General features: G+C 43.0%; 8 protein-coding genes and 2 long non-coding RNA genes across 36 annotated transcripts; 4 read left to right on the top strand and 6 right to left on the bottom strand.

Annotated features, from left to right (window-relative positions):
* The first annotated feature begins 2,471 nt into the window (after positions 1-2,471).
* SLC4A9 (solute carrier family 4 member 9) lies at positions 2,472-14,933 on the top strand. The gene is made up of 21 exons (XM_030503832.1): positions 2,472-2,725; positions 4,505-4,665; positions 4,880-5,029; positions 5,159-5,220; positions 5,296-5,453; positions 6,992-7,079; positions 7,358-7,512; positions 7,873-7,992; positions 8,212-8,386; positions 8,644-8,777; positions 8,891-9,162; positions 9,802-9,857; positions 9,948-10,130; positions 10,271-10,384; positions 10,980-11,141; positions 11,338-11,516; positions 11,736-11,808; positions 13,128-13,196; positions 14,002-14,175; positions 14,612-14,767; positions 14,883-14,933. Exons 1-21 carry the CDS (start codon positions 2,472-2,474, stop codon positions 14,931-14,933), a joined length of 2,946 nt encoding a protein of 981 aa, XP_030359692.1.
* Positions 14,934-15,690: 757 nt separating this feature from the next.
* Positions 15,691-118,654, top strand: LOC115615550 (ankyrin repeat and KH domain-containing protein 1-like). Of its 17 annotated transcripts, none has more exons than XM_030503811.1 (39): positions 15,697-16,204; positions 30,758-30,911; positions 50,371-50,527; positions 53,295-53,442; positions 54,344-54,491; positions 55,535-55,768; positions 57,343-57,437; positions 60,700-60,937; positions 61,162-61,353; positions 62,773-62,882; positions 69,192-69,251; positions 73,012-73,099; positions 73,711-73,838; positions 73,999-74,142; positions 74,808-74,910; positions 82,962-83,705; positions 90,321-90,466; positions 90,608-90,719; positions 91,571-91,716; positions 93,204-93,346; positions 94,137-94,350; positions 95,623-95,798; positions 96,411-96,573; positions 97,313-97,408; positions 97,646-97,762; positions 98,219-98,393; positions 98,672-99,125; positions 99,556-99,633; positions 100,835-100,981; positions 102,391-102,501; positions 103,886-104,035; positions 104,336-105,951; positions 110,478-110,609; positions 111,722-111,973; positions 113,197-113,372; positions 114,476-114,640; positions 115,103-115,149; positions 118,091-118,264; positions 118,434-118,654. In XM_030503811.1, exons 1-38 carry the CDS (start codon positions 15,752-15,754, stop codon positions 118,242-118,244), a joined length of 8,166 nt encoding a protein of 2,721 aa, XP_030359671.1. In that variant the 5' UTR covers positions 15,697-15,751; the 3' UTR covers positions 118,245-118,264; positions 118,434-118,654. The 17 variants fall into 17 exon arrangements, 16 of the variants coding, with proteins under 16 accessions (XP_030359681.1, XP_030359683.1, XP_030359671.1 ...); XM_030503810.1 differs by having other exon boundaries at positions 111,719-111,973; XM_030503808.1 differs by having other exon boundaries at positions 110,430-110,609.
* On the bottom strand, positions 39,612-56,627 carry LOC115615553. The gene is made up of 3 exons (XR_003994089.1): positions 56,614-56,627; positions 56,167-56,170; positions 39,612-39,698 (listed from the first exon to the last, which is right to left on the bottom strand). It is a non-coding gene; the product is annotated as an uncharacterized LOC115615553 (long non-coding RNA).
* A 716-nt stretch (positions 118,655-119,370) lies between the features above and the next one.
* APBB3 (amyloid beta precursor protein binding family B member 3) lies at positions 119,371-126,532 on the bottom strand. 5 transcript variants are annotated; one of them, XM_030503825.1, is made up of 17 exons: positions 126,421-126,532; positions 124,896-125,086; positions 124,456-124,532; positions 124,154-124,208; positions 123,873-124,013; positions 123,372-123,499; positions 123,246-123,251; positions 123,040-123,154; positions 122,865-122,952; positions 122,606-122,689; positions 122,340-122,455; positions 122,008-122,190; positions 121,073-121,487; positions 120,587-120,712; positions 120,054-120,268; positions 119,867-119,975; positions 119,371-119,778 (listed from the first exon to the last, which is right to left on the bottom strand). In XM_030503825.1, the coding sequence occupies exons 1-13, from the start codon at positions 126,455-126,457 to the stop codon at positions 121,272-121,274; spliced, it is 1,437 nt and encodes a 478-aa protein (XP_030359685.1). In that variant the 5' UTR covers positions 126,458-126,532; the 3' UTR covers positions 119,371-119,778; positions 119,867-119,975; positions 120,054-120,268; positions 120,587-120,712; positions 121,073-121,271. The 5 variants fall into 5 exon arrangements, with proteins under 5 accessions (XP_030359685.1, XP_030359684.1, XP_030359687.1 ...); XM_030503824.2 differs by lacking the exon at positions 126,421-126,532 and adding an exon at positions 126,052-126,186; XM_030503827.2 differs by lacking the exons at positions 123,040-123,154; positions 126,421-126,532 and adding an exon at positions 126,052-126,186 and having other exon boundaries at positions 123,878-124,013.
* Positions 119,591-120,341, bottom strand: SRA1 (steroid receptor RNA activator 1). The gene is made up of 2 exons (XM_030504877.1): positions 119,867-120,341; positions 119,591-119,778 (listed from the first exon to the last, which is right to left on the bottom strand). Exons 1-2 carry the CDS (start codon positions 120,339-120,341, stop codon positions 119,591-119,593), a joined length of 663 nt encoding a protein of 220 aa, XP_030360737.1.
* Positions 126,533-128,747: 2,215 nt separating the features above from the next.
* MAT2B (methionine adenosyltransferase 2B) lies at positions 128,748-142,725 on the bottom strand. Of its 4 annotated transcripts, none has more exons than XM_030503804.1 (7): positions 142,415-142,725; positions 136,764-136,958; positions 135,799-135,913; positions 135,359-135,511; positions 132,368-132,561; positions 131,301-131,414; positions 128,748-130,326 (listed from the first exon to the last, which is right to left on the bottom strand). In XM_030503804.1, the coding sequence occupies exons 1-7, from the start codon at positions 142,442-142,444 to the stop codon at positions 130,156-130,158; spliced, it is 972 nt and encodes a 323-aa protein (XP_030359664.1). In that variant the 5' UTR covers positions 142,445-142,725; the 3' UTR covers positions 128,748-130,155. The 4 variants fall into 4 exon arrangements, with proteins under 4 accessions (XP_030359664.1, XP_030359665.1, XP_030359666.1 ...); XM_030503805.1 differs by lacking the exon at positions 142,415-142,725 and adding an exon at positions 137,202-137,580; XM_030503803.2 differs by lacking the exon at positions 142,415-142,725 and adding an exon at positions 140,179-140,383 and having other exon boundaries at positions 128,801-130,326.
* On the top strand, positions 140,837-144,615 carry LOC115615548. Its single transcript, XR_003994086.1, has 2 exons — positions 140,837-140,872; positions 142,441-144,615. It is a non-coding gene; the product is annotated as an uncharacterized LOC115615548 (long non-coding RNA).
* Positions 144,616-144,632: 17 nt separating this feature from the next.
* Positions 144,633-158,172, bottom strand: HMMR (hyaluronan mediated motility receptor). 3 transcript variants are annotated; one of them, XM_030503801.1, is made up of 18 exons: positions 158,109-158,172; positions 156,457-156,555; positions 155,766-155,842; positions 154,924-155,004; positions 153,981-154,169; positions 153,588-153,674; positions 152,949-153,049; positions 152,546-152,620; positions 151,356-151,531; positions 150,408-150,556; positions 149,880-150,094; positions 149,156-149,272; positions 148,200-148,358; positions 147,684-147,836; positions 147,478-147,577; positions 147,058-147,234; positions 146,355-146,517; positions 144,633-145,117 (listed from the first exon to the last, which is right to left on the bottom strand). In XM_030503801.1, exons 1-18 carry the CDS (start codon positions 158,152-158,154, stop codon positions 145,065-145,067), a joined length of 2,217 nt encoding a protein of 738 aa, XP_030359661.1. In that variant the 5' UTR covers positions 158,155-158,172; the 3' UTR covers positions 144,633-145,064. The 3 variants fall into 3 exon arrangements, with proteins under 3 accessions (XP_030359661.1, XP_030359662.1, XP_030359660.1); XM_030503802.1 differs by having other exon boundaries at positions 144,633-145,588; positions 151,356-151,534; positions 158,109-158,169; XM_030503800.1 differs by having other exon boundaries at positions 151,356-151,534; positions 158,109-158,169.
* Positions 158,173-158,336: 164 nt separating this feature from the next.
* NUDCD2 (NudC domain containing 2) lies at positions 158,337-165,771 on the top strand. Of its 2 annotated transcripts, XR_003994084.1 has the most exons (5): positions 158,337-158,592; positions 159,359-159,407; positions 160,648-160,799; positions 161,733-162,067; positions 162,719-165,771. XR_003994084.1 is itself a non-coding variant. In XM_030503799.1 (4 exons), the coding sequence occupies exons 1-4, from the start codon at positions 158,404-158,406 to the stop codon at positions 161,814-161,816; spliced, it is 474 nt and encodes a 157-aa protein (XP_030359659.1). In that variant the 5' UTR covers positions 158,337-158,403; the 3' UTR covers positions 161,817-163,331. The 2 variants fall into 2 exon arrangements, 1 of the variants encoding a protein (XP_030359659.1); XM_030503799.1 differs by having other exon boundaries at positions 161,733-163,331.
* Positions 163,937-169,835, bottom strand: CCNG1 (cyclin G1). Its single transcript, XM_030503798.1, has 7 exons — positions 169,626-169,835; positions 168,809-169,072; positions 167,452-167,705; positions 166,777-166,855; positions 166,596-166,694; positions 166,132-166,326; positions 163,937-165,467 (listed from the first exon to the last, which is right to left on the bottom strand). Exons 2-6 carry the CDS (start codon positions 169,070-169,072, stop codon positions 166,135-166,137), a joined length of 888 nt encoding a protein of 295 aa, XP_030359658.1. The 5' UTR covers positions 169,626-169,835; the 3' UTR covers positions 163,937-165,467; positions 166,132-166,134.
* Positions 169,836-247,838: the final 78,003 nt, after the last annotated feature.

Raw genomic sequence — 247,838 nt, 5'->3', positions numbered from 1 at the left:
TGGTCAGAGCTAAAACCTTGTTGGTGGGGTGACACCCTGACAGGGGACAGACTCCAGCCGTGTGCCTCCCTGTGTGCTGATGAAGAGGATGCCGGTGGCAGAGATGCTTTTTGTCCACAAGGCCACCTTTGTGTCTCAATGGAGAGCCTGACTGCTTCCGTCACTGCTTCATCTTACAAAACTCTCCTGGTCAGCCACTGTCCTTGTCTCCTCCATCCCAGCCTGTGGCCATGGTGTTTAGGGGCTGCCAGAGCTTCTCTGCCCCATTCTCTGCTATGGCCACAGCTTCTTGTGCTCATCCTCATCCTCAGCCCAGGCCAAAGAACACCACTGACTCCAGCCCTGGGTGAGTGCAGGGTCTCATCCCAGCTCGCATCGGGTCAGCCGCGGCCCCTTGGCTGATTCCTCAAAGTCGGGACTCCTGCTGCCGGTTCAGGTTCAGCAAGGCATGATTAAATATTGCTGCCATTGTTGTTGGCGTCTCCAAGGAATACCACCGGATTTGGCCACCCCCCTGCTCACACCCTCCTTCTTGCTCAGACTTGACTTTTGCAATTGTTTGCTGGATGTTTTTCCTTCCACCTCCTCCGGCGATCAGCAGCCCGACAGACTGGCAGCAGAGCAAGGGGGGTCAGGGTGGCCTGGCCGAGGGGCTGTGTCCCTGGGGAGCCCCATGCTGTGGCTCCCAAGAAGGTCCCCGCATGGGGATGGGATTTTTCCCCTGCCAGTGGCACCAGCAGCGTTTGCGCCTGACCTGGCACCTTGGGAGAGGGAGGCACCAGCTCACGTCAGCACCCGGGTGGATGTTGGCACAGAGGGCTGGCATCTGGCAAGGGAAGGGGTGCCAGCTGCCATTCCTGCCTGGATCCTGCTGCCTGCTCCCTCTGCCTCTCACAGCCCTCCTGCTGCACCCCACTGCCAGCCATGCACATCCCGTGCTGTTACAGCCTCATGGGAGGGAGAGGCAGATGGACTCCCGGGAAGGTTTGGATACCCTCAGAGCAAACAGCCCGGCAGCATGGGGCAGGCAGCTGGGGGATGAAGGCTGAGAGAGAGGAGGGTGCGAGGCTCCAGCCCCATGGGTAGCGTCTGTCCCCCGGGGAGGGTGGCATGTGGCAAAGCAGGATCTAGATGTTGACCCCAGTCCCCACTTCAGCCCCAACACCCCCACCCCCTGCCACTGCTGTGTTCCCACTCCATGCGTGGGTGTCTCCAATGAACCAGGGATGGCCTAATCCAAACCCAGTGCTGTGAGGCTGGGGGATGCCTTGGATGCCTTCACCCCTTCTGCCTGCACTAAAGGGAGGCAGGATGAGATAGCTGCTGGGGCTGGGGCTGGAAGGAGCCCTGGGAGTCTTTATGGGGCAGGGGATGAGCATGGGGCGGGGCGGGGGGGGGTTGGTTGTAACTCTGGACAGTGGGATTGATGTGGAGAAGTGTCTCCCCACTTTCCCCGGGCCGGATCCAGCACCATCCTCTCCTCAGCCTCAGCTCCCAGCCCATCCACCCCGAGGCATGGACAAGCACCCAGGGACCACTCCCTCTGTCCCAAAACGTGACTCCTGTACGGTGTCCACTGGCCCTGTGCCAGGCTGAACACTGCCTGGGGCCAGTGGGTTCCAGCACAACCTGCCTGTACCAGGCTGGTGTTTGTGTTGCCCGCCGCCGTGTTTGCACTGCACACAGCCCAGCTGTTTGTTTGCACAGAGCCATGGGAGCCAAGCCCGGTGCTGGTGTCGGTGCCGGTGGTGGGCACACTGCAGGCAGAGCACACACAGGGTGCTGCTCCCCGCCAGCGGCACCGTGCTGGCCGTGCCACCTCCCCGTGCTCAACAGGGCGATGCAGTTCTGCCTGCATCCTTCCTCCCAGCACACGCTGCAACATCCGCTACCCCACTGCAGCCTGTGTGGTGCTGTTCTCACGCCGGGATGGCCACAGCCCTGACGTGCTCCCGGCCCTTGCCATGTGCCTCACCGCCAGCAGCCTTGTCTTGCCCCACTCTGGATTTGCTCAGATGTGACACATCCCTCCCCAGTGCACGTCCTCACATCCCCTTTCCCAGGAAGACCTGCGATGGGGTTGTGCCACCCCTCCTGCCATGGACACAGGCACCAATGCTGCCTGGGGTTGGCCTTACCATCCCCTCGCCAAAGCCTTGTGGGGTGCAGGAGGGTTTGGGGACACGCTACTCCCCATGAGCACCAGCGCAGGTGATCCATGAGGGTCACTAGAAGGAAGCAGGAGGGTCCCCTGGACTCTGGCCCAGGCAGGTGGCCGTGGTGGCAGGAGCTAGCCACGCTGGGACCCATGAGTGGCCCTGGTGTTGTGAGGTGGTTGTTTTGGGCTTGGCTCCTGTGTATTGGTTTGCGGCCAGTTGAAACTGGTTCGCAGCTTTTATAAGGAGTGGGATGAGTGGGATCCTGCAGCTCCGGAGGGGAGCCCACACCTGTGGCTGCTGGTGCTGGTGGCCATGCGAGCCCACGTGCCTGGGGCAGACAGCGTGGCTCTCCAGGCAGCAGATGCCAGCTCACAGCCCAGACCAGAGGGGAGCAACCATGAAGCTCCCTACCAGGCTTTCAGCTGCAGCATCTTCCCCTCCAGCACAGCCCCAGCAGCTGCTCTGCAGCAGGAGGATTGGAGGGACACTGCCTGCCCACTGCTCTTCATCCAGCTCAACCAGCTCCTCAGCACCCCGGCAGGGCTGGAGTGGAGAGAGATGGCCAGGTAAGTAATGCTTTGGGAAGCTGAGCCTTTCAAAGCATTGGAAGCTGCTGCTCTGATGGAGCCCACAGCATCTCCCAAGGCTGATGGTTCCTCACATCCACCCCAAAGCAGGGCTGCTCACCACCCTCTGCCCCCACCAGTGTGTGCACTGCTTCTGCCTGGCTTAGGGTGATTTGCTTCATGGGAGAGGACAGGGTGTCAGCAGGGCGCAGGCAGTGATCCCGCATGGGCACAGTGCCCTGGCTTCTGCTCATCCCTTTGCTGCCTCTTCAAGGCTCCAGCGGCTTAGCTGAGGCTGGGATGGTGCTTTGTTGCTGCCCAGATCCATCTGCCTTGCAGGTCTCCGGAGGTGACTGGGTGGGTAGGTCAGGGCAGGCTTGGCTGGAGATGATGGGGACCAACAGGGGGGAAGCAGGGCCAGCTGGTGTGGGGCAGGAATATGGCTGAGATGTCCCCAGACCCCACACTGTCCTCCTTAGCTCAGCACGGGAACAGGGCTGTGGGCCGTGAGGGGCTGGGGGCAGAGATGGGTCTTGTCCAGAGGTCTAGGAGGGGGCAAAGCCAAAGGGCTGTGATGGCTCCCCCAGCACCCAGCCGTCTCCTCCCTGCACCCTGCTGTGGGCAGCATCCGGCTCTGCTGCAGGGCTGCCCCATGCAGTGTGCCCGGCCACCCGCAGCACTGCGCCCATCCAAGGGGACAAAGGGAATCTCTGTCTGCGCCCAGCAGTTAAATATTTGGCACAGTCTGAGTGTGGCGAACAGCTCAAGGCATTTCTGGTTTGACTCTGCTAAGAGCAGGCAAAGCCCCAGGCCCAGCACAGCCGGGGGACGGGTGGGTTGGGAGCAGCCCTGCAGGGAAGGACTCTCTGGGGGCTGGTGGGTGACAGATGGGACATGACTCAGCTTCAGTGTGCGCTTGAGCCCAGAACCCCCCCGTGTGCTGGGCTGCACCCCCAGAGCGTGAGCAGCAGGTCAGGGAGGGGATTCTGCCCCTCTGCTGCGCTCTGGAGAAACCCCCCCTGCAGTCCCGATCCAGCTCTGGGGCAGCAGCACAAGAGGGACGTGGAGCTGCTGGAGCGAGGCCAGAGGAGGCCCCGGAGCTGCTGCGAGGGCTGGAGCAGTTCTGCTCTGGAGCCAGGCTGAGAGAGCTGGGCTGGGGCAGCCTGGAGAAGAGAAGGCTCCATGGAGACTGTACTGAGGCCTTTCAGTATGTGAAGGGAGCTTGTAAGAAAGACAGAGAGGGACTTTTTACCAGAGCCTGTAGTGACAGGACCAGATGCAAAGGTTTTAAACTGAACAAGGGTAGATTTAGGTTGGACATGGGAAAAAAATGTTTTATGATGAGTGTGGTGAGGCGCTGGCACAGGGTGCCCAGAGAAGCTGTGGCTGCCCCATCCCTGGCAGTGTTCAAGGCCAGGTTGGACACAGGGGCTTGCAGCAACCTGGTCTAGTGGAAGGTGTCCCTGCCCGTGGCAGGGGGTTGGAACTGGATGAGCTTTAAGGCCGCTTCCAACCCAAACCAGTCTGGGATCCCGTGACTGCTGAAATCCCCTGTTCAGGGGATCAGGGCAAGGTGTGGGTCAGCGGGAAAGGGTATGTAACTGCTGATGCTGCCCACTGGCCCCTGCTCCATGAGCACACTGCAGCCTCTCTGAACCCCCGAACCCTTCCCTGTCTGTGCCAGTCCCATGCCAAGCTCATGGTAGACCCAAGCTGCAGCTCCCACTGCTTGGCACAGGGCACAGCGCTCTATTCTGACCAGCACATCTCCCCTGGCAGGTGGATAAAGTTCGAGGAGAAGGTGGAGGATGGTGGGGAGCGCTGGAGTGCACCCCATGTCCCAGCCCTCCCCCTGCACAGCCTCTTCCAGCTCAGGACGTGCCTGCAGGAGGGGACTCTGCTCCTGGATCTGGATGCCCCCAGTTTCAAGGAAATAATTGGTACGTGGGGAATGCAAAAGTGACCTCCTGGGATGGGCTGGTCTCTATAGAGGGACCAGGCTACCAGAAGGTCCCTATATAAATGCACTGATGCACAATAGGCAGATACCTCATGTGGCTGTTTGCTGCTCCAGCAAAGTGGCCTTTTCCACGGGCAGCCCCGCAGCGGGCAGTGATCCGGGGGGACTCAGAGCTGTCCCCATCGTTGTTGCAGACAAGGCTCTTTCTGGGCAGCCCGAGGGAGCAGAGCTGCAGCCGGAGCTGAGGGAGCGCCTGGCAGCCCTGCTGCTGCTCCAGCCCCGGCACCAACACACCCAGTCCGCACTGCGGCTGCTCTCCCAGCTTGGCCTCGCTCCCTGCAGAGGTAGGCACATGGGTGGCCACAGGGTTGTCCCACCAGGCATCCTCCACTGCCACCAGCAATACGGTGCACACGCGGTTGCTGGCTGTTCACTTGCACACATATTCTGCTTCTTGTTGCCTTTCTTTGCAGGAAAGGCCAAAAGCTGGGCTGAGCCTGGAGCACAGCTCTCCGAAACACCTCTGAAGGAGCAGGTAAGGTAGGATGGAGCTGGGCTGAGGGCAACTGCTGCATCCCGAGTGCCCAGCACTGCATCCCTTTCCTTGCAGCTGAGAAACCAGTTTAAGAAGAAGATCCCACCGGGCTCTGAGGCTGCCCACATTGCTGTTGGGGAGGTTGAATTCCTGGAGAAGCCCTTCACCGCCTTCATCCGTCTCAGGCAAGCGGTGGCCCTTGGCTCATTGGCTGAAGTTGCTCTCCCCAGCAGGTAAATAGAGCATGGCTGATGGCTTTGCACCCCTCTTCATCCCTATCCCCACTCCCACCAACACAGGACAAGGCTTTGCTTGGCAAAAGCAAAGGGTACAGCACCCAATGCCACACACAGCCCCAGAACCCTGGCTTGCTACTTCCCCTCCTGCTTTTCCCAGCTTCTTAGGAGCATCCCAGGATGGGCTGAGAGTGGAGCATCTGCTGGGAGCCTGGGGGAGACATCCCCTGGGTTATCTTCACCTGGGCTTTGCATTCACTGTCCTCCTTAGAAGGATGTGAGTGCTCCCCATGTACTACTCTGGAGCATGGGGGCTTGTGGCTGGGAGGGGGTACAGGTTTGCAGGAATCTCCTGCCCTCCCATTGCATGCAACATGCTGCCGAGCGCTGGGGTGGTTCCTGTGGCACCGTTGGTGTAGGGCGAAAGGAGCAGGGCGGGAGGTGTTCCTCCATGGTTGAGGAACGCATCATCGAAAGCCATAAGGGGAAATGGTCAGTGTGCCCGTGGAGTTGAGCACTTCCTCAGGGAGGTTGTGGAGAAGGCAGGCAGGGATCAGGAGGGACATTGCCACCTCCTGGTCACTCTGCCCAGAGCACCGGTCCTCCGGGAGCTGGATGGAGCAGGACATCCATCCACGTCTCGCTCTCTCCTTGGTGGGAGATGGGTGGCAGGTCCCCGGGGAGCCCCCGCGGGTCGTGGGGGGCTCACGACAACCCCTTGCCCTGTATTTTCGTCCCCCAGACAGGAGGGGAAGGAGAGCTTGTCCCTACCCATCCCTTTGCCCTGGTGCTATCCACTTTGCCAGCCGCCCTGGGCTGTCCCACTGGTACAGCCACCATCCCAGGGCTGTCTCCCACCCAGGTCCATCTCTAGGATCTTAAGGTTTTCCCATTGCCTTGCTGAAGATGCCTGGGTGAGAGCAATCCCAGGTGGGTACCATCACCTCCCCATCCCTCAGAGCAGGCTCCAGGAGGCCTCCAGCACCAATGCCCCATGTCAGGGCTGTGGCTGGTTCTGTCAAACCACCTTTAGCATTCGTGTTGTCTGAGGAGTTTCCCTACCCCTCACTGGAGGTTTCCTTGGGGTACAATCACTGGAACCACTGCAGCCTCAGGGTACCAGGATTGTAACTGGTTTTGCCAGTTTTGGAAAGGAGTAGTGGGTTTGATTATATATTTGGGTGGGCTGTCCCTCTGCAGACCACATTATTTTGCAGCATCCTTTGAGATGTGGGATTTTAGCCACATTTCTTCAAGGACTCTGAGCCCTCTTTCCAATCTCCTCCCATGTCCCTGGTAGTCCTGTTGCCCGTGCAGCCTGCAAGCTCTCCTTCCAGTGCTAACACTGCTGCATCCTGCCTGTGAGCAGCATTCCCATAAGCAGGACCCCACGGACAGCCCCATCCTAGAGCTCAAGCTCCCCAAGCCTGCCCAGCTACCATACCCAGCATCCCCACAGCACCATGGTCTCCCTTGGGGGAAGCATCCCCTGACAAGGAGAAGGCTGCTCAGGAGATGCTCTGTCTTGCCTACAGGTTCCTCTTCATTCTGCTGGGTCCCCAAGCCAAAGTGAAAGGCTACCATGAGGTTGGCAGGGCCATGGCTATGCTGCTGACGGATGAGGTGAGCCTCGTGCAGCACCCATGGGTGGGATGGGCCTGGGATGAGTACATTGGTGCTCCTCTCCTGTGCAGGCTGCAGTGGAGGTGTCAGAGGAAGGGGTGAGCTGTGGCCTCCCTTGCTCAGGATGAGCAAGCAAAGTTTTGGAGTGGGTCTGTAGGGTGCACCTGATGCACAGAAGTAGACGGGTGCCTTTCTCAGTGGTGGCTGCAGGCTGGGAGGAAGGCTCTGAGTGCCCAAACACAGGGATGTGGCAGCTAAACCACCGCATCTCCCCACAGCTCTTCCAAAGGGTTGCTCGGCAGGCTGAGCACCGAGAGGACCTCATCGCAGGGATGGAGGCATTCCTGGATGAGCTGACAGTGCTTCCTCCAGGGAAATGGGACCCCAATGCCCGAATCCCTCCACCGAGCTGTCTGCCATCCCTGCACAGGAGGTAGGCTGGAGGCACCTGCAACTGCAGCCAGCCCCTCTGCAGGGTCCCAGGTGGAGATCTCTGCCTGTGACATTGAAATCTCCATCTCCATGGGGATGAAGCCATGCAGGAGCCAACCTTTGCCGGTGAGGTCCTCCCAGCCAAGCCCCTCTGACCAAGCCAAGGACCAACAGCAGCTGGGACCAGAGCTGCGGTCATTGGCTTGGTCAGAAGGGCTTGGCTGGGAGGTCCTCCCAGCCCTGCTTGCACCCCTGTCCCCTCTCCATCCTCCCTGTCCCCTCCTAGCATCCCCTAGGTGCAGCTGGCTCCTGAAGGCTCCAACCTGAAGCCTATTGTCTCAGGGGGTTGTTCCTGCCACAGGACTGCAGTGCACCCTCCAGACCGGCAGTCCCACAGCAATGGGGACATGGCAGCAGCAGGAGGGGACAGAGGCAGCCCAGGGCACCCGCGCGCCGGGGAGGAGCTGGAGAGGACGGGCAGGTGGGTGTCTTGAAGGGTGCAGGTGGTGGGATGCGCAGCAGGATGCAGGGTGCTGAATTTGGGGCAGGGCACTGGCTCTCCCCAGCACATGGGGCCACCACATCCAAACCCCTCTGGTCTGGTAACAAGGGAAGGGACCATCCCCTGCACTGCAGCAATGCCGGGGGGTGATGGCCAGTGGGGTGGGAGCTGCTCTGAGTTCTCCCTGTGCTGCCCCAGGCTTTTCGGGGGGCTGCTGCGGGACATCCGGAGGAAGGCACCATGGTACGGCAGCGACTTCTCCGATGCCCTGCACCCCCAGTGCCTCTCAGCAGTGCTCTACATCTACCTGGCCACGGTCACCAACGCCATCACCTTCGGGGGTATGCTGGGGGACGCCACCGCCAACATGCAGGTCAGTGCAGCCACGGGGCGCCCTGCACCAGCCCCATGGGTCTGCTGTGTGCCCATCACTGCCTGGTGAGCAAGTGGTGCCCACGGGCATCCTGAGCATCACCCGGATCCTGCGAACTTCCCTGGCTTCTGCAGCCCCTGAGCACTGACCCAGCCACCCAAGGGAGGTGCTTGCAGCCGTGCTGCTGCTGGGGACAGACCCAGGACTCCTGTCCCTGCCACGTGCCTGGTGCCTGGCACCCATCCCCTGTGTTTCAGGGGGTGCTGGAGAGCTTCCTGGGCACAGCCTTTGCCGGCTTCATCTTCTGCCTCTTTTCTGGTCAGCCCCTCACCATCCTGAGCAGCACCGGCCCCATGCTGGTCTTTGAGCGCCTCCTCTTCTCTTTCAGCCAGTAAGTGCCCTGCCAGGGATGGTTCCTTGGGCTGTCCCCTGGCTGGGGGCACAAGCCACCATCGAGCCAGGCGAGTGTCACTGTTGAGGCTTTGGAATCACCCGTTCCACCAGGGACCACAGCCTGAACTACCTGGAGTTTCGCCTCTGGATTGGGCTCTGGGTGGCCTTTTTTGGAGTGGTGCTGGTGGCTACTGAGGCCAGTCACCTGGTGCGATACTTCACCCGCTTCACCGAGGAAGGCTTCTGCGCCCTTATCAGCTTGATATTCATCTACGACTCCCTGAAGAAGATGCTGAGCCTGGCAGACACCTTCCCCATCAACTGGCAGTACCGGCTGGACAACGTCACCTCCTACAGCTGCATCTGCAACTTGTCCAGCCCCGGTGAGCCCAAACAGCCACAGGGCTGGTGGGTAGTAGGGGGCTGCTGCATGGGACCCCACTGAGACCTGGACACCCAGCTAGATGGGAGAAGGTGCTGGAGGAAAAGGTGGCTCAATCCCATCCTCCACTCCCCTCCATCCAGTCTGTCCATCCATCCCTGCCTCCTGGCACTGCTTAGGCACTGGGCAGAGCAGCACTGGGAGCATGGAGAGCCTCGGTTCAGATCCTGTGGCTCTGGGAGAGGAGATGCCAGGGGCTGGAGGTGGGTGCCTGGGTAGGTTTGCATTGCTGTTTCTAGCCTGGTCTGTAAATCAGAGGGTGTTTCCTAGGACCTGAAGATATGTCCACACTGATCCTGCAAATGGGACCCACACCGTGTGCCGAAAGCAGCAGTGCTGGACACAGCCTGAGGCTGCTGGTGCCTCTGAGTGGCTGGTGCTTCAGGAAGCTCTTCATGGGGGCTTTCCCTCTTGGTGCTTCCTGGGCATCAGCCAGTGCTGAGGCCTCAGGGGTCCCATGGGCCCCCAACCAGCACCCTGAGCCCTTAGGGACAGTCTGGAGAGTCACCCTGATGGCAGCATGGTCTCAGTCATCCCTGATGGAGTGTGCCCATGGTGCTGACCCCCCCATCCCTTGCAGGTCACAGCTTCGCAGGGAACAACACGCCACTCCCGTCAGCCCTGGCCCCCCAGCAGGTACAGCCCCTGCTCCCAGGCAGGCGGGCGAGGGGCTGGGGGGGCCGATGTGCCCATGGTCCCTCCTCACCACCTCCCCTGTCCCCACAGCCTCCCGCAGACCTGGCTGGGCTGAGCAGGAGCCAGTGCCTGGGGCGAGGAGGGCAGCTCCTGGGGACAAGCTGCCCGTACGTGCCCGATGTCACCCTCATCTCCTTCCTGCTCTTTGGGGGCACCTTCCTCTCCTGCTCAGCACTCAAGCGCTTCAGGAGTAGCCGCTACTTCCCTGCAGGGGTGAGCACCCTTCGGCCACCCATCCCAGTGGTGCGGGGATGGCTCTGGGTGCTGCGACCTGGGGGTGTTCCTGGGGCAGCCCCTCACCCTGGGCAGCCCCTCACCCTGGGCGGCCCAGGCCAAGCTCTCTCCATCTGCAGGTGCGGAAGCTGGTAAGCGACTTCGCCATCATTCTGGCCATCCTGGCCTTCTGCGCCATCGATGCCACCTTGGGCCTGGAGACCCCCAAGCTCCTTGTCCCCAGCGAGCTGAAGGTGCTGGTGGGGTGCATTGGGAGTGAGTGGTGTGTGTCTGTGCACCCCACAGTGGCCATCCTGCTGTGCTGCTGTGGTTCACAGGTCCAGCCCTATAGCGATGCAGGCTGTGCCCCAGCAAACAAGAAGGGGTTGAACTGCAGCAGGTCCCATGCTCTGTAAATAACCTGGCTTGGTCCTGCACTAACCACGTCATGGTACAGCTCACGCTGTAGTAGGAGCCACAAGCTCAAGCCCAGGCTCGGGCTCCCCGCCCTGGGCGTGGAGTGGGGCTGGCAGCACCTCAGAGCAGCCCGTGCTCACCATCACCTCCTTGGGCTTGCCATCATCAGCACCCAGTGCCATGTCCTTCACCTGCTCCCCGGGAACGTGCCCAGCTCTTGGCTTGGGATGCTCAGGAGCAACCCCTGCTCTGCCACAGCCCGTGTGTCTCTGGGGGGGCTGGTGGTCACACTGCTCAGGATCGTCCCCAGGATGGGGGAGGATGCTCTTCCTCTCCTCATGTAGAGCATCCTTGGGGCTGGTCCTGTCACCCGGATGGGCTGCAGACCCTGCAGGCAGGTTGGGGCTGCCATGACCCTTCTGCTTTCTGCAGCCCACAAACCCAGAACGGGGCTGGATCGTCTCCCCCTTTGAAGCCAACCCGTGGTGGGTCTGCCTGGTGTCTGCGGTGCCCGCTGTCCTTGTCACCATCCTCATCTTCATGGACCAGCAGATCACAGCTGTCATCCTTAACCGCAGGGAGTACAAGCTGCAGGTGAGTGGCGACAGGGGACAGGCACGACCCAGCCAACAAGGAGGACCCAAGTCCTGGCTGGACCCCGAGGGCCAGGGCACGGCCAAAGGGAGAGCAGCACTCTGACCCATTGGCAAGGTGGGCAGACCCCACTGTGCCCCTCTGATTCTGCTGGGGAGACACCTCACCCCCAGCCCCGCTGTCTCTCCTGTTGCAGAAAGGAGCAGGCTTTCACCTGGACCTCCTCTGTGTCTCCCTCCTGATGGTCGTCACCTCTGCCACCGGCCTCCCCTGGTATGTCTCGGCCACTGTCATCTCCCTGGCGCACATGGAGAGCCTGAGGAAGGAGAGCGCAACCTCAGCCCCCGGCGAGCACCCCGAGTTCCTGGGCATCAGGTACACAGTGAGCCCAGGGACCCCTGCCTGTGGCTGCAGTGAGGGGACAGGGACACGCCCACACTGCCCAGCAGAGCTGGCTTGGCGGCTGCTTGTGTTTCCCAGGGCGTGCCATAGTTCCATCAAAGCTGAACAGAGCGGAGACCCTGGGGAGGGCAGGTGTGGGCTGTAGGCTCCCAGGGGACTCCAGCCACCCTGACACCGGTGCTGTGCCTGCAGGGAGCAGAGGCTGACCGGCATCGCTGTTTTCATCCTGACGGGACTCTCTGTCTTCATGGCACCTGTTCTCAAGGTAGGAAGCCTGGCACTGGGTTTGGCTTCTTTTCCAAGGCAGAGGGGCGGCCATATTCTGTAAGGCTGGGAGGTTCCTTACTCTGCTGTCCCTCATCCCATGGATCCATCACGGAAGCCTGGCTGGCAGGCACAGGGAGCTGAGTGCTGTGTGGGAAAGGGCTGGGCAAAGGGTTTGGCGGGAGCACCGCAGGACTGGGCACAGCAGCACGCTGCTGCCCATGTCAACCTCCACATGGGCACCGGCTCCCTTCCTGTCCCCAAACACACCCACCACCACCCTCCTCACTGCCCCATGGCAGGGTGAGCCTGGTTGGTGTTTGCTCTCGCTTACCACCCCTGCCACATTGGGGCAGAGCCCACATGGGGGCAGAGCCCCACTCCAGTGCACCCTGGCCACATCTGGATTACATGGGGCAGGCAGGAGGTCCCTTTTCCTCTAACTCTGTCCTTACCCCTGAAGATGACCTTGTGATGTGGTCCTTTGATGCCTTTGGTGCGGTCCCTGGCTCCAAATTGGAAAGATATGGGGTTGATGGATGGGCTGTTAGATGGACCAGGAACTGGCTGGGTGGCTGCATCCAAAGAGTTACCATCACTGGATCAATGTCCAAGTGGAAACAAGTAACCAGTGGTGCCCCTCAAGGATCCTTAATGGGATCAATACTGTTTAATATCTTCATCGATGACACAGTGGGATCAAGAGCACCCTCAGCACATTTGCAGATGACACCAAGCTGAGTGGTACGGTTGATATGCCTGAGGGAAGGGATGGGATCCAGAGGAACCTTGGGGGACATGGGCTCATGTGAACCTCAGAGGTTCAACAAGGCCAGGCGCAAGGTCCTGCACTGGGGTGGGTACAACCCCAGCATCAGAACAGGCTGGGGATGAACAGATAGAGCGCAGCCCTGAGCAGAAGGACTTGGGGGGACTGGTGGGTGACAGATAGGACATTATCTGGCCTCAGTGTGCACTTGAGCCAAGAACCACCCCCGTGTGCTGGGCTGCATCCCCAGAGAGTGAGCAGCAGGTCAGGGAGGGGATTCTCTCCCACTACCGCACCGTGGGAGACCAGGCTCAGTGCATGTTTTTCCTCTCTGAAGACTGCATGTCCCCACACAAGCAGTGTAGCTGGGAGCGTGTCCAGACATTAAAGCCCTTGAAGCCATAAGATAAGCAAAAAGCCATGAAATTAAACTGGGCTGTTGGAAATGAAGGAAGCAAAAGTTGCGGCTCAGTTTTATCCAGGGGAGGATGCTCAGTGATGGCAGCCCCACAGGGAATCGCACCCTGCTGACCCTCGCCGCTGTCTTGCAGCATATCCCGATGCCGGTGCTGTACGGGGTCTTCCTGCACATGGGGGTGGCAGCGCTGAACAGCATTCAGGTGAGCGGGGCTGTGCTGGGGTGCTGGGGCGGGTCTGTTGGGGTGAGGGGTTGGCTTCACCCCAGCTCTCACTGTGCAGCACAGCCCGCGTGATGTGCAGCCTGGCACGGGGTTCAGGGGCAGAGGGACCTTCCTGGTGCAGAGGAAAGGGGAAGGGAGGTATCTGGGGTGCTGGGGAGCACTGTTGCACTGATAGAACAGTGGTTTGGGAGAAGTGGAAAGGCCAGTGGATAACCCAGACTTCCTCTCAAAGCCACAGGGATGTCCCCATCCAGGAGCTGCAGGCAGAGATGGGACTTGCTGGTCCTTTGGTGCTCGCATTGCTATTGATGTACCAGCTCTGTTTCTCTGCTGAGAAATCCACAGAGAGGAAAAAAAATCCCTACTCCAGAAATATCTACCTTTTTTTATTTTCCTCTAAACGGCACATTTTCCTTGCAATTACCCAGCTCTGGATGACAGGCTGGGAAACCCCCTCCCTCCTTCAGTCTACTTGAGGAATCCGGGGTTGAGCTCTGGCAAAGGCAGCAGCAGTTTTCTGCGTGCAGGGAGGGGAATCAAGAGGTTGTCATCTCTCAGTTAACCCTTTAAGACCAGTTTGAGTCCTTTCTAGATGCCTGCCTGAGGCGGTGGACCCCATGTCTTGCATTCACCCACTCAGGCATCACAGTGCTCGCCAGCACAGCAGGCAGAAGGGCTGAGCTGTGGAAATAATGCCAAACCTACCCAGTTGTGGGCCCAACAGCGAGATGGGTGAGAGCTGCCCATAAGCTGGTGTGACCCACACACTGTCCTCTCACTACAGCTCACAGACCGTGTGCGGCTGCTCCTGATGCCAGCCAAGCACCAGCCGGACCTTGCCTACCTCCGGCACGTGCCCCTGCGCCGGGTGCACCTCTTCACCATCATCCAGCTGCTGTGCCTGGCTCTGCTCTGGGTCGTCAAATCCACTGTGGCTGCTATTATTTTCCCAGTGATGGTATGAGACCCCTTTTAGGGCATGAGATACCTTTAGGTATGAGATTCTATGGGCAGCACTGCTTTGGAGCCAGGCCGGGTGCTGCCCACATGTGCCCTGAACATCAGCAGAGCCCCTGTGCTCTGCCTGGGCATGGGACACGGGTGGGAGCACATGCAATGGCAGGGGCTGCTTGGGTGCTCAACCCCCAGGGGCTGCCAGGTCCCTGCAGTTCATGGCTTGGCATCAGCCTTCACCCCCCAGTTTGAAGCTGTCACTGCTTTGCAGGAGTTGTACAAGTACCATCCCCTGGGACGAAGCCAGGAGAGGTGATGTGCCACCTTGCTGGCGTTCACCAGGGGGACAGAAGGGGTGTGACAGGGACCACGCTGCCTGTTCCCTGGCCTCCAGCCCCAAGCACTGTGCGATGCTGACCTGCGCTTTGCCCTGGCCCCAGCTGCTGGCCCTGGTGGGCATCCGGAAGGCACTGGAGCGCGTGTTCTCCTTGCATGACCTGAGCTGGCTGGACAGCCTCCTGCCCGAAACCGCCAGAAGAGAGGCAGAGGGGAAACAAGCCGGGAGGCAGAAGGAGGAGGAAAGCAATAGCGAGGAGGTGGGTGATGCGCTGGGCGCTGCGCTCCCCCACAGCCAGTCCCGGGCGTGCTGTGCGGGGCTGAGCCCGGCCGGAGCCACGGGCCAGCCCTGAGCCCTCTTCCTTCTCCCTCCAGTGTGAGCTGATGCATCGCCAAGGACCAGAGATCAACATCTCCGTCAACTAGGCTCGCAGCCGGGAAGCAGAGCACGGTGAGGGGCAGAGGGGGCTGGGGGCAGCCGTCTGCTCCCGTGCACCGCGGGGACCGTAACCCTCACCGGGGACCGATGTGACCTTCCGCCCAGCCGGGCCTGGCCCCGCCGCGGGCAGCACCGCGCCCGCATGCCCCGTTCCGCCTGCTCCCGGGCGCGGGGACCCGCAGCCCCCTCCGGTCTCCCCCACCACCACGTTGCCCCCCGTCGGTCGCTGCCGTCGCCCCTCCGGGCCCGGCCGCGGCGGTGACAGGGGCCACGTGGCCGCGCCAGTGACGTCACAGCGGGCGGAGCGGAGTGACAGCGCGCTCAGCCTATGGCGGGCCGCCCTCGGGACCTTGGCGGGGGGGGCGAGGGAAGGGAGGGGGCGGGCCGCTCGCCTTGACATGCAGCGCGCGGCGTCAATCGCGCCGCGACAGGCGGGCGCGTGACGATTCCTTACGCTGACGGGAGACCTTCAGAGGGGTTCGAAGGGGAGGCGGGCCCAGGGCACGGCAGGAACCAATAGGGCGGCGCCAGGCGCCGCGCGTTGTGAGCGATGTGCCCCGCTGCCAATCAGAACCCGCGGTTCCCGGATTCGCTGTGAGCGGCAGCCCGCTCGCCCCGTGGGCGCCCGCGGCTGTGGCGAGGCGCGTGACTGATGTTCGGCGGCGCCAATCGGCTCGCGGGGAGTTCAGGAAGCGAGGCCGGGGGAGCGGGGCGGGGCGGCGGGCGCTAACCGCCTCGGCGTGCGCTCTCAGGGCAGCATGCTGGGAGCGCGTGACGCGCTCCTGAGTGACGGGCGCCGCAGCCAATGAGAAGCCGCCGTCGGCCGAGCGAGCCCAATAGGCGCGGGCGGAGCGGCGGCGGGGGGGGGCGGCGCGGCGCCCGCGGCCGGGTAGGGTGTGAGAAGTTAGTGGCGCTGCTGCGGTGCCGTGAGGGGACAGAGACGGCTGGGCTCTGCGAGCGGCGGCGGCCCCGGATCAGCGCGATGCTCACGGACGGCACCGCCGCCCCCGTCGGCGACGAGGAGATCGACTCGGTCGCTCCCCGCGCGCCGCCCGCCGCCGAGCCGCCCGCCGCGGCCGGGCCCTCCCCGCTGGGCTTGCGGGCCGTGCGCCTCTTCGGGGAGGCCGGGCCCGGCGGGCCGGGAGGCCCCGGCGCACCCGCGGCTGGCGAGGCCGCCCTCGACTTCAAGCTGGCGGCCGCAGTGCTGCGGAGCGGGGGTGGCGGCGGCTCCGGCAGCGACGAGGACGAGGTGTCCGAGGTGAGCGATCCCGCCGGCGGGCCCGGCCCTCCCCCTCCTCTCTGCCGCTTCCTGACAGGCCTGGCCGCCCGCCGCCCGCCCTCCCGCTTGCCGCGCCGGGCCCGCCGCCGCCAGCCGGGCGCTCGGCGCCTTCCCGAACGGGCGCGGGGGGTCGCGGGCCGCACCACACCCCGCTTCCCCCCGCGCCGGCCCGAGCCTCCCCGCCGCCATGGGCGTGAGCGGCCGCACCGGAGCCGCGGGGGCGGGGTCCCGGCGGCCCCGCACGGGCAGGGCGGCCCCGGGCCTAGTGCTGAGGCCGGGGAGGAGGGAGCGAGCGAGGGGAGGGGGTCTCGGTGCCGCCCCGCCTGCACCTCCCGGGGCGGCCGGGCTCTCCGCTTGCTGCTGCCTCCCTGCGTGCGGAGGGAGGGGGAAAGATGTCTCCCGTGCTGCTGCCTCCTGACCTCTAGGAGTGGTTTCTACTTTGAACCAGGTTTGGAGGGGGAGGTGAGATCCTCCACCCAGCGGAGAACAAAGTAAAGCCTCCGGCCCCCGGTATTGCTGCCCTGGACTCGGGAGGAAGAATATGAGATTCCCAGGCTCTGCTAAATTCCTTATTTCTATACATATATACACACACACGCATACATTTTTATGCAATAGAAATATTTCTTGCTCAGCAAAATGGAAGAGGGTGATGGAGGTGTCTTCCTTTGATCTTCCAAACCTGCAGAGAGTTTGAAGGGAAGGGTGTGGGGGAGGGACTGGAGCCTTATCCCATCCCAAATGGAGCATTGTTGGGCCTGTAAATATGCATCTAATACTGCTTTATGTAGCCTAGGGAGAGAAGATAAATGAAAGCTTTTATCTGTCACTGCTGCCCACTCATCCTACACCAGTGGGTGAATCTTCTTTCCTTAAGTTTCTGCTTTTAGAAAGAAGACTTGGGGTCACAGTTGCCATTGTAGCCCTGATGTAGCCTTAGTGGAAAGTAGGAGAATGTGGCTAGCGCTTGCAAGCTTGTTGCAGTTCCAATGTTTTGTACTTCTGTGTGCTTCTGCAGGAGGAAGAAGATGGTAGCTGAGGCCATACATACCCGTTTTGCTTTGGGGGCCAGGAGTGGGTACTTTGGTATGTGTCCACATTTCTTTGGAAGAAGTGGAAGGAGGGGACCCTGCATTCATCCTTTTTTGCCTTCCATTGAGGATCCTCTTTTGTCCATCCTTCCTGAGACCCGAACTGGCAGGTCTTATCTGAATAAAAGTGATGAAACTGATGCAGACCCACATTTGCACTTTGCTTATGACCCCCTCACCGAGTTAAACATTGTGTTAACAGCAGGATGATTAACTAAACTAAAATTGTGATGATCAGGCAGTTGGGTGGTTGCGTGTGAACCTTCCTTGTGTGATTGCTATCCTGAGCATAGGATGATATGGGATTACGTCTTCAAGTACATACCTGTTTTGGTGAGCTGGAAGACCCACCGTAAATAGAATTGATGAGTTTCTGCTCTCCAGGATGTCTTTTATGTCATGTTTTAATGTATGTTTGAAGATACTAAAGCGGTAGTTACTGAACCTGGAAAATGATGAGAAATGGGTGTTTGTGGCTCTGTACAAGATGAGCAGGGCTCTGCTTTGGAAGCTTATCCCTTTTGAACACGCCCCATTATTTAAAGGATGTGTAGATTGAGCAGCTGAGGTGTTTACTAAGTCCTCTATTGGTCTTTTGACTAATAGCAAGTGTTAAGAAAGGCAGCCTATTAGAAATAATGTATCTGGGAGGTTGGCATTGAGGTAAAAAAAAAGAAAGGTTTCCAAACAGCTGTTAAAGTAAAATTATTCATTTGAAAAACCTGGGAAAAGCTTTCTGATTGAAAATATTTAATAAAGAAAAAAAAAAAAATTGGAATAAAAATACTTGGAGATTTCCAGAACACGCGTTGAGGAATTGGGCTAATCTGGAAGCTGAAATTGCCTGGGGAGTTGGTCTCTCTTGTTTCTGGTTGTGGAGAGTAACCTGGGGAAGAGGCATGAGTGGGAGGATGTGCCCATGTCTGTGCATGGTGCTGGACTCTGCCTGTGGCTGGGAACACCAAGAGGGATGTTGTATGTACGAGAAGTAAAGAAGCACCTGCTGCCAGTGGTTTGTTTTTTGTTTTAACAAAGAAAAGTCAGTTAAATTCCTGGGATGGAACACTGCAATCCTTGAACAGCACTGCTTTGAAAACCCAGTGACTGTTTGGACTGTGGTCTTGTGCCATGAGTCACTGATCTGGGTGTACGCCTTCAGCTATTACCAGTGAGTGGAATTAGTGAGAACTAGAAAGGAGAATTAAAATAAATAGAGAGTTTGCCATGCTGCCTTGTTCTGTACTCCTGCCTCTGCTTTTGAAGTCATAAAAATAATGGTACGATGTTCTGTAGGCTCTGCTGTGTGCCTGCAGTGCTTTTAGGTGTTGTATCCTTGTGTAAGTCCGAGTTTAGTATGCTAAAATAACTGGATTAGCCAAAATGGCAAATAAGGGAGAGAATAAAATCACCAGTGAAGCTCAGGATGAGGAGTGCAATGAAGTATTTATCTAGAGAATGAAAAGAGCAATAGATTTTAGCTTAACTTTAAAAAAAATATATTGCATTTCTTGCATCAGATCTTCAAGTAGTTTATGGTGGGAGCACTGTCCCCATTTTACAGGTCAAGACAGGGTACTGTGTTCTGCCTTGCAGAACTGGGAGAGAACTGGAAGCTTTCTGGTTTCTTAACTCAGTGCCCACTGGTGGGAGTCACCAGGCTGTGGCTGGGAAAGCAGGGACTGAAGTGGGTCCCATATAAATGAGCTGCGTCAGGTCTGCAAGGTAGAATTTAAATGCAGCTGTACAGAATATTTTCTAGAATTACCAGTTAAAATTATCACATGCAAATAGAGACAATTGCAAGCTGAAGCATGCCTTTGGGCATGGAGGGACGAGGCCAGGAGGCTTTGTGCTGTTTCTATGTGAAACAGAGGGCGTTTGGAGAAGCTTTTGCCACTGGTTGCTGTCTGAGAGATGAGGTGTTTTTGACCTCGGTGTGAATAGTCGCCTTCTAAGCGTGATCAGGGTTTGGACACTGTCTGCAACTTGTTTCAAGTGAGATCTTGGCGTAATTTTAACTATATTACTACTGTTCCTTGTGAATTTTGCTGGCACTTAAAGTGGTGCCAAAGGCATGAGCATTAAACAGCCTCCTCCATGCTAGTTGTGAAGCCTGTAGGTCAAGGTGAAGGTGTGCTGGCAGGGCGGTGATTAATAGTGTGTGTAGATGAGGTCCATTGGGTCCTTGGTGGCTGAGAGCTTCTGGCCACAAAGCATGGAGGTTCTTATCAAAACCCATTGTGGCAGACAACTGGGCTGTAGAAATAGAGACTTGAAGCAAGTGATAAATATGGCAGTGTTAGTACTCGCAGGATTGTGTGGTTTGCTGATCTGTTGTAAATCAAGTAGGAGAAGCCAGCTGTGCTGGCAGAAGTGCCAGAGGAGCTTAAAGCTCAGTTCAGTAAGTGGCTTTTGGTGGTGAGCGTATCAATGCAGCAAGTCTCTTGTGTTCTGTGATTCAGGGTTTTGGAGGCCTTCAGTGGCAACTGGAGCTCACCCACCTCTTGGCTATGGAGTCAATTCACCTCTCAGCTTCCCTCTCCAGAGCAGGCTGCCTGCCTCCACCAGCTTGCCTTACTTAAGCCTGTATCTATTGCATAAGCCTCTGGGGATATTTACATAAAGCATAATTAAAAATCAGACATAACCTACCTCCTGTGATGAGTAGAATTAATACTTGAATGGCATGCACTCCAGATCAGTTCAGTACTTGGAGATTTTGTTTGGGGCTTCATCTTCACCCCCCCAAAATCTGAATTCTCTTAATTTTTAAACTGGGATTTGAATTCAGAGTAAATACTGAGGTAGTTTGGTTTAAATTGGCAGTGTAGTCTGTTAAAGTCGTTGCTATGTGAACCTTCTGAACATGGCACTGCTGCTTAAATGACATACATGATATAGCTTTGACTTCTGAGCTTAATCCTTATACATTTCAGTTTTCTGGATTATATTTGAAATAATGTAAATGGCAGCATTTTCTTGACCATAAGGAATAGTAATTCAAAAAGCTGATGTAAGTTCAGGTAGATAATACTAGGCAGAAAAGCCTTCTCTCTGAAAACATGTGAGTTTCAGTTTAGCAGTTAATGTTTTTCTTCCTTTGAGCAGCTCTTTCAAAGTGCAGGGAGTAAGAGATGGAACAAACTGGAAAATTCTCTCAAAGAATTATTCACTGATTAGAATACATGGAGGGTTAATGGGTCCAGGTTTCCAAAGGTATTGAGATGTGATGCTTAAGGATGCAGAGAGCTGATTAGTAGTACAGTATTTGTTCATTCCCAGCCTGACTTGGCAGCTAATTCCTGGTAAAAAATCTTGGTAGGTATCTCAGTAACTTTGAAAGTCTGGCCTGGGGTAGCCAGAAACAATCTGTCTGGTTGTGGGTTACACTTACTGTTCAATAACCCTTTAAAATGAACCGATTCCCAAAGTTTCTTACAGAACTCTAGTTTCCCTTTAGCGCAGCTTGACCCAGTTGAGTACATGACCTAAAATAAATGTCAGCAACCGTTTTCTAATGATAGGTGTAGAAAGTAAAGATGTGAAATACTACTGTGTAATTATATAAATATGTGGTGCTGCCCCTTGGTAGGGAGACATCTACCAAATTTAGCAGAACATCTATATTGAGTTACAAATTTGCACATAGGTTTCACCAGTCAACTAGTTACAGTCTGGGGCGGGGAAGAAAGGTTCATTTGAGCATTAATGCAAGGCCAGACTACAGCTGGTGAACCACGAGTCCTTGTGTTCTGGTTTAAATTGGGGCTACCCAGCTGCTCCCCTGTGGGCTTGATAGTGGGGTGCTCTCCTCATGTCCGAGGATCCCGAAATACAGCTGTAAGGATAGCTGGATGGTGCTGTGCTTAGAGCTCGGACCATCCCTCTGACGTTCACTTAGAATAAGGTTAAATGTGGAGAGAAGGGCAATATAAAGGGACTCCTTTTCCTCTGCACACATGTGGCCTGGCCTTTACAGTTGGGAGCAGTGAGATTACTGAATTGGCTGCTTGTTGGAGGAGTTCAGACCTGGGGTTTGGACTCTACAGGTGAGGAGGCTTTGATCTTAGTAGGTCATTTGAGTTCTTGTAACATGCATGAAGATTCCTTAGAAGTATCAAGCTGTTCAGGGGTAAAAGTGACTCTTGGATTTAAAACAGAGGCAAGTCTGACTTATATGTAAAAAAAGAACCTTTCTTAGGTTTGTTTCTCACTTAAAACTTGAAGCAAGAAAAATCACTTGTGCATCTTGTGTGAGGACTGTGTGCAGATCTCAGTGTTTAAGTTGATCTCTGAAGCCTCAGTCTTCAGTAGGGTGCTTTCATTTTCCTTCTGTGGCTACTTTATTTCCTAGTAGCAGCCCATGTACCATGCAAACTCCATCTGAAGTCCTTGTGTAAAGCTTATCTCCCTAATGGGAATGCCTGTGTGAGGCATGGGATGCTGTGAGCAAAACTTCAGAAATCAGTTATTTGTTCAAGTACTTCTGTAAATTTGGGGGTTTTTTTTTGAGAAGTTCTTGCCTCCAGGGATTATATTATAGAAACTTTCTCATTGGTGCCTCATGACCTTGGAGTTCTGTGATAAACTATTAGATTAGTTTACCTTTCAAATGATACTGGGTTTTTGTAGCAACCTTGTATTGTAGTCTACATTATAAACCCATGCTTCCTCTGAATAAGAGGGGAAAATGGGTACAGATGAATTAATATTTGGATATAAGAGTTCATTTAGTTAGGGTTACATGCTTGTCTGAGCTCTAACCTCTTGATATACCCTATTAATAGCTAGTTTCTGTATTTCTCCCCTCCTCTGCTTTAAATGAGTCTTGCAGATTCTTCTCAAACTTCTTTTCGTCTTTAGCTCTTCCAAAGCATCCTAGACTTTGAAAGAAGTGTCCTTGACCCAGAAGGATTACTCATGGTTGAGATACTGTGTTGTATTTGTCAGAATGCTGGTGGTAAGTGAGAGTGAACATGTGTGGCTGGCTCCTCTGACCAGGAGAAGTTTTGAGAGCTACCTGACTGTATATCTGTCCTTCAGGAAAGTTCTTTCCTATTAAGTAAAGAAATGGATGTTTTAGTGGCTGATGAAGAGCTGAAAAGCACCTCTCTGGTGGTTTTAACATTTCCTGGGTGTTAAGTTTCAGCTAGGTCCATAAGTTCCTCTCATTTGCCTTCAGTAAAACATGGAGATTACTAATTAACTAAGATTTTCTTCTAGGAAAATCCCTAACCTTGTTGAACTCTTCCCTTTCCCAAATCATGAATAAAACCAGTGGTGTCACGTGGTGGGTAGGTAGTGAATCGGTCCTACTTCAAACCAAGGGAAAAGAGGAGCTGATTTCAAGCCATGTTCCTCCATCATGGTGGCTTCAGAGCATTGCCTGTTGGGAGCATGTGTTCATCCACAGTGTGACGGGATAGCCAGGGGAAAAGGGAGGCTGTGAAGTGGATGCGTACCATTTAGGATCTGTGAGGGCAAACTCAATACCTTATACAAATAAAATATATAAAGGGACCTCAAGGGTCATCTAGTCCAACCTTTCTAGGCAGAGCATGACCCACACTACATGTCCCAGCACCTTAACACCTTAAAAGTGTCCCATGTTGGGGAATCCACCCTTTCCCTGGGGTGGTGATTCCGATGACTGGTGGTTCTCACAGTGAAGATTTTTCCTCTAGTGTCCATTTAGAATCTCCCCAGGAGTAACTTGTGCCCATTGCCCCTCATCATTCCATGGGACTCCTTGTAAAAAGGGAGCTGTCTGGGATGGATATAAGCTTTTACATCTGCAAACAGATGCATTTGTTCATCTTCTGGTTTTGAAGTTGTTTTCACTTTGGTTTAATGCATGGGATTTAATACTTGAGCAAGGATCCCAGCCTGAAAGCTCTGGCTACATTGACACAACAATCCTCTTGTATGTTCTAGTAGGTAAGAATATTGAGGAACACCTCCTGTTTCTTGGTTTAGATGAGGAAATAGGGGCTATTTTTGCAGTAGGCAGGAGGGAATCTTAAAACCCATGGAGAAGATGGAGCACTGGAAAAATGATTTAGAGTGGACTGAGATGGAATACATGAAATCGAGTGCTTAGTGTAAGTGATGCTTATTTTAGGAAGGTTTATTGGTCTCATTCAGTGGTTTTCATTAGCAAGAAGACTGCATATGTCAAAAACAGGCACTTGATTTACTGGGATTCATGTGAATTTTGAATATACTTCAGTTGTCAGTTCCAGATCTGTAAATGGCAGTTCCTGGCTGCAAAAGATTCTCTTGAGCATCAGGAAAACTTAGTCATAATTATTTGTGTTTATCAGACATTGAATGTGTGATGGCTGCAGGCTGCCTTGTAACAGGTTGGGGTTGGGTTGTTTTTCTTTCTGCCAGCAGTGACTGAAGTGAGTAATCTTTCTTTTCTGCTATACAGAGAAACTTTTTAATGTTGCCAGCCTCTTGTGCCAAGAGGACTCAACCTGTGTGTTCTGTGGCTGAGGTTTTTTGGAGCTAACTAGGGGTTCAGTTCTGTCTTAGGCTTATTGTTGTGCAACATAAAAATGAATTGGAGATGGAAGAGTCATAAATGGGACAGCTCTGTCCAGAGGCATGTGATAAGGTGTAGTTTGTAGTATTCAGAGCTACTTAAATTGGCATAAGGATATCTAGTGTCAGTTGAGTGCTGAAGAGAGAAATTAGGTAAGTGATTAAATACATGTGAACCATTTGACAGATGCTCATGGAAGGCTGCTTGTGTGTTCAGTTATTAGCACAAGGAAACTGAAAGCCCAGGATCAACAGTCTCTGGCATGGAAGAGCAGTCCCATAAAACATGAATTCTGATTTATTGTTTTATCTGCATGTTTCAAATACTAGTCATCATTTTGGTCATGGAGTAGTGACTTGTGGGGCCGGGCTCAAGATCCATCGATGGGGCTGGGCTGAGCAGAGAGGAGCTGCCCTATGAATGTCAGGCTGCTCCTTGCTCATTCTCACCAATCGTTTTAGTCAGCTAAAGTTAATACTGAGATCACTCTGAGTGGGTGCTAACACATCAAACACACAGCACAGGTTTATACATGAATGTCAGACTTGTGTGTGTGTGTGAGGCAGTTGTCTCCAGTGACAAAGCATAAAGTTGTGTCCATCTTTATTTACATTGTATCTATAGCAATGTTTGCAAATGAACCTGTTATGAAATGAACTTGTTGCAGCCCAGATCCTATAGCTGCTTGTTTCATGATCTGATAATTGCTTAATACATATTGGAATAAAGGCCGTCCTTCAGGTAATCCTGCCTCACGTTAGTCAACTTCCTATTGTAATTGAAGCTAACCAGATCTACACCCCTCCTCTCTGCCACCCTTCCAATCTAATTTGCTGCCTACAAAACTCTTGTAGGCTGCTAAGCAAAGGCATTGTGCAGATACTAACAGCTCCCCTTAAATGTTGGGGGCAGTTGGACTTGTAGCATTGCAGAGACCTGAGTTGGTCTGATGGCTTGCTGTTCCCAGCAGAACAATGTTCCAGCTTATCGGACCCCTTTGGTAAGTCTATAAAATTCAGTAAAGGGGTAGAAAATTATTGGTGGCCCCCCACTCCCCTCAAGTTTTCTCCCTTTTTGATATGTTAAATCAGCCCATTAAAGTGTCTGATAGCTGCCTGACTTGTCACAAGATGAGCGCTGACTGGAAACAATGCTTCAGATACTTTGTGCTTTCTGTACTGGGGTGGTGATGTCCCCAAAGACCCTGTGACTCCCCACGACTGTTTGGGTACTTTGTAATAAAGATCCATAGGGCCAGCACAAGGTGATTTCTGGGCCATTCACAGCTCTTGGTGGCATCTGTCTTCTTGGGCTGAAACTTTGGTTTTTAATTGAAGAAGCTGCCTTCAGAAACTACAGTTGAAGCCTGGCAGAGTGGGTATTTCTTACGGCTTTCATTATGTCTGAGTTGTTTACACTGAGTATGTGTTGTTCCCATGTGCTGACTCTGAAGTACGTCTCTGAAATGGTTCTTTTCTGTCAGGGGCTGTGAAGTGCCAGGAAAGGGCAGTGTGCTGAGGGCCTGTGGGGAAAGGCTTGGTGAAAATACCCATGTTTGGGTGTGTGTTTTCCTCTTCCTTTAGGCCATCTCTTGAAACTGAAATAGTAATGTCAGGAACGTACCTTAAGTAGGTGGAAAATTGTTCGACTGGCATGGGGAGGGCAGTGTTGAAAAGCACGTCATAAGGTAAAGCAAAGCCAGGCCTTTTGCTGGTGCGAGGAGTCTACAGCGGGGTGTAGTGGTGCACTTGTCACTTCAAGCTCCTCTGAGTGCCATGTCAATGAGAAAGGGCTTCACTTTACTTTCCCTTTGGAATAATTATTTTTAATAGTTTTGAGGCAGACATTCTTTATATGTGGAATTTAAAGGGGTTTGAGGTCAAATTTGAAACAAACTCATTTTCAGTTTTCACTTAGTGCTATGGTATGTGATGTCCTGTCATAAAATCACAAAATCAGACTGGTTTGGGTTGGAAGGGACCTTAAAGCTCATCCAGTTCCAACCCTCTGCCACGGGCAGGGACACCTTCCACTAGACCAGGTTGCTCCAAGCCCCGTCCAACCTAGCCTTGAGGTATCAGTATTCCCCAAAATTTCTAGAGCAGGTTTACAAGTATTAATCAGATATTGGCATTCAGTGTAATAAAGGACGTGACAACATAAAGCATCAGAGGTTGGGTTTATCAGACAAAACCACAATATCTTCCTAGTGTGGTCCTACTGCAGCATTGCACATCTTGTTAATTATGGAATGAAAATAGTTTTAATATAGATGATCTATTTCAGCTTCATAGGCATGAACTTTCAACCTGACCTACAGGCCTGTATTAGCTTTAAGGAAGCCAAGGTCCCTCTGCATATATTCGGATGTATTTAGACATATGTCCAAATTGAGTTTTTACAGAAATAGTTAGGAAGGGTTCCCTAACACACAATCAGGTAGTCATTTATTTGCATAAGAAATAGGAGTTTAGGAGTCCCAGTCAGGAATTCGGGTCATCAGTATCTGTAGAGCAACGAGAGTTGATACCCAGAAAAGTGTTCATAGCTCAGGGTCTGTCTGGAAAATGCAAGTTCAAGGATATGATTTAACAGCAGCTTTCCTTTCTTACCCACACTTTGTGCAAAGGTAGTCTTCCCAGAAGTACTACTTTGGCATAAATGGAAGAGAAAGGTAGAACAAGTTGTGTCTGCTGCTGCCCTTCCCTGCATGGGTAGGAGGAGCAGTAGGAATGGTGCTGGTACAGCTACAGCAGGAAGTGTTTCCATTGTAGCCTGGGTCAGCACCAGGCTGGTGGCGAGCAGGTCCGAGCCATGCTGGGAAAAAGACTTTGCTTCTAACCCTGTATGTTGTTGCCCATCTTGCAGGAACTGCTGGTATTAGTTGTGAAGTCGTGCTTGCAAAGTCGCCTTTGCGTACCCCTGACCTGAGGTAAACTCAATCACGGCATTAACACATAAATACTACTGTAGCTGACTCCAAATAGCTGCGAATGTAGCTGCTATGGAGGGAGAACCAGTGGTGTAACTGGATCTGCAGAGCTGCGAGGCTGCTGCAGTCCTTGGCAGGACTTCAGGGAAGGTCCATGGTTGCTGTGGATAGGTGTGAAACATGGCAATGCAGGAAAGACATTGATGTCCAGCACCCTGTCCTTGGGTCCCATGCAGCTTAACAGCTTCTTTGGGGTCTGATTAGGAGTTGTTCCTACTTGCAGTTGTTTTGGCAGGTAGAATAATGTCTTGAATGTACATCTTCCTAAGGAGCCTTACCAAGTGAGATGCTTATTAACTGCCCAAAGCAGCTCGCAAACTAATCCAAAAATAGCACAGTGCCTGGTTACTCTATCACTTTGCTGCAGATCTGATTAGGATAGAGCAGGGCCTAAATTTTGCCACATGAGCAAGTCTTCCAGGAATGCCAACATGAAATCTACTTGGGGTTTTGTTTGGTGTTTGTTTTTAATGAAGCTCATCTGTTGTTTCAAAAGTAGAATTTCTTTGCTATACTTGGGGTAGTTTGAGTTCTTTAAATATGATTTTCATTATTTTTATGTGATCGTAATAATTCATTCACAAGAAACATCTGGTTGTTCAGCTTATTTCTTATTCGGCTATTGATAAGGTATCCAGCTGTTCATCCTCTCTAGCCTTGCCTTAGCGTGTGAGCAAGTGCATGGGTTCACAGCAATGTCAGATGTTCTGACTTGAAACCACATTGCAACTCGTCCTGGCAGACTGGCAATGGTACAGCTATTTTCACATGCTGCATATGGATTTTCAGTATTTTCACACTCAAGTTCTATTTTATTGTGGCTATGTTATTAAGCTCTTACTAAAAATCAAAACAAAACCTAAAAATTGATGCTCAACATGTGCAGAAGTAATGAAAGCAGCTGTCTTTTCTTGCTGTGATGTAAAACTACAATGAAAATGCTGTATATGAAGCAAGTTTTTTGGTGAGACTTTATACGTGTGAGGTCTCTGAAGGTACAGTACCAAACCTGAAGAAGAGCTGAAGGGCAGTGAGAGGTGAAAAGAGTGGTGAGAAGAACAGACTGCACTGATACTACCCAGCTTGTACCCTAAGTGAAAGCTGTGTCTCGTGTTTGCATAATCGGTGTTAGAGACAGACTTTTTTAGAGGTTCCTCTAAGCAAAATGTGCTTCCTGTTGGGAGGAGAGAGAGGAATTCCTTGCAAGTTAATAGAGTATTTGCGAGTGGTGAATTAACACTGCTTCAGGTTCAGGAGGTGTATTGGTGCGGGTAATGTCCTGTAAATATACAGTGAGCTTTAGGGTGGCAGCAGTCGAGCAGAAAATAGTCCATATCTTTACCCAAGTGTCAAAAAGATGAAGTTTTAAAACTTGCAGTTGGACAGCCTCTGAAGGCTGGTGCTAGGCTGATGTGCTGCCTTGGCCTGGGTGTAGCCTGGCTGTTTCTGAGGCCAGGAGGTGAGGCTTGCCAGGAGCCTCCTGGAACGTTTCTGCTGTATTTATTTTTCATATCACAGTTGTTTCAGAGGTAGGTGGCATTTTAACCTGTCTGCAGAAGGGAGAACTGCTGTTAAATTCAGTGATGTCATTGGAAAAGAACAAAAAAGTCCATTAGCATGTAATAAAATGTCTTGTATGTATTTCTGTTATATGTTATGAATAGTTTGTTGTGCACACAGTGGGATTTTCTGCTGGTCATCAGATGACACAAACATTGTCGCAATAGGGATAATAGGAGGGAGGGCCATGAAGAAGGGGGCTGGAGCAGCTCTGCTCTGGAGCCAGGCTGAGAGAGCTGGGTTGGTTCAGCCTGGAGAAGAGAAGGCTCCTTAAGGGGAGTCCTTAGAGCAGCTCCAGTGCCTAAAGGGGCTACAGGAAACCTGGAGAGGGGCTTTGGACAAGGGCCTGTAGGGCCAGGACAAGGGGAATGGCTTTAACCTGCCAGAGGGGAGACTGAGATGAGCTCTTGGGTAGAAACTCTTCCCTATGAGGGTGCTGAGGCGCTGGTGCAGACTTTTCCCAGAGAAGCTGTGGCTGCCCCATCCCTGGCAGTGTTCAAGGCCAGGTTGGACACAGGGGCTTGGAGCAACCTGCTCTAGTGGAAGGTGTCCCTGCCCGTGGCAGGGGGTTGAAACTGGATGAGCTTTAAGGTCCCTTCCAACCTAAACCAGTCTGTGATTCTATAATAATATTTCTAGCATATTGGTGAGGCAGAGTGCCCTGTGTAGTCCTGGGGGAGAAGTGCTTCTGTAGGTAAGGGTGAATTTTTCCAGAGGTCAGTTTTGCAGCAGGGAGTCCTTAAGCTGCTTAGAGTGACATAACCTGGAATCTGAGTTCTGCAGAGGTGAATCTTACTGTATGGGCACATTTTGCTGTGAGCTGTAAATCGCTGCTCTTTGTTTGTAGTAAAAATCTGTATCACTGGTTTAGGTCACTAATTTTCTGCTTGTTTAATGTTCAGCTCTCTCTGAGCCTGCTGTCTTAGCTTTAATATTTGTGCCTTGGCACACAGGATGTAATACCTGTAAGCTCGCCAATGCCATGTGTCTACTGAGATATGGAGCTCGTGGTCTGTGTTCTGACAAGCCCCTCTTTCTCCCTGGTGCCCCTTGTATTCCTATGGCAGCACTGCATCTCACTGGGCACTGAGGGGTTGCCTTGGACACAGGAGGATGATGCTGCAGAACGTTTACATGTCAAAAAGAGGAAGGAATGACCACAAGTTGCTCTTGCATGGCAGTGCTCTGTGTAGCTGTCCATCTTCTTGTTACCATTTTCTCTCAATGAATTTGCAGATGGACCTCCTTGAGGTGTTTTGGGGTGTTGTGTGGTAGGGCTGAATATGATGAGAGTTTAATGCTAGTGTGAAAAAGATGGCGGAAGTAGTAGGGGAGAACAGAGAGGAAGATGAGGCTGGGGCATGATGTGGGAAGGGGCAGCAGTGGCTGCGTATGGAGAGTGTCTTGTTTCTGTGGCTTATTTAAGTCACTGAATGTTGAACAGGTAACGTCTCATTGTGAAATAGTGGCTTTATCTTGAAGTACTACTGAAAATATAGGAAAGGATGTCTGAACTTGGGACAGATTCTGAAATGTAGCTCTGCTCTCATTAGAGAATGAGTCAGGTATCCTCCTTGTTTACCCTGGCAAGCTGTCATAGAACTACAGAGTGTGGTATTGCGTAATTCCGTGAGCTTGTATTTAGAGATCATGTGGGCCACTGGTGGGACAGCATTATTGCTGCTTAGTTGGAATACCTGCTTGCTTAATTGTTCTACGTATCTGTTCTTGTCTAGAAAACATTAATGACTGAGGTAATGCTGAGTGCCAAGCTTGGGAACAGATGTTTTGGGTTGGAATTTTAGTCAACTCTGGTGTTTCTACTCAAAACAAACTCCTTGTTCTACATTAGTTGTAATTACTTTTAAAATAGAACTAAAGGGTATCTGGGGAAACCATTCAGCCTCTCTCTGGCTCTCAGATAGGTTTAGCTATACCGAGGTCATCTCTGGTGGCTTTTTTGAGTAACAAGGTAGGTAGACTTCTGGTGACAGAGATGCTACAGCCTCTGTGGAAGTCTTGTTTCGGTCTTTTAACTGTCCAGACATGCATTACACTTATTGAATATTTGATCTGAGTTGCCATTGCTGTGATCTTGTTAATTGTAATACTTACGATAAACTGTATTTCATGAAGAGTTCTTTCTTTTGTCTTTTCAACTATCTTTTCAGTGAGTTGACCACATGGTTTTTATGGTGGTGTCCTATGACCTGTGCAGTTAAACTGTGATTCTGATAGTACAGTTAAAGTATTTCTGTGTTTTGTCTAATATTTTAGATTTAGCATAAAACTTCCAAAATGGTAATTTTTTTTCTTTTTTTTTTTTTAACCTTGGCAAACAGGTTGAATCCTTTATTTTGGACCAAGAAGATCTTGATAACCCAGTACTTAAAACCACGTCGGAGTTATTCTTATCGAGCGCTGCAGAAGGGGCAGACTTGAGAACTGTGGATCCAGAAACACAAGCAAGGCTAGAAGCCTTACTGGAGGCAGCAGGTACTTTATTTGTGTAGTTTTTTCCTGAACACAACTTGCACAGAGATCTGCAATGTGTATGTTTTGACCCTAGTGACATATTCACAAGTCTGGACACTTTCCATGACCATGGAAAACAAGCTCAATTCTTACAGGTGTTGAGGGTTGCTTGGTCTGCTCTTCCTGTGCATATAAAGTTAGAAAAGTTAATTTGAATTAAATGGTATTTCACTGACCAGGTGAGATTGTATGTGTTACAGAGAGAGGATTAAAGTGGAGAGAACAGAAGGAATTATACTTGCTAAAATTACCTTTTTTTTCTCTGCTGCTTTGATCAATATATAATTATTGATTCATTTCTCCAGAAATTTGCAGGTGAAGTATTTACTTCTCTGTTTTAACTTGCACAAAAATATTTTTCCGTCATGTAGTTCTGGGATATAACTGTTGGAAAATACATATTTAATATTTTAGAACTAGACTAGATGAACCACATGAGTACTACTTCTGTAGGGAAAGCTTGACTAATTCAAGTCTTGCTAAGGTTTGTGACTTGGGTATTCATGATGGATTTGAAAATTATTTGTTAGTTTCAAAATTCCAAGGACAAAAAGATGTAAGAACCCTGTTTTGAAACAAATCCTGTTTGATCATGATGGATGCATACTCAGACAAGTAGTAATGTGCTGAAACTGGAGTTTTCAGACTTCAGCTTTGAGCGCACGAGCTAGATGAAATAGTGTTTATTTGCAGGTGTTTAGCGTAAAGCTATGTACAGTTTTAAAGGAGAGTTTCATCCTGAGGAAGCAGGATGCAAGGGGCTGTGGGGTTGCCTCTCTTTGCGGTTTGAGTTTGAAAAACCTCTGCAACTTAGAACATAGGATAGCTTTTGTCAGCAAAACGATGCAGCAGCCTAATGAAAGATGGTCCCTTAAAATGATTCTAACCTGATGTAACTCATGGGGGACCAACCTTTGCTTTGCAGGAAATAGAGACAGTTTCTGGGATGCTCCAGACACTAAGAGAATGTGAATAATTTGATCCCTTTTTAAGCACTTTTAAAAATGAAAATCGGTTTGTTTGACTCATGCACCTGATGACTGGTGTGTCCTGAAACCTATTGTTAGCTTGATAAATTGTCAGTGGAGATGTCTGGTGGTTAGTGTTATGAGGGCAGTCTCTAGACATGCTTACATTGAGGGTTGCAGTGTTCAAAATGATTTCATGGTATTTAACAAATCTAGGAGGTACCATTGCTGCTTGTGATGCCTGTGAGAATGTTTTCTGTAGACTTGGAGCAGTAGGTGGCCCCTTGTCCCCAGGATTAGATTATTTGTTTTTAATTTGGGGTTTCCATGCTTTGATTCCCTGAGTGCTTGGAGTAGGGATATAGAAAATGGGCAGAACAGAAGGAATCTGGAAAGAAGAGCAAATAAATACAAAGAAAGTGCTTTTGTCTGGGGGCTCCATCTTCCTCTCTAAAAAGACTGGACAAAATGAATGCCATTTGTTGAATGTGTGAGACCAAAAGACCAAAAACAGTCTTGAAAAAGTCTTAGAGTTAAGCAGTACTTTCCCACTGTGAATTTGACCACTAAAAATATCAACAGGCTTAGCTAACGAAGACACTGAGAATCTGGTAGTTTATTAATAAAAGCCATAATCTGAAAGTGATTGCAAAAGAAAAAGTGTTTCTGGGAGGTGTTGTATCTTCACTGGGTTTCTCTGGCTGGTTTGACTGAAAATAGCATTTCCAATCTTAAGTGGGCTTTGGGGTTTCCATCATGGCAACCAAGTGGCCTCATGTTGGAACTTTGTATTGTTTTGCAGTTTGGCAAAAGCAAGGGATTTCTCCTGTTAGTCACATTTTAGTCCATAGTATTAGGGATAGCTTGCAAAAGTAGATGGCAGAGCTATTGCTCAAACAAGTAGTTTAGCTACGGCCTTGTCTGATGTGGTTTCCAGGGCAGCTTGGCCTTCGTTGTGATGATCCCCTTGCCTGTGGGAGGCTTGATCCCAACAACCTAGAGCAAAATCAGTCTTGCTTTTAGTGTCTCAGATTTCTCAGGGTTTCTCACATACAGGGTTCGTGGCTGTGTCATGAGGATCTTAATGAGTATGACTTGCAAAACTAGTTTTGCTCATTCTTCCTGAATCCTTTAATGCTCAGCTCTCGCACGGCCACGCTGTTTATTAATTCTGGAAGGTAAGTGCTAGCAACTGCAGCCAGGTGGGATGTTGTTCTTCAAATTACTTATGCAGAAGTGGTTTTCAACCATTGCAGTCTTTCAGATTTGTGGGAGTTTGTTTTGGTTTTATGTAGCTGTCTTGATTTGAGAGCTGGTTAGGCCTGCATATGTAAGTGTGGAGGCCAGGGGCTAGTTGAATAGCTGAAAAATGTTTCTATACATTATAGTTACCCATCAGAAGAGTGCTGGATATTTTTTCACAGTTCAGCTTGTTTATTCTGTTTCCAAGAGGACTTAAAATATTTTGTGGGTTTGGATGCTGAAGGTGACAGCCTTAAGTAGAATATCTAGCAAGAGGGTTGTGCCTTGCCCACTATAACATAGCTGCAAGTACATATCTACATACATACATGTGTGCACTCAAACAGGGGTTACACATTCCCTACATTTGCTAGGTCCACTGAAAGCCTGGCTGGTTAGCTTTAGTTTGGACAACACCACTTCCTTCTGTAATGTGTTTATGCAAAGCACAGACACTTTGTAAATGAACAATTATCTTTAAACAACTGTCAGTGATTGTATTATTTCACAAGAAAAAATAATTGTACTTTCTGAAGACTGAGAGACTTCATTCACTATTCTGTGAACATCATAAATAGGAGTTGTTCTTGTCTTCAGAAATTGAAGATTAATTAAAACAATTGAATCCTGTTCTTTGGGAAGTTATCCTAAACAAACCAAGCCTTTTGAATACCTTCCTTCAGTTTGACTCCTAGTAGCAAGGAGGGATTTATAGGTAAAATGACCTGTGGAAAGACAACCATACTGTTGGGAGATGAAATTAAACAGATTCTTAGTGTTCTGACAGGGGATACATGTTCTGCAGTAGACACATCCCATTCCACTGTTAATGAGGGTTCTGTTAATACCTTAAAACAATATGCCAGCTCTGAAGAATCCTGGTTCTTCTGTGGCTCTTCAGTAAAGTTGCCTATTAAATTTTCTTTCTAGGGACAATAGTTGACTGCTGGAGGATCATAGAATCCCAGGCTGGTTTGGGTTGGAAGTGGCCTTAAAGCGCATCCAGTTCCAACCCCCTGCCATGGGCAGGGACACCTTCCACGAGAGCAGGTTCCTCCAAGCCCCTGTGTCCAACCTGGCCTTGAACACTGCCAGGGATGGGGCAGCCACAGCTTCTCTGGGCACCCTGTGCCAGCGCCTCAGCACCCTCACAGGGAAGAGCTTCTGCCTCAGAGCTCATCTCAATCTCCCCTTTGGCAGGTTAAAGCCATTCCCCTTGTCCTGTCCTGTCCCTACAGGCCCTTGTCCAAAGCCCCTCTCCAGGTTTCCTGTAGCCCCTTTAGGCACTGGAGCTGCTCTAAGGTCTCCCCTTCAGGAGCCTTCTCTTCTCCAGGCTGCCCCAGCCCAGCTCTCTCAGCCTGGCTCCAGAGCAGAGCTGCTCCAGCCCTCGCAGCAGCTCCGGGGCCTCCTCTGGACTCACTCGATGAGAGGAAAGCTCTTTACTGCAGTAAAATGGATGGTTGAAGCATTCAGAGCTCTTGCTATTCTTGACAGGTTCCTCCATAGGTTCTCATTGTGTTCTTAAACAGGCAAACTTGCCTCCAAATACTTGGGAAGCTTGACAGGTGAAAGCCGTTTCATTTTCTGGTCCTACCTTTTGCAAGCATCAGGAAGGGAAAATGCCTCGCTTCTGTAGTGCAGTCCTCTGTCTGGAGTACAGGTTGTTTCTTAAGATAGAGGAAGGTCACCAAATAAAATCCCTTATGCCTGTTTGGTGTTTCTGCACCCAAACCACAGAATTCCATATAAAGTTGTAAAATGTGGATCCCTGCAGGTTCCATACCCAGTTTGTAGTGTTCCAGCACGGGTTTGCTGAGTTTTCTGGGAAATGACAGAATGTCACTGAACTGTTTTTTTTTTTGGTTTTTGTTTTTTTTTTTAAACTTGAGGAAATAGCTCAGGTGCCTGTGTCCTGATCTTGAGTGTGTTCCTTCTCAGTCTGAGTGTTGCAGCTCTTTGACAGCGAAGCGTCAAAAAACAGATGCAGAAGAAAGTGAGAAGAAACTCTTGTTCTAGTGTTGGAGCACTTGGCATTACCATTGAGTATTTACACAGGGAGGAGTTTTGTTAGCAGGGAGTGCTTCAGGAGTCCTACTGTGGTTTATAAAGAGGCTTGTGAGGAGAATCAGGCTATTTTGGAGAGGAACCATGTTCAGCTGAGGGTTTGCTTAATGAAACAGAGGTGAGTAGTCCATTGTTGTGTTCAAACAGGGCGCAGAGTTACACACATCCTTTTCTGTTGAAATACAGGATTAAAGGTGACCAGAGACCCTTGCATAGATTATTTGGTGTATTTGAGACTTCGAGGGATTAAATGCAGTGTAAATGGTGAAAGAGAAATCTAGTTTTAATAAGAAGTTTTTGTTAATCCCTGTTGGATTTCAGTACTTAATTCAGGCATGAGAGCATTTTACTGCTCTTTGGAAAGCTGGTGGGATGAAATGAGGGGAAAGAGGTTAAATATTCTAGAACTGGGGAAGGCAAAAAGTGGAAGTAATCACCTGCTTAGTGGAAATACAGAACACTGGTCAAAATATGAATGGGCCCAGATAAAATCTGTCTGCTTTAGGATACACTGAAAGGACAGAGCGAGATTCAGCAGTTTTAAAACTGAATGCGTTCCTGTGTGTATGTGTATCTGTATTTACTCACTTGCCAAGCTGTTGACCAAACCTGCTTTTATTTTTTTGTGTGTGATGTGACCAAACCCATTCATTATTCAGTAACAGCAAGAGATTGTTTAGTTAAAATAGATTATATTTGTTTCCCCAACATGAGAGGGCTTGAATGTGGCAGGGTAGAGCTGTAATCCAGCAGTACAGGGAGTGAGCTGTGGACTAAAAGGACAATTCAGAAGATGTACAGCTTGCTTTCATCCTGCGTTGAGAGACTCCTTGGCAAGTGTCAGTGACACTTTGATCATGTTGTTTGGGATCAATAAGATTCATATGGACCTGGTGTTTCTCTTCTTAGGACTGATGAGTAACTTACTTGTGATTTAAATGGATGTAGGCATCTAATCCATTAGAAACATAACCTGTGAAGGGTTATCTGAGCTCCATTTCCAACTGTAGAAGTTGAGGGCTGCAGAAAACGGACGGGTCATGTTTGTCAATTTAATGGTTGCACCTTTGTACTCATGGAATGTAACACACACTTCTAGATCTGTGTTGGTGTTCTTGAATTAAAAACCAGGGTCTTTCTTGGGGAGGAGTCTGAGAGAGGATTGCTGGCTTTGGAGCAAAGATAGAACTTTATCATAAAGATGTAGCAGTATCAAATTTGAAGTGTGTTCAGCCACCTTCAACATGGCAAAAGTATTAACCGTAGTCCAACCGCTTTGACTAAATTTTAAACCAAGAAAGGCTTTTCACCCTAATCTAGTTGAAATACTTAATGTTACATGGACACAGTATAGGGATTGAATAGACAAACAGTTCTTGTTAAGAAAGCTCGAATAGGATTCATTCTGGGTGCTTTTTTAGTCATCAGAGCTGTACTAAAATCACCTCTGTCTGGTTAACTGGGAAACTTTGGCCTTTTGAGACACTGGCACGTTGTAGTGACTTGCTTATTTTCTTTCTTTGCCATTTAAAGATTCAGAGTGGGAAGGAATATATGGTATGTGAAACATACAGATGTGTTGTGCTTTTGAGTAAGTTGGATAAACTGTATGAATTTTGTGCATGTAACTGAATTATTAATCTTATATTTCTCTGAGGTTTTGCATGATTTAAATATTCTTTTCTAATCTAGTAGGCTTTTAGATTAGAAGAAGTCCAGTCTAATCCTATTCTCAGTAAAATTAACTTCCATACTTTGAAAGTGTGTTAAATGTCCCAGCTTCACATTTTTTGGCTCTTTTTCAGTTGGACTTTGCTGTGAAGAACAGTTTCATTGTTGTAACACTTAAATTGATTCTTTAGGTGTCAGACAGCTCCATTATCTCACCAGAGCTGCTCCTGGAATTCTTGGGCAAAGATGATTCTGAGATTTTAACTTTCCTTTAGTAGGCATGAGGAGTGGGAAGAGGCAAGAGAAAACCCTAGGGGGTTTAATTTGTGATGTATTAAATTTGGCCAGGGTGCTCCTCAGTCTCTTAAGCTACTGCATATTTATGTATATCTATATCTGTCTATATAGATACTGGAAGTAATCGTAGTGAATCAGCCAGTGCGTCATGACCATATCATAAACAATTCTCAATTCTTCTTTTAACATGATCTTTTCAAAGGCTTGGATATGCTTTTTTCCATTAACTCATTCTTTTTTTTGTTTACTTCTGTAATTTTATTTTTCATGCAAGTTGGATTCTTCTGCAAGATAAAAATCCCCTTTGCTCTCCTGTTCCAGTCTGGGGAGATTCCTGGTTAAAAACTTCTTTCCATTCAGTATTGTTTTCAGGACTACTTGTGGTAGTAGTGCTTGGAGTAGCCTCAGACAAACAAGGAAAGGAGGGAGGATTTGGGAGGAGGGAGGAAGCTGCTTTATTGACAGTCCTACGTGATGCCTGAATTGGGCTGGAATTCAGCCTGTACCAAGGGAAGATCCTACTCTTTTTCGTAGAGTAGAATCCCAGACTGGTTTGGATTGGAAGGGACCTTAAAGCTCGTCCAGTTCCAACCCCCTGCCACAGGCAGGGACACCTTCCACTAGAGCAGGTTGCTCCAAGCCGCTGTGTCCAGCCTGGCCTTGAACACTGCCAAGGATGGGGCAGCCACAGCTTCTCTGGGCACCTTGTGCCTCACCACCCTTATGTGTATGTTTCCTTCATCCATCCAAGTGAAAATAACAATGTTCAGAGCTTGCAGTGGGGTGCAGAAGCTGCCACTGGGCTTTGTGGTTGTTGGCCTAGAGCTGGCTGTACAGCCCTGCGGTGCGGGGAGCTGGTCCCCTGTGCAGGTACAGGGGGCTGAGTGAGGCAGCTGATGAAACTCTTTTTGGCAGTACATTGAAGCAAGCTTTTGTTTTGGTTGTCTTGAGATTTGTATAGAGTTGGTAAATGAAGCTCTTGCATAGCAATGTCTTGGGTAAGCGGGTTATGTATGTCTGTGATGTTAACTAGGTACGGAAAAACAGAACAGTAGCTCAAACCACACGATGTTGAAAGCTTGTATCTGGGAAATACTGCTGCTGACCCAAATGTCTTGCCACAGAATGTATCTCATTGAGTGCGGTATAGTATTTTTTCTGTGTCTGTTTCATTCATGGCATGCTTTCTAAACAGATGGCTACTGATCTGATTCTTCCTTTGCAATGCCCGTGTAAGAGGGGAGCTTGGATGTTACCCTTGCGAAAGGAAGCAGTTACTGCGCTTGCAGGATTGAGTTTATCGAAATGTAACTCTTCCCTGAGTGCATTAGGAGAGTGAGGAAAGCCTGTGTCTATTGCTTGTGTCTCCTGCAAGAAGACTCTGTTAATAGTTTATTAAAAACCCTCAATTACACAGACTTAAAGTTTGCTTTTTTTTCTGCATCTGTCTATCATGTAGTTTCCTTAGCACATAATGTTAAAACCAGAGTTTAGAAGTGCTCAGAACAGAGTTTGAGCATGAAGTGAATGCTTCATAGTGTGCAGAAGATGGGAATCTGAATTTCCCCATGCAGATTTCAGGGTGGTTTTGATGTTCTGTAGCTCAACGGCAGTGTGGTGGCAGTAGCTAGTGCCAGCTGCTCGGCTCCAACTAGACAGACTGGTAAGTCAGGTTGGCAGCGTGGATGTGTAGCCACCCCTCCTGGGGCTGGTTGGAAGTGTACTGGGAGATGTAATGTAATTATATTGGAAGCAGGGCTACCAGTTTATAGAAGGGTTGCTCAGAGTGTCTGGTTTGTTTGCTGTGACGAGTGTCTTGGGACACGTGAGAGGAATTAACCGAGCTCTTGTTGGCAGACCTACAATATATTGTTCTTCTGTCAGTTTTATAATGGTATTAAATATTTTGGGGGGTTTTTTAAGTGTCAGAAGCAACAAATTGTACTGAGTCATAGCTTACAGTATGTGGGGTAATGGGTGAACCTGTTGCCTTTTTCAATTGGTAACTCAGATTTGACAAACCATTACTATTGTATAGTTAGGGAGTAATTACAATAAACAAGTTTCTAGGAAAACAAGTGATAATATAATATATATATAGTGTAAATGATCCAATTCTACTTGCTTCTAGAAAGTCAAGCTAGTTTTTACCAGATTAATGAAAAATTATACTGCCACTCATCTTGGATTCTACTCATGGAAGCGAGTGGCTCATTTTGCAGTGGGCTGTGAGTGCCTTCATTGCCTGCTAGAAGTTATTTTCTGCCTTTTTAAAGACCTTATTTTGAAAGCCGAGAACTTAAATCTCATGATTTAAACCAAGCTGTAGTGCATGAAGCATCTTGCACAACAATGGAGTTTAGATTCTTTGTGAATACAAAGTATTTAGATCCTTGAGGATTCAACATGGAAACGTAAAGAAAAATTTTTGCATTGTACAAGTTTATTCTCATTGTATCCGTCAAGAAAATCCTTGCTGTGGGTACAAGAGACAGCTCTGCAATGACTTTTACCTGCATAACAAAGCATTAGCTCTCAAATTGCAATTACTAACTTGTCATTTAGCCATCACCTTTTCCTCCAATTCTGTACTGCTGCCTAAAAATTCTTGGAGAAAGAAGGCTGAAAGACATCTCAGTAGATCTAGTTTTTATCTTCTCCTCTTCCTTCTTCCCAGGCAAATGCACCTCTGCTTGTGCCATTCCTGATGGGTAGCTTTAAGAACTGGTTAGACAAACCCTTTCCAGTGCTGGAAGCTCCACAGCATGCCCAGCCAGCTGCACTCCTTGGGATGGAGTAGCAGTCCTCGGTGTTACATGCTGAAACACCTAACCTGGGGGTGAAGGGGGCACTACACCGCTTTGGAAGCGCTTCGAGAGGGAAGAAGGAAAGCTGTAGTAAAGCAATTGGTGTTGGTTTAGCAGAGTTGCTTTGGCTGCTGGTTTTATGCATCATACCCATGGTCAGTGTTCCCGGTTTCAGTGCAGCCGTCTTCTACAACTAACTTATAGATTGGTATGTTCCTCAGTTCCCCTCGCTTTTTTCAAACAGGCTAAATAACATCAAATCTCTCTGCCCTTAACTGGTGTTATTTAGACTTTCATCTGCTCTTGTTCTCTGGAGTCTATATGCAAGCTCTGTTCTTCTTAGCTTGTTGCCCCGAATTAGTCATGTTACTCAAGTGGAGCTCTACTAATGCATGGAGAGTGGGAGTGTTATTTCATCTGTCCTGCAAGCTGTGCTTTTGTTGATCCATCTCAGTTTGGTGTCTGCCTTTTGCCTTTGGGTTACAAGTTGAATTTGACTTTATATCGACCAATACTTTTCTAAAGAACTGTGACCGAAATAAACCGTTCCTGTGTGTGTGCAGTTGATTATTCCTCTGTGTGTAGATGTATGTATCTATATATATATTTGCTGACACTCCTGTTTGGATATGCCCTTTAAAAGAAACCTGCTTCAGGTAGAATTGTTATGAAGGCTAAAATTCTATCTTTGGTTTCAAAGAAAGACATGGCTTTTGAGTAACAGAGGAAGGCCACAATGAGCCAGGGAAGAAGACCAATTCTAATGAACCTGTCCTCACTTCCAGTTGACTTTGCCTCATATTGCCAGAAACCAAGCCACTGGAAGTCTGGACAGGGAAAGGAGCATGTAGGAAGATCTAATCATGAAAAGAGGAGAAACTTGCAATGTGGCTGTGGTTTTGGCTATTGGCCTCCTCTTATAATAAGCACCCCCAGTGCCTGATCTTTATAGAGACAGAATCAGAGGTAGAACAGCTTTATTTTATGTTAGTCTTTAATGCAAATAAGAGCAAAGATCTGGAGGGAAATAGTGGAATAAGTTTGATTTGGTAAAATCTGAAATGGCAGGACACTTCCATACTGCTGTATGAAGTAACTCCATCCAGAAACTTTCTGTTGGATTAATGCTTTTTACAATTTCTCTTTGCATTGCGCTCCAAAGCAGCTCAGTAAGCACAGTGCTCTGTGGTGCCACACGTTGGATTTTGTGACCTTCTCCATCTGAAGAAGCAGAGCTTCAGAGACCTGGCCTTCTCTTGATGTAGCTGTGTCCTCTTCCCTTTTGGTTTTTTGACCTTAAGGAGATGCCACAAGGAACAGAAAGCTGGGAGGTGATATGAGGCCCCTGCACTGTTTTTGTAGAGGGGTGGTTTGTTCTAATGCATTAACACTATATGTGAATGTTCTTCAAGTTGGGTGAAGTGGTGAAATAAATTCCTTGTTTACCTTCTGAGACTGTAGCATCCCGATTTTTGTTCTTTGCCATCTACCATGGCATTCCCTTAGACCTTCCTTTCAGGACGTGTTATGCAGCGTGTATGTAATGACAGGCTGTGGATCTTAGGAAAAGCAGAGGTTTTCTAACCAGTTTGAAATGTGAATTTATACCCTGGCCTGTACTATTCACATTAGGGCAGTGATCTTTTTTATTTTCTGAAGAAGTGACACACTTGGTCAGCCTCTGACAATACTGGAGTATTTTGGCTTGCTTTGCCATACAGGATTGATAAACCTGGGGCTGAAACTGTGCTTCTTGGTGAAGTTGCCGGTGTCACTGACCCTGAAGGTTCACTCATGGTTCTTTACTTGAAAATGTAGAAGTATTTTCAGTTGTTTTCCCCAGTAGTTACAGAGCACTGTACTGAGTCAGAGCCATTTTCTGATTCAGGATACCAGTTACGGCCCATGTGAACTCTGCTTCCCACTGAGTGCTAGAAATTTGGAGAAGAGAGCTCAAGTGGGATGTTTGCCTGTAAACAGCATTCCAAGGTCATTTGAGTTCTCCCCACATCTCTGTTGTGTGTGGGGATCCTATCTTGGTGTTTCTTAGGGATAAGTGGGGTTGGTCTTTGTTCCTTACCCTCCCACAGTGATGGCACTATTTCCATGTTCCTCTTCGCCATGTTTCAGTCAGTCTCAAGTCTTTCAGAAGTGTATCTCAGATTCTTGGTGGCCAGCAACTGTCAGGCTTGGAATGAGGCTTAGATAAGGCATTAAACATAAAACCAGGAATTAAAGATCCATTGCCTGCTGTTGGCCGTGGTGTTTTTCTGTAAAATAATGAAAGAAACCTTGTAAATGGTTCCATATTTGATGGCACAAAGTACTGAGTTTGCTTTGAAGCTTCCCTTACAGAGGTTCTGATTTCTGCTTCCAGATTGTTTATACAGTTGCTGCCTCTATAGTTGTAGAGTAAACGCTGGAAGCACCACAGTCACAAATCAATTCCCTAGGAGTGACTTGGGGTTTTAATACCAACTTTGTACAAAAAACCAGAAGCAATCTGATTGTTTTTCTCAGTCTCTATCCTGGATGTTTCCTTCAGGTACAGGAGCTGCCATCCATAGCTCCTTTGATTCCTGCTGGGCATTCAGTAGATGGTCCCAGTTCCTGCATGTCTGTTCACCGTTGGCTGTCACCACGGCCCAGCTCCGTGCTGGCATGTGCCCGTGCCCTCACGCTTCGCTTGGCAGGGCATGAGCAGGTGACAGCCCGGCTCTAGGGATGTGCTGAGTCTGCCCTCTGAGCTGTGGCCATTGAAAAGCTGAACAAAGCCAGGCAGACAGTGGGGGCTGGAGCCCTGAGCTCATCGCACTGACACTGGCAAGCGTGATGCAATTAGAAGAGCATTTGTTTTAAGTGCATAAATGTACTTGAATATTTGCTGGTGCTGCAGCCCTGGAAAAGATGTTGCAGGAGAAGGTAGGGAAAAGAAGGATGGCAGTGGAAAAGATATCAGGCACCCAAATAACATGCTGAGGTTTTGCTGCCGTGGCAGGTCTTTCTGGGTGTCTGTCACTGGCTTTTGTCTATGTTAAGGGTGAAAAAAAGCCTAAAAAAAATCCCTTAATCAAAAAAATTCACAAGTGAAGCGATAAGATCCTATTTAAGTGTGATACATAGTACCTCCTATTTAATCCTAGAGAAGCACCAACACAAATTCACATCCAGAGTAAAGTAGGTGTTTCTAAACTAGTGCTTAGTCCCATCCTTGTCCTTTATAATGCGGATTAAAGTTAGCATTGCATTTCAAATATAGCTCTTGAATGCAAGATCATACGTTTTCTTACAATCAAAAAACCATGTCAGAAGAGAGGCCTTACTGCCAAGGGTAAAAGGGCTGCTTTCTCCTCCTCCAAGGCCAAATTTAAATGTCTGTACTTGCATTTGATATGTCCTGCAAGCTAAAACACAGTTTGAATGAACCTCTTATGTAGGAATCTATTGCCACACATTCACAGAATCACAGAATGATTTGGGTTGGAAGGTCATGTAGTGCAACCTCCCGCAATGAGCAGGGACATCTTCAACTAGATCAGGTTGCTCAGCCTGGCCTTGAATGTCTCCAAGGATTGGTGCATCCATCACCTCTGTGGGCAACCTGTAAACATTGGGAAGATCTAGTCTGGAAGAAACTAAACTTCTTTTTTTCCACAACAAAATCTGAGGGCTGAGAAAGATGCTTCTTTCTCCTCTCCTTCCTATCTTATCTCCCCATCTTGTTCCCTCCTGACTCTGCCATGAGCAGAGCTTTGGCTGCAGGGATGCTGTGGCATCAGAGAGGAGATGAACTCACAGTTACATGTCAGTTGAAGCCTCACTGTCAGTGGTAGGTAGAGAGTTGGAACTTCAGTCTGGGAGTTCATATGTGTAAGATGCATACCAAGTAGCTTCTTACAGTGACTGGTTGTAGTATTTCACAGGTGAGGGGAATGCACTCAATTGGTTTTGGACCAACGCTTACATCTTCCAAAGACACTTCAAAACCAAACAAACAAAAAAGAGGAGAGAAGGAGAGAATGCTCCAGACAGAACAATCTATCATTAATGTCTGCTCATTTCATAATTGTCTTAAGTTTTTGCTTCTCTGCTAGAGGAAATATGAATGCTTTCTTGTACTTGAACGTAATTCTTTGTGTTGAACTACAAGCCCTCTCGTATTCTCCCCTGAGCTTTAGCTTGCTTTGTTTAAAGCAGTTCAGCCACTGAGTTTCTGTTTAAATGATGACTGTGACAGAACTGGCAAAATTGTTTTACTGTATTACTGCTTTTGTCCTAACTGTAGCTGCTGCTTTAAAGCAGGAGGTAATGCAGGAGGAGACACCTCTCCCTGATGCTTATCTGCAGTGAGAGGGGTGAAGAAGCACTTTGATGGTACATCTGTAACTGTGATGCAGGAGTAGTTCATGATGCTTCCATATTAACTGCATATAAGATACATTGGTCAAAGTGCATTTAGTTGAGTGATCAGCATGACTTTATGCACGTATGTGATGGATGTGACCAAAGGTCCTGTTTCCTGTAAGGAATCAGCAGTGTTGAGGATTGTATCTGGGAACTTGTCACCTCATAAGGCAACTGTTTCTTTGCTAGAGATTTAATAGAAACAAAATCTTGAAAAATTGAAAGGTTGGGTTTCTTTATAAAGCTGTTTGATTAGGAGATGTGAAAATGTGGATACCCTGGATGAGAGGCCCAGGGGAAGGTGTCTGAGGGGGCCGAGGTGGTTTAGCGGCTATTTGCTGTCACCATGAGGCAGGAATCTTCTGTTCCTGGCTGCACAGTTTTCTCTCCTCTTGCTACTTCTGGTGATGGCTGGAAAGATTTTTTGCTGGTCAAACCCATCTTGATGTACTGCTGGAAAGCTCCCTCCTGTTTTCCCAGTGCAAGTGCAGTGGTGGGGTTGGGAAATCCAGGGAGAGGAGGAGCATGGAGTAGTCTTTCTGGCCAAATGTTAGATCAGCACAGAAGACCTCATGTTCTTTCAGCTTTAAGAAAGGTAACTCAATTTTTATACAGTGGGAGAAAATGAATGCCTGGTGAGAGCTGGGAAAAATCAACCTGATAGATAAATTGAGAGTTCTGCTGTAGCAAAGTCTCTCATGGTCAGGAATTTCAATAAGGTGGAAGAGATAGTTATATGGATAACTTGTCTGGTATTATTCTTTCCTATTTGAACTCTCATATGGTAACAAAACTCTGTCACAAGGTTTGAATCAACCTTTTCTTTTAGCATTTTAAGTTAAAATCTGTGTGGTATTCCATATCCATCAAATAGCCATATTCCTTCATGCATCCTGAAAACAAAGGGAACAGGTGGATTGGGTTTGTGGAGAGGAATTACATGAAATGGCAGACTATTTGGGGGGATTGGGATTTTGCTAGAACCATCTGTGAGTCTATGCAGAGCTGTTTTCTCATTGCTGAGTTTGCTTATGGGGCTTCCAAGCTTTAGTACAAGTGGAAGTTGCTGGCTAATGTTATGAATTACCCACATAGGTAATCTGGTGTGGAAGTATCGAGAGACTGGATTGAAATCTAATGGGAAACTCTCAACTGAAATGTAAATGTTAATGAGTATTGTCTGGTTAAACAAGAATTCATGTTTGTGCTAAAGGATAAGACATCAGCTTTCAGATTTTGAGATACCTGAGCCCACTGATGTAAAAGTAGATAATCCCCAGAAGGAACCCTTGTCATCGATAAGTAACAGTAAGATCTAGTTGGAACTGCAGAAGTACTTCCTGGCTTTTGATTCTGGAAAAGAGAATCTCACTGCTACAGTTGTCATCAAGATTCTGGCTCCTGGGCTGACAGCTACGCTGAAATATGTGTTGATGCAAATACATTTTTTAAGAGTTTGCAGTGTCAAGCAAGTGAAAAATTAAAAGCTGGGATTGAGGGCTTTCCTCAATGGCATTATATGTGTTGTGGTGGCCGTTCAGTGTTTTCAGACATCCCCTATCACTTGTTGGTATTGCTCAAGTGGGTGAGCTCCTGTTATTGTTGGGAGTGGGGATTCATCAAGAAAGGTGCATTTTGAGGTTAAGACCATGAAACACAAGACAGAAGAGTAAAATGATATTTCTGCTTTTGCCAGAAAGTGCTTAGCAGATGTTCTGAACATGGATTTTTCAGAGAGCATTTAAAATGTCGTTTTTTGGGTGTGAGGGTTTGCTGTCAGGAATCTGATTGGTAGAAGATGAAAACTCGGCTGCTCTGGAAGTCTGTGTGGAACTGTGATGGTGACACATGAAATACTGTCAACAACTTCTACAGGGTTTAGTCGTGGTCTAAATAGTCACCATTACACAATGAGAATGTTTATTCTCAGTCCGTGGTTGCCATAAAGAGATGTTGTTGTCTTCTCTCTCCCCAGCAGGTTTCCTCTCCAGGGGATTTGGAATTTGCCACCTTCCTCTTCCCCTTTCCCAGTCAAACAAAATTTGTCTGGTTTTGCAAGCTTTTTGCCGTCTCGAGGGCGTTTCAGACATGCCAGGATTTTAAATAGCACTGCCATTGATTGTCTGATCCATCCTTTCAGGTCTGAAGTTAGGCACAACATTGTTCCCTTTGCATGGTAATGAATGCTTTCTGTCTGCCACTGGTGTCAGCTCCTGGTGTCACATGAAGCCAGCAGAACTATTGGCAGGAGAATTCTTCTATTTATTGTGATTCGGAAGATGGCAAAGGCTCACATAGGAGTTAAGCTGGGCCTTTCTGCTGTCAGCTTGGGATTAGGAGCATAAGCTACCCTGAGCTCAACCTCTGTTTGTTGGTACTGTCTGAGGGGAAGACTTCTTTCTTCTCTACAGGTACTCTGCTTGAGAGAGTTTTCTGTGTGGTTTTATAAGGTGATAAATCATCTGCTGAGGAAGCTACCAAGCTGCAGGTTGCTCAGGCAAGCTGTCTGTGCTGTACAGGAGGAGTTACTGAGGTAGTGGACATCCAGGAGCGAGGCAGGGCAGTAGGTGAGCTCTGAAGTACAGTGGTGGTTGTGCAGATCCTGAGCCCTGCTTCCTAGGGAATGGCACTGTCTTCAGAGAGGTGGGTTTTAATCGGCACAGTAATGAAGAACAATATGAGCGAGATATAACCCAGAAATGTTACTGGGTAACACTGGTTGAGGTTCAAAAACTTTGGAAGGTGCTCTTGTAGAGCCTTTAGAGAGCTGTATTGCTGGAAAGGAGAAATCTTCCTGTTACAGTACGGCTAGCTGTAAGACAGATCACTCAGGTACCTTATTTTCTCCTAGTAAAAAGGGGACTGTCAGAAGCACAGAAATTAGATCTGTAAACTCAGCATATGTGCCATTTAGTCAACTTGAGTAACCCAGCCCTGCTGTATTTAAGTGTAGACAATATTAGCAAGTTTAGTAATAGTCGACTGAGCTACAGTTGAAGCCCATGGACAATGTATGTACCTGCTCTCTGTAGCTGCTCCTGTAATTGTATTTTTCTCCTGTTACTGCCTGCTGAAGGTGGGCTAAGGAACAAGTTGAGTCTGAATGAGGATTGATCAGGCCTTTGGAAACCTGACCAGTGTGTGTCACCATGATTTGTTCTCTGATTTGCACCTACATCTGTCTTTTCGGAATTACCCTTTCTGTTAAACAGGGATTATGGTTTCCTATCTATGAGTTTTTCATCTTATACAGTGCAGAAGGACTGATTTGGGAAGAATCCAGAGCAGGAGGGAGACCCAACCCATTTAGTTCATGATGTTTTCTTGTTCAAAATACATATTGGTGTTTAAAGAGACTTATATTATCTACAGAATTACGTGCTTATTTAAGCACTAGTGGCTAATCTTGTACATAATGGCACTGTGATGTGTGATGATTTATGTAGTGATTAGAAATGGTATTGCCAAGTGGCTTAGATATCTTTTTGAGCATGTGCCAGACCATAATCAAATGTTCATAGATTGGGATGAGGGGGTAAGATTATGAGCAAGTTCTTATTGGCAGGTATTGAATGGTTGGACTAGATCTTAAAGGTTTTCCACCCTAAACTGTTCTGGGATTCTGAGTTTATTGCAACATTGAAGTATATGAGGCCTTAAATGTCAGGAGTGAGAATTTCAAAGAGCTTGGAAATAGCATTTCTGTTCCAAGTTCATCTTTCTAATGAACGCTGCAAAAGGTGAGGTAAAAAAAAAAGTTATGGTGAAAGGGTATTGAGTACATGTGTGTGTCAGGAGAGGGCTTGTGTGGTATGAAGGGGATGTGAAAAGGAGTAATTTTGAAAAGCAAAGTAGAATCAGCTACTCCTGAACAGGGTTTCTGTCACTATATGAGTAGTGTTGGCAAATGTAGTCAGATTCCAGTGCAACTCCTTGTGCATCCTCAGATTACAAACTCCTGGAGGTCCCCCTGCACTTGTGGTCCTGGGTACTGCGTAGGATGTGATCAGTGTCTGTGAATATTGTGGGAATTCTTCCAGGGCTCACCAGACTCTTACGGAAATTTAAGGATGGCATGCTGAAATTAATAAAGGGGAAAGAAGAACTTAAATAAACTTCAATTGCTTTAATAAAGAAATTAGTTTTAAAGGCAAAATGGTTTATCCAGAAATCCCGATGGCCTAGCTCAGTCTATGCCGTGGCTTAAACCAGTTGTTTCCCTTACACAGCAAGTGAACATTCCCTTGTAACTCCACTGCTCTTTAGTTTGGTGTGAATTACATCTGTTAACAACACTTTAAAGTTTTTTAAAAGCATGTGAATTTTAGAAAGATGACTATGCTAGAATGAATTCTTAGTATTTTTCTAATTCCTGTATACAAAGAGCACTGCTCAATGTGTGGTTTATTCCTTGAGGATTTCAGTGTGAGCAGTCAGTGTACAATAAAACATACTGGAATGTTTAAAATATATTCACCAAATGTAAATATGTTCTGTCTTTCATTCTGATGTTGTAAATTAGATATCTTGGTGCAGAAACAGTGACACTTGAAATAGCCAGTGCTCAGTTTCAGATGGCCAAGTAGACCTCTGCACCCCATTGTAGGTGTGTGCCTTGGAGGCAGGGAGGTGTGAGCACTGCAGCAGGGATGTAGGGCAGTGTAACAGAGTGTGCTAGAATTGCTTTCAGGGTGAACTTCGGTAAGTATTGATTCTTAAATTAATGAGAAACCAAGTGGCTGCTCTCAAACTGGGGATGGACATTGACTGAAGGCGATGTGTGAAATTTTCCAAGTATGGTTTCGGTATTTAGTCTGTAGTAACTGCAAGTTGGGTTCTGGGCGATGTGGTGTAAATCAGTGTTGCAGAGGTATGCATATACCGAATAACTCATCTTCTACCTCAGAAGTTTTGCTGTTTCCTGAGGTTTATGTCTAATTTGACCCTTTGAACAGCTAAGGAATTGAAAAGCTACTGATTCCTCACTGGTGAAGGCAGCTGATCCATAAACCAGTAACCATCTTCTTTTTGAAGCCATCTGCTTTTTTATGGGGGGGATGGGTGGTTGTACTATTCATCAGTGCATTTCTTTACACTGTTTGCACATTTGTATATGCAAATACAAGCCCTGCCTGCACTGCAGAGGCAAGTGTGTGCGTATGTACCATAGGCCTTGTTGAACCACATGGAGTAAAACTGCACAGGTGTAGCATCACTTTATATCAGCCACATAAATGAGAGGGATAAAGACCTTCTTATGGTGCTGTTCTTGCAGCAAACCAACTGTTTTTATAAAAGAAACTGTTATAACAAGTTCCTTGAGCCTAACTAAACATTTCTCCTGTGTGATGTTAGCATGAAGGGGACATTGATTGCAAGTACACTGAAAACATGAAATTCTGTTTCATCATTTCTGTCCTTGTAGCCAGAGATGTACAGTTTAGAATGTAAATTATTGGGAATTGAAAGTAGTAACTTTTTTATTCATTTTCCTACTCTTAAATGAAAGGTCTGTTAGAGCCAAATCTGCTTCATTTTGGGTGAAGTTGGGTAGGGAAGGGGGAATACATTCAGATATTTTACATTGGAAAATTCGTCCCATTCAGAAAATATCAAACCAAGCCTATGGAATACTACCTGTTGCCCAAACTTCTGGTTTTTTTGGGCTTAATCCCTGGGCTTACCCTTATTCCTCTGAAACGCCCCCAACCCCAGGTATGAGTTGGGAATTTGGGACAGGTAATGAAGCTGCCAGCTGAAAAACAATTTTCTTCCTGCTTGATTAAAGTTGATTAAATGTTCAGGTCTTAGGCAAACGTTACTTACTTTTAAATATCTGATTTTCTGGCATGTTTGCAAATGATTTTTAACTAATAGTGCATGTGGCTGAAATCTAAAATAGTGTCTTTGCATTTCTTTTGTGTGACTTTCATACTAACCCGACTGATGAACGAACGTGCACTGAAGGGATTGGTAAATTGTCCACTGCCGATGGCAAAGCCTTCGCAGATCCCGAGGTTCTCCGGAGACTGACGTCCTCTGTCAGCTGTGCACTGGATGAAGCTGCTGCTGCATTGACGCGGATGAGAGCAGAGAACAATCACAATGCAGGACAAGTGGACAAGTATGTACTGATCCCTCCCCGCTCCTAGTTTCCCATCTATAGAATATATGTTTGTATTTTTAAGTTCAAATTAAGTTAATTTTATAGTTGATATTTGGCAATGTATCTGCTCTACTACTAGGAGAAATAGTTAATGAATCTGAAGGGGTTACTACTGTCCCATCAACTTGCTGGCATCAAAGTGTAAGAGAAAGGTACAAAATAATGTTATTTTCTAACTTGCTGCTCTTTCTATATACCAGAGAGTTGATTTCTGTTTCAAAACCAGGTTAAATTCTTAGCTGTAGAAGAGTTGGTGATAATTCTCTCATTACTGCCTCAGCATACTTTGGTGGAAACTAATGAATCTAGCTCATTGTATTAAAAGTTGGAAGAGACTACTCATACTTACAGGGCAGCCATTTGCCCTGGGATCTTGCTCAGGAATTTAGGGAGAAATGAAACTCTATTATAATCTGATAACTTTTTTTAACTGAGAATTGTTGAGGACGGCATTTAATTCCCATGGTGACAGAACTGAGCGTTTGTCCTATGTCATCAAAAGCTTTCCTCTACATTAGTAATTTCAAAGCATCTTTAGGAGCCTGAAACATTTTCTACTCTGACAAGTGATGCAGATAGTTCCTAAATATCCTGAGCATTCCAGTGCCATTCTTGTCACTTCTACAAAATGTCTTGGAAATATCTCAAAGGGAACCTGAGCAGAGAGCAAACTGGGAGACTTCTGGAGGTACCTGGGTCAACTAATATGAGAGATGAGTCTGTTTCCTGGGGCACGTTTGGTTTCGCAGCAGTTCTGTATTATAGGAGGTGTCTCAAGATCATCTTCTGAGAATGATTCGTGTGTTTCAGGATTTGTCCCACAGGTTATGGGGCTGGGTGGCTCCCATTTCTAAAGGCTAGACTGTATGTGTGCAAAAGTGCAGGAATCCCTTCCCTCTCCTCCCAGCTGAACACAGGACCTGAGCTGTAAATGCTGGTTACATGTGGGCTGCAACAGGGCTGCTTGTACCATGAGCACAGAGCTCTCCTGGGGAAGGGGCAGGTCTGAGAGTGTCCTGCAGGCTTTCAGAGGGATCCCATTGCTTCACTATATGGACTATGTAGCCAAATAATAAACTTAGTGATTACTGTGCAATTACTGTGCAAACGTAAGTGATAAGTGGATGTTCTCTTCAGGTCAGACCTCAGCTATTGCCTATCAGCTGCTGGCACAGTTTAATTCATTTTGGAGTATATGACAAATAAGTTCCTTTTAAAATAGGGGATTAAATAGTTCAACCATTGCAATCTTTGACCCGTTGGAATGCTTTCCTGAGGAATGGATATTTTCTTCATTGTCAGTGAATTCGAGTGAGCTTCTCTCTTTTACAGAAAAAAAAGCAGAAGTTTAAGGTCTTTGAATCTGATTGTACTAGGTTTTGTTTTAGGAAACAAGCTTCCATGTATTGTAGATTAAATATCTTGATAGGAATGCTTCACATCCAGTCCAGTACTGTTTAGAACAGAAGGCTCTGCCTTAACTGCCCCCTCCTCCCACCAGGGCATTACCTGTGGGTTGGTTCCTGGTGGCTGAGGGACAGTCATTCCTTACACATATTTTCTTGGTTGGAGAAGCATAACTGAGTTGGTGCTGAGCATGACTTGCTCTGGTTTGTTAACACTTGTGTTTAGCAGTGCTTTAACAGTTGTCTTTGCTGTTAGACTTTGGTTTTAGTATAGACAAAGATCTAAAGGACAGTTAACTTGGTTTGCAATGAATTGAAGCTCAGCTCACCTTGTTTCCAGGTTTGGTTAGTGAACCTTCCTACATTTTAGGGGAAATAGTTCTTCTCTCTACTTCAGAAGTTAATGATGGTTAAAGTAGCGATTATAGACTTCTGAGCTTTTAGATGCCAAAAACTCAGGGTTTGTCTTGTCTTTTTCTTTCTAAATCTTAGCATGTAATTACCTCTTACAGCATTTTAAGGACTGTTCCATGCAGGCTTTTTTAAAGTAGTCTTCCATGTAGGATTGTATTGTCCTTGCTGTTTAAAAATGTGCAGTTCAATTGGCTTATTTCATCCATCTGAAAACTTCCGTAATATGCTTTTAACAATGCATGAAAAGAAACAGTAAACTTCTGTAAGGCTCCTCTCCTTTCTTCCTTGAAGATGTCTTTAGGTAAGGTAAGGATTTTTCTTTGAAATGGCTGCTTAAATTAAGAAGCTGGCATTTTCAATGAAAAGAGGAAAGCTTTGGGCTACTGCAGAGAAGCAAATAGTCCCACTACAGGAGAGACAGTGGTCAGCAGTTTGTCTTGTTGCAGTATTCAGGATTAGTGGTCTTTGATAATAGGCTCTTCACTTTTTTTTCTCTGCTAGAACTTTGCCTTGGTATCTGTAGTCAGTAGTTTGGTGTGGTGTAGCCTCCGTGCATCTGGTATGCCACCCAGGTGTGATAGCTTCAGGGAGGCTTGCTGCTGTACGTTGCAAACACCACAACTTAACTGGTTTTGAACAGTATTCTCTGCATCTAGTGTGTATGAGAGCTTGTGTGGGCTAGCAACTGATGAGGACAAGAGCTCATTTAGACATAAGCAAGGTCTTTATTTCCATTGGTGAAACAGAGATAATGTGTGTATATGCTTAAATCTGTAAGGTATTGTTTTCTGGTAAGGTTTAGTGCTAAGTTATGAGTCTTTACTTAAAGACTTCACCCTTGCACGGTAAAGCCACCCATCTATTGCAGTTCATGTTGAGCTCATTCTGTGTAACTGATCTTCCAGTCGCAGTTTGGCAGAAGCCTGCTCGGATGGGGATGTCAACGCTGTCCGGAAGCTGTTGGATGAAGGAAGAAGTGTAAATGAGCATACTGAAGAAGGGGAGAGTCTCCTTTGCTTGGCCTGTTCAGCAGGATATTATGAATTGGCACAAGTAAGTAACAAATATAATCACCACTAAACCTTTGTGAAGCGTTGTCTAAGGGGCTTCTTTGGTAGGTAAACATTTTAGCTATTCTGAGTGTAATATATTTTATAATCTAATCAGAGTATCAATTAATACAGCTTATTGTGGGCTTCCAGTTATTGTTTGTCCTTTTAATGGGAAATGCTCTCGTATATGCCTTTAGGTTTAAGGGACATGTCTGAAGAATATATCTTGTGTTTTGTGATGCGTCTACCTTTCTGGTATTGTTCTAGATGCAGTCAAGCTGTTCTGCCAAGCTGACATTGCAAGAGGATCTAAAATAGCACCAAAATCAAACAGTACAAGTGGTTCCCTTCTAAAAACTCATGTCTCAGTCACTCAGTTCTTAATCACATCTGTATCAACAGTGCATTAATTTCTGTTCATTTTTGGATTTTATACTTGTGTATCAAAGGGCAGAATTTGTGCTTCCTTGAGGCTGTTCAGGTGATAGTTCTCAGAAAGTGGCCAGCTTCTTGTTCTGGTGTCAGGCAAGAGCACAGGGAGAAAACTGTTTGCCTGTAAGCCTGACCCTGATGTGTGCTGTGGTCACTAATGCAAGTTTGCAGTTTCTCTGCTGTCATTCTAGTTAGTGAATTGCCCTGTGACTTTTGAAAATGTCAGTGCTGCACTGTAACCTCATGTTGATTTTAGCAGATAGGAGCAAATGTAAAAAGCCAGCATTTCCTGAGGCAGAGCACAGTGCAGGTGGCAATTATAAATGTCCTGGGAGTGCCACTGCGCTTCACCACTGGGGACACTGCTGGAAGTGGATGTCCGGGCTGGCCGGGGAATGATTCTCACACTGAACTAAAAGCAAAATGCTGGTGCTGCAATGTATTCATTAAGGTGAATTTTTTCCCCCTAGGTGCTGCTAGCAATGCATGCAAACGTTGAAGATCGAGGGAACAAGGGAGACATAACTCCCTTAATGGCAGCTGCCAGCGGAGGCTACGTGGACATTGTTAAGCTGCTCCTTGTTCATTGTGCAGATGTCAACGCACAGTCTTCAACAGGTAACTGGGAAGCAGGAACACCAAGAACTAATAAGACTGACACATAAGATGTGCAGCTGTTTTGAACATCTGTTGTTTTGTCTCAGTTTCATTCACAAGAAAACGTGAAAGGGAACTATTAAGAATAGGCCAGATCGTAGCAGATGTGTTTGGAGTCTTACCTGGCTGTTATTAAAGATTGTTTTTAATATAAACTGCAATGGAAAACACTGTTCCTGTGAAAACCACTGTGATGTTAGATGACCAGAAAAATACATGAAGTTTAGTTTTTCTCATCTGGATAATCCCAAATGACCCAGTAAGACCCCCTTGGGACACATCTGGTCAAGACCTGTTATTTCAGTCTATTGCTTTTTACCAAGGAGGAGGAACAATTCTGTGAGCATTGAATGTTGTCTACATTGCTGATGCTTGACCACAGCTTAACTAACCTTGCTGAGAGTAGTAACCTGCAGCTGGATTTTGCTAATATCAAGACAGAATTTAAACTGTGTTCCAATTTTAAGAAGTCAGGTGTCTGAACTATAAAATGTGCTTTTTATCCAGATGTTTAGCCATATTAAGCAGAACTTACCTTAAAACTGACTGTAGCATTTAAAACATGAGCCATATGTGGTTGTCTGTCACTTACAGTACCAGAGTTTTAAGTTATAAATTTATTTTCATCCAGCCAGTAAAAGTTTTTCAAGGAATTACAGGATAGTCTTAGGCAAAAGCCCCTTAACCCCCCAACTACAGTGAGTGTGAAAATTACTCATTGATTTCTTTGTGTGTGTATTTGATCTCTCTTTGTGTGCTGAAGTAGGGGAGACATAATAAAGAGAAAAAAATCCTGGTTTATAATACTGGCTTAGTATTAAAACTCTTTCACATTATAGTTGTGTTGGGATTTTCTGTCTAGCCTGAAATCACTGGCTGGAGTAGCATTGCTGTGAGGTAAGAGACTGCTGCCAGCAGTGTACTTAGTTTTGTTCAGTGCTGTTAAAACTCTTTTCCTGTGAGTGATGGAAAGAGCTTTCATGTAAACTACGTCTTCTCTGCAGGGAACACAGCTCTCACTTACGCTTGTGCTGGGGGCTTTGTTGACATAGTGAAGGTGCTGTTGAAAGCCGGTGCTAATATAGAAGACCACAATGAGAATGGCCATACCCCCTTAATGGAAGCAGCCAGTGCAGGTCATGTTGAGGTTGCAAGAGTATTGCTGGAATATGGTGCAGGAATCAACACTCACTCCAACGAGTTCAAGGAAAGTGCACTTACACTTGCATGCTATAAAGGTATTGTCTCTTGCCTTGTTTCGTATTTTTGTTATCTTTATTTGCTAGGATTTATCTAACTAAAGCTTCCAGCTGTAATTTGAATATTTTCTGAAGAGCTTTGGAATACTGGATTTTGGTTTTAAACTCAGGAAATGCTCATCCATGGTGTAGCAGTATTAAGCCTGCCTGCTTGTGATGGACATGTATTTGATATGTTGCAGATGGAAACTTGTGACAGGCCGTGTCCAAACCTGTGCTTTGACACACCACAGCTCTTTTCTTCCTCCACTACAGCATTCCCTGTTTCATTCAAATTCCCTTCACCAACTGTCTTGCAAGTTCTGCAAACATCTCTGTTAGCTGTTAGGAAAACAGGAAGTTAGAATGAATGTTCCTGGAATACCTGATGGGGTGACAACGCTGGTATTATTACTGGATACTGTTTCTTCAGTGTCATTTTAGAGGATGTCTTTGAATTGTTACTCATCTGGAACTTTCATGGCCTTTTGAGTTAGTTTATTTTGCTATGTAAAGCTTCTATAGAAAGTACCTTAGTGCAATGGTAATCCGGTGTGCTTCTGAATTGGGTTTTTGTTGTTTTTTCTTCCAAGAGCCACCATAAAATTTCCAACAATCGTTTTCCTCCTAATCGAAACTTTAAGGATACAGATTATTTTCATAGTAATGTCAGGTTTTGCCTCTGTGGTTAGAATTGGATACATACTAGTGTAACCCATCTGAAAACTCTCATCTGGATTTGTCATGAGTTTCCTGCAGCATATAGTAGTTCCTTACATACACATTTCAGTAATAGTTCTCCTGGGTATGTTGGAGAGGCGTTCTTGTCTCTTGTGACCCAGAACTTAATGTATGTAATGTAAGGTACTCATTGACTAGAGATTTCCTATATTATCTTTGGCGAGATGATTGATAGGAAAACAAGGTAGCTCAATTAGTATAAAACTAAGTCTTGTCTTGGAGGACGGTGCTCATTGGGAGGATAAAATGTACAACTTGGTGTAAGGGACAGATTCTAAAAGGACAGAAGTCATCATAGAGTTGAAAACAAGTACTGATAAAGTTCAGTAGAAGCTTCTAAAAATAGCGCTAGATAACATAATATGATGTAATGTATGTGTCCTGCTTCTCAGGAATATGCGAATGCTGTGGTAAAAAAGCTTAAAGTTAAGTTCAATTCTACATGGACCTCTCTCTAAAAGATAATGCCCTCAGTTGTGTGCTGCCTTGGAACGCTTAAATGATACGTTACTCTACAGCTGAATAAGGAATAAGCACAGTCATTTATAGCTTGAAGTTACAAGGGAAGGTTCCTGTTGTGTGAACTTGAATTCGAGAGGTCTGTCCTCATCTAAGAGTTGGGCAGTATCTGTGGGAAAGACTGGAGTCTGGCTGTCCATTTTGCTTTGGTACTTTTCAGAGTGCTTTAAAAAGAACAGCTTTGCAAATGGTAACTTGTAAAAACTGTAATAACAAACTATGAAAATGTAAATGATTTCATCAAGTGTATTGTCTGTACTACTAAAAGTTTATGATACTAAAGGCTTACTTATTTTGCTCTGTTTCATTTGAAGGCCATTTAGATATGGTTCGTTTTTTGCTTGAAGCTGGAGCTGATCAAGAACATAAAACAGATGAGATGCACACAGCACTGATGGAGGCCTGCATGGTAAACAGCCTTTACTGCTCCCTTTTCAATGACAGGAATGAAAGAGATGATAAAAGAAAGTGAGCCTTTGTTAAAAGCTGGGTTGGGTCTGCAAGTGAGCATATGTTAGTTTCGATTGTAAGAAGCCTTTACTTTAGTTATCACAGGTAACTAATTGGTCTAATTGATCATGAGGAAAAATCACTCTAATTTTTGGGGGTGTGGTGTGTTGTTCTATATGCTCCCTATGTGAAGTGTAGGGGTAACCAACCTGCAGTGCAGTGCAGCAGGTTGAGCCCAAGTCACTGTTTCTTTTTCAATGTGGAAGTCAGTTTTCCGCCTTTGTAAGTCTCAGAGGTGTCAGATCATGGTGGTATGAGCTGTCCGGAAGTACTCTGAGCTGGATGACTGATGGATTACATCATTCCCGCACTGCTGCAGGAAGTGTTTTGCATGTAGGGATGGATTGCTCTCTTCTAGGTTTCTATAAATGCTGCTGTGAGGTTTTTCTTTTGAAAATAAAACAGTAGGTCAAAAGTAGGTTAGTTCTTAGTTCTTTGGCAACTCTTATAATTTCAAAGCGGTCATTGAGGAAAGACTTCCAAGAGCTTCATCTTAATAAAAGTGCTATTGTGTCAAAACATATATATGCAACGATTTTTGCCCAGACCTTAGGTGACCTTTTATCTATTCTTCAAGCTGGGAAACTTCTTTGAATAAAGAAAAGGGACCTTAATTTGCTCCCAATAGCCTATAATCCTTAGAAGACAGGCTGCAATGTTCCTCCAGTTTTCTGAGACCTGGAGGATCAAGTGTTCCTTCAGTGCACTTGTGAGGTGATGATGCAAGTGACCAAGGTCAGATTATAACGTCTCGAGCTGTGTTGAAATCTTCTGACAGTGAGATGGTGATAGTGTCCTTGAATAGTCTTCACTGTATGGGACCCTAGTGCCAGTAAGGAATTGAGAATGCTGTCTCCTAAAGGACATTGCAGCATAACTATTAACTCGTTTTGTTTAGGTTTAGAGGTTTCTTTGTGCTTTCATGGTGATACAGTCTGAGCACTGGGTTGACTTGGGGACTATGAAGTATCTTGCTTGGGAAAGATAAAGATGTGTGGGTTGCCTGCACGTTTTTAGCTCTAGCTTGCATTACAGACTGTGTGTTGACCTTTAAAAACAACCATGAGGCAACTGATCCTTTCACATCCCAACTCTTAAGTGGAATGATGGAATTTGTTCCTTATCACCTTTTGGCTGCTCCCTTGCAGAACTGTTCCATCAAATCATGGGGACTCTTCCCAGTCAGTCTTCACTGTTTTCCAACTAGTGAATGCTGCAGAGGGAGCTGGAATGTCTGGCCTCTGATCACCAGTTATAAGTGCCTCTGAGTTTTAGTATGTTTTAGACAACGTAGAGTGCCACACCTAGAAAATGCCTTTAGTTAGATGAGGTGGTTGTTGGCTTTTAGCCATCTTCTCTGAGAACAACAGCCTGTCTTTGATTGTAGACTTGATTGCTGTCAGTCTCGGGTTACTACCTGCTTCATGGTCAACTTAAGACAAGTGTTGGCAAGAGTCGTGTCTTTGATATCCCTCTTTGTGTTAGCTGTTCGAGTTACTGTCTGACACTTCTGGTGAGATCAGGATGGGGAACTGGTCGTTCACTTGAGGTTGTGGTTCTTGATACATAGGAAGCTCTTCAATTTCAGGAATTAGTGGAATTATTAGCGTTATAACTTTATAAATTACCCCTAGGTAGCAGTGCCCTAGCCTCAACAGCTCTGGCTTGAACCTCAGGCAGAGAGGTCTTCTAATGTCTTTTTCCCCTTTAGTATTGCCCAACTTCATTTAGATTTCCTTCAAAGGACACATTGTAAAAACATCTGCTATTTGCTACTGAAATTAGCCCTTTTTATGTCTTCCTCAGGAAGAAGTATTCTTTAGTTCTTTAGCAACATCTGTCAGCATGCATTGAGGCTAGTCTAAAGAATTAATCCATCTGAACTGCCAAATCCTAGGAGAACCACTGTGTCAAGACACAGGGCTCTAAATCATAGCTGACTGACAGTTTACTCCTGAATGAACCCCGTATATCTTCATATGGCAAATGGAGTGACCAAGATGATGCATGTAATACCCATGCACCTGCAATATGCAAAGCAGTAAATGGTTTTCCCTCCACTGAGAGATACAGAGCAGGCTTCGACTGAAGTCTTTCACTTGGAGTTCCCTTTCTATCTTTAAGTTATCCTGTTTAATTGTGCATTCCACAATGTCCTCTGATTAGACTCTCAGACCTTCTGTACCTCACCAAGCACTCTTTGCATGGCCTGAACCTTCCCCCTTCATTAGGTGGTGTTTGCGATTGGTTTCAATTTTTCCAGATCTCCAGATTGTTCCACAAGTTTGGGTCCCAGTTTCTGAAGTTATGTGGGAGGGAGAACCAATGTGGGTGTTTCTTCTTTCTTAATGTCAAAATTTCTTTACTTTTTCCCCCTTTGAGAGGTATTGGGTCAATACAGACCACACCTGAGGTGAAACATGGATTTTTGGTACTTGGTCCATTTCAAGTGACTTTGAGGAGTTTACTGGTAGTTTCCTGGGAAGCTGAGAGCTGCATTTATATGCTTTGATTGGTAAGGGCTCAAACAGATTGCTCTGGCAATCTTCATTCTCTTCTCTCTATGACAAAGAGTGCTTCACCCCAAGGCACTTTCCAGTCTCTTTTAAGATTTATTTGAGTCTTCCCTCCTCCTGTTACCTACCTCATTGAACCCACTTTAGTTTCTCTGCAGGTCTTTCCCAGGATCTAGAAATTGCCAGTTGGAGCTTTTCTTCTTTGCCTGTAGAAGCCATTAATCAACTACAGAGAAAAAGAAAATATTTGCTCCAATGTTTGTTTTGGTGTTTAGTCAGGGAGTGGGTTTATTACTTATGGTACTTGTTTGCTATCTCTATTACTTCTGTGTCTCAGGGATTGTGCTGGATATTTATCCCATAATTCCTTCCCTACTTCCCCAAGAAAGGAAAACAAACAGACAGGACCAAAACCCCACCATAGATCTGCCTTTTTTCCTCATGCATTTGAACCTTAGATGTAGGTGGAAACCTGAATGTCACTTTAATCCAAGCATTACCATAACTATGTCATAAATGGAACCATCATCAATAAAAAGACTGTCTCTTTAGGATCACTTTCAGACCTAGTGTGATAGTGACTGCAACTCCAGCATCAAGTGACTTCAGATGTTTCTGACTTTGATGTTCCTGTTTGTTCTGTAGGATGGGCACGTGGAAGTGGCACGCTTGCTTTTGGACAGTGGCGCTCAAGTGAACATGCCTGCAGATTCATTTGAGTCTCCACTCACTCTGGCTGCTTGTGGTGGGCACGTGGAGTTAGCAGCTCTCCTGATTGAGAGGGGAGCTAACCTGGAGGAAGTTAATGATGAAGGTTATACTCCTCTAATGGAAGCTGCCCGGGAAGGCCATGAGGAGATGGTTGCCTTGCTGCTGGCACAAGGTGAGAGCACTGTTGTTTCTTGAGCATTCCTTACTAAGAATGCAGTGCTGACCATTTGCCACTAAGTATTAGGTGCAAATTCCTCTGATGTAGTGTGTGGCTGTCACTGCTTGTTGCTGTAACTAGAGAGCAAAGCTAAAACACCTAAACAAGTGGAGATGATGAGCATTCACCTTCCTACCGTGTGTCTGGTCAGTTAAAATAACAGCTCTTTTGTTTCCTAGGGGCAAATATAAATGCACAGACAGAAGAAACACAGGAAACAGCTCTTACTCTGGCATGCTGTGGAGGGTTTTCTGAAGTAGCTGACTTCCTTATTAAGGCAGGAGCTGATATTGAACTTGGTTGCTCAACACCTTTGATGGAAGCTGCTCAAGAAGGTCATCTTGAATTGGTGAAATACTTGCTGGCAGCAGGTATGTGTACAGTGCAGACGAGCTAGCCCACAGATACTATAGACTCAATGTTCTATATGGTTTAGAAGATACCTGGGCTTGTTTGTGTCAGTCTTGTTACAAGAAACTGTATTCTCAGATGCTTTAACAAGAAGGAAAAAGCATATGATACACCTCAATATTGCGTGATGCTGTTAACAGAGAAAAGTGCCTCACAGAGCCCTGCATTGCGTGGCATATCTAGAACCATCCATATCCATTAGGAACATTGCTTCCAGCTGACTGCGTTCAGGACAAAATAATACAGATAATGCCTGGTTTTATATGTTGCTTCTGCTTTGACTGAGCCTGGTTATCTGCAGTCGGTCTCCCTAGATAACCAGTACTTTAGGAATTGTGCCTTGGGAAATAGTGTGCAAGACAGATTCTGGAATGTGCTGGATTTCTGTGAGGAATGAGTTTTCCTACTACACAACACAGTAGTAAAAGTTAAATCTTGCTTGGAGTTGGGGGGAAACGACACTGCAGTTTTCATCTGTCAGTTGAAAGTAGGTAGAGACTGAAATGTAGTAATACTGCTTAAAAAAATAAATGAAAGGGAGCTGCATTTTGGAAGTCTTCCTTGTTATGGGAGTTATTTATTTGTATGCTCTTTCCTAAGCAGGAAATTGTCTGGATTTGTAATTCTAGAAAGTAGTGCTCGCTGCTTAGGGAGGGACAGTGACAACTGCATCTCTTTGTGCAGTGACACCAGGCTGTGACACCTGTCACCAGCTCACTGGGAATGCTGCTTGCACTTCACTTCTGATAATGTGGAGAGTGAATTGAGGAGCCTTGATTTGACATCAAGGAGTGTCTAAATATATCTCACACCTTGAGAATACAAAAATGGATAATCACATTGGCTTTTATTGAGAATAATGCATTACATACCAGAGCCATGCATAGCATGAAAGCTATGTGGAGGTGTGTATGAAGCTAGTCAAATTATTTCAACAAAATGGTTTTAAAGCAAATTATTTTAAAGAGTAGGGAAGAAATGAAATATGTACAAGTGTATGGTCTTGGAGCATTAATACTAATTAAATAATATGCATTTTGTCTGGTTTTTCCTTGGCATGCAGCTCCTGTCAAATGGATAGTCTAGACAACTGTCTGGATTCACTTTTATGTGTTGTAACAACTGGAATCTTCATTGCTGTAGAGGGAATATAGGAATAAGCGAGCATACAGGTGCTCAGATTGTCGGTCACGCTTTTTCCAAGCCTTTGCTTCTCCTCAGAGTATTTTTACTACGAGCAATTTTTACCATGAGAGCGAAGCCCTCGGGCTGTGGAAGCTCTTGGTCACAGATGAAGTGCCTTGATTTTTGTATTTATGTGATACAAAATGCTTGATAAGGTGATGTCCAGTAAGAACAAGCTACTGTTGTGTTTCTAGGAGCAAATGTTCATGCCACCACAGCGACAGGAGACACAGCTTTGACCTATGCCTGTGAAAATGGACATACTGATGTTGCAGATGTGTTGCTTCAAGCTGGTGCTGATCTGGTAAGATTGCTGCTGCCTCTGGTGGGGAAGGTACTTTGGTTTCAAACTGTATGCCAAAGCTGACATGCTTGCAGAGCAGAAAGGCGATTTTAGCAATTGAGATTCACATATGGGTGCAAAAACAGGCACAGAAGAAAGTTTTTTAAGAAGCCTGCACATTGTTTGGTCTGAAAAAAAATTAAAAATATTATTGGTTAATCTTACATCCGTTAAGTGAAAAGTTTTCTCTACAGTTTATGCTTGTGACAGTTCATTGTCTTCTTTTGGGGGGGGGGGGGTTTCAATTGGGGGAATTTTTACTGGGAGGGGCTTTGGACAAGGGCCTGTAGGGACAGGACAAGGGGAATGGCTTTAACCTGCCAGAGGGGAGGTTGAGATGAGCTCTGAGGCAGAAGCTCTTCCCTGTGAGGGTGCTGAGGCGCTGGCACAGGGTGCCCAGAGAAGCTGTGGCTGCCCCATCCCTGGCAGTGTTCAAGGCCAGGTTGGACACAGGGGCTTGGAGCAACCTGGTCTAGTGGAAGGTGTCCCTGCCTGTGGCAGAGGGTTGGAACTGCATGAGCTTTAAGGTCCCTTCCAACCTAAACCAGTCTGTGATTTTATTATTATGGTATGATCAGTAAGTTTTATTGTTTAGCAGGAGATATTTCTGCATTGCTTTAATTCATTATGCTACTTCATTATTCTCAAACTCTTGTGGATTAGAGTTTACTTGCTCCACTTTTCTGAATTTAAAATGTTTTAGCATTAGAAGCTAGTAATACTCTACTTTAGGGTTAGTTTCTGAACTAAGAGACTCTGTTTCTGAACTAAGAGACTGAGTGTCTTAAGTTTCTAAAACTACAACACGAAAAAACACCAAACTAAGCAATGCCTTTTCAATGACCAACATCAGATCATCTCTGTTCTTTGTCCCAGAACTGTTTTCTTTCTTGTAACTCTGGGTTTTAGTGTATTGCTTTCACAGTCTTTATTTTCTGTAACACATTTAATCATAACTAAGCTGTTTCCATAATTGTTTCGATTTTTTTTCACATTCTGTAGTGGGAGACCTAAAACTGCCTCTTCATCAGCCACAGAGATACAGGGTTTGTTTGGCTTTTAAGCCGTAAAGCCCAGTTGATCTGTTAGTCCTCTAAAGCAGTTCAGGAGCCTTATGCTCCTAAGATAAGCAGGGAAGAGTATTTTTTTGTTGCCTTTTTGTTGTTGTTTTTTCTTTTTTTCTTTTTTTTTTCCTCCCACTATTTCTTCTTTTTCCACACTCTGCTTGTGTGGGGTTTTTTTTTGGGGGGGGCTTGAGGTTTTAGTTGGATATTTTAGGGGGTTTTATTCCTTTTAAATAATAAAGGATGTCAGAAAATATTATCATTGAACGTGATAGATCAACATCCTAATGAAGGTACTTAAATTTCAGTCTTAGATGTTTTAATTTTTCAGGTATATATTTACAACTACAAATAAATGAATGCTGTAATGGTGGATTAATAATAATTCCACTCTTCTTTATGAGTATACTTTTTTTCAGGCCTTATTAATTCTTCTGCAGTCAATGTCTGCTTCGTGTGTTCCTACCAGGGAGGAAGGGCATGTAGGTGGAGGGGGGTGTTTGTGTGTGCTGCACTTTGCTCACTTCAGTCGTGGGTGCCGAGCATCAACCACTTGAGTAGGGACAGGGGTAAGGGTTTGGGGTTCTGTTGGGTATTTAAATAAGTACTTGGTTATAAACAGATATAAGCCATGAAGTATCTTACAGTGAGGAGCAAAGCATGAAGCAAAAAATATTAACTGCATAAACTTTTAAATCAATACATTCAAGGGTTGCTGCTTAAATGTCACTTCAAGTTATTCGTCTTGTCGCTTGTATTATTTCCCCTCTCCTCACCAAGGTGGGCAGTGTTTGTGGCCTTTAGCATCTAGTTCTGATCAGTACTGCAGAGAAGAATCCCGGGCCTCTCTATAGTAGTTTTATTTTACTGCATTTTCTTGTGCTGCCAATCAAAATGGGGACCCCTCAAGAAAAGTACTGTAGGGAAGCAAAGGGAGACCTGCCATGTAAATCTACTAGTGTTGGGTTCTGATTGTAAGTAAATGGGGAAACACCTGGAAACTGCAGCAGTGCTTACGGCAGGTGCCTCAGGTGTGGAGCAGTTTCCTTTCAAACCTTTGTGTGGTTTTGCTGCATTAGGAGTTGTGAGTTCTTGTGGATAGAGTTATCTTTGTACTGGGGAGGGTTCTTGAAGCGTGTGGCCTTGCTGCTGGGCTATGAAAAACCTTCTTTGACAGTACCATGGGAGGTTATTTTTCCAGATTCCAGTTTTCATTGGTAATTGAAATGAGGTTGGATTATTTCAGCAAGTTGTCCCAGGAAGTCTGTGATGGAGTAGGGAATTGAATGTGGAGCTGGACTTCAGCCTCTGCTTGGTCTGTGTTCAAAATTGGTTAATTTTGCTCTCCTTCTGATGTTGAGACACAGCAAATGAAAGTACATGTCCAGTTGGTTTTCTCTCTTTCCTTTTTCATCCTGCAACTTCAGTCTTTCTTGGGATTGCTTCCACTGATGTTTCGTTGTTTTCCAGAAGCCTTCATACCTCAGGTTTACATGCAGTCACTGAGGAGCTGCACATACAACATCTTACCCTCTTGGGGAGAGGTCCTTTCTGAGGAAAACACTGGTTATGTCTTGAACAGTAACATAAAACAGAGCTGAGGGCTGTTCTCTGATTGCAAGGGCAAATGGCACATGCATCCATGCTGTGCCAGCACTGGGCCTGGTAGGTCACTGAGCTTGGGGCTGTGCCCCTGTGTCTGTAAGGATGTCAGTGGCTACGATGCAGCCCACCAGAGTGGTATTTTCATCCCACGATACTGGGAGCATACAATGGACACCCTTGGGTTGTGGGATGAGGTCTTGAAGGGGTTCGTGTGAGGCTTCCCAGATAAGTGAAGAGTAACCTGATGTCACATTTTCCATGCTGTCCATTGGGAGCAGTCCCTGGTGACCTCCTCCCCTGTTGTTCTTGACAGGGCCAGTACTACGCCAGGGTAGCTGCAAAGGAATAAGCAGAGTGAATGACCAGTGACCCCATGCCTAAGCTTGTCTCCTGGCCCTGTGTTATTTACCCACAGATATGTAGCCAGTGCTGGATTATGCTGCTGTTACTTTATTGGTTTGTGAGCCACCTGCATATTCTGTCTTCTTCCAGACCAGGCAGGCAGGCAAGGAGCATAGTTTCTGAGGATTTTTCTTCTCCCTGATTCCAGATCAAGGAAAGAAAATTGTTCATTCTTCCCCAAATGCGCTTGGGTTAAAGGAACAGTGAACACTGGCTGTCAAGATCGGTTGTGATCCATTTCTTCACAATTCAGAGCCTTTATTCCATGATTTGGAAAGCATATAATCTATTCTAAGACCTCAAATCTTTCCTGGCTTCTCAAGTCTCTCTTCAATGGCCAGGAGGTCAGGGCTGACTGGGAGTTGAGGTGCAAACTTTGAGACTGCAGGTGTGAAGAGGAGCCTCTCCCATGCTGGGTTAGCCAAATTGGCAGAGGCAGGAGATGTTTGTCAGGGGGTTTCCTGTATCGTGCTCATTGAAAACTGAAGTTTTCCAACTTTGAAGTTACCCACCTCATTCTACTGAACAGATTCTTGTGTGTTGCTCATGTCCAGTTGAGGTTTTCTCAATCTCAGAATAGAACCTTGAGCTAAAGTTTGAGCGTGTTTTATGATGAAGGTGGTGAGACACTACAAGCAAGTTGCCCAGAGGAGTTGTGGATGCCCATCACTAGAAAAGTTCAAGGTTAGGTTGGACATGCACCTGGCAGGTGGGTGGAGTAGAGTGTCTTTGAAGGTCCTGTCCAACCCAAACCATTCGCTGGTCATTATATGATGAGGGATTCTAGTTCCAGTAAAGTTTTTGTCTGAACTGGAAGTGATTATTACCGCCACGTCTCAGCACAAAAGGCTGCTGTTCTTGGAAGTAGAACATGGGAGCTCTTTGCTTTTCAGGACTGATCTTCTGGCCTAGGTATCACATATGTAATTCCGTTCAAGAGCCAGTGGTGACCTTGAGAACTCTGTTAGATTCATTAAGGAGTGTGGCTTTATAAGAACCAGCAGAACTAAATGAAAATGATGGCAGAGGTGAATTTTCCCTAGTTAGTGGTTAATTTTTCCTTTAAACTCTGCATTGGCAAGTTCTTCTAGAAACAAATGGTGTCAGAGCTCGCACTGCCCTGGTCCTGTCTGCTGCAGAGCTTCTCAATCACATGTGGTATCCTGATGAATTTGTATCTCCTTGTGACTAATTGTTCATGAAGTCTGGCTTGTTACCAGTTACTCTGCTGGTTTTCTGCTGCCCTTCTTGAAGGGATCTGTCTTTTCCATGTCCTTACAGGGACAAAGTTGGCCTGTCAGAGTCTGTAACAAAGCTAGCTTGGCAGGCCCTACACCTTTCCTTGCTAATGTATGCATTTTGAAATCGGCTTGCTCTTGCCAACCATATGAATGACTTAATATGAGGCACATCTGAAGCCTTCAGCCTGTGATCCCATCTGTGCCTTAGTTGCATCCTAATCCCTTTATCGCCTGCAGGACTGCAGACTTCCAGGGTCTTAGGCTGAGCCCCTGCCACTGGACCAAATGTAAATTTTACTTGTTTACAAAGCTCTTTGTTGGGGTCAAAACACCTATTTTAGATTTTTGTGATTAACAGGAGTAAAAATTTGGACATTAGAATCCTGAATAGAATTTGATAGAAGATTTTTTTTCTAGATGGTGATATGGTTTAATACCTTCAGGAGAGTATAAGCAGCACTTCAATAAGACAGTTATTTACCTGTGTGTCGAGGATTTCTCTAACCTCAGAGGTTAGAAGAGACTTTTCTTTTACCTGTAAGAGTTCTCTTTTATTTGTTTTCCTCTTCTTTGTGTCTTTACTAGCAGTTTCCTTAGAGTTTCCTTCTTAAGGATGGTAAAACTCACAGAGTATTGGTGCTATTTAATTGAGAGGTAATATCCTGCTTTTAAGATGTATGCCTTTCTATAAACTAAAAGTGCCTGTTTGGATGCCTGGTCCTGTTCCCTTTTAATATAGAACCAGACCTGGATGAAGTGCTACATACTGGAGACTCCTTTTTGAGAGAGAGAGACTGCTCTTGACAAGGTAGTTACATCTTTGCCTGTTCCAGTGTAGCTGAAAACGAGAGATTCTTCCTTTTTGGGCAGTGAGAGGTTGCCAGCTTTTCTCAGCTGGGAAGCACAGAAAACAGTTTTGAATTGGGACTTTGTAATCTGGCCTGCTTTGCAGCTGGACGTGACTCTGCTGCACAGGAGAGTTGATCTCATGATGGAGTTTACCTTTCTGCTACAAAATACGTGGGTGCTTTTATACTGAACTTGAGAGATGGAAGAGAACCCGAGGGCTGCTTCATCCTTGCATTCTTTTCATTTTGCACTGTTAAGCGCTCCCCAAAGCTCTTTGTACTAGTTAAAATTCCACATGCAGCTTTCCTTAGACATTAAAACTGGCTCCCTGGCATCCACAGAAATCCAGTTGCAAAACCAGATAAAATAAAAATGAAAATACAGGCATGCCAAACTGCCTCTTGGTTCTTCCCCTAGGATGGGGGCTTCGCCTTCAGCTGATAACATCCATCACATTGATGTAGCTCCTTACTCAGAAACTCACTTCCTTTCTGTGTATGACACACTTCATGTTTGATGCAGTGTGCATAAGGCAGCATTTAAACATCTACAAAAATAGCCAATGCTTTATGGATTTGAATGGAACCATGCTGGAGACAGCTGTGGTGGTGTGACAGTGAGGGGGCTGAGAAGCTGTCACGTTTTTCCTTGCTGTTTCTTGAGCCATCGGGGAAGGTCAGGGATTCCAGGTCTTTTTAGAGTTGGCCTTCAGTCTGCTATAAATAAAGCAAAAGGTTGTAGCACACAAGAAGCTAATTTTTGTAGTTAACACCTTTTGGATGTTGTGTTGCAGCCTCTGGATGGTGTGAAGTACAATGAAATTCTCTCTTTTGCCACTAATGAGCAAAAAAGTCATCTTGTATTTAACGAGATGCTGTATGTAACCTTTATGCTCTCATCATGAATCCCAATGGCTTGTGGTAGGCGTCTCAGCCAGCAAGAGCTGCATTGCTTGGTCTTACCTTTGTGCTTGCTTGCCTGATTCCAGCAAAACAGAGGCTTCAGCTGGTGGATCCAGTCCATTTAAGCTCACATTCCAGGTCTTCATGACCAAGAACAACATTTATTTGTAGAACGAGAGCCGTGAGTTGTTCTTTTTCCTTCCGCAGGACAAGCAGGAGGACTTAAAGAAGACTATTTTGGAGGGCATAGAGCCGGGCAAGCATCAGGTGAGGTTGGCCTTTGATGCTTGTAAGCTGCAGCCTCAGGATACATGCTAACAATAAGCATGGCTTTAAAGCATCTAAATCTCTTCTAAAACACAAAGCCTCCCTGTGCAGACCAGACATGGCATCTCTGTGCTGCGTTTTCCCTGCTGCTGGGTTTTCTAAAACCCCTGTTTACACAACAGTATCTCAACCTTCACCAGTGCAGCAAGTGATCTGATTGAGTCTGTTAGCACAAGTAGCTGAGTTAAATCTGTTGCTACATATCCAGCTTCCTGTAAGGTCTTTCCTTTTCACGTATTTAAACTAGAGGCCTAGTTGAGTTTTTAGGTGCCTCTGAAATACTGCTTTGCTACATATCTCTGGAAGGTTATCTGGGGCAATTAGGTTGGTGACTGCTGGAATCCTGTATCTTTTGATGGGGATTCAATCCGGAAAATGAGCGAAGTGGCACAGTGATAGGAAATGTATTGTTTGGCTGTTGTCTTGCATCAGAAACGTCATCTAAATCGTTTTGCTTAGAACAACATTTAGATTTCTGTTAAATATTCACCGTTGTCATGGGTGAGAGGCTTTTTAGGAGTTGAAGAGACCAATTGCACCCTTACATTAAAATAACATATGACATTGGAAATGGACTTGGAAAAAATATACTAGGGAATAATACTTGCCAACCATGAATCCTTGTGAACCAGGGAGGATAGTACCATGGGGAGCGGAAGCCCTTGTGTAGCTGATCTTGGAATCACCTACACCAGAGAACTCGAAATCAAGGATAAAAAAATACCAGGTTCTGATGACACTGCTTTTGCTCTGCTCTCTGAAATACTGGTTTAGCTAGAAAGGAAATAATTGTTGTTACTGACTGGATTCTCATCTCCTCTTTGAGTCCCAGTGGAAAAGATGCAGATGATGTAAACTCTTACCTGATGTGGGTAATACTCTTGCTTTCCCCTTCGTTCCTGGTACCTAAACCTATGGAAAAGTCTTCTCGGGCATTCTTTCAAGCAGAATTAGCAGGAGAACACATAAGTGTTTAGAGAATGGTGGCATAGGTGTTCTCCTTTATATCTCTTTCTGGTCATACTAACTGCAGTGTTTCTCAGGGCTGGAGCAGTGAAGAGGGACAGAACACTGGTGAGTCCTGCAGTGCAGAGAGCTGGGGAAGTTGTCTTTGGAGATGAGCACTCCTTGCTAGTTTTGTTCTTAGAAAAAAAGCATTTGCATGTACTTCATATTGATACAAGGAAGTAGCACATTGGAAAATGCTGGAGGATGCTTTTGACAGTTTTCATGTTCTCTGTCCTGATTTTGATTATCTAATACAGCTAAAAAAAAAAAAAACAGTATCTTTGAAATGTATGGCCATTCCAGGTAAAAGAAGGGTGTGAGTTAGATAGAAGCACTGTGGTGCGCTGGATCAGCTTCTTAGTTTGGCTTGGTCTAGATGCTTTCCTTTAAAGCTCGAGTTGATGCTATCTGTTAGCCTTTGTCAGGGCTGGATAGAGTGCTGAAGTCATAGAAATGTATATTTTAAGATTAAATTAATTCTGTCTTTGATGTGAAAAACACCATCAAAATGCAGTAACTTTTGCAGATCTACAGCAGGTGGGCAGACAAATGGTCTAGTTTAGCTGGACTGATGATGTGTACGGTACTGCAAGTGTTTGAAGTGTATAATAGTTGAGGATCAAGTTCTGCCTGCTTGATGAAGTGACAGTTGGTTAAACTGGGCAGGGTAACTGCCTTGCATTTCAATGAGGAGCCTCCTGACATCCGTGTTTAAGACTTACAGTGAAGTCTGCTAGGAATAGAGAATGTTGCAAATAATATCTTACTGCTAGTTATCTGAAACGCTACATTTGGATGGCTTTTCACTGTCTTGAATATAGCTAAGCTATAACCTCAAATAAATTTTGCTTCTTGCCATCTTTGCTGTTGCATCAGTGGTGATTTAGAAATGTATATTGAATAATTGTGTGGGCAGTAATGTTCTGGTCCTCCTCAGAGTAAAGGGGTGGTCAGTGGTTCTTTGCATCCATAACTGCTTTGTAAGTGATGTGCCACCAGTACCAGGGATTTACTGTGCATCGGGCAAACAGCAGCATCTGACTTTCTATGACCTATTGGCAGTGGCTGAGGAAGGAAAAACTATACCAAATAGTAAGCACCAGAGCTCAAGGGCATGCTGCTAATTCTTGCATGTCATGAGGCCATATACTAACCTAATGAGCTTTACATGTCCTGCAAGTATCTCTGACATGCAGACAATCCAAAAGCATGCAGATAGCGGCAGCTAAACCATCATTTGCCTGGGAGTGGAATCTACTTTATATTAAAACAAAAAAGGTGACTTCAGCAGTAAGTCTGGAAGGTTTCCCTTCCTGCCTGTCTGCACTAACGCGTTGCTGTACCAAGCAAGCAAAGAAATGGCACAGTTCTTTGAGGTTTAGACGTGTTAAAGCAGGGTACAATAACACAAAGTCATTATGAAGGCACAGGAGCAGAGTGTTTCTGTTCTTTCCAAAGCACATAGGAGAGGGGCTGTGTAACCTCCCTCATAGCAAAGATTGGGTTGTGTTTTCTGCAGTGTATCAGGCTCCAATAGAAGGTACAGTCAAGAGATTTCTTTCTCGAATGTATGAACAGAAAGCTAATCTAAGGTGCAGCTTGCAACTGAAGCAAGCCATATGTCAGAGGACATCTGCAGAGTTTTCAGGAATACTGAAATTATGGGAAGGAGTTGATTTGTTCTGCCAAATCTATTCTCGTCCTTTTATATTTGTAAATAGCCATGTCATCCACTGTCAGTACCGAATGTTAACTTTCACTGTTAGATACACATGCGATTCCAGAAGTAAATACTGAACTTAGAGCTTGGCTTCCCAGATATTTAATGAAAAAACACCCCAAACCCTGGTCCTAATACATTTGATCAGACTGGATATTCAGATCACCAGTACAACACTCACAGGAAGGTGCTGTTTCCTCCCCTCGCTGCTGGGGGAGGGTTGATGTGCATATTAGTCAGCATTCCTTGTGGTATTAAGCATGGCTACAGAGCAAGCAAACTTCCTTGTTCTTTAGCTTCTCTAATACACTTGTATTAAAACTCATTGTTCCAGTATTCAGAAACTTTTTAAATTAGAAAATGGTTCTTGTTACTCCTTTTTTGTTGGTTTGTATCATCCTTTTGTCATCTTTCTGCCCTATTCTCCAATCCTCTTGTTCAGAGACTCTGTGACCTGCAGTGATTTGTCTCATTTTTATTGCTGATCCTCTTCAGCGTGATTTAAAACTGTTGCCTGCACTTCAGACGCTATTGCATTTTTTAAGGTCTGATGTGCAGCATGTGACAGCTTCAGAACTGCTGTACATCAATCCAGAGCTATTTGTGGACTTCTTGATGCTGGATGATGTTTGTGTTAAATAGTCCTCCTTTTTGAGGAGGAAACAAGTTGTTGCTGTTCCCAAGTATGTTATGCATTTGAACACTGTAATAAAAAGGGGTCTGTAAGCAGGGCAACTTCCTTGTGTGATAACAGCACGGAAGTGGTCTTAATGCTTTTGACAGTGTGATTCAGTATTTAAGGTACCATGAAAATTGATTCCAGTCAGTTTATATTGATTTCAGTCATCTTATAAGATAGATCTTCTACTGAGACAGGTAATTCTGAGGCAGGTTCCATCACCAGATGGTTCAAAAGCTGGAACAGTGGTATAAGTTTTGCCCATTTATCTATCTGTTACTTCTTTCCAACAGGAGCATGAATCCGAAGGTGGGAGAACCCCACTAATGAAGGCGGCACGAGCCGGTCATCTGTGCACCGTGCAGTTCCTTATTAGCAAAGGTAAAATACTACTTTAAAGAACTAATTAAAAACTTCAAAATGCCACTTTCCAGTTGTGTATGTTTGTGATCCTTTTCCAAAATGACTGTGGTTATGTGTATGTGAGCATTTGCCAAACCATTTGGGGTTTGTTGAATTTGATTCAGTTCGTGTTACAGTGAATCACAAAGTATTTTGGTAGTTACTTTCCTAGTCTGATCTATAGATTAATCAATAGATTTGAAGCACAGCAAATACTTTCAGCTTCTTACAAAGAAGCACTCCCTCCTTGAGGAAAACCACATCCTCAAGTGCTGTCTGAAACAATAAAAACTGCATCATGTAGTGATGCTGATGAGGGCTTAGAATGACAAATTAAAAGCTGTACTTTGTACACCAGAGGTGTTCCCTCTCTCTTACCACTCAGGAGGCCCACTCTTACTGCCCTTGTCTTTACACGCTGAGGAGGGTGATGCATAGAAGCCATCAGTTATTCAGAATCCCTTGTTTTTACCTTAGAAGTGTGTGTGAATAGGAAGATAAGAGCTTCTCTCTGTTCCAGAAAATACTTGTTGACACTTCCTTTCAAAAACGATTTCCTTGTGTTTAATTCTGAGACCTTCTTTTTATAGGTGCCAATGTTAACAGGGCCACAGCTAATAACGACCACACGGTGGTGTCACTGGCGTGTGCAGGAGGTCACCTCGCAGTCGTTGAGCTCCTTCTTGCTCACGGTGCAGATCCTACTCATCGGCTGAAGGTACTAACTTAATGTATTTATCATAGGGACTGAAAGAACCACATAGTTATTTAATGGATCACTAAATGTGCAATTTTAAATGGTCTAACTCATATTTGAAGTGCTATGCCGGGTAGCAAAATTCATCTTCTGGCTTTTTATTTCCAAAATCTCCCTTCAGGATGGCTCAACTATGCTCATTGAAGCCGCCAAAGGAGGACATACAAATGTTGTTTCTTACTTGCTGGATTACCCAAACAATGTTCTGTCAGTTCCTGCGGCAGACTTGTCTCAGCTCACACCTCCATCTCAGGATCAGTCTCAGGTAAGTCATAAGGAATTCTTCTTAAATATCACCATGAATGTTGTAAAGAAGTACTTCCTTAGTTAGCTTCTGAAGTTGTTTTAGATGTGACCGTACACAGTGAAAAGAATTAGTACAAGTCTACACATCTGAAAGTGGCAGAGAGTGAGAAAGTTGATTGGTATCTGCAGTGCAGGAGCTTTGTTTGTTTTCTGCTCCATCAACAGGATAGTCCCAAACCCAGCATCTCAAAAGAATATCATTCTCTTGGCTGCATTTGCTAGGTGTTTGGTTTTAACAGTTCCAAACCCTTGTGACAGCACCCCTCAAATGTTGTTGCCGGTTTTGGTTGTTATACAAAAGAAAATACATTGTGTACATGTAGAATTCTGCGGGCTGCAGAGGCAGCTTTCCAGTGGAGTTAGTTGATTAAAAGCCTAAAGATGCCAACAGTTTTCCAGCCTACACAGCCCGAGATTTTGTGAAGAGTGTCATAGTTAATTTTGACATGTAATCCCCAATAAACCAGCATGGGACAGGTCATACCAGGAGGTAGCATACACACCTTGAAAAGAGTGGAATGGTGGTCTGCTGTAGACATGTATCTTTGCATTAATACCTCAAGAACTCATCCATTCAAAAGGTGGTTTTTTTATCTGTGTGTGTGTCTGTGGCTTTGTTTGAAGGTCCCACGTGTGCCGGTGCATACACTTGCTATGGTTGTACCTCCCCAGGAACCTGACAGAACCCCTCAAGAGAACTCGCCACCTCTCTTGGGAGTGGTGAAAGGTTAGTATGTAGCCACTCAGAGAATATATGCAGTTTGGAAACTGACAGGGACAATTTTATTAGAGCTTATGCATAGTATAGCCCACTATTAATTCTTGAACACCTCTAATGAAGTAGAACTTCAAGTATTTTATGTAGTGCTTAGTTTTTGCTTATTTTCTTCCATTCTACAGTATAGTAATACTGGTTATTCCAATTTTACATGCTTATTTTAACTTACTATAATTATGCTGATTCTGTTTTTATTGGAAGAAATTGGTTGTGGTAACTGCCATAGTAGAGACTGATAAAAACATGAATAAACTATAGGTGTGGTGTTAACTGCTGAATATTGTACATTGGTCATCTAGAATAGTTGCAACTACTATCCACAAACTTGCTATATCAACTTTTTTCTGTCCCTGCAGTAGCAATGCAAACACGTTGGCACTGTAAAATGCCAGTGCAGATCTACTTACAGGAGAATTTTTCTTGTGTTAGTAACAGCACTCCTGTAAGTAATTGTAACATCAGGGTTTTTGCTTTGAACGTGGTTGAACTGGCTGGTTAAAACTATTCGCAGTCATGAAATAGCAAATTTAACAGTTCATTTCCAGCTGTGGATTCTGTAACAAATTCTTCATGTCTGCTAAATCAGCCCAGAAAGAGATGCAGCTTCTCAAGTGGAGAGTTACAGTTTTGGACAAAAATATTAAATATTATAGTATCCAAAGCTGTGTTAGCTAGCTTTACTTAATTCCTTAATTCTGGAAGCGATCAGTGCTTCCTAAACCAAACCAACCAACCGCAGGGGCACAACTGAAGAGAGAAAAAAGTGTACCTAATGGTGGTTAAGTGTGCAGCCATGGCTGTCTCCATGCAGCTGTGCCATGTGTGACTTCCCCAATGCAGTTACTGTGTCACTCGTTCAGGACGTGCAGCATTCGATGCTTTGGGTTTCATAAAACTGAGTACCAAACAAATTAATGTGCAACTTCTGGTTCCAGTAAAACAGCCAAAAGCTACACACCAGCACGTGTGGCCATACAGTTCAGTCACTTTATTACTGTGAAGTGGATAAGTATTCTGGAAGTAGGTTTGTAATACATGGGAGTCAGCCTGAGATTAGTTGATACTGAGTCAGAAGATTAAAGTTATAAGCTTAAACTCTTGTATTTATTTAATCAAATTATGAAAAGCATGTAGTTGATTATAGTTTAAGAAATAGCTCACATTAAGAAAAACCTTATTGCAAATGTCAGCACATTCTTTAGGCATGTTTTTAGCAGCACCATGGTGCTGGAACTGGCACAGAGCTTTGTGCTGGGTACTAGTTCTCATTGTTTCAGGACATGCTTCATGCAGGTCAGCAAAACCAATTAGTGATGGATTGCAGGAGATGCAGCAATCTGGAATGTGCCATTGGGCTGATGCAGCATTCCTGAAAAGTTTGTGTGCAAAGCTCTGGTGTATCTCAGATCTTTAGGGGGAAAATGGGATTTTGGTGACAAACACTGATCATTGCAGTGATACCACTCTGCTACTTTCAAGTTAGTTTTCTTTGGAATGGAAGTTAAGAACTTCCATTCTTAACTTGTTACACACAAATGTAACTATGCCAGCTTTTCATTGTTCGACTCCTTGGGAGACAAGGGGCAAAAGAGGGTGTGAATAAAGAGTGGGTTATTTGGTGGAGGGAAGCCTTAGGTTCTAGGTGAGAAGATAGTTTCTCCTGGGGAAGACAAATTTCTTTCCTTCAGAAGCAGGAGTAGCCCTTAGGTCTTGTATAAAATCTTCACCAGGTGGGGAAAGGAGAGGAGCACCCGAGCTTCACCTCAGGGCACTCTGGTTGTTAAGGACCTGTGTGAGTTCTGCACAAAATGCAATAGTAACAGCATGGCAAGTCGAGGGTAAAACTACAACACACTTGGATGTTACTGCTATGGTTCAAATGTGGTACGAGGCTTTTCAAAAGGGGTTTAATTCTGAATTCCATTATTATTCTTCAGTAAAGTAAGAAGACATACAGAATGGTTGCCATTTGACTAATTATTTTGGCAAAGGATTTAATATCAATGTTTAGTAACTGACAAGAAACATTTCAGAGCTGACAGTGGCTCTAGAGAGACTGAGATGAAGGTGAGATGCAGAGATGCCAGCCTCTGAAAGAGCTAAAGAAAGATCAGGTAGAAGGAGCAGCAGAATTAGTTCACTGGACTAAACAGACCTCAGCTTTTCCATGCTTAGGAAGGATTGGTTTTAGTACACCACATTTAGCATGTATCTATGGTGTCCATGTAGAAGTGAGATCCCAGAGAAGTTCAGATCTTGGTGCTTTCTTGGGGGGAGGCAGGAGATCCCTTCCTTGGTATTCCCTGTTTCTGCTGTTCTTGCTTGAGCGCAGTCAGCATTGCTCAGCAGCAGTTCTGATGCAGCAACTCAACACGGAGAGTCTTTTGGCTAGAAAACCCAAATATGTTATTTGTGCAGGGTCAGAGGGTGGCTCCTGCTCTGCACCACGCTGGGGTGACGGCGCAGTGGCTGTGATGCAGCCCTACTTCCCCTGCATCTGGTTCCCTGGGGTGAGGGAGCGCCAGTGCCCAACGCATGGCATGGTTGAAAGGAATGCTGTGGAGTTTCTTCAGGAGAGCAGTTGGCGTAATGGCATGGCCATTGATAATCTTGTCTAGTTTGTAAATGCGAGCTAATGTCTAATGAATGTGGGATCTGAAGCTCCCAGTGGTGTTTGTGATGCTGCATTAAGCCTTCCTCAGACCATGCCTGGTGAGGCAGTGGCTTGAATCCGTGAAGAAACATGCCACTGCAACAAGGGGCCACTTGGGAAGCCTTTGGAAAGCAGTAGGATTGTTTTCTTAGTCAAAATATTTGAACTATGAAAGGTGTTTTTAAACATGTCAAGCTTTCATATAGTCTGTTTTTTGAGGCTGAGGTAGGAGGTATTTTGCAAGTTTCTCTCCAGGTTTGTTTTATTTCATAGCTAACCTGAAATTGTGTGTATGAATTAACTAATTGGCCTTAACCGAGTGCTTCAAACCTATCAACCTGCTCTCATTAGTCTTCTCCACTGTTGTTTTGAAGCGGGCAGTAACTTGCAATGTTTCTCACTTAGTGCATGGTTTTTTAGAATTCCATAAGATCATAGACTGAAGTTGTTCATGTGAAAGCTCTTCATGATAGGAGTTCACTTAAGTTTGAGTGGGATCTTTTGGAATCTGTAAGCTTTTTGAGTTAGACCTTCAATATATGGTATCCCCTATATCGCTGTGGTAAATCTAACAGTCTAAGGGCTTGGAGAAAGGAAAGAAAAACAATTTATATATAGTAACTTCAATAGCTACGCATTCAATAAATACTTTTTACTCCAAAATGTGCCTCTGTGCCTAATACTGAATTACATACTGGCAGAGGTCTTGTAAGTTATGTAATTTAATTGAAATAGGGGCCAGGTTAACAGTAGGACTAGAAAGATGATACTGCTTTCATTGAGGTGCAGGCATTCCAAAGGCAAGCTGATGTTCCTGCTTTTCCATTTGGACTTTTTTCAGACTTCTCCACTGCACAGTCCAGCTGCATGTTCATTGTTTCATGTCCTTCAGTGTCTTCTGATTAACTCTGGCCATTTCTTCCATGTTTTCTGCCTGGGTCAGCAGCAGCAGGAGGATTACCGAGTGATAAGTTTCTTCATGGATAAAACACTGGCACAGGTTGCCCAGAGAAGCGGTGGTTACACCATCCCTGGAGACATTCAAGGCCAGGCTGGATGTGGTTTTGAGCAACCTGATGTAGTTGAAGACGTCCCTGCTCATTGCAGGGGGCTTGGTCTAGATGACTTTTGAAGGTCCCCTCCAACCCAAACTATTCTATGATTCTATGGCTTTCTAACACCACTAATACTTCCTTGGTGGACTTCAAGACCTGTTATTTTTTTAATGTGAATCTTCAGCAGTGCACACAGGTGATTTAAAACCAAGGCACATGGAGGTCCCCAAGAGCACAAGCATATGAGAAGCTTTTCATCGTGGTTTGTGAAATTCTGCTGCTTTAAGCATCACTCACCTGCTTGTCACTGACTAATTTAATGACATCTCAGCATTTTTCCGGTTAGGTACTGTCAAGCTACTAGGGAAAACTTGGAAAGATCACCAAGATTGGAAAGTAACTTAGGTTTTTGGAATGTCAGAAAATTGAGTTAAATCTGGTGTGGTTTCAGCCATGTAACCTATTGGATATCAGTGCACCGACTTCCTACAAGTTTTCCATAGAAAAGCTTCAGGAGGGATACAAGATTGGCAAAAACGCTGCATGGTTTTCAGGAGGAATGTAGTGAAAATACTTATCATTAGTACTTGGATCAAGTAGGCTAGTTTTTTGTTGCCTGGTTAGTCGGATTCTCTCATCCTGTACTTTGCATTTGTGTGTATGTACATTGACTGTTTCCCAGGTGCTTAGAGCTGAATTTCTTACTGATATGAGTTAGTTAAGCACAGAAGTTTCAATACTGAGCTCATTTTATTCCTGTCAATGAGGCTGGTGAATTTTCATTGCAGAAAACCTAACTAAAAATCTAAGCAAATCTAACTCCACTGCTGCATGAAAACAGACTTGTGAAAAACCCTAAAGGGCAGGAGCAGTGGACAAGCCATTCTGTTCACACAACACAAAGGTCTGGCTATGAATTTATGCTTCCTGATACCTGCCTTTAGTGAAATGAGGAACAGACTGTTTCTTTGGTGATTTTGTGTTGGGGTTCTTTTTTGTTCCTACTGATGATGTTGAGGTTTTTTCATTGTTGGTGTTTTTTTACCTAGTTCTAGGTAATATTGCCTAGCAGGATGACATTGTGATTGGTACAGATTTCCATACTAGGTATAGGTTTCAGCACAGAAGATGTATTTGAATATACAGACGTGTATCACACGAACTGGGTTTTCTGTCAACCAAACAATTATGTCCTGTAATCATGATTACTTTATGGCGGCTGGTATTTGTGCAGCAACATCTGGATATCACTGATCCTCAGTCTTCATTTCATACCAAAAGAGTCTTCTAAAACCGGCCAAAGCAGTTGTTTTAGAAACCAGATTGATTAAATATTGCTACTGCAATAAATGGTGTAGTGGGTTGGCTGGGTAGAAGATTGATGCTCCACCAAAAAGGTAAATTAACAAAATAAATGAATAAAAGGTGAAGTGGTTTATGATCTGGCCTATGATTGGATGTTTAGGTCTTACTTAAATATTTCAAAAGTGAAAGTATAAAGTAGCGTTTTGTTCGTAATTATGTACTAACATGGGCACAGTATTTTTCAGGATATTGTAATACAGAAGAGCTTTGGATAAAGCAGGAAATAGCTACTTTTAAATGCTCTCAGTATCATAATATTACAATGCTCATATAGTCGAAGCTACCAACAGTGTCTTTTCTACCCCTGGTTTGAACTAGCTGTCATTTGTGCACATCAGGGTTAGCAGATCTTTCTTCCTACCCCTCGTCCTCTTCCAGTATCCCCAAGATTACAGGTTGCAACTATTTTCTGCCATGGAAAGGGTGATCTGGAACCTGATAAGTGGCCCTGCTCACTGATTAGAAGCTGATTAAAGTTAATCTCTGGACCTCTTCTGGAGCCCAGCTCTTCACTTACTGGTTTTCCAACACTCCTCTTCAGAAACTGTCCCAACTTTCAGTGGTCATTCCCAGCCTGAGCTGCTGTTGGACCAGCCTTGGCTCTTCCGCCCAGCCCAGCTCTTGAGACCAGGCTGTGCTTCTGCTCTGCACCTTCTCTTGTGCTCGTACAGAGGTTTTCCTCTGACAGGCTTCTTTTTGCCCCAGGTGGAACATGGTTGAGAGGGACAGTGTCGCTGCTTGATTATTTAGGGGCTTTTTGAACTGCAGCTTGGAGAGGGCCTTGAGCAACCTGGTGTAGTGGAAGGTGTCCCTGCCCATGGCAGGGGATTGGAACTGGATGATCTTAAGGTCCTTTCCAACCAAACTGTTGTATGATTTGCTTTCCTACCGAGTAGTCTAAGCAGTCCAGAGCTGCCAGGTGGCGGGATTGCTTTGTGTTAGAATGGAAATACCTATGATATGATCTGATGAAAATGATAGATATGGTAACCTTAGGAATGGCATTGAACAGAGCAGTGCAAAGGTTCCTATCTTGGGTCTTAAAGGGAGGGTGAATTTGCAGTTAGGTCTCTGCTAATCCAGCCCTGGAGCAGCTTTGTTTCAAAAGACGCCAACTGACTGTTATACATTTCTAACAAAGCTATAGATGAGCATTTTGGAGATTTTTGATGAGTGTAAATCTGTTTTTCATGAGTGGTCTGCAAGACTTACATTATAAGTCACATTTTTTAAAATGAAAGGAGAGCTATATAGACTCCAAATACACTACAGAGCCAAATAGCCAGCAGCAGGCTTGAGCTAAATATCCACCAGCCAGCACAAAGCAAATTATTGCTGAACTTCAGTCAAATTCTTTTATTGCCTTCAGAGAAAGTGTCTTGGGACTCACTTGTGGGTGAGAGGCACAATCATAGTAATGGCTGGAATAGGCATTCAGCTGGAACTGCTGACCTGTGTGAGGAGCCATGCGAAGTACTGGAGCCAGAGCTACTGGGGGTGTCTGCAGTGTGTGGGGGGTGCTGGGGATTTCTTGGGGTTATGAAGATCTTTACTGTTTCCTTTAAATTTAGATATGGTGTGCTTTCAGTCCAGAGAGAGAGTCTAGCAAAGGTATTCAGCAAAGCATTGGTTCCATTCTGGTTTAATATTCATTTCTCAAGAGAAAATTCTCACGTTTGCTTTTTCAATTAGTTCCTCCAAAAATATCAGAGTGAGGAGTATGTGAATCCTGGTTGGACAGCAATGCCAAATCAAGTCACTTGTGAGTTATTTTGATGAAGGAAGGCTCAGAGAGCAATAAATCGGTGTTTCAGGAAACCTGATCTGGGACTTGGTTCCTGCATCCAGGTTTTCACTTAACTGTGTGATGTCTAGGCAATTTTATTAAACCAGGGCTCAAACTGTAATAATTTTAATTCCCCTTTTGCTGATGAATGGTACAAGTCTTCTCTGTGAATATTCAAGCTTTTATCTTTTTTTTCTTTTCAAAGCTGCCTGTATCACTGTTTGGGAATAGCAAATGAGTGTTAGTGCAGAAAATTATTTGATGAGGCTAAAACCTTCTACACTTACAAATAAAGTTTCTTCAACTGAAGTCCTAATTAAGATTTCAGCACTCTAATAGATAACCATTAGCAGGATCTGACTGGAGGTTTCCTGGCTTTCAGGAATGCAGCCTGGGGTTGCCTGAGGGCAGTGAGCACAGAGGAGTACTGCCCAGTTTGGGATCCTTGTCTTGTTGAAGATCATTTCTGAAGTGTTAATAGTGAGGAGAATTGTTAATTTGTTTCTGGAGAGAGGGAGGCAATTTGTTCATTGTTAATTTTGTCTCAGAACTTCTAAAACAGTGCCAAAGCTTCAAAACACATTTGAAAACATTAAGTCTGCACTAGCAGGATTCTTTTTGTAAAGTGAAGGTAGAATGCTGTTGTGTCTGGAGAAATAGTTAAAACTACTCATCTTGCTGTAGAGTTAGTCTTCTCTCAAGTACAGACTACTTTTACTTGTCACCTTGCTGTTGGAAGCTAGCCTCTGGAAATAGCCTTAGTTGTATTGCTCTGCACACCAGAACAACTTTGGGAACTCAGTACAGTACTGAAGTTCCCTGCTGCTCTTGCTGATTTCCCTTCCCAGATGCATTGGCATGTATGTCAGAAACCATAAAGGTTCCTTATTCCTCAGATTAAACTAGCTGTGTTCAAAGGGATGTTAGAATCAGTATTAAATTCCAGCTGTATGCTTTGTCCTTCCTTGTCTCAGCATGGAGTGCAGGGTTTGCCTTTCTCTGGTTTGACAGATGTGCAGTGTTAGTTGTAAAGATTTTTATTTATTTTTAGTTTTTATTTAAATTTTTTTTTGGTGGGTGAGAGGGGAGGTTTGGGGGATCTTCAGCATGGCATTTTTTCAAACATTTTTCATGTGCTTAGGTGCATCCAAGCAGAAGTCAAGTTCCCTGCAGGTAGCAGATAAGGACCTACTGCCACCTTTTCACCCATACCAGCCTTTGGAATGCATAGTAGAAGAGACTGAAGGCAAGCTGAATGAACTTGGACAGAGAATTAGTGCTATTGAAAAAGCACAACTTAAATCATTGGAATTAATTCAAGGTGAACCTTTAAATAAGGATAAGATCGAAGAACTTAAAAAGAACAGAGAAGAACAAGTACAGAAGAAGAAGAAAATATTGAAGGAGCTGCAGAAGGTGGAAAGGCAGTTGCAGATGAAAACCCAACAGCAGTTTACCAAAGAATATTTGGAGACCAAAGGTCAGACAGACACACCACTTCCCCTGCAGCAGCAGTGCCCACTTACAGGGGTATTCCCAGAAGTGGAAGCCGATAAGGGTCTGCCAGAGGATAACTTTTCAGGGTTACCTCAGGTTGACACAATCTTGTCTAAAGATGACGAGCAACAACAGTCTCCACCACCTGCTGAACAAATAGAGTTTGTCCCTATCCAGCCTTTGCCAGCACCGCAATGTAATTTTTCTGGTAATTTAGGTTATAATGGGACAGAGTCTCTTGAACTTCAGAAAGCATTAGGGAATCAGCAGAATGTAGGACAGCAGCAGCAGATTGCTGGGCAGGGGCTCTTAGTTCAAGAACCAGACGGATTAATGGTTGCCACTCCAGCACAGACGCTTACCGACACTCTTGATGACCTAATAGCAGGTGGGTTAAGAAATATACCTATTTTTGCATTAATTTGTGTGCTCAGTTTCCCCCTTTCTCCTTCCCTCCAAAAACATCTTGGGGTTTTCCAGTTTGGGAATACTTGCTTAAGAATAAAGTTCCTGATTAGTCCTATTAATCCTAACAGTGACTTCCAATTCTAACACGGGACTTTTAAATATCTTTTTTTCCAACGTGCAAAACTGCCTGTACTGGAGACCTGGTTTAGCCCCTTTGGCCTCATCTTTTTCTGTGCTTCTTTAAAAAGCCATATCATGAGCGATCAAAAGTGCCCATTCTGAAAGCGTAACAGCTTGATATCTTCTGTAGAGTTTTCTATACAGGCTTATACCTCGGAGACTTTCTTCAGTGTAGGAGCCATCTATAAAAAGCCAAATTATTGTCACTTTTATGGACAAACATGTCCCTCTCCTTGCTGCTCAAGGTGTTGCTACAGCTTAAACACAACCTGGAACCCATGCAGAGCTGCTTGGTTCTGCAATAGCTTGTGTTTTCAGAATACCCTCTAAACCCTGGTTGTTATACAGGAATATCTGCTTGTTAGATATGACACATGGCAAAAAATGTGTCCTATTATCTGGATGAAAAGCAAAATTCCAACCATCCTTCCATTTGTTGGTAACGGTGTGAAGAGGAATGGAAGTTCCCACCGTTGGGTTGTGCGAGACCCCTTGTGGATAAAGAGGTATCATTTTGGTTGACTTAATTTCACGGGTTTGACTAGGATTGATGCTTGCTGCTGGAGGTATGTAGGATATAGCCAGTGTTGTTTGGTCTGTAGTTTTGCTTTTCTTTTTTTGTTAATTCCGTGTTTTTGCACCTTTTCTTTGCACCTTGTGTCTGTCCCTCAGCCCTTCTCCCCCATCTCCCTGCCCGTAGTCACTGGCCTGTTCTCTCTAAGTTCATTTCAAGGTTTTAGGAACATGTTGGTAAAACCTTTTGCCAGCTGTTCCTAGGACCTTTTAGAACGATAATTCCATCGAGCTTGTGCAAGTCCAGACTACTTACAACTTGGCAACATCCCATGGAACCATACTTGGTGGAATTGTGTGGTGTGTTGTGTGAGCTCCCTTTAGCTGTACAGAGTCATTCAGAGAAAGCCTCTTGTGTTATAGAGCATCGGTCTTAGTTCCCAACAAGAACAAAATGCAAATGAAATGCAGTGAAAACAAAATGCAATGAAAACAAAATGCAATTGGATCATTTTTGATTACTTAAGACTGAGTATTGGAGTGTATGAGGAGGAAAACCTCAATGGTTAATGCAAAACATAGCCAACACGGGCTTAATCTTTGGAGAAGTTCCTGTTGCTGACAGTTTCACACTTCTAGCACGAGGCCATCTAATATGTGCCCTCTTATGGTGGGCAGCTGCATGTTAAATCCAAACTAGTCGGTGCACCCAGAATGAAAAACTGCTGCAGTCAGCTGAGTGAGAGAACTGTGCTGCTTGAAAAGAGATTGCAAACAGCCAGAAAAACTGCATCTAAAAAAGAATTATAAAAAAAATCTTGAATAGACACCGGTTCATTTCTGAAGCTGGTTACTCTTTTTGCTAAGTAATTAAAGACATTTTTTGCTAAGAAATGAGATGCACTCAGTTTAAAAATCAGTACAAATAGCACACTTTTCTACAACCATTAGAAGCTCTATTTACAGAAATGCAACTCAAGGAAACTTTAGCTGTACAATTCCAGAGGTTCCTGCAGAAAGTATTGATGGTGACTTCTTGAAGTATATTTTCTTCTGAAATTCATAAGTTTTATTTTTTCCCACCCCCAAAAAAAGAAAAAAATGTTGTTGGGAGAGAGAATTAGATATAGGAACTTCTGTGATTTTTCACGTGTGCTACAGATACCAGGTAGGATTGTTAAGGGCCCTGTGCCTGGTGCAGGGAAGGTCTGGCTCTTAGAGCAGTTTTGCTCTTGCCCAACTGCTTGTCTGCCTTGACCATGGTGCCGCTGGTGGAGCTGCAGTAATGGTGGTGAGTCTGGAAGGGGTATGGACATTTTTATTACTGTTGAGTATTCCAGTTTTATACCAGTTTTACTTCAGAAGAAGAGAAATGTTAAATGGGCTTTTTGCCATCCGCACTGAAATACCTTTTACTGTTGCTCTTGCTAGTGGCCATGTATGAGACATGTTTTCAATGCATCAGTTGAGACCAGGGAGAACTGTAAGGGAGAACTTGCATATCTGCAAAGCCTCATGTCTTTATTTTGCTGACTAACTTAATTGTGACAACATTCGTACATGGAGTCATTATCTTGCCAGCTGCTGGGTGTTGAGGTGGCCAATGTTAAGGTGTTGGAAGTCTCCCTTACAGTTAGTCACTGGTAGACGTACCTGAGGCCCCTCTTTCATAAAGCTGTACAGAAGTAACCAAGTAACCTTTGGAGAGTCAGGTAAAACCTAAAAATAAAGCAGCTTTTTCCCCTCCAGAATGTTTTGGTTGTAATGGAGTTAATTTAGATGTGCTGAAGCAAAAGTCTTGCAACTAATTCTATCTTTAAAGGTGTGACTTACTCCAGTCAAGATGTCAGTTGGGTTTAGAAGAGATACAGGTATTGTGGAGTTTAGGGTGGGGCAGCAATATGTTATTTTTGGATCACATCTTCCAATATAAAGGCACATTTTGGATCTAATTTTCATTTCTCAGTACACATTTGGTTTCTTGAAGCATCCTGCCTGGCATAATTGGAGCTTCATTTCAGGTCACATTATGCATTTACCATAGTAGATTTCTTAGCTGGCAGTATCTGAATTGAGGCTTTTTTGCTGGTTTAGGGTGTTCAAGATGAGTAACTTTGTTGCTAGGTTTGGTCTCTACTTGGAATATTTTTATTCCTGTTTGTTCTACTCAGCAGGTATTTTTAGTCAGGAGGTGGCATCTCCCTGTGCTTCTGTCTGGCTCCTCTGAGCTCCTGTTTATGTACTGAAATTCCAGGCATGTTTTGAGAAACTTTCATTAACTGTTACTTGTTTCTGAAAGTCTGGTTGTGGTCAGTTATACAGAATTGTGGTATTGTAATGATTTAGAAGGTGTCATCTGAGTTACTGTATTTAGGATTGCTGTTGGGAGTAAAACTGGTTATGGGGGTAATCTAGAGTGAGAAGTGCTGCCCCTGTGCAGTAATACATTATTGAGGAGCTGCAGGACAGGCTGATAAACTGCTCAGTCCTGAAAAATCCCGGTAACTTTGAGGACTGGGGAACTGAAATCCAAGCCCTGTGTCCATGAACATCCATGCTTACAGCAGGGCAAGGGTTTGTTAGATGCAGATTCAGGCTACAGCTGCAACCTCATTCAGAGATGCTTGCTCAACGTGCTGCCAATGCCTCCAGAGCCTGACTTAGATAAAACACCGAGTTCTTGCTTCCTCTTGTTTTACTCATGTTTCCTGTGATATTTTCTCATAACTTTGGAAAATAAGTCATCCATGTCTACAAGAAATCTGGAAAGGGACTTCTGACAAGGGCCTTTAATGACAGGACATGGGGTAATGGGTTTAAACTGGAAGAGGGGTAGGTTTAGATTAAACGCTAGGAAGCAATTCGTTACTATGAGGGTGCTGAGGCGCTGGCACAGGGTGCCCAGAGAAGCTGTGGCTGCCCCATCCCTGGCAGTGTTCAAGGCCAGGTTGGACGGAGCCCGGAGCCACCTGCTCCAGTGGAAGGTGTCCCTCTCTGTGGCAGGGGGTTGGAACTGGATCAGCTTTAACATCCCTTCCAACTCAAACCATGCTCTATGTCTTTGGAGACCTGTCTTCCACTTCACACTGATTCAAGCTCCAAGCCCTTCTTAAAATGTGGGGAACCTGGATTTTGTTATGTGTGGCATTAATTTTTTATTATTTTTTTTTTTTATACAAATCTTTTGAATATTGCAGTTTATGGAAACATCCAAAACCTGTGTCACCAAATATGTATTTTATAAATTTCTGAGGTACACGCAGTGAAAATGGATTTTTTTGTATTTATTAATGCCTGGTTGTCACTGTGTTTATCTGTACCCTTCCTGGTGAAAAGACAAAATCTCTGTTCAGTAGGAAGCAGTCTGCATGTTGGAAAGTTCCCCCCTTGTCTTCCCAGAAGGTAAAGCTGCACATTTCTCTGGTCTGTTAAAATCTTGCGGCAGCTGGAGATGCTGAGGGTGGTCATGCCCCACGGCTGGGCAGGGGCAGTGCTGCTCTCCACTGCTGAGCTGCAGTCCTGTAGTTGTTCCTGCATTAATGCCAATTGAGATGGAAGTCTGGAGTGGGTATGGTGGTTACACAACAGCTTCTGCGTTGTTGTGTAACTTAGGCTGAGCTAAATCAGCCCCATGGAACTGGAGGTAAAGTTCTCAGGCGTGTTTTGCTCTGCAGAGGATGAATTCCGTTGATGCTCCATTGGGCCACTTGCCAGCCACACTGAGGAGATAGAAAATGGCACTTGAGAAATACTGCAGTTTTATAAACTCTGTAGTTATGGAGAGAATGAATCATCAGTGGGTGCTACAGGACTATTTGTTGTTAGATTTTATTTTAAACAAGTATTTGAGGTATCAGTACAGGGTTTATCTGCATTTCTGCTGCCTTTGGTGTCCTCTCTCACATTTGAGATCATTACTGCATGTGAATATGTTTCAAGCACATGGTGACAATCTGAAGTATGCAAGTAGTACTTGGACATTCTTAGTCATGGTTGTGAAACAGAATTTGTGGAGCCTGTAACATCACTGAAGATATAACATTGGGACCCTTAAAGTGGCTCACATGGAGTCCCTCTGTGCACCCTCTTTGTATGCACAGCACATGCACGTGTGTTTTAGATCTGCAAGGTATGAAAGTATTGAGCCAGTGTCTTTCATGAGGAAGCACCAGTTTGATTTACTGTAAGTCCTCAACAGGGTGATTTGGTGTCTTATATTTTGGAAGGAATAATCTTTAGAAATCCAATTAATATCTTGCATTTCAGTGCATTGAGCAGGAAAACAATTGTATTGCATTAGTTAATGCTCATCTGCTGTTGAAAGTGGTGAACCATAGGAAGCAGGTGAAGTGTGGGAGCTCTTAGGTTTGAGACTTCTAATACACACCTGGTTTGCTCGTGAAGGTTGGAAGGTGAAGCAAAATTCAACTCTGAATTCAGGTACAGCACTTTGTTGCTTACATGTGATAGCAGAGTGTTAATGCTGGGTTTTGCCTTTATGCCAAGGAGAAGCTTTACTTAAAAAATACAGCTGAAAATGTCACCTTCCAAAATTTCAACGACAGCCCCCTCGATGTTTCCAGCACCCAGCTGAAGGGGCCCATCTACACTTGCTCCAATCTGTTTCCTTTATTACGCATATGCAGTCCTATTAATGGTGTTAGGGGTCATGTTGAAGGTTTTTCTAAGACTATTCCATCTGCACTGTTTTCCTATGAGTGTAATTTGTCAGTGGAAGAAGGAATGAGCTGGGTAAGGTTTGCAACGGTTTCAGTTGTATGCAGATTTGAGCTCATCCTTCGTCTTCCCTTACTGCTTGAAACACTTGACAAAAGAAAAATGTTGTTAGTTATTTCTTACCTGCTTTTGTTAGTGTCTTCTATCAGTTGCTTGTTGCAGGAGTACTACAAGATCCTCTGTGTTGGAATCATGAAAGCTAAGCAGGTATTCCACCTCTGCACTGATAGAATTTGGGCAATCCAGCAGTGGCAGTTCTTGTCAAATCCAGCTGCTGTATTAACAGGGTTTACTACAGTTCAAGTGCACTGGTACCTGGTGCATAGGCCTGTTGGGAATCTGAGCTGAACCTTGGGTGCATTTGGGTTTCCTTCAGAACTCTCCCTTGGTTACAAAGGTAGATATATGTAGAGCTATTTCTCTGCTTGTTCTGGTAAAAGTTCATTTAAAACTAGTTGAATAAAAGCTGATTCTCAATTTTTAATTTCTTGTGTTTTAAAAGAAGATAAAGTCACATTCCTTGTGTCCCTGAGCTACATGAGATCTTCAGGATGAAATCTTTTTACAATCTGTGGATCAATCAGAATCGATTTTAGGGAGCACAGTTAGTTTTCAGCTTGCTTAGTTGTGTTGGCTGCCCCCTCCTGTCTGCTTCTCTTCCACCCTTCCTGGGTTGTTTTAATTCCTGAGACACAGTTAATGGTGTAAGCTGCTGTCAGTAATCTTGCTTTGAAAACCTTCTCTGGAGTCGAGGTGTGCACTAACCTTTATGTGAAAAACTTTGGAATTCCAGGCTGTGTTTCTGAAGGTCAGGTTTGTGTGTTAGAAATAATTTGCCTGCTTACACTGAGCGTATGACTGAACTCTTAACAGTGAAGGTTACAGTATGAAAAGGATAACTAATAATCTTCATAATTCAGACTTGCAGACTAATTCATAAGATTATTTTTCTAACTTCATACAGTTTGGAGCAGATGCTTGCACTGTGTAACTGCTGGAAAGCTTCTTTGCAAAGACACCCACGCCTTTGTTCTTAGGAACATCGATTTGTTTCCCCCCATTACTGTTTTGATATTAGACCATTGCAGTTTTATGGCACTAAATATTTTTCACGTAAGTTGTGTCATTCCTGGGGGTGGATCAGTAACCCAGTGTTACCTTTCAGCTGTGAACAGCAGAGTGCCCAGTGGATCCACCAGCTCCTCACACGCCACCGAATCCCCCACGCCTGAGCCTTGTTCACAGGCATCGAGCAATGTGCCCTCGCAGTCGGTGCTCCCCATGTATCCTTCGGTTGACATTGATGCACACGTGAGTAATTGCAGTTGGGTTTGAAGTTCTGAAAGGCAGGGGAGAGGGGGAAAATGAATCTAGAACTGTCTGAAAAACATGACATTTTTCTTAAAGCATTTTTACTTTCTGAATATCTTCTTTTTCTTCCCAAATGTGAAGACCGAAAGTAATCATGACACTGCTCTGACCCTTGCATGTGCGGGAGGTCATGAAGAACTCGTATCTGTACTGATAGCACGTGGTGCCAACATTGAACACAGAGACAAGAAGGGTAAGCCAAAGCAGTGAAAGAGCTTAACCATTAACATTCACAACAAAGTCCCTTTCCAGATTTCTTGTAGGCCCCTTTAGGTATTGGAAGGCTTCTGTAAAGCAGGCTTCTACTTCATATAGAAATCTTAGCCGTAAAAAGCCAGTGACACTGCATGCCTTCATCTGTGTTTTGGAAAGGAAGTGCATCTGAGTGGTATCTTAATCAGATCTGCGAAATGTGAAGCACTTTGCTCCTGATGATTCACCCTCTACAAAAGAACTTGGCATACTAGATAGAGCAGCTGATGGGGGTAAAATGGGCTAAAATGCCAGCTAATGGGCTGATAAATCTAGTGGGGAGTAGTTGTCAGGTATGTATCATATTGTTCTCGGTAACAGAATTCAGCAAAATCTAAAATCTTTAGAGCTGAGAGAAGAAAACCACCAGTTCAGTCCTTGGAACTCACACTGAACACTGGAAGTATGCAATATAGGCAATGCAGATGTGTTCACTTGTGGGAGCTTTATGAAATAGTAATTCAGTGGAAAGCCATGACTTCTCTAAAGAGATGAGGTGGTTGGAACTTAGTCCAGTCTGATCAGTGCAAGTACTTGTTTAGATTTCTTTTGAAGAGCCTTTAATTCTATTTGGCTGTAGTCAAGAGCCTAGATGTGTTAGGGTCAGAATAAGGCTAGGTAATAGTCTAGGAAATAGTCTGAGGTTGTGGCCTATACAGGAAGCCTCCAGTCTGAGGAAGACATGTCTGACCAATAGAAGTCATTGTGAATTAACCCTCTTCTGCATTTCTGCTCCTTAGTAATACTTTTGAGATTCTCAAAGTTACTTTTAACATGTTCTCTTGTTACTAGGTTTTACACCTTTGATTCTGGCTGCAACTGCTGGACATGTTGGTGTAGTGGAAATACTTCTGGACAAAGGTGGGGATATCGAAGCACAATCCGAGCGCACAAAGGATACTCCCCTTTCATTGGCATGCTCTGGTGGACGCCAGGAGGTACGGGCATATTGTCCTCCATGAGTTTGAACTGTCTTTTGTAGACAGTTTTTTCTACAGGGTTTGTTTTGTTTTGTGTTTTATTATACCATCAACATGGTATAATAAAACATCTTTTTTCTGGAAGGTTTTCGACCTGTGTAAGTGTAGGTAATTTAAGTCTTGTTCCACTTCCAAGAGGAAGGGGAATTTATTCATTTCTCTCTTGGCTGTTCCAGTTCTGTTAGCTAATGTTTGTTGTAGCTTGTGGTCATTCTTCTGTCCATGTATCTCTGCAAGGTAAGTACATTTGTGAGGGAGGTAGAGATATTTACTGAATCACTTTGTTCACTGAACACCTCCCTGTGCTCAAAACCAAAACAGCCAGTGCAGGCACACAAGGACGGAAACTGGAATTTTGCGCTGGCAGAATATGGGTTTAGTGGTAATGTGCAAGGCTGATAAGTGCAGGTGCAATGCAGGGCACATTGTACTAGTCTTTTAAAGGGTGTTCCAGGTTTTTCTCAGCTTTTCTTTTAAGGGCTAGTGTTGGGGTTTTTTTGTTCCAAATAGGATTTGATATATCCTTCCTAGTTTAGTCATGGGCATACTAGCTTAGATAAAAGATGGCACAGAGATGGCGAAGAGCTCTGTGCCAAATACGGGAGCGCTAAGTTTTGGAACTTGTAAGGATTAAAACAGTTGGCCAAAATTGGAAAGTTTCCACTTGACTTCTGAATTGCAAATCTTTAACAGTAAAAGTGCTGCTTACAAATAAGAGATCAGTGTGGCCTGTGAGAGCATTACTTCTTGAACTACTTAAGTCTTTCGTTCTTCCTCTGTTTTCTTTTCTTATGCCAGAATCTACCTCTTAGGTTTCTGGCTTAGCAACTTGGGAGGCAGCCTTTTTTTCTGGCTTATTTGAAAATAATTTAGCCTATGTTAGGAATAAAATGAAACCCACTAAAGTGCAGCACATCACCAGAAATGTTTTACTTTTCCCTTTTTATTTCTCTACAGCAGCTTCTGATAGAGAAGTCCTTCCTCATGCTTGTTCCATTATCATCAGTCAGTCTGATTTTTACCATGTGTTTTGTTAGAAGGACCATATAATACAGATGGTCAAACTTGGCTCCAGTGTCATTTGAATTAAGGTGGTGGGAGTTTCTGAAATGATGCTCAGCGAGAGATATTACGGCAGTGGGATAGATCACTTGTTTGCAAACTTGAGATTCCCAGGAAGAGATTCACTTGCATTTTTGATGAGGTGAAAGAGTCTTTCTGCCTGCGCTGTAGAACCCACACAGATCAGCTGATGCTAAGTCTGCACAGCCCATGTGTAAAAATAAAGCCAAACAGGATAGAGGTTTTGATGTAGAATCTTACTTATTGACAAAGGAAACTGGTGGCACACTGGGAGGTTTTGAACATGTGATGACATCCTTTCACTTCCTGGATTAACAGTGAAGGCCACCATATGTCTTTTAATGTGCATCCTGTCCTTTCAGGTGGTTGATCTGCTGTTGGCCCGGGGAGCAAACAAAGAACATAGGAATGTGTCTGACTATACACCATTAAGCCTTGCTGCGTCTGGTGGCTATGTTAATATCATCAAGATTCTTCTCAATGCTGGGGCAGAAATCAATTCCAGGTAATGTGCTGTGCACACTCGATGACCTGCAGCATGGCACGGACCCTCCGCTGCTGGCTGCACACTGAGGTTGGGATCTCTACTGCTTTCAAACCTCCTCGTAGTCTTGCTGCACTGGTGTTATCTTTTGTGTTCACCTTATCTTAGTGCTTTTAAATTGCCTTTAACTATCACAAACTTCATCTCCCTTTTACCTAAATTTTCAGGGATTACTGTAGTTTGCAAACCTATTTCTTCTTCTTTCCCACCATTCTGGGATCTAGAAGTCAAGCTATTTCTGATAGAACCAGGTCAAAGAACTAGCCAAAGCACTCTGGGCAGCTCTATGTGTGTGTTTGAGGATGTCTTTTTCAGTAAGACCAACAAATGTATACAGCTATATTGTCTAAGCCTCCTCTTTATTCATTTTAAGGAACCTAACGTATATTTTATCACTAGAGAAAGTTAAAACTAGTTACATCTGTGCTAGAAGCATGTTTTTCTGAATGAATCAGTGCAGCCTTGATTTTCTTAGTATATGTATTTGAAAGCTTATGCGTGCTTCAGCCCTCTGAATGCCTAAAAGGTGGCATGTATTTTCCTCATTTATAAATTGCAGTTGTCTATTGCATGTAGTTACTCTGCTGGTTTCTCCTAATAATACAAAGATGTTAGTATTTTAGTTCAGTGCCTATATTTGTGTATGTTATATGTTCCTTTCTGGCTTCCAACAAAGCATTTTGCTCCTCTTAGATACACTTAGATTTCCCAGAGCATTCCTGGGAGCTGCAGTTTGTCTCTTTCCCCTCAGGACCGGCAGCAAGCTCGGCATTTCTCCTCTGATGCTGGCTGCTATGAACGGCCATGTCCCTGCCGTGAAGCTGCTGCTGGACATGGGGTCTGACATTAACGCCCAAATTGAGACCAACCGGAACACAGCCCTCACCCTGGCCTGCTTCCAGGGCCGAGCAGAGGTAGTCAGTCTGCTCTTGGACAGGAAGGCCAACGTCGAGCACAGGGCGAAGGTATGTGTGAGAATTAACTTTCCTTATGACTTCTACCAGGTGATTTCTCTGAGTCATCAAGTTTCTTCAAATTTTCCTGTTCCTTCGAGCTTCTTCAGAAGCAGAGAACTTCTGCTCTGAGAAGTCCTCCTTCTCAGAGGACTTATTAAATGTTCTGAAATGAGGTTTGGGGGTCTTTTTAACAAAAAAAATATATAAGCTTCAGTGGTGATGAATTCTTTGCACTAAGGAAGAGGTGCCTGATCCTCCTGAGTTCCTAATGAAACTTAGGTTGACTTTTCTTCTGTAGTACTGAGAAACTTTTCAGGTTGAAGCTTGACATTATACTTTTGACAGATACACAGATTTTACGTAGAAGTGAAGTCCAGGCAGGAAGAGAACAGTGGTGCTTATACTGATTCTCAGATAGAACAGATTTTTTTGTCTACAACAGAAGTAGTGCAGTCAAACTTTGTAAAGCTTTTACGTTGCTGTAGAACCCATGGCTTCAGCACTGTGACTTTCTGTGCCTCTGAAATGCTCCACAGGTCCCATCCTTTGGTACTCTGGGACAGCTTTGTGTCTCCTGCCATAAAGCAAGCTTAAGGCTTGTGTAGACAGCCAGACTGATTTCCCCAGCACAAAGGAAGTTTTGGTAACTCCTAAGGCTGCTGAAATAATTGCTGTGTCTGTTTACCCTGCCTGCTCCTGGAATGACTGTGGCTGGAGGAAAGGGGATATGGATAAAAGCCAGCTCTGCAATGGTCAGTTGGGCATGTTGGCAGCTGGTGTAAGTTTATTTCACAGTCTAGCCTGGCAACTGAGCTGGGCCTAGGTCAGTCTCAGTGCTAAGGCAGGCTGGAGAGAAGCTAAAAGAGCCGGTTTCTGAGCATTTCTGTAGAAACACTTGTGTCTTCATTTGGATTTGGTCTAATATCTGGCTTAGAGATCCTGTTGTAAACATTGGTTTTGCTGTTCAGACAGGTATCTGGTGGTGCTTAGTCAACATTTGCCTGGGTTTGTATAAATCAAAGCCCAAAAGTATTTGGTGTTTGGGTTTGGGGGGGTCTTTTGGTTGCGTGTTTTGGGGTTTTTTTTGTTGGGGGTTTTTTATGTGGGTTTGAGGGTTTATTTTCTTCCTTTCTAGAAAGAGATCACTTGAAGTTAGGCTCCTAAACTAAATATAAGCAGCTGAATAAAATCTGATTTCTTTATGTAGAAATCATTTATGTCTTATCCAAAGGAGGTACTCTGTACACATGTCAAACTGCATAGCTCTTTCTCTTCACACAGACTGGCCTCACGCCTCTGATGGAAGCAGCTTCGGGAGGATATGCAGAGGTTGGAAGGGTTCTCCTTGATAAAGGAGCAGATGTTAATGCTCCACCTGTGCCTTCCTCAAGAGATACAGCTTTAACAATTGCAGCAGATAAGGGTCACTACAAGTTCTGTGAGCTCCTGATTAATCGGTAAATTACTTCTTTTCATGGGTGTCACACTTATTCTGTAGCTGTGTTCCTCTGTAGCAGGTGTCTCCTGCATCTGAGAGCAAAGGGAATGGGAAGCTTTGGAAGCAGGATGTTGCATCTGTTCCCTACTCTCCAGTGTTATCCTGGAGTATCCTGCTACTCTACTGTTAATTAAGCTGAGCAGGCAGCTGGGGCCAGAAGTAAGCAAATAGTGTCTGGCTTGGCAGCTTTCTTGGCTATGTATTAATCCAGCAATTCCCACATAAGCATTTCCTCACTGTCACTTGGGGGGCAAAGGCTGGCAGTAGCTCCTGAGTTCTTCATGCAGAACCTAAAATCTCAAGAGGCTGCTTTGTCCTGGGGGTAGGCACCACATTCATGATAATTTAAAGGACCTGTGGTTGCTGTGGTGCATCGAGTGTATATTTCTGAGGGAGGTTTAAATAATCCCTGTGTCACTACAGTGCAACTTAAACAGCAGATTTCAGGACAAAGTTTCTCTATGTAGCCACTGTATTTCAGGAATTAAAGTTGAATCAAGTCCTTGGATCTCTTGTGATCTTACTTCCTGACTTCCACCTTTACTCATACCCTGTTCTACTGGATTTTTAGAGGAGCACATATTGATGTTCGTAACAAGAAAGGAAACACACCGCTGTGGTTGGCTGCTAATGGGGGTCACTATGATGTGGTTCAGCTGCTTGTGCAAGCAGGAGCAGACGTGGATGCTGCGGATAACCGGAAGATTACACCTCTTATGTCAGCATTTCGTAAGGTAAGAAACCTGCTTAATTGTGTCAGTAAGAAATGTTTGCAGATCAGAGTTTGTCATTTGGTCTTAGATCTGAATGCTTAGGTTTGGAAGAATCAAATATAACACAGCAAAATTATTATTTTGATAAAATGCCATCATCTGAGTACATCACACAGGTCTCGTTTTTGAGAAGTGAAAAACTTTGTTCCATAAACAATGTTAAGTTTTACTTCCAGTTATCCACTGTCCAAAAACATTCACTGTTTGAGATTTCACTGCCTTGATATTTACATAGTCCCCTCTAAATTCCAGCAGATTGCACTGCTTGTCTCAGTACTGCTTTTGAGATGAACAGAATACCAGTCTGTAATAAGCTGTTCTGATTCCTCTGTGCTGCTGTTCTGTTCCTTACTTGTTGAGTGGAACATTTTGCGTAGTTGAAGCCAGCTACAGCTTTTCTTCTTGGCAGGAAGAACATTGGTCTCCTCAGTTTTGTTGGATGCTTTTTTGACAAACAGCAGTACTGAGCATGCCACTGCTGTCCCTCCATTGCTTTCAAATAACTTCAGAGGCAACAGCTGGATGCTGTGTGGTTGCACGGGGTACCCCATTAGTGGTGCCTTCCTTCCCAAACAGCACCACACATGTTCTTGCTAATCTTTAGTCTTTTTCATTGGACTAAGTGATACCAAACTTGTCAACTTTCATCATGAAAATAGAATTGTAGACAAGAGATCAGAATTTTTTTTTGCTGTTCTAGGGGCATGTGAAGGTAGTTCAGTTCCTGGTGAAAGAAGTTAACCAGTTCCCTTCGGACATTGAGTGCATGAGATACATAGCAACAATAACGGACAAGGTGAGTTTGACTTGGGGAAAGGACCCTGGCCCATGATTTTCACTGCAAATATACATGAGAAATTTTTAAGTATTCAAAAACTGAATGTACATGTTCACTCATGCACATAAATCAGCATTTAGTTGAAATGGTTTATATGGTTATGAATAGAGAGATGCTGCTCTCGCGTTGGTAGAACAAGCCTCACTCCTCAATTGTAGTTTATTATGGAGATAGTAAGACAAGTCTGCATTCCAGGACCTGTTGAAAAAGTGTCACCAGTGTGTGGAGACAATTGTGAAAGCTAAAGACCAGCAGGCTGCAGAAGCAAATAAGAATGCAACTATACTGCTGAAGGAGCTAGACCTGGAAAAAGTGAGTAGAGAGTTGCTGCCACACAGCATAAGGGTTTGAGCTGTATATTAAAAATAAGTGGTTAAAATGATAGTTTTTCTGTAAAGTACTCTGGGAGATCTTTTTGATTCAAAGATGTGAACGTTGCTACAAAAATATTAATGACATTATTAGGTGTATTTTGTGAAAGGACTGAGCTGGTGAGAGATTTTGCTAGTTTTCCAGTAAAATTCTGTTTTTATACCACCTCTGTTTTGCTTGTTATTGTGTTGTCATTCCTTAGAAGTTTGGGGACCAGCTAATCCTGTTGTTCCATAAGGTCTGCCCACTTTCCATGTAAATGATTCAGTATGTGACAAAGCCATTTTAATCCATCGTGCCCTCTCCTTTCTTCATCCCCCCCCAGATACATAGGGAAGATCAGAATTATAATGTAGTCTGTGTAAAAATGTTTAAATATGGATCCTTTTCTCCTAGTCAAGAGAGGAGAGCAGGAAACAAGCTCTTGCAGCTAAAAGGGAGAAAAGAAAGGAAAAGAGAAAGAAGAAGAAAGAGGAACAAAAAAGAAAACAAGAAGAAGATGAAGAAAACAAGCCTAAAGAAACTCTGGAACTGCAAGAGGATGATGATGAAGAAGAAAACGATGATGAAGGTAAAGAACAAGTGTTTCTATGAACGATTAGTAGTTGTGGGAGTGACTTTATTTAACCATCTGGGTAAGCGAACCTGTTGACAGCTACCTTCTCTGGTACTGCAGCATCCTTGCACAGCCTCTGCCCTGGCTTTGCCCTCTGCAGTCAAAGTTCACAGCAAAAGCCCTTTGTTCACACACAGACACCCTCAGCCCTGTTGCAAGGGGAAACCTTCAGTCAGGGCACTGATTCCTCTATCGTGTGCACTTTGATTGTATGTCAACTGTTTTCCTTTTAGTGGAGCAAGAAATTCCTATAGAGCCTCCTAGTGCAACTACAACAACTACCATTGGGATTTCTGCAACTTCCACTACTTTCACAAATGCGTTTGGGAAGAAGAGAGCTAATGTGGTGACTACCCCCAGCACAAACAGGAAAAACAAGAAAAATAAAACAAAAGAGACTCCTCAGAACATGCAGATAATTTTGCCAGATCAGCATATATCTCTAGCCCAGCAAAAAGCAGATAAAAATAAAATAAACGGAGAGCCAAGAGGTGGTGGTGCGAGCGGGAATAGCGATTCGGATAACTTGGATAGCACAGACTGCAACAGTGAAAGCAGCAGTGGAGGGAAGAGCCAGGAGCTGAACTTCACGATGGATATGAACTCCTCAGAGCGGCGCTACGCCTCCCTGCTTATCCCCTCTCAGGAAGAGAAAACAAGCACCTCAGCTTCGAAAACACCCACCAGGTGAGGCTGCCCCGTTGTTCCTGTCATTTCACAGGGTTTTAGTTAAGCCAGTGTAGTCTTTCTGTAGCTGAAGCTTTACACCAGCTGGTACATTCCCAAAGTCTTGAGAGACTGAGTTTGGTTGGGTTTTGCAGCTATTGAATAACATTGTCAAGTTTGTTGAACATAACCTCTTTAAACTGGTACAGATAAGATTTTTTTTTTTTTTTTGGCATTGCTGACTAGTTTTTAATACAACTTTAGCAAAACAGCTGGTTTTCTCTGCACTATTTAATCATCCATGTTGTGTTGTCAACTTTATTAGGATAGATTTTAAAGTGAATATGCTGGATATTACGTATAATTTATTTACAGACGTGGCTTCATTACATTTTGATTGTTTTATGGTTTCATCACTAACTCATTTGGATTGCAATCTTTTTGTTTTAAGGAGGGAGGAGGTTGATGACTCTGAGCATTTCACCTGCCAGGTTGATGGCCAGTTTGACTTAAACTTGTCAAGCCAGAGGTGAGAGTCAAAAGAACTGGACGAATGTACAGGGGCCGTGTGAATGGTTTGGAAGATGGTTCAGTTGCCAGGGAATGAGCTAATAACTTTTATAACACGAGTTTCCGAGTAGGTCATTGGTCTGAATCAAAAAGCTGAGATCGCATCTGAATCTGTAGTGTTCGCTTATTTTTACATATAAGTAGCATGACCCTGATTCTCTGTAGTTTTCTTCTTTCTTTTCCTGCATTAAGAGAGGGCAGAGGGTGTGGGGCTTGATGTGCAGGACACCTTCCTGAGAACCCAGCTTCAGTGAGAACACAAACAGTATGGGATGAGAAAGGGCAGCAACTGGGAAGGCTGTCACCAAGGAGGCAGTTGGGATTTCCTTTTTCCTTTTTTTCCCCAGATTGAAATTAGGTGCAGAATGAGTGGATTTGTTTGGTTTGGATTACCCTTAATGTTAGAAATTATTGTTCTATTTTAGGAACATAATTTGTTCCTACCTTGGACCTGTCTCCTACAAAAACCTTGGCAATTCACTCGAGCAGGACTAACTAAATGCATACCCATAACTCCCTGTTAGAAGTGGTGCTTCTGTTAGATGAAGTACACCTAAGAAACAAGACCGTATATAAATACCAAAATGGAGCTAGTGTATTTTATTAACCTCTGCAGGTACTCTTTGGCTCTTGCATTAGGCAGACTTTGAAAATAATTTCTAAATTTGCTCTTCCCAAATTCTTCTTCTCTGTAGTCATGGACATGCTGACGATGAGGCTGCTGTAATTGAAACTTAGACTTGGTAATGATGCTTTTCAGAAAACATACCTACAGAAGAACCACAATGAGCTTCATTCTTTTCTTTCATATGCATGTTCTTGTTTTCTTTGCCTCAATCTTAACTGAAGCATGAGGTCCTCCTCCCAGCTATGCCCCAGATGTGCTGGATTGAATCACATAAGGCTAGTTTTTCGATCATTTGTGAAGATTTTGCCTATGTTTTATTACTTCATTCAGTTTAGCACTCCACTGTTTGGAGCAAGGGTATAGGCTGTGGACTGAAAGGTTAAAAAACTACCTAGAAAGTCACCCAACAGTTTTTCTAGGTAGAAAATAAGAATAAGCCCAGTTCGTGCTAGTAGTTTTAAGCTGCAGAAATGCATACTGGAATGCTGTCATTTTATTATGTAATGTGTAATTTGCACGTTTCTGTTCCCAGACTTGATGGTGAAGGTCATTCGAATTCTTTGTCAACTACTTATAAACCTGTTTCCCTGCCTCTGACCTCTCCAAATGTGAAGCTGAATCTGACTAGTCCAAAAAGAGGCCAGAAAAGAGAAGAGGGCTGGAAAGAAGTGGTTAGAAGGTAAAGACTTTAATTGTATGTTAGAAACTGTCTGTGAGCTTTTTGGCTTGTGATTATTCTAAATGTAGAATGTCCAGAAAGCTTACTTAGTTGTATCATTAATTTATTAAAAAAAAATCTCCCCCCTTACTCTTGCAGTGCTGTGAAAACAAACTGCAGTCCTAATGTGTAGTAATTCCTCACTAACTTAACATCATGGGACACGAACATTTTACTTGGCACAAGGGTTTTCTTTCCCTGTGACTTAAGTGCAATAAAGGATGTGGGGATAAGATAAAAGGGGGAGGGAGCAGATGGCAGTGGAAAGCTCCTACACCAGATGATTACCTGCACTTGAACTAATGGCAGGATGGATGTTGGTAGAGGAGAGGTGGAGGATCTCTTCAAGGCTTATGCTTTGGACAGTGACAGAGCTGCAATTAGATGAAAGATTTTCTATGGAGCAAACTTTCCTTTTAAAAATGTACTGGCTTTTATTACATGGCCATTAACACCCCAGTACCTTTACTGTAACCTTTATGATGTCTTACTACAAGTAATAACTTCTAGTTACTACTTGTTCTACTACTAGTTCTACTTGTAACTAGAAGTGATAATCTGGCTTTCCTTTTTTTGTTCTCTTTATCAATAAGGAATGTATCATGAACACAGAAGTGTCAGATGCTCTGGGTGCACTCATGATGCCCTCCTGCTTTTGTGTTCTGCAAGGATAGTGACCAATATGCTCATTTTGGAGAATTTTAGGCTGTGTGCAAAGAATGTAATTGTACAGAGGATTTAATGCATTCACATTAGTGGAGGCCATGGACTGTTCAAAACACTTTAATCTGAAAATTTTAAGTGTTTGAACCCTAAGAGAGTTGATTAAGTCTGTGCCTTTTGTTGTGTTCACCAATGGGGCTCTCCACTGTGACATGGCCTTGCTACATGTATGGTTGCAGACTGCCCACCGCTTGGTGAGTCCTGCAGGCATGAGACCATTGAACAGTCAGCTGACTTTTCCAGGGCTTCACACAGACCCCACCATGGATCCTGGAGCTGCTCCATCTCTCCTCCTGGGGTCTCTTGAGTTTCATAGGCTCAACTCAACTGGTCGGTTGGGTATTGCCTGCTCTTCTGCTGGAGATAGTAGGGTTCTAGAGATGGCTTCCAGAATCTCACCTTTCATAAGAAGTTCTGCGCTGGTGTTTGCTGTGCCTTGACTATTGAAGCATGTGTCCTGCCAAAGAACTTTTTGTCAACTTTAGATGCACATGCAAAATGCCCAGGAGCTGCATGCTTTCCTCTCCTAAAGCCTCTCCTGGTCTCAACAAGAATTCTCCTTCCCTCTCCCCATGAGTAACACCCTGGCTAGAAGGGAAGTCTGTCAAAGAATTAACCAATGCAAACATCCCTTCTGCCCTTGACAGGCAAGTAGGCAGAGTTTTGAAAGACCCTCCCCCCAGCAACACTCTGCAGCCAACACCAATTGAGCAATTTCAGCTGCAGAGAGGAGGGCGCTGCTGCTCGGGAGCAAAAAGGTACCGTTTGGGGTACTTGTCAAGGTAAAACCATCAAGCTTGGTGGGTGCGGAGGGAAAGAGCAGTGGGTGATGGGTGGGCAGGGGCTTGGGCACTGGGGTGAGCTCTCCTGGAGGAGGAATGTCTCCATGGGTGGTGGTGTGGGGTGGAAGCAGCCCAAGGTATGGTTAGGAGCCATATGAGTAATGTGGATGTATCTTGAGAGTTAGGTGATGATGGAAGCTCTGGTTTGGGAAGGGAGTGGCTGGGATGTCTAGCCTTGGGAGTGAAGGGGAGAAGAAAGCTCAAGGCATGGCAGGGGGGTTGGAACAAATTTTCCAAGTTTCCAAGACTGGAATTTCACAGCCAGGTGAAGCTGAAGCCTTTTCAGGGGGTGTTGGTGGTCTGTACAGTGTCCAGAGGGGCCTGCACTGTGGTCACAGTGGTTTCTGAAATGCCTTTGAGTCCTCTCTAATTGTTAAGTGTTGAAATATTGCACATCACTGGCAAGCTTGAAAGCAATGTATGAGCTTGAGAGGTCCAGCTTTAAAAGTCTGGGGTCAGTGGTGACCCAGAGAGACCTTGGCTGGGGTCTGGATGCAAGCATAGATCATGTTCAAAGACTTTCCAGTTCTGTGCCTGCACTGACCCACCAAAACTACATGAATTATAAAAGTCCTCAGTTGACGAGTTTCTCTGAACATGTTGGTCAGTGCTGTGCCTGCTTCTGAAAATCTGTGCTGGCTTCACAGTGCCTTCCAGCAGCTCCTTAAATCACAGAACTGCACAATTTAAGTCTCCTATCCACTGTTGCATGGTGTTGCCAATAAACTTTCTGACCTTGAAGTCTGAGAGAAGTAAACACTTAAAAGGGTTATTAATTCAAGTGTTACAGACCTTATCCCTGAGAAGATGGTGGAAAACCACCTTCTCCATGCTGTGAACCCTTGCTATAGATGATCAAAGTAGCTAAGCCACGGACTTTTATATTTGAAGCAGCACTATTTATGTAAATTTAGGTTGGTAAGCTAAGGATTTGTCTGACTTTGAAGATACACATGGTAAGGTAAAATCCCAAAGTGTTTCTGAAGCAGTGTGAGGCAGACACAGCTGTGTTAAAACAGTGGCATAAATAAATGTCAGGCATAAATAAATAAATGCCAGTGGCATAAATAAATAAACACAGGAATAAATGCTTCTCAGGATCATCAGGTATTGAGAGTGATGACTGATTTGAGTGGAGGAGTGTAAGAGAGGCTCCAAAGGGTGAAGAAGTGATCAGCAGAAAAACACTTGCTGCCCTGAAACTTAATACTATTGCTTCAGCCCCTTGTCAGACAGCAAGTGACTTCTCTATGCCTTTGAAGTTTGAATACATCTCAGATTTGTGATCTTTGTGATATAGGTCAAAGAAGTTGTCTGTCCCAGCTTCGGTTGTATCTAGAATAATGGGAAGAGGTGGGTGCAACATCACAGCAATTCAAGATGTCACTGGTGCCCATATTGACGTTGATAAGCAAAAGGATAAGAATGGAGAGAGAATGATCACTATAAGGTACAGTATCTAGAAATGAAAGTCTTGAGTTAGTCCACAGTGTCATTTATGGGGAAGTTTGTTTCTTAAGACAGGGCATTTTTAGCTTCTTGGTACTAGAAGAGAACATATATTACTGCTGCCAAAGTATGCTGAAAATCTACTTCAGAGATAATCCTAAAGATAAGCAAAAGTCAAGAAATAACTTCCTGGAGTACACATGCAATAGACTTGCAGATCAGTATAAAATTGAGGCTGTGGAATGTTGCACAAAGTAGGGGTTCCTTTTGCAAAAGATAAACCTGCTTGTATTTAATCTAGGGGCGGTACGGAGTCGACGCGATACGCAGTGCAGCTCATCAATGCCCTTATTCAAGATCCTGCCAAGGAACTGGAAGACTTGATTCCTAAAACTCATATAAGAACCCCTGCTTCGAGTAGCAAATCAATCCATGCAAACTTTTCATCTGGGGTCAGCACTGCAACTGCTTCAAACAAGAACTCCTTTCCCCTCGGGGCACCGCCCCTCGTCACGTCGCAGTCATCAACACTATCTACTTTCCAGCCTACCAACAAACTGAACAAGAATGTCCCAGCCAACGTGCGCTCATCTTTTCCAGTGTCTCTTCCTCTAGCTTATTCTCACCCTCATTTTGCCTTGCTGGCTGCCCAAACTATGCAACAGATCCGGCACCCTCGCTTACCTATGGCCCAGTTTGGAGGAACTTTTTCACCTTCACCGAACACTTGGGGACCATTCCCAGTGAGACCAGTTAACCCTGGCAGCACAAACAGCTCTCCAAAGCATAACAGTTCGAGCCGTGTAGGTAATCAGAATGGGAATATCCTACAGACGGAGTCTCCTGGATTAGCTACTTCTACTTGTCCCATTACTGTCTCTTCTGTAGCTGCTTCCACCCAACCGCTGTGCGTGACCAGTAATCGGACTCCCTCGTCGGTCAGGAAGCAGTTGTTCGCCTGCGTTCCCAAGACAAGTGCTGCAGCAACAGCAATCTCAACTGTGACAAGCACCTGTAGCACTATGCCTTCAGCTTCCTCTGCTCCCCCAAGCAATGGGCAAGTGCCCCCAGCATTTCTGCCATCTAATGCTCCCCAAGCGCAGCATTCCGCGCTGAAAGCGGACTCTTTCTCAGCTGTCTCAGCACCCAAAGAGAAGGCGTCAGCACCAGACCAGCCCGCTGCAAGTGCGTGTGCACCGACTTCAGTTGCAAGTAGTTGCAGTATGTCAGCAAGCAGCAACTCAGGAGTCACTGAAACGCGCCCGTCGAGCAGCCCTGCTCCGCTCAACAATGTCCAAGATGAAATACTGCCAACCAGCATGTCCGAGATCAGTCCTTCCGTGCCGATGCCTTTTTCATCCAGCTCAGAAACTGCTCCTTTAAGCTTAGCGTCACCCAGGTCAGTCGTTGCAGATAATCAGGACAACAGTAACTTACCTCAAGTAGCTGTACCAGCACCTCGAGTTACTCACAGGATGCAGTCCAGAGGTTCTTTCTATTCAGTGGTACCAAATGCAAACCTCCATCAAGATCCTCAGTCTATTTTTGTTACGAATCAAGTTCCTTTAACACCTTCTCAAGGTCCACCTGCTGCAGTGCAGCTTTCGTCAGCCATGAACGTTATGAACGGTTCTCAGATGCACATTAACCCAGCAAACAAATCATTGCCTCCTACCTTTGGGCCAGCAACGCTCTTCAATCACTTTAGTAGTCTTTTTGATAGCAACCAGGTGCCAGCTAACCAAGGATGGGGAGACTGTCCACTCTCAACCCGAGCAGCAGCTGACCCGTCCTTCACTGTTCAGTCTACCTTTCTGAATAACTCTGTGCTAGGACACGTGGAAAACGTGCATCCTGACAACTCCAAGGCTCCTGGTTTCAGGCCACCTTCCCAGCGGGTTTCGACTAGTCCTGTAGGTAAGTCATTACAGTCATGCACTGGACAGAATTCCTTCTTCAACCATTACACTCTGATCATCTCAAACTGAGAAGTAGTTTATAAATGACAGAGTATACTAATGTAATGAGGATGGCCTACTTTTTCCAAGTGCTCTTTAAAACATTGATGATGATTTTTTCTCTCTTCAGCTCTTCTAGGATGTTAGGTGGTGGGAACATTGCAGACATTGCATTGCTTGTCCACTGTAAGAGACAGGAATGTTTCCACCTGTTTGTGTTGTTCGGAGTAGCATTGATTATAGCTTTTGGGTTGGAATAGAACAGAGTTTGGTGATACCATACATGAACCAGTGGGGCCAGGACTCCTGGCAGGCTCCAGCTGCAGGAGTGACTGCATGCAGTGGTTCAGTGTTTGATCTGAGAATCCAGCTTTATCCAGTTGAGGGTAAACTCTCTGTACTTTCAGTCTCTACCACTGTAGGATTTTAATAAGCTTATGTTGTGCTGTGGGAAATTGGTGTGCTACTGCATGGTGTGTTTTATTATGAAGTCCTTGTCCTTCTGCTGTTAAGTACAGCAGGTGAAGCTTATCTGCATTAATTTGAAATGTATTAGGAACAGTCAGCGAGCTCCCTGCTCTTGCTGTGCGCTGCCTAAATGATTTTTATCATCTGAGTGGTCAAACTATGCTGCAGGCAACTGACTCTACCCATTTGACTGGAAAGGACCCTTAAAGGATCTAGTCTGTGCCCCTCTCTTCTCCTTTTCATTCTTGCCATAATGGCTTTATGGTGCCTTGAAGTTGTTCTACCCCTGCAGTGTTTGGCACTCCTGTGCCACTTCTGCCCAGTGCAGTAGCGGAACCAGATGTAGCTACAGCTGTGGGAGGTAAAATAACTGGACCTTGTTCCTCAAATAGGCTGCTAATAAAAGAGTTGCCAGACCCTGCTCAGCAGACTCCAGACACACCTTATGTTGGCTCAGCTTTTTCCCTGCAGTGCTCTACACTGGGATTTGGCTGTTGCTGGAATAACCTCTAAGGAAGGAAGCTTATGGCAAGTGGGGTCTGCTGATTTTTCTGATAGTCACATCCTGCATATACGGAGACAGCAAAAAATGTTGCTGTTCCCTTCTGCTAAAGTCATCTGTTTGTCCCTGGGAAAAATGTATTGGTCCTTTCTGTATCCTTAAATGACTGTACCTATTTAAAAGGTAGCCTGAATCTGTTTCTTCCCTGAGTTAGGAAGGTTAGGTAGATACCCAAGGAGAGCTCACATAGTTTACCTGGAGGACATAAAGGTGAAGTCATTCTCAACTGAAGCGCAAAAAGATTAGGACAGAACACATTTTTTTTCTGAGGTGGAATTTGATCAGGATATTGCAAGTGAAGAAAAAACTGTAAATAGGTGGATGTGCTGATAAGTTGTGCCTGGCAGGAGGTGACTGGTCAGTCAGCTCCTCAGCTGATTGATTTGGTGTCATTCTACTTAATACTGCTTTTGATCACTTATGTTTCAGAATCTAAATCGTCTGCACAGGAGGAGAGGAGTTGGGGGAGCCTGGGGAGAGGGGGGTGTTTGGAAGGTGTGATAGTGAGGAATGGAGTGGGGATGGAAGGCTGAGGATCTCTCCAATGCTTTCCCTTGGAGTGTTAGTGTGGTCCTGTGGTCTGCCCACCCATCTCATTCACTGCCTCTTCCCAGGGAAGCAGACCTCTCAGCTCAGCCTCTGACATGGGTTGACCTGGGGACTGTTCCCATAGGGTTTAGTGGCGGGTTTTGTGAGACTTGGAGAAGGGAGGGAGAGCTCTGGTCACTGCTGGCTTATCCTTTGGCCAACAGTGATACACTGGGCAAGGGGCAGTCTGGGCCTTGCTGGGCGATTCAGCACACTGGTGTGTGATGGGAGGGACTGGTAATGGCCATCAGTCCACCTATCCTCTGACTCTACGTCCTTGGCCTGATGGAGCAGAGGTTTGTCTTGTGTGCTTGTCTTGCACAGTGGGCTGTGGCAAATGTTTTACACAAGTGGTCACCTCAGGGTAGAGTTTGGGTGCTTTGCTTTTCCTATTCATAGGTAAGCTCAGTTGCAGCTTAAGTTTTCTCTGATTCAGTGGTTCATTTGAGGCACAGACTCAAATGCGGATCTCACTGGCTGTGGATCTGTTCTGGAAATGGCCTTTTGTCTCACTCATGTCTTTAGATCTCTTGTCCCAGCAGTTTGCAGATTGAGGGCAGACTTAGTAGCACAACCATTAGAGGAGGCTGTGGAAATAACTAGAAGAAGTCTAATTGTTACTTCTTTCCTCTGCATTGTAAGAAGGGGTTTGAGACCTTGCCCAGATGGCATTGAAAGGTATCACAGGCTTGAAATATGCCAGCTTAGGAAGCAGCACATGAATATGAAGTTGCATGAAATAAATGGGGTCCCTGTTCTGCATGGGGTGACCAAGTGTCACAGTGGTTGCTCTGAAGGTGGAGGCAGTCCTGGCAGTAACCAGTATCTGCAGAAGTGCCTGGAGGCTTTGATAAACTGAATTTTGAGCAGAGTTTGTGTGAGATTGATACACTGGTCTTGAAAGCTCAGTTACAATTTCAGAGCATGATGAAGAATTTGAACTGATGGCCCAAGTAACTACAGAGTATGGTGTTGCAAAAGGTTTCAGTATCACAAAACCTGATTTTGAGGGTAAGTACACAAATAGGAAGCTCACTACCGAAATCAGGATTCTATAAGTCATTGTTTATAGAAACCATTTTTAATATTGAGCAAAGGGGTTTTTTTATCCACTTTTATGAAAGGCAAGATAATGATAAAAAGTGTTCTTCACAAACTGAAAACTGCTGAATTGAACCTGTGCGTTCACTTGGCTGTCACTTCCTTCAACCTGTATAAAATACACAGCAGTGCTGAAATGGCCTTGGCTGTATAATCATTGCACTGGGAAAGCTGACCATCCTTCAGAAGGCACAGCGGGGCATCTCTCTTCTGCAGAAGAGCTATTTTTGTCATAATCTCTGCCTTGTTCTCCATTTAGGAAACCAGCAGTGCCCATAGGCAGCTCTGTTGCCCCTTCTGCATGGGGCAGACTCAGGATGTGCAGTGGTTTGTCAGCCAGCTGGAAATTCAGGGTTGATGTGTGGTGGAGTTGGGCACCACTGGGGCCTTTTGGCTACCTGGTGTTTTGTGGATGGGGGTTTAGCAAGAGGGTCCCAAGGGTAGCTTCATGGCCTGTGCACAGGGAGAGCCCTCAGCTGGAGGTGCATGCACAGGAAGGAGCATCCCCCTTATAGCCATGGAGTCTTGCACTTTGTGCTATGATAAACCCTGGAAGATTATCCTCCCTTGCTCAGGTTCCCTCATCTGAGCACCACATTTTGGTAATGGTAGTGATGGATTTCTCCTTGTCTATAATGGAGACATCTCTTTTTTTAACCCTTGGGGTAGGCTAGTAAGAAAAGCACCTCCTACAAATCCAGAGAGTCATTTCTGTCAGTGTAAGCAGGTTGGATCTGGCACTTCTGGAAGCAGTACATCAGGTTGATGTGCTTGAAAATATTGGGGGGAAAAAGACCTGGCTTGCAGGAAGGTGCACAGGCAATGGAAGGTGCACCTCTGGTCTGTGACCTAAGGCATTTCCTGTCACCACTGCTGCTTGCAGACTGCTGTGGTGGAAGTCGGTACAACCTTCAACCTTGCTCTGCAGCAGCATAGGCTGGTCCTGGTTGTGGTCATTTTGAAATGTTCAAATGGTTTTGAAACTAGTCTTGTTTAATAGGCCCTTGAAACTAAACCCAAAACTCAGGTGAACATATGGCTATGCCCAATTCTGCTTTCAGGTAATAATGTGTGATGAGAGCTATTACAACATTTTGGAAAAGTACTTAAAAGCTTTGGCTTATTAAAAACCTGTAATTCCCCCTTTGCTAATAATATTTGTGGGACTTTGAACTTTCTCTCCATCTCTCCCTTCCTTTTACTACATCCCTGTAGAAAGCAACCCCCCCCCACCTGCTGTGCTGTGCATCATCAGCCCTGTTTCTCTGGACACAGCATGTCCTGACCAATCTGTATGTGAATGTACCTATAGGATGGCAAAAACCGTACTGCAGCGAGCTACTTCCTTGGTGCTGGATTCCTGTGGGACCTTCACAGAGCCCTGTATCCCTGTTTGACTTGCGTGGCTTTTTTGTAAGCAAAGATCCTTGCCACTCCCAGCTTTCCTCCTTTGCCCTCCCTGCTTAAGATAATTTCCTTTCAGTGACCAAAGGGATGGCTGGTTTTGTTCAAGCTTCAGGCCAAACCAGAAAGCATACGCAAATGCCTTCTGTTGGTTTCGAAGGGAGAATCGTGCACTTGTAAAATGAACTTACCATGTGCAGATACCCCCGAAGGTGATGAGATGCTTTAATTATATTTGGAGCACTAGCTCTCTTCTGGTGCTTTGGAGCAAGTTCCCAAAGAGAGATATTTAATCAAATTTATGTTTATTTCAGGCTTACCCTCTCTAGATCCATCCAACAGCTCTACAACTTCTTCTTCAGGTCCTTTGACAGGCTTTTCAGCAAACATACAAGGAGCACGGGTTTACCTTCAAGGGCCAGCGCCTGTTGGGACTCCCAGCTTTAACAGACAGCATTTTTCACCACATCCTTGGACAAGCGCAACAAATTCATGTAGGAACTTCATGGGTCTGTCTTAGTTAACTATAAATTCATAGCAATTGTCTCTAGTAGATTTGTAACTTGAGGGGAAATTACCCAGTGATGCACAAAATGCTTTCCAATTGCTTTTAGCAGCTGTGAGGATGGTGTGCAAATCCCAAGCTGTGCTATTTTGTGTGTTTTTCCCATGTCAAACACCACTAGTTCTGGTAGCATTACTAAAGGCATGTTTGGGCAAAATAATGTGTCACTGTAGGCTCTGAGATGAGAGGGCATGAGGCTGTGGGGGAGTGGAGGTGGTTGTACCAAGCTAAAGATTGCCCTCTGAATAGTATGAATGTAATATTAGGTGAAAATGTCACATTTGCCATGGTTTGAAATTATACTTGCCTGGTTTCCCACCCCCTCTCCCCCCCTTTTTTTTTTTCAATTGGGGTTCTTGAATGATTTTATGTTACTTAAAATGCTCCAAAATCTTTAAGCATCATCCGAGGTAACAGTAGGTTTCTCTCCTAATGGGAAGAACATGGAAGTAGCTTTACAGAAAATATGGGTCTTTGATTCTGTATCTGAGGTGAAGAGGCTTTTCATGTCACTGCATGCAACTTCGTTGTCACTCTGAGTTTAAGAACCAAAACATGTAAATGAGTGCTCAAAGGAAGTTGGATTTCCCAAGAAGAGTCAGTGACGCTTCTGCAGTTGGTGGGACTTGGGCTCTGATGTTACACATGTGGCTTTGGGAAGCTGTCTAATTTCTCTTCTGCTGGAAGTGACGGATACAAAAACTAGGCTGGTTAGATACTCATGGTATTTTGGCTGATGTTTTCACCTCTTCCTGAAACTCTTCCATGTTTCTTATTCTTTCTTGTAATTAATTTAGATGTACTGCTATGTCATGAGAATATCGCATAATTCTGATGGCTGAAAGCATTTGTGTTAGAATGTTGATTTTAGAGTAAAAAATAAACTCTAAGCAGAATTTCTGTGCAAGACCTGAAGAATGCTTGCCAAAAAAAGCCTTTAATGATTTGCTTTGAGATAGTGTTGGGGGGTGATAGAGCGGGTAGCGTTTACGCTTGTGTGCTTTGTGTGTAATTAAGCAAGAGAAATATTCTTTTCAGCAGGTGAATCTCCTATTCCATCAGTTTCCTCAGGATCATCTTCGCCCCTTTCAGCTGCTTCTGCACCTTCTAACTTGGGCCAGCCAAAAACGGGTAACGCCAACCAAGACCGAAAGGTTCCCCCGCCCATCGGGACAGAAAGGCTGGCTAGGATTCGACAGGGAGGATCTGTCACCCCGACACCCTTGGGAACCAACTTCACAGCTCCCGTCGGTCACAGTGGCATTTGGTCCTTTGGAGTTAACAGCGTATCTGGTACGTCTGTTGTACAGCCTGGGGCAGCCTAAAGAAACTTGTAGGGCCTTTTGGAAGTACTGCGCTTGAAAAGAAAGTTGGGGAGGAGGAGAAGAATTCCACAGTAATCCACTTCCATGTAGGATGTCCTGAAGGGAAAAATCGTGTCAGTGGAGGGAGAGTGCTTATCAGTGAAAGTACTGTGGTTTTCTCTCCTGATGCAGGTGGTTTTCACCCAGTCTGGTTTGTCTGTCAGCTTACACTTTTAAACCTGGAGAACAGCTCAGAAACTTCGTATTGAGTCTGTTGAACGATACAGAAGTTAAAAACTAAATGACTTTTATCTCTTAAGGGGGTCCATTTCTAAGTCTGACCCTTGGCCTAACGGAACAGCTACCTCTGTCCAAGTTTCTAGCTTGCTTTCCATTAACAATTTAAAGTATTAGTTGTGGTGCAGCTAATACATCCAAAAATGCATAGAATCATAGAATGGTTTGGGTTGGAAGGGACATCAATGCTCATCTACTTCCAGCCCCCTGTCATGGGCAGGGACACCTTCCACTAGACCAGGTTGCTCAAATTGTGGAAGCTGAATTTTGCATCGATCTCCTCATGACTCTGAATAGAATGGGGTCACTTCTGGTCCAGGCAGCCCCAGTTTCAAAAGAATTACTTTGAAACACCTGGAGTTTTACATTCAGTTTCCTGATAGTTTGAGGTCCTTGTGGAAAGGAGGAGCTGCAGCTGGTGGCCCCCATTATCTCCATGCTTGTCTGAAGGATCAAGATCAATGTCCATGCAGACAGCATGTGGCTGGCCAGGCTTCCCTGGCTTCACCATTCTCTCTTCTGTACTTATGTTTGCCCCTGTCCCAAGTGTAACTTTTTTCTGTGTTCCTGTGGTACGTGAGAGGTTGTGGGAGCTGGAGGGAAAAAGAGTGTGTGTGTGGCCAGCCTTATATAAATGTTGCCTGCTGCAGCTTCCCTGTGAAAGGCCTTGATGCTGCAGATAAGACTTGTGTGTTTGCATTGCCTGTAATGGGTTATTAGCCAAAAATCTGAGATATCTTCCTACTTTGGGCTGTGGAAAGTTTGCACTTGCTCAGAGCAGAGCCCGAAGATAGCTCTGTGTCATTGTGTTTTCAGAGAGCCTTTGATATATGTAGGTGTGCACAGCTGCTGAATTCTGCTGCACAGTGTCTTCAGTGAGTTGTAATCAGACATTTTTAATATCCTCTTTTCCAGAAGGCTTGTCAGGTTGGTCCCAGCCTGTCATGGGAAATCATCCGATGCATCAGCAGCTGTCGGACCCAGGCACGTTTTCTCAGCATCAGCCAATGGAGAGAGATGATTCTGGGATAGTGGCTCCCTCGAATATTTTCCACCAACCTATGCCAAATAGTTTTGTGGATTTTTCTAAAGTAAGTTACAAAGGGTGGGATTTAGTCTGTAAAATGACCAAGGACTTTCTCTTTGTGTCTCCTCTTCTGCCTGTTCACACTGTATGTGTGTGCCTTTTTTACTGCTGCTTGCTGCACCTAGTCCTGAACCTCCTTTCATCCCCCAATCCTGGTGGTGCACTTCAACAAAACCAGAATTTGTACATTGCAGATGTTCTCTTGTCGAGTAGCTGAATGCCTCTGTGCCTCTCCAGTGTTTCCTTTCTCAGAGGCTCAGTCACTCAGAAATGTTCCATAACGCTTGCTAGTCTCTTGAAGCTGATTCAAGCTTTGCTTAATGCTTTTAGTACAAATCATGCCCATGAATCCTACGTGCTTTTCTTAAGGAACCGGCAAGATGGGAGGACCGCTTGTAAATCTGTGCCCAGTATGTGAACACTGGGAAGTAGCTTGAGGCAGACATGTAGCCAGGCCTTAGCCAGCTCGCTGAGCTACCACTGAAGGAGTGTCCAGGATGATGTGCTCAACAGCAGACCTGCTCACAGCACGTGTCAGAAGTAGCTGTAGCACGTGCTCTTGGAATCTCCTAAATTTCCTACCAGCAATCATTGCAACACATGAAAGAAATCTCATGATCGCAAAAAGCTGCTTTGCAGCTTGCTCTTTCTGAACTGGAAGAATATTTTAGATGGCCATTAGTAATTTATAAAAAAATCTTCAACTTGGAGCCTTGAAGGCTCTGAGCTGTAATAGGGGCTTTGCTGAAGTGCAGCCCTGCGGGCACCAACAGTACTGCATGCTGCAGAGGTGACAGGGGGAACACTGGGGTCACTTTGTACAGCTGCTGTGTCTGGCTTTATGGGGTGATCTGAAAGTGCTGTGCAGAGGCTGCTGCATGCTGGTGAGGTGTAATCTCAGAAAAATGGGTGAACTGACTTGAGTTTCAAGCTCTGAAGAGTCACTGGGTTCCATGCTCTGCCTCTTTCCTCACAGAGCTAAGTGGCAGTAGGTGAACGCCACGTATGGAGGTGAGCTGCCTCGGTCATCTTGGCAGATGTGGTGCCATGATCATCCTTCACAACCACTGCTGCCTTCACTGATGGTGCTTCCTCTTGTTCCCTCAGGGCCTACCCATCTCCATGTATGGCGGCACTCTGATCCCCTCGCACCCGCAGCTGGCGGATGGCCCAGGAGGACCCCTCTTTAATGGGCTCCATACTCCGGATCCTGCCTGGAATCCCATGATCAAAGTTGTCCAGAACTCGACAGAATGTACTGATGCTCAGCAGGTAGTGTGGCTGCTTTCTTCCAACTTTGCTTACCTGGGGCTTTTACAGTGCTGTGCTTTCATTTGGTTTTCTTCACCTTTGGGTAGGTGACGGGTTTTGTTCAGTTCTTTGATGCTAGAATTGAAAATGTTTGCATGACTTCTCCCTACTGTGTGTGTGTGTTTATACAAAACATATGGTGCTATCCCATCCAAACCTTTCAGGTGAAATAAGCAGCATTTCAAGACTGCTCAGCCAGGTAACCGACTGTGTTATAAGTGAGAGGGTTTATATCCGTACTCGGCGTCTTTCAGGTTGTCAGTCAAACTTTGGCCAGAGCCGAAGAGGGCTCTCAGCCGCTGGACAGTCTGGTTGTATTTGAGGGGGAAGCCTTCAGCTTGCCCCCTCTAGTGGTTAAACGCTCTGTTAAAGGAACCTTTATTTGTTTTCATAATAGCCTTGTCTTTTTATTTCTTGCTGTAGATTTGGCCTGGCACCTGGGCACCTCACATTGGAAACATGCATCTCAAGTACGTCAACTGATTTAAGGGGGTCTATCCTTTTTTAGCCTTGTTTGGGAATCTATGATCTTGGAAGAACCCTGGGGATTTTTTTTTAATGTGCCTAACTAAGCAATTTTCTGTGGGCTGGAACAATGGAAACTTAATGGCCCACTGTATAACAACCAATTGATTTACCTGTAAAACTGATTCTGTTCTCTGGTTAGTTTAGCCATTTTGAACTTATAAATCAGACAAAACTAGTGCTTTTGGCTAAACACTACTGAACGCTCCTTGTATGCAGCAGAGAAATAGCTGATGACATGGACATGATTTCAACCTATTAGGGTGGTAAATACATGTATAATTGTTTACAGACTTAAAAGCTGAGTAAATTTCATGTCGTATAGTGGCTCTACTTTATGTAGCCTGTATTAATGTGAACTATTTACCTGAATATTCAATAAAAGGCAAACAGTATTTAGAGGTTGTGTGTGAGAATTTTGGAAGAGGCTGGATGATGTTGTCTTTGGTAGCTGCTGTCATGCCCAGTGATGCATCTTCTCAGGATCACAGAATTAGCACGTGGATGCAGTCAGGGTTTGGGGGGGGATTTGATCCACAGTCATTTGCTGTACAGTGTCTGCTCAGTCCTTCCCTCTGCCACTTGGTAGCCTTGTATTTTTGGTCTGTGAATGTGGTTGTGCACTTTTTTTCTGCCTTTCTGGATTAGTTCTGCTGCTTTTAGCACTCTTTCCAGGTGTGTTGTCTGAGATATGGGGTTTTGTTCAGGGGTTGGAAATAATGGATAAGTTGACAACATGGCATCTGATGCCATCTCAATTGGCAGGAGGTAAATAGGCAGCTCATACGTAAATGCAGGACTTCACCTCACTCACTGTGACCAGCTGCCTAAAAGCAGGTCTTGGGAAAGCTGAGACCACTTCCCACTAGAGCAAAACATGATGTATTAAATTCTAAGCTTTATGTAACCCTTTAGATCTGATAAGAGCTCATGAAGTCCTCTTCGTGCGGAGGATGGGGATTTTTGCGTGCTGCTCAAGATGAACATTCATTTTCTACCCAGGTGCAGAAGTTCTCCACTTCCTGCACTTGGGCTCTGCTTACTTCTGCTTCTGCTCAGTGGTGATGCAGTAAGTTGATCCATTCCTCAAGCAGCTACTGCAGTGCACACAGTGTCCAATCTAATGGACCACTTTCAGTGGCCTCTCAGATGGGATGGAGACTTCTCCACCTTCTTTCACCTCCAGACAAATCCTTACATGCAGCAGCGGAGTTTTCCCCAGAAAAAGCATGAGGAAGGAGTACTGAAATCCCGAAATGCACAAGCAGCATGCAAATGCTGCAGGCAGTCAAACCTCTGAGGTGCTACTGGATGATATGTTCAGATATTTTTCCTAGTATTTGAGGAAGAAATGCAGAAAACATGGGACTGCTGCTGCCCGTTGGTAGTGCAAACACCAAAGGAGAAGCACTAAGTGTATTGAAACAGATGGTATTATAGTGCAAGAGGTGCTTGCTCTTGGGCTGAATTGCAGGGGAGGGGGGGAGCGGTGAAGGGGCCATAGGCACTGTGTGGCACCACCATCTCCTCCTGTCCCATCCAGGGGAGTCACCATCTCCTATCCTGGGGGACTACAGCTCCACGCTGGTGGCACCGTGTACTCCACCATGCCGGGGTAAGACCCAGCATGGAGATGGGATTGTCCTTTCAATGGAAAGGTGGCCTTAACTGCCCCAGCCCTGCCTAATTGAGGCAGCTCCTTCCTGAGCAGGTCCCTTCCTAGGCTCTCCACCTCAGAGCTTGGTGCTTGGGTGCATGGGCACCTGCGCTGGGCACCAGTGTCAGGCAGGCCCACAGGGTGGTGGCTGCCCTGGCAGCCCAGAGTTGGAGTGGAAAAGGGAACCCAGAGCTTTGTAGGAAGATACTCCTGGAAGCTGGGGCCGTCACTGTCTTGTGGTGCTGCTGGCAGTGCTGCTGGCAGGGTGGATGCAGCTCCGGTCCCTCAGGGCAAGTCGTGCCCAGGCAGGGCTGGCTGGAGCTGGGGCAGGCACAGGGGCTGCCACAAGGCATCTGCAAGCCCTGGGGGAAGGTGCTGGTCGGCAGGGCTCCCTCCAGGGCTACCCTAGGCCTGCCCCCTGCCAAAGCCCCTGGTTCAGGAGACCCTGCTCTTTGCTGTCTGTCCTCAGGGTAGCGTGTGCCTATCCCTGAGCTGGGCATGTTTCCGTGGGGCCACAGGTGTTGGCTTCATTGTGTGCTCCACAAGCTTACCTGGGCCAGGAGCCATGTTGGGTCGTGGCAGATGTGGGTTGTGCAATGTGTTTGTTGTGCCGGGACAGGCCTGTCCCGTGCAGGAGCTCTGGGCTCATGGCTGGAGCCTGGCAGGGAACTGGCGCTTGGCTGCAGAGTCAGCCAGGGATGGGGGGACGGGGCAGCAGACATGGTGCATGGGCTGGCAGTGGGCACCTTGGGGTGCAGTGGGGGGCAGCGTGCACTGTGCACCCAGCAGGCTGGAGGACATGTCCCCTCCAACCCCATGGGGTGCCCTTGTGCAGAGCATAGCAGGGCGGCCTGCTGGTGCCGTGGTGCCAGTGGGGGGGCACTCAGCCGTTGTTCTTTGATAGCTGCAGAAGCCACTCCAAGCCAGCCACCTCTGTGCTGGGGCATCAGGCTTGGGCAGAGTGCCCCAGTGCTGGCCCTGCCTTCCTGGCAGCACAGGGGTGGCTGCGGTGTCGGTACCAGTGCTGTGCCCTGGCAGAGCACCAAGGGGAAGGAACAACATGGGAGGAGCTGCTGGGCAGGGTGGGTGTCACAGTCTGCCGTGCGGAAGCCCCGCAGTGTCCCCAGGCCATAGCCAAGCGCTGGGTCGCACCTCCTGCTCCCAGCTCTGGCTGCGGTGCTGGGGGTGGCCAGGGCTGGCAGAGCCTGACAGCCCCCTGCTTTTGGCAGGTACCCGCATCATCTACGACCACAAGTTCCTGCTGGAGTGCAAGAGTTCACCCGTGGCCAGGACCCCTCCCTGCTGCCTGCCCCAGACCCCCGGTGCCACATCCCTGGCCCAGTCCAGCCTCGTCAAGCTGGAGGAGCTCAAGGAGCAGAATGAGAGCGAAGAAGCCATGCCAGGTGAGCTGGGCCCACAGCCTGTGCCTGCCTGGGGCTCCTGCTTGGCCCCAGAGGCGAGGGGAGGTCCCGGTTCAGCCCTGGTTCCAGCTCTTGCTGCTTTCTGCCTGCACATTTCTCCCAAGGCACCCCCATCCTAACCCTGGCCCTGTATCCCTCTGTACCCTTGCAGATCAAGACCAGTTTGAGATGGACATCTGAGTTTCCAGCTCCCCGTCTCCAGGCCATGGCTGGGCCTGTTCCTGGGCCTCGTGGAGGTGCTGGCACCGTGACCAGCTGGCTGCAGCACTCTCTGATGCTGGGGATGGATGTGTGACACTTCAGGCTCTAGCACAACTGGCTGGTGCAATTGCCTAGGAGCTCATGCTTGATCAATAAACACCATGAAACCCCTCTGCTGACCTGGTGCATCTCTATGTTGGGGCTCAGCTTGGGTCCTCAGAGCCCTGGGGAGGGGAGCTGAAGATGAGGCGAGAAGCACAAGAAGCCCTTTGAGGGTGCCAAGGATCTCTGCCTCCTCCATCGAGGTTCTGCAGGCTGGAGGTAGTGAGCACTGGGCCCCAGGGGCTGCTCCCAGGCTTGGGGTGCCACAGGCACAGTCTGCATACTGTCCAGGGTGGGTGTCACCACCCTGGGCCTATCTGACCTGGGGGCCATCATTAGCACTGTAATGTTTGTCCCTGGGTCTCCCTGTCCCCAAGGCCACACAGGTGTCTTGGGTCCCAAAGTTGGGAGGGGCAGGAGCCCAGATGGGAGCATGGGCTGTAGCTGCAGCACAAGCCCTAGCCACACCAGGCTGCTCTGGTCCCCAGCCAGCCTCAAGCGCTGTGGGTACTGTTGTCTTCTGCAGAAGAGTTGGGCAGTGTGCCTGCTGCTATGGGTCCCCAACACTGCCTAAGACAAGGCCAGAGAGGTGGCCAGGCTTTGCCAACCACTGCACCAGGGGAATGCATCACTGCCCCCCTGCTTGAGGGTGCTGCCAGGGGCATTCCTCCCATTCGTGTCTTATGGGCTGGGAGCACCCTCCCATGGCCGAAGCCCCTTCACCAAGCCATGGATTTACCCAGCAGTCCCACCTCCTGCTGCTCCCAGGAGAGAACCAGGACCTGTCTGGTGCCGGAACCCCGGGGCAGATTAGTGCCGTTTATTAAACATAATGTAGTGAATCGTCACTAAAATGTTGCAATGATTAAAATCCCCTTGTCCTGGGCAAGGATTGGGAGGCGGGGGAGGTGTCCAGACCCCCTTGGGCAGCTGGGGCCCCTCTCCTGCCGTGGCGCTGGGCACAGGCTGCCCTCCTCATCACAGTCCGCAGCCCCATCCCTGCCATCAGGGCTCCTCCTGGTCAGGCTCAGCCTCAGCACCACCGTCTGCGTCACTGTCCGCTGCAGGCAGGCTCCTGCTCTCGGCGATCAGGCGCTTCACCCCCACCAGCCACTGGCTCACCTCATTCACATGGTCCACCATGAGCGAGCGGTGGATCTCGTCGGCCGCATCCCAGTGCTGCTGCTGGAGCTCTGCCGGGAAAGGGGAACCCAGCAGTGGTGTGGGCTCAGCCTCCTTGCCTGGCAGATGGCCTGGGTGCAGCCCCTCCTTGCCCCTCACCTTGCACCAGGAGGCTCATCCTCTTCCTCACCGGGACCGACAGCTTCCCCTGAGCCCAGGCGTCCCCCAGCACCGTCAGGCGCCGCCCGATGTCGTCGCACACTTGTTTCTGGAGGCAGAGATGAGCTGGGGGTGAGGCTGTGCCCCCCGTGCAGCATGGGGCAGAGGCAGTGGGAGCGGGTCTCACCTGCACGGTGGGGCGGCAGGCGGCCAGGGCCTCCCTCAGCGGGGCCAGCACGGTGTCTGCGGGCACACTGCACTCCTCGGGGCCTGCTGCTGCACTCGGCTTCCTGCCCTCTGCCCGGGGGGGGCTGATGGGGCCCAGGGGGGGCGGGCCCAGCACTCGAGGGGGTGATGCTGCTGCAGAGGCCGCGGGGGCACTGGCCGGGTCTGGAGGAGCCCCTGCAGGAAGAGGCACTGGTGGAGCTCCAGCAGCCCGGCCGGAAGCCAGGACCTGTGCACTTGTCACCCCCATCCCGCTTGTCACCCCCTTCAAACAGACCCGGCAGGACATGGGGGTCTCAGGCCCCAGGACCCCTGCCCATGCTGCCCCTCTGCCTGCACAGGGCATCGCTGCGCCGGCACTGCCCAGCCTGAGGGACAGGAGAGGGAGGAAAGAGAAGAGTGGGAGAGGAGAGGCAAAGGAGAGAGAGAGGAGAGGAGGTGCCCGGCTGGGCAGGGGTAGCACAGGGCGCGGTGAGGGGTTTCGCCGGTGCTGACCTGGGGGTGCACCCGCGGGCGGGGGGGGGGCCCGGCGGGTGAGCGGGGTTCGCCTGGGCCCCCCAGCCTGCGCCTGCAGCCCGTACGAGAACTGGGGGGGGTCGTTCCAGCCACGCTCCCGGTTCCCTGCGGCATCAAAGAGTACGGTGAGACCCGGCGGGGAGCTGAGGGGCTCCCCCCGGACACCGGGTACCCCAGGACGGGTTATCCCTCCCCAGACACCATCCTCCCGGGGCTCCCCACATCAGACACGGCCCCACTGGCCCCCCCCTCCCCGGACTCCCCACCAGGACACGGCACCTCCCGGGCTCCCCCACGGCGGCACCGGGACACAGCCCCCCCCGGGGCCCTGCTCCGGACCGAGCCCCGCGGGGATGACACAGGACCCCAACCGCGGACACGGGGCCCCGATCCCGACCAGGGACCCGAACACCCGGCCCCGGCCCCCCCCGTTCCGGAAGCGCGGCCCGTCCCGCGCCCCCTCACCCGGCTTCACGTAGAGCTCCGCCATGCCGCGACGTCACGCCCGGCCCTGCCCCTTCCTCCCGGCGGCGCGGGGCGGGGCAGGAAGGGGCAGGTCCCCGCCGGGGTGGCGCGGGCCGGGACGGGGCCGGGGAGCGGGGTCGGGGCGGTGGGGCCGGGGCTGGGGATGGGTTGCTCGGCCCCGGCCCCCGGCCCCGGCCCGCTATGGGGTGTGCAGCAGGGCTCGCCTGAGGCGGAAGACCTCCAGGAAGGACAAGAGCCCCCGCTTGCGGACACCGGCCCCCGCCGCCCCGCCGCTGCCCCCGCTCGCCTTGGCTGCCCCGCCGGCCGCGTCCCCCGAGCCCGCCGGGCCCCCGCCCGCCGCGGCCCGCGCCTTCGCTCCCGGGGCAGCAGCCACCAGACACTTCTGGTACTGCACCTGCGGGACAGAGGGACAGAGAGTGCCGGGGGTGGCTGGAGCACGGCTCCGCGGGGGCTGCGTGCGGCACGGGCTGGGACACGACATGGCACGACCGTGTGGTCAGACACGGCACGGCATGACCATGGCATGGGACACAATACACTGTGGCTGTGGGGTCACATGCAGCGTGCTGTGGTGATGGGCTGGGACCCAACATGGCATTGACATGGGGTCATATACAACACATGGTGGCCATGGACTCGCACACAGTGTGGCTTCACCGTAGGGTGGGACACAGCGTGGCGTGACCATGGGGTCAGGCACGACATGGGGTGGGGCACACACAGCATCCGCACTGGCACACAACCCAACCAGACATGGCTGCGGGTTGGACATGGCACTGTGGGGTCGGTTCCCTCCTGCCCCTGCTGCCCGCCCCAGCCCCCAGCTTTGCCCATCCTCGTCCTCAACTCTCGCCTCCTGCAGCTCCCAGAGGGATGGGAAGCCAGGGCACGGAGCACACTCTGCTCCAGCTCACCATGCAGGCTGCCTGCACCGCCTCCGAGATGCTGCCGGCATCAGGCTCGCACCAGAAGGCCGTGCACTGGAAGCGTCGCCCCGTGTCCACGATGAGCGCAAAGGTGTGGGCATCGTGGCCCACCCCCAGGAAGGTCACGTACCGCACCTGGCACTCCCAGATGTGCGCCGCGTCCTCGTCCTCCTGTGGGGACCCTGTGGGACCATCCACCCCTGGCCACCCCCAGGCAGCCTTGCACCCCCCCAGCTCCCCTCTGCCAGGAGGCTGGGCACCCCATGGGGGTTGCCTGTCCCACCCCAGAGGCAGCAGGGTCCCCACGTCCCCCTCCCCACCTGCGCAGGGTGCACCCTCATGGCCGTGTCAGACACATGGATGAGGGATGGCATCCAGTGCTCCCGCCCGGGGCCCCTTGTCAGCTTCTCGATGGCCTCATTCAGCACATCCATCCCTGGGGAGCAGGAGACCCTATCCCACCAGTCCTGCCCCAGCTGGAGGCCCCACAGGCAGGGACACTCCATGCTGGGGCAGAGCTGTTCAGCCACCCCATGGCGGGGGGTCTCGGGTGTCCCCCAGTTGCGGTGGGAGCGGCAGCACTTACCCATGGCCCTGGGCACAGGCAGGCTGCCGATGTACAGCGCCTCATAGGTCTGTATGGATTGCCTCACTGCTTCCAAGATATCCACTGCCAGGACAGGAGGGGTAGAGGATGGGGGGGCAGGACCCTCGTGTCCCTCCCTATCCCCAAGGACCCTGGAGACATGGCCTTGCAGGCCAGAGGGCTCTGGCCACTGGGCATCCCACTGCCTAAGGGCAGGCTGCGGGCATGGGGAGCAGCTGGCAGCACTGGGGAATGGTACCTTGCAGCGACAGGTCCTCGGTGGAGATGGGCTTCAGCATGGTGGCCCGGGGCAGCCCGCTGCTCGCTACAGCTCGCTCAGCCACGATCTGCAAGAGACGGGGGTCCTGGTGCCTCCTCCCACCCCTGAGCCCCCCCGGGCTGTGCCCACAGCGGCCGGGACCCCTGCATCCCACCTTGGAGCACATCTCATGCAGGGCCTTGGCTATGCCCTTGGCAGGCACATTGCAGTGAAAGACATGACACTTGAGGACGCAGGTGTCCTTGTCACTGGCCACGAAGGCAAAGTCTCTGCAAGGCCATGAGCAACATGGTGAGGCCCTGGCAGAGGCACCACACATGCCCTGTCCCTTGCCTTCCCCCCTGCCCCATGCCCCCTTACCTGTCCCTGCAGCCACGGTAGCAGTTGGGGAGGGACAAGCGGGGACAGGTTAGTGCTAGGATGCCTTCCTCCCTATCCCCCCAGGCAGAGCCGCCCCCAGCCTCCGGCTCTGCCGTGGCCCCAGACCTGCCGTTGTTGCACCCAACGCCCCAGACGCGGATGTTGAGGATGGGCTGGCGATGGATGAGGCTGCGGTCGAGCGGGTCCACCAGGCTCATGGTGTCCTTTTTCAGGATCATCACCAGGTCCTGGCCCTGCAGAGGGTCAGTGGCTCCCTCAGCCCGGCAGATGGCCTGGGCACCTCCAGCACCCAGCCCACTAGCAGGGACAACCCTGTCCCTCCAGCCTGCTCAGCCCCAAGCATGGGGACAGCCCTGCCCACCCCACGCCCTCCCCAGATACTATTCCCATGTATGGGGACAGCCCACCCCGGCACCCCTGGCACTGTCCCCAAGGGGCAGCCCTGTCAGACCCACCTGCCCCACACCTGGGACCACCAGATGATGGCCTGTGTGGAGAGAGTTGATCTGCCACTAGCACTGGTCCTGTGTCCCACCTCCCCCCCCACCTCCCATCATGGTCCCTGTTGGTGGGACTCTGCCTGGCAGCACTGTCTCGTGCTCTCACCTCACCCTGGTTCTCGGCAGAGCCCTGGCCCTTGCTGTTGGAGAGCTGCTGGATGCAGTTGTTGACAGCGATGCTGCTTTTGCCGGGTGCCAGGTCCTCCTCGGGGATCTCCACCCAGCCCAGCGAGCGCACAGCAAAGCACTGACAGAGACACATGGGGCTTCAGACACCCCCATGCCCCTTGTTGTGCCAGCAGGGTCACCCCAGGTCTTGCTCCCACCCCTGCCCCTGCCAGCTGCTGCCTGTCTCCCCCTTTGCCAGCCCCAGCCCAGGTGCAGTACCTTGGAGCCAGGCTCTGAGCTCTGGAAGTCATCTCCGTGCCAGGGCAGGGAGGTCCTGCAGAGGGACAGGGCGGTGAGGGGATGGCTCCCACTTAGCAGCACGGGCTTGGGGCACCCAGGAAAGCACCAGGAGGGCCTGGCACCAGCAGCCCCCCCACACCGCCAGCTGGGAAGCTTCCCATGGAGGTGACCAGCATGGTCTTGCCAGCTGCAATGTGTGGGGCTGCTCTGCTGCGGTTACCAGGGCCCGGCACCCAGCAGTGGTCAACGGTCAGTGGTGCACCACAGGCTCTCAGCCTTACCTCCGGGACAGTGAGGCCATGGGGCTGGGAATGGGCCTGTCCTTTGCTGAGTGCTTTGCCACGGGGGCATGGCAGTCCTGGAAGAGAAGAGGGAAGAGGTGAGGGCAGCAAGAGAGGCTGCTAGGAGGCACCAGCTAGGATCCCTTCCTCCCTTTGCACCTCAGCTTGTGGGCATCCCATTTAGCCAGGATGAGGCCAACATGGGGCCTGCTGGAGGCTCTCAAGGGGCTTAACCCTGGCCAGGAATGGGCTGAGCTGAGCTTTAGGGTGACAAAGACAGGCCTGCTCCAAGGAGAGGCTGGACTAGCGATGCCCAGCTAGTCCAAAGGGCTAGCTGCCCCAGATGAAGAGGGCTAGCCCTGGATGCGAGGGCCCTTCACCAGGCTCCTGCTAGGGGGTGGGATCCAACACCAGGCCTCAATCCTCGCCACATCCCCTACCGTTCCCTGGGGTGTCTCCTCTCCATCAGCCTCCGGGCGCCCTCCAGGGGCAGTGGTGCGTGCAGGGTGCTGCCACTGCGTCGTGCCGGTTGGCACATGCCAGTAGTAGGTGCCCAGAGAGTCACAGATTTTCCTCCAGCCTGGGGGGAGGTCAGGGTCTGTCTCCAGGCTCTGGTCACTCCAGAGGTTGTCTGTGCAGAGGGAGAGCGTGAAGTGAGGTGGAGGGAGAGGAAGGTCCTCCAGCTGCAGGGTGCCCTGAGAAGCGAGCAGCTTCACCCAGCAATGAAAGGATCCTGCAGTGAATGCATGGCTGGGAACATGGCCCAGGAAAAGAGCATGGCAAGCATGGCAGGGAAAGGCTTGGTGTGACACTAGGAGGGCTGCAGTAGTGGTGGACCCCAAACAAGTGATCAGTGCAGGCAGCTGCCTCATTGGTGGCCCAGCAGAGGCACAGAGTGTACAGCCAGCCTGCTAGGACAGGCACCCTGCAGGGCTGCAAGCCCTGCGCTCCCCCTGCCAGCATGCAACACCAGCCCTCTGCCAACACCCCGGGGTGCCCGAGACCACTTCTTCCCAGCTTGGCTGAGGAAAGGGCCTGGGGACAGACCCCTGGGGTCTAGGAGGAGGAGAGCACCCTTGGAGGGTCGGCAGCTAGGACGAGTAGATTAACCCACTCCCCAATGCACCCCAGGGCCTGGAGAGGTCACGCAATGAGCCCGTGGTGCAGCGCAGCAGCAAGTGTTGCCCTGGGGGCGCAGACCCGCATCCTCAGAGCTCAGCGCACCCCCGGGGGTGCCGGGACCGGGCGCTGTGCGGGGCCCCTCTCTCGCCTCCTGGGGTTGGGGGGGGCTTCCGCGACCTTGGCAGGGCCGGGGGGGCGGTGCTGGGAGGCCCCAGCACAGGCCGCCGCGGGCCCGTTCAGCACGGCGGACAGCGCCGGGCGCGGCCCCGCATCCTGCACCCCGCAAACCGCATCCCGGCCTCGGCACCGCACCGCACCCCCATGTCCGCACTCCGGAGCCCACGCCCCAGAGCCCACACCCCGGAGCCCGCATTCCGGAGTCCGCACCCCGGCCCCGCACCCCGGTTCCGCACCGCACCCCGGAGCCTGCACCCCGGCCCCGCACCGCGAAGCCCGGCCCCGCAGCCCGCTGACCGTCGCAGTTGACGAGGACGATGGCCAGCATGTAGTCCTTGCCCAGCATGGCCCCGGCGCGGCACCCCGGCCCCGCCGCCTGCCCAGGCCCGGACCCAGCGGCAGCTGCGGCGGGAGGGGCGGGCCCGGGGCGGGGCTGCCTGGGCGCGGAGGGCCCGGGGCGGGGGGGGTTGGACCGGGGCTGAGGCCTTCGAGGGTTTCGGTGCAGAAAATGGGGCAAAGGAGTGGGGAAGGGGCATTGAGGGGCAGGAAAGAAGGACTCGGTGCAGTAGCAGGTCCAGGGCAGCCCCTCGTGCCTTTCAGTTCGTTCCCTTCCCCTCCCCACACCCTTAGGTTTCCTCCATTCCCCTCCCTTTCCCCACAGATCACCCTTATCCATGCTTATTCCATGTTCATTCTCTTCCATGCATGCCCAGGTCCTGTCGTTTCCTTGTGGTCCAACCTCCTTCAGTCAGTACTGAAGACACCTAGATGTGCATGCTGGTCATCTTCCCCTGCTCATCAGAGGCTGAGAGCTTCGCATCTCTGGTTTGAGACTTCTTTTTTCCATGCTACCCTAAACTGACAATCCTGGTTAATGCTGAGTACCCAGGGTCAGAAGCTCTGGAGACATTTGTTGTATGTCTCAATACCCCCATTTAGTCTCTGCCATGTACTGCTGGGGACAAAGTCTTTCCAAGCTACAGGTACCATAATCCAAGATGGTTTGCTGTCCGTGGCATGTCCAGACACTCCACTGTGTCCTCTTAAGCTTTCCATCTTCAGAGCCAGAAGCCAGTAGTCCTGGATGTAGGCAGTGTCCTTGAGAGCCCACATGCAACCTCAAGCTGCCCTGCTTCTTTCCATGCACAGCTGTCCACAGAGCTTGCAGTTTTTGGAAGTGCCAATGAGTTTTCCATGCGTGTTCCCTTGCTTTCAGCAAGGCATTGCCTCTTTGCTTGGCCTCATTCATGTGCGCCATGGGCTAACATGCCTTAATTTTGTGAGGTGCTTTGTCCTGCGTTTTAACCTTGCTCACACCTGCTGGCCTAAGGAAAGCACCAGCTGCATTACCCGACTTTGCAGTCACCCACAATCATTTCCGTGTCTTCTGCTGGCATCTGCTTTTTTGGCTACAAGCTATTCTGCATCAGTCCACTTTGTTTCAGGGACATGTTTTGCCTAATCCTACCCCAGCTCACAGGAGGGACATTACACAGGCCATCATCCTACCTGACCCTCAAGGCGGAACGGTGGGCACTGGTTAGAGAGCAAAGGCAGCAGCTTCTGGGGAGGGGGTGTCTGCACCACGTACCCCAGTGGTGGCCAGTGCCTCCACCCAGACAGAGCACTGCAGGGAGAGGCTGAAGGCAGACCTGGGGCTGCAGGAGGTGCCCAGACCTTCTCCTGGGGCAGGGACAGGCAGCAGACCTGCCTGCAGACCGTGTGCCCAGGGAGGCGGTGCAAGTTGCAAAGCATCAGGGAGGCCAAGAAGGAGACAGACACTTGGTTCCAAGTGCAGTCTGCAGTGGAGCCACAGCCAAAACCTCCCTTGGTAGCACACAGAGAAGGGAGGAGGGGGAATAATGCAGGGGAATGGAAGCTTGCAACACCAGGCCCCGCAGTTGGAAGCGACATTCCCTGAAGCTAGAGGTGCCCTTGGAGAACCGCTTTGCAGCTCTGCAGACTGATGATGAAGGACCCGTCACAGCAGCAGAGACACTGGAGGTGGGTACAGCAGCCCAGCCTGCTCCCTGTGTAACAACAACTACAGCTAGGAAGAGGCAACGGGTGATGGTAGCAGGGGACTTTTCTGAGGGGTGCAGAGGCACCAATCTGCAGGCCTGATGTGCTGTGCTGCCAGCCGGGGGCTCACATCAGGGATGTCACAGACAGACTACTGAGCTTTGTACCAGGCCACTCACTATTATCCATGGCTGTTGTTTCACATGGGCACCACAGATGATAGAGCACCACAGGAGCAGTGTGAGGACTATAGGAAGGGGTTGGAAAAGGCCCGTCAAATCTGCACAGTCAATGAATGTCTATGGCACTGGTGCCACAACCAGGGGTTCGGCCTCTTAGACCAGGGGACTTGTTTTGAAGGTCCACACTGGCATACGCCGCCTTACAACTATGTATTTTGTCATGTATTTTCCCACACTTTTAAAATGGAAATGAAATTAAAAAAAAAAGAACCACTTAAAGAATTATTTAGCTACTTGATTTTAACAAAATACTGTCTCTTCTGATTATGTGTGTCAAGGAAAACCAACAAGGCACACAGTGAAACATCAAGTCGACTGCCCACTTCTGTGTTCCTTCACTGTGCTCTTCTTGTGGCTTTTATCACCACCTCCCATTTTTTGTATCAGTTTTAAATTTACTGTGATTTTTTTAAAAACTATGGTGTCAAATTTAATAAAAACTTAGCTGCCTTCAAGTGGAGGGGATGTGCTCAGAACCTCCCTGATCGGGCACTGGGGCCCCGCATGTTTCAGGCTTATTTTTATCTCCTGTGTACATTGATCACATCCCCAAGGCAGCAGCACAGTGACAGAGAAACACTGATCCAAGCTAATCTAACTCTGGAAATAGGTCATTGAATTAGGGAAGGGGGGCAGGAATGACTGAAAAGGGCACACAGATTTCAAGAATTGCGAATATTTCTGATTCAGAGAAACAAATCCTGATGACAAAGAAAGAATCAACAACTGTTTCTCATGCTGGCAATATATATTTATTGTCATTTTGGAGATAGGTTACCATGTGTATATCAGGACTTCAGACTAAAAACAAATCAGGATTATGAACTCTTAGCATATGCCAGTTGGAAATTAAACGACTGAATGTAAAACTGACTTTTAGAAGAGATTCAGTTGGTCTATTTTTTGTTGTCCCCCCCCTTTTATTTTCCCCACTTGAGCCGAACATCTTCCCCTCCCCTTCATGTCAACCTCAGAAAAATAAACGACCACCCAAATGCATCTTTTTCTTTTTTTACCATCAATCCTCTGGCAATCTCAGAATATTGCTGATTCTACAACTTCAGAACGCAGAGAATCTTCCTCCACTTTACCTGGCTACCAAGTCCAACTTTAAGGACTAGACTTATAGATTTGCTTATAATGAGACTATTGTGGTTACGTTATTATGCTGCAAACCTTCAAGATACATGCTTTGCTGTTCCAGAACAAGCTACATCAGTGCAAGATCTGACAGTCTGTGCAAACAAGCTGCAGTGCTATAAATTCTTAAATACCTTTCCTCTCCATGTCACATGTGCTAACAAACATCTTCCACCAATTTCAACTATCCCAAATACAGCAAAAAACAAAACCAAGAGAAAGATGAAGATATTTCATGCTTTTATACAAAAAAATCCACCCTCCTAAATAAAAATCCCCTGACCCCCAAAAGAACAGGTCAAAACTATTTGTTCCCCACCCTCCCACCTTCTTCTAGCTTTTATGTATCACCATTAAAACAAATGCATACAACTTACTGTACAAATATGAAGCTGCGGGCATTCAAGTTACAGAACATTCCGAAAATAGTTCAAGCATAGAAAGTCCACTTGAAAATTGCAAAAATAAAGTTTCACTTTTTTAAAAAACAGTTTGATCAGAGCTCAAGCAAAACGAACATTGAACAATTCTCACTTCAGTTTAACTTCAGCAGAACGCCACCTTCAGGAGTTAAAAACAAAACCCTCAGATTTTTGGTGGTAACTGACCAAGTCTTTTAATGAAGAGAAATGGCATATACAACAATGGCACAGACCTTAAGCATCAACCACATTTTTCAGCCAAAAGTAAGTTTACAAGTGAGCTGAGTCATTCTTAGCATCAAATGGTACTGATTGATTGATAAAAACCATAATCTGCCAGGAATAGACATTAATTAGACTGGTATGAATGGAAAGAAAGATCCAGGGCATCAAACAGGCTCAGTTTTTGTCACTGAACCTTTTTTAGGCTAACAACTTCACTAGTGCAAGACCGTATGTTTACCTGATTAAATGAAAACTCATAAATGTCACCATTTAAGAACACTCATACAAAACTATTTTTTTTTCTTTTAAAAAAGTGCCACATACCATACTTTTACTAAAAAAGTTACAAACTAATGGAAGACTGTCTGCCTCCATCTCTTGTCAATAAGGAAAGGCCAAAGAGATTCTTTGATCCCAGCTCGAAATGGCGTTCTCTGGCCTATCCCCAGCATCTCCAACTTGGAGCAGTCCAGCTGAGCGTTCCTCGGACGAAGAGCACCCACAACTGGACAATCAGTAATCTAAAAAACAAAACAGAAAAATCCCCAACACACCAACAGGTAATCAGAGATGACAGAAGAATATTCTTATATATGCTCATTTAGAAATTTTCCTTCATAGCTTTCTGTACACGTACATTCCCTCCTCCCTTCAAGCTGCTTTGTGTCTTGTATTTGGGGAGTGCCTGTACTTGCTTGTTTGTTTTATGGTTAACTTTATTTCAACATACGACATGTCAGGCAGAGCGACCTGAAGTGTCCTAAGTTAAATTTTTCTTACTTGATTACTGCTCACCATTTATGCTTTTCTATATTTTATTCCTATTTTCACCCTATTATTATAATCACAAGGTTAAAAATTCTCTAAAATGTTGACAGAACCATGTCTTGATCAATATACCTGAAGGGAAATTGATTTGCACAGAAATAATTCATTCTTTTTCTCTCCATCTTCCAAGCTACATTTCAGTTCCAGCTTTTACTAATTTAGAATCCTTGGAATTTATTTTGGATATAAATAAAATCTTGCTTACACGTTATTCTCACAACATTATCAGTATGTCATTAAGAGTAGTCTTACTTTTAAGTAAGTATCAATAAAACTGCAGGACAGGCATTTTAAGCGAAGCCAAAATGATATGAAGTTCTTAAGTGCATGTATTCAGAAATAAATCTAGACATTGACAAGTTCTTATAGATTCCTATCTTTGAGTTAATGTTCTGTCAATCACTAAGCTTTTTTAAGGACAAAAATTCAACAAAAAATATGGACTTGCTCGTGCCTAAGGGAACTGTTCTGCAGAAGTATTGTTATATTACAGCCTGCAAAACCGGTTAGTGACTGACTGGGCAATACACTCAGCAATACACTCGCTGTGCCAGACGTACTCACACAATCTTCCTAAACAGGAAGTTTATTTGTACAGCTAGCGAGACCTGCTACTAGAAACCATAAAACATCCCTCTTTCTAGAGGCTGAACAACACATCACTTACCGGTCTCAAGTGGCTGCTGGGAAGGTTGAAAGCATCTGCAATGGCACACGCCATTTCATACTTAGTCATCTGCTCGTTGCCAGACCAGTGAAATGTGCCTCTTATTGATGGGTCCTACAGAAGAAACAGAACACACAGGTGAAAAGCAGCAGCTGGACTAGTCCTCAGATTAATCCCTGTGCAAAAATTGTGCAGAACAATCTTCCAGCAAATCCTATCCTAAAAGCATGTTACAGCACCTCACTGATGTTCTAGAAATGTCTCGTGTATTTTCAGAGAACACCTGACTAAGGGACTGAGACCGAGTACTGGTGTCACATGTATCTGGCCTGACTTTTCACAAACAGCTTACATTCTGTGGAATTATTAACAGGAGGGAAAGGAGGGAGCCAACCAACTAAAGTCAAATAGCTGGGAAGGAAGAACTCCGCTATTCTATACTAATCACTTACCCAAAAAACAAACGCAAAAGGTGCCACACACAGTTTGAATGTGAAATTGCAAACCATATACGAATCCTTTCTAACAAACTGATTGTAGCATATCCACCACACATACATGGTCCATTTTTTTCCAAGCTATATGTATGAAAAATAAAGGTGGTTTTGTTCTCTTGCAAAGATGGTAACCTGAAGACGCTGTGGTGAACACAATCAAGTATTTAAGTCCAGTGGCTTGGTTTTGCCAAGTGTTCTTAATACAATAAATACAGGCACCTTTGAGAATGACATTCAACCACCATGGGTTATTTTTTAGTCCAAAATAGCAATTTGTAAAAGGCCTGTTTCAGAAAGTTAGGTATTTGCATTTCTCTCCTGTATATTAGAAGACACATGACAATTTGCAGAAAGTTCTGTCCCATCAGTTCACTTGTTTTTGTTTCAAGTACCCACATGCTGTCATGTAAGAGTACTGCAGACTACAGCTAGTCCTTTCTTCCCTCCCAGTGTTTCCCAAATGCAATGAATAATGTAGGTTATAGGCAGTTCTCAATTGTTCAGAAACAAAGCCAAGAACTCAAACCCATTTTACCTTGGAGAGGCTTGTTTCTTTCTTTATATTCTTACCAGCATTCTCTTCTCTGCTAGCTGTCTGCAAACACTTGCTACATCCTTGACGTTAGTAGGAAATCTTTGTTGCCAGTGGTCCATGTTGGCAGACTTATTACTGAACTGCACTTTATCAAACATAACAGTCACAGCACTTTCCTCCAGCCTTTCTACCTCTCCATACAAGATAGGAATCCTAAGTACTGCAGCACCTAAAAGAAAGAATATTTCAAAAGTATTAATATTGCTATGAATAAGTATGAATGCTGTAGCATTACCTGAAGAGTGTTATGGAAGTGTTAAGAAATATGCTGGTGATATTAAGCATCTACAAATCACAAAGAAAATGCAATTAATATATTTGCCCTCGGAATATCATTTTAATTTGTATCAATTGAAACAATTTATAAACACTAAGTTTATATAAACTTATTCTGAGTTATGCTGTTGATTGCCAGAAAGCCAACAAGCTTTTATTAACACCGCAAGAGAAAAAAGAAGGTCTGTTTGGGTTAGAACAATGATTATAAACTTTACAAAGATAACAACCGAGCTGTGCAGTTACTGCAGCACTCCCCCTCCTCCCTGGGTAAGAGCACGAACAAAAATTCCCACCGAGCATCATATTCAGGTGTCAATTACAGACAATGATTTTTTGCTCAGCATGCAGAAGCCTCCTACATCAAGGAGGATATTATTTACCAGGAAAAAAGACATGAATCTTGGAATAAATGAGGAACAAGTTGACAGAATATAGTAGTGAACAATATTCAATTTCAAGGTAGTGATTTGAGAAATTAAACTAACAGCAAGCAAGTGCAAAGAGAAGAATATTTTACGATGGAATACATCATACAGTCTACCTCAGTCACGAAGACTCAAAAGGCCTCTCTGAAGGGAAATGCAAGAAGGCTATGACAAAAGCATTAACAGTAACACAGATATTTTGGCTTGAAGAAAAACAAAACAAAACAAAACAAAACAAAACAAAACAAAACAAAACAGTCAGTCCCGAAGTTAGAAGGGGAAGTCACCAAATCACTGCAATTCTTACAGATTTGTAGGAAAATGCTATAGTCATTAGAAAGACAAAAAGAAAAAGCTAACACACAGATTATTCTCACAGAAAAGTAAACAGAAGTACTTACACAAGAAAAACAAATACAATTAAAAACCCCAACGTGACACTGATTTCCTGCTGCTCTAAAAACAGTTTGGTTGCTCAGCAAGTATGTTCTTCCTCTCTTTAAATACTGGTTGAAAGCTCTCATTTTTAATCTCTTTAGAAGTATTCAGCATTTGAGGAAGACAATACCACAGCTCTAGACCTGTCTGTGACTTGGAGAGCATTAGCTTCATTACCAGTGGTTCTGATGACCCACTGAACTTTACTAGTTTTATAAATATCAGTACTAAATATAACTTATATCCCTTCCTAACCAAAGCAAAATATACTTAAAAAAAAATATGCAAACCCCCAAATTATTTGTGGAGATTTCTTGCACCATACAACAGAAATGGATAGGGAAGTTCTTCACACAACTACAGACATCTAAAGACTGAATTCTACTGATACAATATTAGCAAATAAGTGGTTGGAAGCCTTAATACATATAAAATATTTATATTTGTATCAACAGTAGGATTTATATTTTCAAGCGTCTTGCTCAGCACCATCTCAAAATTCCTTCTGCTAATGATACCACTGCTGCAACCCACTATTGCCTAACAGATCATGCTCAAAAGATTTTGAAACACAACTGAAGTGCTGAGTTGGAGTTGGGATCTGGCAAGATACCCAAATGTACTTGAATTTGGTACAGTCTTACCTCCATTACCAATCTAGAACAGGGAGCAAACAGCATCACAGTCAAATTCAGAGATGATATTTAGGTAAGAGGTGGGGTGAACAACTTTCTATTTTTACTTAAACAAGACTTCTATCAAAATGTTTCTTAGAAAGTCTATTTCTTAGTAGTAATGACAAAGCTATATTAAGGCCCATCGTTTTCCAATGGAGTGTACATTTACTTACTGAAAGACCATCACACTAATTTATCAATTGTTCCATTCTCTGGTTAGGCAGAAGGGAATGACAGTATCATACTAACATATCAGAAGCCTCTTCTGCAAGTGCACTGAGATTATTTTCTCCAAATTCTTTGAGAAAATACAAGTGCTTCTGTTCTTAGAATATGTAAATGGAAACTGTCAGCGTACTAACCAGAAACAGCCAAACCTCTGTTTCAAACAAGAAATGAGTTTTAAATACAAGGGAATGTGTTCAGTCCCAAGCTTTTTTCTCCTGATTAGGTAGAAGTTTTTAAACTATGTTTGTATATTTTGAATGCCAATTTTCATTAAGAAAAGACTTTAAATAAATAAAAATTTAGTTGCTTAAAACCAGAAATATGTTACTAACTCTTTAGAAAGTGTTACAAGCAGGAATCTGATGTATATGGTGAGGTAGGTGGGTAAAAATAAAACAGATGGCCTGACGGCTTACGTAGGAGAGCAAAACAGGAGATCAGCAAGAAAACCAAGAGCCTACAACAGAGGCCTATGTTAATTTTATCTGCATTATTATTGAATCATAAGTCCATTTTCCCCTTTAACTAAAGGTACATTTAGAACAACTGTAATGCATCCCCTTAAGTAACAGCAGCTGTATACAAAGCATGGTAAAGCTTGTGCCATTACAATACACTGATGATGTATTTTATCTTTCCTTTGGAGTAACTGATTCACAGCAGACAAAAGCTTGTGAACATCCATCAGCATAGACTAGTAACACAAATGATGATCAGAACAAGTAAGAAATAAAGCTTTAGTCGACCTGTAAGCAATAGGAATGGTTCATGAGCAAGGAGACCGACTCTTGATCACATTCTTTTCTAAATCTTGTTTCCATGGTTTTGCAACTTTATCACTGACTTACGAGTCTACTAAGCTAATATACAACTAAATAAAAATAGAAAGCCTCTATTCAAAATGTGAGTGTATTCTTACCTTCATTATTTTCCAGGACTGCCTTTTCACCCTCCAGTTTGGTTTTACCATATAAATTCAGGGGATTTGGTACATCAGTCTCTTTATAAGGAGGACTTGTTCCATCAAACACATAGTCTGTACTAATGTAGATCAGAAACGCTCCAACTCCAGCTAGGAAGAAAAGGTTTATATGGTCTATTTTAATCCATGCCTTGTCTGGAATCCCAATAAACGTTTAAACAAATCTCTGAAGGACCTCATCTTCTTCTAGCCCCACTCATTCCTGCTGCTTTGTCTGTTCAACAGACACGCATGCTACCCTTACAGAAGACAGGCTGACAGCACACTGATTGCAAAAGTGACATTAGCACTTGGAATAACTTACTCCTATATATGTCCCTGTATAAATAAATGCAGCATTTTAACAAGAAACCACATTCATTAGATGGTCTCCTTACCTGCCTCTTTTGCTAAGTTCCCTGAAGCAGCCACATTGAGCTGAGAAGCAGCTTCTGGTTGATTTTCTACAACATCTGGCCTTCTTTCAGCAGCACAGTGCACTATAACATGAGGCTGGAAATTAAAGACTAATTTTAAACAACATTGTCGAGAGATTGCAGCTGTACCCTAGCTCTAGCCATGAACTCCCTTGGGCAAAGAGGCATTTCACTAAGTTGTGAGAAGTAAGAAAAGCAGTAGAATTATTTGTAAGCATGGTGTTCTGAGAAGCATGCTTTCCTTAGGAAGTAAAACAGAGTCATGCTGCTTTTAGGTGCCAAAAGACCTGATCACTAATTTTGCAACTGTGATCTTCAGTACCTCCAATTTTAAAGCAAGATTGAAGTTGACGGGTTTTTTTCAACTCTGTACAATAATATAAATAATAATAACATGTATCTCACACACACATAACTGTACTCAAAATTTCTAGATAAGCCATTTCCACATGGCTTATTTGACATATGCAGACCAATAATAAGATATTTAAAGCCATTTTACAGAATGGCACCCTGCATAATGCGTTTCAGGTTCCTCTTGCAAGTCAGATTGAAAAAACTGAACATCTTCCTGCACTGCACACTGGACAAAGAGTTACTGCTGTTGTATTCAAGTGTTCTTCAAAAGAACTGCTTCATATTACTCTGTCACTAACTAACAGTTATCTTTTTCTTTCAACTACCAATGCAAGTGTGCCGTATCCGTTACCTGTCTCTGGTGATTACAGCAGAGCTTAGAACTGTCTGTAGCTGCAGAGCAAACTGACCTTCAGATGTGGCAGCAAAGGCAGCCACACATCTTTCAGCACTCCACCAAAGCATTGCCCCACTACAGCCACATAAACTCAGTATCAGAAGAGCACTATCAACTGAGTACTAGATGTATAAAGTACCCTAACCATCTACTTCACACTCCAGGAACTCACCTGAAAATCATGGATAATGTCATGAACTGCAACAGAGTCCAGAAGATTTATCTGTTCAAATCTGGGCTGAGCTCTCCTGTATCCGCAGCCAACTGCATTCCAATTATTTTCATTGAATTCTTTAAACACAGCTCTGCCAAGAAGTCCTGTAGCACCAGTAATGAGAGCTCGCCTACTGGGAATATCAACATCTTCCTAGGGAAACAAGAACAGGAAAAGTTTTCTTTCTACTGTTATTTATAACTATGTTTTCTTTAAAAGTATGCAAGGCTACAGCCAGAGCTACTGCATTGAACAGCTTCCCTCACCACATGAGTGTTTTGGAGTATCTCATGGAACACAAACAACTGGGAGCACAGAGGTTGTACCTAGTGAAGTATTTAAACATATTTTTGAAGATGATAGTGAAAGCAAAACTTAAATGGTAAACTCATTTACTTCTACAATGGGAGGGGACATCAAACCAAACCACTAATGAAGATAAAATTTTAAGTTCATTCAAAATCTGGTAACTTTGTGCAATTTGAAATGAGGGAAATAATAACTTCTTTAGAAAATGGACCCAAAATATGCAACATTTAGGGTCCACACCCTGCAACAAGTAATTTTGGACCGACTGTGCCTGTTAGAGGCTGCAGCAGTACCATATAGCTCCCTGTGGGCCTACCTACGATGACTCTAAGAAATGAAAACTTGAATTTTATTATTAAATGGTAATTCACTGTCATTTAACACAACAGTCTAGTAATAAGTAAAAGCAAGATACAGCTCTCCTCTTAGTTTTACAAAATGCATCTGAAAGTGATTTGATAATTTAAACTCTCGATCTATACAACATCCTAAGGCTTCTTCAGCTACGGCAGATTTCAGTACTTCTGACAGCCATGTACAACAGTGCACACAAAGTTCCTTCCTCTCCACCACTCGCCAGACCACAAAGTTTTCAAGACAGGAAACCCAAGGTTCACGTCTGTCTGAGCAATCTATATTTTCCTTTCATGCTTTACTTCTGCAGGTAGCATAAACAAAACGAAAAGCATATACTTACATGCCAGTACAGACCAAAACTGCAGGAGTGCAGAATCCACACATCTGGGATTTCCTGACTGCTTTATGCACAAGGACCATCTGTGATAACTGACTATAACTTTGTAAATGCTCTCTACTACATGATCCAAATAGCCCTGTCACTACCGTGCATTCTTATGTTTTCGGCATTGTGACAGCCCAGGTTTCTGACTGCAGCACAGGAAGCAATAGAAATTGATTCCAAATTACCATCTTTCCCCCTTAAAATTCTAGAATCCCAGACTGGTTTGTGCTGGAAGGGATGTGAAAGCTCATCCAGTTCCAGCCCCCTGCCACGGGCAGGGGCACCTTCCACTAGAGCAGGTTGCTCCAAGCCCCTGTGTCCAACCTGGCCTTGAACACTGCCAGGGATGGGGCAGCCACAGCTTCTCTGGGCACCCTGTGCCAGCGTCTCAGCACCCTCACAGGGAAGAACTTCTTCCTAATATCTAATCTAAATCTATACTGTAAAGTTAAAAGACTTATTCCATAAGGGCATATGCCAAGGTGCTGACAGTTCCCAGCACAGCACAAGCATTTTCCTCCACTCTAAACCTTCAGGTGAAGGATGACTTCCTTAAGTATTGGGTGAAGATCAGCAATTGACATTCAGACAGTTTCGTTAAAGTGACAAACTACAGCAAATGATGTTTATTTATAATTTTTTAAGGCTGCTCCTGTTCTCTGAAAAGCATAAGCAAGAACACTCAGTGTTGTGATGTCCTTTTTATCTCTGCAAAGCCTGGACAGAACCTCACAGGACAGATTTACCAGTGCTTCTAGAGCTAATAAATACCAAAGCCCTCTGGCAGGAAACTGAGTTCTCTAAAAATGTCACAGAATGTCTTTAATAAGTAGGAAGTGACCGACACAAAAACTTGTGTCATTTGTAAGCCCTGGCATTTTTAAGCATCGTTAATCAAGGTTTGTTTATTCTACACAGCATAAAGAGGATATTACATGAGCAGCACAGCCTGAACACAACGGTCACAACCAGGTTTAGTACTGTCTGCATCCTGTTGTTCTTGTCTGCAAGACTAATTAAGTCTCTTGTTTCCACAAGGTTAGCAGTGGATGTTTCCCATAAATTCAACACCAACCATCAGTTTTAATGCGGTTAAATGATCTGGTAACATGAAACGTGCACAGGTTAACTCTTTCCCTATACGTTGCCCTGCTCTTTTGCAGAATGCCACTGAGCTGCAACAGGCTTTCTGCCTAGAAACTGCAGTAGCAGACCTTTGAGTCTCTCTTGAGGACTTTGGATGCTTGGTGTGCCCAAACATTCCAGAATTCAAATGTTACCCTTTTGCCTACAAGTTTTGTAGGCTTAAATACAAGCTGCTGTCAAACTAGCCCATCTGCTAACAGATTTTTTCCATGTGCTTCTCAATCATGAAGCAATCAAAAACCCAGAGCCATCAAATATGCACAGTTGTCTTAACTAATTTTGAATAATACTACATAAATGCACCATTTTAAGCTTTATGATAAAGCGCCCGATTTCATTTTGCTCTATCTGATGTTCACTGCTCACTAGGAATCAACGTAATAAAAGAGCATTGTACTCAGCAGCCTCATTCACATAAAAATATCCAAGATAAGACTAAAAGTAGCATTTGGGAGACCTAGAAGTATTTTTAGAGGGTATTAAATTATAAAAGTATAATTAAAAATTATATTTATAAATTATAATTAAAAAGGCGGAAAACCAAGACACAAGCACTTTATAAGCTTTATATAAAGCTCAACTCAGAGATGCCCATGTTACGGAAGAGGCTGCCGGACTCACGCAGGTTCGCACGCGAGGTGAGGACCAGGAGGACGCGGCATCAGACGGGACGGCAGCACCCGCCGGGCCGCTCCTCGCCGCGGACTGCACCTGCTCAACGGCTCTCACATGGGACAGGCTCGCGGGCCCAGGGCAGCTCCGGCAGCGGGACCAGGCGGGACCGCAGCGCAGCGCCCAAACCGCCGTCACGGCGGCAACGCAACGGTGGCGGAAGGAGGCACCGAGTGTCCCGATCCCGGAGCTCACAGCAGCCCCGCGGGGAAGGGCACGGCCCAGCCACCAGCAGGAGCCGCCGCCCGCGCTTCCCCTCGCACCCAGCACCCCGCGGACAGGCGGAGCCGCCACAGCCGCGCTGCGACAGCCCTTCCCCGACGGCCCGCGGCACCTCCCCTGGCCCCGCAGGGGAGGCCCGCCCGGCGGCGCACCCCGCGGCCCTGCGAAGGCAGGTCCGTGCGGGGCGGCCCGGCCCAACCCAGCCCGCCCGGGAGCCGGCAGCCGCCGCCCGCCGCGGTGGCGCACCCGGAGAAAGCGGCGTCGCGGGGTCCCGCCACTCACCTCCACCAGCTCGCAGCGGCCCGGCGCGAAGCGGATCTTGAGCTCCTTCTCCCGGCCGACCATGGCGGCGCCACGGGGCCCGCCCGGCCCGGGGCCTGCTCCTGCTGCTGCTGCTGCTGCTCGGCGGGGCGCTGCGGGAGGGCAGACGTGCCGTGCGCCGCGCAGCAGGGCGCGCCCTCATTGGGCCGCGGCGACGACACGACGCAGGCGCCTGCCGCCGCCGCGCGCTCAGTGGCTGAGGAGCGCCAAGGAGGAGGGGCCCGGCCGGGGGCTTAAAGGGGCCGAGCCCGGGGGAGGTGGCCGCGGAGCCATGGGGTAGGGGAGCGGCAGTTCGCTGGGCCGGGTGCTGTAGCGCGAACATCGCTGCTTCGGCGACACCGCAGAGCCAAGGCCCGGGCTGGGGCGGCTGGGAAGAGCCCGCTGGAAAGCGGGATGGAGAGGCGGAGCGGGGCCCCGGCCTGAACATGACCCTGCAGCCCCGGCAGCGGCTCTGGCGGGGTTTGTGTCAAGTAGATGAGCCCGTAACGGGCTCCAGCACAGCGGCCACAGCTGCCGGGCAGCCTGCACCGGTCTCGGCTCTAAGGAAAACAGCCCAAGCAGTGATTGCTCCTTTCCCTTTCCTCCCGCGAGAGGAGGCAAGGAATGGCACGCTGCACCCAGAGCCTCCCAGCACGGCACCAGTGCTCAGCAGCTGGTGAGCAACGCGTTTGTGTGTATGTCCGTGCCGCGCCCGAGGCTGCAGCTACAGCTCTTGCTGAGGAGCTGCCTTTTACCGTGTCCACAGAGCTCCAAAGAGCAACCCCAGCTCCTGCAGCAACCGCTCCTCGTTTACAGCCTTAACGTGACAACCTTTGCCCCTAGAAACTGTAAACTTCCACTCGTGTAAAATGATCAGCTCCTGCCTTTTATACAGCAAAACTTCCTAATGCACATGGCTGGCGGCTAGGAGATACCATTAATACAGCTCTGACATCCTTCAAGAGAAATTATTTCATTTTCGTTTCAGAATGGCAGAAAATCGTGCATTTTTCCATTGCCTTTATCCACAGCTTCATATGAAAGTGACTGGTAAATACCCCGGGAAGGTAGGGTTGCCTCGGTGAAAGCAATCACTGCCTCTGTTACTCATCCCACAATTTTACACTTAGAAGATGAGAGCTTACTGTTTTAGATGCAGGGTTTTGAAGTAACATGAACCTGTTCACAAAGCTTTTTACTGTAATACTTCTGACCCACACAAAGGCAAAGACCCTTTACCCCCTATTGTTTTGAACAACAGGACTAAAGTTAGGTAGATGCACAACAACTGGTAGCCAAGCCTTACTTCAGCTACGTTCACACTGATGTCTTTACCTAAGAAATTAATTTCAACTTGACTTAAAGCAGTATTTAAGTGGCATTCAAGGGAGAAAAGCAGCTGATACCTACAGCAATTAACACACAGAGAGAAATCATAATATCTACTAAAACTGAATAGAACTATAGCGTAGATGACATTTACCAGGTCATGTACAAGACAAAGCAGCATACATATAAAAATCTCTTCAGCCAGTTTCTGCCTTCTTGGACTGCAGATGCCTTATATTCCTTGTAATACACTATGGACATTTAATTCCCCTTTGTTAACCTTGGACCTCTTAGAAAATACCAGTAATTCCTCAGTTGAGATTCAGAAGAGGAACCTGCAAAGCTTGGGGGAACCGCAGAGCAGCACCAGGGTAAGAGCCTGGGCTGCACCCATGTTTCACCCTCGCTGTGTGGAACCAGGAACTTAGCCCTTCAGGCTTAGAGCAAGGTGAGAGCAGGGTAAACTCAACACTGGGGTCTCTGGCAAGAGCCATGAGCTGGCCTGTTAAACACCTTCACATTGTTGGCAGCAGTCTAACAGTTACAAAAAACTGGGTGTAATTTGTTATCTTCATAACAATGTAGTCTATTTTTTCCTCATTTACATTGAATGCAATAGCATTCTAGCTTACACTTCTAATGTCTTTAGCACTATATTCACTTTGTGAAACACTATGATCTCACAGAATATGCAGATATTGGATTATAGTCCATATCAGTTATTTAAGCATAATGCACCACAGGGTGACTAACTGCACCAGACTCTGCACTCATTAACATTTCAGACTGCAATTTGCGGAGACTAAAGTACAGTTCTCTGCTCCTTTCCCCTAGGTTCTGTAATCAAAGTGCGGCAGCAATCAGTTAATGCAAAGATCCAGAGCCTTACCTGCTCCATTTCCACCGGCATTTCAGGCATTGCCCCAAACTACAGAAGGAATTACAGCCTAGGAAGTTACTGCAGTTCTACTGCGCACTCGTCCCTTTGTCTGCTTTGCCTGCAGAGAGCACATGGACTGAAAAGCAGCAGTGGCTTAATTGACCTTTGAAACCGAAATGCTAATCCAAGCCCTACATCACGTGTGGCTCTGAGTCCTGCTAAGCTTTTGGTCGATTCCCAGTGGTACCATTTAAGCAGCTCCGTAGGGACTTAAATCTGTACTTCATAACCGCCAGCATGAGCAAGTGCAGCCATTGTGTGCCTCAGATTTATTCAAAGCACCAACACGGAGTCTTGTGCAGTTTCCCTTTTACAGGAAACGGGAGGAGGGCTTGCATTAGGTCAGCTGAGTTGAGGAGTCTCACAACTCTCCCTTTCACATTTAAACTCAGTGCAGCCTAGACCTTGCTGCAAATCAGTGAGATAGCAATAATTTCTTGCTAAATTAGTGTTTTTTAAATTAAAATTACAAAGTATGTTCTACAACATACAAGTAGTTGATTCTTGCAGTGTACCTTGCAGTTGATTCTCAGTGTACCTCAGGTGAGCTACCAGTATCAAGGTTTCAGTTTTTAACAGGTATTTCATATCTGCATGATACTGGTAAACAACTTAAAGCTGACACAAAACACTCAAAATTTCCCCTTCCACTCTTTGCCTCTCTCCCCAGTCTGCTCTACATTATTTATCTATCTTTTAATGCTAAACCAGAACCTGACAGTGCTGTAAGGCTAGCATAATTATTTGCTGGAGTGACCCACTCTTGTCGATATAAGCATGCTCTCAGCAGCTTAAAAAGGAATTAAAATGGCACTGCCAATTAAGCTAGAAGGTTTTAATGAAGGCTGTACGAAAACAACATGTAGTCATCATAATAGCACAGTCTTGTGATATCTGCAGTATTTTGCTTCACTCCATATACTTTCACCCTCTGACAAACTCTCGCTAACTTGATGCAGGACATTTCAAACACAAATCAAGGTGCAGCTAAAAAAACGTACCTTACCTCAGTGTCCCCATTGCCATGTTTTGAGTTTTGTGGAAGCTTCTGTTAACATTCACTTGCCCTAATCTCTCTTGAAATAAAAGGCTCATTTACATTTTTAAAACTACATTGAACTAAGGATGTCTCACTTTTTTTGCACGAAGGCTTTTCAGACTTCAGCATTCTGATTTACGAACAGATTTTGCCTCAAAACCCCCCATGCGAGTAGAACAGCGCAGAAAGTCTGCAACTCCAGCAACCATGCATTAAATAATGCCATCTTGTGAGAACACTGTAGGAGCTGTGGAGTGTCACTTACTCCATCTTCAGTTGTGCACAGATGTGTCCCTTCCTGCCCCCTTGCTCACCAGGCAGTTTGGTTTAACTAACTGCTCATTTCACATCCACCAACCAGCATGTGACATCAGTGTTTCTGATACGTACGTGTTCTCATCCAGTGAGCCAGACTAATGCACATTTACTCTACAAATTTCTTTTACTTCATCTAAATCTTTCAGACATGAAAACTTTTGTATTTTTCTCCACAAGGAGAGAGAACTCCAGTATTAAATTCTTTCAGCAGCTTGTTAAAATACGCCTTTCAACACTTCAGGCAAGCTGCTAAGTTGAACACTAAGTATTTCTCAATTCAAACACCTTAAATTAATCCTCATCCTTGCTCCTCAGAAGCTCAAGTAATCCAGCAAACACAGAAAGATGACATTAACAGACAAAACGTAGCAATTTCTTTCTCTGGACTTAATACACATTTTTGGTACGTTGTTTCCCACGTATTATCAATCCTTTGTAAGCCCATAATGTCAGTATAAACGGCAATATCTCCAACACATCAAGCTTTGTGTACTGCCTGTCTGCAGCACCCATGCGCAGGGTATTAGTAGGTACAATACCAAGAACACAGAGTTCCACATTTCACTTGAGTGCCAGTACTTCCTTGTGTATTAAGAGAAACTCACAGGAAATGAGTGGATAAGGGAATTGCAGGTTGTATGTATTGTACAGTTCCACTAAATTTCTGTAGGATTGCAGAATACGCAGTCTTTGTGCCAAGACTGACTCTAGGCTTTGTGACAAAGATTTAAGACTAGAACGAAGAAGTCAATTACACTGTATGTTGAGTTTGGGTTTTATCCCCAATTTGTGAAGGAAATGAACAAATTCTTTAATTTAAAATTTTTATTGTGCTGAAACATTCTTAATTTTAGATGCGAACAGATTCTTCCCACATTGCCAAAATTCAGGTCTGTACAACGAATGTGTGTACACAGCAGGGATCCTCCCACCCCATTAAGACAAGTTCTGATGTTATTCCCCTTCAGGTAGCATTGGTCAATTACAACAGTTACAAAGTTATGACAATGTGGGAGTCCAGTGAGCTCAGCATTCATAAAAGAGACAGATCTCTGAAGACACTAATCTTAGCATCAGTATGCAAACATTTTCCTAAATGCAGTCAATTAGAGTTTGAGCAGCAAATCCTCTTTTGGAGATCAACAGCTGCAGTATCCAGCCCCAAGATTGAAATTAGCATGTCCTGAACATAGATCCCATTAAGAATATCAAAACTGTGCAGTCCAGTTTTCTACACTGGTTCTATATTGTTTGGGCTGTAGAGGAGAGTGTGTCTCCTGGCAGCATTGTCGTCACTGGTATTGAAACAATCATAAATAGCAAAATTAAACATTAAAAAAACATGAGATAGAATAAAAAAAAAACCCCATCTTTCATGAAACTAAATTTAATGCATCATCCTTACTCTTCAGTGCTTATTCACCTTTTCTTAAGTTTCTCTGTCGAAACCAAGCTAAGCAGCTCCAGCATACAAAAACATGAATTGGTGAGTTAAAGAGTGCAATGATGTTACCAGGCACCTGGAACATACAGTCACCTGTATGCTCATGGCTTCTCAGTAAGAGCATAACCAGGCATAGTTCTTCTAAAAAAAATACATAGTTTTAGACCATTTCTCTAGTACTCCCACTAAGTTGGATGCTGTATATAATACAAGTTCACCTTGAACAGTAGTCTGTTGAAGTCTTCTGTAGTACATGAGGGAGTTTATTGGCAACTTAAGGTATTTTTCTTAGTACCGAGAGACTAAATTTTATTTTTATTACCTGCAATGGAAGACCATTAGTAAATTGGGGTGGGAGCAATAGTCAAAACCCCATAGAGTAATTATTTGTCTGCTGGGGGGAGGAAGGCACTACACTGCATACACCAGGCAAGGCAGAACTTCAGACCCTGGAATACACTGTAAAATGAAGTTCTGGTTGAGATCTCTGCCCTCCCACACTCCCTCCTCCACTTCTTCCCTTTGTACGCCCTGTGCTCTTGCCATCTTTCTCTCCATTCCACATTCATCTGCCAGCCTTTTGCACCTACAGCAGTATAAGGTCCTGCTGGGTAGCAGCTAAAGAGCCAGAGCTCAGAGCTCCAGCCAAGCCACTGTTACCCCTAGCACTTGTGCAGGGGACACTGCCTGACACCCAGCTAGTGGCACCATTAAGCTGTATGACAGAAGAAAAACTGTAGGTGCTACACAGCAGCAAAGCAAGGTTCACATCTTGCAAGATCATGCAAACTAGCAGATTCTCTGTAACCCACTCCTTCCTCTTACCCCATCAGACACACCTCTCCTGTTGTCTGACCCCACAGGACACTTGCTCACATCAGGTTGTGAGAAACTGGGCTGGAAAGCACAATAGCAAACCTGGGGCACTGGGAGCACCCTGTTGAGGCAGCCCTCCACTATCTGCTGTGAAACATGAGATGCCATTCTCCTTCTTTCCCCAAAGGCAGCAGACTATGCAAGACTGTTGTACTTTCTGCAGTTAAACTTAAGAGGTACAAAGACATAGTTACATCAATATCTAAGCTTACCTTCTCTAAAAGGAGTTTTTGGAGGGATATTTTCCTTGCTGTCATGCTGGAAAGCTTTAGAAGGATCGAAACGCCGAATGCCCTGAATTGCATGCAGTTGCTCCTGAAGATGTCTGTTGCTTTGCTTTTCTTTGGCTAGCAATGCACGCAGTTTTGAGACATCCTAAAGAAAACGTAATACTTGGAAGTTAGATTAAGAACTAAGAAAAGCCTGCTTTCTCATTTACTGAAACAGCCCTTCTGACTAATGCTAAACACAAACATACATACACTATCATTAGTGACATTAAAAAACAAACCAAAGACAAATATACAGGTGTTAGAGAAACCAGCACCACTGTATAACTGCTGTATAAGATCACTAAGCACTATGGTAGCCTGAAGCTTTCAGGCGATGCTTTCAGCAGATGGGTTACTAAGTCTAGAACCTCCAAAAGGGTAAGAAAAACCAACCAACCAAGCTAAAAGTAGGGGTAGTTATTTGCAGTGGTGATTCTTCTGTATGTCATGTATTCAGTCAGAACTAAAACACATTCTCTCACTGTTTTTGGAGGCTGGTGGTTTGTTCTAATCTAGCTCTTGCAAGGAACGTAACAATCACAGAAAACAAGTAGTTTGCAGGATGAGTCTATAAATATTTAGAGCAATAAACAAATCAAGCAAATTAATAACTTACAGATTTCTAACATTTCATTTCACAAACCTGCTTTAGGTGGGCATTCTCTTCCTTCAGCTTCATAACATGCTTGATTTTTTGCTTCTGGTTCTGGTGGCCAAGTAGTTTAGCATATGCATCACTTAGCTTATTCAGTTCTTCTTGGGCAGCACCATGCTCATTTAAGAGTGCATTCTTCTCTGCTTCAAATGCATCTAGTTGTTGCTGAAATACATACTGAATCTTCAGTAATCTTTAAAATAAACATAGCTTTTTACTGAACCAAAATCTACAAAGACAGACTGTTTTGGGAAGGGGAATAGCTAGCTCAAGGGACAGTAGGAAACTATTGTGGGATAAATGCCTTAGAACAGGAAATAGCATGTGTATTTCTCAAGGCTAAAACTTGAGCCAACTGCACAAGTTTTAAGTTAAGAGTTATTAATAAGCACCTACTTGGTAACACACCTGAAAAGGCTTTGTTTTGTTACACAAGTCCTCATACAGATTACGCCAGGTCTTTATCTCTTCTTTTAAGCTAGAGGTCACATCTTCCTTTACGGTTTTCCTAAAAAGAAATGGAGTTTCATTATGTTCATGGTTAACTCTCAGCACTTCTTCACACTGCAGCTTTGATGTGCTCCAAAATGCATGCTTAGTTTGAGAAAAGTCACCTTGATCTTTCCACTTCGAGTTTTCTTTTCAGATCTTCAGTTTGCTCATCCAGTTTTTCCTGAAGTTTAGTCATTTGTGCAAGGCAAGACTCTCTTGTTCTCTCCGTTTCCGCTTCTTTTAGTGCAAGCTTTGTCTGGATGTCTAAAAGCATCCTGAGGAAAATATTATCCATCCTTAATAAACCCTTTATTTATTTATTTACACTACTCTAAACCTGAAAACACAAGTACCCAAGACTAAAAAGTTGTTGGTAGAACTGAAAGGTTTGCACAAACAGCACTACAAAAGAACAGTCTAGAAACAGACAGAACATACACAACAAAGCAGTTTTCTAATGCATATAAGCTTAATGAATTTTGTCTGTCAAAATTTTCAACCCTCCAAACTGGGAAAAGGAAGAAACTTCAGCTTACACCAAATACTGATTTTATCTAGTGGAGCACCGTGTAAAGTTCTAGTTAGGAATGGAAGCCCTAGTTGGCATTCTTTAGCCTAAGGAAAAGTTTGTCTAGTACCTTGCACATTCTTCTTTTGCTTTGTTTTTAGTGATTTCTGCTTCTTGAAGCTGCTGTAGATTATCTTGGCCTACTTTTTTTAGGTTGGCAACTTCTTCCCGCAGAGAAGTGTTCTCCAGTTTAAGACCACATATTTCTCCAGCTATCGTCTTCTTGTAACTAGTATAACAAATACCTTGTTACTTTAGGCAAAATACAAATTGACATCTTCAGGCCTTACAAAAGCTCATGCTAACAAGTGTAAGAGACTTTACTATCTGGAGAGATGGCTGTGTTCTGGCACTGATAAACCCAAAACTAAAAAATCCAACACATTTCCATAAAGCCATAAGCAGTAACACTACAACAAATTCTGCGATATTGCTATTTTATATTTTGGTAGATATTGTAAACCACCAAAGAGCTGCTATATCTGAAGCTTATTTTAAACGCCAAAAGACCTACTATCTGCAGCTCGCATTGGCAAATATCCCACTGGATCTTTCACATGTGCCTTGCATACTTAGCAATAACAGTATCACTTTTTAAATGCTTCCACAACCTGAATATTGTGAGAGGAAGGATCTGCAAGAATTGTAGGAAAATAATAATGATTCAATGCAAGTTTCAAGCCTACACAGGAAGTCTTTTGGCAAGACATTTTAGTGCAAAGACCATCACTAGTTACAACTCTCAGTGAGATTCAAGAGCACTAGAGTATTATAATTGGTTACACTTTGGAAGAAGAAACATCCAGTTTCCTGTACTAGACAGCAAGTATGTTCATTACACTTGACTAGTAGTCAAAAGGCATAAATTTCTTAATGCCATCAAATACTCCATCACAAAGTCCTCTGCTCTAATATTGTACTAGTGCTCATATACAGTGTTAAGTACCAAGGCACATGAATAAACAGCCTGTTTTATTGTGATCTTAGAGATAATCCCTGTCCTAGAACTTAATGACACTCAAATACCTTTCAAACTCAGCAACAGTCTCTCCAAGTTTACGCAATGTATTGCTGTGCTCTTCTTGGATTTCCAGAACAGCTTTGCTGTGCATTTCATTGATTTGCTCCAACTCAGCATTCTTCCTGAAATAAAAGTTAATCATTCCATGCTGGAGATAAGTATGTCTGAATGCATTAGCAATGCTGTTATTATCAGTTACAAAAGGCTTGCAGTGGAAGTAGAAAGTTATGACAAATCAACAACTTCTCTGTCACAACTTAAAGCACAATTTTCATAACAGATTTAACTAGGCATCTCCCCCACCTTATTTCCCAAGATAGGTATAGCATAGATTGAACACCTAACAGCAGCCTTTCAATACATGAAAGAAGAAACAGCTTGCTTGAAAAATCTTTCCTAGTCATTGCCCTTTCCAGAGCAGAAGCATCCAATATGAGATGCATGTAGCTTACCCTTCACAGCAACATCATATTACTACAGTACTGGCATTTCAAGTGAGTCTCAGCACACTGATTAAATTGTACTAAATTAAGACTGTATAAAACTGATTCAAGTCATTATTGATAGTTATTTGGTCTAATCACTATCAATAATCAACAACCAGCAAGAAATAAGTTGAGATCTGTTCAGGTCTCTAAAACCCAAATTAGGCTCAGCAGCTTCATTTATACTATTGATTTAACATTTTTCATATCAAAGGTTTAGAATTAGAAAGTTTATTTCACAAACCCTTTCAGCTTTACTTCCATCTCTGAAAGTTCAAGAGCTTGAGATTTGATTTCTTGTTCCAACCGCTTCACCAACTTTCCAGCTTTCTTCTCCTGAGCATGCAGTTTGTTCAGCTTGTTCATGGTATCATTCAGCTCTTCTTCAAGAATACGTCTCTCATTTGTTACCTCATCTTGGAACTCTAGTAACTTCTGGTGCATTGATGCAGATGACTCCTGTATGCCAGAGTACCACAGATTTTAAAGCTACCAGTACTTTTCCAGATATTAAAAGCTGTTTTGCAGCGTTCAAACTTGGAAGCACAAGAATATGGTCAATTCTACAGGAGGCACCAAACCACCCACCATAACAGCTATGATTCTTAAAGCTATTGGACCACACACTTTCTGCTGGCCAGCACCCACTTAACATTCCACAGATTGCTGTATTGATAATGGTCTAATCTCACATGTAGGCAAAATCAGAACCTTTCATGCCAGTCATTTGAATTAGAGTCTATTTTTAAACTACTTTATTATCTGTATTTACCTTCTCTTGCTCCAGCTGAGAGACCATCTCCTCACATTTTTGAAGCAGTTTTTGGTGTTCTTGCTCTTCTAAACAAAATTTTTTCTTCAAGTCTTCTATTTCAGCATTCATACTTAGGAATTTTCCTCTGGTCTCCAACAACTCTTTCTCTGGGTAAAGGAATTGTCTATATAACACAAATTCCCTTCTCCATCTTCAAAGAACTACAACATCTTTATAGTACTTCCATGCTAGCTCTAAAGTTAGTTAGGCAAGGAAAAAAAATCCAAACAAAACAAACTCTCATCTTTAACCCATCTGGAAACCCTCAAAAATCAGCTAAAAGTACACCACTTTAAAAATTATTTTAACAGCAGGAATCTTTGGATCAAGCCTTCATCAGAACAGCAGTGTGGGTGGGGAAAAACAACTAAATGATTTCCTCACAGCTTCTTCCACATAATGCTAGCACACACAAGCCAACTGGTACACAGAGAACTGAGTACCAGTCTCAGGCTGCAGTGTTGCTGGTTTTGGGGCAGAGGGGAAAAAAGAGCTGACGAATGATTCCTAGACACATTCCCAGTATCTCAAAGAACTTGCGCACATGCTTCTAACAGAGAATTGAGACAGTGTCATACTGCTCCTCAATGAAGAGTAAGGAACAAGTCATTTGTGTCCACCTTTCAGATTAAAGCCATCCTTACTACGTAAACAATTTTCACCCTGTACTATCTACCTTAGTAACCCTCCACAGAAATACAAATTTAGACTTAGAAGATGTCAGATTCAAGGTAGTTTCCATGTTGCCAGGGATATTCCTAGCTGTTTTCAGCTGGAGCTCAGAGAGATAACTTAACTCGGAACGAACAAGTCTGAATTGATATTTTAGAACAAAGCTATTTGAGATGCTTTAAAACATGTCAGTGATCCTACATATGCTGACAGCATGCAAACAGTAACAATTACCTTTTTCTTGTTGAAGCAATTGACACCTGTCATTAAGCTCTTTTATCAGTTTAAAAGATTCTTCCTCTTTTGTTTTGAGGGTATCCCGCAGGATCTCAATATCTTGGTCTTTCTTTATCACTGTCTCCTCCATCTGGGCAACATCTAGCTTGTACTTATCAACTGTTTCCACAACACTACTGTAGGAGAAAATTCAGGTACTTGTTACCACTACATTTTGCTGGAAAATTTAGTCTTTGGCACAAAGAAGAAATGCTTAGGACTGTTGGTTTCCAATAGGAAAACTGCCTTCCCATGCTTTCCCAGACACGAGTTTTTGCACATTAAGACAGGTTAATTAGAAAGCAATTTATCTCAACACTGATATTTTGTTTTAAAAGAAACATACAATCACATAAACCTTTATATTTATAAAACATTATTAGTCACCATAACTGATTTACAGATGACTGCTACATCCAGATTTTTACAAAGCTGAGTTTTCATAGAAAAGCATACGCATTAATAAACCAGATTTTACAAGAACAAGCAGAGTCTTAATATATATAGCCTGTTACTGAGGTATCTCTTAGTGAGTAAATTGATTGGGGGAGGAGGGGCAAAGACTGAAGTAGTTAGATTTAAATACTTTTGTATTTTCACCACGTTCTGAGCTAGGGACACATTACTGTGAAGACTGGTTAGAGTTTCAATCACTTACAGAGCACTAGAATAGCAATTTTTAGAATCAGACTGATGCTCATATGTACATAATTCATCATAACTCGTAAATGCAAATCAGAGCATTATGAAGTTCACTGCGAGCCAAGATTGAGGGATTTATTTCACCCTGCTGTAAATTGTTTTACAAGCAAGGGCTAAAAGACTTTACTGCCAGTACCTTCGAGGAAAAGGATTCAGCTTGATTTATGTACAAATGACTCAGGCTAAAACCAGGATTTCAGGACCCTGATGCAAAACTCTTCCGTATTATTGCTTAGCCCAGAAGAGCACAGAGACAATTAGAAATATAATTAACTTTATTACTCCTATCCATTGTATGGAAAAAATATTCGATTCCTTTTCCCCCTCTATTTTAATACTGTTAAACAGAATTGTTGCCAAGGTTCTAATTCACCAGTCTATAAATGAGGCTTAGTTTTACTGCCTCTTAACTTACCCAGTCCAACTCAAGAGCAATTTGTTATTACCTGAGCTCTGTGACATATTCCAAAAGTTTTTCAGTGTCTGACTTGTCTTCAACTTTCTCTCTCTCAGTAGCAGACCTAAAACCAGGAAGTTTTCATGATGAATGTATTTAAACAAATTCAGAGCTAGTTGGAAGCTATTTATTTACAGATAAGCACGAAGAAATGAATAATTGAATCACAACTTACAGTAATACATGCTTTTTTTATTATCCATTTTGGCTGACAAACTGGTATTGGCTCTAAGAAGTGATTCTACCTTCTTTTGATATTTGTTCCATATGGTTCTCTCATTGCAGTAGGGAGGCTGAGCCATATTGTACCACAAGCAAGTAAGCTAGGACAGTTGCATTAACTAGACAAATTATAACTTCTTCCCCAGTCATTTCCATTCCTTACTACTTACAGTTTTTCTTGCAACTGTGCTACTTCTCCTTTTGAATGCTCTAGATTCCTTTGTACTTCCTGCAGCTTCATTTCCATGTCTTCCTGCTTTGCAAGTGCAGTCTTAGGAAAAAAAGACAAATATTACTATCAAAAAGATTTAGTAAAAAGAAAAGAGGGGGGGAGAAATATCCATTAAGAGACAGTAGTAAAGTGAAATTAATTCATAGCTACAATTTAATGATAGCACTTGTTACTATACTAAATGCAATTCAGAGTATCCCTCTCTAAAGATATTAGGCATCTATAAAAACAACCACCACCACACCCTCCCCAAAAAATCAAATACATGTAAGAGCTTCAAACTGTACTTAGGACCACTGGTTCTCAAGGAAATCACCAGTGCAACCAACAGACTGATATTCTAACAGAGGTATTTCTAGGCTTCCTTACTTGAATGAAGATTTGCTGTGCACATCAACAGCAAAATCAAGAACATCTGGTGTTTGATCTTTCTCTATTTTCACTCTACAGAAATTAGAAGAAACTACTAGGTTGAGGACAGAAACAACACATGATCTGCAGTTCTGTGCCAAGCCCTTTCACTGACTCTTTCTGAGAAGCTCAGGATTACTATCCTGTGCAGTGCAAATGGTCATACCTTTTCCTTAGCATCCCTCTTGTTTCTGAGCTTCATTAACTCCATGCATAGGCTGCTCATTTTCTTCTGCGCACCATCTTCAGACAGCTTATTAGAGATGAATATAAAACCAGTAAGCGTAATTCCTTCATATGAGTTGTTCTTCACACAATCCTCTAAAGGTATCCCCCTCCCACCCACAACACTGATCTCTACCCATCTCCAGCATGAATGTTAACAGGTCCTGCTCTGCCTTTAGACAGAAGCACACAAGATGCCACACCAGACATGCTCTGTCTCTGCTAGTGAAAGGCACATGAAAACAGATGCTGATCAGCAACTGAAGTTTCTTCTTTCCCAGGGAGCTTAACAACAACAAAGTCAAAGCAAACACGTGCTTGTTTGTTTGAATACCTTTGACTTGAGTAGTTCATTGGTTCTTGTTAGTTCCAGAAGCTGTTTTTTCAGGCATGCAACATTTGCCAAGAGAGATGTTTTCTCCTGAACTGCAGCACTCAGCTTTGCTTCATTCTTAACAAAATCCTCAACCAGAGCCTGAAGTTTTTTATCCTGCTCTCCACGTTCTCTCACTAATGCACGAATCTAAAATAGAAGAGGCATTGTCTTTATTTCCTACTATTATTCTTCCCAAATAACATCATTAGTTTGTGCCTGTGGTTTTCTTGGATAGACTGAGTATCTAAACTGTATAAACTTTCATTCAGAATATTTAACTGACATTCACAGAAAAGGAGATAACAAAATCACCACAATTCTCTTATATAGCACAGATTTGCAGTCCTAGCATTTTGCCTGACTTATTTTATGGTACTGAGCCAGTACAACATGTTAAATTCAGAATAGTCTTAGCTTCAAGTTGCAACAGAAGCCAACTCTCCTTTTTGGCTGTGGAAAGGAAAAACACAATGTGGCATTTGAGACACACAAGGCATACATCAGCACACAGAAGTGTGCTGATAAAGAAAAGCCAGCTGCCTCTGAAACATTAAAATTATGTCAATTACTAAGCAAAAATCTCAGCAAACAGATTGTTACTGTCAAATAAAATAGAACCTTCTTGGGGTAGAGAACATAGGACTCTATTCTCTTTTAAAAACAAATGAACAGTGACTGGCTACATAGCTGATCACAAGCAATAGGAATCAATGTAATTGCATTAGCGAACCCAATGCTTTCTACATATCAGAGCATTTGATAATCTCTACTCCGTGCAGAGCTGTTTGCAAACTACCTGTATGCTTTGTAATGAAAAAGAGGCTAATTTTACCAGCTTGCATTTTTTAAGTATGGTAAGTGGGAAACATTACAGGATTGCACTCACGTAATGTATTCATACCTCCTTCTCCAGTGCCTTCTGTTTCTTTTTCTCTTTCATAAGGAGAACATCTTTTTTAGGCTTCAGAGTCCCATTAGCAGGCTTTTGAAAACAGATGCATTAGAAAGGTTAAACTTATCTCTAGCTGCTTACTAGTTTAACACCACAGTTAAATGCCTTCATATAGACAATACTATTAAAGATACATATAAAATAAAAACCTAAGATCTCTCCCACAAATAGGGAAGGCAATTGTCAGGTGAGGATGGGGTTTTACCATTTACTTTCTCATAAGCATTACTCTGAACAGACAGCTCATAAACATTGTGCCAGGAAGGAGATTAAGTTTGAGACATTAGCACCCCCTAAACTCCATAAAAGCCACATCATTTCATCCTACATGATGAATTCTAGCAAACTAAATTAGTAAGTCAGGGTTACAATTTTTTCAACTTGTTGAGCTATGTATCTTCAAATACATGTCCTTACACACTTCACTAAGCACTTTCTTTCACCACTAGCTTTCTACTTTGCCATGCCCACCATATTGAAGCAGAATCAAAACCACAATCGCCTTAAAAATAAGCAGCCACGCTATCATTATATAGTGACAAAGAGGCAAAAAACTAAAACATCATAACACCAAAGACAACAAGCCACTCTCTGTAGGCCCAAGTAACCATCATGTAATTCCCAAAGATGCTGCAATTTCATTTTCCCTGCTTAGTTACTAAGGAACACAGGCACAATAGTGAATTTCATAGTTTGCTCAGTTAATAGTAAAGGTGATAAGTGATTTAACCTGTCACAGTGAGGTTTAGCTGGAATTTAACAGCGCTACAGACACTACAGAGGAATCTTACTGTTGATCCGAGAGACGTGAGCCTCCTGACAGTTATAGGGGTAGGTGCACTCTTCTCACTGCTCAGATTTGTCTCACCTGCAGAAGGATGCAAAAAAGAATGATAAAGGAAAAGGGCATGCATGCACAGTGAGTGAAATTTAACCAAACTAAACCAAGTTATTCGTCTTTTATGCAAAAGACAGAATAGCACCTAATTATTAGACTATCCACCTTACAATCCAATGCCAGCTGTTTTCTTACTGCAATCAGGCAGTTCAGTATTAGCCATCCAGGCACTTGACAGAGTTTAGAGACACTACCAGATGACAAACAGTTTTGAGAATGCAGCTTCTGCCAAGGTTCACCCCCATCCCGATCCATGCTGTCAGTTTTCAACTGAAGGATGTTTTATATGCAAAAAAAACTGTGAAAACAATCACTAAACCCAGGGTTCATGAGGTAGTTAACTAATCTATTTGCTCTTCAGATGTCCCCCTAATTAGCAGAAGTTACATATAAAGCTGTTTTTGGAAGATCTAATTAAACATGTTTTTACAGCTGCTGTCCCCTTGAGCTGGAAGGTAGGCAGTGAGCCCCTGCAATATAAACCAATTTCCAAACAAGAGCAGAGCAGTAGCAGCATATAAGCACTAATAATTGTTCAAAGATATTATACCATTATGTTCTGTGCAACTTTTATGACTACTTACTTTTCTGCTTCCTAACTGGTTGACATGTTTCAGAGGACAGAGAACTTTTCAGTGCATCTGAAGATTTAACATCATAGGATTGTTGCAGCGGGGTACATGCTAGAAGTGAGATTTTCAGAAACAGCAGAGAATTATAAATGTAAGTGACAGTTTCCAACTTCAACTGGTTGCAGCAAATAATACATGTAAGATAAATCCACTTAAAAAAAAGGAAAATAAACAACAGCTGGAGTCTCAGTTCTCCTCATCTTCTCCATAAACACAAAGGAAATATGCACATGTGATAGGGGAAAAGGTGCATTTGTTACACTATTAATAAAATTACGAAGTATGACTTACATATACACTATTGCAAGGCATCTTGTTAGTGATAGCAGTGCATTAACTTCCATAAAGAAAAAAACCCAAAGAGTTAGAGGATCTTAATGCTAATTTGTGAAAAGGCTAAAAAATAAACTAAACAAACTTAAAACTTGACTATTGGTTGTTTTTTCTTTAAATCTTCCAGTTGAGAAGAGACAGCTTAGATGTTATTGAATGCCAAGCTTTTCCTCCGAAGTAGTAAATTACTTAAACTTTATAAAACCAATATTTTTAAAAATTAAAAAATTTTAAGGGAAACAACAGACAAAACCAAGATGGCTACAAATTCTTCATACAATTATGATTATAGCCAGGTGGTCTCAAGCCCAGTAAATGCTTATCTGCTTAGCTTTCTGCAAAGGAGAGCAACTTCATCTGACATGAGAATGGGTGATGGTAGCAGAGGCATTCAGCTGCAGCCAAAAACACATTACGAGAAACCTGTACATTAGAAAATGCTCTCAGTAGCAGTACTTCAGCTGTGACTGGTTCTGTACTTCTGCAGTTTTGTACTATGATACCAGAAGGCTATCAAACCCTGCTTTGTCGCTGGTTTACTAAATAAATATATGTAAATATGTATTTATACATGTATATATACATAGAATCATGGAGTGGTTTGGGTTGGAAAGGCCCTTAAGCTCTTCTACTTCCAACCCCGTGCCTACAGTCGCTAAAGTCCCCGATGAAGAGTCCCTCTCCAGCATCCTTATAGGCCCCCTTCTGGTAGTGGAAGGCTGCTGTAAGGGTCTCCACGCAGCCTTCTCCAGGCTCAACAGCCCAAATTTTCTCAGTCTTTCTCTATAGCAGAGGTGCTTCAGTCCCCTTAGCACCGTCGTGGTCCTCCTCTGGACCTGCTCCATCAGCTCTATGTCCTTCTTATGTTGGCGACAGCAGAACTGCACACAGTGCTGCAAGTGAGGTCTCATGAGAGCAGAGCAGAGGGGGAGAATCCCCTCCCTCGACCTGCTGCTCACATTGCTGGTGATACAGCCCAGGACCCGACTGGTTTCTGGGCTATGATGCGTGCCCCCCGTATATACATATATATGTTCCTGGTAGCCATTTACACACGACCAGGATTCGGTCTGAAGTCAGAATGCTTCCTCTCAGCAGGCGGCTCCCATACGGGCCCAGCCAGCGGCCGCTATCACAGGCAGCTCCCCACTCAGCAGGAAGGGAGGCAGTGCTGGCGCGCACCGAGGTAACCACAGCCCGGTCCCCCCTCTCCCAGCACGGCCGCGAAGGGCTCGGGCTCCCTCCCCGCCCGCTCCCCGCCGGGCACGTACCGGAGCGCTGGCTGCGGCGCGGGAGCGCAGCGCTGCGAGACGCCATGGCACAGCGCGACAGAGCGCCGCAGCGTTCAAACGGGACAACTGACAGGACGACGCACCCCAGACAGCCAATCACCTCTTGCAGCCTTAGCTTGCTCAGCCAATCAGCGCGACTGCCTCGGAGAAGACGCTCTGCCTTTCCAGTGTGGCGCCTGGGGCGGGGCTAGCCGCGGCTGAGCCGTGCGCATGCGCAGGGCGGCCCGCGCGGCCCGGTGGGGTGGTGATTCCGTCTCGTCCGGTCCCTTCCCTCATGTCGGCTCCCTTCGAGGAGCGCAGCGGGGTGGTGCCCTGCGGGACGCCCTGGGGCCGCTGGTACCAGACCCTGGAGGAGGTGTTCATCGAGGTGCAGGTGCCGCCGGGCACCCGGGCCAAGGACGTCTGCTGCAACCTGCAGAGCCGGCACATCGCGCTGTCCGTGCGGGGCCAGGACGTGCTGCAGGTACCGGGGCGGCGCGGGGGGGCGGAGACGGGGACGGGACCTCGCGTTGTCACCCGCGCCCGGCGCGGAGGCCCCGGGGAGCTCCGCTGGGTGCTAGAGGTGAGATGGCTCACTGCCCCGCCCGCGTGTCTGTGGTGTTTCCTTCTTTAAATACCCAGATTTTGAGAAATTAAAAGCGAAGTGTATCAGGGTAGTTTTGTCGAACTTTTAAAGGCGATGGGAAAAACAAAGCCAACAAATTCCGTGGGTTTGCGTTCCTTGGGTTGTACTGAGGCAGCGTGTAGGTGCTGCCGAACGCCAATAACCCAGGTCAGCAGCAGCTTCGCTTTCCCACCGGGAACAAGCAGCTCTTCCCGGCACGGGGCACGTACCTCGTGGCACCGCAGCTGTATGTCACCCGTGGCAGAAGCTCTGGCGTTTTCATGGCAGCCCATTACAAAGGATATTACCCTCTGAGAAAAGCCCTTCCAATGCGCTAAGATACTGAAACAGAGACCGTAGTAAATACTTCGTTAAAAAAGAAGTTTGTGTAACAAAAGCTTTTTATTTTTCATTTTGTTTGTGTGTACACCAAAAAAAAAAATTGTGTAACAAAAAATAATTCTTTGATGGTCCCTGTGCAAGCCTATCCTTATAGGGCCAGACCACCCTATCCATGTTCAGTAGAAACCAAGAAGGTAAGTTGGGAGTAAAACTTGGCAGTTCAGTGGGACCTGGATGCTGGGCCAGTTTTCCAGTTTTATAATGCTGTACGTGTCTTTTGCAGGGTAAACTTTTTGACTCGACGGTAACTGATGAAGGAACGTGGACGTTAGGTAACAACCTCCATCTGAAGTGATATTATGAGTGCAGTGGGACGTCTCAAAAGATGCTGCAGAAGTTTTAGCCCTTTTTTGTAATGGGAAAGATTACTTTCTTCCTTGTACATAGCTTTGTAAAAAACCCCAACCATTATGGCCAGACCAAGGAACTGAGGTAGTACAGAAGCCCTAGACGTGCTGTTTCCTGGAAGGCAGTAGTCAGTGGATTACAGACACTTCCATATAGTGGGTGTTTTTTTGCAAACCTTTATTAAAGCTGACAATTACAGTATAGTTAGGCAGTCTGTGCCTCTCCATAATTGTTACTTTTCTTGAGTTTTCTCCTTATGCATTATAGTTTTGGGATGGGTGACAAAACCTACAGTCCAAGAGAATCAAAAACCAATCTAAAAATTACACTAAGGTACTTACAGCTGATGAGGAAAAAACCAAAAAAGCTTCTCTAATTGTTACATCATAATTATTGTAAAGTGTTCAGATTATTTTGGGTTTTGGCAATCACATTTGTAGACTGTGCCTCTCAATCGTCCTATGATGGATTTTGTTTTCCATTCAATGTTTATTCTAAATATTTAATAATTTAGTAACTTAAACGTGATAACTAGAAGTGTAAACAAGCATCACAAAGCCTACTCTTTTCCAGTATGTGAATAATCTTCAAAATACACTTCCTAATGCTGTGTTTATTTAATTAAGTAGAACCAGACATCCTACGTGTCGCCTTTGAAATGTACTTCCAATGTGTTGTCTATAGGCGTACTGTCTGTGTTTAAATAAATTGATTAGAACTCCATATGGTGCTGAAACAGTTCTGGCTTTTATTGGTAATATCTCTGTAAAGCCTGACCTCAAGTGTTTCATTATTGCCTGAGCTGAGGTATATGTATTAATAGATTAAATCTTTTATATGTTGTGAACCTCTCTCAAAGGTGAGTTTATGTTTGCAGTAGAAGTACTGACAAACTGTTTTAATCCCTTAAAACAGCTTCAGCATTTTACAGGACAGAAAGAGGAGAAATGGCTGTATAGGCCATCTTTGCTTCAGCCTTTCCATTTCTTGTTAATGTATATTTACAAGAACTCTGTTGGTATTAAGAATTTAAATTACTTCACCAAAAAAAAAAAAAAAAAAAAAATCCTGTACTTGTTAATGGTGAATTCACCAAAACAACAACAAAGTCTTGTGCATAGGACTGAGTTTAATGGTTGGTTTATGTGTGTTTTCATTCAACAGAAGACAGGAAGCTGATACGAATTGTTCTAATGAAGACAAACCGAGATGCTGGAAATTGTTGGACGTCTCTGCTAGAAAATGAATATGCTGCTGATCCTTGGGTACAGGACCAGATGCAGAGGAAACTTACACTGGAGCGATTCCAAAGAGAGGCAAGTTAAAGGACCAGAATTACTCCTTATGTTTTGTGTTTGCACACCAAGGTCATGGCCATGAAAGCTGAGAAAAATTGTTCTGCTGTCCAGTGCTGTGGAAGCATATACTGTAGTTTAATATATAGAGAGTGCTCATGAGGCTTGGTCAGTGTACTTTCAAGAGGTTATACTGTCTGTAGCCTGTCTGAAGTTTTTATGAAAAGTTAAGATGGGTTAGGGGGTGGTGCTGATGTTTTAGGGTTTGTTGCACAATACTAACAACATTTTGCTTAAGTTAGGCTACACACAATTTGTTATTATCTAGAATTATGACATAGCCATGTTTACAACAGACTTCTAGCATCAAGCTCTATTGAATATGTTTGTTTATAATATCAGATGGTGTAGAATGGTTAGCTAGACAAGATTTTCTTTGCCCTTTTACTAAAATTGTTTAAATTGTTTTGGTACACCTTTAGCACACAGCTATGAGCATCTGCAGAGTTGTAGGATTACAACTTATTACTGAACAGCTGATTCAGCACAATACATACCACAACAGGGAACATATTTATGAGACTTTTTATCCAGCATGGCAAGTACTTCTATTTTCAAATTGTATTTTCAAGGGACACTAGAAGCCAGAATTTTTTCTTAAACTTTCCTTAATATTTCTTTACTGGGAGACCTAACTGCTTGCCAAATTGAGAACAGCATCACAAACTCACTTCAGTAGTATGCAACCAAACTAAGGCAATTCAAGGTTTATCTGTTGATGCATTTTCCAAGAATTTCAGTGCCATGACAAACAGATGACAAGTTGATCATTGTATGTCCTTGTTACAAGAGCAGAGTATTAACAGAAACAGTTTGGGGCTTTTTGTTTGGGGTTTTAAAATATTTTTAATTATGAATAGTATATCAATTAAACTTTTCTCTTACCTCCATCAGAACCCTGGATTTGACTTCAGCGGGGCAGAAATTTCTGGAAATTACAGCAAAGGAGGACCAGACTTTTCTAGTCTTGAAAAGTAAACTGCTTTTGTCTGTGTTCCCTGAGAGGAATTTCTCATTACACGTAAGGGCTGGAATCATGTAACTGGGGAAGGCTTCAGCGATCTCTTCAATGGATTGCTGTCAAGTCGTTACTTCAGTGAACAGAAAGATCTCTTCCAGTAGAATGAAGACAAAGTATTACCAGCTGATTTATAAACTGTGATAACTTTCTAATACTGAGGGACAAACTAGAGAGAAAGGTGTACACAAAAAGTAACATCTTGAAGCAGGTGGGTTTGGGTTTTGTTTTTAGAAGCAGCATACTAAACTGGTCAGTTATAAATATGCCACTTGTCTTTATGCAAAAATACCTTATTCACCATTGCAGATTACAGGTTATAAGCAAGATATTTAATATTTTCTCTTAAGTTGCAATGGGAAGGATATTAGGATGGCTACACTTACACTTTCCCTCTGTAGCAGCCCTTGGAGAACTCATAAATGTTATTCTAAAAAAGTGATTTAAATAAAAATGCTACAGCATCTTGCTTCGGATAAGGTTCTACAATCCACTGTGCTATCAAGTACAGCAATAATGATTTGTACTTGTTACCAGGTAAATGATACTAGAAAACTGAAAGGTCAGATGAAACTCTGATGTATAAATAATTTTATGTGTTTATGTAATATAGCCTTTCAGTATAAATATTCAAGATTTTGAAAGTAAGAGAATATGATTACTTTTGAAAGGAATAGGAGGTCCCTAAGTAGGGAATGGTATCTCATTCCCAACATACAGCACAAGCTGCTCTCTAAGAAGCTGTAAATTTTTGTAGATACAGTTTTTAAACTTAATAGCCACATTTTAAACTTAGCTATTGCATCGTATAATGTTTTGCATGTGCCAATTATGTATGAGGAATTTTCTACTCATTGTTAAGGACACAGCTGAGAAGCACTCCAACCACAGCAATATGGAGCTGAGAAGCACTCCAACCACAGAATGAAGGCTGGGTCAAACAGGCTAACAGAGGAAGAAGACTTGATTGCCAAATCCTGTTGTAGTCTGAACACTGAAACTATTGCCTATATTTAAGTCCTCAGCAGAAATCTCACTGGTGATAAATTGTCAGCAGCTGTGCATCATGCTGCTGAGCCTTATTTCTAAAATTGCATCATTATTTCAGTTGGCACATGGCAAAAATAAAGCAGTAGTTGAGGAAGAATGATTTCATTTTAATTACATCCACTGCTTTCTTGTAAGAACAAGCAAGCATTAATAGTCCTGAAATGAAGCGTGTACTCATGTCATCTTTACGGAATGTGAAGTAGGTCCATACGCTGTGCTCTGGTTGTAGAGAACTTGCCTTACTATGCAAAGGAAAGTAGTGTGGTATCGAACGCTGATTTCTGGCCATGAAGTGCTGTATCTTTACCATGATCCTAGTATAAAAGGTGGACAGTATAGTTAAGAAATGAACAAGACTGATAAAAAAATTAACTGAGGACAGAGATAGAAAACAGTTAATGTTGCATTAAAATGCTGAAGTACGATCCAGTGAAACAGTATTTTTTGTTACAGCAGTTGGTTTGCATAGGGTGGTTTTGTATGTCTTTTGGTTATAGAAGTTTAGAATGCCATCTGATACTTCAGTGCATGAACTTATATTTGCTATATGCATTTTCAAAGCTAAACATACCCATAGTTTCTGCTTTATGAAGTAGCATGAGTCATCCTACAGCTAAGTCAAGGAGAGAGACCAACTGTTTAGAATGTACTGTGGCATCACAGTTCTGAATTGTTTTAAAAGGAGAGGTGTGAACTACTGGGTTAGCTACTTTGATCATATCCTGTAAGTTAGAAGCCTCCAGTTTAGAAGAATATAGATGAAAAGATCTCAAAGGATTTAGAGTAATTGTGGTCCAAGTTGCAATAATTTTTATCAAGCATCTCGAGTTTTTCCTGTTGGTTCTCCAGCCTTCCCCATGCAGCTTCAACCTCTTAAAAAAGGAAAATTTGAGAGTATCTCCATGATCTCTTATGCCCTGTCTGGAAGTTTTCCAGGTACTGTTCAGATATAAGTCACTTTATAGGCTTTCTACTAAGATGTTCTATAACAAATAGGAAAAGAAGTCACACAGTTAAGCACATTTCAACGTTTAAGTGAAAGGTCCATATTTTAATATTGAGGCATGACAATTAGAATTGCACACTGCATCTTCACCATCTCTCCCAGTAGAATGACCACACCTTTGTTCAAATCACTTGTACGCTTTTCACAGGCCAGCACAATGCACAGATAGCACTGGCAGTTACAAAAACCAATTACATGTTATGCGGTGCAATCACTCTGAGTTCATGAGAAGGTTTGATTTGTCCAATACAGAGCTTTGGTATGAAGTCTTCTATGAAAGGTTTAACTAGTTTATGATATTAAAAGAATGGTTTCCCCCTCAGCATAAAAGGGAAAGGGTTGCCTGGCTAACACCTAAAACCACTCCAAATTCAGAACATTCTGATCTCTCCTTATCCACTAAGTCAGTTCATATGGCAATCCGTTACTAACAGCACATCGCTAACAGCCTCTGCTCCACAGTGAGGCAGCATTCAAGAGGTCATTAGCAACATTCCCTCAACACCTCTATTCATCTTACATACAATAATACATTCTTATTATTCACTTCCTTGTTAGCACTAGAACCGTGATATGCTTCAAGTACTGACCTGGTCTTCAAAAAAACAGTTGTATTTTAAGCAGCTTATCATTAAAGAGATCAGAGTTGAAGCAATCTTCAGTGTTTCTTGATTGCTCCTATGTACAGGTCAAGATGGGACATTAGCCCTGCTCCTACTGTGCCTATAAAAATGTACCTGTTCAGCATACCTTGTACAGTGAAACTTTGGAGAACTGATGTCAGATTTAGGGCAGGTGACCCACTACTTTCCCTCAGCCTTCACCAAGTATCACGAAGCTTTTACACTCTATGACATAGTTCCTAACCTCAGTAAACTACCCCTCTTAGAAAATACTGAAATTAATGATGCTGTGTTAGTGACTACCCTTTTATAAGGGAATGAACTAACGTTTCTCTTTTCTTCTGCTTTAACTACTTGACATGTTTGGCGGGTATCACATAGCCTAGTTTTTAATGTGTCTATGGTAGAAGGCCAGTGTCCTGCCCAGCAGGAACATATGGACACATGACACTGCCCAAACAGCATGTTAGGTGGACTGACAGGCATTTGCCACTGTCATCAGTATTGAGCAGGGTTAGTCTTTAGTTTGATTAAGACAGTGCAGCACAGTGCTAGTGTCATGTAATCTTTGGAACCAGATTTTTAAAATTAAATATACAGTTCAGTACCTCCAGTTACAGTAAGCCAAAGTTAGACTACACAAGATGCTCTGCAAACTATGAGGTGTTAAAATTCCATGTATCAGTATTGTGGTATTTCACTATACAGTAAACAGCCTAACAAATTAGACTGAAAACTGACACTGAATATTGTTGTAATCATCATGAAAAGAACATATTTGCTGGAAGGATCTTTTAGTCTGAGATGTTACATATTCTTTCCATGAGTTGAGTTCTTCATTATTAAGATCATGGTTCAGACTTCGTTTCTCAAATATTCACGTGTCTGTTGACAAGGTCACAGCATGGTTCTCTCCTCATTTTATTGTACTCCTGTAAAAAAATCCAAACCAGTCAACTGAAGGCTTTCTACAAGAACGAAACAAAGTATCAGACTTTAATATAGCAAGACAACAACAAACAGCTGTTATAGAAAATATACGGCTTTTGGAATTACAGTCTTGATAAGGAAGTAGTTCACAATTTCTACAGAGTAAAAAATCCCCAGTAATATGAATAACTGAATTACAGTTTTTAGACTTAACTAATCAGAGAGTTATACCAGTAATACTATAGAACTGCCTTCCTTTTAAGTGGTTTGAGTGAAAGATTAAAATAAACTCATTCTAATAGGCAACTGTTTCCTTTTGGCTGGTTCTTTTCAGGATAGGAGCAAGCCAAGCTTTTTCTCTGCCTTTTTACCAGTTTCACTCCACATTTTAGTTTGTGTGATGTCCCAATATCTGTAGAACACATTTCTGCTCCCACAGCACACCAGAGGAGCAGTTCTTTCTCCAGTGTTCATATATTAGGTTGCCACTTCTTTAGGTACAGTACTGGCTCAAGCATGAACACGACAAAAGACCAGCCTCTGTAAGAGGCCTACTATGTTTATGTTACATGTCTTCAAGAGGTTACTATACAGAATAAGAAACTTGGAGGTAGTTAACAGCTAATTACTTCTACATCATCAGAAGTTGGTTTTACAAGAAGTTACCTATTATGAGCTGGTCTCTGGAATTGTAGGAAGGTGTGTTATTCTGTAGTAGCTATGTTTAAGCTGCCGTGCTGTACGTCCAGACACAATCCATTTTAATTTCTGGACATTTGGTTTGGAACACTTGCTTGAAGAATATTCTGTAAGGCACTTTAGCACCAGTTCCTTCCAGAAGGTCAAATCTCTGTTGTTTATCTAAACAGCAAAACAGAATCTTATATAACTCATTAAATCCTTACATCATACATGTGCTTTCAGCTTCTTTATATAAGATAGGAAACCAGAGATCCCAAGCCAAATGGAAAAAAACCCCTCAAACCAAACCCAAACCAAACCCAAACAAACAAAACCCCAACAAAGCCACAAAACAAACCAGTATGCCAATGGATCTCCCCCTTTTCCACTGTGTAGGCACTTGCATGCATTTTTCTTCCTTCCTCCCCTGAAACTTTATCTATACATACCTTGGAATGCAACTGCAGAAATTCCAATGCCTCTGTCAACTCCAGCAGTTTTTGTTCTTCTATCTCTAGAGCCATAATAGACAGTGCCAAGACAGAAGGCTGGAGAGAGAGAAAAAGTTTTTAAACACTGCTTTGTTAAGTTTCAGTAGTCTCATTGTTTTTGAGCTTTCAAGACATTTACCTTGGCTTTAGAAAACATGATTCTGCAGTGACATGCCTTAAGCTGGGTCTCAAGTCTCTCAAAATTAAGGTATTTTCTCCTATAATAAACACATATGAGTGAATGTAAAAAAAGAATGCAAGCTTGATCAAGGCAGCACCACCCTTGGGAACTCAGAGCAGCAGGAAGAATGTTTTTATCTAAACAAAGGCCTCATTTGTCCCAGAAGTTCTAGGGTTACAGTCAAACAGGTGTTCAGTTTTGGCAGTCCTAATGCTAAAGATAAATCTTGTGCTACACTGGGGAGATTCATACTGTCAAAATAGGCTTACCAACAGGAATTTTAGTGCTTACTAGCAAAAGGAATCTCTTTCTAAGCCAGATTTTGAAATCTTTGCAATGAGGCAATACTTTGTGCAGCATAAGCAGAGATTCACTATACCACTGTTATTGAGCAAGTTTGGGTTTTGGCTCAGAGAGCAATACTCTTTAGATCAATTTATGCAAACAACTTTTAAAACTGAAATAATATTAAACCACAGATATTCACATTTATGATACTTACCAATAAGGGGTAAAGTTTGTGGAGTTTTTAAGTATAGAAAGGCCATTTACTCAAGTTATTTCCCTGCTTACTTTTCTACATAGGATTCCTGATCATACGTGGTCATAGCAAAATAAATATTAGAATGTTACCTTTCACAGCTTAAATTCTCATGAATGAGTGAGTGATATAGTTGTAGAAACTGGAAGGCTGTTGTAGCTTTGACTTTCCAACACAGCTTCTCCAATATGATTTTCTCCATTCTCATCATATCAGAAACAGTGAACCTGTACTGGCTTATTCGAATTAAGTCAGTGGCTAGGGGAACATTTCTCTCGTCTTCTAATGCCTTCACAGCCAAGTAGAAGCAGCTGAGTCCGACACAGCCCAAGTGTTTAGGCTGTACCTAAGGAAAAGTAAATTGTTGTTTGTTAACTTTAAAGAGGAAAGCCTTTGATCAGTCATATCAACACATAAGTACCAAACTATGTAGGACCAATGTATTTTAGAAAAAAAATTATGGGTGGCAGACAGGGCCTGTTCTGTTTTTGAAGATGGAGATATTAGTCTTATCTGCTTATATTCTTACCTTTATTTAACTGAATGAGGAAACCATTACATGCTACAAGTTCTGCCTAATTAATCTAAAAAGCAAGATTGCAGAACAATATATTTTGATTGCGGTAGAACTGTTTTCTTAATGAGGTTCTGTAATAGCCTAATCAGAATTTTTGAAGGCTTAAAGTGTGGTACATATTGGCTTCTGAAAAAAAAAACCCCAAAACCAAAACAACAAAAACGTTTGTGTTTTTATTTTTTACTCTTTTCTATACATACACACACATATATATACAAAACCCTGACTTATTCCATAGGCACTACGGTCCCCATTTTTACTGCTTATTTTGGGTTCAGAAATCTTTCAGGTCATCATTTTCCTATCCACTCCATCTAGCTTTCTCATTTTTGTTTTAACACACAAAGAAAACAAGCTGTTGTTCTTGACCAAATAGCACAGTGGTAATCCTGTCTTGTTAGGCAATTAAAAACAACCTAGGTCAGCATGCCACATATGCACAGTAGAATGGAGCGTTAACAAAATGTTTTACCAGATTCTAAGTGGCGAACAGCTTCAAACCTCTTGATATAAATAAGGCTTATGGGTAAGTGGAAAGAGTAAAAGTCATTTAAGGCATTCTTGTATATATGCAACAGGCAAGACAATCTGTCTCGATCTAACCCCTGAATATGGCTTGCGTTTCCAAGCCTATGGACATCCTCAAGTTAAAACTGATGCCCTCTTCCTTCTCTTCTCCAGAGGTAACAGCTTGCTTATTATCACTAAAATCTGAACAGGGAAAGCCATTTCTTAGCTCTTGTGCAAGCAGAATCTTTGGAAGGAGCTTAACCTTCAGCCATCTAAAGCCAAGATGTTTTAACTTATAATAGGAACAAGGCTGCAATGAATAGAAGCCAATGACTGAGAGCTTATACTTTAGAAAGCCTTACCTTCATTTTTGACAAGAATCTGTCTAAGAAATTCACAGCCAGTGAAAACGTCTCTGTATGGAAGCCAAAGAATTGAGTTAAGCTGAGAAGGTCTTTCACTTCAAAGTCCCGCAGCCTTGCAGTCATCCGGAGGCCATTATCGTGAGCAGATTCGATCAGCCTCAGGCCAGAGGCCTTTGGCTGACATCTTAACTCCTGTTCCAAGAGGGCTGTGAGCTGGTACAGCAGCTCCTGAGCTTCAGTAGTTACAAGTGTTTCAATCATCTGTAATAACAAACAAATGTAAGCATATCAAACAGCTAAAAGGGGAAAACTTACTAAGTTACAGTTGTCTCTAAAGCAAGATAGAAACTTTCCTTTCTCTGTAGGCATGTGAACTATTCAGCAGGGAAGCTGCCCCCGGACAGAGCGAGCGGGGCCTTGGGGGCTGCTCCCATTCTGCCCATGGGAGCGATATTCTTCGGCTCAAACCCCGGTCACCCCGCGCACCCCAGGGGCGGGGTGACACCGCAGCTGAGCAGCTCCGCGCAACTGGGTTTCACAGCCGGGCCCCCGGCAGCGCTTTCTGTGCCCCGCAGGGCCCTACCCGCCCCCTCCGCACCCCCGGGACAAGCCCGGGCCCCGCACCGCGCAGGCGCCGCCTCCCCGGGACAAGCCTGGGCCTGCCCTTCGCCGCCCCGGGGGCTCCGCCGGCGGACAAGCGACCTGCCAGCTCTGTCGGCGGGACGGAGGGGCCACGTCCGCCCTATGGACAGGCCGGGCACAGCGCGGAGGAGCCCAAACCCACCGCCGGTGGGGCACAGACCCGCGCCCTTACCTTGTCCCTGTCGCCCCGCTGCCTTCTCGGTGGAGAGGGCCCCGAGCCGCTGTGACCCACAGCGCCAGCGCCGAGTGGTCACTCTAAAGCACTGCCCGGTCCCTCGGGCACCAGCGACCACCAGGAGAACGCCATACAGCAGCCGTCCCGGACGGACAGACGGACTAACAGCCTGCCCCCTCCCGTCCCGCTCCGCCCCGCTGGGGGCGGGGCTCAGGGGATGATAGACTTCCAGGCAGGCCAATCACAGGACGCGGGCGGTGGGAAGGGGCGGGGCGCCGTCGCTAAGAGATCGGCAGTGCCGGCAGAGTGGCGACCTCTGGTGCCGGTGCTTTCATATAACAGGTCTCAGCTCCGCCCTTCGCTGTGGCGCCGCGCGGCGGAGCACGAGGCACCGGGTCTTCGTGCGGGCAACTTTAGGGCCGGTGCCGTCCTCGCCCCGGCCGATCCGTGCGAAGGCGCCCGCCGCGCCCCTCCAGGAGCCACTGCAGTGAGGTTTTCTGTGCGTGTCCACGGTGGGTCAGGGCGAGCAGAAGGACCCCATTCACCTCTGGGTTAAAAGAGCTGGTGGGCTCTGCTGGGGCTCAGGCGCTGTTTACACGCGCACCTGCTTCCACCTCCTTTGTGTGGAGGTGGAAGCGAAACTACAAACGTTCTTTCTCGGAAAACTGGCGCCGTTATGTGAAGGTGAGCATGTGGCCGATGAAAGTTAACTACAGTTTGTTGGAAGTTTCAGGTCAGGTTGTGTATAAACTTTTCTTCTTTTTGATTGTGATAAGTAATTATGTTACGAGAGTTGAAAAACACAGGGTGGTGGTGTTAAACACACAAAACAGCATTTGAAACTATTGCAGGTGCAGAAAGTGTACTGCTTCTGAACCGGCTTCAGGCAGGGGAAGGGAGTTGCTCACTATTGAGAGCTTCTGTTTGGGGTGTTCTGGAGGCCCAAGACTTTATTTAATAAATGTTCCATTATCTGTTATTTTATCAAAAGTCAATGCCAGTTTCTTAAAAGGCTGAGAAATGGCTGAAGGAGGTGTTTTGCAGACCTGTAATGGATTCTGCCTCTTTCAAATGGATTAAAGGTGCTTAAGTACTTGCTTTCTTGAAACTGCTGGGGTGTGATTTCTACTTCAGTTTGAAACTTTCAAGCTTTTTTGTGCTGATTGCTATAGATTGGTTGAAAGGCTTAAAATTCTCTTTAAGGAATGAACTGACATTTTCTGTAATGCAGGGTTTTTAGGAAGGCAAACCTATTAGCTATATTTGATCTTTCAACTCCTCAAAGAAAATATATGTTGATATGTGACTAATAGATGAGGTGATATATCCTGAACTTTACCACTAACTATATAGATATTGAAGATGTATGCATATTGCAGGTGGGAGGAAGTGCTTTGTATCTTCATAGGGCTTGGAAGAGTTCAGTTGCAGGTGGGCTTTATGGCTTTTGGAAGTCCTGGATTTCAGTACAGTCTAGGTGATAATTATCCTGAGAACAATGTGGTGGGGTTCTGTTGTTTGTTTGGGGTTTTTTTGTGTGCGAAGTGTTTCAGCTTGTCTGTTGTTCAAAAATATTCCTGAAAGGAAGGTTGGACGTCATATTCAGCATTTAGGCAGCATTCCTGGCACCACTTTTGGCCAGATCTACTAATAATCTATAACTGAAAGCACAAGTTGAAGAAGTCATCCTTTGTCTTATGGGACACTGTTTTTCTATTCTGGTTATGAACGTGTTTGTTTTGCATTTGCTTTATTTCTAAAGTGCTTTATGCCTTTCCTTAAAAAATGGAGGAGAATGAGTTGCACCTGAGTTGGTGGCTAATTGCAAAGGACCAACACCTCTTCCAGGCAGTATTTTACCCTCCCCTATAGCACAACATTTTCTTTATAATACTCATAATATTAGAGCTTGTCACATCGGCAAGGAGTAGAGGACAAGAGGGCTTTAAAGCCCGTTGGGGTAAAACTAGCGTAATATTTGCGAGGCTAGAAAAAAGAGGCAGTTTAGCTGACGGATATGATAGATAATACTGCCGTTGTTCAGAACAGGGTACTTTTGTGTTATGCGGGCCTATGTCTAATATAGTTGCACCCAACAACGAACTATGATCTGGTGTGCGTAAATCCTGGTTTCCTTTACCTGAAATGAACAGCATGGAGGATTTGCTCTCAGAGGTAGGTCGTTGCAGTATAGCTATGAGAAATGTGTTTTCGTTATATGTCTTGGAGTAATGCTGTGGAATTACTTTCACCTGAAAGCAGTCTGTGTGGAAAACAAAGGTTAGTTATGAGAGAGATTTTTTTTCGGCAGAAATTGTTCATTTGTGGGTTTTTTTACTGTTTGGGAACATTGACTAAATACTGGTAAGAGTAGTATGTGTGGTCTCACCAGAGTAACAGCCTGAGTTGCTCTAAATACAGTGATCCAAACTCCATTTTAACCGCACTTTGCACATCCTCCTCTTTTCTTTATTAATGGCTGTCATTATCAGTATTCATTGGCCTCTTGGCACACAAGGAAGAGGAAGGTGAAAGAGCAGCTTTCCTGGGAAACCTCTGCAGTTGTTTTCCTTTCTTTAAAGGCGTGTGACTATAAAACTGAGGGACCGTTTCATGCATCAATGAGCTTTATCATCTTACTCAGTATATGTATCAAAAGCTGTATTCATCTTACTTTCTCCTATTGTACTTCTCACTGATTTATTATGGGTTTGTTTCATTCTCCCTACGACTTGCCTTTGGAAATCAATTAAAGTTTGTTTTATTAGAAGAATCTTTGTACTTCAGAAGGCTGGGATGAATGACAAGAAAGGTAAGACCAGGCAGAAGAGTGGGTAGATATGCAGAGACTTCTAAGAAAAACGTGTTTTGCATAGTAAGTGCTTGCATTTCTAGAAGGCAGCATGGAAACCAGCATGAGGTAGCCTGAGGGAGCTCTTGGTGTGTGAAGGTGGAATGACCAAATAGTGTGTCTATCTTTCTCCTATAAAGCACTTGCATAGAATCTAACTTTCAGGCTATTTAACTTCCTTCCTCAGACCTTTGCTAACTATTGGTAGAGTGAATGCATCTAAAAATCACTGTTTTGACCCTCATTATAATGACCTTGATTTGTATGTCTATTAGACAAGAAAAAGTAATTTGTTCAAAAATGAAAGTGGAAGCGTCAATCCCAAATTTCATGCCACAGCCCGAGAAGAAAATGAATTGGCTTTCTGCGCTACAAACTCTTAACTGTAAATCTATCTGTTGCTACTCTATGAGATTCCTGTATAATTGCCCATGAATGCAAACTCAAGTACTTCAAGTATTCGCAGATGTAGAACATCAGAAATAAAGATTATAGTAAATCAGGTCCATGAATATGCATATTTTTGTTGCCAGTAAATACTCTGAGTTATCTAAATTAAAATTCAAAATTATATATTGCAAAGGAAGCGTTCTTCTTTTTTAAGAGTTGGAAAACATTTGCAGTAGTCTTCCTGTCATTACTATGCACATAATAATCATGTGAAGCAAATGATACTTCTTTTTTATGCTGCTTGTTTTAAATAGCTTCTATTTCTTAACTGTGCTGTTAAAAATAGACTGAGAACTCTAAAAAGCAAGTGGGCCATGGAGCTGGTTGGAAGGCACTGGCAGCAGCCAAAGTCACTGGCCTATTTTTTGTTCTTGCAGTAAGGATTCTGGGCGGAATCAACACTAAGGAAAACCAATTCATGTCAGTTGAATGTAATGTACGTGTTTTGATTTAAAAAAATTTCTAGGGCTTAGACACTTAGCGAGTGGAAGCCCAGAGGACCTTTGCTGTTGTATTCAGTTAACATTCCTGGTGCAGTCTAGGTTGCAGTTAGCCACCTGTGCTAACGCTGCAGCTGTGACAAGTGTCTTGCTCTAAGGTGTCAGATTTTGCTGAAGCAAGTGCACAGACTTCATCTGCTGTGCAGCCTGCTGCCGAGTGTGGGTAGAAGACTTTCAAGAGAGTGGCAGCAAACAGGGCTGTAACTTCTGAAACAGTAACTTCTGAAGTGTGTTGTAGCTGTTCCCTTCTAGCTCTGGCAAATATAAGATAGAGGGTTAAGACTGGATAGCTAAAGGTGTTACATCTTCTCTACTAGATGTCTGTTCTACCTCTTTGGTGGATGTCCTGCCTGAGGCAGTTTTCTTGTGAGTTGGTATGGTGGCTGAAGGCGCATCGGTCCAAGTTTATGCAGCTGTGCCAAGCTGAGGAGTGAGGTAGTCATGGGACTGCTGCACGGATGGGTGGTGATCCTGCCATAGAAGCAGAGTGGATAGTTGCAGGAGTGATATTTTCACCTCTCTTTAATCTGTTTCTGTATGTCTTTCAGAAATATGTGTAAATGTCTCTAATCCCTGCAGCCAGAGTCAGAGCACCAGTAGGTCTTAACTACCTGGGACTTGTACCCACACTCCCTGCCCAGGGGTCCAGGAGCCTCACTCAGCTCAGGGCTATGGTGAGGAGGGACTGTGGTCAGCCTTCTTCCCCGGCTTGTCCAGACTTGTTGCCTGGACTTTCCAGATGGACCTTGGTTGGATTTGCCTCATCACCTCCTGTGTGTGGCAATCACAGCGCCATCAGCTCAGGCTGTCACCACACTGGCTCTGCTCGCTCTGCTGTGGGTGGTGTCTTTGTTGGTGAGGTCCTGCCCTGCCTTTGCCAGGGTTATCCTCAGTTTCTGGTTAGTCTTTCCTGGTGGAGCAAAGCTGCTCCCTGGCTCTTTTGCCTTTACGATTCAGTCCTCAATACTTTTGTCTGATTCTATAGAAAATCCTGTGTTCTTTCCACTTCACTTGGGCCAGAAATGCCTTGTATACAGGGAAAATTCCTATACGTGTCTTGCTGTAAATAGCATTATTATAAACAAGAGCTTTAATCAAAAGCAGGTTTTCATGGGAAAGACTTAGTACTTTTTTTTTGTTGTTGTTGTTGTATATAGTTTTCTTATCTTTCTATCCTACTTGTGTTAAGTAACATTTACAGTTGCCCCTACATGTTTATATGAGATTTTAAAAACTGCTTCTGTAAGGATACTTGCTGAAACGAATAGGGCTTCCTTTCCTGTGAGCTGTTCTGGACAAAAGCAAGAGTTTGTGGGTAATAGGCAGAGCATAGATCCTATAATTAAGTCCTTTGGAGATTATAAACCTGTTGTTACCAGCTGGGGGAATTTCTGCTGTAGCATTGTTTGGTGATGGGTTATAAACAGATATTGATTTGCTTGAATAACATCAGGAAGCACTGCAACATGGTTGTTTTAACTGGAGAAATGTGTGTATGTGGGCTGAGACCTTGGGAGTGGGAAATATATTATTTTTTCCCCTCTGTGAAGAGAGACCTATAGATCTAATATCACCCTGTTCTGAAGGCAACTGCTGAAGTTAATACTGTTTTTTTACATTTCACTATATAATGTTTTATAACTATAGCATCAAAATTAAGATAAAGCTTCTTGAAGCTAGTTTTGCTGGGATTTCAGTAAAAAAAAAGGTGACTGTAAGAGCTGGAAAGGTTTCTTCCCTGCCCCTTCCCTTGTGTTTTGTATACGATTCCTGTAGACCAACACACATAAGGAGAATTGGGGTTTTGATTACAGTTGTCAGTAGTTATGTTGTGTTTGTTCCCTCATTGTAATAATTATCTCACATTAGTTTGTTAACATAAATGTAAAGAAGTGGACATGAGAAAGAAGGGGAAATAAAAGGAAAGGTGTGAAGCTTGTTACATCAGATATGTCAGAGGAGAGAGTAAAGATCTCTGGGATGGATTTAAGTGCAAGTGTTTGTTAATACAACTGTTTTTCTCAAAAGTGGAGCTCCTTCACACTCTGCAAAGTGTCCCATAAATAGTCTGAGTATTCAGAAGATTGTTTCATGTCGGGTTGAAATGACCTGTTCTCCCAATGCTACAGTCAAGAATGATATACGGGTATTTGTTTGGGGTTTTTTGCTTAGCACATGGTTATGACAAAGAAATACTAAATAATACATTGATCTGTGTCAAAAGATGGAGCTTCCACTTTGAGGTGGAATTTGTAAACAAATAAATATAATCTACTTCTTGCACTTGCTTTGTTTTCTAAATGCATTGTTATTTATTACATATATACAATTTACTGTTAATTTGCTGATAATTGTACAGACACTTTTATAATGATACAGAACCTATCCAGATTGTGTGAGATTTGCAAGTTCAGTTCTATACTATCAAAATTAATAATAAAAATAATTGTGTGGGCAAGTTTTGAGAAAGAAGAATGTGAGATTCAGACTTCTCCCGAATGGGGGCAGTAGCGGCACATGATTTGTGTAGTCCTTATTCATGTTTAATGTTAACACTCATTAAAGACTGTGAGCTTCGGTATATTTATATTAGGTGTTTCAGTGAATGTGTTGTGGAACTACTTTTATAAATCCAGAGCTGAGAAATACCAGAAAAGACTGTGAAAGAAGAGACTTTTATAAAGAACACTTTCAACTTAACCTCCCACTAGAATGTTGTTCAAAGTTTTTCGAAGAATGAGTTTTGAAGAAAAACAAGACAACTTGCTGAAGGGAAGAAGATGCTATCACTTGACAAGTAGAGTTGGCAAATCTGCATCTAAAATGTACTGGGTTTTTCAGGAGATGGTCAAATTTTACAGGAATTAAACTTATTTTTCTAAAGGATTCATTTTCATACACAGTGTTTAATTCTACTGTTTAGTTCAATACCCACCAGGATTATTTACTTAAATACTATGTACTTAAATCATGTACTTCTAATTGTTACATCCTCATGTGGCTTCTTTGCAGCAGCAGTTATGGAAGTATCAGATGAATAATTACCCCTCCCTCTGCCTTTAACATGAGACCTGTCATGTTTTCTTAACTGTCTTTCAGTATTGAGTAACATTAGTAGGTTTGTGAGAGAACAATATATGCAGCTGCAGGTGTCTTAATGAGTGTTGCCTTCTGAAGTGTGACTTCTCCACCAGTTGAGAACTTTTTGTTATGGCATCTGGTGACAAGATTTTTGGGGCAATTAATATAGCAGTGAAGATAAGATTGTAACTGGGCAGGTATCTTGCTGAGGTGGCACAAGGACTGGCCTAGTGGGTTGAATAATAGAATGAATTCTGTAATTGGGTATTATGGTTTTAAGAAACTGCTGATCCAATGTCCAATCTGGTTTTGTTTTCTGTGTCTGCTCAGCTTTACATAAGCTAGTTGTGTTTGCGCTCCACTGAGTCTGGAAACTCTGCAGTTACAAGCCAATGATAATGCAGAACAGTGAATTGAGAGCTTTCTGCAGAAGGCCATGTAGATTTATTAAATGAAGCATAAAAAGTAAGTCCACACAAGCACAAGGGCTGCTGACTTGTCAGTGGTGTGGGGTGTTTGTATTTACATGCCTGCTGACACCAGTGCAGATTATGAGAGTTTCCTTGAAGGTTTTACTAAAGCAATGTGAAAGATGTATGTCTAATCCCTGGATGATGCAAAAGGTAAAGAGGAGTTACTGGCTTTGGTGTGTAAAGGAACACAAACCACCATTTTGTTCCGAGTGCTGTTAGGCAGAGCTTTTATTTTAGGCTAAAGAAAAATTATGTGCTTTGCTTGCACATAATTTTAACTGTAACTGAAGAAATTTACTAGCTAGAATTCCCTTTGTTGGATTTATCTACCAATATGCCAGTGGAGTCTTAACATGACAGAATACTACTTCCTGTTCTCTATGTATGGTAAGCAATGGAATGGGTGGACCTTGAAGTTAGGAACCTGAACTACATCTGCATAAAACCAAACTGGCAAACATAACATCAAGTTTTCAAATGTGTGTAGGCAGCGAACTTTTGATGGGATGAGGAAACCATTGGGGGGGAGGAGGGCTGTAGGCTACATGTTGTGCTGTGATGTGTGGGCTGCTGCCTTCGCAACATATAAAAGGAGAAAGTGGCACTTTTAAATCGAACTTTGCAGTCTTGCGTGGGTATTTATCCCTAGTACAAATATACCTTGCATTTTGAACCTGCCGTTTTGGCATCTCTATGACTTCAGACACTCTGTAGACCTTTTCTTTGTTAAGGACTGTGTAGGTTATAGAATCCTTGCTGGTCACTTCATGTGCCTGAAGTAGTGTGCAGGGTACAGACTGCCACATGTGCACTGGAGCCAGGAGGGACCGGCTCATTCCTTCGAGGCTGGTATATATGTGCGTGGGTAGGACAGAGTGGTCAGTGACAGCAGTATGGGAACCTTTTCTTGGAAAATAGGTGGGAAAAACACCCCTCTCCTGGTTTCCTGAGCTTTGTGGCCGACTGGAGGATGGTCTTTGCACTGGAGCTGTAAATTGCCAAGCCAGCTCAAACAGAACCTAAAATTGCTTAAATATTTGTGGACTCCTGATGGGATGTTTGTTACATTGTAACATAGTGTGGTTTTCAGGTTAAAATTGTGAAATACAATTTATTCCATCTTTGCTTGGGAACCTCTTCCCCAATAGGCATTTACACCAAACTAGCAGCCCATCTGAATCTAGCACAAGTATAGGTGCAAGGAACTGCAGCAAATGCAGGGAAACTAGAAAAGCCAAACTCTTGTGCAATGCTTCGTCTGCCTTTCTTTGAATTGGGGTGAGGAGAAGCACTTGGACAGTTTGCTGGAGGTTTGGCTAGATCTTTTTTGTGTATTACCATGGTTAAGGTAGTGTTTTGCTGGCAAACCTTCTATTTAACATTTATCATGGGGTTTGTGAATAGGTCGAAAGGCTAGTAAAGCTTCATACAATGTTCCATGTGCTATTGCGGGTTTGTGGGAGGGAAGCCTGCATTCTGGAGCTTTGGCAGGTTATCTGTGTGCTGTGAGCTCAGGAACAAGGGGCAATGCTTCTGTCATTTTGGTTGCTCTTTATTATCCCTGAGAAGCACAATTTGCAAATTAAAAGGTTGTTCATCAAATGCCTACTCTGAGTAAAGTGAGTTTTCCATAAGGTTAAATTTCCATGATGTTTTCTATCTCAACAGAATTACTTCTGTTTCTTCTGTGTTACTTCTCCCTTTTCAATTTGTTCCTTGCTTCCTGTAAATGAGCTTATACATTATGCATCTAGAAGCTGTTTTCCTGGTGTTCCTATTCAGAATAACTTAAAAGACACGTCAATAGATGATGCTCAGGAAAACTGTCATATTTTTGTTCCCAGACATCTTGGAAGGTTAAAACCCTGTAGCTGGCACAGAGGTGATAGCATTCACTGTAATGGATTGCACAGAAAATCGATATGAAAAACCTATTGTTTGAAAATGTTATTTCAAGCTAATGTCAGATTAAAAAATATATATCAATAAAACATCTTCTGTTGGCTGGTGACGTGAGAATGTATGGTTTATTCAGTTACTCTGTATGCAGTTTCATTTGTGTTGCAGAGTAATGAGCATTTTCAAGCTCCTGCATCTCCAGCCTCTGCTTTTCTCACACCTGATTTAATTTAATTGTAACATGGAACTTTTTTCAGATTTACAGAAGAAGACCTGTAGAGGCTGTCTTCATAATCATTGCCATGAGATAAAGCCCTGCAGCTTTATCTCTGCAGCTTTATGACAGAAGAAGTTTTTGCTTTTCTTCCCTTCTGTGCTTGCCCATTGAGTGTCCCAATTTGTATTGATGGGGGGAAAAAAAAAAAAATCACTTAAAGAGATGAGTTACCAGTAAATGTTTTCTTTATTTCAATAGATAAAATGTGTTTCCAGCTTGTCTTGTAGAAGAAATAATTAATTTTGCTAGGAAGTATTTTGGAACTTTATACAGAAAGAAAGGCAAGATGATCAGCTCTTCCAAAAAACTTGGTAGCAACTAATGTCTCAAAACTTAGATAAGAAAGGAATAAAGTGAAAAACTAGCTAATAGAAACAATCTGAGGGATTTTAATGAATGTGATCCACAGACAACCTAACTTGTAATTTCTTGGGTCCTATGGTGCTCTCTGCTTCACTCTTTCTGGCAGCACTAGGTAGCCAAGGTGGTGTACTATCTGTCACCTTTGCATCTCCTGGTCCAAGACTTCTTTTCAACATCTTACCTGTATCTGTGATTTCCAGTGCTTGTGATGCTGATAAATTTGCATAGACCCATATGCCTCAATCAAGAGCCACTTTGCATAGTAGTGCAGGCCCACCCTGCTCCTGGGAATGTAATGTGGATTTCTGCTTTGTCCAAGATTTTCAGCTCTGCCTTTTTACTTCCTTTCACCCAGAGCTTTACTCAAAATCAGTATCGCTGCTTGCCTGCTAAGCAGCAACAGCATGTCAGTGTGCTAATGGCACACAGCTAGTAACCAGGTAAATTGGCCATAGATAATGGAGAATTTACTGAAGTGAATCCATTTTGGATACTTGTACTGAATTCTTCCCTGTGCATGGAAAGTTATGAACATCCCAGGATCCAGCCAGGATCTCTTACTTGTACCTGCAGTCCCATGCTTCTAATAGTACCTGTGGTCATCACTGTACCAGTCATTGACTAGACATAATGCAAGAATTCCCGTATTTAATAGCTGGTAACTGGTAAAAACTTAACTATGAGTGAAGTAAAATGGCAGCTTTTTTGTGAATCCTTAAATCCTTATTCAGTAAGTTTCATCAGAACATGCTTTGCTTTCTGATTTTTTTTGTTTTGTGGTGTTTTTGTGTGTGTTTGTGTGTTTGTTTGTTTTTTAAACCAGTGTTTCTACTTAGCAACTCCTTGTACATGTATCCCAGTTTATGGATTTTCATAATGAATGGAGTCGCTCTCGCTTGGTACATCTGAGAAAGCACCAAAAGCCAGTAGATTTCATAAACTGCTCCAGGGAGTTTCTATACTATAACTCATTACAGCACTTAATTTGTGATTAAAAAGGCTCTTCTTGATGGGCAGGACAAAAGGATTTAGGAAGGAATATGTAGATGGGGTTTTGGTGTCATGTCTCTCTCTCCCCACCTCCCCCCCTCGCCCCCTTCTTTTTATTCTCTTTTAAAAGAAAACTCTTTGAACAAAGACCTATTGATCTGTTGACGTATCTGAAGTGGTTTCCTTATGTCACAGAAATCACATATTTATGACACGTAGTTATTGGAACTATTTTCCCTAATAGGTCTATTTCTCTAATAGGTCCAGAGAACTGAGCTCCTGCTTATCCCCCACCCCTTAGATATTGTGTTTGGAGGCTTTGTGATGCATTAATACTTCAAAGACGAAAGACAAGCTTTGTACAGTGCCTACCACATTCTAGAAGGTTTCCTATGTGCGTTTATGTAAATTCTCATGTAATAAAAAAACATTTTAAGGAAAAACCGACACAGTGACCATTGTATTCTGGTTATCTGCAAACGAAATACTGCAGAAATACTTTTAAAGTTCCCAAGTGCCCTTTGCGTTTTAATGAAACAAGTATTTCAACAGAAGGCAGCCATCTCTGAATGGAGAGGAAAAGGTAAGTCATGACTTATTTTACCCATATGCCAGGGGAAAAAAAGAAAAGATTTTGCAGCAGGCCATTCAGAACTACTTTGGCTTTTAAGGTCAGTATGTTGAAATTCCCATCTCCCCATTCATAAGGTGCTTCAGTTTATAAAAAAAGATCTTTATTGGATGTGTAATTGGTTTTTGAAACCTCTGATAGCAATCACTAAATGTGGGCTGTCCTGCAAGCCTGCAGCCTGTGCTTAGTTTTCTTGAGTGTTTTGTTAAGGGTTTCTCAGTCAGCGTGCTTCTTGGGACTGTCTTTCACATTGAAATAGTTTTAGTCTCCTGTGACTTCTGTAAGACAATTACATGACCAGTATGGAATTGCTCTTCCAGATGTGTGGTGCTGAGTACTCACGACAGCTGAAGTGAACACACATCCAGCTTGTCTAAAACTTAAGCCCTGAGGCCCAATCAACCTTTTGCCTCAATTGGTGGAAAGGCTGGCAGCAGTGGGAGCTGCTGGATTGAGGACAGAAGTCTTTTGAGGCAAAAGTCAGAGTAGGAGCATCATCAAATGCTGGGTTCCTGCCCAGCTCTAGTGCTGGCTATTGTCCAGAGTTAGTCTATGCTTGCCCTGCCTGTCCTCTGTGCCTCTGTTGCTTTGCTTTGTTTCTTTGAAAAATCATTTTAGCACTTTCAAATGCAACATTTGAGAGCTCCCTCTGGCACAAGCTCTGTAAAGTGCGTGTGTGGCAACGTTTTGTTTGTCTTTTCGTTTTTCTGTGAAAAATGATAAAAATTGTGAGCTGTTTGGTTTAAAAAGTAGACTTTATAGGACTTTCCCTGAGACACAGAAGCAGACAAGCCCTTGCTATAAAGTGAGTGAATATATATAATCCTATAGAGACTGCTTTGCATTTGTTCCCCTCTGCAGTTATTCCAGGTCTTTCATCGATGTCCTGTTCAGCACACTGTGTCTGAGCCAGGCTTTCTGGTTAGTGTTCAAAAGAAGTAATTACAGGAGATGAACCCAAGAGACTTCTCAGTTCTCTTGGACAGACCTTTGGGTAGATGAATAACTCTGCCTCTTCTGAATGCAGAGCAGCAGAGTGAGGGTTTTTCATTCAGGCAGTAAGCACTCTAGTTTAACTTTGGGGTTCTTTTAAATAGAAAACAGCTCTTGTTTCATACCCTGGGCAGCAGAGTTGCAATGGGACCACAGTGACTTGTAGGCACAAGGGTTTTCTGGGGTTAGTTTTTTTGTTTTTGTGAATCGGTGTTTTACTATAATATCTGATCTGGATACTTCAAGAGCCCCAAACCATAACAGATGTATACCTTTGAACAACAAATCAAGGGATATTTGGCCAGTCTGAACCATTTTGTTTCCTTCTTACTTAGTGATGCTTAAACTTTTAAATTTATGTTTCTTTACGTTTTTGTCAACTATCAAAAATAAGTCTTGCTTTTTCTATATAGACAGCTACTGCCTTGCTCTTGTTTCTTACTCATCAATGTGAAAATGTGTTATGCTCAAATATGTGTGCGGAATTACTAGGCAGTTGTCTGAAGGCATGTAGTGAGTCTTGAGCTACTTGACTGAAATAGGGCTATTCTTACTGAAACTATATGAGTGGCAATGGAAAAAAGTCTGCCTTTGTGAAACTAAGTGCATAACTGGTGAAAGAAAGCTGGTGAAGAAATTGTTGTTGAAATAACTCTTCTTAGCATAGGCCACTATCAACAAGAGCTTGATTCGAAAAGGTCAAGATGCTGCTTCTGGTCAGAACTCAAAGGAGAGTCCCCTGCCATCAGCAGCTCATACACTCTTCTTCCAGACTGGTAGTTACGGGGAATTTGTGTTGAACCCTAGGCTGTTTTGAATACCTCTAAAGAAGAGGCTTGAATGGGCTTTTTCTACATCCCTGGTAATAAACCAGAGGAATGTACTAATACTGGGTCCTTGTGGATCTTCAGAGCCAAATTCCATTACAATTTTTTAAAAGTCTCAAGTTTAATGATATGAAGTCTATGTTGGCCAAATTGCGGATGTGAAAAACTCCACCCGTTGACCACTGTTTTATGTGTGAATATCACGAGATGTTAAGCAGTGCTACCTCCTGACTCTTCAGTGCTGGATGATGGATCCTTCCCTGGAGTACCAAAGGAAGATTGGGAGGTGTGTTATCACTGCTCTATTCTTCTCTTCTCTTCTCCTGATAAGCTTCTTGATTACCAGAAGCAAATCTAAGAACTAGGACTGCTTTAAAACATTAAATCCCATTCATCTCTTTCATAAGTGTATTCTCGAACTACAAGAGGGATCACCCAACAGAAAAGGTGTTCCTTGTGGGTGCTTCATTATTGGTTTTTGCTTCTGAATCTTCTGGCATTCACTGACCATAGGAATAGTGTATTTTCAAAATAAATACTCTTTGTTTAGGAGCTTAGCTAATACTTGTTAAAGGGCTGTGTAGTCCTCCTAAAGGTATTCCAAGTGCCTGATCTACTTGTTCTGCTTTGTTCAGCATTTTGCACAGTCTGAAAGCATGAGTGAAGCTATTAGAAGTTGCCATGCAAATGACAAAGTCACTAAGATGAAAGCAAATATAACAAAGAATAATGAAAGGTGGAGTTTGGGTGTGGAAAGCATGAATATAGTATTCATAGTACTCAATGGTACTGCAGCTCAACTGAGATAGGATAAGTGTTGATGCGGGCTAGACAAGATGAAGTCGAATATACTGATTTAAATGGTGTTCATGATATAACCATGGGTTGATGAAATTCTGCTTTGAGTATGCAGTGAACTATAAAAATGCAGGTAACTACTAAAATGACCATCATAAGTCATTGAACTGAGAAACTCTACTTGTCTGTAGCTGTTCTTGACTGCGTAGTAGGCCTTAATGTTTAGACATATTACCCTGCGGTATCTTGAACTTTCCTCAGATTCATGTAATGAATGTCCTCCTAATCTACAGAAAAAGGGGGTTTTAATGTACTGGCTTCCTCTCACTAGTACTGGAGTCATTAACAAATTAGACCTGTATTTCAGATACTATAGAGTAAGACGATTATTTTAAGCCTTCTAACAGCTTCTGCTTAAAAATCAGAATATGATGCCAAGTGGCATCTTGTGTCATTTGCTGCCAAATATCATTTTGCCTCATAGAATTTGAATCTACTCAAGTGGTGTGAAAGCAAAATTAAAAATCAGCCTACCACTGTTACTTAGAAGCTTTCAAGTATACTTGGAAAACTGAGATCAATAGAAACCTTTACCGAAATATCAAATTAAAAATAGGGATTAGCTCATTCAAAAGCTAAAGTAAACTATCTGCAGTAGGGATTCCTGTTCCATAGTGGACTGAAAGTTCAGTTTACATGGGTTTTGGTGAAGATTTTGTGGTTTTTGAAAAAACAAGAAGGATATGATTTTGGATTAAAGTTGTCCATGTTGATAAATACAGTAATATGGTCTGGAGAGCTGGATACAGCTGCAACCTGTTTTCCTTCTTAACAGCTAAATCCAAGTGAACAGATCAAACGCATTTAGAAATATCATGTAAATACTCTAAAACCATCCCAAATTAACTTGCCTTTAGTAACATAAAATATTCTGTTGGTGTGTAGAGGTAAAACTGATTCTCAATGAGTGGTCCCATATTCTGTTAAAACCCTTTGTGTGGCAACAAAAGTATTTCTCTAAGGTACAGAAATTTCTAAACCAGTGAAGGTAATTGCAGGGAAGGGTCCCACGTGCCCAGAGTTGCCACAGAGTGCTCCTGCATGTGTGAGAAATTTCAGCCAGGAACTATAATGGATGCTGCCATGTCTGACAGAGCAGCTTTTGTTTTATGCGGTTGTGCTTGGATAGGAGTTGGGATCACTGATGTGCACTGCCTGTAGAGCTCTCCTGATTCTGCCTGCACAGGCATGGAAAGGAGCTGTGGGATGGAAGGGTCCAGCTGTGGCTGCCTTGGTGTATCTCCAACTGAGCAGCAAAGTGAAAACTGGGAGGTATGTAACACTTCCAGCAGCAGCCACTGTTGTCATGCTGCGTGTGAGAGGCTGGTGTCTTATTTTGATAGATAAATTGGTCTTCTGAGCAGTGTGTGCCAAAGCAGTTGGAGGGTTTACCTTTGGTGGGGGATAGGGGCAGGATGCCACACTAACTTCATGTTAACTGAAAGCTTTCTTCTGCTGTGCACTTTGATGCTTGTGCTGTTAGATCAGTAGAGTTTCTCTGGTACTGACATATGGAGTTATCAGCCTTCAATGTTGAAAACAGAGGAACTCTTACAGAAGCCAAAAATGGTGTTCAGTTCATGTTAAAAAAATGTGGAATTTTCCAGAAGGACAAAATTCCTTGCAGGAGGAGACTGTCTTTTTAAAAAGCTATGAAACAAATGTAGAGCTACTGAGCTCTTAAAAGGCATGGGAATTTTAAAAATAATCTACTTCATTGACTTGTTCTGCTTTCTAGAAAATAAAAAAAATAAAAAGCTTGTAATTTGTTCCCAGAAATTACATAAACTTATGCTTGTAGTTGCTTTAAGTGGAGAAGAGCACATTAGCATGTCCTTCTGTGTTGTGAAAGAGTGTGCATGGGGAAATGTATTCACAAGAGCTTGCACAGAGGGATGACTTTCTGGAAGGTAAAACACCCTCTGGGAAGTTCACCTTCCTGTGCTGTCTTCTGATTTTGTTGAATTTCAGCATCACCATAAAGGTTTTGCAGTCCTTGAAATGATCTTATTTCTTAATGTTTTTCACAATTAAAAGAAAGATAATCCCAAGTAAGATGTGGGCACTGTGGGGACCTCGCACCTCATCTTGAATGTGACAGTTGTTCTATGAGTATGTTTGGATTTAAGTTCCTATATACTTTTTTTTTTTTTATCTCCCCTCCTTCTGCTGCCTTCTAGCCTGAACAGTCTACAGATACCACAAAGTGTGGCTAAAGCTCAGATCAAAGGGGAGTAGCCATTTAATAAAAAAGCTGATGTTAGAATAGAGTATTTGGTTTCTTTGAACACTTCCTAACATTGCACAGTTCAAAAGCTTCTCTCAGCTTTGCTTAAAACTGAAAGTTGAAATGCTTATTCCACCTGTGCCCTTGATTTCTTCTTTCAGTATTTCTATTTTGCTCTTGCTTCCCTTGTGCAGATCTGTATGGCTTACCAAATAACTTCACCTTTGTCTGTCTGTGAACCAGTATTAGGAACAACCTTGGGGGTAGGGGGGGAATTGTAGGTATTATGTACAAGTAGTATAGAAAATAACTTCTCATGTTGGTTAACTGAAATACATTATTCAAAAACTTTATTAGTTTGCCAGTCAATACAATATTGTGATGTGAGTGAAAGGAATTGCTTCAACATTTGGGGTAGACATCACAATTTCTCAACAGTTACAGTCATAGGAAACATAGAACTTCTTTGGCTTTCCTTGATATGTAAATGTGAAGTGGATTTATTGCATATATGAATGTTTTTGTGGTGGGATGGTTTGCTAGCTTCTCATTTGTTTTCAAATTTATATGCCAGTTGCTTCAGTAATAGTGCATTTTCCTTTTGATTTGTATGGCTACTTCATTTATCTTCTTTGCATCTATTCCCAAAAGAGCCCTGTTAGATGATGAGTGGAGCATCAGGAGTATACACATTAAATGTCATTGGAAAATGGGCATGTGGGATTTTTCTTTTTTTGAGAATAGTGATAATTAAATTTCAGGCAAAGTTTCATTTCCTGCCTGTGTCACATATCTGTATTAAGTGTTTTCATGCTCCATCACACCTTTTTTTTTATTATCTTCCTATTTAGAGCAGGTTTTTTTTGAAAACATTTTATCTTAATAAGAATAACCTATCAAGCAAGAAAGCCAGTAGACTTCACATTATCACATTCTCTATACAGGAGTTTATCATTTTGCTGCCACTACTGCATTCCACAGTGCTCTGATGATGGAAAATGGGTTGTTTTTAATGGTTGATTTTTGACTGGCAAAGGCAGAGAGGGCACCAGTGGCCTGTCACAAAAATGATTGGGTTGGAACCAACTGAATAGACACGCCACAGGTTAAAAAGCTTTTGGGAGAAGTGTGCTGTACACTAGAGCCTCTGATCAGCATTAACATTCTCTGCTTGTTGCAGGGGCTCTTTAAAGTGCCATTTACATTGATGATGGTATAATTGACATGGCTCCCCGAGGAGCTGTAGGAATTGTAGGAAGCTCAAATCTCAGGAACAGTCATCTGTTCTTGGGACTCTTACGTAGTCTGAGGTCTTGTTGGTAGCAGGACTTGCGTTGTTGTACGTTATCATGCTAATAATAAAGGGCTATCAGTATTATGGCTCTTCTCAAGTTCCCAGCAGTATTTCTGTTAAATCTAATTGAACATTACCTTGCTGATTAGCATTAATGCTTCATTCTATTGGGTAATTGGCTACATAGTTCTGTTTTGAATGGCTTTTCTGGAAGATGTAATAAACTTTTACAATGAAATTAATAACTTACAGAAGGTTTCATTACTTCAGCAGTAAAAGTAGTAGGATATGTGATAAAAATTCTATATTTGCTTTCTAGAGCTCTGAAGGCTAGGTGGTAAGGCAAGTGTACAAATCAATGCCTCATAATGCAGAAATAAGTAACTTGGAACGTTATGAGATTTGGGAAGAAATTAATAGAAATAAGACTCTTGGGACCTATGCACACTCAGAAACTATGAGAAGATTCCACATATTAGAATGTGGTTAGAAGGTGCATTATTGAAACTTTTCTGGTAAGTACAGTAGAAGATATATCTGCCTGTAAAAGTTAATATCTGAGACTGTATCAGTAAGCACTTCTGGTTTTGGGCTCATGTATATCACATGCAGAAGATAGCTGAGGGAGCAGAAGCTGGTTGCTTCCCTGGGAATTGAATACATGATTTGTATATCCATACAATGTACTTAGATGTACTTACTTTTCTTTAGTGAAAAGATAATTGTGATGAAAACAGCACCAGAAAGTATAGGAAAGGTGCTAACTTAATAAAGCTGTAGAGCATAAGTGTGATTACTTGACTTTGGAAATAAAAGCTTTTATTTGACTTCAGTCTTAGATCAAAAATTTCATCCAATATCTTGTACTGAAGTACAAATTTGCGGTAATTTCACTGAAGGCTCAACTTAATCCTACACTGACTCGGCACTAAAAGTTAAATTAGGCTTTGGACTAAGTCAGTCCAGTTGTTTCTTTTTTTTAATCTACAAGTAAGGTGAAGTTCATTGCTCTGAAGGGAGATACTGTACATTAAACTCTTGGAGATGAATATTGGGCATACTGGTAATCTGAGGCACTCGGAGGAGAAATTGCAACAGTGAATGATTTTGCATGCTTATTTTATGCAAAAGTTGAAATGTAATTCCTGAGCAGTGAAGTAGTACTGTGTGAAATTTTCAGCTTTTCTTATGGTAAAAGATGTTTAAAAAAGCTGTTAGTCATTATGTTTAGAAGGCATTTGGCTTAAGTGTGCTTAAGGTATAAACCAACTATGTTACACATCAAATTGTGGGGGGCGGGGGGGGGAGATCTTTAAGTGAAATTTTTTTATGCAAGTTTTCTTGTGATTTTTTTTTTTTTTTTTTTTTTTTGCCTTGAATTCCAAGTATTTTATGCTAGCACTGTTGGGTAATGAATTATTGAAGGCTTAGAAGTGGCTGTAGAGGGTAGACAGAGATTGATAGAGGATTTCTTCTCTTGAAAGTGTAACTGTATGAGGAAGTAGGAAGACAACATTGGAAGAATATGGAATGAAAAGGGGCCAAATTTGGACTAATAACAAATTCACTCTCATAGGCTTCTTTTTTAACAATCAAAAGGAAAACACTGGTGCTTTTTACAGTTCTAATAGTGATTGATGCACCATTAGAAAACTGAGGATGGAGGCAAACATAAAGAGTTCAAGCACTTCATGAAGATTGCATCCTTACTTACATCTGACAGAAGGCCAATTGGACTACAAAGTTAAGCCACCTCACTATTAATTTGCCTTTCTTTCTCTTTCATATATGTTGCACAATACCATTATTTGTCTTTAATTTTGTGTGTCATTTCCCATCAGGTGGAAGACATCTCCAGAAATGCCAGTGTGATGTATAAAACGATTTAGTGTTGGTGCTTCCTATCTAAATAGTTTTTTTATTCAAATGCTTTTGAACCAATTTATGCCAGTATAGGTTAAAGGCTATACTTCAGATACTCTTCAGATACTTCAGACTGGAAAGTTTGATTCTGCTTTTTTGTACTTGAAAACCTACAGATGCTAAAAAGGATGTCTGTGTATAACCTGTAATCTTTGAACTTCTGAATGACACAATAGATGCAGAAGGTCACAATAACCCAGTGCAATGAGCTTGCTTCCCATTTTTGTTCAAGTAACTGCTGGAATTTGCAATTGTAATTCTCTTTTCTCTGCATTTGCCCTGCATTTTCAAGTTGCTGGTACTGAAAAGAATGACCCCGCAGATCATTGTTAATCAGAAAATGTTTACCAGCAGTAGCATCTTTGTACCTTGATCAAATTCTAGCTCTGGTGATTTCATTCTCCTTGCCTCAGGTATCCATATAATTTCCTGGCTTGATATTTTTCATGTCTCTTCTTGTTGCCTGTTGAACAGTTCTGTATTCCTCCTTATCTGAAGAATGTATTTTGGTGGGGGATGAAGTGTTCCTGACATTTCTCGCAGCAATCTGAAAGGTTATAAATACCTTTAGGAATTTGTAGAATTGATGTTCTGTAAATACCTAAAAAATTATTATGCGAAGCTTAGCCTTCTTCCAAAGAGGTGAAGATGGGGAGGAAAGTTCAGTTGTATAGAATCTTAGAATCAACTAAGTTGGAAAAGACCTTTAAGATAGCCAAGTCCAACTGTTCCCGAGCACTGCCAAGGCCACTACTAAACCATATCACTGATAGCCTCATCTACACAGTTTTTGAATACTTCCAGGGATGGTGATTCCACCACTGCCCTGGGCAGCCTGTTCCAGTGCCTGACCACCCTTTTGGTGAAGAAACCTTTCCTAATATCCAACCTAAACCTCTCCTGGAGCAGCTTGAGCCCATTTCCTCTTGTCCTGTCACTTGTTACTTGGGAGATGAGACTGACCCCCACGTCACTACAACCTCCTTTATACAGCTGGTACATCTTAAGCATAGAAATCACTTGAAATTTACGTGGTGCAAAACATTCTCATGTTATTGGAGTTAAGGTCTTAAGTATTCCTGCAGGCTAGTATGGAAGAAAAAAAAATAAAATCTTTTATCTTTATGCCCTGTTGGTGAGAAAATTATCTGTTCTTTTTTCTTTTTGTGTTCTTTGTATGGATAACTGTGTTAAATGACACCTGATCTTCAGAAGCCTTGTCATGGGAACTGCTTTAATTTGGTTTTGTCAAATTATGAAACAAAATAAAAAAACCCAACAAACCAAACCCAAAATAATAAACCAAACAAACTCCATCACCATCCCCTGCCCCCAACCAGCCAATGGAACAAATGTTTCATTACTTTCCCTCTGTGGCTGTGTGATTAGAACCTGATGCTATTGATATCAAGGGATGACTTTTGTTTCCACTATACTGGTTCCGTGGTTATTTTCTCCAGGAAAGAGGAAATTCTCAAAATACTAAATAGTATTTTCAGGCCTGGCCTTTGTAACAGTCTGACAAAACTGATGCTTTCCTGGCCAAGGATATTTTTTCCCAAGGCTGGGATTTATCTGCAAAGTAGCAATTTTGAATTTCTCAAAGAATACTATATAATATCTATTAAAGGTGAGAGATGTTAAATTCGGAACTGGTTGGAGAAACTCCAGAGACTTCACTTGAAATTCATCGGTCCTTTTTGTCTGCAAGCTTACGAGAAGCTTGGATTCACTGTTTGCGCTAAACACATGAATTGCATGTTTAATGTGGTTCATCTGGTAACTGTGGTTCATGCGATTTTCTCAGCCAAAACTTGAGAATATAACTTAACTATTGCTGCAAGACAAGGAAGACTTCTCATTAAATGAAGAGGAGGGTATAAGACATCCACATCAAGAGGCACAGATTTCTTATTCAATCCAAGCTCCATACTCCATGTAAGGAGCTGCGAATATGAACTCTCAAATTCCAGCCTCTTTTATTTTTTTCCCATTATGCCGGGAAGTTGTCATGTATGTGAGAGAGCAAGGCAAGCTTCTCAGGCAGTGAGGGTCAGGGCTCCCAGCTGAGCTGCTTACAGATTCACTTTAACTGAAGTTATTTAATGTTACAGACAAATGTGAGAAAATATTTGTTGTTCCTTTACTGTGCTTACTGTTCCACATCTTATTAGAGAAGAGTTATTTATTCTTTCCTACTAGGGTCTAATTTCCTTTCCACTTTTCCTTCTATCAAGCACAAGCCTATGCAAGTCACTTTCAATTGATTTGCAAGGACTAGCAAAGGAGAAATTCAATCCTTAGGTGTTTTTCTGCCCTTCTATTTTTTTTTTTTCCCCTGTTGTTTATTTAGATTGCTGCAGGCCACCCCCAACCTAGAAATGACAAGTTAATTTGTCCTTATTGTAAAATTGAGAGTAAGGTTTTGTTTGCCTTGATAGTCACCATTTTAGTAATTCAAGGTCAGTTACTGTTTTCTCCAGATTCATTCTAGCTATCCCATACTGTGACTGCCAGCTGTGGAAGAGCTTCTCTGTTTCAGTTGGTGAAAGAGCTGGAAAAAAACTTAAATTACTCCTTCCTCCCCACCCCCCCCAAATTTTCCCCTTCAGTTAATCTAATGAATTAATTACTGCCTTGAACAAACAGTAAATAGCATTTCTGTTACAGTGCACTGGTACGTCTTGTGTACAGAGGAGTTGGAGGGATATATGGGATTAAGTTTTGTCAGATCGTAGCTTTGATACAAAGTATTTCCCTGAATTTAAAAGGTGATAAGCATGTAAGGGCTGTTTATCAGGTGAAGGTGAGAGTTCTGAGTTCAGCACATCAGCTGTTTTCTTTCCATATGCACAGCTAGGGACGCTTAATGAACTGAATGCAAAACCAGGAGCCTATGGGTTTTTCAGCTTTGATGCTGAGTTAATGCAGCTGTATCAATTCTAGGCTTTTCAAAATCTCAAATTCACAGCATAATGATGGAGGTATCACAACTGGATTATGTCTGAACAAAGGTCACTTGTCAACAACTTGAAAAAGAAGGCAGGCAGGACACAGATGATGTCTCCCCATACATAGTGGTGATTCTTTGTTGCACCCCTAACAGATAGTTGTGCACCAGCAAGAAACTGCTGCTATTTCTGGTATCTATGATGGGCGTCATGGATGTCAAAACCAGCAGTGTAGTCTGCATAGGTGCCATTCAAAGATGCCAAAAGTATGCAGCAGGCACTGAAAGCTGTATCAAGCTGTGGCTTGATGATGGCTGAGAATGGTAGCTGTTGTTCATAGAATAGCAATTGCCTGCATGCTGACCTAAAATCAACAGCAGTTTAGGAATGCTTTCTATAAACTTAACTTTGGCACCTGGTGGCTGTTTGTGGCTCTGTGTCAGAATTATTATTGTAGTTGGATGGCAGGGGTGTTTCTTCTCAAGAAGACAAACAAATCTGCTGTACTTGAAACTTTACTTTCCTTTTTAGCTTGCAAAAACAGAAATGCCATGAATGGAGTATTACTAAGCTCCTTGGTGAGAATGCAGATGTCTTGACACTGGAATACATGTCAATCCAGAGAGAGTGAGTGTCCTTTGTTGCCAAGTTGCTAATTATTCACAGAAAAGATTAAAGCTGAGCATAGCTTTCCCAAGTGATTTCACATTATACTCTGCATTAAAAATACATTAAATAGAAATGCTGATATTGTAGAAAGGATCTTTGTGAGTACAAGGTTACAAGATTGTCATGGTGTTTAGATTAAAAGAATCTGAGAGAGGAGGAAGAATGGTTGCAAGAAAATATACTGCAGCAAAGCAAATGTTCTCATGATGTGTGTCACCTGTTCTGTCATACAATGGATAGCTTATTGCTGGCCAGCTCCCCTTTCTTTGAAGGTGTAGTAGACTATGATACTTGAGTAACTTGTTTGTGTAGCCAGGGTTACTCTGCAGCACTAGCTATGTAGCTGAGGTCAGTTTGACTCGGAACTAGTTAATGTAATTTGGATTTCTCAGCCTGCAGTGCCAGAAAGCATTCATTATGAGCAAACCTGACATTATGAGCAAAAGTTTTGGTTGAATATAATTTTAGGAAGGCATCTGTGCCTTTTGGGCCTTATTTCAAATTCTGCGGGTGGTCTAAAAGATGTTGCTGTTAAGCGTTGTAATGGTATAGATTTTTTGTTGGATTTTACATAATGGTTTTTTTTCTTTTTTTATGCAATGAAAGCTGATGTATCTGATGTATCTTGAAGACAGAATGCTCTGTAAGAAGGCAGAAGTAACCGATTATTATTATAGCATAGTGTAGTATTATAATGTGTGGATTATCCCACTCTGCAATGCACTGGTGTGGCCCCACCTTGAGTACTGTGTGTAGTTTTGGGCACCTCAGTATAAGAAGGATATCAAACTATTAAAGGGTATCCAAGATGGTGAAATACCTGTAGAGCAAGACTTGAGGGTGACTGAGGTCTCTTGGTTTGTTCAGCTTGGAGAAGAGAATGCTGACGGGTGACTTTATTGCAGTCTTACAACTGCCTTAAGGGAGGCACCGAAGGGGCAGGTGCTCATCTCCTCTTTCTGATGACCAGAGAGGACGTGGAAATGGAATGAAGCTGGATCAGAGGAAGTTCAGATTGGACATTAGGAAAAGGCTCCTCAATGAGAGGGTGGTGTGTCACTGGAACAGGCTCTACAGCAAAGTAGTCATGGCACTAAGTCTCTCAGAGGTCAAGGAGCATCTGGACCATGCTTTTTAGTTATATGACTTAGTTTTAGGTAGTCCAGTGAGGAGCAGGGAGATTGGTTTGATAATCCTTATGGGTCCCTTCCAACAAGGATTCAGTTAACTGGTTTTGGCTGGTATTAATTTGGCTGGTATTAATGCATTCCCTTTGCTTTCTGTTGGGCATAACCTGTGATGCTCACCTAGCACATTCTTTTCCTAATTAAAAGGGCAGGATGGCATACTCGCTTGTTTCCTTCTGCTAACTCTGGAAATTGATTGTGTTATGAAGGGAACACATGATACTATCTGATACCTTATGCATTGATTTGAATGCAAGTCCCCGTGGGCCTGCAGCTAGTCTCACTGGTTCTGAGTAATAAGAAAACCCTGGCAGCTTAGCCTGCTTCTTCAAAACAATCATGTTCTGATTCTTTTTGTTAAGCATGTGAAAAATGGACATCTATCAATATAATTTCTTGTAATCTCTAGTGGGCAAATTCCTGCCTTACTTCCACACTGTAGGGCCAGTGCGTGTTCTTATCTCTTAATACTTTGGTCCTGATGTTCAGTATCAAGATGATCAGCTGTATACTACATTACGAATCTACCAAATAGAACTTAACATGAAATAAACTCTGGGTACACAGGCATTGCTTCACTGTTTCTAAATGTTCTGGTTTTCCTTTCTTGAGTCCTTCCCTTGCTCTTAAAAACTGAAAAACAAAACAAAACAACCCCACCCAACCCTACAACTTGAAGTGTGGCTTTGGAGGCACAGTGTTGTTTAAGCTAATTTATTCACCACATCTTTTAAGTTCCAGAATTATGAATTGTTGGTGGGATTTCTGGAGTCTAATTAAAATCTCCTCCAAAAGACCTTGATAGCTACATAGGCAGTTGTAATATATGGTGATTTACATGATCATTAGTATTGTTAAGTCATGTAATAACAGTGGAGGTTTGTACTAAGTATTTGGCCTCCTAGAGTATGACAAATCATAGGCTGCTCTTTGTTCAAACCTCTAACGTGATGTAAGTAACACTGAACAATGGTTTTACTGATGGGACATAGTATTTCCTTAGTCTTTTTTCTTGGTTTTATTAGGAGGTGGATGTGAAATTTCTTGATTGAAATACTTTTATGAAATATTTAATCTCGGGAAACTTGAGCTGAGCAGGAAGATCAATACATTTCAAGAAAAACGTGGTGATCAGAGGCCTTGGGTGTGAAAAGGAAGAGGCAGCTGAGTACCTGGGAGGAAAGGGTGATTTGATTCCTTGTTTTTTTTTCCCCTGTACTCTGCAGTCTGAGATACAGGGAGCAGATGGTCATAGGAAGAGAGAGAGGCCGAGCAAGCTAATGCTGAGGGAAAATGAAAGCAGTTCTCAAGAAAAGGTGGGGAAGTTCTCTTGGGACTGCAAAGTTCATAAATCTGTGTCATGCACCCTTTGTGAATAAGGCAATGCAGGCCTCTTACAGATTCAATGTTCATGGAAATGCTTTGCCAGCTGTAACTAACTACTATAGCCCTTGATCCCTGCCCATTATTTCCAGATACGGCTCTTGAGAACAGAGCAAAGGTCCTTGACATTCTAAATGAAAACTAGAAATAGAAAATAGAGCAGTGTGGCAATTGGAGGGGGAGGAGAGAGGGAGTGAGACATTTTTCTGCCTTCCTGAAAAAAGGAGAAAAGTAGAAGAAATTTGCTGGTTATGCATTATTATGTAAAATAGATTTACAGAAAATATTTGAGTATTGCCTAGTGTGAAAGGAGTACTGATTGAAGGTGGAGCTTCTGTCAAAGTATTAATTATTATATAGTCTGTGTCTCATCCTGTGCTTCTAACATTCCTGCATATTTTATACAGATGACTTCTGATGAACATCAGGAAATAAAAGAATAGTTTAAGTTGCTGTAATGTTTAAACATTAACCTGAGATTTCAATGGTTCATTAGAGCTTGTTAGCTCTAGTTTAGAAGATGAAGCTTCAAAGATTGATAGCTGCAAACTAGAGGCTGTGCTGGAAGACTACAGCTGATACATATATGAAATTTTGGGCTGTTCTTTTCTATTAGATAGTCACAAATGATCTGGAGAATGTATTTCCTTTGAACTTAAACAGAATCATCTATTCATGATGAGTGCAAGGAAAACCTCATCCCAGGTAATACTTGGGCATTAGCAGAAGTATTTCAATCCAGCCTATTTGCAAATTCTTGCATAATTTGTCCTTTTTACTAGAAAGCACACTGCTAATATTTGCTTCCCCTCTCCGCATAAGGTAACTTGCTTGCCATTGTTTTCAATGGTAAGGAGTTTTTTCCTTGCCACTAGAAGAAGGATGAACTTGTTCAAGTCATAGGAACTGTGATTCAGAGATCTTTCATTATTTTTCCTTTTCAGTCAAAAAAAAAAAAAAAAAAAAACCCCTGGAAAATGTTTCTGGCCCCTTGTAATTTTCTCAGTCGTCTGAGCATCATGTCACCTCTCAGGACCACAAACAAAAAAAAAAAAGAAAAAGGCAATATATCTCTACTTGGAGATCAAACAAATTATCATGGCTTTTCCAGTTTCAGGGCTCTGTGCTATCACAAGTTTGGACCATCTGCTATTATGTCTGTGGGATGGGTTTTCTGCCCACTGCTACTTCATTCCATTATTTGTGTGTCTGACTCAAATCGAGCTTGTCTGCTAATAATTTGTTCTGGATCTCAGTTTGCAACTGCAGTAGCAGTTTCTCTTTTCACCTTATTTCTACTTGGTGCATCTGAACATTAGTGTTCATGTTTTCTGCTGTGGGCTGTTGATGATGGCTGGAAAGGAAAGGAGTAAGTTAAAGTCTTCCTTCAGCCAGAAATAGACAACAGTAGCTGATAATAATACAAAGCTCACTTAAGGTAACTTCTTGCGACTTGCATTCATGTTGGTTTTATGATTTCTCTTGATATCGTCCCTGCTAAGTTCAAGGCTTTCTGCTTTAAGAAAGGCTGTTGTTCAGCTGGTAAGACTCCTTTTCCTATTGCTTTTCAAGATAAATCTTCCCTGTATGTATTTCTAGACCAACCATGGGTTTTAAAATGTGATCTTAAAAAAGGGCTCAGCATCACCATTTATTTCAACTGAAGCTTTGTGTGTTCAGCAAGTCCTGTCTCTTTCATGTTCTTGTTAGTGTTTATTTCCCTGAAAATAGATAAACTATCATAATAAATGTAATGGAGGAGGAGATTCACCAAGTCTTCACTGAGCTTTTCACTACTGTATCACTAGCCACTAGCAGGCAGGTCAGTGTGTTCAGAAAAAATTGCCCCAGTTTAAGTTCACCAAAGTAAACCAATGCAAATTCCCCCCCAAACCTAGATTTGCAGCTCTTGATCCATCCTTCAAGTGGATTAGTCAAAACTGCTTAAAACATTATGCTGAAATAGACTTGTACTGTTTTGTTAAAATCTCATTGACCACGTTGCGCTTTAATCACTGGTCTGTGGTGCTTGATTGACTGTTGATGAAATCCAGCAGGATGATTTCAGTATTTCAGGTCAGCTACTGAAATCTCTAATGGTGGTTTGGAAATTTGAAAAAAAGGGTGAGAAAGGAACTAGAAAAGAGATCCCGTTAAATGTTGCTTTGCCCCATACTTCTTGACTTCAGTAAAAGTGGTATAATGTGCTTGCTGAATTGTTGCTATGTGATAGTGACTATAAATTCTTTTCAGAATGATAAGATTTGCCCATCTTTAGACTTAAAAAAAAAAAAAAAAAAGCTCTGTTTGCCAAAGTCATGTAGCATGTAGACATTCCACTTGAAATGTACATTCTATACAGTGCATGTACAATGCCAAGCTTCTGGATTTTTAATGAGGTAGCTAGCTACGTTTTTGTGGGTTGATTGATCTTCTTTTATGAAGAGGAGAAATACAGAAAATACAGTTCTCCAGGAAGTCTCTGCACCACTGTAAGTCTAGAAACACCAGCTGTTGATTTGGTTTTGCTTCAGACTGAGTTTGAAACTGCTTGATGCATTACTGTTGTACTTGCTTACCTTCATATGGTTGGATCCTGTTAAATGTAGCTAGCTTAGTTTTGAAAATTGGACATTTGTGGTGCTTGATTTGTGGAGGATGTTGCCATCTTTGTAATGCTTGTTTTTCTGATCCCCAGTATATGCCCCAAGTCATGACTTAATGTAGCTCTTTAAGAATTAGAATTGCCCCTGCCAAGGGCTTTTCCCCGCTGCTTGCTTGGTCTCTGAAGCAGAAAAGTGTTCAGTATTTGACTATTGCTTATGTATGATGTGTAAATTGTCCATTTTCATTCCTACATGCTTCCTACGAAGTTGCATACTGGTCATCTATTTGCCAAATTTTTCTACATTGTCTTACTGAGAAAAGTGTAATGGTAAAAAGATTGTTACAAACTTATGCCCGCTTGAAGTAAATAGAGCATATATGAAGCAAATCTCTGGTGCTTTCCCTCCCCCTTCTCAATAATATTATGTGGAATTGGTATTCAGTATGGGTGCACTGGGATACAGGTTTTTGTCTGTAGAGGCAGGCATGCTGATAGTTTTTGTAAAAATCATTTCAGTATCAGTCAAGATAAAAGTAATAATAAAAAAACCTCTTTTCTTTCTCAACGTCAGTGTGGACTCAGTCAATTCTATGATTATCTTGTCTGCTGTGTATGAGAGTCCTGGTGGATATGTTCTTAGCTTCTGATTTAATACCAAAATCTGAACAGAGAAAGTAAAACTATAAAAAAATCAAAAGGCAAGAGCATATCACAATCTCCTAGAGCTATAAGAAAATTATAAGAGCTGGGGTGTGAATATGTAAAAGAATTTACTGAAAATATAATAATCTTTGATCATGTCTACTTAATCTTTCTGTGCCACAGCACATAGCCCTTAAATTTTTCTCTACTTGAAAACTGTATATTCATATTCTGAGTCCAAGTATTGAGAGGGAAAAGAAAAAAGGCCTGAATTTGTATGGAAAATGCAACGTTCTTCATCTCCGGCAGTTGTCCGAACGGAGCCGTTCTGGTTCCCCGGGCCTGCAGGTGGCAATCTTGCGCTGTACTGGAGAAGCAATTCCTAACCATTCCAAACTGTGGCTGGGAATGTGTGGGCTGGGGGAAGAGACAGAGGATGGCAGCAGATGAAACGAGAAGTTTGGGGTTTTTTACTTTAATTTTTAAGACTTGCTTCCCTCAATATTTCCTCACAACTTTTTAATCCTCAGGACTTAGTGCAGCAATTAGCTTGTGAGGAAGCGAGGCAGTAGCTGTGTGAGCAGCAGTGTGAGCAAGCCCAAGAAAGCAAAGCTGTAGCAGTGATGCTCTGTTCCTGCCCGAGCACCTAAACCCTCCCTCCGGGAGCCATTCAGGGCTCGAGTGGGATCACTAAAGGAGTCTTAACTTTTTTCCATCATAGAACAGGGCTCTGATGTTCAAGAATTTTGGAAACCAGTTTGGCACAGTACAAACAACTTCCTTTAACAGCTCTGCCAAATACATGAATGGATCCACAGGACGATGGCTGAGGAGGAAGTGGGCCATCCTGCTTTGTTTTTATGATTATTCATCTTCCAACCTGTATCAGCAGGACCTGAAATAGTAAAGGTCTGGAATTCAGAGTACACTTTGGAAAACAATTTACTGGATGAAGCTGTATGCACATGTAATTGCCTGCTTATACTATTTTATAATAAAATAGACTTTGGCTTTTCTGAACTACTGAAGTTTATATAAGTAATTTCCTTTTTTGATAGTAAAGTGTTACACTAGTATTAAAATCTTAACAACTATGATTTAGATTCAGTGAAGTCTTAAATCAAAACTTTGTACCTGTGGCTGATTTTTCTCTCCCAATCACTTCCAGGGAGTGTGGGGATGGGAGGCTCAAGACCCCCCAAAAATCTGTATTTTAAATTCATGCTCTGCAAGGTGCATGTTTGCTTCATGCTTTGTATTTCAGCAGGAGACTCAAATACACCAGGGAAGCTGGGGAGAGAAAACCCATGACTGGAAACTGCCAAACAGTAACTTCCTTTCAGTTCAGTACAAGGAATGCACTTTATGTGGCTGCAGGGAAATGAGTGAGTTCAGAGCTCAGATCAAGAAAAGCAGTCCTCTCTTGATGTAAATCATACAGTAAAATGTCCCCAGCCTTGCTCTCACAGCAGTATTTCACTTGAAGAATTTCAAACCCTGAATAGCATAAGCATGGGCCTGACTTCATTTTGAGATAAAATGTGGACGTAATTCTGGAATGAAATCAACATCTAATAATCTGATCACTTTAGTTGAACTAGGGAAAGTAAAGGGAATCTGTTAATATGGATCTGCAGTGGTTTAAGCCAGTTTTAATTTCGTGTGGTTGTAGGTCCACTTTCCTTGCTGAATGTCTTGTTGGCTTTGACATGCATACGACCCTAGGGTGAGCTGCTTAGCTCATCGAGACCAAGACTTTCAGTTTTCTCACTAGGGATTAGTTTTCAGACGATCAGCTCCCTGATCTGCCCTTTGCTCAGTCACACAAATCTCACTCCCTTTGAGAGAGGAAGAGAGGACCAGGTCTGTAAGATGGACTGTTATGGAAATGTACTAGGGTGCATCTTTCCTCTCATGCATTACAGCAACAAAAGTGATAACCTATGGTCACTTTGTTTTAAACTTATAGAGTGAGAGTATGAAAAGAACTGATGTTATAACACAGATCTGCAGTACCGAACTCTGAGTCAGACTGGCTCACTAGAAAGGAGGAAGAAAAGCTGCAAGATGCAGTAGTATTATTGTTTAGAATTTCCCTCAGGCTGAGAAGATTGATTCTTGTGTTCTGTTTTTTTTTTTTTCCCTGACTAGCCACAGATTCAGATCTAACCCTAATCTAGCATTTAGTGAAAGTTGGATGGCAGCTCTCCACATGAAGAGAATTCAGACTCAGTTTTAAAGCTCCATGGGAGATAAAGGCAGGAGACTTTTCTTACCCTAAGGCAGACAGAAGTGCTGCTGACTAAAAGCCTTTTTGGAAGCTGTGCAATGAATTATCCCAATGCACAGCTCAGTTGAAGGGAAAAAGATCTAACAAGCCCAACTTAGGTAATTTTTCATTAAAGTGTTAGTGAGGCTTGACATTCTTAATCTTGTTCTTCTGCAGCTGAACTTATACTTCTGGGATGAACTACATTCTAGAGGAGGGCTCGAAAGGCAAGTCCAAATAAACCTGCGAAGAAACTTGCTTTCCTAGAAGACCAGTTTTTTAATCTTGTCTGTATGAATTTGGTTTTCCCCTCATAAGAAACAAGCAAAAGAAAATGTTGAGATATGAAATCAGTCTTTACCCTGTGTGCCATGGCAGTCAATTTATGTTATGCTAAGCAGCTTAGAGCTGAAATGGTTCTTAATTGAGTTTTTCTTCATAGCTGTTCTTTACTAAGGAGTGTTTGGTTTTTGGTTTGTTTTTAACTATGGAATTGCGTTTTATATTTCTTCCTCAGTCATCCAAGGAACCACAGTATATTCAAGCAAAAGGAAAATTATGGTCTAGGTCAAAGAACAGTGAAATAACCACATTTTGGTAACTGCCCATGAACTCGAAATTAAAATTTCAGTTCTAAGAACTGTTTCAAACTTGGTAACTGTCATTGTGTCTATCCAGGAAATAGGAGCTTAAACTTCTTAGATGAAGGAAAGAGCTAATTTGAGTTCCACATACTGGTTGATTGCTCAGATCATAGAGTCATTTTATAAAGGGTTGGGTATCACTTCCAGCTGCAGTCACTGCATTTAAATGATAGTGAATTCTGTAGTGTCTTAGTGGGGCATCCAAGGGTAATCATTGCTTTTTTTCCTCTTAAGTGTCTTTATATGGCTGAGCTTCTGAGAGGACTTGACAGTGATCCTTTCATCTACATCCTAACTACATATCAGTTAGAACTGTTCAGTTTGGGGCAGTTTTGGGCATTTGAGGATGTTATAGAAGGACTAATGAATTTAGTTGCGCTTGATTGGGATTTGTAAGACCTTTGTTGGATCTGGAAGGTGATAGGCAGTATAAAATGAGGAAATTGAATTCCCTTTCTTAAAAGCAACTGTAAAGCATTGGTGACAATGTGAATTATGAGTTATCTTACCTATACTAAACACGTTGGCAGATCAAGGGCTATATTCTCTCTGTTGCATTTCTGGAGAGATGCTATGGCACTTGCTTTTCTTATGAAAAAGGGTTTCTGTGTTTGTGGACTGAAGGATGGTTTCCTGTGTCTAAATACTGTTATAGCACTGTTTTACTTATGGTAGGCTAGAATGCAGCGATTTTTTTCCTGTATGCAAATTGCTGCTTTCAGATGTGAGCTTTAATTTTTGCTCAATGCCAGTGACCTGTAAATGAAGCTGCCCATGCTACAGGAAAGGAAGGAGTTAAGTTTTGAGGTAAGGAAGCAATTGACGTGCAAACCTTACTTACTGACCTGGTGAGACAAGGATCTGCACTCAGTCTTTTTTATTTTTAATAAATCCAAACTTTTGAGTGAATGAAGCCAGGTTGCTCTTTGCTTTATTCATCATTTCATGGAGAAGAGGTGAATATAACTTCCCCCACCATTAAAAGCATGATCTTTCTGCAGGCACATAATGTGGCTCAGGATTAAAAGGGCAAATGGGCTTAAGACTGGTCTTGCTGTTAGAGATCAGAAAGCCAAACTGGTAGCTGCTGTTGATAGTCAGAGTGACTATTGAGGAAGTTGGAAGAGGGTGTCTTGCTTCTGTTTGAAGCAACTTTAAAGCTTCAGCAGCTATGAAAAAAACATGCTGAAGCTGTATTTTATTTCTGGTTAACATTATTTGGCATATTTGTGCTTAAATCAGAACTTCATTTAATTGGATATCAGTTTTCTTTACGATATAAATGGATGTGGTAAGTAGTTTTTTAAAAACATGTTTTGATTCTCAGTGATAAAGCCTAAGTATGGCAGCTCTCAGGAACGCGTCTTGCCTTTTAGTTGACTTGTGTTATTTCCATAATTTAAAAAAGCCATCTAATCTAGTAAGTGCTGGAATGTGGCTGTAATGATGGGTTAATGAAAGCCATTATGGCTCGTTTATGCAATCTATTAGTTCTTATAAAATACTTCAGAAGGGCTCAGGCTCTCTGGGTCACCAAGAGAGTTAAAAAAAAAAGACAGTAGATGAGGTGGGGTTTTTTATGTTGGTTTGTTTTTTTGTTTTAACCGTGATTATTGGGAAAACAGTGGGTTTACTAAAAGCTGCTGCCAGATTTTTCAGAGGTTTTTTAAGGAATAAGACTTCAATACGTTTATTAAAAAACCCCCAAGTCTACTTCCTCCCACGTGTTCTGGATTTCTGAGACTCTGAGACTGTTGTCTTAGATGTAGAAAATAGCTTCAGTTGGAGCTGATAAGCAATAAACAATTTACTAAGGTGATTTACTTAATGAATTATATATACAGATGATACTCCTGCAGCTGAACTTTTGGAAGAATTTACCTTTGCTTTTTTGATAGTTTCTAAACGCTTCAGCTGCTGCTACTTAAGGACTGTCTAGTTGCATTTTTCTTCTTAGCCTGAATTTAGGCTGCATAGTACTATCTGCATTTGAGATGTGTGGCTAATCTTTGGATTGGTCACTTTTGATGAAAGTGACTAACACTCGGAGGCATGGCAATCTAGTAAGGCTATGTAGTTTCCCTTGTGGACCTGTTTGACTTGGACCCTTTTGACTTGTCCCCATTGTGTTATCACATATGTCTTGTGAAGATGTTGACTCTTTGCTGGGAGCTAATACCCATTTATCAGCTTTTCCACATCCTTTGCAATCCAAGTTTCTTCGATGTTTTTCTTTATGAGCAGCTCCTGCAGAATTCCGTTGATCATATTACCCTATTTCAATTCTTCTGCATTGCTGTGTTTTCATACAGCATCAAGTAAAATGGGTTGAAGTTATGCTGCCAGTTAGACAACTGCCAATAGCCAATATTAGAAGCAACTAAGAAATTTTGTGGAAGGCTTTGTTGTAGAAGTTTATCCTAATTTTGCATGGCAAAAAAATCTTGAGGTGCTATAGTCTTCCTTCTGTGTTTTAGCTCCTATGTTTTCACTTTTTCAGATGGCTCTGTGAAACTGTCTGTAATGTCTGTATCATCTTATTCTGTTCCTCCGTTAGATTTTTTTTTTTTTTTGTCCACATTTTCTAAAACATTTTAAGTGATGTATAACCATCTGAATGCAGCCTTAACTACAAACTTTAAAATACTTAAGGCAAGAAAATGAGTAAGTTTGAATTGAAGTTCAGATCATGTCTCAGTGACTAAAAGGAGGAAAAAATAGGAGACTGAAGGAAAGGTTAGGCTTGCGGCAAAGCTATTTATAGGACTTAAAGAACTTCTACCTCATGCGCTCAGTGTGACTGTAGGCAAGTTTCTGGGCTCCAGTTGTAAGTGCACTCCAAAGCGTATACTGAGGCTAAGAAACTGTATTTCTTTTCCATTTTTACATAATTGTGGATGCTTTTTATATGTGTCTGTGGCATGGAAGGGAGGCTATCTTGAGAGCTCGTGTAAAGAAGTTTTGCTATCTCAAGGTCCTTGACTCTTGCAATGCCCTTCCTGTAGTGCTCTGCTGTGGGGTGTTAGAGTTGCACCTTTTGGCAGAAGCCTCATGTTTATTGCAAGGTACTGGAAGGCACACTGAGGCTTTTTATAAATAGGAACGTATGTGGGGTAGATGATCTGGGAACTCCTTGTAGGTGAATCTTGTACCTGTTTTGTTTAAAAAATAACATCTTGAACAGCAGATTATTAGAAGGTTCAAATTGTTGCTATTTGTCAGTTGAGACAAAGTAAGCAATGTGCCTTATCTCCTATTTCCAAAGCACTAGAGTATTATCTCCCTTGCATGGTCTTTCTTAAATATCTCAATTGCATACAGCCATCAAAAAGAAGACATGAAACATCTGCTCCAAAGAGGGACATTTTTTGGGAAATAAAATATGAAATCTTGCATCTTTTGGGAAGCATTGGCAAAATAAACGGAAAGTGAAAACCATTGCTAATTGCTGAAAATTATCATCATCTTTTTCATGTCCAAAACAATGTAGGTGAAGATGATTAGATTTTTAATTAACTGTAGGTCTATTAATTTTGTAATAAGTTTGAAAGCTACAGATCTATGTTCTAGTTTTTTTCCCCTCATAAATAGGCTTTTATTTCTCTTCAAAATGTATAGGAAATGGTGTTTGGTGTTTACCATAATAGTGTTTCTTAAGTTATCAGGTCTTCATAAATCTTCAAAATGACTTGACAGTAGGTAAAAGCCCAGCAGTCCTCTGAGCAAGCCACAAATATGCTGTGATATTTGACATGACTGAGCAAATAGATGATCTCTTCCCTGGAGGTTGTTGGGACTAGGAAGCAGAGATGCTGCAGGTTCTAGTTAAAAAGTTTTGGCACAGCTGTACAGACAGAGCAACTCAGAACACTTATAATAAGAAAAAAAACACCTAGGGCACAGTGATCTACTTTTTACTACCAGTTCTGGGGGAGTGGGGTGGGGTACAGTGAGAGCAAAGTGAAAGTATTTTTGTGCTTCAGCATCTTAGTTAAATATTCAAGCCTGTACTGTTACTACTGCTGCAGTAATGTCACGTTGCATAGCAGCACTAGGTTTGACAAAAGCTTGTTATGGGGACGCTTCAATATGTAGCACTGATGGACAAACATCAAAAGACCAGTTAGATGGAAACAGTTTGTGTAGGTAAATCCAAGAGGTCTCCTATGACCAGCCAGTACCCAATGAACTGCAGTTAGTGGCTGCACTCAAATTTTTCGTAGGATTCAAAACGCAGCTGTTAGTGCTCTGTCAACCCCCCAAGGTTAGAGGGGAAATCTGCAACTGGGGCTGGTGGAGCAGGACAGGCTCCTTTTACTACATTATCTGTCTCCTCAGCATGCCCTCTGCTCCTGCTATTTATAGTCACTGTCCTACTTGAAGACTCAGATGTACCTGGTGCATGTGCTTCCTAGAGTGGAGGTGTCATGTCTCCAGGGGAGTAGTGCAGAGCATGTGGATTGTCAGTGGGAACAGTTGGATGATGGAACATTGTCAGCTTGACTGTGTGGACTGAAAGCTAATGATGGATGGAATTACTCTTATCTGGAAAATGTCAGACTCTTCCCCCCCCCCCCCCCCCCCCCCCCGAAAGATACAAATGGCTGAAGGACATGCCCAAGCGAAGGTTTTATGTCTTACCTTAGCTAAGTATAGTGATTCCAGGCTCCAACAGTTGTTTATGCATAAAGGAAGGATAATGTCAACTCTCATTTTGGACCAGTCTGGTCAGCCACTGGCAATCTCTAGAGAAAGTGGCAAGTGATAGGTGATTCAGTCTTCAATATTTAGTAGCAACTTTTCCCTGGATCTCTATTCTTAAAATGTGATGACAGATAAAGCAATAGCTTAAATTATTTAAAACATTTCTTTAAAAATTTATCACTGACAACGTTGCTGATGACGCGTCAGAGACAACTTGTACTATAAATGATCTGCATAAAAAATTATATATATGTGTTTCTTTCCTTGGCAATTTAGCAGAGTACTCAGAGGAAGTCTTCGCCTCTGACAGCTGGCCTCTGGATGCATTCCAGGATAACCTCCAAAGATGAACTGTATTGACTCTATAAGTAGGAAAGATGGATGCTTGAAGACATTGTGTCCCCTTATGCTTTTAGTAAGAAGGATGCTGTGGCAGTTGATAGATCAAAGTTATCAGTTTCAGGGCTACTACACTGATTATGAACACTGAATAATATAGGCATTTAGCTAATGTTAAATTCTTTGCTGAGACTGGTCTTAAGGGGAAGGTGATATTTCTTCACTTCTTATTGCCTGAGGGAGTAGAGGTGTGCCATAATAGTGATTTTCAAATGTACTAATACTACTCCAAGGATTAGTTAATTTCCACCACAAAAATAAAAGTTAGGGTTATGTTTGTGATTTAAAAAGAAAAATTAAAGTACAGGAAGCATTTTTGTTTAATGTTAATGGAAATACAATCTCACTGTTTCTAAAAAGAAGTAAGTATTAGGAAAGGCAGGGAAAGGAAATTGTTCTGCAATGTGAAATGAAATAATATTGTATGAGGACACTGTACGTAAGGGAAATATCTGAGTATGAATACTGACACTGGCATAGGAAAAATAATGGAAAAAAGCTGTGTATAACATTCAGGCTACAGTATTTTTGTTGCATTTAAAGAAAACAAGCATGGGCAGTGTGGGTACGGTAGGACAGTGCAGTACTTAAAGTTGACATGTTTTCAGTGGTACAGCTACCATAGCGAAGCTTCTCTAGATAATTTTGTTAGGGAAAATACTTCATTCTGGTTTAATGCAGGTGTAAGTAAGGTTAGTTAGACACGAAGCTGTTGATCTAGTAAACAGTGGCAAAATGTGTACATCAATTCAATTTGCTAAATGAGGGAATATTTTTTTAGTGTCCCAATTCTGGTTGTAAACTTCTAGATCTCCAAGAATCTCTATTAATATGATGCTTATATTTGAGTTTCTACCTATTAATATTTTTTAAAATGTAAACCAAATCCTTTTATTATCTGTGTATATAGTTATGTGTGCTCATCTGACTCAGCCCATAGGAGTCTGAGGAGCTTCAGGACATGCTGCAGAATTTTATTCCCATAAATGCCTAAAGACATTGAAGTCTGGGAAGAAGCTCTAAAAGAAAAGTTGTGAGCTGTGAGGGAAGGAGAAGTATGGTGGTGGTAATCTAGCTTGTAATGATCTAGCAGAATTGTTCTCAACTTCAAGTGATTCTTTTTAAGTGACGAGGGAAGCATTTTTTCTATAACGCTTAGTGTTTGTATAAAGCTAATAAGAGAATGTTACAACTCCAAAATAATTAGTATTTTGATCAAGTTTTAAATTAGTACTGTAAGTTGAGTAGCTTGTATAAGAACAAAATGCTACAACTAGCTCAGATAAAAGTATGTAGAACGTTATAGGTATCACTACTTACTTCATACCGATATACCTAATCTTGTTTGGAAATCTCCATTCTGAAGAGAGAGTGCTGAAAGTTCTAAGACACATCAAAGTTGTAGGTTCTTTTTAAATGCCAATAAATTAATTTGCGTAACTTCTCTCCCTTTTCCTTCGTGTTAACCTGGGGAAACAAGCCTTTGCTGTGAATTGCAACTGTAGTACACTTAGATGGTTGAGGTCCTTGATTTTTACAGCAAGAAAAGACTGACCATTATGAACCCTATTTCTCGTTAAATAAAATATGTTCAATATGTGTGGTTCCCCCCCCCAGCCCCCACCGGGGTAGGTTGTTTCTTGTTGTTTCTTATTGTTTCTTAACTCACATCGTTGAAATACAGTATTCTGAATTTTTTTTTTTTTTTTTTGGTGAAGGTAGGATTTTCTTCAAGGCCAAGCATCCTTTTTGTCTGTCTTTTAGCTGATGTATGTCTTGCTTTGCAAATTAAATTATCTTTTAAAGCTAAGTAGAAGTGGGTGGAATAACTAATTTTGGATGTCATGTTGTTATGTTGTTTTTTCTTTTAATAGGAGCTACTATAAATTGGAATGATTGAGATTGATAGATCAGCTCATGACCATTTGAAATGCATTTTTCCTTTAAAACTTAGGGAATAAGAATAACCTGTTACTTTATTCTGAGAGATTAAAAGTTTCCTTAATGAGGCTGTAGGTTTGGGGTTTTTTTGTTGTTTGTTTTCTTTTTTTTTTTTTTTTTTTTTTCTCTGTGGCTTTTATCATTTTGCTGGTGGGGAAAAAAAAAAACCCAAAAAACCCAACCCAGAACTGAAGATCCAATCAATTTGAAAACATTTATTTTTACTTCTGTGTTGAATTATTTCATGTTATCTGGTGCTTTACCTACCATCTTGGAAAATGTTGGTTTCCACAATGTGGAAATGACATTAGCAATTTAGCTGTTCACTGATTGGCAGTTGCTGAAGTATCCTTTCTTTTTCTAGTCTCAAGAGGGTCTAGTAAAAAGCTAGAAAGATAAAATGAATTATGAAGAAAATAATTTTCAGCCATCACTGACTGGAGGTAAATTTTGCTTTCAGGAAGCAAGGAAAGCAAAACCAAATGGAACCTCTTGCCTCATGGCAATGAATCATGATAGGAAATGCTACTGTACATTTTCAGGGTTTATATCCTGGGGGACTCTGGGGTAAACTAACTCAGGCCTTTGGAAAACTAGCTTGAACTATTTACCTAGTATCAGACTTTAAAGCAGTATTCTGTATCTGCTTTGCTTATTCTCCACACAGTATACTAACTTTGGAACTCTAATAGCTATCCCAGCTAGCTGTCCCACTTGAAAATATATTATTTTACCTTTCAGGTGAGCTTTTTGCTGTAGATAATGTTGGCTGCTATGTCATTCTGGGATTTGAGATGGTAATCTGATGACCTGAGTTCATGATTTTTGGGTGGCATGTACTGAATGGCTTCCTTCTGACTAGTTTTGCAGGAAATCACTGGAATGTTTTTTCACTCTAGTTTCATAAAGCTCTATATATTTGTAACCTCACTGTGAAAATACCTTCATAGCAAGCAGAGAGAGATTGGTTGACCTCAAGGTTTATGTCTGCGTACTAAGAGAATCTATCACTGACCACAGAAATCCATGGAGAAGTAATCAGAAAATAAATGGGCTGTTATATAAATTGTGCATCCATCTGCTCTGAAGGTGTAGTTCTAGAAACAGGTTTAGGTTTTGATTCAGCAATAGTTTAATTTTCCATAAGAATTCAAAGTAGAGAGACTGCGATATCCAAACTGACCATTATTAATAGGATGCTTGTGTGACTGTGGGCATTATTAAACGTCTTAATTTCTAAGTTCCTTAGGCATGAATCTTACAAAGATGTCAATGGAGTACCCTGCTGTGTGATACTATGTAAATACTAATGGTATGGGTACTACATCAGCTTGGAGGCAGAGCAGACATTTCTTTGGCCTATGACTATGAGCTGGTGAGAGCCAGGAACTGTTAGAGGATGTTGAAGAGAAGAGGGGAATGAAACTGCTAATTTCCTCCTGCAGATAATCCATGTTAGAAGGGAACTTAATCAAAGCATCATTACTTTAATGAAATTCTCATATAAAATGCAGGACATGATGTAATTTATCTAAATTAATTACTCTCTACTGCTAAAAGGAAGTTGTATGACAAATTATTTGTTCTGCCTATTCATCCGTTCTTTATCAGACCTTTTCCTACTCTGATGCAACATAAGGAGCAGAAGCAGCCTTTTCATGGTGCTGAGTGGATTAATTTGCATTGATCCCAGGCTAATAGATGAGTTATTCACCCAAGGCAGCACTCAGTAATTTTAATAACATTTTTTTTTTCTGTGCATAATTTACTAATCATTTTACAAGTAAAGCAAAACACAAAGTAAATGTGGTTTTTAATTTGTAGAAATAAATAATACTAATAAAACCCCCCAAATTCTAAAACCCCTCCAAAACCCCAAAACCAATCCAAACCCCCTACAAAGGCATTTTATTGGTGTGCATAATAAAAACATATAAATCTCTGGTAGTATTTTGCATTCATGTTATAAATAAGAAAACTCCTAATACATTTCAAATTACAAATTGGTTTTACGCTACAAATTTATTTGTAAAAAAAATGATGCATCAGATGAACAGCGTCTGCATCTAGTTAGACTAAATGAAAATAAATGCCACAGAAGCAACATGAAGCCACTTTAAAAGTATTAAATTATTGCCATGTTGGAGAGATGTATGAATCCTAAGAAGCTGTGTCTTTATTACCTGTAAAGCTGTTGTTTTAAAACGTTATGGATGAGCAATAGAAACAAGCAGAATCTGAATAGCTTAGTTCTGATCTAACTACAAAGGTTTTAATATTGAGCTTTATTCATGACAGCAGTAGAAGACTGCAACGTGATACCTTTCTGGATTTGAGTAGAAAACATATCCAAGGTATTTGTTTTGGATTTGGTTTCAGAGTAGTATCCAGTTAGGGGATTCTTTACTCCTGAATCTGCTTTTCTACTCCATTCTTGTCCAGAGGTAAGGAGAAGGCAGGCAATACATATGACTTGAACCCGAGAAGTCTCAAAGTCCTCAAGATGATGGGAGAAATGATACTGTGTTGTGCAGTGCTCACACAATAGTGTGTGTACTACAGAGCAGCTCCTGAGTGAGTGCCTCTGCGTGCCGCTGCCTTGGCTTGATGTGCTTGCTCTGCCCCAACCTGCTGTCCCAGTGCTGCACGTCTGTCCTGACTGTCTTGGTCCAGAGCTGGGCTCAGCTGCCTGTATGTTCCTTTTCACTTCTGTGGGTCTCTTATGAACATGTTGGAGCTCATCTTTGGTTGCTGTGCTATGAAGCTGTGTAATATTAAAATCAGATTGTTCTTTAGCTGCTTCAGAGACATGATAAACATTATATCTCTCACAGCTGTTTCCTAAATCTGGCACTGTCGGGCAGCATAAGCCTGATTGTAAACCTGTATTCAAGTATATATCACACAGTGCATTGCTGCACAGAGAGAAAAGTTTGCAGCAGAATTTATCTAATCCAAGGGGGATGCTGTCATAGTGTAACTAGTGTATTATAGATGCAAAATCATTTAGAGCTAGCGCAAGTATCTTGAACTGTGTCCTTATGTACATACAACTCCACAATGTAAGAAACAAGCAGCGGCTTCAGCATGATTTTTAAATAGGCCAGAGGGAGCCATTAAAACAGTCTACGTTCCTGCAGTAATGTGAGGTTTTTAAAGACAAGTAATGGAAGTATTTCTAGTGTTATCTCCTGAGCTATTCTAATACTTATGTGTACTTACAACCTTACTTATTATCCTAATTATTTTTTCCTGTATTTTCACTTTATCTGGGAAACATGAAGCAAACTAGAAGATACCTTATTTGTTCATCTCACTAGCTTTGAATATTTGAGTTCTTAGCAGAATATTGTTGTTATTCAGCCTATGCTTGTGAAGCTGCTAAACTTTACTTTGCTCAGCTTTCATGAATTCTTGATTCAGAAAATGGACAACTAACTTTTCTCTGTGTCTAGAGTGCCCAAAGGTGTGCTCCCAGAAACAGGTCATATCTGCTGAGGAAAGTTTTGTGGGACATGTGGAGTCAGCTGTGTGGCTACCATATTGCTTTGCTAGTGGGCAAACCAGTAAAAAACAAATTGGAGTCTTTTGAATGAATGTGTCTCTTTACACGCACAAATGCTGTAAAGAAAACATTTAACAGCAACTTGCGTTTCTTGTGTTGTGAGGATAGTGTCTGTAAAGTCCACAGCTAAATCCAGTGGGTTTTCTTTGAGGTAGGGAACGGTGGGTTGGAAAAGATAAACTTCAAAAAAGTCAACCTAATTACTGTTCCAGATTTGAATTTGAGGGTATTTGGGAGAGTCTGAATGAGCATCTGAACTTTACAGTGCTGATTTGAACTGTTTGAAGTTAGCTTGCTGGTAACTGGAAGTCCCTATCTTATATTTTCCTTTATCTGTGAGGCTCAATTTCTTTCCTTATGATTGGCTTTGTGTGCCATTTAATCTTGGCAGTAGCAGCTTCCTCACTGGCCAATCCAAATGTGCTCTAAAGTTAGGGAAGGCCATTTTAGGCATACAAGTATAAACAAAGGTTGAACTGACATTGTGTATGTTGGAAAAATATGACAAGCACAGATTGTACTAGCTTCATATAATCAAAGCTTCTAGGCAGACATGGCCAGCAGTTTCTGAACTTCCTACTCTATACCAGGGTTTTTTTTGTTTGTTTGTGTTTTTGTTGCTTGTTTGTTTGGGTTTTTTTTTATTTTTTTAATTTTAATTTTATTTTTTACAAATATAAATGAAAATGGACACTGCAGCATCCCAAATTCACCCTTTGGCCTGTTTCTGAGACTTGACTGGAGCCAGAGATATGCAGGTGGCTCTGACAGCTGCACTCAGCAACAGATTCTAGACTTGTGCCCACAGAAACTAGGTTAATCCACTGCTGCTGGCATCGTGGGCTGCAAGAAAGTCTCTGAAAATACAACTGTGCGCTGAAATGTTCTGTTTCACTTCCCACTGTTAAAATATATTTAGTGAGATTTCTCTTCTCTCTTAGCAAGTATTAATGCTAATACTTACCTTTATTTTTGCAGTGCACTTCGAAACCTGAGTTAGCTGAAATAATTGACTTTTGTTTTTAATGGCATCTAAGTATATTTGCAAATATTTGTATTCATTAGATCTATGTGGGAACTTTCATTTATTAAGAAAAATGCAATCACTTCAATAAAACCAGCCTTTTAATTGTTCATTTTAGATGCTTTTATTTCCTTTATTAGCATTTGTAAATGGCTGATGCAACTACTGGCCAATCTCGACTCCTAGGCAAAGATCTCTTCAGCCAAAGATGACTTACTTTTAAGTATAGATTACAAACAAATATGCAGCTGAATTGACATGGAAAAACCTTTTGATCAGTGCTTTGTCACTAACTTTTGATGACATGATTAACATGTTTGGTGTGTCCCTATGAAGCTAAAAACATTTGCAGAGTATAACACAAACTATAAACTCCATGTAATGGTTGGGCTTGTATTGCTTGTTGTCTGATATGAATAAGAGGTGGCTACAACTTCAGGTGAGATGTACTTAATATACATACTAGAGATTTATCAACTGAAAGTGGGCAAAATCCGCACTGAACACAGGAAGTTAAACATGTATGGTCTGTATAGTTAGGTGCAAAACTAGATTACATCCTAAAAACTTCAGAAAGGTCAGCAGCCTTGAAACCATAAAGTTGTTCCATTCTGTGGGGCTTGAATTGTTAGAATAAACTGGAACATCACTGTTGCTTCATATGGCTTCAACTCCCTGCCTATTGTTTGAGAATTTCTTTCTGGAAGGTTGACTTTTCCTCCTGACTGTACACTAGAAATGAGCATTCCATCTGCTGGTACTACGGACTGCATTATTAAATGTGCTCATGTAACTTCATTCTACAGCTAAGTACTCAAAACTTTTTTTTATTAATGTATTCCTTGTTCAAATAAAAGAGTTTGTGTTCGAAAAAAAGCCTGAACCTTTTTTCACTTGAACTGGTTTCATACCATAGTAGGGCCACTCTTATAAGGAGGCAAAACTCTTTCATTGAGTTTTTTCTTGTTGTATGGTGGTAGATGAGGACAATGCAATTCTTTAAATGATATTGATATACATGGAAGAGCTTAAATCTCCTTTTACTGTTTTCTGATTTTGGTGGAAGTACTGATTTGTACTTCCAAAAAGAAAAAGTAGAATTTACTCACTTCTAAGAGTGAGGAAAGTGTTTGGGCAAGTTAGGTATCTATTTTGAGGTCTTCTGAGTTGGGTAAGTTTGTTTCCACTCAAAGTAAATGTAGCTTCAGATTAGAACACACGAATAACAAAAAGGCAAAAATAACAAGCACATTAATGGCCACTGATTAAACTCAGTAAGAGACACAGGCTTTATTCCTAAGTTATTAACTTTCTGACACAGTTTAAATTGCCATAAATTAAATCTGCATGAATGGTTTAGACTCCCTGTAGAATAAAATGTTTGGTAATGATAACAGGGTAGAAGGAAATTTAAGTCAAAGGTGAAATCTTAAGAAATTTATCAACTCTCATCAGTGATCTGTGTTGTCAGTGCAAATTCCTTGTGTGCTTAGGTCACCTTAAATGGGCCCAAGCATCATCACAGTAATTATAGAATGAGTATAGGTATTATTTCTTAATCCAAATATGCCTCTTATTGAAATCTGTTAGACACATGGAAAGCAGGGGGGCTGAATTAGCAGAAACAAAACAAACTGAAAACTGTTGGGAGACAACTGTTTTCTTGAAAGTGTGTTCTGCATTGAGAATTTAGCCGGTGTGGAGGATTGAATGTTAGCCCTCTTGCCTCTACATAGTCTTTTGTTTAGTAGAAAAGTCTCGTCCCCTTTTTCTTTCCTGTCCCTGTGCAAAAGAAGAGGAAGCTGACTACTAGTGAGTGTTTTGTTTCTTGTTCATCCAGATGATTACTCCACTAGGATGAATTTATTTGAAGTAGTTGGAGATGCTGAACCTGTGGCATTGCTGGTTAACTTACTTGCAAATTCTCATTTTCGCTCTGCTTTTTTGCCAACCTAGCTTCTTTCTGGCAATGAAGTATTCCTATATGGCTATAAAGTAGAGCTTTACTTTCACTTTATAGGAATCTTTTGATTATTACCAAGTGTGAATGAGAGCTGACATTTTGCGTTTCTTCTATATTTTGCATAAATTTACTCAAAGGAATGAAATTTGGTTGTCAACATCAAGCTGCTATTACCTGTTTGAGGTTGCTCTCCTGTTTACTAGGATGGGAATGTGCTATCATCTTTGAAATGAGTAGCTATGAACCTATATTCAAGAAGTCACCTTTTGATACTGATGAAGATACTTTCATCAGTGCATTGGGCTGAGGTTCCTCATGTGGCAGATATTTGCCTCTCAGATGCAGGAAAAGTGCAGTGTGCTCTTAGAGCAAGCCATTTCCAATTGTGAGCTTCTGTATTTCTCTGCCCCCCCCCCCCCCCCCGTTGTTTACTTGATGTCATTTATTTCATGATGTGCTGTGTATGAAGATTGTTTAACTCATTTGGTGTCATATTATTCCTCTCAAAAAAACCCAAACCAACAAAACCAACAACTTGTTCCATTGTTAATCTGCCTTACAGGAAGATGCCTGGGGAAAATGTGGAAGAAGTTATATAAATGTTCAAAACTTGCATCCTTTTTAAAAATATTTTTATTGACTATTACATAATTAATTTTACTTAGTAATAACATCTCACTCGTAACAACATTTTCTAATTGCCAAAATAGAACATGGCAAGCTAATGTTCTGGAGGCTAACGAAAAACTTTCTGATGGATTGGACAAATGCTTATAGTCAGGAGAGAGGAACAAGGACTATTAATGTGGGCAGCAAGAGCAAGCGAAAGCAGAGACTGAATTATTCATGTGGTCTATTTCAACACGAACTTGTTTTTTTGTGTTCTCATGCATTTGGCTTTGTGACTCGCAGTTAATGTTGTTGGAGAAGAAAGTTGTGGAGAAAAAAACCATCTAAAAAGGCTACCAAAGGAACACTTGCATGTTTAATTGGGCAAAAAATTACACATAGAACTCCTGAAGATATTAGCTTATATTGTAACAGCATGATGAGGTGAATTGGTTCACGACCGTCACTTGTACAATCAGAAAATTGTGATATGACAATGCATCAGAAAGTGACGATCAAGGTTTTGAAAATGGAGTTACGTATTTAGGACACTTAGACTTCATGTTTCTAACCTAAGGCACAATAAAGAGAGAAGGTGCACAGCGCTAAGAGTCAGGCTTTGTGCCACTGTGTCACACCTCTTGCTTTTATTGCTTCTTCTGTGAGAACCATGATGTTGTTGTTTAAAAGCTCATGTTGCAGCCTGCAGGGACATCAGATTTTTGTTGTCTATAAACTCAGTTGGCAACTTTGGATCTTACTGACTTTGGAGACTATAAATAAAAATGTGATCAGAATAGCTTATGTGGCTTATAGTACCAAGAAACTGAATGCTGTATGCATCTGATATTTGTGATGAGCATTGTGGATTCTTGAGCAAAGGTGTTAAAGCATTTCCAATAGAATTGTTGCAAGCACCATCTATTTCAATGTTAAGCTATGTTTGTTACAGCAAGGCTGTCATTGCATAATAATAGATTCCTTTCTGTTGAAAGAGACCTTCTGCCTGAACAGTGTCAGTGGTGAACATAGACCTTATAGTTCAGTCTTGTGCAAGTATTGAATGGCTTTGCATTTTTACTGCTTTGGTCAAATATATTGATTTAAGGCACATTGTAAAGGTTATTTAAGGTTGTTATGGTTATTTAAGCTACATTGAAAAGGTACCTTTTCCTTTGGTGTTGCAGAAAGCCTAAGACCTGTTGAATTATTTTGGAGTTGGAGCATCAGTAGCAGGATAATAGCTATTTTTGTATGGTATTGTTTAACAAGTTAATTGAATATTCTTCTTGAAAGCCATATATATTAAAAATGTATGGGTTTGAGTAATAAGGGGGAGATTCTGGTGTGCGCTTGTGTGTTTGGTTTTGGTTTATGTTTTTTGGTGGGGTTTTTTGTGTGGGTTTTTTTTTTCCCTTTTTTTTTTTTTCTTTTTTTTCTGACTGGGGGCTCTGAAAGCAAAGGAAGGAAGGAAGCTTAGATCCTGCTTTAACGCTGCTGCCTTTTGGAAGCTCTAGTCTGTACACATGCAGAACATCAGATTGAGATGCAGGGGATGTGGGTATAACTGAAACTGTGCGGGCCTTTCCTTTCTGCCTCATTACAGAAGCAGATGGATGGATGAGGTAATTTACCTAGCTGGACTCCAGTAACAGCCACCTCACTGTCTGAGCTTCAAAAAGCAACTTGCTGCTATGACAACAGGGTACTGATTTGGTCATTTGAAGGGAAATATGTGTAGGGAGGGTTACAGAAGCTCTATACTAACTAGAAATGCTTAGCGTATATATTGTAAAATAAAATACGAAAATGGTAACATAGATGTAGGGGGGTTGGAGTAGATGACCTTTAAAGGTCCCTTCCAACCCAAACTAATCTCTGATTCTTCTCTATAATTCTATGTTATAATCAGTATGAACAGTTATTACACATTGAATGCTGTTTTCTAATATGTGGAGAGAGTATTCTAAATGTAAGGAATTATCAATTCATGAAAAGCAGCCACTGTGAGCTTCAAAGAAATCATTAAACACAGTCTTTGAGATTTTTTTGGCATAGTGAAGTTTCATTATTCATATCAAATAACTTCAGATGTATGTATGCATAATGTTCATGTAGTACCTCTGCTTTTTGCAACTCAATCAACAGATGAAACATGAGAGAAACGCTTTATTTTTTCTATTTAAAAACCTTCTTCAGATCAGTCTTCTCAACATTTCACATGGTGAGAAGAACTTGTTATATATTAACTGTTAGAAGAACATACCCACTGGGATTAATAGGTTTATTTGTTTTGTTCGTGCCCCATCTGTTTTAAGCTTTGTCTTTTTTTTAAATCTTGAATTAACTTTCCTTGAAAGACGTTTATTAGTTTCTATGATCTACTAGCTGGCCTTTAGAATATATAAAAATGGATCAAATGTATTTGGGATATATATCTATATATAAAAATATTTGTGGAGGGGTTTTTTTGTGGTAATCATCTTTGTTGTGTGTGTGTATATGGTATGTAGTATCTAATACCTCTGGATTCTACTGCACAGTGTTGTACTAATCAGAGATTTCTGTGAAGTAACGGGGGTATACTGGTTTGAAGATCTTGAGTATGCCTTTATTGGCTTAGTTTGTGCTTTTATACTTTCTCTGAGTTTTCTTCTTCACCATTTCATGTGAAAATCTTCCCCAGTACTTTTTCTATTTTGGGCAAAATGGATAACTTTTATTACTATATCAGGAGTGTATTTGTCTGCTTGCAACACCTGTCTTGCAGTTGGCTTTTGAGGTTGTGGAGTACGCTTGAGGTTTTTTGATTCTGTAAAACATTAAATTTTTGGAGAAACAAGGGTCTAATATTTGAGGATATGAGAAGCTGATCCAGGGAACTTTATTTCTAAACATCGAACAGTAAATTCTAAACTTCATGAGATCTTGGGAGATTCAATATCTCACTGAGGTCTTAAACAGAACACTGGCATGTGTGAAGCAAGTCTGTAGTAAAATGTGGAGATGAGATCCCCATCTTAAAAAGGGGAGCTCTTTGCTGTAAAGTGCAATGGTATTTATGCTTTTATATGTCAGTTTTTAAGATTTAAGTGTAATATTTTAATATTTATTTAACATGTATTTTAATATTTACTCTGTAGCAGATACTAGGAACCAGTTTAAAGGGATTTACTGATATGGAGTCAATTTGGTAGCAACTTTAGCAAAAATGTTGTTGGGTTTTTTTGGGTGTGTGTTGATTTTGTTGTGTGGTTTTTTTTCCTTTTGGGTTTTTTTGTTGGGTGTGTTTTTGGTTTTTTTTTACTGGTTCTGCTTTTCACTTTCTTGCAAAAGGAGCTAGTGTATGACAGAGTAATAGACAAGATGAAATGTAAGAGAGTACTACTAAGAAAGAGCTCTGCTAAACCCTTGTTAAAAAAGGAAGTTATGCTTTCTTCTAGTTTGCCTTAAACTTGAAGGACTATTCAGAAAATTCAGAAGCTTGTACTTCCTTAACCATTATAATGTAAATAAAACATAGTATTAGCAAAGATTTAATAAATTATTCTGGCTGATGATGTTAATTTGAATGCTTTCTCTTTCAGTATTATCCTGCTAGAAAATACTGATTTAGAGGAAAAGAATACCTCAGAAAAGGAAATTTTGACCAGCTCCAGTTTGGGCTTGCTCCAGATTCTGTTGTGAAGCAGTTGTTGGAGTAGAAGAGCAGGTGAGTGATGTAGGTGGTTCTTTACACATAATTCTATGTTCATATCTTTTTATTGTATCTCTAGGTTTTCCTCCCCCTTCTTCCCTCTCAGGCAAGTCTGTGTGTGTGTGTGCATCACATCTACCCGATGCACAAGAATTCCTCATTTTAAGACTAGGAGATGTGCAAGGAACAAGCAAGATTCTGCCCTGGTTGCCTCTTGAGTTAGTATATGTTCACAACCCAGCATACTGTTATGTTTTGCAGTTACAAGTAAGATTTACAAACTGGTTTTTAAAAATCGCTTTGGTAAAGTATCAAAACGAGCATGGTCTTGTCAGTTTGATGGATGGTTGCTTTATTTTTCTAGAATGCTCTGCTGTTCTAGATTATATGCTCAAAATAAGTATGATAGTATTTTTAAAAATTAAAAAAAAAAAAAAATCCCTTCCTTAATTTTGTTGCTTAAAGATCACTTACAGTGTAAAACCTAGATAGGTCTCGCTTCAATGACAGACAGGTCTGCAGTAGCATTCAGAATTCCCAGTCTGGCTCAATGAGTTCTAACTAATGGCACATTAACTGTATTTCCCCTGGAGAACATATGCAGTAATTATATTCAAGTGCTTCTATTCTTGGAGTGTGATAGGGTGTCTTTAGTGCCTTGTGTTTAGACCAGATGTTGCATTTTTTTTGCAGCTCTTGGCCTTTTTTTCTTTTTTCTCCTGGAATTCTAGCAATTTTATAAATGAATGAAAGCATTGGAGTCAGTGTGATGCGTTGTGCAAGGCACCATAAAGACCAAACGTTCTTTTTCAAGATTTGCTTCTGTAGCACAGTGTTTGAAAGGGATGTGTGGGGGTTCAATCCAAGAGGAAAAGGCTCAAGAGAGTATGTGAAATGCTGCGGTTTATTTAGAAAAAAAAAATATATTTTTTTTCTTTCGTATAACAAGGCTTGAACAAATTGTGTGTAGTTACCCAGTATCTAGGCAGTTGAAAGATTGTTTGCTTGTATCTAGAATGTGCAAGTCTAAGTTTTGAAGTATTCCCTCTTCCTGTTTTGAGATAGTAGTCAGCTTTTTAAAGACAGACCTGAACTTGTAAGAAGTGTCCCAGGTTCTTAATAGTATGCATATTGTACAGGTTTCTTCACATACAGACTATTGCAGAATAAGAGTATTTCTGTTAAAGTTCCTCTTCTTCCATACTTGTAGGTGTTGGTAGTGACAGCTGCATTGAAGTACTATATGGAAGAGGGAGAATGCAGGGCTTTTAAGGTTAAAAGACTTTAACTGAGCTATGGCATATTAATCAGGTTCATCTGCCACAGGAAAGAGTTTGAGGCAGTGGGATGTTATCAAGAGTCAGACAAAGAAGCAAATTTGACAATGAAATGTGAAAAGAAGTGAAAAGAACATGAGTATACATAGTAGTTAGTGGGTAGGAGAGAAATAGCTGGGTTCTCTTTTGTGCAAGAAGATCATCTGTTTTGGATGTGAGAGTGTTCAAAGTCAGAAAAAGCAAAGCAGCAACCTCTTAGTTTTATCATAGGTGGAGCCTTATGGATTTCCAAGAAAAGAATTAGATTTATTGAAACACTATGATGGAATTCTTGTGATTGTTGTGGGTTTTTTTCTAATGTGTTGTAAACTGCTGTGTTTTACCTTATTAGAAGTGCATGCCTCCTAAAGTCTATTGAAAACATGATTTCATGTATCAGTTTTGAGTTCTCGCTTTCTGAAGTCTGGAAACAGGGAAATACACTGTTTTCATTGGTTATGCAGGTAGCTTAGGATTTTAACGGAAAAATTTTTACTTGTTATAACAAAGCTGAAACACTGGATACTATTGCCTACATTGAAGCAAATATTAAAGTCAGATTTGATATTGTAATGGCACCTTTGAGAGTATCTTACGTGGGGGGAATAATTCCTTTTTGATCTCCCTGATACCTCCCTAAGGGAAAGAAAAGGTAACACATTGAGTAGAATAAAAAAAAGAAAGGGTGGGAGGAGGAACAGGGTTATATCATCTCATTGTCTCAGACTTGATCTTGCAATGAGATGGAAAAGTCAGTCTTGTCTTTAATGGGCTTTTGTAGAAATACACAGAAATCTAGTTACTATCATTAATGTGCAATGTACTGAAGTTACCCTGGGTGGAAGAATTTGCCTGCAGGCTTGCATTAAGGGTTTAGAAGTTTGTTTGACACAAAGTCATGATTCTGAAGTTTCAGAGAAGTGGAAAAAATGTCAGAAAATAAGAATTACATTTCCCCTGCTGGGATATTTAAGATTAATTATTAAATAACTCAGTAAAAAATTCACACTTGCTTCAAGGTACTCTAATTGGATTTACTTTAATGTACTCTCACTGGAAGAAAAATCAGATTTTTTTTGACAGTTTGGCTATAATAATAATAATGTAATAATTGAAGTGATATACAGTTAACCACGGCAGAAATGAACAACCAACTAGTTCAATGTTGTAAGAAATAGAGCTGCAAAATGGCGGTTCACTATTTGCCTTTTTTTCATTTCAGGTTTCTTTAGTCATTACTCTTGATGAGAGATATTTCTAAAACTTCATTATGCTTGTAGCTTGGACTTTGTAAAATTTCCAGACTGAACTTGCTCAGAGCCAGTTCTTGTCATGATCTTGCCATATTTTGTATGCTAACATGGTCTTAAATAGCTTTTATTGCTGTTTTTCCTTTTCCCCTATGAAGAATTGTATTTCCCATCACTTCTTAGAGCTTTGGAGGGTGCAATAATACCAAGTCCGGAGAGATACTGGATATCTTTTTGGCAAAGCTATGTCTGGTAATATTTTAGACTTCAGTCAGTACCTAGCAGACATAGAAGGGTCTTTGAGTCATTTTAGTATCTGATGAGAGATTGAGCCATCTGGTAAATACTAGCTCACAGCTTCATAGTGTCATGTGATGCTTTTTAAAAGATGCTTTGTTAACACTAATTACATATTTTTATTCACTGCTGTACAGAAAGGTAAATAATTTACATCTTATTAATGCTAAGAGAAGTGCTTTTTGTAATGTACAGGCTGTTTTTCCTTTGTTTGGAAAATACTCAGGTGGAACTTTGAAAGGTTTTCGGTTTTCTCTCTACTGCCTTATATTTATGTAAAATATTTGTCGAAGATTGCAGAATTTCAGGATGCCGCAAGTTTCTAAGAGCTGTGATCCCATTTACCATCACTTTGTACTGACTTTAAAGTACTATAAAACAATGACAGGCTGTTCTGTGCCTGTCCTGTGTAGGCATCCGTTGTTGTGTCGCCATCAGCTGTGTTTCTTGAGGATTCAGTGAAAAGGCATTTAAAACCTTGTAGTGCTGTTGCGTGTGTCCTATATAAAGTACAAAGTGATGGAGATCATTTTTAAAACTTGTAACTTTGCTGATCATGGAAAAGAAAGCTAACTTTTGTCATATTTTTCTTCAGGTCACTGATGTTTAGTGACAGTCTTGCCTTAAAGGAATTTCACCTTTAAAGCTCAACAACTTAGTATTAACTTCTTCTTCTTCTCTTATTGGTTATAATTGTGTTAAACTAAAATTTTTTTTTATTATTTTGCAAGTCAGCCCTTTTATTAATACTTAGGGTGAGTCTCTGTTGCACAAGTAAAGATATCTTACCTCAAGCAATCCCTGCTGTGCATCTGTAAGAAAACAGTATTGCTTTGAAGTCCTGAAAACTGTGTATCCAGCTTTTTTCTTGTTATCCCCTTTTTTAAAGTATTTTGTGTAGTTCTTTCTCATAGTCGAAGCTGATTAATTATGCAAGTTAAACACTACGAAGTGAGAAGGTGAATGTGAGGAAAAGCTGAAGTTTGTATTCTGCGAATAGAATAAAAATTAGGATAATGGATTGTTTTGTCTCTCTCTGTGTGTCCTGTCTCTCCTTCCCCCCTGTGAACAGTCAAGCTAAATGTGCTTTGAGTGGTAATGGGCTGGTGGAGTTCTTGCTGATGTTCTCTGGATAGATTTCACCTGTCCTAAGAGCTCAGTGGAGTAATGTGTTCTGGCAGTACACGCAGACCGCTAATCAATGATGAACATCTTCCACTTCAGGAAGAGAACCTTGTTTTTTCAGAAGAGGCTGACAATGAATAGTAACTTCAGGGAGTTCATGGCATGGAGGGAAAACAGGCACTCAGTTCAGGAAAGTCTTTTGTATCAGTAAAAGTAATATTCCAAGTCCTTATTCTCTCATTGTGTTTGGACTTCTAAAAGTAAAATGTGTTAAGCCTCTGAAGGGAGACTTGGCACATGGAGTCTTAAAAACTGAAAGGAAAGGAGAAATATGGTGTTTGATATTTGCAGAAGTTAGGGGCTTTATATTTACTGCTTTCTTACCCTTTTCTAGGATACAGACTCCCACTCAATGGTTGCTTGTGCTCTTATCTGCTCAAATGCATTTTCTTTTTATTTGTTGCCCAGCTGAATTCAGGCATATGCATAAAAGCTGATCTCTGCAAGGCTAGAATGTGTTTAAATGTTCAGAGGTTTGCAAAGTCAGGGTGGGGAGCTGCAACTTTGCTGACTGCTTTTACAGTCTATTTCGATTTATATTCCTGATTTTTTCTATTTCAGAAATGGCATGATTAGCCTCATTAAAAATGAAAAGTATTTTATCTAATACCTTAGTTGCAAAAGGAGAGCCAAATGCTTATTTACAGAGCTTTTTATCAAAATCTGAGTCTCTGTCCTAAGTTCAACTAAAGTGCAGAAGATAAGATGGGGACATAAAGAACTTAAGAGTTCAGTTCCAAGAAGGGAATTGAACTGCCAGGAAACGTGGAAAATAGTAACTCATGAGATTATTACTAATATAAATGAAAAAGTAGTTTGGAAGCACCAAAACACAATTTACAGCATTGCTTTTAATGATTTCATATCAGCCTGCCATCTGAAGAAAATTAACAAGTCATGTTGTTCCATCCCACAAAGTATGTGGTGCAGCAGGGGAGAGTCAGCAGAGAAACAAGGAGCTCAAGACGACCTGTGAACTTGTTGACAGCCTTGGTTTTATTACCTACAGGGAATGTAGAATTACACTGACACATCCTTTGTCCCAATAATTAAGCCACAATAATTAATTTTCTAATTAAGAAAACTGAAGAGCTTCAATTCTAACCCATTGCATGCTTTCCTAGCACTTCTGTGAGTTAGTTCTTGTGTTGGGGGGATGCACTGAGGTCCCAGTTAAGATGCACATGAGTGCTGGGTTTTAGAGACCTATGTAACCTCTTCTGGAGTAGGCAAGAAGTTTCAACCAAAACCTTTCTGTCAGAAAATGTAGTTGATGATGCTTTAAGTTTCATAATTCATTTAGGTCTTGCTGAAATTTCCCTTAAAGGAAATGAAACAGAAGGGAACTGTTGAAGTTCAGGTATTTCTTTAAAAAAATAATTCAAATGTGATAGTTCAAAATAATTTTGATTTCAGTTTCATTTTGTGTGTGTGTGTAAAAATCCGTAAAAATACCCCAAACAACAACTTAGAACAATGCTTGAAATGGAAAATAGAATACTTCCTTTATGTTAGTTTTTCCATATTCACTGAACTAGTTATTCAACCTGCTAGCAGAGTTCAAATAACCCACTCAGAATCATTCTCCCACTGATACTTCCTAGATATCTCTGCATCAAAAAGTAACTGAAAAAGAAAATATTACTTTTTTGTCCAGTTTATAATCAGGTAACGTGAAAGAAGTCATCAGTCTTCTATTGCAAAGAAAATGTCTGAATTAGTATCTGCAAATGTGGTATGGAATGTAGTGCTTCAATTTTAATACTGCAGGCATGATCTAACCTGATTCTTCTCTTTTTGTCGTCTTCTCTACTCTTGTTTTGTCATGTTTTCTACTCATACTGGATGCCTAATAAAACCTTACTATTACTGTTATGAAATTAACATAAAGATCCATCTCTCAACATCTGCCTTGACAATGTTTTTCTAAGCCTTGATAATCACTTTTTAAAATGGAATTCCTTCAATTTCTTTAACTTGTCACCTCTGTCTCCACTTTAAGGTCAATGCTGAAGTCCTTTTGATGTCCCCTGAGTTCATGCAATCTTTGTGTCCTTTTGGTTTGACTGAACTCAGAGAATGGTAAATGGATATGAAATAAATGGTAGAGTGTGCCTTTGAAATAAGGATTTGCAAGGCAGGAAGGACCTTCGCTAGTGCTCTTGGAGCACTTGACTTGCTGCTTTTTTAGCTGTTGGACTTTTTTTCTGGCACTGCCTTTGGAATGGTCTCTAGCTACTGCTCAGGTGACCACATCTTTTCCTGATGCTTTCCTTAGCAGCTGTACCTGTTTCTATTCCAGGTCTTCTCTGGGATACAAATACAAACAATGTATCTAAAATGCGGGATTAAGTGCAGTGGTTTGAGATTTTGGAAAAAAGATAAAATGTTTTTGTTCTTCATTCACAGAATTTTGGATTGGTGGTGAGATCAGGGAGGGTGCTAGTGCTGATATCAATAGCATGGGAATAATACCTGCCAGTAAGATAGGATGTTTCTTGATATTCTTAGTTTGTGTTTTGCAGCAATATGTAAATGTTTTGGTTTGTTTTTGGTTTTGTGTTGTTTGGTTTTTTTGGGTGTTTTTTTTTTTTTTTTGCTTTTTTTGGTGTGTTTTTTGTTTTGTGTTTTTGTGTTTTTAAAGAACTAAGCCAGGGGAATTCTTTCTGGGGCTTTGGTTAAAACCAAGAAATCTGGGCTAGGTTTTTTCAAATGTTTAAAACCTGAGTGAGCTTGGAACTGACTTGCAATACAGCCTAATATATGACTGCTTGTTGAGTGAAAGTGTCCTGACAGAAATAGCATAATTTTGCTCAGTTACCCTGTTTCACCAACAGTGCCTGCTCTTCAGATCGGTTTTTGAAGTGGTGCATTTTGTGACTTGAGACTAATTGAACCAAAATCCTCTGCAGTAAAATACACACTTGAGACAGGAGAGCTCAGCTTGAACTAAGCATACAAAGGCTAAAAATCAATACTAAAGCCTGTTTCTTCACTCAGTAAATTAAAAAATGTACACGTGTGGTGATGACTGTCTCTTTCAGTCTTGTCTCCTAGGTAGATAGTCTGTTCTGAAGTATGGTTTCAGGAACATCACTGTCAGGTTCTCTGTTTGCAGTATGATCTTCCCATGCCTTTGGGAACTACTAGCAATCTTTCCAGTAATTTCAGTTGTCTTATTTTATTGAATTTTTAATTTTAATTAAATGTGAGTGAAAGTTCCAACCTTATTGATTCAGTTACTTTCAGTATATAAAAGGATATTTTGTACATATTATAATCTTTACTATCTGGATAAAAATTGTACCAGAAAGGAAGATCCACCTCTAATAAGTTTATGTCCTTTCCTTTTTTTTTTTTTTTTATGCAGACTTGCTATACAAGCTGTGAAACTTTTGCTGATGGGAGGTTTTTTTAGTCAATGTATTTTTACTGAAGGCAGAAGAAGAAGAGATAGGGAGCAAAGGATTTAGCCTCCATTAAAAAACCTAAAGTTGAAGAAGAAAGCGCTTACTATTCGCTCTGAGATGACTGTGGTTCAATCATTTCAGATTTGTATTCTGTAATGTGTTTTAGCAGGAGGGTGGAATTGAGTGACTAAGTTTCTTAAGCGGACACGCAGCTTCCTCAGATCTCTCAGTAGGATTTGGAAGAGATGACTCATTGCATTTTTATTTTTAATTACTTCTTCCTTTCATATATAAAAATGAATAATAGCATAGCTTTGAAGTATTCTCTTGAATTTATTTGTAAGAGCGACTATAAAATTTTAAAGCTTAAGTTCTTAATGAGAACCTTTACACAGTTGAAACTTTCTAATGAAAATTTTTCTCTACAGTTTTGTTACAGAAAAATATAGAAATGTCAAAAACTATTTCCAAATAACATTATTTCTACTTTTCAGAATAGATTTTATAAGGGCTTGGGGGAGGAGAGGAAGGGGAAAAAGCTTTTGTTTCATCTTGCCACCTTCCTGACTCCTGTAACTGAAAGGTGCGAAGTTTTGATAGGTGTTTGTCCTAGTACAAAAGACTGAGATTTAGATTAATTTTCTCTGCTTTCCGTGGGAGTTTAAATAAAGATTTCTTGCATCTTGCAAGAATGCTCTTAAATGATTCCTTCCCCTCTGTCCAGCTATAGGTATTTTTCAATGTCAAAATGCTTATTAAGTTACAGAAAAAACTTTAATGTGGATTTCAGGGAAATCCAGTTGCCAATCCTGCTGTAAAAAATAATATGAAAATATTTAGATATAGCTGTATCTGCCACATACCTGAGTTCTAATCAGAGATGTGTGTCCAAGTGACCTGAAGAGCAATTACATCTTCAATTTGAAGGCACAATTGTAGGCTCTCAGCAAGGAAAGAGTAAGCAGGAGAAATGTTCATATATGCAACATGTTCTCTCTAGAGGCATTAAAGAACCAAACAGGTTCATTGGAGAATGTCTTTAAGAATTGCATCAGGTTTAACTTCAAGGGGGGTGGGATGGAAAATTACTTGACTAAATCTTTCCCTCAAGAAGGAAGGTCAGAAAAAACTTTGCAGTTACAGTCTGACAAAAACATTTTTCTCTTCATCAAAATATTCCCTCTGTTTTCTTTTGGTGTTAGTGAGTTTGGGATTTGTGGGGACATAAGAGTAATAAAAGCTGCCAGGAGAGGCAAAGTAGCCTTCTTGATTTGATGGGGATCTTGTAGACTGTCAGAGATGTGAATTTTCTGTGGAGACTAATGTATAGGAAATGAACTCATACACTAGCCAAAGGTTTGACAGGGAAAAAAAAGGTATTTGAGTATATGTATATGTCACTTAAATCAGCTTTTACCCACTGTCTGGGTTCAGGAGGGAACTGAAGTAGTTAGATGAACCCATTTATACTGAATAAAAGAAAATATCTCAGTGCTACACTGTCTCTACAAATTGATGTATTGTGGAATCTACAGGAGATGTTTTCTTTTATTAAGAGGTGTGTACTTCTGCTTTTCAGCAGTTGTTCCAGACATGATGACAGTTACCATACAGCTCTGCTTTTCTAAACTGTGTGATGCCTCTGTGTTCTCATGAAACCATTAAGGCTTTTACTATCATCATTATTTAACAAAATCTTTTGGTCTTTGCCATAATTGGCCAGATAGAAACCTTTAAAGGATATGTCTTCCCACGAGTGTCATGTTCAGTGATTTTGCTGATAAAATGCTATTGCTGAAAAGAGCTGGGATCATATTTTTTTCTTAGGAAGAGACATTAGTGAGACTTCCTGGAAAGAAATGCTCTGTCATTTGCTTGTCTGGATGGAAGTTAAAGCAAGGAAAATGCGGTTATAATTCAGGAAGAAAATATTTTGGTATGAAAAAAGAACATCTCTAGAGCATATCGATCCTTGCAGTGCACTGAAAAAGCAAGAAAATCAGCAATAGAAAAAGCGTTTTTATTTGGAGATTGTTGCAGTGTGGAAAATAAATGGACTTGGGTGTCAGAACTCTTTAATAGCGTATATATGAAGTTTTATGAATTGCATGATCTCCTTATTCCATGGCAAAGAGGATGTCATCCAGAGAAAAGTCAAGTGGGACAGTGCAGTGGTTCCAGCTGGACTAGCAGGGCCTGAGGGGCTGTCTCTCTTGCTTTCTTGCCTCTGGAGTCTCCTGGGTTTGCTCTCTCCACATGTGGCCCTGGAGGGCACTAGCTGTGGTACTGAGTAGAAAATAGCTGATTCCAATTCATCTTGTTCAAATTCAGTTTGCACCTAAGAACTTGCCGTTACAAGCATTTCAATACTGTCATAAATTTCTCAGTGGGTAACAGGTTGCTTATTATCAAGTTATTTCTCTATTCTTACAACAAAGCAATTACTTTATACTATAGTGTTAAAACATTATTGTCAGCTAGGTCCAGTCTGTTCCAACCCCTACAGATCCTTTGGGGATGTTCAAGTTGCAAAGAATGTAAAATAAAGAGGAAAAAAATTGTAAAGTTTTGCTAGCACTTATATAATCTGAATGCAGAATATGGAATTAAAACATGCTGTGTAATGGTAACAAGTTGTTTGAAAGTTTTGGGTAATTGACCTGTGTGCAGATCACTCATATCTATAATGTCCATTATATCTATTGAACAGAGAATTTTATTTTATTCCTCAAGGACTTAATATTTCTTTTCAAGGGAAAAGTAAAGAAGCAAAGTAATTCTCCTTTATGTTCCTTGCTTCTAAGTGAAATGTTCCTTGCTCTAAGACAGATGGTATTACTTTTAACAGTTTTGCCTGTGTAACATAATAGGTGAAGAAGTCATAGCAATTCCATGATGAAGGTCGATTACCATTTCTGGTATCTAATTTACCTGGCACTGTCAGGGATCCACCTGAATGTAAACATTTGCTGGGAAAGTGAAGAAGTTGCTGTTGCTGAGCCAGCTAAGGCAGATTAGCTCTTTGTGGTAGCATGATGATGAAAGATGAAGTAATTTGGTGAATTTTCCAGTGCATTTCCAGTGTGTCAGCTCAATTTATACAGGAACTTTAGATATCGAAATGGTGTACTAATGCAGCTGGTGCATTAGCTTAAATAGAGAGTCAGGCAAAAAAACATCATCTCATCTTCCTAGACTTCATTTATGCTATAGCAGAGCTGGTGGGAGGAATAGTTTGTCTTCTAACTAATTCAGAACCTGGAGATCAGAAGCTCAAATGGAATTGTTCCACTATGTACTTCCATGGCTACATCACTGGCTAGGTTTCAGGAGACGTGTATTATTATTTCTGCCACAGATATGCTGTGTGTTTTTGGACAAACTGCCGTACCTTTCTGGTCTCATGGTCTGTATTTCATCTAAACTAAATTCTGGGAACAAAGGCTAATTGCTTTATCTGTAAAATATTTGGTGCAATGAACCGCTAATTTCAGTTGGGCCCTATGATGATTTTGATAGGTGTTGGATAAACTATACTAGAAAATGAGCTGTGTCATGGCAAGATTTACAGTTAGGAGCACAAAGATTTACATTGGTAGGCATGAGAGGTACAGTTTGGTCCAGGAACCAGTACAATTCATCAAATCAAGGCACACGCAATTTTGTATTTGAAGTGTATATGAACCATGTTTGGCTGCAAATTAGTCTGCCGGTCTAGAAGTAGCACACTTGTTTGGGAGAAGGAACCACAAACAAACATATGAAAACTGTTGGCACAACATGTCCAAGTATTTACACAGGAAAATCTATTTAAAACCATGCAACTTGAGAGGAGAATGTGTAATAATGGATTTCATACCACTGGGTATAAGGAAAACTTGTGTAGCAAATGCAGGTCATGGCTGTCTAAAAATCAGTGACAGCCTTCAATATTATGACCAACCATATTGCAATCTTAAATATTTATGGACTTTGAGCATGAGAACAAACAACTTGGAATTCTCCCTCAAATTTGGTACATATGAGGTTTATCAGTATATTTTCTGGATAACCTTGTACAGTCCAGACTTCTGTCTCCAGTAAAAATCTGTTTGCACTATGAGCCTGTAATTTCAGATGAGGTATTGTGCCTGTGGTATAGCTGGGCCTTGAACCAGAAATATCTTTCTCTTTAGCCACAAAGCTGTCGTTCTCCTAGCTCATCATGTTTACCTGGGGAGGAGGGAAAAATCCCACACCCTGTATTTCATTGCTTTTAGGGTTGCTTTCAGTAGAAGTTATTTTTCTAGTTTTAAATACATTTTTACTCCCAGTAGGAATTTTTTAATATTCTTTTTGAAGCTTGAATATATTCTCTTCTCTTGTAATTTTTTCCCTTATCCATCTGACAGCTCTAGCTTTTTGTGCATATTTTTTATGCAGCTGAAATAATTATGAAGAGTTTTCTTAGCAGTTTTTGGTAATATTTTGTTGTTTTGTATGCCAAATCAATGCTGTTAGATGAGCTATGAACACAGGAGCTGTTACCTAAGTAATTCAGAAACAGCAGTGTCCCTTTGACCCTAGGTGTCAAAAATAATAGTTGTTGACTTTCAGTGCTAGAGGATTTCCTGTTACTTTCAGAGAAAACCTGCTGATTTTTGAGAGTGTGAAGTTGTCTTGTTTTTTTTAATTCCCTCGGTGAACGAAGAACTCCCAGTATCTTTCCCTGCCATGTGAGCCCTGTCTGCTTTTAAACTGTGAGGTCCTGATTTGGCTTAAAGTTGTGATTTGGCTTCACTCTCTGAGAAGTTGAGCACAAGGAACTAGAGATGAGTGAGAAACTGCTAGTGCTTGGAAGCAGCCTAAAGCTCAATTTTGTTTGCATTTCTGGTCTTGGAGAAAACAAGGTGCCAATCCTGCAGTGATGCAGAGGCAGTAGCCTTTAGAGCTTTCTTGGCTTCACTGTCAGTGAGGCTGTAAGGCTGGGGCCTGTGCTGTTTGCATTTACTCTTGCACATGCCTGCTTAGCTGAAGTAAGCACAAAGTATGCCCGCCTCTATGCACATGCGTGAGCACATACACATACACGTAAAATGTATATTTAGCATGCTTTAATAAAACACTGAATACAGCAAACAGTGGCAATGAAAATTGCATGCTCTTCTAAACATTTTTATTTTAAACTAGGTTTTGTGCTGTGATGCTGCCGAGGCATCTATACCATAATCAGCTTGGTAATAGAAGAAAGTCATTTCTTACAATGATCCTACAGCCCTTTGTTAATGTCAAGGATAATTTGGGCTGACTGATTTGATTGCTGCTCTTTTCCGGCAAGAGGTCTCGATAAATGAAACTGCTTGCCTGGATAATTTAGGCTTATATGATTGCCAGCAAGCTAATGATGCAAACACAGCTGAAATAAAATTTCTGCTTTATATTGGAGGTTAAAAAAAAAAGGAGGGGTGGGGGGGAAATGCACTTAAACACCTGCAGTATGGGCTCTGTCAAAACAGGGAAGAGCTATTTGCCAATCTCAGGATGGAAAGTAGCTTGTGTGTATTATGGGACTTGTTTCACACAATTGGCTTTTATAGGTCACTAGGACACTATGCTTTTGCAGACCAGTTATCTATTCCCTTTCACTTCCTGCCCTGGTCAAAATGGGCTGTTAAAGTTTTTAAAGGTTTTAAGGTAGGGATTTTTCTCTAAAAAAGAGGAGGATGGTGAAGCTTCACAGATATTTACACTAAACTTGGTATTCTGCAGTGATTTATTGGGGATTGAAGCTATAGCTTCTTCATTTGGAAGATTTCTGTATGAATTGCAGTACACTGGCTCAAACTATTTCTTTCTGGCATCATTAGTTTGGAAAAAGAGTTGGTGTGGTGCATGTATTGATTCTACGTGTGTCATGCAGTTCTGCCTGGGAGTAACGAGGCAAAAGAAAGTATATCAAGAAACAGAGAAGTGAGTCTTCCTCAGCTGCGCTACTTAATGAAGAAGTATTATAGGCCTTGAGGGATGGTGGGAGAGAAACCCAACCCTTGTTATTATGCTTGGCTCTTAAAATGCTTTAAAGGCCAATTCATCATTTAATTCTAGGTCAGCCTGTTCCTTGCTACTTGTCATTTTTTTGATTTCCTGTTGATTTTGCTTTCTTTCATGAGTCCATCAGGACTTACCAACTGTAAGCAAATTCTCAAATTACCCAGCTTCAAAGCAGAATCATTTACAGCAAATTGCCTTTGCACAGACTATTTCAAAGCTGTCTGTGATGAGTTTTCTTCACTTCTTCAGGTGCTTTGATTGAAGACTTATAGTTTTTTGGGGAAAAAAGTACACCTCATTATGAAAAGAAAGCTTACATCATTAGGAGTTAGGCAAGTCAGAGGTAGATCAGCTAGTTAATCAAAGAATAATATAGTTCTATCTCTAAATGGATATACAATGATAACCTTTGGAGCTGATCAAGCAATGTTAGTTATACTCTTCACTGTAGTTTATTTTAATCTTTCTATAATGCTTCCAGTTATTGTCAAATCCTACTGTTTTACATATTGTGAAAGACTAGAATCTTTTTTGCTGTAGCATAGCTAAAATAAGTTGGGCTTAATCAAGGTTTGATTCAGTTCTTCATGGAATTTAGGGGGATGGCTTTAAAGGAAGCAGCAAAGTGTGTATGTGTGGTATATGCACATTCGTGGACTAGACACCGTTTAGGGTGAAACAAGGTGTCTCTGTGTAGTGAATATCAGATTTGTTTTGAATAACTTTCCAGAAGGTACAACACATCTGTTTTGTGGCTTATTTATTGTTACGGCGTATGAGGGACCGAAGACTCATGATATTCTTGCAGAAAAGGAAAATTAGAACTTCTTTTATGTTCTTATGAATTCTTAGTGTTCTTAGGTGCCTTTATCTTTGACTTTTAAACCAGAAAGTTTGGAATAAAAGTATATGCGTGTGACTGAAAGCCCAATATCACAGATAATGGACTTGTAATGAGAAAAGATGTAGTAAAGAATAGATTTAGTATATATGGATAAAACGATATGGTGAGTAAGTCAACATTAATCATTAATCATTAAAGTTCGTAAGCAAGTGGATAAAGGTGATCTGGTTGATGGTCATAACAGTTCTGTCACTAAATAAAATGTTCAGGAATAATTGCCAGTTCCAGGGACTCAGTTGGCAGGTTGTTTCCTTGGAGCTATACCTTCTTAGCTTGCAGAGAAGGCTGTCTGCTTACAAATGCCATGAAATCTTTTCTGTGTGTGGGCATTGTGTGTGGAACTGCTGACTATGCTGGGGCAAAACTATCTGTCACAGGCTGTGTTAAGGGTTTACCGGCATGGGCAGTGCTTAGGCCTCTTCTGTGCCCATGGCTGGTTTAGTTGCTTACTAGAGAGAGATGCAGCAACAGTTCATGAAGATTTCAAAAATGCTTTTGAAAGGGTCCTTTGCAGAAAGCTGGTGAATAACTAAGCTGTAAAGTGAGAGAGGAAGTTGTAGATTATTAACTGATTAAATACTGGGCAGAATTTGCCAGATAAGGCAAATGTGTTTTGCACTGACAGAAAAAATGGGCAGAGTATATTGGATTTGTATTTTTTCCTGAAATATTTTGGACATGGATTTTGCTGTTATGATAGTCATGGAGTTGAAAACACTGATGATCCAATACAAGGATGACAAACTTCAGAATGGGGGACGAGGGGACAGACAGTATCTTGTAATACTGATTTGACCTGTTGATAAGTTTTAAAGCATATCTTTAGGCCTGAACCTAAAGTAATGATCAGGTCTCCACTGTCAGATTGGAAATCTGAACTCTAGTCTGGATTTTCTCTACAAATCTAATAGCTGCCTTCAGCTAAGTATGGCCGGGGTAATCCTACGCAGATTTTATTTCCTAGGTGCAGGCTGTACTATACAGCTAGGCTCTCGAGTGCCACTATCTTTGTTCAGGAGAGGTAATACTATCCCCAAACCTTAGAATACTTCTAGGCAATAAGGGTATCCTCTAGGAATATAACAATATTTTTGATTGAACAATTTGGATGACAGCTGCAATGTAATAACAACATTGACCCAGCTCCTACACCACTTTATTTGCCTTAGAGATTCCGGTTAGGATGTGAAAACATTACAACCTGTACTTAAGAATGAATGAACTCGATGGGTTTGTATTCTCAGAAGCATGAATATTTTTTTAATTGCATCATCTGATTTAATGGAATTTAGAATGTTTCCTTAGAAACCTCACCTTGTTTGACATACACAATTAATTAGCAGAGAGCTTCAGGATGAAATGCAGCAATTTAACGAGGCCAAATCCTGAGTGTGTTGATTAGTAACTAAAAGTAAAAACTAAAGTCAAAACCTAGGAAATCTGATCAGCAGAGTTGGATCGGAGCACCTGTTTGCATGCACAAGTGCATGAAAGAAAACCCAACTTTTTCCAAATGCCTTGTTGACTAGGAAATGTAGAAGGTTGCTGCCCTCCTAATCCCGCAAGCTGTAAGTGTGCTTTGTAAACACTGAGTCATTTTCAATGGGGGATGTTTCCTAAACTTTGCAGAAGGTTAGTGAAGAAGACAATTTTGTGCATACAATAACGTTTCAGCTTTGCTGAAGATATTTCTTAGATCTCAAGTCCTCCAATTGTTGCAAAACGTGGGGATCTCTTGACTTCAGACTTCTTTCTCCAAAGCAGACTGCTGGAAACTGTATCACATCTGATGGCTTTGGAGGGCTGAGATAGATGATTTCTTAGCTCTAAGACAATCTGACTCATGGATCTAATGTGAGGTACTTTGTCTTGGGTGGCAAGGTAACAGGCAGAGATTTTAAGGAAGCCAGTGGAACCTGAGAAAATGTAGATGACTGCTTTGAGATCAGCAAAACACACATTATTTATTTATTTATTTATTTTTAATTTTTCTTTTCTTTCTTCCCATGAAACTGGCCAAAGCAACAAATCTTCCATCAGCTGTCTAGGATCAGGATGAGAATTTATTTTTTCATACAATGTTTTAAGACAGGTGGTGAAAATGAATAACTGTAATGGAAATTCAGGTAAGAAAACATAATTACCCGAACTGTATTTTGGCCAGGACATTAGGGCTGACAGCTCCATTTCTGTGGAAGATGCTGTGGGATTTTCAAAGGCAATTTGGCTTTATCTCTTTATTACAAATATTGCCTGTTTTTATGGCTGTATGATTTGAGGCTTGTATTTGAGCCTAAGGAATGTTTTTCAGCAGATTCGAATCTGCGGAATAGCACGTAAAACCCATGGTACTTGTGAAATCAAATTTTATAAATAAAACTTAAATTTTGTTTGAGCTTCAACTGCTATACAATAGTTTAAAATTCTTAGGAAGTATGCTTTGTGACTTGCTCACTGTAGATCTAACCCTTTTGTGCTGACAGTTATCTTTTTGTTCTTGAAGGAAGGTGTGAGTAATGACTAATAGATAAGTGTATTAAAGAATCTTGACATGGGCATGGCTGTGGGGTAACAGTGTCTGTAGAAGAAAATCAACCATCTGCTTAGAATAAAGGGAACCAGGCTGTCTAAATACTAGTCTATACTTCACAGTGGGACTTCTTCCCAGGGACTTCTTATGAGCAGGAGGAAATGAAAGGTACGATTATCAGAATGACAGCTAGTTGGTGGGCAAGAGCTGTCCTTTCCCGTAGTCTGATCCTGGTCTGTGTTCTGTTCGTCTCAGTTTAAATTAGTAGTGGTGGTGTACTCAGTAGCTCTTCTCAAGAGATGAAGCGAGCCCTTTGGTTTCAGGATTGATTCAATAGAGGTTTAAATTAAGGTTTCAATTGAGAGCCTACATAAAGAAGCCTGCAGTGAGTGACACTGAATGCAGAGAGTTACTAAAGTTCTTTCCATAGTTCTGGCAACTTTCTCTGGAATCCTAACTATCATGACAAATATGGTGATAGCCTGAAAAAGTGTGAGAAAACACAAAAGCATCAAAGTGGTCTCAAATGGAAACACAAAAGCAAATAGTGTGGCATTAGGGCATAGAATTCTTAAGCATGTAAATATATAGTAATTTCTTCAAATAAGTTTGCTCAAGTACTCATGCATCTAAAAACTTTTCCGAAAACCTGATTTTTTTTTAGTACTTTTTATTGCTATAAACTTCCCTTCAAATAAACCCATTTGGTTTTGTCTGTTCCCTAACACTGCAATGTTTAATAATACATTCAATGTTTTAAAATATTTTGGAGCAGTTGGTATTTGCTTAGTCTGTTTGGAGCAGAGCATGTTAATGAACAAGTGATGCTTGAAAGGTCACAGACAAAACAGATAATTCAGCTTTTGTGATTTATTGTCCCTTTAAACATTTTGGTGAACATTTTTTCCTGGATGCAATGTTTGCTGTGTGGTGTGATGGATTATTTGTGTTCTTCCACTTAATGATATGGAAATACTCTGTTCATTTCTGAATACTTACAGTATTTAACCTCTTAAAATAATCCTATCAACAAACATAGCAGTGAGCATTTATAATTGTTAGTTAACTAAGCTTCTGAGTTATTTTGTTTTGTGAAAGTACTATTTAAACTGGCCGTTACAGTGAGGTACAATGCCATGCAGACGAGCCTGCTTCAGCTCTTAAAGCTCTGAAGCTTTTGTGCACAGTTGTGCCAGGCATATTCCAGGCCTGTAAGGCAGCAGAAGAGCCGATTACATTGATTCTGTGAAGATGACTGTGGCAGATCTAAGGTCAAGGAAAATCCGTAGGGAAAAGCGGTAGACTGCATGCAAAGGCTTTTTTTTTTCAAATCAGGATTTTTTAATTATTTATTTTTAACTAGAAGGTTTATATTCTGGGGAGGAGGGAAGACGACATGGCCTTCAAGAGTTCTGAATTTATGAATGGCTAAAATATGTTCCAGATATCAACTGAAATGTGAACTCAAAATCAAATTTGGTAACTTTGAAATATCAATTTTTGACATATTAGGAGAGAAACATTGATTTTTTTTTTTTTTTTAAATTTTTTTTATTTTAAGAACAAGTTTTTATTTATCCCTGTAAATACTCAAATATCAACACTGAATGGAAATACTTGTCTCTTTCTAAAGACTACCTAACTGAAATGTAACTTGGTCATTAGTTTGGTTGTTTTTTAGACTTGTGAAATGTTACATCTGGTTTCTTATTCAAGAATGTGGTATAAAAGCATGTGATAAAAGTGTACTAAAAATTGATTGCCTTCTCCTTGCTTTTGGCTTAGCTGTTATAAAATCTTTTGGAGATTCATGGTTGAATTTTGGAGGAGCCAAGTTAGCATGAAGTACTCTTCAAAACTGGTTGGTTTGTTGGGTTTTTTTGTGTGTTAAGTTATAAGTTAGTATGATCTTTATATTAAATTTTAGGAGTTCATAGCATATAATAGTATCAGTGAAAGAGCCCTCATATATAAGGGAGGGGGATGAATCAGTTCCAGTCTGGTTTGAGCTTTGGCTGCCAGAGACAAGGTGCACAGATAACTTTTGGTGTCAAGGGGAAAGCAGCAGTGGTACTAGCACTGAAACTTTAACTGGAGGTTTCTTACAAAGGGGAAGCATGCAGGAAGGAGAAAGTAGTGTGAAGGGTTAACTTTGTCTAAGGCTCTGTTTCTGCTTTGGAAAGAGGCTCATTAAAAGGAAGAGTCTAGAAGTGTTTGGGCATTAGGGAGTTTAACATTGAGTTTCTAATATGAAATAGAAGGCACACAGGAGCAAGCCACTGTGGTTCACTTCCTGATTATATTTATTCCAGGCAGGCTTGGTAGCCACATGCCTACTTAGATTATTGATGTCTTTCCCCTCTGAGACATCCTTTCCTAATTTAAATTCAAATAGGCCAGTTAAGATGAGGTTTGAGAAGTGTCAACGTCTTGATTTCTTTTTTTTTTTTTTTTTCTTTGCAATGTCACAAATGCTGACAATACACAAATCAGTTGGAATCAGGAGCATCCAGGGTTTTAGGGAATATTATCCTTGTGGGATATCAGCACTGTGTAGTATTACGTTCCAGATCTGGCTTTTATTTCTCTGTAAGGTAAGTTAAAAATGCTAAATATAATAACATAATAAAATGTTATAGGTGAAAGTCAGTCATTTTGTCCTGTACCATTTCCTACAAAGTGCTGCCAACTATTGTGTAGTCCAGGAGACTTTACCCTAAAACAGAGGAAACAAAATTGTGAATGTAACTTTCCATCATGCTTGAAAGCACTCTGACATAATAAGCTATTCTGATAGTGATGAATCCATGTCATCGTTTTCCTCTATTATCACTCAGTATATTTAAAGGGAAAGTTGGAAATTATGAGTTTCTTTCCTGGGAGAAAAGAAACACATGGGAAAAGTTAAAAAGAAAAAAAAAAAACCCCAAAGACAAACCTCATCAGTTTCCATTATTTCAACATTGTGGGGAGTTTTAGAATTTTAGCCTTCAAAAGTGAACCAATGATATGAAGCTAAATGCAGAGAAACCATGTCAGCAAGTTTTTTCAGATAAACTATGATATAGAGAGAGATCAATTCCTGCCTTTTAATTATTGAGCAATAGCTGCCAGACAGTGAAAAAGGCCTCAGTACACCATCCAAATCCAGAAGCTTCTCATTAAGCTGTCTGCTTTAGCATTGTGAGCAACATACACATGCATCACCGAGGTGGAACGCATAAAAGCGTTTTGCTGATCACTGAATATTACAGCAGAGTTGCTGAAAACTGTATTAATTAAAAATTGCAGCACTGAGTGCTGAGCCCCTCTGCACTTGATTTAGAAACATTTTTTTTTCTGCTGTTAATTTTGGGTGACATTGAAAGAGCTGATACTATCAGATTGTATAATGGTCTTGGATGGTATTTTCTAGGTGTAAGCCTTAAAAATACTTGGTATTAGACCTACTTTGGCAAAGGTAAATGAAAAACTTCTGTCGGTTATAAAAATGTGGTAGAGGGGTTTGAAAAGCCAGCTTTGATGGAGTGCAGTCCTGACTGCACTGTAAGTCCTTACCTTTAGAATCTTCTTAAATTCCAGATAGTGTGAGGAGAACTAAGAATGGCCTCAGGGGATAGAGAGAAAAAGGGAGCTTGTAGTTTCCAAGAGGTGAATCCGTTGAAAAGCTGATTAGTGTTACAACTTGTCTGGTTGTGAGACTGAGCTGCAAGGCGCCTGTCATTGCCCAGCGTGCTGGCCCCACTGCTGCTGCACTTCATCACCTCTCAGAAGCAACAAACTGTGTTTGACTCTGCTCCCAGTTAAATCAGTATAATGGTGTCCCTGCCTGTTCAAACCTGCCACAAAACTGTAGCTATATTCATATTATCCTTCATTAAAAAGTAATTTATAAGCAGATATACAAGGTGTGTGCAGTAGGTATTCAAGGACAGTGGCAGTTTTAAAAACTTGGGTGTTTTGGGTATGAGCATGCATGGAACCACACCTGATTTTAATTCAACAGCCACATTGTCAAACTGCAAAATATTGTGACTACTTGAACCTTACAACCATAAAAATTAGAACCTGGCTTCTCATTTCATACTTTCCTTTTAAGGCTATGCTCAAGTTAAAGTAGACGTGTGGGTATCTAATTGCAAACATCATGGCAAAATATCCAAATGGGCACAAGCACATTTGTAAAGAACACGTTTGTAAGTGTTAAGCATAAATGATAAAATCTGGCTGAAAGGAAGAAGGACTTTGTGTTAACTTCCTTTGAGTTCAAGCTCATGCCTGAAAGAAGAGAACTACAGCTAATGCTTTAAATAGTTTTTAACAAAGAATGAGTAAATATATACTAAGGTTATGAGCTACAATTTAATAAAAATACATTAGATTCCAGCATTCACTTTCATCTTGCACTTCTTCACTCTTAACTCTAATTGTATTGCATGCTTGAATTGCAGTATAGTTGTTAAAAAATGTGTTGGTTGATTTATCTTATAATTAATAATAATTACCAATAAGTATTAGTAACCATAATTTTGTGTTGTGGAGATAGTCTCTTGAAACTTCAGTTCTGTAATTAAAATTACTTTTCTATTAAATGCTCTTTGACAGTTTTAATTGAAAGAGCACAGTTTCATTATACTGAATTACCATTTGTGAAAGGATGGAGTGTCAAAGATGAAGGCTTGTATTGAAAACTACAAAGCACTGTAAGGATTCCACGAGTATGGGTACTTCAAAGTTTAATCAAGGTCAAACAAAACCGAACCAAGCAAGCACTTCCCCCCATTATTGACTACCTGTCAATATGGAAAAGGAGCAGAGAAACATTCCTAATCAACTTTAGGAATCTAACCTTGAGAAGAATTATTTAACTAGTTCTTAATGTCTGAGATTTTAATATGAGCAATGGGCCTTTAACCACTTGAAGAAGAAATATTTAATTTCCTTTCTATGGGCTAAAGAGCTGCTAAACTAATAGTGTTCTGGATCACTTTTTGTTTTGCCTTGATACATAGCTAAGCAGGTCCTGCTAATTTCCTGCAATTTAGAAGTGATAAAAGGAAAATGTGGTTAAGCTTTAGTTGCTTGTATAGTACCTTAAGGTCTGCTAAGGTACAATGTGGCTTGTAATTGACCTTGAACCACTTAAAACAGAAAGATTGTGCAAGAGCCACTTAATACTAAGAATGATGCCATATGCTTTAACATAGAGGAATCTGGATGTAATGGTGATTGCCTTGTGCAGATTTTTAGTTTTCTGTAATCTGATACACTATTTCCAACGCTTTGACTGTAGCACTTCACTGGGACTGTGTAGCAAGACCTGGTCACTGGTCCTTGAAGATGAGTCAAGCTTCATGCAAGATGAATGAAGATGCTGCAAATTCATTTTTACTATCATCAAATTCTTCTTTCTACTCCTCATCTGTGGCTGGGAAGTGTCAGTATTTTCCTGTTGTTAAGATGATTTCTCATAGGTAATGATATTTTAATCAGGGGCTTGTTTTCCTCTAGTTTTGCAAATATTCTTTTCTTTCCCTTTCAAAGCTACACCTGAAATCAAATGACTCCATTACTGTATAGCGATTCTTAAAATGAGTGCTTTAATGGTTTCTGATATATTTTTTTGTTCCATTTCTTAGTGCAATTCTTGCATGAAAACACAACTACTTTGATGCTAAGCAAGGACTGAAAGGAAAATGAGCACTTGTTTCATAACTTCAACTGTCTGATTCTCTTTTTTTTTATACCTCTTTCTCTCCTGCTGGTCTGGTAAAGCTAAGCTAATTTGTGAAAATATTACTTAAAAACTTTTTCCCTAGGGTATCTCAAGTCCAAGGTGGTTTTACTTTTTTCCAAAATAGAGAGAAAATGAAGATTCTCGTAGTGAATGTATTTGGATTGTGGAAAAGTGTTTCATGTGGAATTAGTAGAAACTTAAATGCTATTCCAAATTAGCAGTTGCCAGTCTATACTTGGAGTGTAGCTTTCAGTCCCATAGCTTTCCTTTTGTCAGATGTTGAAAGATCTCATTTGCATCCAGATGTGGAGCAAGGCCATTGATGACTCTTGGTTCTCATGCAAAGATACTTCTCAGTGTTGTACAGCTAAGTGTAATCATCTTCCTTCACATACACCTCAGCTGCTTTGGCTGTGCTGGTTTGGGTTTTTTGTAGTCTATTTTTTCTTTTTTTCCTGTTGCTGCTGTAGAATCTGCACAGGTTGTAGTTATTTAGGAGCTACATATGTACATGGTACTTGAGGTAGCTGCAGTATGTTGTCTCTGATCCAACCTCCCGATAGTGTCTGTACGTGGGTCAGTGGTATATTCATATTGTTCCTGTTGTTCAGTCACATTAGGGTCTTAGACTAAAATCATTCACATCGTGTACATTTCTCTTTGGTACTGATATAAATTCTTATAATGAATTTCTTATCTAGAGTGTGACTGGTTTTTCTTTCAGTCTGAGTTACAGAAAAGGGATGAAACCTTTTTTTTTTTTTTTTTTTTTTTTTTTTTTTTTCCTGTGTGTGACCCGGACATGCCTGGCTTTGTGGCCAGAGAAATCCAATCTGTCTGCATCTCTACTGACTGATTTCCTACTCCATCAAACTCTCAGGAAGAAGCTAAAAGAAATGTATCTTTCCTAATATTTGTCTTGTATTTAAATCTAATTTGTATTCTGAAATTAGCAGGCAATAATCTCTCGATATTTACTTTTTTTGGATATTCAGAATCCTTTCTTCCAAATGCAAATCACTTATAACTGGTGTTCAAATAAGATGTGTAGAAGGCACCATTTACAAGTGAAGTCAGAAGCAGAAAACTGTTGTTTTATGGCTTGAGGAGCGTGGGATTTGGATCCTGGATTCAAGCTTGTTTCTGACAAGCTTTTTGCTTTTGCAGTACTGGAAAACCCTTTGCCATTTTGCATACAGTATTTCGCCTTCTGTTAAACCCATTCAGTGTCCAGGACTGTGCAGAAGAGAATTAGTTAGTTCTGACACCCTGCTACCAAGCTGCTTTCTTGGTGGTGTTTCCTTCTGTGGAAGACACTGTTCTGCCTGCTGGAGGCTGTAGCCCCAGTGGTGCACCAGGGGAGACTCAGTCCCTGCTGATGCTCTGCCTTTTAGATCCAGCTCTAGCCCAGATCCTTGTATTCCTCAGTTTGTTTATCATGAGGATTTATGCTTTCTAGAGAGAAAAAGTGTGTGGTCTTAGGACTAGCTAGCAACTGGGTAGGCCAGTGACAAGGCCTAGCATAGATGGCAGAGGCCATGCTGTGCATGAGATTTATAGCAGGGTGACATTCATGCAGTGCCAGGGCGTTGCAAAGGTTGCCCTTTGTTGGGTGTTTCACGGTGGGGATGTGTGGTAGCTGTTTACACCATGTATCCTGGGGTAAACACCATATTTTCAATTGAGGGTAAAACACCTGGTGGGGCATTGAGGGGAGGAAGAAGAGGATATCAGCCTATGGCTCTGCCTGTGTATGTAATGGGTATTTGTACTGCTGTACTTACGTAGGTGGCTACACTTGCAGTTACGCACAGTTGCAATTCAAGAGTCACAGACAATTTACATCAGCTTAGAAAAGAACTGCTTTTAACAAATACTGCATGTCAGTAGCATTCATCTTTTACTTCAAGGTATCGCACAGTAGTGTGGACAGAATAATGAAGTGCCTAAAGTTTGAGTAGTAGTTCAATGACTTAAGCAACCAAGTATTTTTCTTGAAGACTTTCATTTCTGAAGCTGTGCATGCTGACTTTTGCTGCAGGGTGCTGTGAGCTTTTCCTGTCACTCTTTAAGAGCTCCCTGAAGGATGCTGCATTTGGAATCAAACCTGGAAGGCGCTGTTAGCTTCTTATTCTTATTTTGCTTTCCAAATATTTGAATGGAAATTGCAGCACAGTAGTGCATCAAGCAAGCATGTTATTTGGGGACTTAGTTTATGCATAAATCCTGTGAAGGTTCTGCAATATAATGCAAGTGCTTTGGAGAAGCATTCAGAAATGTAGGTTTTGAATGTTGCTTCGCAAAAGAATCCAAAATCTGCTCTTGTTATAATATGGAATGAAGTTACAAAATGGAATTTCTTCGTGGATAGATAATTCATTGTGAACTGTTTAAATTTCCTCATATTTGCTTATTGTACAAAATAGTGGAGAAAGAACATTTCTCCAAGAACTTGAGGAATGTAGAATTTCCAGCAAAATGCCTGATAGTTTTTAATTTCAGCAAACAAAATTAGGGATTATCTGTGAAATAGATGTGAAGGGTTACTGTGGTTCATAGCAAGGATACCCTCTATGAATGATGGTGGAGCAAATCATCCAACTAATCTATCTCTCTCTAGTTTCTGTGAAGTCTGGAAACTAAACAGCTACTGCATATTTTTTCAGCCATTTCTGAAACTTCAATTAGACTCAAAATAGGGATTCTTCTGTTGCATTTCAGCTTTTAATTGTCTGATCCAGTTTGCATCTATTTTGCAATAAATGCGTATCATCTTCATGTGAGTTTGTGAAAATGTGAATCTTTTGGGTTGGCTTAAAAAGTTGCATTTTACTGAAAATTTGCATCCAAGAAGAGGATGCTAGTAGATAATGTGAGAGATAGGTTGCTTGTGTAGATTTAAATGACTATGAGAGATAGACTGATAACGTTCTATTGTTCTGTAGGTGATAACTTTCTGGACATAATTTTTGGGAAAAATTGTAGTATGCTGTAAACACAGTATCTCTATTATGGCCATGATTTTAATATCTAGCAGAGCTACACAACTTATTTCTCGGGCTTGTCTTTTGAAGTAGACTTACAGATCTTCCTTAAGGATCTGGAGAAAAGGTCAGAGTTGCTGTTGTGTTTTTTTTTCTTTTGGCAGGGGGAGTATTTTGTTGTTTGTGAGTTTGTGTGTTCTCCCACTGCGTCTTGAAGTTTCTTGGTTTAATCGAGTATTGCCGAATTCATTCTAGTGTCTACTTCTTGTTCACAAAATATTAATGTGATCAGTAGGTATCGAAGTGGACTATATGGGAGGCTGGGAAGAATATTTCCTATTATGATTCGAAGAACCTTTAGAGCATTTTGAATGTATTGCTATGAAATGGAATGGTGGCATATGTATATGTATATTGGTTGGAGATGCTTGCCTCCTGTGATGCGTTTGGGAAAGTTAAATCTTTTGAAACCTGCGAAGTTAATTAAATAGTACGTTGAGCCAGAAATAATAATAATAAAACCAAGAATAATCTGCCATAGGAAAATTTATTTACAGGTTATTCTCTGACTTAGAAAACAATCAAGGTGTTTAATTTTAAATTATTAAAGTGTTTGTTAGAGGATATGTTTTTCAGATTTAAAATGACTTCACTGTTACATAAGTAACACCTCACTGAAGCCATTTAGACTGTATGTCAAGATAATAGTGAAATGTTTTGCGTAGTTGGAACATATTTTGTAAAACAGATGAAAACATATTTAATAGTTTTATTGTATTCAGTATGTAAAATATAAAGCACTCCTTTTCTGTAAAGAAAAATAAGAGATGTGTACTCTGTCAGTAGGTGATTACTATCATGGTGAAGCCAGAGATCAACATTTCCAGAGAAATATGGAAATAGAATGTATTATTATAAAACCTTTTCTTTCGCTTTCCCAGCCATTATCCACCAGGCAGACCTACATGAAGTTTTCTTCTCTTCCAGAAAAGATGAGCACTGGCTGACTGCCTTTTATTTTTTTTTTTTTATTCCCTCCCCCACCTCCCCCCCCCCTCCTTGGATGCATTACTAAGCTGCTGTGTCTCTTAGGCTAACCGGCTGATGATAGGGCTGAGAAGTGTTTCAGATTAGCAGTAATTCAGATTGTCATTTTGTAATGCTGTGCCTCTATATCTACATTCATTTTGTATCATGACTTTAAATCACATTTAGGAGAAAAAAAGTGTTGTGGTATATAATGGGAAATATTACCTGTAAAAGTCTCCTATTAAGAACTGCTGTGAAAATGAAATCCACATTGAAGAAAAGCAATGCTAATGGGGCAGGGGGTAAATGAGTTCAAAGTTAAACTATATCTTATTTCTTATACATATTTTTTGAATGTTCAAGTACTTAGCTTTTTCCTGAAAAATAAACTTAACATTCTCCTTAAGAGAAATTAATGAATTAATGCAGACAGGTAATATTCCAGCCTGTTTTGTTAAGGCTACATGCAGCAGTAAACATTAAGTTGAAAATACTTTAAAATTTCATGTATACCTGTTAATCTTTACAGATTTTTTTTTTTTTTTTTTAAGTCTGTAAAAAAACTTAAAATCTAACAGATGTTAAAATCTTAACAGACAGAAAAATACAGTCTGGATTGCCTCTTTCAAACTCTCTTCTGATATAGTCTGGTTATGTTCAGAAGATGACTAGTATTTCACTTCTCGTTGGCCTTAAGTTTTGCTTTTGCTGAAGTCTCAAGTGGTAGTTTTGATGCCTGCTCAACAGATTTTGCAGCTTGCTTTGACCTCCTGTGTTGAAGGAACTTTGTTTTTGAAAAGAATTGGTATAATTTACACTCATTTAAGGAGTGTGGTGTGATAACTAGCTCTAGAATGGTGGCATTGATTGCGGGAGATACAAGTTCATACTGTAAATTAAAAATAGCTGTATGTTAAGAATTCTTAAGTACAAGAGTATGAGACAATGTGATAAAACAGGAAAGAAAGAAGAATGAAAGGGTAACTCCAGTTACACAAAGATCTGCTTTCTTGTGGACAGGGAATAGTAGATGCCAGCTGGGTAGCTCCTCATACTAGTAGGATAACCTGTCTGGTATCTGATGCTTCTAAAGAATACTTTTGTCTTCCTACTTTCCTTTGTGCCAGTAGCTTCAATGATTTTATTTTATTTTTCCCACACTAAGTCCCCAGATCCTTTTTTCTAATCATTGTGCTGAATAAATGTCCGATTTCATGCGTTTTCTTTGGCTTGCTTGCTTCCACACAAATTGGTTTGCAATTGTATGTATCGAAGTGCTTTTGCCATCTGTTGAAGCAATTGCTTAAATGATTGAAGTTCTTTTAAAGCTGCTTGTGTTGTCATTCATTATTTTCATTCTTAAATTTTGGTATCGTCTGCAGGCCTTGGAAACTTGTTCTTAATACTGCCACTACATGTAATCTGTTGTGAGAACATCCCTAAAAAATGAATGAGAAATTTCAATGGTTAATTTTTCAGGGGTTTCAGCATGTTATAGAAACTTAAATCACAACATTTCAGCTAAAAAATAGTTTGTTAGAATTGTGACTACGATTATAATGGAAATTATGTGAGCAGTCTACAGTGGTAAAGGTTTTCTGAGGAGTTTTCAGTCTGAGACAGAAATGGATGAAAATATGTAATCT

The sequence above is a fragment of the Strigops habroptila genome, chromosome 12 (assembly GCF_004027225.2).
Source record: "Strigops habroptila isolate Jane chromosome 12, bStrHab1.2.pri, whole genome shotgun sequence".
NCBI classification, from domain to species: Eukaryota; Metazoa; Chordata; class Aves; order Psittaciformes; family Psittacidae; genus Strigops; species Strigops habroptila.
This window is presented reverse-complemented; position numbering and strand designations above follow the sequence as displayed.

Bases quoted from the DNA above. Each gene is read 5' to 3' on its own strand.
- SLC4A9 (XM_030503832.1), top strand. From the start codon at position 2,472: ATGCGAGCCCACGTGCCTGGGGCAGACAGCGTGGCTCTCCAGGCAGCA. The intron at 5,030-5,158 runs GTAGGCACATGG...CTTTCTTTGCAG, and splicing joins TGGCCTCGCTCCCTGCAGAG to GAAAGGCCAAAAGCTGGGCT. The intron at 8,778-8,890 runs GTAAGTGCCCTG...CCGTTCCACCAG, and splicing joins CTCCTCTTCTCTTTCAGCCA to GGACCACAGCCTGAACTACC.
- LOC115615550 (XM_030503807.1), top strand. From the start codon at position 15,752: ATGAGAAGCCGCCGTCGGCCGAGCGAGCCCAATAGGCGCGGGCGGAGC. The intron at 73,100-73,710 runs GTAAAATACTAC...TTCTTTTTATAG, and splicing joins GCAGTTCCTTATTAGCAAAG to GTGCCAATGTTAACAGGGCC. The intron at 90,467-90,607 runs GTGAGTAATTGC...CCAAATGTGAAG, and splicing joins CGGTTGACATTGATGCACAC to ACCGAAAGTAATCATGACAC.
- SRA1 (XM_030504877.1), bottom strand. From the start codon at position 120,341: ATGGGGGTGACAAGTGCACAGGTCCTGGCTTCCGGCCGGGCTGCTGGA. The intron at 119,779-119,866 runs GTGAGGGGCAAG...CTTTCCCGGCAG, and splicing joins GATGAGCCTCCTGGTGCAAG to AGCTCCAGCAGCAGCACTGG.
- APBB3 (XM_030503824.2), bottom strand. From the start codon at position 126,100: ATGCTGGGCAAGGACTACATGCTGGCCATCGTCCTCGTCAACTGCGAC. The intron at 125,087-126,051 runs GTCAGCGGGCTG...CCCTCTGCACAG, and splicing joins CGTCCTCGTCAACTGCGACG to ACAACCTCTGGAGTGACCAG. The intron at 122,456-122,605 runs GTAAGTGCTGCC...CCTGCTCCCCAG, and splicing joins GCCTGTGCCCAGGGCCATGG to GGATGGATGTGCTGAATGAG.
- MAT2B (XM_030503803.2), bottom strand. From the start codon at position 140,241: ATGGTCGGCCGGGAGAAGGAGCTCAAGATCCGCTTCGCGCCGGGCCGC. The intron at 131,415-132,367 runs GTAAGAATATAA...TTTCTTCTGTAG, and splicing joins TAGCAGAGAAGAGAATGCTG to GACCCATCAATAAGAGGCAC. The intron at 130,327-131,300 runs GTAAGTGATGTG...TTTGTTTTTTAG, and splicing joins CCAGCAGCCACTTGAGACCG to ATTACTGATTGTCCAGTTGT.
- HMMR (XM_030503800.1), bottom strand. From the start codon at position 158,154: ATGGCGTCTCGCAGCGCTGCGCTCCCGCGCCGCAGCCAGCGCTCCG. The intron at 155,843-156,456 runs GTAAGTAGTCAT...ATCCTTCTGCAG, and splicing joins ACCAGTTAGGAAGCAGAAAA to GTGAGACAAATCTGAGCAGT. The intron at 147,235-147,477 runs GTGTGTTACCAA...TATGTATTTCAG, and splicing joins ACAAAACAAAGCCTTTTCAG to CAACAACTAGATGCATTTGA.
- NUDCD2 (XM_030503799.1), top strand. From the start codon at position 158,404: ATGTCGGCTCCCTTCGAGGAGCGCAGCGGGGTGGTGCCCTGCGGGACG. The intron at 159,408-160,647 runs GTAACAACCTCC...TTCATTCAACAG, and splicing joins TGAAGGAACGTGGACGTTAG to AAGACAGGAAGCTGATACGA. The intron at 160,800-161,732 runs GCAAGTTAAAGG...TACCTCCATCAG, and splicing joins TGGAGCGATTCCAAAGAGAG to AACCCTGGATTTGACTTCAG.
- CCNG1 (XM_030503798.1), bottom strand. From the start codon at position 169,072: ATGATTGAAACACTTGTAACTACTGAAGCTCAGGAGCTGCTGTACCAG. The intron at 167,706-168,808 runs GTAAGGCTTTCT...ACTTTTCCTTAG, and splicing joins GATTCTTGTCAAAAATGAAG to GTACAGCCTAAACACTTGGG. The intron at 166,856-167,451 runs GTAACATTCTAA...TGTTTATTATAG, and splicing joins GAGAATTTAAGCTGTGAAAG to GAGAAAATACCTTAATTTTG.